The 214,379-nt window shown below is 53.3% G+C and overlaps 8 protein-coding genes and 1 non-coding gene across 14 annotated transcripts; 3 read left to right on the top strand and 6 right to left on the bottom strand.

Annotated features, from left to right (window-relative positions):
- The first annotated feature begins 4,711 nt into the window (after positions 1-4,711).
- On the top strand, positions 4,712-7,437 carry GALR2 (galanin receptor 2). The gene is made up of 2 exons (XM_036269385.1): positions 4,712-5,131; positions 6,582-7,437. Exons 1-2 carry the CDS (start codon positions 4,764-4,766, stop codon positions 7,375-7,377), a joined length of 1,164 nt encoding a protein of 387 aa, XP_036125278.1. The 5' UTR covers positions 4,712-4,763; the 3' UTR covers positions 7,378-7,437.
- Positions 7,438-8,652: 1,215 nt separating this feature from the next.
- Positions 8,653-11,997, top strand: ZACN (zinc activated ion channel). The gene is made up of 9 exons (XM_036269489.1): positions 8,653-8,746; positions 8,826-8,950; positions 9,098-9,142; positions 9,309-9,415; positions 9,633-9,802; positions 10,622-10,746; positions 10,854-11,064; positions 11,194-11,358; positions 11,810-11,997. The coding sequence occupies exons 1-9, from the start codon at positions 8,653-8,655 to the stop codon at positions 11,995-11,997; spliced, it is 1,230 nt and encodes a 409-aa protein (XP_036125382.1).
- Positions 11,998-12,884: 887 nt separating this feature from the next.
- On the bottom strand, positions 12,885-31,034 carry EXOC7 (exocyst complex component 7). Of its 4 annotated transcripts, none has more exons than XM_036267937.1 (20): positions 30,884-31,034; positions 30,612-30,677; positions 29,282-29,466; positions 28,936-29,041; positions 25,758-25,980; positions 22,944-23,111; positions 20,213-20,305; positions 19,270-19,338; positions 18,211-18,356; positions 17,638-17,790; positions 17,427-17,525; positions 17,030-17,092; positions 16,724-16,790; positions 15,228-15,293; positions 14,894-15,014; positions 14,565-14,660; positions 13,748-13,811; positions 13,512-13,553; positions 13,268-13,401; positions 12,885-13,064 (listed from the first exon to the last, which is right to left on the bottom strand). In XM_036267937.1, the coding sequence occupies exons 1-20, from the start codon at positions 30,941-30,943 to the stop codon at positions 12,962-12,964; spliced, it is 2,124 nt and encodes a 707-aa protein (XP_036123830.1). In that variant the 5' UTR covers positions 30,944-31,034; the 3' UTR covers positions 12,885-12,961. The 4 variants fall into 4 exon arrangements, with proteins under 4 accessions (XP_036123830.1, XP_036123828.1, XP_036123832.1 ...); XM_036267935.1 differs by having other exon boundaries at positions 13,748-13,814; positions 30,884-31,002; XM_036267939.1 differs by lacking the exons at positions 19,270-19,338; positions 20,213-20,305.
- A 14,994-nt stretch (positions 31,035-46,028) lies between these two features.
- Positions 46,029-46,132, bottom strand: LOC118635112. The gene has a single exon (XR_004960453.1). It is a non-coding gene; the product is annotated as a U6 spliceosomal RNA (small nuclear RNA).
- Positions 46,133-47,663: 1,531 nt separating this feature from the next.
- On the bottom strand, positions 47,664-50,897 carry FOXJ1 (forkhead box J1). Its single transcript, XM_036267942.1, has 2 exons — positions 50,304-50,897; positions 47,664-48,555 (listed from the first exon to the last, which is right to left on the bottom strand). Exons 1-2 carry the CDS (start codon positions 50,799-50,801, stop codon positions 47,788-47,790), a joined length of 1,266 nt encoding a protein of 421 aa, XP_036123835.1. The 5' UTR covers positions 50,802-50,897; the 3' UTR covers positions 47,664-47,787.
- Positions 50,898-53,755: 2,858 nt separating this feature from the next.
- RNF157 (ring finger protein 157) lies at positions 53,756-128,544 on the bottom strand. 2 transcript variants are annotated; one of them, XM_036267941.1, is made up of 20 exons: positions 128,457-128,544; positions 105,789-105,907; positions 81,071-81,159; positions 75,740-75,886; positions 75,171-75,288; positions 74,452-74,518; positions 74,136-74,179; positions 73,712-73,759; positions 71,050-71,121; positions 70,131-70,290; positions 69,914-70,026; positions 66,974-67,212; positions 65,706-65,814; positions 64,052-64,160; positions 63,498-63,703; positions 63,176-63,238; positions 62,152-62,200; positions 60,342-60,452; positions 57,071-57,111; positions 55,475-55,533 (listed from the first exon to the last, which is right to left on the bottom strand). In XM_036267941.1, exons 1-19 carry the CDS (start codon positions 128,542-128,544, stop codon positions 57,071-57,073), a joined length of 1,992 nt encoding a protein of 663 aa, XP_036123834.1. In that variant the 3' UTR covers positions 55,475-55,533. The 2 variants fall into 2 exon arrangements, with proteins under 2 accessions (XP_036123833.1, XP_036123834.1); XM_036267940.1 differs by lacking the exon at positions 57,071-57,111 and having other exon boundaries at positions 53,756-55,533.
- Positions 128,545-144,453: 15,909 nt separating this feature from the next.
- On the top strand, positions 144,454-152,661 carry UBALD2 (UBA like domain containing 2). Its single transcript, XM_036269492.1, has 4 exons — positions 144,454-144,618; positions 144,919-144,981; positions 148,415-151,388; positions 151,881-152,661. The coding sequence occupies exons 1-3, from the start codon at positions 144,499-144,501 to the stop codon at positions 148,730-148,732; spliced, it is 501 nt and encodes a 166-aa protein (XP_036125385.1). The 5' UTR covers positions 144,454-144,498; the 3' UTR covers positions 148,733-151,388; positions 151,881-152,661.
- On the bottom strand, positions 149,014-176,356 carry QRICH2 (glutamine rich 2; the record flags this gene model as incomplete). Its single annotated transcript, XM_036268328.1, has 25 exons — positions 149,014-149,140; positions 151,903-152,065; positions 153,806-153,934; positions 154,249-154,336; positions 154,889-155,033; positions 155,266-155,469; positions 156,162-156,263; positions 157,476-157,541; positions 158,096-158,217; positions 158,336-158,500; positions 158,670-158,744; positions 158,847-158,969; positions 159,669-159,926; positions 164,146-164,260; positions 164,940-165,037; positions 165,483-165,568; positions 166,150-166,809; positions 167,143-167,202; positions 167,263-167,412; positions 167,563-168,417; positions 168,493-168,552; positions 168,658-168,747; positions 170,128-171,103; positions 175,840-175,950; positions 176,279-176,356. Coding segments are annotated over 25 exons (5,106 nt in total), but the record flags the coding sequence as incomplete, so codon positions are not given.
- Positions 176,357-181,685: 5,329 nt separating this feature from the next.
- On the bottom strand, positions 181,686-213,241 carry PRPSAP1 (phosphoribosyl pyrophosphate synthetase associated protein 1). Of its 2 annotated transcripts, XM_036269402.1 has the most exons (10): positions 212,857-213,241; positions 209,327-209,379; positions 206,504-206,570; positions 196,184-196,356; positions 194,837-194,952; positions 194,061-194,116; positions 193,195-193,340; positions 184,232-184,302; positions 183,100-183,246; positions 181,686-182,685 (listed from the first exon to the last, which is right to left on the bottom strand). In XM_036269402.1, the coding sequence occupies exons 1-10, from the start codon at positions 213,024-213,026 to the stop codon at positions 182,527-182,529; spliced, it is 1,158 nt and encodes a 385-aa protein (XP_036125295.1). In that variant the 5' UTR covers positions 213,027-213,241; the 3' UTR covers positions 181,686-182,526. The 2 variants fall into 2 exon arrangements, with proteins under 2 accessions (XP_036125295.1, XP_036125296.1); XM_036269403.1 differs by lacking the exons at positions 206,504-206,570; positions 209,327-209,379; positions 212,857-213,241 and adding an exon at positions 204,218-204,269.
- Positions 213,242-214,379: the final 1,138 nt, after the last annotated feature.

The raw sequence follows: 214,379 nt of genomic DNA, 5'->3' as shown, positions 1-214,379 counted from the left end.
GACTTTGGATTTCGGGGTGTCTACCTCCCCCGGGGCTCGGGAGATGGAGTGCCCACCTACAGGAAGGAAGCACCCCGCCGGTGAGGGCCTGGAAGGGCGAGAATTGTTGAGACTAAGGATCTCTGCTCTGCAATATAGCACTGCAGGCTCTGGAGTCTTAGTCTGCAGGTCCAATCCTGTCTCCACTGTTATTGGTTAGGAGATGTTGGGCAAATAACTTCCACTCCCTGACACCTTTTCCCTCATCTGTGAAATGGGAATAACCAATTAAAATTACGAAGATTAAACGAACTGATGCATTTTACTTTATTATTATTTTTTATCCTCATCCGAGGACATTTTTCCATTTTTTGTTCAGATTGAGTGGGAGGGAGAGAGAGAGAGAGAAACATTGACGTGAAAGGGACACATTGAGTGGCTGCCACCCGCACGACCCAACCAGGGCCGGGGGACAAACTGCAACAGAGGTACGTGCCCTTAGTGGGAACCGAACCTGGGTCTCTCTGGACCGCAGGCTGATGCTCTAACTGCTAAGCCAAACCGGCCAGGGCAACTGATGGATTTTAAAGGAAGTCTCTGCTCAACACCTCTAATCAGTAGGGAAATGCAAATCAAAACCACAATGAACTATCACCTCACACACATTAGGATGGTTACTATCTTAACAAAGTAACATGCACTGGTGAGGATGTGGAGAGATTGGAACCTTGTGGGAGATGGTGTGATGGTTCTTCAGAAAAATTAAAGAATTACCGTATGATTGAGCAATTCCACTTCTGAGTGTATATCCAAAAGAACTGAAAGCAGCGTTAGATATTTGTGCACTCACATTCATAGCAGTAAGGTTGCTGTTTGATCTCCGGTGAGGGCACATGCAATGAAGCAATCAATGAATGCATAAATAAGTGGGACAACAAATCTCTCTCTCTCTTCCTCTCTCTCTAACAATCAATAAAAATACTGTCTAGTATGTCTCAGATGGTTGAGCTTCGTCCCATGGACTGAGAGGTCCTGGTTCAATTCCTGGTCAGGGCACATGCCTGGGTGATGGGCTTGATCCTCAGTGGGGTGTGTGCAAGAGGCAGCCAATCGATGTAACTCTCTCACATTGATGCTTCTATCTCTCTCTTCTTTCCTCTCTCTCTAAAAAATCAATAAAACCATATTAAAAAAATAAAAATAAATAAAAACGTGCAAGAGATTTATTCTAAGAATCAATAAAAGCCCAGCCAGTGTGGCTCAGTGGTTGAGCATCAACCCATGCACCAAGAGGTCACCTGTTCCATTCCTGGTCAGGGCACATGCCCAAGTTGTGGGCCAAATCCCCACTGGGGGGCATGCAGGAGGTGGCCATTCGATGTTCTCTCTCATTGATGTTTCTCTCTCTCTCTCTCTCTCTCCCCCATACTCTCTCTATAAAATCACTAAAGAAAAAAATTAATTCTCCACTGAAAATGGCATGGCCTTGCTCCAGAACTCAAGGAGCTTCTATTATTAATTTTTTAAAAATCAATAAAAAAATTAAAATTAAAAAAATAGAAGTGGTATGTCCATACAGTGGAATATAATTTGGCCATATAAAGCAATGAAGTACTGATACATACATGCTACAACATAGATGAGCCTTTAAAATATTATGCTAACTGAAAGAAGCCACATAAAAGGCTACATATTGTATGCGTCCATTTATATAAATGTCCAGAATAGGCAAATCTATAGAGACAGGCAGTAGTGGTTGCCTAGGGCTGAGAGCGGGGGTGGAGATTGGAGACTGATGGCTAAAGGGCAGAAGTTTCTTTAGGGAGGAATGGAAAATATTCTAAAATTGTTTGTGGTGATGCTTCTACAAATCTGTGACTGTAATAAAAACCAAATAAAGTCCAGCTGGTGTGGCTCAGTGGTTGAGCATGGACCATGCATCAAGAGGTCGCCGGTTCGATTCCCGGCCAGGATGCATGCTCCAGTTGTGGGACAGATCCCCAGTGGGGAGCACGCAGGAGGCGACCAATCAATGTTCTCTTTCATCGATGTTTCTATCTCTCCTTCTCTCTCTAAAATCTATAAAGAAAAAACTAAGACTTTAAAAGGGTAAACAGCATGGTATATAAAATATATTTCAATAAAGTTTTTTTAAGTAAGTCAGATTGGTTTAGCCCTTTAGTCAAAACTCTGCAGTGCCTCCTCGTTTTACTCACTGTCCTTACAATGGAGAAAAGCCCCACATGCTATGTATGCGTCTTACCTCCTCTCCTGCCAATCTCCTTCCTGTTCATTCAGTGCAGCCATCCCAGCCTCCTTGCTTAGGGACCCAGCACCTGGTGCTGTGGGTCCAGCACTGGCTGTTCTCTATTTGGAATGTTCTTCTTCTAGATATCTGCTAACCTGGCTCCCTCACCTCCTTCAAGTCTATGCTCACATGTCGCCTTCCTAATGAGGTCTGCCTGACCATTCCATTTTCAATTGTACCTTCACCACTACCCCTCTACTCTCAAATCCCCTCACCCTGATCTAGTTTGCCTGCAAGTACTTATCAACTTGGAACAGAGTAATAACTTACTGGAGTTATGTTCATTGTGCATCTCCCCTGCTGAAAGGAAGCTCACGGAGGGCCTTGGTCTTTGTAGGGCTCGCTGGTAGATCCCAAGCACCCAGAACAGTGCCTGGAAAGGGAGTATGTGCTTAATAAATACTGAATAAATGAATGACAAGCATCTCATAAATATGAACTGTTATTATCTTCCAATTCAATGAAAAGGTGGGCAGGGCAGGGGTGTGAATAAGGTTTTCATATCCACAGGAGCAGGTAGCTGGGCTCCTGAGGCTGAGATTCTGGGGGGTGAGGGGAAGAGGAACAAGAATGGTCTTGACTGGGAGCCAAGGAACAGGGCAGGGAAAGGTGAAGCAGAGATCAAGCTACAAAGACAGAAGGTGGTGATTTTCATACCCAGTGAACTGAGGGGTTTCAATTCTGTAGAAACAGTAATGATTCCATGTCACAAACACTTGATGACTAATAAGTCAAAATTAAAAACTATTAATTAGCCCTGGCTGCTTTGGTTCAGCGGTTGGAGTGCTGGTCTGTGGACCAGAGAATCCCAGGTTCAGTTCCCGCTAGCCACAAAACTATTATTTAAGTTTATTTCTTTTTTTTTTTTTTTTTTTTTTTATCCTCACCGGAGGACACCTTTCCATTCTTTGTTCAGATAGAGCAGGAGGGAGAGAGAGAGAGAAACATCGACGTGAAGGGACACATCGAGTGGCCGCCACCCGCACGACCAACCAGGGGGACAAACTGCAACCGAGGTACATGCCCCCAGCGGGAACCGAACCCGGGTCTCTCCGGACCGCAGGCCAACGCTCCAACCGCTGAGCCAAACCGGCCAGGGCTTAAGTTTATTTCTTACTTTCTTTCTTTCTTTCCTTTTTTTTTTTTTTGTTTTTTGTTTTTGGTTAATCCTCACCCGAGGATATTTTTCCATTGATTTTTAGAGAGAGTGGAAGGGTGGGAGAGAGAGAGAGAGAGAGAGAGAGAGAGAGAGAAACATTGATGTGAGAGAGACACATTAATTGGTTGCCTTCCTTGGTTGCTTCCCAAATGACCCAGGTACATGCCCTTGACCTGGAATCAAATCAGGGACCCTTCAGTCTCCAGGAGGATGCTCTAACTGCTGAGCCAAACCTGTCAGGGTAAAGTTTTATTGCAACCTAAACGCCCTTCTGGCCATCTAGGGAAATGCTGCTGGTGCATGGAACTCTGCTACTTTGTAGTAAAGTTTTCCCTTTCTGGATATCTGTCTAGCCTCAGGAGAAAGGGAAGAATTTGATTCATTCAGATTCAACTAACTGGCTTGAAGCCACTCAGACACATCTCATTCCATTCTCCCCAGAGACCTCTGAGGTGTTGTTATCCCATATTACAGCTGAGGACATTGAGGCATAACGCCAAGGACAGAGTCTGACACACAGGAGATGCTCAATAAATACTATTTATTGGGTTGAATTGGAGGGAGAAACTTTCAATGGAGAAGAGAAGGAAATGGGATGAAGTTAACCAAATTCCCTCATCTCCATGGTGCGCTCTGGGGTCTCAGGTCTCGTGTGAGGCGCGGTGCTCCTGGGAATTACGAACGGGAAGAGGCATGGGGTACACCGCAGGGCCGACCCACTCGCCAGTTCTGGAAAACCGAGGCCCCACTGCCTCCACTTCCTGTCACCTCCCCAGCACCACCGCTTAGCACCCGCCCGGAAATCTTCCCTGGACGCCCCAGCCGGTCCGGGAAGGTCCGACGCGCCCACTGGGCTCCAGGGAAGTGCTAGGCGCGCTGGGCACCGGGCGAGCGCTCCCTCCACCGCTCCTGCGTTCGCCGGGGGCGAGGGGGGGTAGGTCAGTTCGCTGCTCAGCCCGGTACAGCCCAGACCCGGGGGCTGGAGCGCGCCGACGACACCCGAGGCCCCTGCGCCCCGGAGTTGGGGTGCTGGTGCCTCGGCCCGGACGCGCCACGGCCATTCGATAGTCCTTCCCGCCCCCCGCGCGGCCAGACGCCTGCGGGGCGGGGCGGGGGGGCATCCCACCTCTCCAGCTGCTCGCTCCTCCCCCTGGGTCCAGCACACCCGGGGCTCCAGCTCCAGCCGCCGAGAAGCTCTCCCGCCTGCAGCTCCGCGGAGTCGTGCTGTGCGCTGCAGCAGGGGGGCAACAGGGGCCCCACGCTCGCCAGGACTCAGACGGCTGCAGGAGCCAGGGTAGCCTTGCGTTCGGCTGCGCCATGAATGACTCGGGCGGCCCTGGGGCCCAGGACGCCAGTGAGGCGGGCGGCGGGGGCAGCTGGCAGCCCGAGGCGGTCATCGTGCCCATGCTATTCGCGCTCATCTTCATCGTGGGCACCGTGGGTAACACATTGGTGCTGGCCGTGCTGCTTCGCGGAGGCCAGGCGGTCAGCACCACCAACCTGTTCATCCTCAACCTGGGCGTCGCCGACCTGTGTTTCATCTTGTGCTGCGTACCCTTCCAGGCCACCATCTACACCCTGGACGGCTGGGTGTTCGGCTCGCTGCTCTGCAAGGCGGTGCACTTCCTCATCTTCCTCACCGTGCATGCCAGCAGCTTCACGCTGGCCGCAGTCTCCCTGGACAGGTGAGCAAGTGCCCTGGAAGCCCAGGGGCCGGCACCCAGGCCGGAGCAGGACTGTGGGGTCAAAGAGAGAAAGACAGAGCCCTAGGTTCCTAAGTGGTTAGAGCATCCACTGAGCACTGAAGGGTCACAGGTGCGATTCCCTGCCGTTGGGGTGAGTGCAGGAGACAACCAATTGATGCGTCTCTATCATCTCTCTCTCTCTCTCTCTCCCCCTCTCTCTCGTCCTCCCTCCCTTCCACCCTCTCTAAAAATCAGTGGGAAAAAAATATGCTTGGGCGAGGATTAACAAAAAAAAAAAAAGGAAAGGAAAGCCATACAGAGAATAGAAAAGGACTCTAAGAGGGCAGAGGGACCAGGAGGGAATGAAAGAGAAGGCGGAGAGTTGGAGAAAAAGGAGTAAGAGCGAGGGACCAGGGTGTCCCTCTATTAGGTGCGTCCTTGGGGCTGCAGGCTGGAGACCTCAGCTCTCTAGCGCCGCCGGCACCCGGCAAAGCACAGCGTTTCTGGGTACAAAGCGTTTTCCCGTGCTTGGTCTCCCTGAGGCTCAACGTCCCCGTGAGATTGGAGTGGGAGGGATTATTGTGCTCAATTTACAGATTTGCTCAGAGTCGCCCATTCAGTAATTGTGTGCGGGAAGCCAGCAGTCTCCTGGCGTCAAACACAGTTTTGAAGCCATGTTTTGCTCGGCGCACTCGACTGCGGTCAGGACTGTGGAATCTGGGTCCTTTGAGGGGGCCCATGTCAAAGTCTGAGCGAGCAGGCCCGAGGACCCCTCGGTCGGTCCCATCTCTGCACCCCCACCTCCAGACCCCGGTCAAGGGCGGGGAGAGGAGCGTGTCCAAGCACGTCCACCCTCCAAGCCAGAGTTTAGGACACTTGGATGATTCTTGGGGAGGAAATACGGCTCTGACTACAGTATCTCTCCGCCCCCGCATGTCTCTGTCACCCCTGGAAAAGCAGCCAGGTGAGGCCACATTCCGCATATACCTCCCAGTTCACTGAACGCGGCCTGTGTCGGTCCCAAGAGCGCTGGTGGGACCCATAGAGCGTCGGCTTCTCTAAGCAGATTCCTCGAGGTACCTTGCCGGACGTGTTTTCAGGCTGTCTGCTACAGCCTCAAGGCGCCTGGGTCCTACCTCTCCGGCCCCGGCACTGGTGGGTAATCACAGCCTCCCGGTGCCCCACAGCCGGTTCAGCCTTCACGGTGCCCTCTTGGTGAAGTCCGACTGTGGTAATAGTCCCGGAAAGAGCAGATGAGTGGCCTAAGCGTGCGCCTTTCCAGTTGTTGCGTCTCTCCCACGTCTAGAGTGTGCGGGATGCACTGGGTCGCCCTCTGGGTGTGTGCGGTGTGACAGTGCACGGAGGACCTTCCTCGAGAGCGGGTGTGAGGCTCGAGGTGTAAAGGTCCGGGCTTGCTCCCACGAATCTCCCTTCCTGGCCTGACCCGCAGGTATCTGGCTATCCGCTACCCGCTGCACTCCCGCGAGCTGCGCACGCCTCGCAACGCGTTGGCGGCCATCGGGCTTATCTGGGGGCTGTCGTTGCTCTTCTCTGGTCCTTACCTGAGTTACTATCGCCAGTCGAAGTTGGCCAACCTGACCGTGTGCCACCCGGCGTGGAGCGCGCCTCGACGCCGCGCCATGGACCTCTGCACCTTCGTCTTCAGCTACCTGCTGCCGGTGCTGGTGCTCGGCCTGACCTACGCGCGCACTCTGCGCTACCTCTGGCGCGCGGTTGACCCGGTGGCCTCCGGCTCCGGCGCCCGGCGCGCCAAGCGCAAGGTGACGCGCATGATCATCATCGTGGCGGCGCTCTTCTGCCTCTGTTGGATGCCTCACCACGCGCTGATCCTCTGCGTGTGGTTCGGCCACTTTCCACTTACGCGCGCCACCTACGCGCTGCGCATCCTCTCGCACCTGGTCTCCTATGCTAACTCATGCGTCAACCCCATCGTCTACGCGCTGGTCTCCAAGCACTTCCGCAAGGGCTTCCGCAGGATCTGCGCGGGCCTGCTGCGCCGCGCCCCGCGCACAACCTCGGGCCGCGTGTGCGTCGCGGCGCAGGGCACCCGTGGCGGCAGCCTGCTGGAGCGCGAGTCCACTGACCTGACGCACGTGAGCGAGGCGGCCGGACCTTCCGCCTCCAGGCCGGTTCCTCCTAGTGTCCCGGCCTCGCGCCAGGTGCCGGGCCAGTCCTGGCTGGACCCAAAGGCCTCCAACGGCATTCTGACAGTTAATATGACTTAAACGCACTTAGGGGTACGTTTGTGTATTAAAGGATTGGAATCAGAGGTCGGGGATTCGTGGATGGAGTTTAGTCTGTTAATAAAATGCGCAAGCCCTTTCATGTGCCGTGACGCGCTGTGTCTCCGCGTATCCCATGAGGTTCTGGGTTGAGAAGCCTCTGGGACTTCAAAGGGAACGTTGGATGATTGCGTGCAGGTGCTTTCCTGAGTGAGGGGGAAAGAGGGCAGCCCACACGGAAGACACCCGAGTTAAAAATCTGCGTAGAAATTCCCAAAGGAGTGAGGCTGGGTGGGTGGGGAGCGCGCGACACGCGAAGGCTCTTTGCACGTGGCCATCTGGCAGCGCCAGGTGCATATAGATCGGCAAACCAGCCGCGGCCGATGCGTGTGACACAGGCAGGCAGAGTGTTTAAGCGCACTCCATAAACTCGGTCGATGATGGACACAGACACTATGTGTGTTCCTAAGGAGCGTTCGTGCGTCGGTGTGTGGCGTGTCCTCCTCCCCTACTCCCAGCTCCCCGAGTCTCTGCAGTCCTATCAGTGCCAACAGACTTTAAGACTTGGGTTTTCCTTCCCTAGCTGTAGTGATCTGGGATCAGGTCTCTAACAGCTGGGTTTCTCCTTTGGGCCATGAAAGTCGCTCCGCAGCCCCGCCGGGCCTATTCCAGGGCGCACACAGCAGTTCTAAGGCACTGCTGGTTAGGGCAGGCTGAGAATCTGGGCTTTGCTCATGAACTAGCCTCCACCTGTCCCCGCTTTGCCCCTCTCCTGGAGTCCTTGAGCCAGGGCTTTTTACATGAAGTCAGTTCAGTTTAAGGAGAGGCAGGAAAACTCTCAAAGCTGCAGGGCACTTTGACAAAGCTTGAGTTTTTTGCCAGGAGGGGACCCACTATGGAAACACAAAGGAGGCCATTGATATTTGCCTAGATTGGAAGGACCAAGTCAGGAAAGGAGCAGGTGGGATTGCGGGTGGTTCTGTGCTTGCCTGGCCCACTTAGCTGGCCTTCAATGTGGCAACCTGTTCCAGGTGGTGGAAATGGAGCGGGACAGGAAAGTCTAGGCAGGTGCAGGGCGGGCAGGGCTTGGCCCTGGGCTTTGTCTTCTGGTGTTTGCAGAACCCGGGGTGCGGGTAGGGGTGCCAAGCCCGAGGCTCCAGGGTCATTGCATAGAGCAGCTGCCTTGGCCAACTGCTCAGTCCCCCAGAGAAGTGACTGAAATAGAGGTTGCAGCTTCGGCGCCGGCTGCTCCATCCATCCTCTGTGCAGTCACTAATGATGGCCCCGTGGCTCCTGCCCTATCTCGCCTTGCTCAGACTTGGCACCACCAGGCCCCTGGTCCAGGGCCACGGCTTCCGTGCACCAGCAGTTGGTAGGTGGAAGGCCTAGGGTCATGAGCTTTGGGATCTGGGCCCCAAGGCACCCAGGTGACCTCGATCTCCATCCCTCAGCTTGGCCATCCTCCTTCGGCCTCAACTCACCCCTGGAGGTTCAGGAAACCATCCAGATTCCAAACAACGGGAGCGCAGCCCTGCTCGTGGACGTGCAGGTGTTTGTGACAAATGTGTTTAATGTGGTAAGTCCCCAGGCTGAGGAGGGGGTGGGGCCCAAGTGCTGAGCTGGGAATAGGACAGGCTCAGTCCCTGGAGGGCTGCTGTCTCCTGCCTTGTTTTGTGATGGAGCAAAGTGGCCAACCCCAGGTGACATGCTACCCCTCCCCCAGGACATCCTTCGGTACACCGTGTCCTCCATGCTGCTGCTTCGGCTGGTGAGAGCCCACTGGGTGGGGGTGGGGTGAGTGTAAAAGGGTGGAGGTGGGGCAGGAGAACTGGTTCTGAGTCTAGCTCAGAAGTACCGATTTTCATCAACCTGCCAAGCTGAGAGGCACGTATATACAGACAGCCAAAGCTTTAGTGGGGTCCTTGTGTCCCCAGTCCTGGCTGGACACTCGCCTGGCCTGGAATGCGAGTGTGCACCCACGGCGCGTGCTCACACTGCCCTGGGACTCACTGTGGACCCCAGGACTCACTATCCAAGAGGCGTAAGTTCTCACCCCCGGAGCCACCATGGGTGTCCCTCTTAGTGAAATCCCTCTCCTGGTGCCCCCACAGAGCCTCACTGCCCACGTTCCCCTCACTGCTCCCTTTTGGAACCCCGAGGCCAGGGGATGGCAGCTGGGTGTGTGCCGGGGCCTCCAGCTGCTCCCCCTTCAGGGAGGGGCTGGGCCTCTGGCTGTGGTGCCTTTCCCCTCCCCGCAGGCTCTGGGTGGACTGGCAGAACCCGAGCCCGCAGGCCCAAGTGGACCAAGATGGCCACGTTGAGCTCTACCTGGCCCTCACCACGGAGACCAACTGCGACTTTGAGCTCCTCCACTTCCCCAGAGACCAGAGCAACTGCACCCTCAGCTTCTACGCTCTCAGCAATACTGGTGCTGACCCAACAGGAGCTGGGGGAGGGGGGCCCTGGCCTCGGGGTCTTACACAGGGTTAGCCCAGGGACGTGGGCCTCCGGGTCCTACACAGGGTTAGCCCAGGGACGTGGGCCTCTGGGTCTTACACAGGGTTAGCCCAGGGACGTGGGCCTGTGTTCACAGCAGTTTCCCCAGGCTGAGGGGAGCTGAGGGCCCGGAAGCAGAACAGGCTTCTCGCTCTGCACCGCCCATTCGAACCCCAGTGCTCCCTGCTCTTGCTGTGCCCCGTCTGTCTTCTCTCCCGGCAGCGACCACAAAGCAACTGCCCTCAGTAGCCAGGGCCAAAGGGCAGTGGCTAGGCCACTGGTGTCAGCTCAGGCCACTGCGGCCTCATCCCTGGACACATCCTGAAGGGGCAGCCACTCAGTAAACACCTCACAGACCAGGCAGGTGCCCAACTTGGCAGAGAAGTGCACCCTCCCCCCCCCCCCTCTGGGAAACGCCGCGGCTGGCGCCCCACGAACCCTAGTGTTCAGATGTGAGATGGCACTGGAGTCTGCAGTCCCCCCCCCCGCCCCCGCCCAGGAAGCGGTGCAAAGTGCATGTATTTTACAGTGAAAACTCATATCCTTCCTCCAGCTGAGGGAGACCTGGGGGTGGGGAGTGCAAATTCGGGTTTGGAAAGCCCTTGCATGGACCAGTTTCATCTCCGGGTCTGCCCCCAGCAGCCATCAGAAGTCTCCATCATCCCCGGGTACCAGCTTGTCCTGCCTCTACTCCCGAGAGCTCTGGGGGCAGGTGCACCTCCGTTCAGTTCTCTCCCCTCTCCTCTGCCAGCGACGGAGCTCGAGTTCCAGGCCCACGTGGTGAACAGAATTGTGAGTGTCAAGAGGGAATATGTGGTCCGGGACCTGCAAACACAAGTCCCACCCCAGCAGCTGGTGCCCTGCTTCCAGGTGACGGTGAGCCAGGAGGCAGCCGAGGCGTGAAGGGTGCAGAGCCAGGGGCATTGCCTTTCCCTTCCCACTCCCACACGTCCCCCCGAAAGCCCTAACTCCCTTCCTTCCAGTTGCTCCTACAGAACACAGCCCTCAAGACCATCATAGCCCTGCTGGTCCCTGGAGAAGCGCTGCTGTTGGCTGACTTGTGCGGGGGGCTGCTGCCCCTCCAGGCCACGGAGCGCACTGCCTACAAGGTGACCCTGCTGCTGGGCTACCTGGTCTTTCACTCCTCCCTGGTGCAGGCCCTGCCCAGCTCCTCCTCCTGCAACCCGCTGCTCAGTTAAGTCCTGCGCTCTCCCGGCCTGGGCAGGACCACCCTGCGGGCCGCCTCCTTTCTCCCTCTGCTCAGCTCCCTGGGGGCTGGAGGCACAGGCCTGGCCCCTGACCTTTGCCTCTGCCTCTCCCCAGTTTACTACTTCACCATCCTGCTGCTGCTGCTCTTCGTCAGCACCATGGAGACCGTGCTGCTGGCAGGGCTGCTGGCCCGGGACCACCTCAGGGCCGAGAGAAGCCCCAGCCCAGCCAGGGGAGGGCAGCAGCACGATCCTGACAATGGAGGGCCTAATCCTGAAGGTGGGCAGGGGCTAGGGCCCTTCCTGGGGGGAGGGGGGCTGAGGAATGAGACTAGGAGACTAGGAGCAGGCTTGGGCAGTTGGCAGGCTGCACCCCTGGGGCTGGGGTGGGGGGCCGCTGGGCTTTTCAGAGTCTCCTTGCACTCACTCTGCTGGCCACGCTGGCCCTGGACTCTGCCACGTGGGCTCTGGCAAGAGGATCTGGAGCAGGGAGCACGGTCAGCTTCCCTGAAGGCCGGGCGACTCCAAACTTCCTGATAACCGTGCCTTGCGGAGCATCTCTAGCAGGGGCTTTCTTCAACTCAGATGGCCTGGAATGGGCCAGACCCAAACACTCACTAGTCATGAATGTCAAGGAGAAATATGGCCAAGGGTGCCTGGGCCCGCTGCCCGGCTCCGGGAGAGGGTGTGGAGGAAGCCCTGAAGCACAGCCCCTTCTGCCTCTGCCACAGAAGCCACCCGAGCCACCGGCACATGGAGGAGCTGGGCTGAGGCTGCCGACCACGCCTTCTTCCTGCTGTACGTGGCAGGGGTGGTGTGCAGCCAGTTCATCTTCATTGGACTCTGGATGTGGGCGACATGCAAATCCGACCCAGCCCCAGGCAAGGCCGCACCCCACGGTGGGCAGCCCAGGCTGTAACAGGGCAGGGCCCGGCTGCAGACCTGGGGGAGGGCCATGACAGGGACAGAGGGGGAGAGAGGTCGCCTCTTCCCTAGGCCTGGAGGACCCAGGCTACCCTGAGCTCTCCCTTCTGTTAGTCTGCTAAAACGAGCATGGAATAAACCTGTCACCCAAGGGCAAGCGCACCCCCGGGGTCTGTTTTTACTGAGCTCAGCTGTTCACTCTTGTTCTAGGCAGGTGAGGCCCACCTCACACCCCCACGCTCTCACTCCACTCCTGAACTTCTCACCAGTGGCCACCATCACCCCCGCCCCCCACCTGCCTAACTGTTCCTTCGACTACTGCTGCTTGGCCGGGGCCAGGAGGCGCCAGGGCCGCACAGGGTGGTCAGTTCCTCCGAACTGCTGCGGTGTGCGGGCCGAGGGAATGGCGAGCACTCCCGGGGGACGGACGAGCCAGCCCTCAGGATGCGGGCTTGGGGCATGTTTTCTGCCGAATCCCGAGAGCAGGTCGATCCTGCTCGCTTTTCCTCCAGGCCCTCTGCTGCGACGTGGCCTGTGCTCACCCACGTCTGAGCCGGAGGTGGCGTCTCCAGCCCCACTGTGACCTGGGCTGGCTGTGGGTCGTTCTGCCTCCTGCTCGTGTTCACGAGGCAGCTATGGGCAAGGCCTTGTCTTCCTCTCTGTCCTTCCCTGTCTTGAAGCCATCACATGGCCCCTGCAGGCTGAGGCCAGGGACACAGAACCTGAGGTGGGCAGGAAGCCCGGCGCTAGGAGCGTGCTGGTTTGGTGGAGGATAGGGGTGCGGGAAGAAGCACAAACCAGGACTCGAGGGCCCAGGGACAGGGCTCCTGGCCCAGGCGGCGAAGAAACGTCCCTGTTCCAAAGGACACCAAACTCACCCGGCCCAGAGGCAAGTTAACACTGGTTTATGTGTCCAATGACATGCTGTCTGGTGCAGCCAGGCAGGGAGAGGAGCCGGCTCAGGCGGAGGTGTCAAAGAGGCGATCGATCATGTCGCCCACCTGCTCCACGCGGTACTTGATGTACTTCTCGGGGTTCTTGGTGAAGGGCACGCTGCCATACCTGACCAGGCACTGCAGTCAGCTGGGAGGCTAGCTCCTCCCCGCTCCACCCCAGTCCAAGGCCCTGCTGGTGGGGTGTCCCTGAGTGATGTTTCTGCCTGGCCCCACACCAATACCCAGGGCACTGCACCTACCACCCAACCCCCCCCGTTTTCTGGAAGGGCGCAGAGCTGCAGACGGGGAAGTGGCGAGTATGGGGCTCACCTGTGCAGAAAGGCCCCGTAGGTCTCCTTGACAATGTGCTTCTGAGCTTGGCGGATCTTGTCCCTCTGCTCCGTGTCGGGGATAGCCCAGGCCTTCTGGATCTTGCACAACTCCTCAAGGCCATCATTGAAGCCCTGGCCACCAAAGAGGTGAAACGAGAAGTGACCCAGAGACAAACAATTGGGTCTGTGTCGCTACAACAGCAGCAGCAGCAAACAGTGGAGGGGACAGGGTCCCAACTCACCTTGAACCGCTCCTTGATCATCTGCCGCTCCTTGTCCCGGAGCTGGGGGCCAAGAAAGCTGTCCTCAGAGCGGGGTCGCCTGGCCCTGCTCCTCCCCAGCCCTCTGTCCTGCTGCTCTGATGGCCACAGGCGCCCTCTGCTCTCTCATCCCAGGGGACTCATCCGTTTTCTCCCAGAGACATGACAAAGTATCACATCTGCCAGACACCCGTTCCCAGCCCATGCCTTCAGCCCACCTTGACTCCCGGCTGGAACACAGGCAGGTTCTTCTCAGTGATGTAGTCAGTCACCTTTAACCAGCTGCTGGGAGGCAGAGAAAGGGCGGGAAGAGGGGCCACAGCCTCAGGAAGCTGCTTCTTCCTGGAGCTGCTTTGCTTTTCAAAACTTCCTGATCTACTGAGGGGGTGTGGGGAGGGCAGGGATTGATCTGGGCAAAACACAACTGAGGTTTTCTCTTGGCAATAGAAACTGTGTGAGTTGCTCACTTTTTAAATTAAGAACAGGGAACAGCATTCAATAAGTTGAACAAATACTACCAACTACGTTTCACAGCAACATCATGGCCAGTGAAGACGGAGAAGCAGGTGAGAAGGAGAGGAGGGTCAGAGGACAGATGGGGGAAGGAAGGAGGAGACATGTCGAGGGAAGGAACACCAAGGGACAGACACACACCCAGGAGCAGGGGGAGCCCTGCAGAGCACGCTCGGCCACGTTCAGGTGCTTTTGCAGCCTTGCTCTTCGCTCGGGCCAAACCTGACCCAATCTTTGACAGTCCGCCCTTCGACTACGCTTAGCTCCACCCTCTCGGGCAGGCAGACTACCCGCTGCAGAGGCTGGCACGGTGGCCCCCTAGGGAGCAGGCAGTGGTATGGCAGGGGGCTCCCACTGCCACCCCATGAATGTGATCACCAGACAAGCGGAGGAGCAGGGTCCACGGGGCAACAGTTCCCGGTACGGACCCCACTCTGACTGGGCCCGGTGTCCTGAGACTCACAGAAGGGAGCGTGAGCGGCGGGCGCAGGGTGGGGTGGGCAGGAGGGCCCAGCCTCTCACCTGCGCTGGTAGGTCTGGATCTGCTGCTCGATGTGCTCCCGGTAGGAGCGCTCAGCAGTCTTCTGGGTCACGGCCACCAGCTGGATCAGCTCCGACCTGGGGTGGGGGAGGAACAGGCTGGAGGGGACAGGCTGGCTCCCAGGGCCCACAGGCTGCGGCTTTGGCAGCAGCACCTGTGGGGCCTGCTCATCCCACCCCCCTTCGCGAGCGCTGAGAAGGCAGCACACACGCCCTGAGTCTGGGGGCAGCGAAGAGTCAAGCCCTGACACCCTGGGACACACGGAAGGCACGGCCAGCGGGGGCTGCTGACCAGCACCCGCGCCACCTACTTCTCCAGGGCCTTGAGGATGTAGTTGTAGCTGTTGTGCAGGAAGATGGCGCTCAGAGCTGGGTCCTCATACACCTTGGACTTGCTCAGCAAGTTCAACTGCAGGTTGCCCAGGACTTTACCTGCACAGGGGAAGGCGTGGCCACGCTCATATGGCAGTTTGACCAAAACAACCCAATCCCAGGACCCACAAACCAAGTCCACCTGCCATTCCTGTCCCTCCCCAACTCCAGGAGCCCTCTGCCCAGCCCCCCTAACCCTGAACCAGAGTCAGGTCGCAATGCCAAAGCGCGAGAGGAATCAGGAGCGTGACCAGCAACGGCGGGAGCACTCACAGATATAGGTGCTCAGCAGGCGCTTGCTGAACTCGGAGCTGTAGCTGCTGGCTGAAGAACTGGTCTCTGCAAGAGGAGAAGCCCTGCTACTGCAGCGGCAGCAGCCGAGACCCTCTCTGCCTTCCCTCCGCCCAAGGGACAACTGAGCCTCCTTCCTCTGGCTGATGGGACGGGAAGGAGCTTGGGGCAGAGCTGCTGCGTTCCAGGGCTCCTCGCCCGCTGCACGGAGCATTGCCTCGGGCTCTTTCTGGAGCCCCGGGCAAGCTTCTCTATGGTGACACGTGGCCCATGATCAGCAGAATGGCTGGCAGGACAGGAGTGGGACACCCCCTATCCTCCAACCCCAGACCTGTGCTGGGTGGTATCGAAGGCCCCCCCATCCGCTCTGTTGGTAGCAGAGTCAGAATGAGCTCCCATGGCCTCTCCCCCTCCCCCACTTCCCACCACCTCTACCATGCCCTGCTGAACGGGGGGACCTGCCCACCCAGAGTGGAAGGTGCTGGGCTGGGCTGAAGGGCGCTGGAGACAGACAGCAGGATGCTGCCCGGACAACCTGAGCCAGACAGTGGTGTGTGGAGCTGCGAGAGCTGCAAGCACCCTCAAGGGACCCCTGCGCCCTCTGCCCCGCTCCCCATCCGTCCTGAGTCTGTCCAGTTGCCTGTCCCCGGGGAACTTCACGCATGGGGCTTCAGAGAGGGAAGATGGGGCTGTGGAGCCCTACTGCTTACCTCGGGGGTCTAAAGGAATATTGTATGTGTCCCCGAGAACTACGGAGTGAAAGGCAGTGCGCACAGAGGGGAAGGGGGCAGAGACAAAGACGGGAGAAAGATGCAAAGTGCAAAAACAGGTTAGAAACAGCTGTGTCATCCCGAGTCCAGCAGACCACTCCCCACGACAGCCAGAACGGACAGCAGGACACACCCAGGCCAGACCTGCTGAAGCCCAGGGAACGCACAGGAAAGTGGAGGCGGAGAACCACAGGCCAGAGGCTGCCCCTGGCTCCTCGCCCTCCAATGGGAGAGCAGGGAGGGCCCGGGGCCCAGACCTGCGGGGCTGGGTCTCGTGCCTGGAACGACTGGAAATGCATGCGGCCGTGTGCCGACCTCAGGAAGACACCAGGCTGGCCCTGGGATGCAGCCTCTGAGTGCCAGCGGCGTGAGACTCATTAGGAGGAGAGGCAGACACAAGAGGAGGTGGAGAGATTCAGACAGAGGGCGGGGCAGGAAGGGCACCTTCAAACACAGGGTGCTCTCCAGAGGGAGCCGAGGGGGTAGAGGTCAGGTCAGGAAAGGCAGTCAAACCCCGCTGTCCTGACACTCAGCCCTCCCGAGGTCGACCTGGGGGCCCAACCAGCTCCGGGCCTGCCACAGGCCACATCACCACCCCACCCCACAGGCTGGAGGGAACGCCCTCACCAGAGGTGGCCATGCCTGCTGCGGGGCCAACCCATCGCCCGGCGGGGAGGCATGGGGCCGGGGCGCTGAGGGGCCGCGTACCTTGGGAGGCCAGCATGGCACCTGCCGTCTCCTGGAAGTCCAGGAGCTGTTGCAGGAAGAGGATGGCCTGTGCGGGGACATGGGGCCGGGACAGTCAGGGGCAGGCCCAGAGGCCACATCACCTCCCCCGTGACCAGACCAGGGCACGTGCAGGGCCAGGGCTCTGCCTGTGAAAAGGGCGGCTGGAAACTTCGTTCCATTTTGGGCCTGGCCTGAGGGAAGCCCAGCCTGCCAGAGTGCGAAGTACTTCTGGGTCCTGGTGCCCTGGGCCCCGCCCCGCCCTAGGGGACCCTGGGCAGCACCTACGTTGCTTGTGAGCTCATGCACGGTGCCATCCTTGGGCATGTTGTATTCCTTGTCGGGGTCATTCTGTGGAAACACAGCCGGACTCCCTGAAAGAGCTCCCAAGGAGGCCTGAACCCACCCCAAGCCCGGCGGCCTGATCATGGCGCCACCTCCTGGCAGACAGGGGTCAGGACGCCCCTAAGGCACAAAGGGAAGCAAGACAGACATACCAGGAAGAGGGGGGCAGGAGCTTCAGGCCTGCAGTCCCCAGAAAGAAAGGGAGGCAATGGGTGCTGACAGGAGACTCCCCTCCAGCAGACCCACCTGCTCAAGGTCTGCCCCCTGGAGAGGTTCCCCACAGGCCACCGGTGGCCCTGCCCACAGTGAGTGGGCCGTGGCATGGAAGGAGAGGGATCACCTTGATGTTGTCAGCGAAGTCCTCCAGCGCCTTGGCACCAACGGTCTCCATGGAGGTGATGAGGCTGGGCAGCTTGTTCTTGGTGCTGGCAGCTGTCCCCTGAGGAAGCACACAGCTCCACAGCGGGCAGAGCCCCAGCCCCGCTCATTCCCGGCCCAGGTGACTGCCTGTTCTGCCGCCCCGTGTCCCCAAGGCCTCCCCAGCCACATACCTGGAGCACCTGGTCAAACTCAGGCTTGGTCTGCTTGAGGTGCCGCAGGATGGGGAAGATGGTGAGCACTGCGGAGAAGTCGTGTCTCACGATGGCCTTCCGGGCAGCAGACACGATGTTCTCCCCTTCGAGCATCAGCCCGTCCAGCGCATCCTGGGGAGGAACAGCGCACAGCTGGGGGCAGAGTGGTGGGGGGGACAGCGCAGAGCTGGGGGCAGAGTGGTGGGGGGACAGCACACAGCTGGGGGCAGAGTGGTCGGGGGGACAGCACACAGCTGGGGGCAGAGTGGTGGGGGGGACAGCACACAGCTGGGGGCAGAGTGGTCGGGGGGACAGCACACAGCTGGGGGCAGAGTGGTGAGCGCTGGATCCTGGGGCAGTGAGGGTGGGGGGGGAGGGAGCCAGCATGCTTCTGGTGGGGAGGTACCCACGGCCACACCACCCAGGACTGCGCCCCAGGACATGGGGTGGAGGAGGTGGCTGTGCGTGAGGGGTGCAGACAACAGGCATGGCCCACACTCAAGCTTCTGCAGGGAGCTCTGCTGTGGCCTGTGGCCCCGGGCAGGGCAGAACCTGTATCAGGGAGTCGAAGGTCTTCTTCTGATGGTGCTCAGGGATGACTGCCACCAGCAGCTGATACTCGCTCTGGGCCAGCTTGACAAAGGCGCTGACACAGTGGATGTAGGCGTCAGTCTCCACGTCCAGCATGTCGTCTCTCCCTGGGGAGGCAGCAGTGCACTGAGCTGCTGGTCTGGGGACAGCCCTCTCCCTGCTGCGGGGCGTGGGTCTCCCCAGCTCCTGGCCCGGCCCAGACCAGCGCAGACGGGGAGGACGCAGACTGTTCCGGCAGAAGGCTGAGGACTCCAGCAGCCCAGCCAGGCTGGGGAAACAGGCTGAGCCCAGCCTTCGTCCTGGCTTCGCTTTTGGCTCTGCCATGGACGGTACCCCTGTCCCAGAGTGCCAGGTACTGGAGGTAGTGGAAACAGATGAGAGGGAAAGGAGGGAAGATTCCTAAATGGACGTCCTGGGCAGGGTGTGTCTGGCCCCAGGATCTGGGGTTCTGAGCTGTACTGGAAAGAGGGCAGTGAGGGACAGGCAGGGGGCAGTGCCCACTCAACGAGGCACCCGTCTCAGAAAATGCTGGGTCTGGGAGGGCAGTTCCCGCCCACCAGGCCTTCTGCCACATAAGGCCGTGGGCAGGGGGTTAACATTCGAGCAGAGGCAGTATGAGCCCCAAGACAGAGGGCTCCTTGGTTGTCGCTGCCCCAGGAGGAGACTGGATCCCACTAATGGGAGCCGGGGCAGGGGCCACCTAGTTCTATGTGCCAAGGGGTGCTCCCGGGAGCCAGTGCTGGCGTTGTTGCCGGAGCTGGGTGTCGGGGCGTCCTGCCCTCCAGGGAGCCAGCCACCTGTCCTCTCTGCCTGCCTTCCAAGTGGCAGCAGCTCCCCTGGGCTGGGCCCTGGGAGCAGCGCTCCCACCTGGAGAGAGGCAAGGACAGCTAGTTCCCAGCAGAGCAACACTGGCCAGAGAGGCACAGGGCTGGCCCGTCCTTGCAGCGGAGCGGCCGGCGGGCCCTCCGGCGACGCTGTGCAGGCGGCGCGGCTGCCCTCGGGCTGGGCTGCGGTACTCACCGGCCAGCGGCCCGTGCTTGTCGGTCAGGGCCTCGGACAGGTGCTTAACTCGGAAATCACGCTCGTGACCTAGCGAGACGTCGGCCGCACAAATACAAGCAGCGTTTATCCAGGGGCCGGGCGGCCGGCCCTCGGGGGACTGGGAAGAAGCCTCGACCTCCAGGACAGGGGGCAGTGGGTGTTGGGGAAGGGGACTGGAGAGGCTGAGCCCTCCTCTGCCTCAGGTCGCCTTGGGAACAGCCGTTTCAAGCCTGACTTGCACTGCGCAGAGCCCTCGGGAGCCGGTGTCCCCGAGCCCCAGAGAGGCTGCAGGACCAAGGGGAGTCCAGAACAGCGCTCCCGGCAGCTGCAGGGGCTGATGCCCGGCCCCAGGGGCATCACCCTATGTGGGGAGACCGCTTAGAGAAATGTCACTGCGGAGTGAATGGGGACAGCCTTCTTTTTGTCCCCCAGCATCATTCTTATGAAGGAGGGTCAGGTCCTCCAGGACGGGGCTGGCCTTCCTCTGACAGGAGGGAGGACGGGACACAGCTGACCGGCTCTGCTGCCCACACACCCTCCTTCTAAAGTTGGGAGTGGAGGGGGCGATCAGGAGGCCTAGGCCAGCTTGGTCCTGCCACTGCTGGTCTGAGCGTGAAAGGGCTGCCCATGGCAAAGAACTTTCTCTGAGTTCAAACAGGAGACAAGGACAGACAGGCAGGGGAGGGGCCGGGGAACCCCAGGGAGGGCAGAGCTGCCGTCAGCCAGACAGGACCAGGCCAAGGCCACGAAACCTGTCCCTGCGCCAGCAGGAGTGAGTGGCACAGGGACATGCCGCCCCTCCCCTGCTCCCCTCTTGGGGTTTCTCCTGAGGTCCTCCTGGGGGGCTGGAGGCTCTGCCCTGCCACAGGAGCGAACACATGGTGGAGGAGGAGGGAACAGGAGAGGAACACGAGGTGATTACCTTCCAGAGGAATGAGGTTAGAGCCCCCCTTTTTCCCATCTAGACCATGCTGGGAATACTGTTTCAGAAGGTTCTGAGCCTTACGGATCGTCCCTGTCACCAGAGCCACACAGAGGAAGTAAGAAAACCTAGGAAACGAGTGAGAGAAAACAGCAGCGGCCCTCCACCGGCCCGGCCCCGCCCGGCCTCCCGACAGTGAGCATGCCCAGACACCACCTCTCCCCGCAGGCCCAGCGCGGGGCAGAGGCATGGACACATTCCCCGTGGGCCTCCTGGCTGCTGCCGCCCCTCACTGCTCTGGCTCTGAGCTCACTTTAGGACGTGCAAAGGTCCACCAGGAGGAGCCAAAATAAAGTGTTCCTGAGTGGCACCGAAATCAGAATAGACGAGGGCTCGGGATGGAGGAGGTCGTGAGGAAGCTCTCACACCCAGAGGGCGGGGCCAGGGGCCAGAGCCTGGGCACCTGGAAGCCGAGAGGCCTGCACCTGGCCGGGAATGCCAGCCCCAGCTCTCGGGCATGCTCAGTGTCGGCAGGGAGCCAAAGAGCAGTCAACGGAAGTCAGTGCCCGGAGCTGGGGAGAGGGCGTAGCTTCCTGGGAGGGCAGTGCCCAGGACGGAAGGCTCGGAGACCCAGAGGCAGCCTGGCCCCACACACTGAAGTTACCCAAACCACCAGAGCAACTGGAAAAAACTCAAGAGCTGAGAGGGGTTAACAGAAGCCTCAGAGAGAGTGGAGGGAGGGCAATAGGAAAGGGTACATGCTCTTGGCACGGAAAAAAAACAATAGTTAGTTTCACAAGTAAAAACAATGCAAACAAAACTGCAGCGCCCCCAGCCTCGGGTCAGCCACCTCTGTGGGAACTAGACACCTCAGGGCAGAAGATGGGGGGAAATAATAGGTACAGCTGCCTTGTCCTGGTCTCTTCCCTGGAGACTGCCAGTCCTGTGCCCTGAATCTCTGAGCATAGTGAGGCACTTGAGCCCTGGACATGCCCCAGAAAAGGCTAGGGTGAAGAGGCAGGGTCTGGAGGGGCTCTTCTTTCTGTCTGCACCACGCCACAGTTGGCTACTAACAAGCAGGTTCGGGGCCCCAGCTCAGCGAGCGGCCCTGCTAATGAGCGCACCAGATTCCTGCCCCACCACCGACCAGGAGCAGGTGTGCCTTCCGGGGTCCAGCCAGCACAGGGCAGGGGTGTGAACTGGGGCTGCTGATCTGGCAGCCACCAACGCCACCGGGCAATTACAGATGACGGTGAGGGCAGTGTTTCATCACCACCAATCGCAGCCTCCTGCTCCTCTCCCCAAAGCTGACGTCCCCTGGGCTGACTCCCCAAGTCCTGACACCAGTCCTGAGCCCACCGGCTCCTGACAACTCTTGAAACCCCACAGAAACATGGGGATTCTCGTAGCTAGTTCTCCACTTGGGTCTACAGGATGGATGAGGTCCACTGTAAGCCGCACCTGGAAGGCCCTGTCTCTGCATGGCCAGCCAACACTCCTGGGCAGAGCACACTGGGTCCTGGGCCTCCAGGGGCCCAGCAGAGAGGAGACAGAGGAGAAGTGAGCACAGAGCGGCCGAGGCCCAAGCAGCCACCTGGACACAGCCTGGGCTCAGCACGGAGCACAGAGGCGGACTGACCCGCGTGCAGCAGCTGTAGCTGCAGCCGAGCAGGCTGGCATAGTGGAGTGGCTTGCTGGGCGGCGGCCAGGGCACCCACACTGGAGGGGTCAAGGCAGTGCACTTCCCTCTCGGGCCGTCCAGCTTCCCTAGTGCTCGCCTCACCTGTGCCCCAGGGCAGCCTCTGCCCCGCCATTCCCCAGGCCCCAAGCAAAGGTGCTCCTGTGCCGGGCGAGCACACACCTGCCCTCTGGGGGCACGGCAGGTGGGGACCGGGCAAAGGAAGGGGGTAGGCTCTACACCAAGCCTGTTGTCACGAGGGGTGAGTCCCACAGGCCACGCTGGGGGCATGTGCCTGCAGCAGCCCCTCACCCCGAATGTCCCAGACTCTCCTTGAACCCAGGGTAACATCTCTCCACAGCCAGGGACAGCCAGGCTTGCCAAGTTTCAGGTACACACAGGGACAATGTCTACCTGCACAGACCTTGGGGACATGATGACCGGGAGAAGGACAGCCAGCAAGCTGTTCACCCAGGACACCAACCACCCAGGGCCCCAGCCCCTCCCGGTCTGCACCCCTCCCTCGAAAGCCCACCACGAGGTACTGACTTCAAAGTGCAGCCTGAAAGCCAGGTGCACTTCACCCGAGAGGGGCTGGGACCGCTCCCTTTCCGGACCGACGGGGAAGGTATAATCTCCACCCGCTTCTCCACTGTGCACAGAGCCACCTGCTTCCTGGAGGTGAAGGCTGCCCGCCCACCCACCGTCTTGGCTGTAGCCTGGCCTCCTGACCGGACAGCAGCGGAGGGTAAGGGGCCCAGCAGGTGGCTCCGCCCTGGCACACAAACACCCTGCCTCTCCACATCTGTGACTCCCCTCCCGACTCCTACGACATTTGTGCAGCCCCCAGACTCTGCTGAGCGGAAGGGCCTCACTCGATGGGGGCCTTGCTGAGGGGATAGACACTTGCTTTCTGTCCTGTCTACCTACAGCTGGGGGTGACTCTGGGGACAACCTCTGGCGGGGCTCACACCGCTAACCCCAGGGGCCGAAAGCAATCCAGGCCCTGCACAATCTTCTGGCTGGTGCTTAATGGGCGGGGTAGGGACTCACCTGGCCGCTTGACAGGCTTCTTGGTGGGCGTGTCTTTCCTCTTGGTGGGAATGGCAGGGGAGTAGGGAACCCCCGAGGCAGAACTGCTCTTCCGGAAATGCTCCTTCAGGCCCTTGATGGAACGGTCCAGCTGGCTGGAGCGAATCTGGTAGTAGACGTTCATGAAATCTGAGGAGACACAGGGCGACAGGGCTGTAGCAGCCGGGGTCCCTGCCTTTCCCCTCTAGACCAGCTCTGCAGGGTGGCAGCGGCACCCACTATTTCTACTTGCTAACCCCTTCCTAGCACCTGCTCTGGCTCGAAGCCACCCACAGGGCCTTGTCCTAAATCAGGCAAACTCTTAAAAGGAAAAGTATTCCCCAATAGAACTGATAATTTTTTTTTCTTTATTGGTTTCAGGGAGAGATAGAAACATCGATGAGAGAGAACATCAACTGGCCGCCTCCTGCATGCCCCCCACTGGGAACTGGGCCCACAACCTGGGCATGTGCCCTGGAATTGAATAGGTGACCTCTTGGTGCATGGCATAATGTTCAACCACTGAGCCGTACAAGCTGCGTGATAATTTTTAAGTTTTGAAGCTAAGTGTTTTTATTTACTTATTTTTTTAAATCCTCACCTGAGGATATTTTTCCATTTGTCTTCAGATAGAGTGGGAAGGGAAGAGAGAAAGAGAAACATTGATGTGAGAAAGACACATCAATTGGTTGCCTCCCACATGACCCTGACCAGGGCGGGGGACCAAACCGCAATGGAGGTACGTGCCCTTGACCGGAATCAAACTCGCAACTTTTTGGTCTGTGGGCTGACACTCTAACCGTTGAGCCAAACAAGCCAGGGCGAAGCTAAGTGTTTTTAGATAAAAAATATAAAGATTTGGTAAGGAGTAAAAGAATGTGAGTAATTTTTAGGAGGCAAAGAGACATCAAATGTCAGTGAATGAAAAACACACCATATCTTTAGCCATTATCAAAATGAAAAATTTAAAAATCAGCCCTGGCCGGTTTAGCTCAGCGGTCACAGTATCAGCCCGCAGACCAAAGAGTCTCAGATTTGATTCCAGTCAAGGGCTCATACTTCGGTTGGGGTTCAATCCCCTGCCCTGGTTGGGGTCATGTGGAAGGCAACCAATCAGTGTGTCTCTCTCACATCGATGTTTTGCTCTCTCTCTCTCTCCCCCTTCACCTCCCCCAACTCTATCTGGACCGCAGGCCGACGCTCTAACCGCTGAGCCAAACTGGCCAGGGCAAACGGAATTTTTTTTTTTTTTTTTTAGTACGTGCCCCCCGCCGCTAGGACCCAGTGGGAACTGAACCCGGGACTCTCTGGTCTAAGACCGAGGATCCAACCGCTGAGCCAAACTGGCCAGGGCCCCCAACTCTATCTGAAAATCAGTGGAAAAATATCCTCGGGTAAGAATTAAAACAAAAAAAGGGCAGCCCTGGCCGGTTTTCTCAGTGGTTAGAGCATCAACCCGTGGACTAAAGAGCTTTGTGTTCAATTCCAGTCAAGGGCATGTACCTGGGTTGCGGTTTGGTTTCCAGTCCTGGTTGGGGTTGTGTCTCTCCCACATTGATGTTTCTCTCTCTCTCCCCCTCCCACTCTAGCTGAAGATAAATGGAAAAATATTCTTGGGTAAGGATTTAAAAAAAAAAAAAAGCAAATGTACATGGACTAACATGGACCAAGTTCAAGGCCTATCACTAGTTAACAACAGAGAACAGCTGTGGTGCTCGGTATGCGCCCTTCCACTTGGGAATGAGGAGAGGAAGCGCACACATACGCACTCACACTCACACCTACACACTCACACGCTCACTCACACACACACTCACATACACGCTCACACACATTCACACCCACACGCTCACACTCACATGCTCACACCCATCCACACACACTCAGGCCCACACACGCACACTCACTCACACACGCGCATGCTCACACTCACACACGCGCTCACACTCACACACTCTCAGCTGCAGGGGTTTGGAAGGGCATAAATAAACCTTAACACTGTAGTCATCCAAGAAGCGAGGAGATGGACCTTTGCTTTTCACCCAAGGCTTTCTGTACTATTTAAACATTTATAATTATAAGAGCTTGGATTTGGTTAGTCACAATTTTATACAAAAGCTGTAGATTTATTGCTATACTAGTTCCTATTAAACTTTTTTTTAAAATCCTCACCTGAGGATATGTTTTTTATTGATTTTAGACATAGAGAGGAAGAGAGGGAGGGAGAGAGGAAGAGAGGGAGAGAGAGAGAAAGAAATATCAATACGAGAGAAACATCAATCGGTTGCTTCCTGCTAGTGCCCCAACCAGGGATTGAACCTGCAACCTAGGTATGTGCCCTGACTGGGGATCAATCCCACAACCTTTTGGTGTACAGGACAATCTCCAACTAACAGAGCCGCCTGGCCAGGGCTAAACTTTTATTACAAAAAAATAAAAAGAAGCCCTGGCTGGTTTGGCTCAGCAGTTAGAGCGTCGGTCTGCGGACCAGAGTCCTGGGTTTGGTTCCCGCTAAGGGCATGTACCTCAGTTGAGGTTTGTCCCCGGTGTCGGTTGGGGTCATGTGGGTGGCAACCACTCAATGTGTCTTTCTCATGTCGATGTTTTTCTCTCTCTCTTCCTCCCTCTCTCCCTCTCACTCTATCTGAAGATGAATGCAAAAATGTCCTCAGATAAGGATAAAAAAAAAAAAAAAAAAAAAAGCCCAGGTGGATTAAAGAAATAAAGGGAAACGCCTCCCTCCGGCCCTGCCCTGTCGGCCCCAGGACCCCACGACCCCGGGCCAGGCCCTCTCACCTTGGTTGCGGCCGTATTCCACCAGCCAGCGGGAGATGCGGATCACATCCAGCAGCACGCCCTCAGGCAGGTGCTCCAGGGGCACCTCCTCCTGGACCTCCAGCTCCTCCTCACCACTGATCAGGTCCAGGATGAGCACAGGGGACACAACCTTACTGTGCCGGGTCATCAGACTGCGGAACTCGGATTCCAGAGACTCCTTACCCCGCTCAAACAGTAGCTTCTGCAGGGACAAAGGAAGGAAGAGGGTCCGAGGGTCCGCCTCTGCTTTGGCATTCGGCTAGCCCTCCTCTGCCTTCACTTCCTCTAACCCGGAGAAGACCAAGGAGCCTCCCTTGTTGATCTCTTCACATCATGTTCTCTCAGACTGTGCGTTCACAAGTGAAACCCAGGGCTTTATAAGGAGACGTTTCGTAAGTATTGGCTGATTATTTTCTCATTGCACTACTAATTTGTTTTCTTGTTAGAAAAGGGTTTGCAAAAGAAAAAGGGAAATTGAACTGTCACATTAAAAGCTTTTGTGCTGCAGATAATAGCATCAAAAAAGTAAAAAGATACTCCACAGAACGAGGGAGAGCATTTGTAAACATACACCTGCTGAGGGACAGGCATCCAGAACATTCGAGAGAACTGAAAACACGTTCAACACAAAACTGTGTACATGAGGGTTCACAGCAGCATTTAAAAAAAAATGTTTTTATTAATTCTTTATTTTTATCCTCACCCGAGGACATTTTTGCATTTTTATCTTCAGATAGAGCTGGAAGTGAGAGAGAGAAACATCAACGTGAGACACATCGACCGGTCGCCACCCACACGGCCCCAACCGGAGCCCAGGACAAACAGTAACTGAGGTGCGTGCCCTTAGCGGGAACTGAACCCGGGACTCTCTGGTACACAGGCCAATGCTCTAACCACTGAGCCAAACCGGCCAGGGCTTTTATTGATTCTTTAGAGAGAGAAGGAAGAGAGAGATTGAAACATTGATGGACTGCCTTCCATATGCACCCCCACTGGGGATTCAGCCCAAAACCCAGGCATGTGCCCTGACCAGGAATCGAACTGGGACCTCACAGTCCACTGAGCCACACTGGCCGGGCAACACTTTTTCCTAAGCAGTATTCTTCCTAAGAGCCAGAAAGCGGGGTGCCATTGTGGGCAATACAAAGGAGTGAGCACTGATACAGGCTACAATGGGGGTGAACCTTGCAAACATTCCGCTAGGTAGCAGAAACCAGACACAAGAGGTCACATATCACATGAGTCCACTGATATGAAGAGTCCAGAGCAGACATATCTCTCACATCAACGTTTCTCTCTCTCCCACCAAAAAAATCAATAGAAACATATCCTCGGGTGAGGATTAAAAAAACAAATAAATGCCCTGGCCAGTTTGGCTCAGCGGTTAGAGTGTCAGCCTGCGGTCCGGAGAGACCCGGGTTCAGTTCCCGCTAAGGGCGCATGCCTCGGTTGCAGTTTGTCCCTGACCCTGGTTGGTCGTGCGGGTGGCAGCCACTCGATGTGTCCCTTTCACGTCGATGTTTCTCTCTCTCTCTCCTTCCCACTCTATCTGAACAATAAAATGGAAAAATGTCCTTGGGTGAGGATAAAAAACAAAAAAAATAAATAAATATAGGGTTAAAATGTGGGTAGACCCAGAGAGCATTTATGCTAAGTGAAATAAGTCAGACAGAGAAAGACAACTACCATATGGTTTCACTTATATGTGGAATCTGAAAAACAAAACAAATGAGCAAACAAAACAGAAATGAACTAATAGATAGAGAGAACAGACTGGTAGTCGCCAGATGCGGGGTGAGGGCGGAGTTAGAGGAATAGGTGAAAAAGGTAAGAGCTTAAGAAGTACAATTTGGGCCCTGGCTGGTTTGGTTCAGCAGTTAGAGTGGTGGCCTTCAGACTGAAGGCTCGTGAGTTTGATTTCCAGTCAAGAACATGTACCTGGGTAGCAGGTTCGATCCCTGGCCCTGGTCGGGGTAGTATGGGAGGCAACCAACTGATGTGTTCTCTCACATGTATGTTTTTCTCTCTCCTCTCTCCCCTCCCTCCCTTCCACCCTATCTAAAAATCAATGGAAAAATTTCCTTGGGTGAAAATTACCAAATAAATAAGTATAAATTGGTAATTATTAAATAGTCACAGGGCCCTGGACGATTTGGCTCAGCAGTTAAGAGCATCAGCCTGCGGACGAATGAGTCATGGGTTCAATTCCAGTCAAGGGCACGTTCCTCGGTTGTAATTCGTCCCCAGACCTGGTTGGAGTTGTGCAGGAGGCAGTCACTCAATGTGTCCCTTTCACGTTGATGTTTCTCTCTCTCTCTCTTCCTCCCTCCCTCCCTCCCTCTCTATCTGAACAAAACTGGAAAAATGCCCTCGGGTGAGGATAAAAAAAAAATTTTTTTTAATAAGATAAATAAAATAGTCACAGGGATGTAAAATAAAGCATAGGGAATATAGTCAATAATATTGTAATAACTATATATGGTATCAGATGGGTCCTAGACTTACGGGGTGATCACTTTGTAAGGTACATAATTACTACCACTACAACTAATAAAACACTGCATGTCGCCCTGGCCAGTTTGGCTCAATGGTTAGAGCGTCGGCCTGCGGTCCGGAGAGACCCGGGTTCGGTTCCCGCTAAGGGAACGTACTTTGGTTGCAGTTTGTCCCCGGCCCTGGTTGGTCGTGCGGGGGCAGCCACTCGATGTGTCCCTTCACATCGATGTTTCTCTCTCTCTCTCCCTTCCTCTCTCTCCCACTCTATCTGTACAAAAAATGGAAAAATATCCTCGGGTGAGGAAAAAAAAAAACAAAACACTGCATGTCAACTGTAATTAAAAACTAAAATTTAAAAAGTGGTTAAGTTGATAAATTTTATATTATGTATTTTTTTCCACAATAAAAAAACCACAAATGCATTTATAAAAATCAAATATTAAATTTACATTGTAATTTCTAATTTAGTTAAATTATACAATTTAATAAAAATGTGTATCTGTAATTCCTAAGGCAGGGTCTTAAGAACTACAGTATGTGTACTGTATTCTATACTTCTGTTTATTCTACAATATTCCCTTTAAGCTGGTTCAATCTCTCATGAGACCAGGGCTGGGCCTGGTGTCCCCAAACCTCTCACATTATCCTGCTGGCGCCTTACCACTTTGTTGAGCTCTGGGCTGTCTGGGCTGTTGTCCTGGAAATACTCCACAGCCTTCTGAATCTTGGCCATGCTTCCCAGGTACTCTTCCAGCCTACCTGTTGGGCTGGGAAGGGAAAGAGCCGAATCAGCCTGGGCAGAGGGAAGATGAAGAGAAGGACCACAGGAATGGTATTTGGAAGGGGAAAGAAGAGAATTAAAGCAGAGGACTCCAGGCTCAAATGTATTCTACCCCTCCCTTCCAAGGCCCAGGGCTGCTGGTCCAGGAGGCGTTAAGAACATGACCCCTGCCAATATTAAATTTTAAAAAGAAAGAAAATAATGTGACCCTCTGGCCCTAGCTCACCCCTCCTTGATGATCTTCTCAGTGTCACTGGCCACATGGTAGTAGCTGATGACATGGTCCAGGCAGGACAGTGTCTTCTCAACATTCTCTTGCAGCCGCTGCAGGTTCTCTGTCTGCTTGTGCACAGGGATGATGGAGTTCTCCAGCTTCATAAGGCGGCTCTCAAAGGACGACAGGATAGACACCTGCGGGGGGAACCCTGTGCTCAGGTCTCACGGTTGTCCCAGCACTGCTTCTAGACACCCACCAGGTCTTTGGCATTTGCTGGTTTTTGTTTGTTTGTTTTCTAGACTATAAGTTCCATGAGGGAAGGGATGGGGGTGTAGCTGTTCACCACTGTACCCTCAGCACCTACCACATGTCTGACACATAGAAGGTGGTCTGAATAAGTTGGATGAAGTTTGATCTGAAGGCAATCCAAGCATCAAATGAACTCCTAGGATAATCACCCCAGAGGGTTTCCCTTCCACCCTTTGAAGCCAAATCTCAATTTCTGTTCTTTCTGAGGCTTCCCAAGACTGAACAGGAAGTAGTTTCATAAGGAGGAGCCTCAAATGCATTGCTGGCACTTTCAAAAGCCTCTCTCTCTAAGGGAGAATCTCATCAAATAAGGACTAGGACTTTATGATTGTGTTACTAAATACATACCCAAGTTTGTATTTACTCAATTTGTGTTTTATAGCCTCCTCTAGAAATAAAGAAGAAGACTCATTTATTGAGCACCTATTATATATCAGGTACCGTACAAGATGCCCTCCTGTGTTAGTATTACCTCCTACGACCTTCACACCACATCAGGAGGTTGGCATTGTCTCTGCTTTATCAGATGAGCTAACTGAGCTCAGAGTTACCTGTCAGGAGCCGCACACAAACAAGTGGAGGGTGAGGCCTAGACCCTAGATCTATCTGACTTTAGAGCTCATTCTACCCAAAGCCCTCTGGAGGAGATGGCTGAGTCCTGTGGGCCCTCAGTCATCTCAGAAGTGCTAACCCTGCCCTCAGACCCTCACTTGAATTGAGGATGAAATGTGACCGGTACCCAGACCACTCAAGTCAGTCTCACTACATGTTTGCAGGAGGGGAAGACTGATGGGAAGCATGGAGAGATGACAGAAAGTCCAGACAGCAGGGGCAGCAGCATCCTCAGAGAAGAGGGGACAAGGGGAAGGGAGCTAGGTAAGAGACATGCCACACTGCTGCTAGGGAAACTCACACATTACCACCACCCGGGCCCGAACCCCAGGCCCTGTGGGCCAGAACCTCCAGGTCGCAGGGCTCTCCTCCAGGATCTGGAGGCCTGTCAGCCCCTCCCAGCTGAGGGGTTACTCACCATGTTCTTAGTGAGCTGGTCGCTCTTCTCCAGGCTGTCTCGGATGAAGGACAGCGTCTCCTCTTCCTGGGGGAGCAGACCGGAGGGCGTCAGCATCGCCGGAAGCCTGAGGCTAAATATCACCGCCTCGCGGCCCCACGGCCTCGCCCCCAAGCCCACCTCCTTGCAGAAAGTGCCCCTCTCACCCCTGCCTCCTTCCAGAGTAGATGCACTGGCCCGGGGCCCGGCCCCTTCCCTCACTTCCTCCCCCGCTTCCCCAGCCCCAGTCCCACCTGCTTCAGCTTGTCCTCGATTTCCCGCCGCCGGGCGGACGCCTCCTGCGGGGGTATCATCCCTAAGACCCTGCAGCTTCCACCTCCAGTGTTTTGTCTCAGCGTGTGTGCCTTCTCGGCTTCCTTCCCTGCCACACCCACTTCCGCCCTGGGCCCCGCCCCAGAGCGCGCTGGAGGTGCCATGTTGGGAGTGGCAGGCGGAAGCGCTGCTGCGCGGGGCAGGCAGCCATCTTGGGTGTGGCCGCGAAGGGCGGCTCAGACCCAACAGGGGGAAGTCACTCGGCACGTTCCGTCTCCGAACAGCACCTGGTCCACAGCAGACGCTCAGGAAGAATGTCGCTAACATCTTGCTCCATATGTCTTACTAGGGGGATCCTCCATGATTGCGAACAAATACTTTGAACTTTATACAGTATCATTGCACTTTTGTAAATGAACTGGGGTGTGTGTGTGTGTGTGTGTTTGTATTTTCTCAAATTTCCTTCACTAAGTGTAATTTGGTAGCCAGCTGCCAGGTAGCGAGAGCCTTCTGTTTGCCCACCTCCGTTACAAACACCAGCCTTGCTGGTTATCTGGTCTAATCCTCTCGATAAACTTCCGAGCGGGGCCCAGCTGCGGTGTCCCTCCCGCCGCCGGGCAGCGGGGGCAGCGGGGTCGCGGCCTAAGTCAACACAGCTGCCAGGACGGGCTCGCCTGGGAGCAGGAAGTGTGCTGCTATGCAAAGCTGCCCGTCCGATTCTCAAGACAACCCAGTGTGAAAGCAGGTTCTCTCTACGACCACCCTACCTACGGAAAGGTGGGCAGCACGACAAGATGGGTTTAGGTTCTGAACCCGGCGCGAGGCGTGTGTGGACAAGCAGACACGGACGCCCTGCAAGCTGTCATCCCCCCACTGGGCCCGGCACCAGCGGCTCCAGCCAAAGGGGCGGGTGGTGCGTCCCCTGCAGTTCCAGAAGCCGTGGTTTTCCCTCCCCACCTTGTGCAGAACACAGAGGTGCCCATCACAGCCAAGGGCCCCGCTGCTGACTGCGGAGATTCTCTTCCCAGAGGAGGGAGGGAGGAAGAGCTCCCTTCCCCGACACAATGTTCTTTCTTTGGTAACTTCCTTATTCCGGACTTTGTGGGTTTTTTCTTTTTTCTGATGCATCAAGGGTAACATTCCTCCAAATCAATGCTTCCTGACCCCGTAGCCATGCTGAAACTGTTTGACATCAACAACCACAGCAATGTCTGTTCCGTGGGATTACAGCCATTTGTTTATTTTAAATATGTTTTGATTTTTTTGTTTCTTTGTTTGTAGAAAGAGGGAGGAAGAGAAAGATAGAAACATCAATGTGAGAGATACATGGATTGGCTACCTCCTACATGCCCCCACTGGGGATCCAGCCCACAACCCAGGCATGTACTCTGACCGGGAATGGAACGGGGACCTCTCAGCCCATGGGACGACGCTCAATCCACTGAGCCACACTGGCCAGGCTACAGCCACTTAAATAAGATAGATGTACTGCAAAAAAAGGGGGGGGGGGCTTAGGAAAACACCACAATACACTAAAATGATGAGTACAAGGGGTGCTCAGTTTCTCTGGTTTCTAAAGATTGAGTTTAAATTACGTTTCTATTGCTAATGCTTCTAAGAAAACAAATTTTCCTCTTTTTCTGTAATGATAAAAAATAGACTTTGTAATCTCACTTAGAAACCACCAGCCATCAACAGTGCCATCTGACAGAATGGTCAGGAGGTGTTTGTTTTTTCCCTTCTCTTGAAATCCTTTTATATATAAAAGGAGAGAAAGGACCTGGGTGTGCAAAGCCCAGAAGTGGGCAGCTGATTGCGTGCTTTCTTTCTTTAAAAAAATTGTTTTTCTTTATTGGTTTTAGAGAAAGAGAGAGGGAGAGAGAGAAATGGAAACATCGATGAGAGAGAACACTGACTAGCCGCCTCCTGCATGCCCCCCACTGGGGATCGGGCCCACAACCTGGGCATGTGCCCTGACTGTGAATCAAACTAGTGACCTCTTGGTGCATGGGTCGACACTTAACCTCTGAGCCACACCGGCTGGGCTGATTGTGTGCTTTCTTACAAGGAAGAGAGAGCAAAGGAAATGTTTAGTGTGTTTCAACCGAGTGTGGGCTCAAACCTGCAATTTGGGTTTATATATATTATTGATTTTAGAGAGAGGATGTGAGACAGAAACATCGATTAGTTGACTCCTGCATGCACACTGACCGGGCATCAAAACCCAAACCTGGGCATGTGGCCTGACCAGGAATTGAACCTGCCACACCTTCTTGGTGTACGGGATAACATTCCAACCAACCGAGCCACACTGTCCAGGGCTGCAGTTTGGTTTTAAAACTATTTTTCACATTCAAGTTACTTCTATTCAAATTGCAAAGAAGGTATATTGTTAAACACAAACAGTGCCTTCTTCTGCCTTGACCCCAACACCTCTGTCCCAGGAGTAACCACAGGTAAGACTTTCTACATGTATCCATACACATCCAGGCATACTATATACACAATAAGCTCTTCCTTCTCTCTCTCTCTCTTTCTCTCTCTCTCTTTTAAGTAAGAAAACACAAACTTTATTACATTAAACATACTTCCCTGTAGCCTGCATCTTCACTTAATAGTATATTCGATCATCTTTCAGTAGTAATATTAGAGATGTGCCATTCTTTGCCTCGACTTCCACTGGGCGGAGATAGCAAAGCAGTCCTCTACTAATGGACACTTGGGTTGTTTCCAGGTTTTTTGCTATTGGAAACTCTGCTCCATACACATAGATGGCTTGTGCATGACCACCTCTGTACAGACATCTATACATTACTAAAGTAAAACATATATACCTTTAACATTTCTACATAAACGTACAAATTTCCATCCAAATTGGTTGCACTCATCTATACTTCCAATACCAAAGTATACATGTGCCTATTTCTCCTCACCTTAACCCACACTATGTATTATCAAGCTTTAACATTTTTTGCCAAGCTGGTAAATGAAAAATGGCATCTCCTGTTTAATTTTAAACCAAGTGAAAAGGAAAATACAACTTGTCAGTATCTGTGGGATGCAGTGAAAGCAGTGTTGAGAGGGAAATTTATAGTATTGCGTGCACACATTATGGAAAAAAATCTAAAATAAGTAGCCTAAGCTTCCACCTAGGAAACCACAAAAAGCAAAAGCAAGTTAAATCCAAAATAAGCAGAAGAAAATAAATAAAAATTAGAGTAGAAATGAGTGAAATTGAAGACAGGAAATTAATAGAGAAAATCAAAGACACCAAAAGTTGGTTCTTTGGAAAGATCAATAAAATTGATAACCTCTAGTCAAGCTAATCAAGCAAAAAGAGAAAAGACACAAATTACTAATACCAGGAATGAATTAGGGGCATCATTACTGATCCCATGGACATTAAAAGGATACAAAAGGAATATGATGCCCTCAAATTTGATAACTTAGGTGAAACAGACCAATTTCTTGAAAAACACAACAATCTACCAAAACTCACACAAGGAGAAGTAAATAATCCGAACAGGCCTATACCCATTACATAAATTGCATCAATTAATTAGACTCCAAAACAGAAAGCTCCAGGCCCAGATGGTTTCACTGATGAATTCTATCGAACATTTAAGGAAGATGTTGTACCAATTCTCTACAATGTCTTCTGCAAAACAGAAGCAGAGGGAATACCTCCTAACTCGTGCTACGAGGACAGCATTACCCTAATGCTAAAATTAGCAGAAGATATTACAAGAACGAGAAACTACAAACCAATATCTCTCATAAATATGGCTGCAAAAATACTCAAAATATTAGCAAATCAAATCCAACAATGTATGAAAAGAATCACACCCCACAACCAAGTGGGGCTTATTTCAGGTATGCAAGACTGGTTCAGCGAAATCAGAGAACTTAATTTTATATTTCACGTTTATTATTTTCTTGGGTTTTTGTTGTTGTTGTTGTTTTTGCTCTCAAAAACACTTCCTATATATTCTCATTTTGTTCTTTTTTGTTTTTTCAGGTGAGCTTTGAAACCATTTTCACAGCTGCAAATGGAATGTCCCCTGAGTAAACTGGTTTGAACTCGGGTCCTCAAAGAGGCTGGGGGATGTCACTAGGGGAACCCTGCCCACTTGCGGAATGGAGACAAAGTGTGACCCTGGAAAGGGAGGGTTGGAAGGCTGGCCCCAGGTCCTCCTGGTGGAGCTTGTGAAGCGGCCCACAGCCGTGAAGGAGCTCACAGGCAGGAGCTGGGGCCCCGCTGAGGGCAGATCAAAGGCAGCCACGGAGCACAGGCTGCGTGACAAAGGCCAGCGGGAAGCTGGGCCTCCTCCAGGGAGGGTGGTATCAGGACGGTGACAGGAAGAGCCAGGCTGCCTGGCCAGCACTCGCTGACACAGAAAGGGTGTGCAACACATCTATGGTGAACAAGTAGACAATAACTAAGTGATGGCTAAATCCAGGAGGGCAAAGGAGGTGCAGGGGCATGGGGGGGGGCAAAGGGGCGAGAGAAGCTCGTGGGTGCGTGTCCCAGAGTGGGGAGTGGAGGGGAAGGAGGTCGGGGTGCCTTTTGAGGCCCCGCGAGCCTCTCTGCCCTGGAAATCGCGGCAGACTTACAAGGAGCAGAAACAGCACACAGACGGGGCTCAGAGGAATGGCTATTCCCCCCTGCCCTTGCCTCCGTGGACCCCCAGCCTCCCACTCAGACCGGTCACCTTCCGCAGGGCAGGCCCAGGAGCAGGTGGCAGTCTGGCTTTGGACACCTGCTGCGGTGGGACTACCCTTCCCTGGCCTGCCCTCCCTCGGGCCTCTCCCGTCTCGAGGTCTCCTAAGACGCCCCTTCCACTTCCCGGAAGCTTCGGAGCGGGTTTCGAGGACGCGGCTGTGCCGCAGTGGGGCGCGCTCCGCCGCTAACCCCGGAATGGAACCCCAGCCCTGGCGGGAGGGGGAAGGGGTGAGTGCCCGGACCCTTCGTTGCCCGCGCCGGGCCACCGGGGCCGCGAGGGGGCGCCCGACACCGCCTGCGCCTCTCCGCCGCGCCCCGAGAGCGGAACCCCGAGGAGGTCCAGGGGGTCAAGGGAAGGGAGGAGGGGACGAGGGCCAGGAGGAGGGGGCGAGGGGCAGGAGGAGGGGGCGAGGGGCAGGAGGAGGGGGCGAGGGGCAGGTGGAGGGGGCGAGGGGCAGGAGGAGGGGGCGAGGGCCAGGCGGAGGGGGCGAGGGGCAGTTGAGGGGCGAGGGGCAGGAGGAGGGGGCTGCAGGGCCAGGATGGATTGGGGCGAGGGCCAGGATGGAGGGGGCGAGGGGCAGGAGGGAGGGGGGAGAGGGGCAGGTAGGAGGGGGGGCCGAGGGCCAGGATGGAGGGGGCCGAGGGGCAGGAGGAGGTGGCGGGGGAGAGGGGCAGGTGGAGGGGGCGGAGGGCCAGGTGGATGGGGCGAGGGCGAGGGCCAGGAGGAGGGGGCGAGGGCCAGGTGGAGGGGGCGAGGGCCAGGTGGAGGGGGCGAGGGCCAGGTGGAGGGGGCGAGGGGCAGGAGGAGGGGGCGAGGGGCAGGTGGAGGGGGCGAGGGCCAGGAGGAGGGGGCGAGGGGCAGGAGGAGGGGGCGAGGGCCAGGTGGAGGGGGCGAGGGCCAGGTGGAGGGGGCGAGGGGCAGGTGGAGGGGGCGAGGGGCAGGAGGAGGGGGCGAGGGCCAGGAGGAGGGGGCGAGGGCCAGGTGGAGGGGACGAGGGCCAGGTGGAGGGGTGTACACAGAAACAGGGCCCGAGGGGCCCCGGAGAGGAGAGGCCCGTGGAGGCGGGAGGAAGCGGGCGCGAAGGCGGCCCTGCGGGGAGCGGGCAGCAGGGCGAGGAAGCCGTGCGCCGGGGCCGACGCTCCCGGCCTTCTTCCCGCGGAGGGGCCCCGGCCAGCGGCCGCGCGGAGGTCAGCCGCCGGCACTCGCGGCATTTCGACCCGCGCTCAGGCACCGGAGGGCGGCGCCGGATCCCTCGGCGGAGGTGCGGGGCCGTCTGCGCACCCACCGCCGCCTGCCCGCACGTCGGCACCCGGGCGCTCCCGCTGCCCCGCACCGCCGGGCAAAGCCCCAGGCGCGCCCTCGCCGCCTCGCGTGGCCCCGCACCCTGGAGACCCCTGGGCGCGCTCCCACCGCCCCGGCCCTGGAGGGCGTGGCTCCCCCGGGGCCGCTTGCCCTGGACGTGACTCAGCGCTTTCTCAGAGCCCGGCCCCAGGGGTCCTGCCCCCTCCACCCCCCACCCCGCCAATGTGGGCTTGGGGCAAGGGGAACCCAGCAGAGGAATGGCCCCCACACATGCCCTCCCTCCGGGTGGGGTATCTCTATGGGGTGGGGGACAGGTTCCATCATTTGTTCACTAACTTGGGGGTGCTGACCAAGGACCTACTACAGCAGGAAGAGGGAGCAGAGCTCCCATCAAGGGGCAGACAGACTGGGTTCATCCAGACCTCTCCTGCTGGTTACTTTGCAGATAAGAAGACAGTTCTCTTGGAAACATCTGGGAATTTGAGGTGCTCGGCCAACAGGTGGAATACAGGCCACAGAAGGGACAAAGGGCCCTGGGCAGTCACCGGGGCAGATCAGGGAGGCCTTGGGAAGCACAGCTGTGTGGACTGGACTTTGAAGGATGAGAAGTACCCCAGGAAAATGGCCAGCCTTAGGGCAGCTGGGAAGCAGGGAACAGGTCAGGGCGTCCTGAGGAGAGAGCAGTGTTTGGCTGGAGTGGTCAGGAGTGGAGGGACCACAGAGCAGCCACGGTTGGACTGTACAGAGTGAAAAGCCTTAGCAGGTGGCCGGGGGCAGGGACCTAAGTAAACAGGCCACCACAGTGATCGGGGTGGGTGGTAACTGGAGTGGATGCAGGGAGGTGGCCATGAACAGCCTGACTCTGATGTTGGAGCACAGAGGGGACTCTACAGCTCCTGGCTGGGAGGGGACAAAGGGAAGTCCTGCCTGGAGCTGGCTGAGTACTGTCAACCTATGGTCAATGGCAACAATTCAACACCAACAGGAAGGAACCCCCGAGTTTGGGGTGTGGAGAAGAAGGAAACTTTACTCAGTGCAAAACAGTTCCATTGTGATCCAGCACGGGCTGTGGATACAAAAACAACTCAGCTGTGGTAGAGCACTGGCTGTGAAGCAGCATGGATGTGAGGCAGCCTGGGGTGGGCTCTGTGCTACTCTGCTCTGCTCAACTTCTTCAGTTTTCAGTTCACAGTAAAAACCTCCTTCCTCAGTCTCCACTGGAAAGGAAAAGTACACTCCCTGAGACACAAGGCTTATATAGATGGAACTGCTGGCTCCTGGTCGCTGATTGGTGCATCCTCATGCAAATGAGGACTCCAAATCCTCACAGTTTGATTGGTCCAAAAGTGCTGTCCTGACTGGTCAGAAATTAGCTGCTCTGATTGGTCAGTAATGATGCTGATGGAAGCCCGTCTGGTGTGGCTCAGTGGTTGAGCATCACCCATGCACCAAGAGGTTCAATTCCCAGTCAGGGCACATGCCCAGGTTGTGGGCCAGGTCCCCAGTGGGGGGCATGCAGGAGGCGGCCAATTGATGTTCTCGCTCATCAATGTTTCTGTCTCTCTCCCTTTCCTTTCCTCTCTCTCTAAAATCAATAAAGAAAAAAAAAAGATGCTGATGGAGAGGGTGGCGGGGTTGGCTGCACAGCTCTGATTGGATGGGGAAAGAATCAGTCCTATTGGTTGAAATAGGATTCCAAAAACACTTTCATAAGGGCTGGCTCAGATGGCAAAACACAGGCTGGTAGTTCAGGGCAGAGGCAGGTGGTTCAATGCAGGCTTCTTCCTGAAGTGCAATGTACATGAACGGCTCCTGTGCAGAAATGACTGCTAGGCTCTGTTTTTTAAAATGTGAGTCCAGCCCTGGCCGGTTTGGCTCAGCGGTTAGAGCGTTGGCCTGCGGTCCAGAGAGACCCGGGTTCGGTTCCCGCTAAGGGCACGTACCTTGGTTGCAGTTTGTTCCCGGCCCTGGTTGGGTCGTGCGGGTGGCAACCACTCTATGTGTCCCTTTCATGTCGCTGTTTCTCTATCTCTCTCTCTTCCTCCCACACTATCTGAACAAAAAAATGTGAGTCCAGTTAGCCACCAGGAGCGCTTCTTAGTTGGTATCTTCTTTATCAGGGTCCACACAGCCAAGTGTTTTCCTGATGCTGAAGACCGATGGGTTCTGCCTGTGGTGGGAAACTAGGACACCTCCTTCCCGGACTTGACAGCTGCCCTAAGGCAGGTGCTTGGATGAGGTGATCCTGCCTGGGGCTGAGAGGGGGCAGTCCCAGTGCACTCTTGGGACCCACTTGATCTTGCTCTGTACATGTGATCTTCTGCTATGTGCATGTCCTCCACACGGGTTCTCCTGTCTAACCGAGATTTGCTGAATGAATGAATGAATGAGCAGAGAGAGGCCAGTGACAGGTTTATATGGTTCTCAGGACAAATGACCTGCAGGACACCACACATGATTTGATCTTCAGCAAGGGCTTTTTAATGAGGCCAAGGAGGAGGGCTTGGCTGGGAGGTGAAGCCTGGGGTCCCCAAGGGCAGCTGCCCTTTCTCCTGGCTCCCCACTCTCTGTTCAGTTTAGAGCTCTGGCTTCTGGATCCAGCTCTGCCGATAAGTCACTGAGACTTGGGGCGCGCCCTGCCACCCCCTTCATTCATTCTGCCACGCTCTGTTGAGAACACACCATGTGCCACTCCTGACTCCGGGCAGGTGTCATGAAGAACTGGGCACTGCCTCTGCCCTCCTGGAGCTCCCTGCCAGTAGGAGAGGCACACACACTGCCAATGTGTTCAAATAAGGAGTCAGTGAGTGAAGAGATGACAGACATCCAGATGGGTCCCCAGCTAACAGCACCCAGCAGAAGCCAACGTCACCTGTGCTGACATCCTTAGAGCTGTGAGCTCTCTGGGCCCCAGTTCCCTCATCTGTCGGCGATACTAGAAGGCCCCTAGGTCCCCTGCAGACTGAAAGTCCATGCCCCTCTGACGGAGGATGAGGGCCTTTCCAGCTGCCCCAGTGTTTGCCCAGAGAGGGCAAACCCACCGGGCTCACTCTCCATCCCACCCCGCACCCCGGGAGTCTGTGCCTGCAGACCCTTCAGACCATACTTGGAGCCTGGGGTCTGCCAGAGGCCCCGTCAGCTAACGTGGTGGCCTGCTGCCTCCGGGCCCAGTCCACGGCCTTCTCCAACCAACCTGAACCCCAGCCAGTCCCTGGGAGCCCCAAGTGGGCAGTTTGGGCTGGCAGCAGGGAAAGGGCGGGAGCCCAGGCAGAAAGAAGACAGAGTCCCCACACCTGTCCTCTGCTGGTGTAAAGCAGGAGACGGGCCTAGAATGGAAGTCAGCCCCCAGACTGAGTTTTTAGACCCTGCAGATAAAGGGGCTCAGGTTGGGCGTGGAGCGGGGAAGGGCAGCTGGAGGTGGAGCCAGGCTCCGGCCTACACTGCGCCCACCTGCCCCCCCTTCCTTGAGGACGTGACCCTGCTGGAGCTGTCACTGATTTGGGCGCGCGCCTGGGGTCCCCACAGGTAACCGATTGCCTTCTCAGCGGAATGTAGAAAGGGTTGGCCTGAGTTTTACCAGGATGGTGGTGTTCTGCCGGTGGTGCCATAGCTGGAAACAGACCATGCCACCCCGAACCTCAGTGGTGAGGGAGTTACCCGGGTGAAGGGGGAGTGGGGTGTTCGTTCAGAGCAGAGGGATGGGCAGTGGAGACAGTGCTTCTGTGACTGGTCACCGTGGGAGGGCAGGTGAGAAGGGCAGCGAGCAGGGCAGACCTGGCCGTGCTTAGGAGGCTCGAGATTGTTCAGGTGGTGGGGGAAGGCATTGCAGTTCTCGGCAAATGAGTGACATGGTCGGACATGCACTGAGAAGGGTCACACTGGCCCCTCACGGCCCCTGGACTGAGCCAGGTGGGTGGGTTCCCACCTCTTCTGCAATAACGCCTTTCCTCTCTGCATCCCACTGAGGACCCAGGCCTACGTTTTTCTTTTCTTTTTACTTTTTTATTATTTTCTTTTACTCACACCTACTCTTTTAAAAACACACTCTCCTTCAAACGCACGGGGGTCCTGCTATCTTGGAAAGGCTCCCCTTGGGCCTGTCTTCACCACCACCCCTCTCTCCTTCCTTTCTCCTGACTCTGAGCTCTGAGCTGGCGGCCTGTCTGCTCACAGATTCTGGGTTCTACCCTCCATGCTAAGGAAATGCACGTGGGAGGCCCTGGAGCCTCCTGGGCAAATGCGGGCTCCCTTCCTGAGCCCACTCTGGCCTGTTGGCTCTCGGGGCAGGCTCCTTGGCGTGGGGCCTGCCTGGAGCAGGTGTTGTGTGGGGAGGAGGCGAGAAGCCCTAACAATGGCCCTTTTCCAAGGCTTGGTCCTTGCTCTCCCCTCTCCTCCTCTGTCTCTTCTGGAAGAGTCTGTGCACCTCTGGACTTTAACTGTTACCTTCATTTTGGTGGCCCTGGGACCATCTGAGCCCAGCTCTGTGTCCTTCCGGTTTGTGGTGTCCACTCGCCCAAGGCCCCAGTGTCTCCACTGCATAACCTGGGGTGACCTTCCGCAGTGTCATCACCTCCCCTCCCCAAATTGGCTCCACTTCATTTACTAATTCATACGGTCATTCACTCATCTGTGAATCCAACGAGTATCTATTACGTGCCTGCTCCTTCGAACGGTGCTCGATTTTTCCAGGCTGGATTAATTTTCAACTCTTTGGCTGTCACTCCTGCCTGTCTCTTCTCCTAGGCTGGACTTCCCCTTCCCAAGCCCCGGTGGGGGTCACCACGGGTCATCCATGTGCAGGGGTCTGTGAGCTGGACCGGGAGTTTGGTGGAGGCCACAGTTCAAGCCCAGTGTAGGGACTGCTCTCTGTGGACAGATACTGGGCTCTGAGCCGGTCAGGTCACGAGGTCACTCAGCTCCAGAGTTAGGGATGAGACCTCAGGGCTCAGTTTCCTCTTCTGCAAACTGAGGGCTTGGGCCTGTTTACTGGTCCCGGCCACATGGAGCCAGGTGTCACAGTGGCCGTCCTTCCGCCTCCCCAAACTCCACCAGACAAGGGCTCCGTGGGCCAGAGGGAGGCAGAGCCCTTGAGCTGAGCAGGGTGGGGGCAGGGTGCTCTTCGTGACCCCCCCCTCTTCGTGGAGGTTGTTGGGCTTACTTGGTGATTCTCTTTCTCTCCTGCTTAGATTCTTTCCAGGGCTGGGGGACCCTCAATGTCCCACTCACTCCAGTGAAACCCGCACATGAAATAGGTAGCCTAGGGAGCCCCAGGGAACATGAGACCTGGCCCTCTGTGACCCTCACTCCCAGGACCTAGGCCCCAGGGCATTGGGGGCCCAGAGGAGCAGATGAGAATGAGGAAGGCTGGGCCTTTTCTGCCTCCCTCCGTCCCTTCTCCTTGTCCCATGTCCCCCTCCCTCCCTCCTCACCCGGCTCACACCTGCCTGTGTGCTCAGCTTCGGCTGGCACGCAAGGCCCTGCGGCCTCTTTTATTACCGCAGCCACACTCACAGGGTCAGCAAAGGGGCTGCTTGCTCGTCCAGAACAGGGCCGCCTGGGCTTTCCTCCGAGATCCTGCTGACCTGAATGCTCTCTCCCCAACCTCTGCAGCCCGGGGCCCCAGGAACCCGGAGAACCGTTCGTGTTTGCTGTCTGCAACTGAATTCCGCCCAGGCTACGGGGCTGTTATCTGCCCAGCCAGCCCGTTCTTTCGTTCTTTCGTTCGTTCGTTCGTTCATTCATTCGCTCAGAAGCTGGGCCTGTGCTCGATGCTGCAAATGTAGAAATGAGCAAGACAGGCAGGTTCTCTGCAGACTCCAGGGCTTCTGGGACGGAAAACTCCGGGGCAGGGCCTGAATGTCGCTCCTCCGGCCACTCTGGCCCCCACCTACCCTGGCCCCCGCAGTTCACTTTAAGCAGGTGGGAGGACACGGGAATGCCAGGTGGGGATGGGGTCAGGCTTGGTGTCCAGAGTGAGGCAGGGAGGAGACAGGGTGGTCCCCCACCTACCCTGGCCCCCACAGTTCACTTTCAGCAGGTTGGAGGACACTGGAATGCCAGGTGGGGATGGGGTCAAGGCTTGGAGCCCAGAGTGAGGCAGGGAGGAGACAGGGTGGTCTGGAGGGGGCACAGGGCCCAGGGCCCTGACAGAGCTGGTGGGTGGCTGGGCCGGGGTGAGAGCACTTGGCAACCTCTCTGCTCAGCTTAATTTCCTGGGCAAAGAGCTGGGGGGCTGTGGGCAATGGCTGTGGCTTCCAAGGGCCCTGGGGGCCATGGCAGGGCAGGCAGTGTGTAGGCAGCTGCTCCTTGCCCCCCACCCCCCAGTTCCTGAATCTCCTGCTTTCCTGGGGGCTCAGCAAGCTGCATCCTTGAAGGGGAGAGCATCTGGGGCTCAGACTAGGCTGCCCTCCTGCCCTCTCAGAGCTGGAGCTGGGGGTCAGGCATTGAGACCTTTGGCCCTGTCGCCCCCACCCTTGGTTAATGTGTGCCCTGACTCTCCGCTCAGCCTGCTCAGGCTGGTTGGCTTCTGGGGGACAGTGCCCTGTCGCTGGTCCCTGCCCGCTCCTGACGCAGGCCCCAGCATGCCCGTTCAGGTGAATCTGACCTGTCCCCATCCCACCTGGAGCCACCAAGTGGGACAGACACATGTGCCCCGGGAGGGTGGTGACTCCTGGGCTTCCATGTGCCTCCTGGCTCACACAGGTCGGAGCAGCCCCACATGGGTGGCCTCAGCAAGCCCCCCAGGGTGCCTCCCCTCCCTTGTCACCTGTGTTTTCTCCTCATCATTACACAAGAGTGTGTCAGCAGGACCTGGGGCCACTCTCCACCCCATTGTTAAGGTAGGCCCCCCCACATCTCCGCCCCAGACAGGCCCAGGCCTGCCCCACGCCCTCCTGCTGGGAGTCCAAATACACCTGTTTACCTTTGGGCCTCAGCCCAGGATGGAAGTGCCCTCCCTGACTCCTGACCACCTCTCCCCACCGCCCTCACACCCTCCTTTCCCGCTCACCCTCTTCCTTCGGAGAGTCTGTGCCTGGTGTGCGTGGGCGAGCGGGTGTGGGCGGAGCTCAGCTGGGCTCTGCGGGCTCCTGGCCTGCTGCAGGGCAGCCCTTCCAGACACCCCTGGAGTCACCGAGCCTGCGGTGGCCAGTCCAGCGGGACAGGATGTGCTCTGGGCAGGAGGGGAGGCCCCCAAGGTCCAAGCTCCTGCCTTCTCCCCATCACATTCCCGGCCGAGGATGCATGGGGGGGGATGGGGAAAAGGTGGTCAGTTAGGGGACAGAAAGGTGGCTTCTTTGGGAAGGGCTGTCCCCAACACCCAAGAGTGAAGGAGTTTAGGGGCTTCTCACCTCAAAGGTGGGGATGAAAGGAGATGAGGAGCCTGCTCAGAGAGTTTGAGTCACGGGCTCCAAGCCACAAGGACCCCTCCGGGCAACTCGAGATGCTGGACTGGGGTGCTGGCCTGGGGCAGAGCATCAGTGGGGCGATCTGCAAACTTTGGATGGGGTCTGCGGTTAGACCGGATTTCCAGGTCAACGTTAATTTCCTGGTTGTGCCGGTGGCCTGAGGGTTACGCAGGAGTGTCCTTGTTCTGCGGAAATATAGGCGTACGCAGTTTGTGCTAACGGGCATTATGTCTGCAACGTACTGTTCACTACAGCAATATGTGTTTTTTTTCTCTTATCCTCACCTGAGGACATTTTTTTTTCCATTTTTTGTTCAGATAGAGTGAGAGGGAGAGAGAGGAAGAGAGAGAGAGAGAAACATCGATGTGAAAGGGACACATCAAGTGGCTGCCACCCACACAACCCAACCAGGGCCAGGGACAAACTGCAACCGAGGTCTGTGACCTTAGCGGGAACCGAACCTGGGTCTCTCCGGACCCCAGGCCAAAGCTCTAACCGCCGAGCCAAACCGGCCAGGGCTGCACTGTGTATTTTTATTGGGATTACATTAAAAGAGCCACCAGGGCAGAGATGAATAGGAGGGACGAGCTCTGAAACTCACGCTTTTCCTCTTCCGATGCTGCCCGCTCAGGGCGTACGGAAACCTGTGCTCGAGCCCCCTTCTGAGCCCCCGGGCTTTGGTAGCATCTGGGGACCTACACGATGCCAGTGCTGGGGTCCCAGCCCCAGAGCCTGGTCCGGAGCACGGGGATGTTCAGGAGCCCCTGGTGATTTCCCTCTGCAGCTGGGATGAGCCAGAACTGCTTCTGCTTTCCTCCCCGGAGGGGGGGGGGCAGGTCTCCGGCCCTGACCTCGCCCCTCTTCCCCTGGCACAGCCCAGCCGAGGCAGAGGGTGAGGTGGGGGAGACTCCAAGGTGGAACCCCTTTTGCGGGGCTGGAGGCTGACCCTGGGGGCAGGTGGAGAAGGCCGGAACCTCCTTGTTCCCCCACTGCTGGCTCCAGTAGAGTTAGGCTGGTGGATGCATGGGCATGAGGGGAGTCTCAGAGAGGCAGCCCCTCAGCAAGCTGTGGGAAGGGGGTGAGCTGGCTTCTGGACTCAGTGAGGCCCCAACCCCGCTGGTCCTGCAATGTGTGCGTCCTTCTGAAATGTTTGGAATAATTAGCAAGTGAAAGCAAGTTAGCGCGGGGAATGCCAGGCTGGCCCCCAGCCAAGCTCCAGGGAAGGGAGAGAAAAGGGGCTTGGGTGAGAAAGGGGTCCGCGGCCTGGGCAGGATTGTGCGGGAAGTGCCCATTTGTGCCAGTGTGTGTGTGTATGTGTGTGTGTGTGTGTGTGTGTGTGTGTGTGTGTGTGTGTGTGTGTGTGTGTGTGTGCTGGGGGGAGGAGCTGTGTGCCTCCAGGGTGTTTTTGTGGGGTTGAGCCGAGAGGTGGGTTCCAGACAAAGCTGGGGTGAGGGGATTGAGAGGTGCTACTGTGCATCACTCAAACACACATCTTCTGGTTGAGCACTGACCCTGCACCAAGAGGTCGCTGGTTAGATTCCCGGTCAGGGCACATGCCCAGGTTATGGGCTTGATCCCCAGTTAGGAGCATGTGGGAGGAGGCCAGTCAATGTTCTCTCTCATCGATGTTTCTGTCTCTCTCTCCCTCTCCCTTCTTCTCTCTCTAAAAATCAATAAAGAAAAAAATTTTTTTTTAAAAAATGAAACGCTTCACAGATTTGAGTGTTACCCTTGCGCAGGGGCCGTGCCAATCTCTGCATCATCCCGATGTTAGTCTATGTGCCCCCGAAGCGTGTACTCAAACACACGTGTTCTGTGCCTTAGCTTCTCCATCAGAACCGTGGCAGGCGGGGTTCCTCACTGAGCTGACCTGCCAGTGTGAGTGGGCGGGGCAGAGGGTCTGGGCACACAGACTGCCCTGGCCTTCCTCCTGCTCAAGCCTGCCCCGGGCCGGGAGGGTGAACCCACGCCAGGGTGGGGGTGGGGCGCTGGGCCGGGGCCCTCTGACCACATCCCCTGCCCCCTCCGGGAGAGGACTGAGGGGAGGAGGTGCTGGATGCCCAGGCCAGGGGCTACGGATCCAGGCAGGCAGGCCCGGGCAGGCCCTCCCGGTGGGGGGTGCTTGAGCAGGGCCCTGGGCAGGCTCGGCCTTTGTGCGTGCCCAGGGCCAGCGAGGGAGCTGTGCCTGTTTTCTCGCGCACTCCTGGTGGCTGTGGGTGCTGTTATCCCCTTGTGCAGATGGAGGCACTGAGACCCCGTGCAGGGGACCCCCGAAGATGGCCTCTGGCCATCTTCCTCCCTGGGGACACAGCGGTTGTGGGGAGTTTCAGGGGGCACTCTGCAGGCTTTCGGTGGCCACCTCCCGAACTCCTCCCCTGCAGCACGAAGAGAAGATTCCCCCCCAAACTTCGCCCTCACCTTTTCCCAAAGAAAGTTGCAAGCAGGTCCATTTTCAAATTTTTTTAAATTTTATTTTCAAAAAAATTTTATTGTAAATAACTTTCCATGAAAAAGGTTAAACTGCCCCATGGGGCAGGAGGATGGATTTGGGATGCAGCCTGGGGTGCTCAGGGTGGAGCAAGACCCTCCCTCCCGCAAGTGCAGGCAGGGGCTCGGCCTCCCTTCGTGGCCCCAGTGGTTCTAGCAAGCTGGGCATCCCTCCCGGTTAAACCTCAGCTATATGCTACACTCGCTACGTTAGTCTGTCTTCCCCTCCCCCCTGCAGCTTGGCTGCCTCTGCCCCCAACGCCCCAGAACCCCAGCTCTTCACTGCTCTCAGCCTATGGTCAGGCTAAAAAATTCGGGATTTCCACCCTCTGCCCCCCTTTTACAGATGGGGCCAGGAGAAGACTCCAGAGGCCTAGAAAACCTCCCTGCCCCGTCGGCATCGGGACCTCATTTCGGTCTCCTCTCTCTACCCCTCCTCCCAGCTACACCTTGTCTACAGCCTGCCCTGGCCCCAGGGAGGCATTGCCGCGAGAGGCCTCCAGGGGGTTAATCTGCAGCCACCTAATTAGCATTATACCTGGGAACTTTCTCTGGATAGAGACCTGGGGAGGCAAGCGAGAGGGAGAGGGAGAACTTTGAAGCTGAGGTGCCCAGGGGTGGGCCTGTCCTCCTGCTTCCCAACCTGGCCAGGGCCCCCCAGGCTGCAGCGCTCACAGTGCAGGGCTACTTAGCTGGTCCCTGGGGCAAGGCAGGTGAGGTCAATGAAACACTGTGTGTATGGGGGCTGGGAGGGGAGGCAGCGATTCTGGTCCTGAGCCCTAGTCTCCGCCTCCTGGGCTGGAATCTGAGGGCAGCCAGACTGGGGGGTGTGTGGCTTCATGGGGCCAGCCTCAGGAGACTCGGCCCAGCCCCTGTCTGGGCAGCAGGGTTCCATGGGCCTGAGTTGGGGGGCAGTCTGGGCCCTGACTTGGGTGCTGTCCGCAGGTGGGGATGGGGCCTGGCCTCTTACAAGAAGGCGCCCACACTGGCCCAGTCTTGCAGGTCGGCAGCGAGGGTGGCATCCCCAGCCTCAAAGAGGGGCTCAGGGGGCAGGCAGCCACTGCCATTCTCGTCCCAAGGGTGCTGCAGAAAGGACGTGGCCAGGAAGGTCTCGTCGAAGTCCAGGCTGTCGGCAGCCTGCTCCACCGAAGGCCCCCACGTAGCAGGGCAGTCGATGTGGTGGCCATGGACAGTGAGGTCCACGTCCCCGTGCGAGGCCGGGCTCAGTGGCGGGCTCAGCTCCAGGGCCTCCAGTGCGCCCAGCTCCCCCCCCAGAGCATCGGCATCGAAGACCGCCTCCCAGTCAAAATTGCCTTTGAGGGGTTCCAGCTCGCCCTGCTCCTCCTGGGTCAGCAGCAGGGTGCTGGGAGGTCGAGGGACCTTGGCCACCCGCTTGGGCAGTGGCTGTTTTCGCTTATGCCCTAGCCTGCCCTCGCCCGCACCCCAACCCACCTCCCCGGTAGCCTCCTCAAACTCCCGCAGCAGCTGCTGGGCCTCGGTGTTCACGGTCAGCGGCCTGGCCCACGGGGTGGTGCTGGGCTTCTGCGCGGCCTGGCGGGCAAAGGCTGGGTGGATGTGGACCGGGGTCAGCCTCCGCTTCTTGAAGGCCCCACTCAGCAGGCGCTCGGCATACTGGGGGTCGATGCGCCAGAAGCCCCCTTTGCCCGGCTCATCCTTCTCCCGAGGCACTTTGATGAAGCACTTGTTCAGGGACAGGTTGTGGCGGATGGAATTCTGGGCACAAGGAGGAAGGAGAGACAGGGGACTGGGTGAGTGGGAAGGGTCAGTGATGCGGCTGTTAGTGCTTCTGCCTGTCCTTCTGCCATCTTCTCTCGGATGGGGGCAGGGGGATGGAGGCTCTGGGACACCAGCCACAGGGCACCGGGAGCCTGGAGTGCTGTCGGGGGCTTTTGTTCCCTGTTGCCAGGATATCTGCCTGCTCAGTCATCCGAGCCCTGAGCCACAGGGTGGCTCTCAGTGCCACCCCGTCCTGCCCTCCCTCCCTTACCCCACCACTTGCAGCCTCTGGCCAAATGCCTCAGCTCCCCCAGGGCCTGGACAGCCAGCTCCCTCTGCCTGGGCCTGGCTGGCCCTCTCTGTTTGTTGAGTGAGTGGGTTGGGGTGGGGGGCACGGCGACCGAGGGTGTGAGGGTGTGTGTGTGTGCGCACACGTGCGTGCCGGCACAGGAGTGTGTGTCGGGATGAAGTGTGGGGGGATCTGATGACTCTTCCTGTTTGTTGAGCCAGCTGCTGGCCTGGGCCCTTACCCTGCACGGCCCTCCTCTCACCTAGGCTGTTTGGCCTCAGTTGATTATTACCCAGCAAAGAGCATGGTGCTCATTCCTGGGGCCCATTTCCTGCAGCCCGAGCTTTGCAGGCTTGGGGTAGAGTGGGGGGGTCTCTGCTTTCTCACCAAGGCTACAGATGGCATTGCACCAGTTAGGGTGCAAGCAAGTGAAGAATAGCTTAGGGCTGTGATAGCAGCCTGCTGCCTGTGGGTGCCCCAGGGAAGAGTCTGGGTATCCTCAGGGCCTCTGTGCCCAACTAGCCCCTCATCCTGAGACTCAGGGCAATGTCTCAAATGACCATCCTGCCTTGTCCATTCCTGGCTGCGTAGTCTCATCCAGACCGTGATGGGGCCTGGGATCAGGGGTCTGAACAGCAGGGCAGATGGGTGGGTAGTGCCCTTGGCAGGGATGTTTACATGGCGGCCTGGCCCCTTGGCTGCTCTGTGCCAGGTTCCGGAGACTTGGAACATCAAGCCAGAGCTGGAGGCACAGCCTCTGTGGAAAGCACCTAGCTCAGGTAATTGTCCCCCCAGGGAGGTTGACTGAGAAGAGGGGGAGGAGTGGAGACAGGAAACTGGAGAGGGGCTAGAGTGGGGGCTGGGGCAGCAACTTTAGGAAGACCCCATCCCCACTCCACTGAGACACAGCTGGCCTTCACACCCCATAGTCCACCCCCACCCTAACCCTAAACACCCCTCCCCCCTCCAGCCGCCACCTGCAACTAGGCAGGATGCAGGGCTTGGCAGGGGCCATGGTCCAACTTCCGTTTCTGAGTCAGGTCCTGAAAAACTGTCCTTGGACAGCGCAGTATCTAGGGATTCTAGGACTTGGAACAAAAATGTGTCCCTCAGTCCATCACCTTCCCCTAGGGGCTGTGTCCACAGCAAAGTCTGGCCCTGGTCTTTGGGTTGAGCCTCTTGGGTGCGTGACAAATACTTGCCCCTTGAATCTCAGCATCCTCAACCCTGAAACCCTCTGAGCATCCTCCGTCCTCCCTTTTAAGTCAAATGAGGGGCATTTCCAAGCACTGGGCTCCCTTGAGGTCCTTCCTCCCTTGGGGCCCTGGATGAACTTCGTCTACCTACTAGAGCTGCCAACCTGAGTGAAGCAGTCCAATCTGCGCAAGATTGGAGAGGGAGGGAAGGAGGGGATTGGGGATTGGGAGGGAGTGGCCGAGATCCACGCCTCCCCTACCTGCCAGGTGGGATCAGCATGGCGGAAGTAGCAAAAGTTGTCTGTGATCCATTTGTAGATGGCTGACAGGGTGATCTTGGTGGCCTTGCTGGCCTGCATGGCCATGCAGATGAGCGTGGCATACGAGTAGGGCGGCTTCACGTTGGGGTTGGTGGTGTAGTCCACGTCGTCGGGGGGCGAAGCCTGTAGCCCCGAGGGCGAGCTCCGGGATGTGCAGGACGACGTGGGCTTGCCTGGCGTGTGCGGCTGCCCCAGGCAGGCGGGGTCGGCCGCCAGGGGTGACCCTGGCGCGGCCGAGCCTGGCACCTGGTGGTAGCCATGGGGGTCGGTGCCCCCCAGGGGCAGGGCGGGGGCCTTGGCGTTGAGGATGGAGAATTCCTGCAGCCACTGCAGGCTGGTCAGGCTGTCATCCAGGGCGTCGGGCTCCTCCAGGCTGCCCTCCGGCCCGGCCTCCTCCGCCGTCCCTGCTCCCGAGAGGCGTAGCCAGCTCTCCGCCATGTCTGCGGGGACTCTCCGAGGGGGCGGTCAACACCCACGGCAGAGCCCAGGGCGGCCCAGGGTGGCCCGCCGCCTCTCCGGCCCGCTGACTCCCGCGGCTCTGGCTACACAGCCTCCGGGACACGCGCTTCCATCCCGAGACCCGGGCCGCCTCCTCCGAATACGGGGCCTGCGGGGACCACAGCGGGAGCTGAGCACTGTTCCCCCACCCCAGGGGCGGGCGTGTGTGTGTGTGTGTGGGGGGGGAGTCCTCGAAAATCGCCCCGCAGCTGGGAGGTCTGGGAAACAGAAGCAGTGCCGAGGTCCGACCGCTGCGGGGTCCGCCTCGCTCCTCTTCCCCCTCCGAGGTTGGAGAGGAGACTTTATTAGTCAAATAAAGGACGAGGGTAGGGGCGCCCGAGGCTATTCCCCTTCTCCCCATGATGAGAAATCAGACACCCCTACCCTGCAACACAGGGAAAGGGGCGAGGGGGCGAGGGGGCCCAGGAGGGCAGTCCCACGGGCGGGGGACACAGGAGGTCGTCTGATCCTCGAAAAGGGATATTAGGAAGATCACAGGGCAGGAAGGGAACAGGACTAATTATGGGGGCGGTCCGTGAGGCACCCTCAAACTCCAAAGGCTCAGTCTCCAGGCCCACCACTTCGGACGGGACGGATGGGAGCGCGGGCTGACACCTCCCTTCCCGCAGCCGGCAGACCTCTCGGACCCTTACCTGGCTCAGAGCCCAGCCGGGCCACAGGAAGGTTCTGGAAGAAGTTACCCCTACCCCCGCGGCTCTCCGCCCTCTGCTCAGGGCCCCACCAGCACCCCTCGTCGTCGCCCCCTCGCCTGACGGCGCCTCTCTGAGCGCCGGCGGCCCGGGACCCGCGTTAAGTAGCCGCTCCGAAGGCTTCTCCCGCTGCCATGGCGACACTCCGCCCCCATAAACAGCTTTCGCCGCTGCCATTGGCCAGCACGTCTCCAAGGTGACCGCGGGCTCCGGCCGTTCTCTCCGGCGGTAAGTCCCCGCGAACTCCCTCCTTCGGCATCTCGCTCCCGCGCCACCCCGCCCCCTCCCGCCGCGCTCCTGGCATTCCCGCCCGAGAAGCGCGCGGCTGGGGCCCCGCCGAGCCTCGGGCACCCAGGGAGCCGCTCGCCCGACCCTCCTGCTGCCCTGCCCCTTCCCGTCCTGGCTGCTCCGAGGCGGCGACGGCTCCGGGACGCAGCCTGCAGCCTGGGCAGTGCGGAGATCGGGCTCAGACGCGGGACGTGTGCGGGGGCTGCCTTTCCTCTCCTCTGGGCTGCGAGGGGCGCTTCCTCGCGTCCGGCTCCGGCCTGCCCCTCTCTCCCGTCCTGTCCTGCGTCGGCTCCGGGGCCGCGGGCGGGGCGGGCGCTCCGCCGACCTGCCGCTCAGGGCCGCGGCCCCGGCCCACGCCGACCTTACACACCAGAGCGCGCAGGGTAACCGTCCCGGTCAGCGCGGCCTCCGCACCACGTTCCCGAGGCCCGCGGGAAGACGTGCTCCCCCGCCTCTCCAGTAGCCGAGGAAGCGGAGCCGCGGCCCACTCCGACGAGCCGCGGACTGCCCAGGTTCTCCGAGCGGGGTCATTTGCCCCATTAATTTCATCGACCTTTGAGTGACAGGGACTAAGGGCGGAGGGACCGGGACTGTAGCCCTTTCTCCTCCCTCCCCCTGGCCTCCCTCCCGTCACCAGCTTTCCTGCTCTTCAATTATTGAGGAGCTGCGGTGTTGGAAGTTCTCCGGTTTAAGGGCAGGGGTGGGGCTGAGGGCCCCTGACGCAGGCCTCTGCCCAGGAGCTGGGGGGCTGGGGGAGGAAGCCTGGACCCAGGGGATGGCACGTCCACTCCCACGCAGGCGCGTGTCCTTTCCTACCCCTTGCCCCCTCCCACCCCTCCACTTCCATATTTTCTTGAGTAAAAGTGTTAAAGCTGCTGGAGAAAGGCAGACAGGAACTTGCACAAATAAGCCAACTACACAGTCAACAGCTCACCTTCCCTTGTAAACCGTTTTATTCAGTTTTAAGATTCATGCAGCAATCCATAAATATTGCATCCTTGGTGTCCCCACTGTAGTGTGCCCACGAGCGTAACTCCAGGGAGTGAGAGGGGTACACAGATGGCACAACAGTTCACACACTCCCTTGCACACACCAGGTGTGCAGATCCTAAAGAAAAGTGAACAACAAGCGTGCCAAGATCAGGTGGACAGGACGTTAACTCTCTCCAGGTGAGATGGCTTAAAGTTTGTGGGTCTGTGCCCAAGAGATGCCCCAGGGTGGCATGGACTCTGATGGGATGGAAAAAGGCTCTGTGAGGTGGGGGATCACTCCACCACCCGGAGGCTGCCAGAGAGCTCAGACCTGAGTGGCAGGAAGGACTCACAGGCCTCCAGTTCGTCTGTGCCCTCCTGTGAGAAGCCAGGCCCCATCCATTCTCTCTGGGTCACCTGCTTACAACACGACTGTGTCCAGATGATGGATGGGGCAGTAGGGTGGCAGCAGCCCTGTTCCCTGATCAGGCTGACTGAGGACCAGCCTCTTCGGATGGGATATTTCTGCTTGCTAAAGATCTACGTGAGAACAAAGAGGAGGGAGGGGAGAGGACAGGCCGAGTCTGAAAAACAAGGGCTGCGGGGCCATTCTGTGGTGCAGATGTCCTGGTTATGGAACCAAGGCCTAGAAGAATCTTTCTTTCCGGGCCTCTCCCTGGGAGAGGACCCAGACCCCATGAAAGGGTGAAGATAATGGCTCCCTCTTAGAGTTCCTGGCCACTGTGGCTACTGTTTACCTGCACCTCCTTCCTCTCAGGTAACACCACACCATGAATACTGCCTGCTGGGAGTGCAGGTGGGTCTGTGTGCCACAACCCCAGGCTAAGGGAAGCTCCCATTCCCTGGTGCTTCTGGGGCTCAAACTTCAAGGAAATCGGGGGGGGGGGTTATTGCTCAGATCTTAAATATGAAGGGGGCTGAAGGAATGCTGGGGGGAAGGAAGGACATGAAATGAGGCCCGAACCAGCAGAGCCCACTGTAGGACTTCAGAGAGGGTGGCCGGGAACTCAAGACAGAAGCTTAGACTCGGCTTGGCTCGTGTCACATCTGTCAGAACCAGCTTCCCCCGTGACCAGGGCAGAACGTGAGCCACAACTACAGTGTGAGGGTCCCCACCCGCCTGGCAGTGCAAAGAGCCACACAGAAGGTGCAAAGCATCCCCTGGCATTGGGCTCTCTCTAAGGCCTTAGAAAGGACGCCGAGAAGCTCTTCTAGGGTGACAATTCCAAATACTAAGACAAGCCATCAGGATGGGCAGAGCCTGAGGCTGCACATCTCAGCCTCACGAATTGTTGTATTCAACTTTGCTTCCCAATCCCGGGTTCCACTGAATAACCACCTCTTCCGAAAGCCGGTGGATAAACCATCTATCCAAGAGCTCTGTGGAATCCATGGTACTAGTGTTGACAGAGGACAAGCACCCAACCGCCTGTGGTCTGGTCTAGCCTGGCTGCTGCAAGCTATTGTTTATGTGCCTTATGCTGGGCCGAGGTAGGGTGGGCACATGATTCAAACCATCTCTCTAAGTCTCTCATGAGCCTATGGAAGGCAAATACCTCCCCTCCCCCTACCAGGCTCAGGAGCCTCGGAAGGCAGGGGACGGAAACATGGGCTGGGGAGGCTCCCAGGGGTGAAGGCCCTGGCTCCAGCCACCAAGCTCCTAGCCCGGGGCTCCCCACCACTTCCTTGGTGGCTCCCGGGCACCAGTTGGAGGATCACTGGACCACCCCTCTCAGCCAATTTCTTCAACTATTAACAAAAAGGGGTGGAGATGGGGAAATAGGGAGAAGAATACCACCTGACAGGGCCATAGTGATGAAACAGCTCCTAACACTGTGCCTGGTACAGGGAGGTGGTCAAGAATGTGTTTTTTTGAAATGTCACCTTAGGATAGAGTCCTACGTCTTCACGAACGCACCTGATCCTGAGACCCTCCTGAGGGTGGTCACTCATTGGGGGATTCTCAAACTCAAAGCCCCCTTCCTAAACAGACAGACACAGGAGGCTAGCTCGCCTGCCAGAAGCAACCTGTTGGTTCCACCATCCCTCCTGTCCTTGAGGGGAACGCCACTCAGTGCAATGTGGCTTCCCCTTCTCACAGGACCCCTCGCCCAACCCTACCGCAAATTGGAGGTTTCAAATTGGTTAGGATGTCCCAGAGACCAGAAATTGCCAGGTGGGTGTCTATAATGCAGCTACTAAGACTCCACGTCTTCTTGGTCTAGCCCTAAGGAGAAAACAGATGCTCGAGAAACAGCCAGCCTGTGGACCTTGGCTCCACCCGAAGATCGAGAGACAGTGGCAACATTCCAGAGTCTCTGCAAGGGTCTCATGAGCTGCGGTTCATCGAGTGGCTCCAGCCAGGAAGGAGAAAGGAGGCTTCCTGTCCCTTCTGAGGGGGAGGGATCGTGGCGGTGGAAGGAGACGAGGCTGGGAGCAGGAGGACCTCAACGTCCGACTTGCACGTGGGTGTAACAGTCCGTGTGTCCTGATGAGGATGCCCAGGAGGCCAGGATGGAATTCGGGGACAGGAGGGAGCTCTGGCATGGGGGCGGGCGCTCAGACGGCCAGAGGACCCCACACGCAGGGCCTGTTCTCGGAGTCCTCCAGGCTGCCGGACGACAGGCGCCGGCGCTGCGCGTTCCGACGACTGACAACGTTGTCATCCGCCTGCCAGGTGCCTGAGGAAGAGAAAGGGAGGTTACAGCAGCCGGACCTCTGGCCCGGTCCGGTGGTGTCTCCAGCGGGGCAGCCCAGGAGCTCGGCATGGAAGCTGGCAGGATGCGGGTTACCTGAAACTCCTGTGCGGCGAGGGCCACGGCACGTGAGCGGGCCACGGGAGAAGTGGGCGCCACCGGACTGGGGACAGTCACGGCCACTGCGGCCCACTGACAGGGACACCAGGATGTTTCAGGCTCTGTGCACGTACCTGGGATCCTCCTTTGAACCTTGTTTGTTTTGAAGCTGGCCTACGTGTCATGGCGGACAAGGAGGGAGGACCTGGGGCTAGCTGAGCTTTTCCTCAGAGCAGGAAGAAGCGGCCCGGGAGAAGAGCGACTGCTGTGGGGCCAGGAAGGGACTGGCTGCCCAGCAGGTGCCACGGCCTCAGCACCCCATCCCCCACACCTGCTGCTCTTCATCTCTTTCTGACCCAAGCAGCTGAGGTTTGCTGTGCACTAGTGCCATCAACTCCAGGAGACATGACCTGAGAACCCTGGGGTCCCGCAGGGGTCCCCCACTAACCCCCTCCCCCCGTCTGCTGCAGCTCCTGCACACGGAGCACGGATCACCCCTGTGCTGGGACCCTGCCTGCCTTCTCTGTCCGTCATGCTCTGCTCCCAGTCCACGCTACCCCGACTGTTCACTCCAGGACTCGGACCGTGGTCAGGGCAGCTGGGCTCCACCCCCTCCACGACTAACTGTCTGTGTGAGCCGGGCGGTCACTGCGCACTGACGCGCAGGACGGCTGTGACGACTGAATGAAGAAGCAATACGGGACAGGGCTGACCGGGTCACCGTGAGCAGAAAGGGCTCGACCACCAGCGCCCGGGGCTTTGCTGAGGCCTCGTCTCTCCCTCCGTCTCCCCTTGATCACCCTCCCACCAGTCCCCAGCCGGCCCATCCAGCAGGATCAAGACCTCTCTCCTGGGGTTAGGGAAGGCCTTCCCTCCTCTGGCCCCTCTGAGCCGCGGAAACCCCCACAGGCTGCCTTCACAGGCCCCTGCCTGATGAGGCCCAGGGGCTCAGAGGCCCCCCAGCAGCCTGCACTGCCACCCCACTTCTCACCCTGCGCCTTGACCGCCTCCAGGAGACGCCAGCTCCCCCTGGGCAGGGCCGCCCAACCCTGGGGGGATCAGGGCAGGCCGGTCCGAGGCACGAAACCCTCTGATGGAGAAACACTAGGATTAAGCGGTATAAACGGCTTATTTCTGAGAAATGCCCCGTGTCATGATCCCTCCTAAGGTTCTAACGGTGGTCAGAGGAGGTGGACCCGGGGAAGAGGAGTAGAAGAGGGAGCTTCTCAGGCATCTCTCAACCCAACCCGACGTGTGGGCCTCGGTCCCTGGGGCCCGAGTCTGGGACGAGGGGTGCTCCTTCCCTCTGAGGGTGGCACCCTCAGTGTGACAGGACGAAGAGAGGGCAGGGTTGCCTGTACGCTAGGAACCCCGAAACAGGATGAGCTGTGTGTTCGTGTATGTAATTTGGTAGATCTCATACCTAGTCCTCAATGTTTATGGGGCAGGACTCCGGAGCTGCGGCTGTTTGGTAGGAAAGACCAAAAGCAAATGGTGAACAGGAGAGAAGACACACACGCACAAATAAAAGCAGCACGCTGCCAGCTCACCAGACCGCCTGCCGTTCTAGGACCCTTAGCCGGGCGACCGCCGCTTCCTCCGGGGCGGCCTCAAGGGGGGCTCTGCCTGTTCTCCCCGAGTCCTTCCCTGCACGGTCCCTGCCAGCCCTCGCGACGCTGCTCCCGCGTCCTGGCCGCAGATGGGAAACCCGGAGCCGGCAGGACTTCCCCAGCCCGGCTGCCGTTCTCTCCGGCCCTTCAGCCCAAAGCAACGGAGCTCGGAGGTTTCGAGCCCTCGGAGGGAGACAGAAATGCTTGCCCTTCACGTCCCACTTTGGGGACTCAAACGGGAGAGTGAAGAGACCTCTGGAGGCGGGTTTTGGGAGCACACCTAGAGCCACGCTGCGCACCCCTTTCCTGCGGGTTCTCTCCGGGAAAGAAAGTAAACTGTTTCCTCGGTGCCGCGAAGCGTCACTTTCCCGGGACCACCTGTCTCGTCGCCCACGCCCTCGAATCTCAGGTCTCCTAAGGACTTAGATTTCATTAGCTATGCCCACTTCTGCCCAGTGCTGTCATTTAAAACATTTGTATTCCTACCACTAAACCCAAATTATCTTTGTTTTTCCCCATCATTACCCTCCCCAGGGGCTGTTCACAGAATTACCACCGGTCCCCTGACCACTATCTTGCCACCCGGGTGACAGTCCATCAAATTTCCTGGAACAACTACTAAGTATGGTCTCAAAATTCCAATCTGCTCGCCACAGGCACCTGCGAACGTAGAGTCCCTCCCTCCGAGACCCCTGCAGAACAATCTCAGAACACCCTCCCCCAGAGGCGTCTAGGCTCAGACACAGGCGCCCTCTCAGCATCACTATGACAAGAGTGGTGGTGACGATGGGGACCTGCTCTGTCCTCGCCACGGGGGCTTCCCAGCTGGGTCTCCCGACAGAGCACCCGTGAGCGGGCAGGATGATGCAGGCAGACAGCGGGCCCCCCAGGCTCCGCTTCCCACTGGCCTGCTGGGAAGGGAGCGGCCTCCGCCTGGAGAGGGAAACAGACTCTCGCGGAGACCGAGGGCCTGAGAAGGTGTCCTGAGGACACATTCGGCGGGTGTCTCTGTCAGAGGACGGCAGTTCGACCTTACAGCTGAGGGAGAAGAGCCCTATCCATTCCCGGGACCTGCCAGGCAGGTGTGCGTCCCCGAGCCAGCGGGCGCTTCCAGGGCCCCCAGCACTCTGCCACCAGCATGACGCTAACAGCGGCACCGGGACACTTTCCTGTGAGTGCCCAAGGCTTTCCCTCTTCCACAGGAGCCCCGGAGACCTCTGGAGGGGCGACCGGGGGACACCTCAAGCACACGCACTGAGTCCAGTCGTCACGGGCGTTTGGTTCTGGTCTAGCCTCGACTGTGAACCCGGTTTAATCTCAGATCACCACAAGGAACCCCCAGGGGTTCTTCCTTCCTTCCGGGTCTCACTCCCCTCCCGCAACCAAGAGGAATAAATGTCAACAAGCAGGCTGGCTGGAGGGAGTTAGGAAGAGGAGGAAGCAGAAGGAATAAGCTCAAATTCCCACCAGTGTGGCTGCTCGAACAACTGCCAGCAGCTCCCTCTGCCAGAACGTGGGTGGGTGGGGAGCCCCTGGCGGGAGGCAGGAACCTAGATTCTCTCCGGAAGCCCAGCGGGCAGACGGTAGGTGCAGCTGCCACAGACACAGGGCGGGTGAGGGCAGAGATGTCATCTTGGGCCAGAACCAATCCTTCCCGTAACCCTCACACAGAAGCATCTCCATTTTTCTGGAACAGGAATGACTAGATCCTCACAAATATTTTTTTCTCGGAAAACCTTAGTATACGGAGCACGGGCCCCTTCTGGAGGCCTAAGCAGGAGCCCCTGGATGTGCGCAGGCCCAGCAAGCGCGGGGGCGGGCGCGGCGCAGCCGGGGGGACAGTGTTGGCACAGAGCGAACATGAACTTCCATACGAAGTCTCGATAACGTAAATGAACTGAGAAAGAAACAAACCAGACACACAGATTTACACTTGGCAAAAGGACGTGAAAAACAGACAGACGGACAGAAGCGAGGTAGGGAGTGGGAGGCAGGAAGTGAAGCCCAGACCTAACTGGGTCAGTGCTAAATAGGAGGTGACCCAAGCGCCCTGGGAGAGGCTAGAGGAGGCACGTCCTGAGCAGTCCCGCCGCCCTGCGGCACCTGCGCGGCCGGGCGTGCGAGGCCCCGTGTCTTTCACAGGCTGATGGAGCGTGGCAACCACAGGAGGCTGTGCGGCTCCAACGCCTCTGGCCACTTCGCGGAACGAGTAAAGCACTGGACCCGTGATGCCATGGGGCTGCTCTGAGGCTGGCATAAGTCTCCACTTCAAGGGGTGGTGGAGAGATTACAAACACTGTGGAGGACCACGTCTGCCGTAAAACCAGGAGGGCAAGTTTGACGGAGTCCACAGGGGCCAGACTTGGCTTCGGGAAAGTGGCGTGTGGAGCCCTTGCGCGAGCACATCAGGTCAAAGCAGGTCAGTGCTCGCCCTGTGACTACGCCGTCCCTGTGCAGATCAGCCTAGGTTCCGTTCAGACGTGAGAAGGGATGAGGGGCACACTGACAGCCCTGGTGGAGTTTAAAGTTAGGGCTCCAGGAAGCAGTCACCCTCAACTCTGACCTCTCTTTTGGGATCCAGAGCTAACAAGTAAAATGCAACCGGTACCCCAAAGCTCGCTGGACCTCGGAGATATTCGCTAGTTTATACGATGTTGGCTTTCAAATTCCTCCCTGATTCTGACGAAACACATTCCTTCTGAGGAGCTGCATTTGCTCTTTTCTAGGGCTCAGGCTCTCTCTCCAAGGTAGAGAGGTGTGTCTGCCTCCAGCTTCCTGCTGAGAACAAGGCCAGGCCACAGCCATGGGATCTGCAAGATCCAGATGGAGGGGGCTGGTGGGCAGGCGGAAGGAGAGGGAGAGCTGCTCCCTCCTTCCTGACCTGACAGTCTCCCTCAGGGCACACAGCTCAGGGACTGTCCTGAGGCCTCCTCACTTCCTTCAGCAGGGGCTTCCAGCGGCTTAGCACAGCCTGTGGCTTCTGCAGGAGCTGCGGGGCAGGAGATGGGTGTCCCAGGGTGAGGGCAGGGGCGTGAGCAGGGGAGCGACTCCCACCAAGTTCATGTTCAGCAGACTGCCACTCACCGGGTAAGCAGACCTCAGAGCACAGCTTATTGTCCAGTGCTTTCACGCTTGCGATGTCAAAGTCATTGTTATTGTCACACTCCATACCTAGAAATGCGCATGTCCTCTGGCCTGCAAGGGAGTTAATGCAGTTAGACAGGGGCTTGGCTGGATTGTTCCCTGCTTTGCTGTCCTTAAAATAAAAATCTTAAGGATGGAGACAAAAAAAATCAAATCATGTGTTTAGAAAAAAAAAAAAAAAAAGACAGTAATTAAGTGGGTAAAGAGTGGACAATAAAGGTATCAAACGGTGTGGGCAAGTTCGTGTTCTTGCGCGAGCTGGCTCCCTTTCCCTAAGTGGCCCCTCCCAGCCCGATCCACGGCAAGGCAGACCCTGGGAGGCTGCCACGGGCCACACGCCGCCCGGAGCCCGTGACCGAAGCGGAGCTCTGCCCAGGGCTGGGGAGCTGGGGACCCACTGGTGAAGCTACCCTGCTCCTGCCTGTGCCAGTCGGTGCTGTGGGGTGTGCTTATGGCCACGAGGCCCTGCAAATGCTACATCTAGAACAGCAGTTCAAGGTCTCAGGCTCCGTACGTTTGCATATCAAGTCGGAAGCACCACATTCACCAAATTATGATTTCTCTTCTCATGAGACTTAGGAAATTTGTTATTTCGAGACGTTTTAAGGGACTGACCAGAAACCTACAGACATGTGAGAGGGGAAGGGGAACGTTTGAGAAGTTATTTTTTTCAAGCTCCCTCTTCTCTTTTTCTTGGTGAAGGGGAGAGGAAGACACACATCCACTGTGTGGGCTGCAGAACGTCAGGGAACCTGCGGCCTGCACTCGTCGGAAGCAAGTATTCTGTGGGGGGAACAGTCACAAAGGGAGCCTTGAGCACCGATGACATCACCAGTGGATGAAGCGCCCGACCCCGTCTGGGGCTGGCGTGCAAGAGTGTGGCGGAGGCGCAGCCTTGGCGGCCATCCCCTCCTTCAGGGCGACTTGTCCAGGCGACAGTGGTCAAGTCCGCATGCGCACCCCTGAACTCCCCAAGCAACGGCCAGCGCTGAAGCAGAAGCAACTGAGATGACATCTGCGTCCCGCTGGGGTCCGGGTCTGCTTTGGAGGTGTCCTTCTGCGGGGGCACCTCAGAGCAGAGGGGAGAGACGCTGGTTCCTGGGACAGCTGCCTTCGGTCCCCAATGGGCCTCCCAGCCCCACCCCTTCTTCCTGCTCCTTGCTCTGCAGATCAGCCCTTCTCCTGTAGCCACACTAGAAACAACGTTCTTCCAACGGAAGACATGGTGGGGGCCTGAATCGTTACAGAAAAGTCAGGGCGACAGCTATAGAACCCTTGTCTCCTCCGTGCCTTCCCTGTGCCCCTGGCTCCTCAGGGCCCTGTCACGGTAACAGCAGCCACCTCCTTAGGCTACAGCGAAACCAAACCGGCAGCCTAACCGTCTCGCTCCCGAGTGGAGGAGATGGCTGTGCTGCTGCTGTAGACTTCGGGGTGCTGGAGCCGCTCTGGGGGATCCGCTGGAGAGCGGGGGTAGGAAGGAGGGCGACGGGGTAGCCCGGGAAGCTTCGGAATCTGTTCGGTGTAAATGCAGAACCACAGTATCTTCTGCGCCCTGAGCCCAGGCGGGCTGGGAAGGCCACTGCGGTCCTCGGGGACCTGCTTGTTCACTACGCAGGCCATCGAGCAGGTGACCTTTCCCCAATGGCACACGCGGAGGACTGCCACCGACTCATACCAGTGCCCCTTCCGTACCCTTGAAGGAATACCCCAGAAAGCACAATAAGAGGGAGCAAAAGACCAGGTCTGTTACCATCTTCCTGCGTGGGCGATCCATCGTCTTCCTCCAGGACATCGTTGCCCTACAACAGAAGGAAGGCGCTGTGAGTGTGGAGCAGCGAAGTGAACAGTGCAGACGACCCTCGAGTGGCGCGCAGGTCAGGGCGCCGGCCACCACGCGGCCGGAAATCCGCACGTCACTTCCAGCGGCCCCCTGCACGCACGGGCTTCCACCTGCAGACGGAAAACACAGCCGACCCGGGGACAGAGCGGGTTTGCACGTGCTGTTTAAGGGCCGACTGGATATTCCTGGGCTGAAGACTACACTCATCACCTAATGGCATTAAGCTCCAGGCCAACGTCCAAGGTGTCCGAGCTGGGATGCCCAGGAGGCCGGGCAGAGGCAGAGTGGCCTGGCGAGGCCCAGCCTGCCCGGAGGGACGGGCGCTGAGGCAGGCTTCAGATGCTCACTAGAAATGGCAGGACCGGCCACGGCCGCAGTGTAGCGCTTACTGTTTTCTAAGGTGTAAACAGAAGCCCAAAGGAAAAGCAAACAGTGAGGTCATAAAACTTTCAGAAACCCGTCCGATCGCAGACCCTGTCCAGACACTCCTTCGAGAACATGTGGCTCATGAAAAAGTTCTAGAGGAAAAGAAAGAACAAGGTCTAGAGCCCTCACCGTGAGCTGGGCAGTTCGCGAACCTCCCACACCTAGATCAAGGCCCTTCTCGTGCTGAAGTGTCACCCCGTCTCCCCCTGGATGGGTGCGGGGTGGGGGGCAGGCAGAAACCAGGTCACCCAGGTCTTATGGCCACAGTCGTCCTGTGTACATGGTCACATGTGAACGAAGGACAGACACGCGCTAAGGCCCACTCACGCCTGTTACTCTACGACCAGCCCTCTGCTAGCGGGGCTCCACCGACCAGGGCGCGGCTGCTGCTCTCTCCACACCACGCCTGCCCCCCAATGCCACGGAAGGACTGCTGGGAACAGCCCGTCCTACCCCCCCGTGCTCCCCAGCCAGCGGGAGGGAGCACAGCGCCCCCTGTGGGCGTTACCTCTGCATCCTGCTCTTCGGCGAGGCCGGCGAAGCTGCTGTCCGGAGAGGCTGCTGGCATCGCCTGCAAAAGAGCATGAGTGGAGGCAGAGACCCAGGGCTCTGCGGAGCGCCGCGTCCTCTGCGGGGCCCCGCGTCCTCTGCGGGGCCCCGCGTCCTCTGCGGGGCCCCACGTTCTTGGGACAGAAATCAGAACAGAGTCGACAGTCAGGCCTGAGGGGAGCCTTGCATTGTCCCCATCTTTGTGGCTGTCCTCGCCAGCCTTGCAGTGAGCTTGTGGGCGACCACACACAGAGACACGGACCAGCGTGCCCTCCCCTTACCTCTCCTTCCTCTGAGGCGGCCCTGCTGGCGGCCAGGGGGGACGGGACAGCCTCTCCCTCGTCCTCGTCCTCCGTGCCGGTGCCGGTGCCGGGGGCGACGCAGGAGCCGGACATGGAGGAGACGGTGTCGGTGCTGATCTGGGAGTGCTGGCTCTGGGAGGACACCATGGACATGACGGACTGGGCCAGACTGCTGCTGGCAGGGTCTTTGGAGACAGGTGAAGGAAGGACAGGGAGTCAGGCAGGAACTCCGGGCTGAGTGAGGGGTGGAGGGCCTCACCTCGCCTTCACCTAAAGGGTTTTAGATTTAAGTTTTCCGCGGCTCTGCTCCCACACATTTAGGGCTTGGAACTGAACCTCGGGGACCAGGGACTTAAGGACCGGGAGCAAGACAGCTGCTTGTCCCCCAGCTCGGCGGCAAGACCACCACCCAGGAGAGCAAGTCCCCTTCCCGCACTCAGGTGGTAAGGTGCTGCCCCAGGTCTGTGTCGGAGGACAGGGCGGAGGACTAGCCCAGGGCAGCACGTGCCGTCAGTCCTCGCTGCTCCACGTACCTTCAGGCGAGGAGACTGTGGAGGAGAGGGGCGTCCCCGTGCAAGACGACTGGTCGACGGCTCCTGACGACAAGGTAAGATCCTCGCTGTCTGGAGTGACGCCACATTCCTGGGGGGAGGGAGGGGGGGGCAAGTCAACCGCAGGAGGGTGGCTGAAAGGGCAGGGACCTGGGGAAGGAGGAGGGGAGGGGACCCTGGGAGGGGCTGAGGTCCCACAGGCATGGTCACCACACCAGGACCCTGCGGAGGAAGGGCAGTCTCTCTCCTGTCATCTCTCCCGCCTGCCTGGACGGCGTCTCCCAGGGGAGGTGCCAGCTTCAGTCAGCACGTCCTGCCTGTCCTGCCCGAGGCACAGCATCTGCTGGGGCCTTACAAAGACTGCGGCTCGGGTGACACAGGTCAGCCAGCAGCTGTGACATGGGAACACCCAGCTTTCCCTGGGACTAGGAACAGCTTCCTTCTGAAGGAGAGGAACACGGAGCAGCAGAGGCCGCCCCGCAGGCCAGGCATCGCCCCTCGGGTGTCAGGCTCGTTCCTGCTCAGTGGTTTAACTCACACCCTGTCCCAGCCCTGACACCCCACCTGGGAGCTCCCGGGCAGGCCACCCACCCCGTCCCAGGCGGAGGACACACCCCAGGGGTTCTGTCCCCACGGCCCATTCCTTCCTCCACGCAGGTGTTCTTTGTCATCTCAGATCCGCGTCCCTGCCGCCCGGGCTCCCGGAGTAGCTCCTGGCTCAGTCTGTCTCCCCACTAATCCGCCTACACCTCCAGCAGGTGGGACTTCAGGAGACCACAGACCTGCCCGCGCCCAGACTCCCCGCCCCCCAGTGTTTCTCTGGCCTTTGTCTTCATTTCTAAGAATTTCAAGACTCAGCCCCACGCTGGTCCTCCCTGGTCCTCCTGGTCTCCTCCACTCGCCGTCCCCCCCTCTGCACAGCGCTTCCTGTCCCTGCAATGGGCACACTGTTTCCCAGCGTTTCATTCATTCATTCATTCATTCAGCAAACACCGAACTGACCAACAACTGGGAGCCAGACACTGCTGCCAGCCAGGTACATGTCCTGTCCCAACTCGACACGAGCTCCTGAAGACGGGGCCCCTCTCACCCCGTCCGCTCCAGGTGCCTTGCCGAGGCTGGGCGTGATGAACCCGTTCCCCAGAGTCTGTGAGGGGTGCACGGGGCAGGCCGCGAGCACGGCCTCTCGGGGCGTGTCACCTGCTGCGCCCGGCCCTCCCCGGACACCCCCGCAGCTCGCTCTCACGCCCCTTCGGCCTCGTTCAGGGACCGCTGTGTAGAGGCGGCAACCCCACCTCTGGCCTCGACACTCCCCTTCTCCCTCATCTGTCGCGGTGACCGCAGCGCCATCGGACACATTTTTACTCGCTGCCTTTTGTACCCACCCCCACCCCTCTATCAAGCCGAGACTATGTGCCGCCAGCAGGGACATACGCATCTCCTCCCTGCTGCCGTCCTCAGCAGGAGAGTGACAGGTGATAGCACAGGCTCGCTCAAAGTGAACGAACCGACCGAAACCTTGCTGCTGTGTCAGGGAGTGTTCAAAGGGTGTTTGATGGATGAATGACAGCAGGGGGACCCGAAGAGGCAAGGACTGGGGTCCAACCCCCAAGACAGGGAGGGCGATGCCGGTCACCTCTCCCAGCTGCGGAGCGGACGGCCGCGGAGACAGGCGCGTCTCCGACTCGCTGCAGGAACGCTCATCTTCCTCCTCGTGCAGCACGGACGAGTTCTGCGAGACAGACCTGTGGGGTCCGAGGGGACAGCAGTGAACCCACAGCCACGGAAGGAGCAGAGCGTACTGACCGGACCCTGCAGGAGGATTGCAAGGGGAACCCCAAATCTTAAGAAGGAGCAGGGAGGTGGGTGAGAGCACTTGATGGGACTGAGACCTCTTCTGGGTGTCAGAACATCTCAGTTTTCTCTTCAGCTCCTTCCATAACTCTTGTCTGCACTTGGGAAAAGCCACTGACATTTTTATTATTATTATTATTATTATTATTATTATTATTATTTTCATCCTCACCTGAGGACATTTTTCCATTTTCTGTTCAGATAGAGTGGGAGGGAGAGAGGAAGAGAGAAACATCGACGTGAAAGGGACACATCAAGTGGCTGACACCCACACGACCTAACCAGGGCCGGGGACAAACTGCAACCAAGATACGTGTCCTTAGGGGGAACCGAACCTGGGTCTCTCTGGACCGCAGGCTGGCCCTCTAACTGCCGAGCCAAACTGGCCAGGGTGCCACTGACATTTTTGATGCGTTACTATTTTTTTTTTTAATTCTCACCCAAGTATATTTTTCTACCTTCTCTTTGGACAGAGTGGGAGAGAGGGAGAAAGAGAAACATCGATGTGAGAGGGACACATCGACTGGCTGCCTCCCACACGACCTCGATCAGGGCCAGGGAAGAACCGCAACCAAGGTACGTGCCCTTGACCTGAATCGAACCCACGACTCTGGTCTGCGGGCCGACACTCTAACCACTGAGCAAAACTGGCCAGGGCAGTGTCTTAATATTTTCATCTATAAAATACCTTCCTTTACTCTGCCGCAGAAAGTTTATCATGACTTGTACCTAGTTGGATTTAAATGCTTAAAAGATACAGATCACAGGTTACTGTGGTCTTCAGACTAAACGATGCTCCCTAGCCCTGCCCCCCCCCCCCCCGAACAGAACGTGGAATAGATTCGTCTGTCTGGATCCTCCTACGTCCCGTGGGCCACCTTACTTCCCCCAGGCGTTAGCCCCAAGTCTCCAGTGAAATGAGAAGCTCTGGAAACAGCCCAGAGGGTCCACCCTGCCCCAGGCACCTGGACCGCAGTCAGCGGAGGAGATGAGGGGGGGTTGGAAGCACCCACCGAGCCCCCAGGCCGATGCTGAGTGCCGGCTACTCACTTGGAGAGACTCCTTTTGAGCTTGAGTCCTTGGCTGCTGCAGTCGGACAGCCGGTCGAGGGGGGAGAGCATCCGGACAGGGGGCAGGTGGCCCTCGCTGCCGTAGGCAGGCAGCATTCCTGAGAGGTGGCCATCTCCCAGCGCGTGGAGCGGAGGGGCCGCGGGGGACGGGGTGAGGGGCCCGTTGAGGGCCTCCAGAAGAGACACCACTTCATAACCTGGCGGAATGTTCTCTGAGGACTAGGGGAGTCAGACAGGTTGAAGAATTCATTAAATACCCTTTGTTGTTCGGCACGATCGTCTTTCCTACTCTGCACTGGAAAAATGTTTTCTTACGCCTGCTGTGGGCCGGGAGTGCGGGAGGCGGTGTTGTCTGTCAAAAAGCTTCTGAACTACAGGCCGAAGAAAGATAACGTGTCAAAGGAGCACGTATTCCTAGATTCTGCTTATAGATGAACTTCTGAATAATGTCTAGTTTTTTTTATTTTATTACAATAGAAATATACATCTGGTAGAGGAAATTTGGAAAATACATAAAAGCAGAAAGCAGGGGCCCTGACCAGGTGGCTCAGTTGGTTGGAGCATTGTCCCATACACCAAAAGGTTGTGGCTTCGATTCCTGCTCAGGGCACATACCCAGGTTAGGTGTTCGATCCCTGGTGGGGTGTACACAGGGCAACCGAGCTACGTTTCTCTCACATCAACGTGCTCTCTTTCTCTCTCTCCCTCCCTTCCTCTCTCCAGAATCAATAAACATATCCTCGGGTAAGGGTTAAAAACAAGTGGTGCCCTGGCCGGTCTGGCTCAGCGGTTAGAGCGTCGGCCCATGGACCAGAGAGACCCGGGTTCGGTTCCCGCTAAGGGCACGTACCTCGGTTGCAGTTTGACCCTGGCCCTGGTTGGGGTCATGTGGGTGGCAGCCAGTCGATGTGTCTCTCTCACGTTGATGTTTCTCTCTCTCCCTCCTTTTCTCCCTCCCGCTCTATCTGAAGATAAATGCAAAAATGTCCTCAGGTGAGGATAAAAAAAAACAAGTAGAAAGAAAGGGAAAAACCATCAATAATCAAATCCTCAAAGTAATAACTTTATTAGCATTCTGTGTATTTTCTTCCAACCTTTTCCTCTGTACTGTTTACACAGTTACAATCTGTCAATAACAATTTTATATCCTGCTTATTTCACCAAACACAAGTGTTTTCCTTCACACTCATCCCCTTTTCACAGACACCGGAAGTTCCTATCGGTCCCCGTGCCAGCCACTTAGTGGTGTCTGACACCACTGACTGTGCATAAAATCCCTTTTTCCCCTCAGATTATTTTCTTGGTATTAAATTCTTAGACCTTAGATGATCAGGTACAACTGTGTTTAAGGTTCTTGATAGATACAACTGTTCTGTTGTTTTTTTACAACAATCTTTCTAGGTACTCCTAAAAGCAGAAAACGTCTGGCTGGTGCGGCTCAGTGGACTGAGAGGTCCTGGTCCGATTCCCGGCCAGGGCACATGCCCAGATGGTGGGCTCCATCCCCAGTAGGGGGCGTGCGGGAGGCAGCTGATGGATGTTTCTCACACCGAGGTTCCCGTCTCTCCCTTCCTCTCTCTCTAAAAAATCAATAAAAACATATTAAAAAAAAAAAAAAAAAAAAGGCAGGGGGGAAAAAAAAACCCTATTCTGCCAGCAGGCAGTATCTTTAAAAAGCTTTTTAAATGTGAAAGGTGAAAAATGGTATTTCCTTTGATTTGCATCTTGCTGATTTTTAATGTGGTTGACGTTGAGAAAAAGGACTATTAGTCAGCTACGTTTCCTCTCCTAAGGGTTTTCATATCTGTGAGCACTTATCTGCTGTTTTATTCATACGAGCTACAGCGAAGAGCGAGGCTTTCCTCGGGGCGAAGACATTTTGTCTTTAAACGGGCGGCTGCCTGCCTTTCCATTTCGGTCGGTCATCGTCATCGTCATCGTTCACACGTCTGAAGCTGCAGCTTCTATGTGGTAACTTCTGCAGTCTTTGTTTCTCCTGTTCCATCGCTTTTAAGCTTAGAGAGGCCGCTCCCATCCCAAGCCACTGGGAATCCGTTCCAGGTTTCTAACGTCCCGGGTCTGCTTGGCGTGGAATCTAGTTCGCCATACTCCAGGAGGGATTTGCTCTCTGGTACGGAGTAAGCACTGAACGATCTTCCTCCCCAGACAGCTAACTAATGGTCCCAACACTGTCCATGGATGGTAAGTCTCCCCACTCGTGTCCCATCTAGGAGAGCCAGCGTCTGCTGGGCTGTAACTACTGGGCTCCCCAGCTTCACTCAACACCATGCCTTCCCCTCGGAAAGGGAGGAGAGTGAGCTTATCTGCTTGGCTCCCAGCCCCTGAAGCCACGAAATGGGATAAAGAGCAACAGTTACCTCCTCCGAGGATTCAGATAGAGACAGTAAAGTGTATTCCAGCTTAAGACAACCACCCCTCGTTTCTGTCTGGGGGAGTCCCCGAGGACACCGGGTTTCTAACCTTGTACTGCAGGTTGGTTTTAAGGTCACGTGGTCTCTGCCAGCTGACTAACTACTTCCGCTGCCAAGGTTTAATTACTTCCTGCAAAGCCATGTAAAAACGGCCAAAGCCTGGCTGGTGTGGCTCAGTGGTTGAGCATCAACCCAGGCACCAAGAGGTCGCCGGTTTGATTCCCGGTCAGGGCACATGTCCAGGTTGTGGGCCTGATCCCCAGTGGGAGGCATGCAGGAGGCAGCCTGGCCAGTCGATGTTCTCTCTCATGGATGTTTCTATCTCTCTCTCCTTCTCCCTTCTTCTCTCTCTAAAATCAATAAAGAAAAACAATTTTTTTTAATCAATTAAAAAATATATTAAAAGGGGGGGGGCAAATGTGAGAAGAGGCAACGAGGAGACCACAGTGTCTGCTTCACAGGGGGTCGTGGTTCTGAACCCAACTTACCGAGTGCTCGTCCGAGTCGGATGTCTGGGAGGAGATGATGGGGTTGAAGCTGGTTGGGGACAAGGGCCCCAGTTTCTTCCTCATGGCTCGGATCTGAAGCAGAGCCCGGAAGGCTGCGAAGAAGGAAAAGGGCGATCAGGACATCTGGGCGCAGGAGTCAGAAAACGCGATGCCCCCTCCCAGTGCCCATCAGTGTGCGGGCCCAGCAGGGGCTTACGCAGTCGGCAGATGGGGCAGTTGTTGGCCTGGTAGCGCAGGGTATCTGCACAGGTGTTACAGAGGCAGAGGTGGCGACAGGGCAGAATCAAGGTGTCCCGGACGTCGGAGAGACACACCACGCACTCAGCGCTGTTGTCACTCACTTCATCCTCAGCCACCTGGCCGGGAGACAGAAACTGAGCCAATGACAAAAGACACGTACTTTCTGTTTTTTTTTTTCCTTTTTCTTTTTTCTTAACCCTCACCCAAGGACATTTTTGCATTTATCTTCAGACAGAGCAGAAGGGAGAGAGAGAGAGAGAAACATTGACGTGAGAGAGACACATGGAGTGGTTGCCACCCACACGACCCCATCCAGGGCGGGGGACAAACTGCAACTGAGGTATGTGCCCTTAGCGGGAACCGAACCCCGGTCTCTCTAGTCCGTGGGCCGATGCTCTAACCGCTGGGCCAAACCGGCCAGGGCGACACATACTTTCTGCACAAGGCAGTTGGCCTGAAGGACTGAGACAAGGAATAGGAACAGAATCTCGCCTTCACATTGGACTTTATAGTCGACCTCGTGCGTTCACAGGCTCATCTCACTTCGGAACCGTTATCTCAAGCTCACCCTAGGAGGCTCAGATCGGCACTTGGACCAGCGAACTGCGGGGCGGAGCAGCCACACAGGGAAGAGGGGTTTAGGGACCAGACAGCCCAGCCAGCAAGCGGAGGGCACGGAGCTCTCAGGAATAACCCAAACCGGCTGTGTTTCTCATCTCCAAAGTGGTTTAAGTGCAACCATCTGAAATGCGGAACAGGATACCCTCTGGGCCCCAACCGACTGCAGAGCTGGGCGCCCGCCGCGCCCAGAACCTGGCTTATCAGAGAGTCTCACTGCCTCTGGGAAGAGCAGTCAGACTTCCAGTAGAACTCGCCTTGGAGTCTTGCGTGTTGTACTTGTTTTCGATGCCGTAGATTTCCTGCAGGAGGTAGCTGACCCCATCTACCTGCGGAGCAGACAGAGAGAAGCTCAGGGCCGGAGCGCCGCTCGCCCCGCCCGGTGACTAAGGACTGCAGGACAGACAGCAAGCCGGGCCTCGGCAAGCAGAGGGCATTTTGCTCACTTCTGTTTTCTCGCTGGGAGGAGAAGGAAAGTGTTTCATTCACCCACATCACGCCCACCGGGCACACAGAGTGCACGTGTGGCCATGACAGCGTCCTGCCGTCACACAGCCGTCAGTTAAGAAAGGCACAGACTAGAAAAGGTGGGAGGATACGCATCAGAATATAACGTCAGCCATGAAATAACATTGGGTCCACGGATCACATAAATGAAGGCATGGAAGAGAAAGGACGAGGAGAAGAGATGGGCAAGGAAAAGGGGGGAAGGAAAACGCTGCAGGGAGGCGTTCGAGGAGAGCCAAGTGTGCCCTCCCCACCCAGAATCGCCTTCCCCAACACGCAGCCACACCCCTCGTGGCCATGTTTCTTTTCTTTTCTCTTCCCTTTTCTTCTCTTCTTTTTATTAACACCTCTCACATGTTTATTTCTTTTATTATTTATTTTTATTTATTAATTTTGTTAACCCTCACCCAATATTTTTCCATTGACTTTTAGACACATCAATGTGAGACAGATACATCAGGGGATCAAACCTGCAACGCAGGTACATGCCCGAGACCTTTCAGTCCGTGGGCTGATGCTCTAATTGCTGAGCCAAACTGGGCAGGGCTTGGCCTTGTTTCTTTCTTTCTTTTTTTTTTTAAGTCCTCACCCAAGGATATTTTTCCATTTATCTTTAGATAGAGTGCAAAGGAAAGACACACACACACACACACACATCAACTGGTTGCCTCTGGCACAACCCCGACCAGGGCTGGGGATGGAATCGCAACCGAGGTAGGTGCCCTTGGCTGGAACTGAACCCATGACTCTTTGGTCCGAGGGGCAACACCCCAACTGCTGAGCCAAACCAGCCAGGGCTGGGCATGTTTCTTAAAACTCCAACTCCGATGCCCAGGTTCACTCCCCTAGTGGGGGCTCCGGCAGTGCCCAAGCTGGCCCTCCCTGGTCTCTCTATTTGCGGCTGCTCCCCTCCTCCGCCTGGCCTCCATCTTGATCCCCTCCCCCAAGACCTAGCCTGTCACTGATTTCACATCCCACTCTGCAGCCTGACAGAGACTGTTACTAATGCCAATCTAGCAACAGAAAAGCAGAGAAACCATTTTCCTTGAGCTACCCCAGCCAGCCACTCTATCCAGGTGCCCTGGAGAGCTGCCCCCCCCCCCCCCGCAGGCGATCGGCAAGGCCTGGCCTTTCCCGGCAGGACTCTGGGCTCAGCATCTGTTTCCTCCTCTGCCTCTCTTATAACCTGTTTTACTTCAGTGATTATGTTAGAAAGGATACTATCAACTAATTTATACTAAGGTATTACTGACTACTGACCTTGTGAAGAAGGGAGAGCTCTTAGCCCTCAAAACTGAATATGTAGAATTTCAGATACCACCACCCATGGTGGGGGCTGCCAATGTCATGGGCACGCCCCCTCCTCACCCTCCTCTCCTCCTACTTCTGCAAGAGGGGAAGGTGGCAGCAGGGTCAGGACTTCCAGCAGACATGCGCCTAACATGTGGCCCATTCCGGAGGGGACAGCTGGCGGGCAAACTCTGGATGTTAGAGAAGCTAAACTAAGCCAAGCGCTCTAACTGGCCCTGAATTGGACTCCAGCACTTTATCCTTTAGCTTGAAATGTCTCAGGCCTGACATTTTAGATAAAAAGAGTTCTCCCCAAACCTAATGTCAGGAGACAAATCTTATCCTTTCCCATCTCAAGTCCTGTGCTCAGAGAATGGCTGCCTCATTCTGAAACGGTCAGACACCAAAACCCAGTGTCCTTTTCAGGCCACCCACGTAGCCTCACACACAGAAGCACACCCTTTTCTCTTTTTTTTTTTAAATTTTTTTTTTATCCTCATCCAAGGATATTTTTCCATTTTTTGTACAGATAGAGTGGGAGGGAGAGAGAGGAAGAGAGAGAGAAACATCGACATGAAACGAACACATTGAGTGGCTGCCACCCACATGACCAACCAGGGCCAGGGACAAACTGCAGCCGAAGTACGCGCCCTTAGCGGGAACCGAACCCGGGTCTCTCTTGACCGCAGGTCAACGCTCTAACCGCTGAGCCAAACCGGCCAGGGCCACACCCTTTTCTCTTTAACAAAAGGGGGCTGGGTGGGGGAAGAAGAATGCTTAGCAAAAGAGAGAGAGAGAAGGAAGGAAGGAAGGAAGGAAGGAAGGAAGGAAGGAAGGAAGGAAGGAGGGAGGGAGGGAGGGAGGGAGGGAGGGAGGGAGGGAGGGAGGGAGGGAGGGAGGAGGGAAGGGAGGAAGGGAGGAAGGAAGGAGGGGGAGGGAGGGGGAGGGGGAGGGAGGGAGGAGGGGGAGGGAGGGGAGGGGGAGGGAGGGAGGGAGGGAGGAAGGGAAGGAGGGAGGGAGGGAGGAGGGAGGGGAGGGAGGGAGAGAGGGAGGAGGGAGGGGAGGGAGGGAGGGAGGGAGGAGGGAAAGAGGAGGCCAGCAGTCCTGGTGCTCAGCACTCACCACTTGCTTCTGTTTGAGGGGCTTGGCGCAGAAAGTCCCATCCGTGTGCTGGAGGGAAACATGACAGCGATGACAAGGGGGGAGGCCAGAAAGCCCCGGTGGTTCGCGGGGACCTCTCCCGACCACGCAGGTTCTGGGCACCCGCCGTGTGCTTACAGACCCTAGTGATGGCAGGCCTCACAAGTGTCTGATCTAACTCTTCCATTTGGAGAAGAGACAACGAGGCCTATGGGGTGGGGTGGAGGTCATGCACAAGTTGGTGGCAGAGCTGGAACTCAATCCCAGTGCGGCCCCCCCACCCACAGCCTCCCGAGCCAGCCCCCCCACCCCGTTGAGCTCAGGCAGCCAGAGACAAGGGTTACACTCGCCTCCCATGAAAGAGTTAAACATGCTAAAGTGAGGCCCTAGAAAGCTACTCACTTACCTTTTCAAAAGTGCCTAGCAGCACGTGGCAATGGCCAAAATACTCTGAAAGAAATACACACACGGATGAGGAGGAAAACAAAACAATGCGCCCGATGCCCACCTCCCCCGATTCCCCGCCGCCAGCAAGCGTCCGTGCTGTCGTGGCCGGGGCACATTATGGGACCCAGCGATGCTCTTGCGGTCCGAGGACCTCGGGACAGAGAGCAGGCGCGGAATCAGACACTGCCTGACCCCCACCAAGGAGGCCACGGCTGCCCCAGGCCTGGTGCCACAAAAGGGCTGTGTGTTGGCAAAAGAAGAGGGGGCATCCATACCGTCCCCTTCGTCCACCACAGCTTGGACCACTAACGGGTAGACCTCTCGGTCCAGGTCGAAGCCAAGCTGAGGGAAAAGGAAAGAAAGTAAGAGCCAAGAAGGACTGACCGCGGCACAGGGACCCACCCAGAGGGAGGTGTTGTCAGGAACCTCATCTCTGTTCCCCCCAACCTCGGAACACTCATGTCCCTCTGATGGAAGGCCACCGGTTTCTCTTTGACATGTCCTAGAGGTACAGCTGTAACCCCCAGGTTCTTTTCTGTGAGCATGGATTCATTTATTTTATTGATTTTTATTTTATTTAGAGAGAAAGGAAGGGAGAGAGAAAGAAACATTGATGTGAGAGAGAAACACCCATCGGCTGCCTCCTACATACCCCGCAGCCCGGGCATGAGCCCTGATTGGAATCGAACCAGGATCTCTCGGTCCATGGGACATAGCTCAACCCACTGAGTCATGCTGGCCGGGAAAGCATGGATTTCTTAAAATGCCCTGGGCTAACGGGCTAGTTTGGGATAGAAAATCCACGAGGTTAGGTGCATCCTTTTAAGGGAATGAAGGAGTTACAGGGCTGATGGTCCGTGTGACCCTCCAGCACCTGGGCAGTCAGTCTGTTGCTGTTGGCAGGGTCCTAACCAGCTCCTGGGCCCACCCGGGTCCATGCGCGGACCTGCCCTGCGTTTTCTCCCAGCAGCGTCACCTCGCCGGGGCGGCTCACCTCCTCTTCGGCCCACTCGGAGGGGTCCACCGTGTGGGAGGGCAGGCAGAACTGCTGACACACCCCTCGCTTGTAGTGCACCGTCTCCGACTGCAGGCTGTTGTCTTTGGGGATGTAGCTATGGATCAAAGTAGGAAGCAGAGCAAGAGTTAGTGTGTAGCCCAGACGGATCTGACCATCTCCTCTGGCTCGCGCCTGTTGTCCATTATCCACAGGCTCTAGGAATAAAACAGAACAGACCAGACCTCCTGCCGTCTGTTTCCTTTGCTTTTGCTTGGTAATGCTATTAAACTTGTCTACGCAGCCACTCAGCCCCAGGAGGGTAGCTTCATAGGGTTTTAACAGCATCTCAGTGATCTGAAGGGCTATGCTGCCATCTGCACTGTGTCCACACGGCACAGTTAAAGGGAAAAGGCTCCAGTGGGCTCTGTAGAAGGAAGTCCAGATTCAAGAACCGGGTCTCACCTGGTTGTAGGAAGAGACTGTTTTCCTCCACGGGCAAGTGCACAGGGCAGGGACCCTAGCCTGGCTGGGAAGGAAGCGGCTCGCGGGGGCTCTTCCCGGCTTACCTGGCAACGCCGTTCTGGAACTCCTCGGTGGCCTGGTAGTAGATGGTGATGGCCACGCGGGCATCGGTGTCGAAGGTGAACTCCACGTTGTAGTGGACTTTGGCTTTGCTGGCCTCTTCCCCAGGGGTCTTGACCTCCTCAGCACATCTGGAAAAACACAAAGACTGAGAATTTGGCAGGTAGCAAACCAATATTTTAAAATTATTCTTTTTTTAAACTTCACATATTGGGGCTTCTCTCTGTGATCACAGGCCTCGGCGCCATGCTCCTTGGGAAGACAGCAGAGGACCTCATTGCCGCCGCTGGGCGCTGGTGACGGCCGATGTTTCCCGGTGCCACAACCAGCGTCCTTGTGCACTGGGACCCGATTTACTTTTGGTTTTGTTGTCATCAGTTACTAGTCGCGTAGTTTACATAGTTTCCACAAGGCGCCACTGTCCCCCCTCCCGCCTCTTCGGAGGAAAGCACCCTTTCCCGTGTTTCTAAGTACCATGCGGGGCCACTCCTGTGTCTCAGCTTCGGGCATCTCCCTCCTGTCACGGAGAGGAGGGCTTCCTTCCCTCCCGCTCTGCATGGTTTTGTGATTCTGAGTATTTCAGTATTATTCACTGTTCAGCCCCAGAGGAACCCCCATCATTGCTGTTTTCCTTTGTGTTTTCTCAGCTGCTCTGTTTTCCATGTACCTCGTCACTAATTCACACCCAAACCCTCCGCGGGCTGCCGAACTCTCTGGTTGTTCGGCTGCACCGGTGTTCTGTGCGGTTTAGCGTCTCGAGGTGGCCCCTTCTGGAGCCTTCTGACCTGCGCTCTGGTCTCCGGGCCCCTGCACCTGCAGGCAGCCGCCATCCTGGGGTCTCCCCTCGTCACCCTGCTGGTCCCTGTGCCTCTCTCCTGGCTCCCTCCTCCTTGGGTTACGCTTCCATTTGGGTGGAGCACACCTTCCAGCGGCTTCCTGAAAAAGGGCGTTTTGGGGGGATAAACTTTCTGAGACATTTTATTGTGCTGACTTCATGGAAAGTCTGGACGGATAAAGAATCCTAGGCTAAAGACACTTTTAAAAGCCCTTCAAAGCATCACCGCATCATCGTCCAGCTTCCCCGTGTTCTCGGCTCCATCCCGGTGGCTGATCCTCTTCCCTTTGAGACAGGTGCCGCTGCTGTCCGTGGCGCCGGGCGCTCGGTGGTCCTCTCAGGTCGGAAACGCTGACAGTGCAAGTCACTGCTGATTGCCTTCCTCCCATGTTCTCCGTTTTCTTCCCACGACCTTAGCTGGGTGTTACACTGCTCAGCTGCTGCTGTTCTTGCTTCCCTATGGTTCAGATCTCTGCTTTCTCCTCCCGCTTTCTGGAACTGTTCAGCTTTCTCCTACATGCCGCTGACTCTCCTCATTCTGCTAACATGTTTATCCTCTCTAAGGGCCTTCGGTTCCCTAGATGTCCTGTGTCACTGCGTCCACGGAACAAGACAGCACCCTCTTCATGTCTCAGAGGCTCTGAATGACGTTTTCCTCGTCCTGCAGAATTTTTATTTCCACTTAGTGTTTTTTCTCCACGCCGGTTTGTTTTGCCACGTTCTTTCATATCACAGGCGCGCCTTACACATCTGAGAGACTTCGGTTGTCTGGTCCTACTTAAGAAATTTAAAATTGGAACTCTGGGTGCACAGCAGGGCTTGGGGACACTAGGCTTGCCGGGGCTCGTCTGAGTCTGTCCGGGACCCTCCAATGCCAGTCTCTGGTCCTTCCACCTGGGTGATTCCTCCATTCCCTGACAGAGGCCTGGCTGCTGGCGTTCTGGGGGTGGGGAGGGCAGGCTGGAGGGCTGAGCACCCCGTGTGCCTAAGTTCACTCACCCCGACGTTAGTGCTGCATCCAGGCCCTAGCGGTGCCAGGTCCCAAATCCAGAGATGCGCTGTTTGGGCCTTTCCAGTGAGGAGCCCTCACCGGCCTCTGCAGGGTGTGGGGAAGGCAGCCTGCTGGGTAGGGCAAGGGAGGGGTCTGACAGCCTCTTCTGCAGACTTTCCACCAAGCCTCCTGGTGCTCGCCTTCCGCCCCATCGTCCAGAGGTCTTGGTGCTGCCAGGTCCGGAGCCTCTGGGATGTCACAGCGCAGACGCGGCAGTCTCAGCTGCCACCCCCGCTCACTGGGGGTTCCGACTTCTCACATCCGCTCGGTGACTTCACACGCACCGTCTGCTTCTAGCTTCTAAAATTTTGTTTCTGCAGCTCCTTTCCCATTCTCCCAATTCTGTGGATTTATGCTTTTAAAAAGGAGTCTTGCCCTGGCCGGTTTGGCTCAGCGGTTAGAGCGTCAGCTTGCGGACCAGAGAGTCCCGGGTTCGGTTCCCGCTAAGGGCACGTACCTCGGTTGCAGTTTGTCCCCGGCCCCAGATGGGGTCATGTGGGTGACAACCACTCGATGTGTCTCTCTTGCATCGATGTTTCTCTCTCTCTCTTCCCCCCTCTCTCCCTCCTGCTCTATCTGTAGATAAATGCAAAAATGTCCTTGGGTGAGGACAAAAAATAAAATAAAATAAAATAAAAAGTATTCTTGTGTGGAGCTTTGAGAAGCAAAAGTAGCTGTTCCATCCTCCATCTTTCCCGGAAGTCTGAGCATCAGAATGTACTCTGTTCCCATACTCTCAGAAAGCCAAACAAAATGCCCTTGACCTTAACATCCAGTGCCAGGTGCTTCCCCCTCCGTTATCTCGCTCGCTTCGACAACAGAGGGTATTGTCCCTTTTCCCCGGGAGAAACCTGAAGCTCAGCCTTGCTCGAGCAGGCAGCTGGAGCTGGAGCAAACGGGCTTCTGCTCCCAGCCGGGCCCAGCGCCTTGCAGCTGCTCCATCTGCTCCCGGGCTGTGGCCAGGACCTCACGGTGGCCCAGGCCCCCGCACCCGCCTCCGTCACATATGTGAGTGGGCCACATGTGAAGACAGACACAGAGAGGACAGAGCCGCTGACCACTGGAGGCTCCCGGGGCCTCAGGAGGCTCAGTCTATTCCGCCTCCTGGGCTGCCTCCCCCCAGAGTTGTCCCCAGGTCTGGGAGAGAGTTGTCCCCAGGTCTGGGAGAGTAGTTGGGGAAGCAACAGAAACCTCAGGGGCAAATAAAGTATAAAAATGAAGAAAAAGCCCTAGCTGGTTTGGCTCAGCGGTTAGAGTGACGGCTCACAGATTGAAGAGTCGCAGGTTCGATTCCTGGCCAAGGGCGTGTACTTTGGTTGCAGGCTCCATCCCCAGGAGGAAATCAATTGATGTGTCTCTTTCTCTCTCCAGCTCTCCCTCCCTCCCTCCCACTTCATCTCAGAAATCAATGGAAAAATATCCTTGGGTGAAAATTTTTTAAAAAATGAAGAGAACCCTGGCCAGTTTGGCCCAGCGGTTAGAGCATTGGCCCGCGGACCAGAGAGTCCCGGGTTCGGTTCCCGCTAAGGGCACGTACCTCAGTTGCAGTTTGTCCTCGGCCCCGATTGGGGGGTGTGTGTGTGTGGCAGCCACTCGATGTGTCTCTCTCACGTTGATGTTTCTCTCCCTCTCTTCCTTTTTTCTCCCTCCCGCTCTATCTGAAGATAAATGCAAAAATATCCTCAGGTGGGGATAAAAAAAAACAAAACAGAATTATCAGAGAGAAATTGGCCTCCTAATGCTGATAAGGCTGACCTAAACAAGCACAAAATGGTGAGTCCATGCTCATTGGGAAAGTCTGGGAATCTGGGCCCTCACCAAACCTTCTGCCCAGCCTCAGTGGAGGGCAGCCCAGAGTTACCCCGGCCCTGACTGGGCACAGCACAAAGAAGGCAACCCTGAGACAACGAATATTTTTTTTTGGATTGTGGGGAAAGTATTTTATTTTATTATTATTATTTTATATATATAATTTATTTAATTTTATTTTTGTTACAGATGTTTCTCCTTTTTTACCCCATTGATACCCTCCTACCCATCCCCCCCACCCCATCCCCAGCTTTGTTGTCCATGTCCGTTGGTTATGTGTACATGCATATACGTTCTGTGGTTTATCTCTTCCCACCCCCCACCACTCCCTCTTCTGAGGGTTGTCAGTCTGTACCCTACTTTCGTGTTTCTGGGTCTACCCTATTCCTCAGACTGCTATAATCATTATATTCCATATATAAGTGAGATCATGTGGTATTTGTCTTTTTCTGCTTGGCTTGTTTCACTTAGGACAATACTTTCCAGGTCCCTCCGCGTCGTCTCAAAGGATAAGAGATCTTTCTTTCTTACAGCTGCATAGTACTCCATTGTGTATATGTACCACTGCTTTTTTATCCATTCGTCTACTGATGGACACTTCGGCTGTTTCCAGATCTTAGCTATTGTAAATAGTGCTGCTACGAACATGGGGGTTTCTGATTGGTGTGGGACAACGAATATTGATGATGGTGATTAAGAAGCCAGACCAGGGCATGCGGAACTCCTGGGCATATGAGATTAAGAATACATGTAAAGCCCTGGCCAGTTTGGCTCAGCGGTTAGAGCATTGGCCTGCGGTCCAGAGAGACCCGGGTTTGGTTCCCGCCAAGGGCATGTACCTCGGTTGCAGTTTGTCCCCGGCCCTGGTTGGTCGTGTGGGTGGCAGCCACTCGATGCGTCCCTTTCACGCCGATGTTTCTCTTTCTCTCTTTCTCTCTCTCCCTCCCACTCTATCTGTACAAAGAATGGAAAAATGTCCTCGGGTGAGGATAAAAAAAAAAAAAAAAAGAATACATGTAAAGCCCTGGTCGGTTTGGCTCAGCGGTTAGAGTGTCGGCCTGCCATACAGAGAGACCCGGGTTCAGTTCCCGCTAAGGGCACGTACCTTGGTTGCAGTTTGTCCCCGGCCCTGGATGGGTCATGCGGGTGGCAACCACTCGATGTGTCCCTTTCACGCCGATGTTTCTCTCTCTCTCTCTTCCTCTCTCTCCCTCCCACTCTATCGAAACAAAAAATGGAAGGATGTCCTCGGGTGAGGATAAAATAAAAACACATGTAAAAGTAAACATAAGCAATAAATAAGGATTTCATATTCCAAGTTCAAATATCATCTTTACATAGGCTTGTTGAGGTATCTGCAAAATTCACTTTTTCCCTCAATAATTCTTTAAAAGAAAATTCATAAAGCAGGGGCCACAGTGACCGCTTCCGGGAAAGGGGACATTCTCCCCAAACGCAGACTATGCCATGAGGTCTGAACATCTAGGCGTGGGGAACCCTGATCTAAGTAGACGCCGGCGGGGCCCTGGTTCTGGCACAGAGCTTCGTGAATGTCGAAGGGGCATGGCTGCCCCTGCCCGAGAGAGGGCCCCTGGCCCCTGGCCGAGCCCCGGGACTTACTTGACGAGTCTCAGTGTGTCCTTTCGAATGTTGATCAGGCTTCTCAGAGTCTTCACTGGTTCTTGGGGAGGGGGGGCAGCGTAAGGAAACTGTCGGAAACAAAGCAGGAGAAGGCAGTGTGTTTATGGAGACCGATGACCGACCCTCGCTGGCACTGGGCCTCACAGGAGGTGAGATGGGCAGACACCAGTCTCCTAACTACTGAGCCGCCACAGCGAGTGGCTGCTCAAGGTCACAGCCAGCAGAACTGGGATTCGACTTGGCGTCAAAAGAGCTCGATTTCTCTGCTCTTTCCATTCTATGAAGCTTATCTGAGTCAGCGTTCAAAATGTGGGTAAGTAATAAAAACGCCGACTGCAGTTCCAAATACCAAAGGACACACCGTGGCTCAGTTAATCACAAAAGGCTTTTCCATCTGACCTTGGACGACAGGGAGCCAGTGAGGCCACAGGTGTCTCAGGAACTCAGGAACTTCGAACAAAGGAGACCCCCCAGCTCCGGGCCGTGGGCAAAGAGCACATTGCCCTGGGCAGATCAGCAGATCAGAGGCAGCAGAGGCCTTCGAATGTGAGCGCGCGCTCTCTGGGGTCATCCAGTTTGAGGCTGCCCAGCATTTACCTTCCATTTTCCCTCTTGGTTTCTGAGCTGACGATAATGAGGAGATAAGGAGGAACAGTAACACCTTTGACTGGGAACTGCTTTTAGAAGATTAAGAATGATTTTGAAATGTTCCCAGTATTGTTCTCATGTTTTGTGGGCAATAAGCAATCTTTGCATATAATTCACAGAAAGCCGACTAGTCTGTGTAGCTGTGCCAAGTGTTTTGTGCTGGTTTTACAGAGGAAGCCGGCTCCCGAAACCGGCACGCACGTTACCCCCTGCCTGTGCCTTCACGGATTCTCGCGGAAGGTGCTTCTTTCCCTCGGAAAACATAGCCTACGGTACGTCTGATTTCATGACTCCGATATGATTGCTGATAATTCAAGTATGTGAAGGTGACCCTTAAGAAAATATGTTCAATCTAAATTGTCAGGTGTGCATCCAAATTACCCACACGGTGGGTGCTGAATGGCAACATTTTATTTTTTTTTCATTGGTACATGAAACATGTATTCTTCTATTTATTTATTTTTTAAAAAATCCTCACCTGAGGGTGTTTTTCTATTTATCTTCAGGTTGAGAGAGAGAGAGAGAAAGGGATTGAGAGAGAAACATCAACGTGAGAGGGACACATTGACTGGCTGACTCCTGCATGACCCTGACCAGGGCCGGGGATGACCCACAACCGATAACGTGCCCTTGGCTGGCATCGAACCTGGGATTCATTGGCCCTCAGGCTGATGCTCTACCGCTGAGCCAAACCGGCCAGGGCAAAACATGTATTGTTTTAAAATACAAGATACTTGAGCCCCGCTGGTGTGGCTCAGTAGTTGAGCGCCGACCCGTGCACCAAGAGGTCACCAGTTCGATTCCCAGTCAGGGCACATGCCCAGGTGGTGGGCCCGATCCCCAGTGGGCGGCACGCAGGAGGCAGCCAGTCCATGTTCTCTCTCATCGATGTTTCTATCTCTTTTTCTCCTTTCCTCTCTCTCTGAAACCAATTATGAAAAATAAGAATACAACGACGAGATAGTTGATTTTTCTAATTACAAAGTAACACATACTCAAGCAGAAAACTTGAAAAACACAAAAAAAGTACAAAACCAGCCATCATTTCACTACCCAACACCACCAAAGTTAACACTGCACAGTGTCTTCCCTGCAAGGCAGCCGCCTGCCCGCCCGCCGGCCAACTATCGCTGCATCTACTGCTATTGCAAACCGCTCCAACTATTTCACAGGCTCTTTTTCACTTAGAAAGACATGGCGAACATTTTTAAAGTCTGTAACTTGACAACATGACCACGCACGCGAGCATACTTGATTTCGTGAAGTCTATATTCTTCCATGTTTTAGGCTGCTTTTCCCTTTTTTCCTGCTGATATGAATGTGGTGCTGAGTGCCTTGTTCCTACGCTCCTGCCTGATCGTTTGATTACTTCCTCAGGACGAATTCCTAGACGCGGAGTTACTGGATCAAAGAGTAAGCATGTTTTTAAGACTTTTAAAAATATTTTTGCCAAATTGTTCTCTAGAAAGCTGCTTCCAATTTTCTCTCCCACCAGCCGTGCACCGGGAGGCCTTAGGCAGGAGACGACATCCTGGCTCGGACCCCTCTTGTGGCCCGTTTCTTCCCCTCACCCCTGTCCTGGCTGCCACACTGAAGGAATTTAAAACAATTTTAAAATAAGCTTAAGCAAAAAGTAATTAGGCAGGAAAATCCGACACAAATGCTAGTCTAATCTAAAGCCAAAATAAATGACTTTGGGATTAAAATATTTTTCTGGAGTAGCAAGTTAATCATATACATTTGCACGGGTACGTGGGAGTGAGCCATAACTCCTTGAGTTAAAAAAAAAAAAAAAGACTGGTTCTTCCTTCACTCTTCGCCCTTTTTCTTCCACACCAACAAAAGGAAAACACAAAACAAAAAACAACCAAAACACCGGGTGCTCTTTGTATTCCATTTAGAATATCACCCGCGCCTCAATTTTCTGTCATAAAAGTCCCTGAGTCCCTGAGCAAACCACATTTCCTTCTTTGTCCACTAGTCTTCACCTAAAGGCTGCTTTCACTGTGAAAAATGAAATGGGTTTCTAGAAGCTGCATCTAGGTCATGAGCCGCTGAGTTTATTTACTCCAGAAGGATGTCTGAGAAGCGGGAACACACCCCACAAGTCTGTATTGAGCTCGGCGCAGGAAGTCGGGGCGTGTGGCAGAGGGCCTGAGGGTCCCCCTCCACGAGGGGGCCGGGGGCAGGCTGTGCCCACAGCAGAAAAGGCTACTTCTTCCCAGTGACGGGCCTGGAAGTGCCAGGGCGCTTGCCTCCCTGAGGAAGACTCTAGCTGGTCTCCGCTCTCCACTTGCTCCCGAAGTTAGTAAGTTGTCTACCGAGCACCTACTATGTGCTAGGCATGATGCTAGGTTCTTTAGATCTACATTTTTTTTTTTTCCCATTTGCTTTATTTAATTATGGTAAAATACACATAGCATAAAATTTGTCACCCTGACCATCTTAAGCACACTGTTTGGTGGCATTAAGTACATTCACATGTCATGCTGCCCTCACCACCATCCATCTCCAGTTAGGACACATCCTTATTTAGCCTCCTCAGCATGAACAAACGTGTCTGCCATGCCCACCGCACTCTAAGTTCCTGGAGGACACCGGACATGCAGGAGGAACTCAGAAATATGCTGGTTGACCAAATAAATGAAAACTGTCAGTATCAACATCCTCGTTCTGCTTACAAAGAAGCTGAGACTCGCCCTGGCCGGTTTGGCTCAGTGGTTGGAGCATCAGCCTGTGGACCAGCGAGTCCCGGGTTCGGTTCCCGCTAAGGGCACGTACCTCGGTTGCAGTTTGTCCTTGCCCCGATTGGGGTCATGTGGGTGGCAGCCACTCAATGTGTGTCTCTCACATGGATGTTTCTCACTCCCCCCCCATCTAAAGATGCAAAAATGTCCTCAAGTGAGAATTAAAAAATAAAAAGAAGCTGAGACTCAAAGGATTCATGTAATTAGCGAAGGTCCCAGGACTAACGAGTAGCAGAGCCAGGATTTCGATCCAGAAGCCACGCTCTTTCTGTTGTAGCTGCCTTGGCTGCTGTGGAGCCGGTCTACAGGTTGTTCTGACCCTGGAATGTTCCAGAAACCCGAGTAGAGTGTGGAGAGCCTGACAGTTCAACAGTCACGTGCTCAGGTTCTGCAAGCTAGTCTGAATTCTCTGAGGACACCCTTATGCTTAGGCAGCAGAACATACAAGGCATCCTAATGTTACACTCCGCAGTGTTAACAGGAGCATCTAAGGTCTTGTCAGAGCAAAGCTTTCTTGGAGCGCGGCATGACAAAGTCCTTGTCTGTAAGCCCTAACGGCACCTGCAGAAGACACAGGGACACTCGGGATGACGATGGTCAAGGCCATTGCGCAGCCTGGTGGGAGCGTGGCTGCTCGCCTTCCGCCCAGGATGCTGGGACACATGTTACTGACAGACAGCAGTTTCTCCTCTAAGTTGTTTTCAAAGGACCAAGGCATCTACCCAATCACTGCACACGCTCGCTGTGCCCTACCAGGCCTGGGGTTCAGTGGTGGGCCAGCAGTTCGTCTGCAAGGGGCAGAACTCTGACGGCACACATCTGGTGGCCCGCATGCAGGCACAGCGCCCTCCCTGGACTGGCCTGCAGTGTCTGTACTGAAATAAGCCGGAATCTCAGATCATTTAAATCCCAAACACCTCAAGCCCAGGATGGGAGTCCAGTGTGGGTTCAGCCAGATGAACTCATTCAATGGGCGCCCTGGGTGTTGCCAATCAAGGCTCTGTGTGCTACTGAGCTAGTTTCTCTTTGACCTTTTACCCTGGTGTTCATCAGCTTCCTTGCATGGGCAAAGTGCCCCCTGGTGACCAAATGCGGAACTGCCACTCTGTGTGTGTGTGTGTGTGTGTGTGTGTGTGTGTGTGTGTGTGTACGCACGCATGCATGCACGCACATGTGGACATACACACGTATGTACGTATATATCAACCATATATCCTAGATATTTCTTAACCATTCTAATTTCAAAAACCCCTATAAATGTACTCACATCTTTGTTGTGAAAATATGGTCACAAAGCATACGAGATAGAACATCTTGTTTCTGTTGTAAATTATTAGGCAATTCCCAAGAGTCTATAAAAAGGACTATAATCAACTCATAAAAATAAATAACTTTAATAAAAAGCTTTTTAAAAGTACATCATTTGCTAACATTCGCTATTTGTTTCCAGCTAATTGGATGCATTTGGTAACCCCAACTTGGCCCCTGGGAGCAATCGCAAGCTGGCACCCTGCCCTCGACCTGCCCCACCGTGTTCTGAGCACTCCCCTACTTCCCGGCACCACAGGGGGCGCCCGGTTCCCGTGTGTTTCCTGTCCTCCTGAGGCAGGCAGGTCTCCGAGGAGCCTGGGTCCTTCCAGAGACCTCTCCCTGACCATCCTGTGCTCACTGGTTTTCACTGGTGCACACATGGTCATTTCCAGGTTTCACTATTACAGACACTCACGCAATGAACATGTCTTAAAAAGAATCTTAATTTTAAAAAAGGATGGGGGAACCCTGGATGGTTCTGCTTAATGGTTAGAGCCAATAGGTAGTTTGATTCCCAGTCAAGGGCACGTATCTGGGTTGCAGGTTCGATTCCCAGCCCTGGTCAGGGCTGTGCAGGAGGCAACCAATCAATGTGTCTCTCTCACATCGACGTTTCTCTCCCTCTCTGCCCCTCCCTTCCACTCTATCTAAAAAGTAATGGAAAAATATTCTTGGATGAGGGAAAAAAAGGGGGGGGGGTAAAAAACCCCCACAAATTAAAATACACTAATGCTATTTTTGCTTAGAAAATAGAAAACCCCAAATGCCAAAAATATGCTTCCAAAGAGAAAGAAAATTATTTTAAACAATTTATAATTAAAATAGAGCCCTGGCCAGTTTGGCTCAGCGGTTGAGCATTGGCCTGCAGATCAGAGAGTCCCGGGTTCGGATCTTGCTAGGTGCACGTACCACCAAAATAAATAAATAAATAAATAAATAAATAAATAAATAAATAAATAAATAATATATATATATATAATTAAAATAGAAAAGTATTAATTTTATTCATTTATTTATTTCATATTATCTTTATTTATTTTTTTATCCTCACCCAAGGACATTTTTGCATTTATCTTCAGATAGGGCTGGAAGGAGAGAGGGAGGAAGAGAAACAGAGAAACATCAATGTGAGAGAGACACATTGATGTGAGAGAGACACATCGACTGGTTGCCACCCACATGACCCCAACCAAGGCCAGGGACAAACTGCAACCAAGGTATATGCCCCTAGCAGGAACCGAACCCGGGACTCTTGGGTCCATGGGCCAACACTCTAACCGCTGAGCCAAACTGGCCAGAGCTTATTTATTTATTTTTGTTAATCCTCACCCAAGGATATTTTCCCATTGATTTTTAGAGAGCGTGGAAGGAAGAAAGAGAGAGAGAGAAACATCGATGTGACAGAGACACATCAATTGGTTGCCTCCCAAAATGACCTGGACCAGGGCCAGGGATCAAACCTGCAACCCAGGTATGTGCCCTTTACCGGGAATTGAATCCTTGACTCTTTGGTCCACAGGCTGATGCTCTAACTGCTGAGCCAAACTGGCCAGGGCATAAAAAGTACTCATTTTCTACATCAGCAGATGTGTAATATGTGTGCCAAAGAATCAAATGATAGTTACTATGGAGACCAGCGTCTGGGGTCACATGAATAACTCATTTCAGCACCATATACACCCTTTCTTTTTAGGTTTTAGGGCTTTTATATTTAAATTTCAGTTCCTTTTTATTTGCTGCCTGGTTATTTTCTCAGCTTTCTCCACTTCCTCTCTTCTCAGAACGACAGTGTGTCCAAGACTTACCAGTGGCTATTTTGAGACTGGTGATGCTTTAGGACATTTTCTTAGACCGGTGTCAGGGGAGAACAGTTCAGTCTCTGCTTCAACGCCGCAAAATGAATGCAGATTTGCCTGTTCCACCCACTGCAGCCCCGAGGCAGACGGCATTGTGCCTGCTGTAGACCAGAACATCAATGAGCTATATTTACAGCAGAAAAACCCCGTTTCACTCATTTTCCATCCAATCCTTGTGGGGAGTTCGTCGCAGCAGCGAGGTGATCACTGAGCTGACCAGACGCAAGCCGCTCTTTATACTCCAACCAAAGGCATGAGGGAGACTTCAAGAGGGTGTCACAAGATGACCTTAACACAAAGACGCTCTGTGTCCAGGTTTGGTTACCTAAGGTTTTGATCCCAGAAGGCAGTCTATTTATAGTCTGTTAACAACTCCACTAGGTTCCTTGGCAGGGAGAACACAGGACCAATGTCATGGCTGTGTAACATCACAGCTAATGCTGCTCTTTCCAAAATATTAAAATCCCAGCATAAGTATGCCCGACAGCCAGTTCTTCTCTGTGCACCTGAACAGGTGCTAAGAAGAGAATGCACAACCCGCTGCACAGTCAAGCACCATCGGCCGACCGCAGAGATCTCCATCAACCACCGCTGCAGACCCACTGTCTCCCCTCTTATGGTTCAGGTCTGGGCTCCTGTTGGGAGAACTGAGACCAGGCAACCCACTCAGTGCCACTCTGACAGTACCCACGGGGCTCTGTGTACTGTTTTGATGACAAATGAAAACTACTCGACTTCTGGTTCCTCATTAATAAAAAGCCCTTGCCACCATATGGGCCCCTCCCAGCAGAAGTCACACGGTGCTTCTAAAATAAAAGTACCTTCCTCAAGATGAGCTATCTTTAGATAGGAAGGATTTTGCCCAACACCAGCTAAGTTTCAGGAGAGTTAAAAGGGACAAAGAAGTGCTTTCAGTGCGTCGGAAACAGTCATCTTTTCCCTCCAGCAAGTTGGTAAGTAATGACTGATGGTCAGAGAAGCGCCCTGTTCTGGACGCCTGGCTACTGGATTTCATCTGGTCAGGAGGCTCATCGCTCAGCTCACAAGCAAGAATCCCCTCGTAAGAAAGATGTTCAGATGCCTGATGCTGAGTGTAAAGACTAAGCTCAGAGCCCTGGCCGGTGTCTCAGTGGTTAGAGCATCAGCCCTTGGACCAAAGAGTCACGGGTTCAATTTCGGTCAAAGGCCCGTACCTCGGTTGTGGTTCAATCCCTGGCCCCAGTCAGGGTTGTGCAGAAGGCAACCAGTCAATGTTTCTCTCTCACATCTCTCTCTCTCTCTCTCTCTCTCTCTCTCTCTCTCTCTCTCCCCCACTTTAGCTGAAGATAAATGGAAAAATATCTTTGGGTGAGTATTAAAAAAAAAAAAAAAAAAGAATATGCCCAGGGAAGCAAGCATTCTATCAGTCAAAATAGGCATTTAAAAATATACAACATATATTTTCCCAAAGAAGCATAATACAACTATTATGGTGTAGATGGTGAATCTCAGAGACAGAATACAAATATCCACAATATTTCGTGTTCAGAGTCCAACTCCAAAGTTGATGTATGTCCCTGGCAGCTCTCTCATCCGGTGGCCCATCCCCGTCCCTTCCTTGGCCTCCTACCTGAGACCTCTGCCTCCCTCCACATCTGTCACCAACCGCCTCTCAGTCCATCCCTGTCCGTCTCCTTTCCTGAGCCAGGTCCTCCAAGCTTCCTGTTCTCAGCAGCTGCCTCTGAAGGGCTCTTCCTCTTTTTGCTGATTTCCTGCCTGCCACTAAGACCCTGGGCTTGTCAGAGGTGACTCCGGTTCATCGGGAATAAATAGGTGCCCGAGCATTAACCGTCAGCTTTCTGAGGCTAAAAATAGTCAAGTGCCAAGTCTAAACACCGTACAAAGCAGAGACGGCGAGGCAGATCAAATCCCCCAAGAAGCACCGCCCGGTCGCATCTCCCAACGTTGCTGGTCTGGCTCCTGAGTCTGTGCTCTCAGCCTGGCCATGAACACAAAGAGTCTAGTTAATAATCTGCAGAGAAAGCACAGCTCCGTAATCAAGTGGGAAGTCAAAGTTCAGCAAGACAATCTAGTGACTGGAGTAGTCTAACAAATAAATTATGGAAGAGGAAAGGTCTGCAGTGGGTAAGCCTGACAGACAGCACCTTGACAAGCGATCAAGGTCACCATCTCCAGTAGTAAGTCATGAGCTAGTATGTACCTGATAAGACACCATAAGAAGGCCTCTGTGGCTTCCAAGTCCATCACCCAGCTCCGAGGAAGCATCAGAAAACCCGAACTAAGGAAAGTTCTACTAAATACCTAATCTCAACATGTCTAGGTTGTGAAAAACAGGGACGCCCTGGCCAGCGTGGCTCGGTTGGAGCGTCATCCCGTGCACCAAAATGTTTCAGGTTCGGTTCTCTGTCAGAGCATGTGCCCAGGTTGTGGGTTCGATCCCCGGCTGGTGCACAAGCAGGAGGAAACAGATTGACGTTTCTCTCCTTTTCCCTCGCTCTATCTCTAAAATCAATAAAAAGATATATATTAAGAAAAAAAGAAAAAAAAAAAGGAAAACCCGAGAAACTGTCACTGATTGGAGGAGACATGACAACCAGAGGTGATGTGGTGTCCTGAACTCGAAAGTTCCCCTATGGGGAATCTGGTGCCCTCCTAATAAAGTCTGCCTTTTTTAAAAATCCTTACCCGAGGACATTTTTGCATTCATCTTCAGATAGAACGGGAGGGAGATAGGGCGGAAGAGAGAGAAACATCGATGTGAGAGACATATCGACTGTTTGCCACCCACACAACCCCAAACAGGGCCGGGGACAAACTGCAACCGAGGTACATGCCCCTAGTGGGAACTGAACCCGGGCCTCTCTGGTCCGCAGGCCGACGCTCTAACCGCTGAGCCAAACCGGCCAGGGCAAGTCTGCCATTTCTAAAACAGTAACGTACCTGTGCTGATTTCTAGTGTGGATCAATGTCCTGTGGTTGTGTTTTATGTAAGGTCTGAGAGAAGGGTACACAGGGATTCTCTACCACCTTTGCAGTCCTTCTGGAAGTATAAAATAATTTGTGAAAAAAGAAGTTCGGCAAGAGCAAGGCTGAGATGACCCAGCAAGCAGAGGAGCTCAAAGTGGACGGGGTGGGTCTCGGCTCTCGTGTGATGCCAGACAAATCGCTGTGCCCTAAAAAGTCTCTGCTTCCCTGCCTGTGAAATATGCTCAATAACAGCTACTCGCCGTCTGTGAGATGAAAGGCTGTATCAATCAAGGCCCAGCCAGGAAAACAGAGATCACGCCTGTTTTGTTTTTGTGGAGAGAATTTAGTATAAGGAACTGGTGAAACGGGTGCTAAGAACTGAAACACTCGGAGGGGACACGGAGGGGACAGGACAACAGCAGGAAGCAGTTACCACCCCTGGGGCTTGGGGTGATCAGATCCTAGAGGCCCCTGAAGCTGAGACTTGAACCTCCAGCCCGGCAGCCCTCTAGCACCCCCTGTTGGCAGAGCCTGGCAGGGAGCTGTGGGCCATGCAGAAAGGTGGCCGGCACAGTCCCAGCTGCAACACAGAGGGTGCTTTGGGGCTGGGAGACAAGAGCGTACATGCTCAGTGTGGAAGAACGTGTAGACTGTAAATGTTCCTCAGTGGTACTTCTTTTTATTGTGATGTCTATTCGCTTCCTAGGCTAACCACATGCTCCCCATCTCTTTCTTTAAAAACATGGCCCCGTGTGGGTCAGTGGAAGGGAGCTCACAGCATGCGACGTTCTAATAGACGGGACGAGGGCCAGGGACCGCACCCCGTGCTGCACCTGCAGCACCTCCACCGCGAGCTCGCTTCTCAGGGCTGCCGTCCACAGATGAAGCCCACGGCTGACGGACTTCTGGAATGACCAGGGCTCCTTCCCCAGTCCGTGGGCCAGACCATTTCAGAGAATGACACAGTGTGCTGCCCAGGGACGCCACTTCCTGTGACCGACTGTTAAGCCATCTGACCCGGAGCTCCACTTCTAGAGACTGTAGGACAGTTTCAGCGCAGTTCAAGGCCACCGTGCACCTCTTTAAAAGCTGAAAAAGTCACCCAGCTGTTTCTTTGAAATGCAGCGCCAGGGAGTGCAGTTTCCCGTAAGACGGGGCGCACAACAGGAAACCGAGGTGAGAGCGTGCACCCCAGGGCTCAGGATGTTTCAAAGAAATTTCTAGGAAACTCCTACAACACGTGCTTCAGTCTCGCTGCCGAACACCGCAGAGTCCGCTGTGCTCGGCTTTGTGAAGAGACGGAACGTTCAACGACACACAGAAGTTCAAGCGTTTGGGGCATTTTCCAAGTCAGCAAAACTTAGGTCACAAAGTTCCTGTTCTCGCTCCTCCCTGTGTGTGTAGGTCCGATCTTCCCTGAGACTGAGTTTGAGGGGAAATCCACGTGAGAGTCGTGTTTGCGTGACCCCGGGCGACTCGACCCGCGTAGTAGATGCCCGCGCACTTGCGAAAGGAACGGATGGATAAGGCGTTTGGATGCGGACAGCACGGGCCTGTGGTGACTCTTTGACTTTTGAACCTTTGTCCTTCAGACTAAATGACGGGTTCACAAAATAACTGGAAAAAACAAAAACAAAAACCAGACTGCCGTGGGCTTTCCAATGAAGGGTTTGTGGAGCGACCTTTATGAGGTTCAGGAGCTAAGCCCCACTGGGCCCACCAGTGAGCCGTGTGCAAGACTAGAGAACGAAGAGGAGCAGCCACCAGGAGCTGGAGGACCAAGGTTCTTGCCTCGGTTCTCACAACAATTTGTTTAATCCTTACCTGACGATATTTTTTCCACTGACTTTTAGAGAGTGGAAGGGAAGGAACAAGGGAGGAAGAGAGTGAGAGAAAGAGACAGACACATCGATTGGTTGCCTCCCACACTCGCCCGACCAGGGCCAGGGATCCAATTTGCAACCCAAGTTCATGCCCTTGACTAGGAATCGAACCTGCGACCCTTCGATGCTCAGGCTGACCCTCTGACCATTGAACTGCACTGGCCAGGGCAATGCTCACACTTATTGATATGAGACCCGGGCGTCAGTTTGCTCGTCTGTGAAATGGAATTTGCAGCCCTTGTCTATCTCGTTGGGTGATTATAATCATATAAAAAATGTCATACAGAGCCATGAAACAGCCTACCAGTGGTGACACGATTATCTTCCGATAATGTTATCTTCTTCAGAGAATTCTACCCCCAGTGCAGCTCTGAAGACTTGGATAAAAGAATGCCCAGGCGAAATACCAGCAGTTAGAGGAGCATCTCTTATCTGTGGCTGAGGAGCACTCAGAGCGAATACAGTTGGGATGCGTCCACTTCGCGGTGACCCAGCAGAACTGTGAGTCCCACACCTGCTCCACCGGAATTTAACCTCCTGGGCGCCGCAGCCCCTGCGGGGACCCCTCACCAGAGCCACTGGAAGGCTCTCTGGTCTCACTCGGTCCGCGGGGGACACGGCCGGAGTACAGCGGGAGTGAAGCAGGTTCGCCCCCGTCAGCTGTGGAGCCAACATCGTGCCCGAGAGCAGAGCGTGACCCTGGCGGTCTAACAGACACGCGTGGCTTTCGGCCGATGCACAGCCCAGGCCTGGGGAGCCGGCATCTGCTCTGCGGGGAGCCCTGCGCGCCAGCTGGGGAGCCGGTGCCCTCCTCTGGCTGAGGGCTGCCAGCGGAGGCCACGTGCACACAGCGCCCGGCCCTCTGGGTGGCACTCACCCACAGACGGGGCTCCGGGGCCTGGGGCACGTCTGCGGCCGCCTCTCCTTTCCAAGACACGTGTTTTGTTTTTATTAAGTCAGGCATATCGAGGTATATTTACATCCAGTAAAATTCACACTCTTGGGTGCCAGTTCTATGAACGCCGACAAACACACACAGCTGTGGAGCCAACATCATGCCCGAGAGCAGAGCGTGTCCATCAGCCCCTTTTACAGCCACCGCTGTCCCCGGGGACCTCTCTCCCTGAGGCTTTGCTTTTCCAGAATGACAAGACACATTCCCCACAGTGTTCCACGAACAGCCACGGGCCCACTCAGCTCCCACAGGTCCTGTGCGCCCAGCCTCTGTGCACGCCAGGGGGGACCAGGGTCTGATGGGGGCGGAGGAGATGATATGCCAGTCCTGCCGAGAGCAGATGTGCAAAAGGAGCCATGAAGCAGCTCTTTGATCCAGACAGCCCGGCCGGGTGGCTCAGCTGGGGGAGCGTCGTCCATACAACAGAAGGTCGTGGGTTGGATTCCTGGTTGGGGCGCATACAGACTGCAGCCAATGGTTTTTCTCTCACATCGATGCTTCTCTCCCCCCGTCCCACCTCAAATCAATAAAAATGTATCCTTGGGTGAGGATTAAAAAGTAATAATAATAAAAAAATAAATCCACAAAGAGCTCTTATTTATTTTTTTAGCAGGAGGGAGAGAGGAAGAGAGAGAGAGAAACAATGATGTGAGAGAGACACATTGAGTGGCCGCCACCTACACAATCACAACCAGGGCTGGGGACAAACTGCAACCGAGGTATGTGCCCTTAGCGGGAACTGAACCCGGGACTCTCTGGTCTGCAGGCTGATGCACCAACCACTGAGACAAACTGTCCAGGGCTTATTTTAATTATCATTTTCTTTTTCAACCTCACTCAGGATATGTCCATTGATTTGAGAGAGAGAGAGACACCAACCGGCTGCCTCCGTACTCCCCCCTCCAGGATAAAGTTCACAGCCTGGGCATGTGCCCTGTCTGGGAATCACACTAAGACCTTTCCATGGGTGGGATGAGGCTCCAACCAACCGAGCCACACAGCCAGGCCACAGACCTCTTGTTTAAACTGCCCCTGTATACGCACCCTGCTTCCATCTTCCACGACTGGGTCGTACGAGGCACAACCCGATTTCCTTCCAGGGTAGGTGCAATTTTGGTGTTAAAAGAGAACATAAACTCCTGTGGCTGGGACTGAGCATAGATTTGTAAGAAAATTCTGTTCAACTAAAAAGCTTGAGTTTAACAGAACGGTCTCCTCCAGTCAGACGGGCTGGACCCCACACTGAGTGATTTGGTGGCGACGAAATCCTGCCGTTTTCCTGAATTCTGCGAGAACTGCCCAAGAGCCTGCACACAGCCCCAGCTAACCGGGGAGAGCGCGGAGGGGAGGGTGCAGACGGGACTGTCACGAGGGAGGGGATGGAGAGTGACCTTCTGGTACAAGATCGCATGGTAGCCATTCTGAATTGTTTAAAAATATTTGTTATTGATTTTTAAAGAAAGAGGAAGGCAAAGAGAGGAAGAGACAGAAACATCCATGTGAGAGAGAACACTGATCGGCTGCCTCCTGCGTGGCCCCCACTGGGGATGGAGCCCCACAACCCGGGCATGTGCTCTGACCAGGAATGGAACTGGCGAAATTCGGTGACTAGGAAGATGCCCATCCAACTGAGCCCCACGGGCCAGGGCTATTTTGAAATAAAATTTTTTTTTACAGAAGAATAACTCTTGCACCTGCAATTTCAAAGTCTAAATTACATTTCATAGTTAATCCCTTTATACTCTACGTACTAAGTTAATTATACGCGTCATCAGGAAAATGGAAAAGGTGAAAAACAGCCGGTGCCGGGGACTCCAAACCCCGCTGTGGGGGAGGACAGGTGCGTGGGCCTGGGAAACCGCCGCGGCCACACTCCGCCCACGAGGCCACGCGGAGGGAGCCCCACCCACGCAGGCGGCACTCGGTAACATCCACAGGGCAGGCCAGTCGCGGCCGCGCGGGCCACAGTGGTTCTAGTGCGCTCACCCGAGACGCGCCACAGGCGGGCAGACGGTGCGTTCACACACGCACCACCTGACGGGGAGAACAAACTCGTGCCCGGTTCCACTTACATCCAGTTCAAACCAGGAGACCAGCCAGGCTCACGGTCCCCTGGGGCCCCCGGGGGGCGTCTGGGGGGCTGGCCGTGTGCTGTCCTGATCTGGATGCTGGACCCTTGTCAGAATCGCCTTGGCACGCGTGATCTGTTGCCCTTCAGCGTGTGTTATACTGCAATAAATGTGCTTTTTCAGAAGGACAAGCCCGTCCTGTGTCGGAGGATCTAGAGTGAGCTCCAAGACACACTGTTGGATTAACCAACAAGGACAGACGTGTGTATGAGGTGTGCAGTGATGTGTGGGCGCCCCACCCCCACCGCCAGGTCTGTGCTCCCCTCCCCCAGGCGCTGAGCATGCTGGCCACACACTCTCCTTCCCAGGAATGAGGAACCAGAGCCACCTGGTCCGTGAGAGTGTCTGTTCCTTCTTCACCGCACAGCCACAGGACAGACATGACTCACCGACGGGGCGTACCACAGGCCGACCCTCTACCTCAGGACGGGGCGACTCTGGTACAAGGTGTACCCCACAGCTTTCCCGAGGGACCAGGCTGAAGGGCCTGTGCCAACACCACTCACGTTGTTGCTCAGTTTTGCCCCCCTGCTGGTCTGACTTCTGCTGTCCTTCTCCGGATGGGACGGGGGGGCACTCCTTCGGTAGAAAGCTTCCCAAGATCTGCTCAGGTCTGCTCCCAGGAGCCTGACCTAAACTAGCTGGTACAGAAGTGACCTAAGGAAGTGGGCTCTGCAGGGGAGTTTGTATAGGCCACCCACAAGCCAGATGGCAGTGAGCACCGGGGGGTGGGTCCCTGGCGTGCTGTCATAGTGTGACATGTGGCAGGTGTGCCGTCTCTGGTGCAGGAGGCAGGAGAAATGGTTTCAATCAGGATTGTGGAATTGGGCGGCTGTTATTAAGAGTTTGTTGAAAATGGCTCTGCCCGTGTGGCTCAGGGGTCGAGTGTCAACCCCTGCACCAGGAGGTCACTGGTTTGATTCCCGGTCAGGGCACATGCCAGGTTGTGGGCCTGATCCCCAGTGGGGGACATGCAGGAGGCGGCCAATCTATTTTCTCTCTCATCGATGTTTCTGTCTCTCCCTCTCCCTTCCTCTCTAAAGTCAATAAAGAAAAAAATTTTTTAAAGAGTTCATTGAAATGGAAAAAGACAGTAGCACCCTTTCAAAGCCATATGTGATGGTCAGCAGCCTCCTCTGGGGACATGTGAGGACACTGGTCTCCTGCAGGCACGGGACCTAATTTTTTTTTTTAATCCTCACCCGAGGACATTTTTCCATTTTTTTTTGTTCATATAGAGCGGGAGGGAGAGAGAGGAAGAGAGAGAGAGAGAAACATCGATGTGAAAGGGACACATCGAGTGGCTGCCACCCGCAGGGCCGGGGACAAACTGCAACCGAGGTTCGTGCCCTTAGCGGGAACCGAACCCGGGTCTCCCTGGACCGCAGGCTGACGCTCTAACCGCTGAGCCAAACCGGCCAGGGCACGGGACCTAATTTTAAGCAGAACTAAAACTCTCAGCCCAGGCAAGTCTCCAAAGCCAAAGTCGGGGCCCTGATGGGGCAGGAGTGAAGTCTAAGGGTCAAGATGGGGGTGTCTGTGTAGATTACCTGAGAACCACAAACCTCAGATTCCCGGGGTGCAAAGGGGCCGACTCCCTCTCCCTGCAATATAGAGGAACCCCCACCCCTTGCTTAAAGACTAGGCAGCCACCTCAGACAAGGCAGTCTTGCCCTGCACAGAACCTGCCCCATCTTCCCTCCTGGCCACCCAAATTGGGTCACATCTCTGCATCACTCAGCTGGGGCTGCTGGGCCTGCCAAGGGAGGAGGGGGCATGACCCAGGTGCGTGGACCAGGCTAACACGGGCACTGGCAGGAACAGGCAGTGGGTGTGGACTGGGTCCTCAGGGCACCGGTCAAGGGCTGTGAACATAAAGCTGGAGGAGAAAGGGCCCGTTGCTATGGGAACGCCCTCTCAGGGCAGAGGGGCCTCCCGGAAGCCTGGACCACACATCGTGTTTCCAGAACTGGCTGTCTTCGGAAGACGAGACCGAAACGCTTAGAGGAGCCCTGGCCAGTCTGGCTCAGAGGTTGGAGTGTTGGCCTGGGGACCAAAGAGTCTCGGGTTCGATCCCATCAAGGGCACGTGCCTCGGTTGCAGTTCGGTCCCTGGCCCTGGTCAGGGTCGTGCGGGAGGCAACCAATCGATGCGTCTCTCTCACATTGATGTTGCTCTCTCTCTCTCTCTCTCCCTTCCTCTCTCTCTAAAAGCAATAAAAAAAAGAAAAAATTAAAAACAAAAAAATTCTTATACGGAGCAGGTAACCCGCTAGGGTGACAGCAACTAAGAACTGCTCTCCGATTGCTCTTTCCTCTCCTGCCGAGCTTACTCCCCAGAGACTGTTTTTCCTTCCTCATAATTTCAGGTTACATTGCAACCCCTTTCCATCACTTCATTCCACAAAATTACACCCTGACGTCTGCAGGCCAGACACATACAAGGAGCAAACTCCTTTCTTTTTTCATACTTTTTGCATTAAAAAGAAAATCTAGGCAGTAGTTTCAAACTATCTTCCTAAGATACTTAGCTACAAAGGAAAAGAGGGTACTACCCCAATTCAGCCCTGGTGAATTACAGCTCAATCAAGCTGTTATTTAACAAAGTCACAGGCCATCAGGGTGGACTCCCAGGGCAGTGGGGTGCTGGCCTTCCATCAGGATCTGGGTGTGGTTACAAGGGGGTTTGTGTACAGTTTCTTTAAAATGCAGATATGTGGTTTATGTACTTACATGTAAATATTTCACAATTCAAAATTGAAAAGTGGAAAAAAACAACAACAATAGAAGGTAAACTGAAAATCAATGGAAAAATATCCTCTGGTTTAACAACAACAAAGTGCTTCTTTAAAAATCCTCAAGTAGCCCTGGCCGGTTTGGCTCAGCGGTTGGAGCGTCGGCCTGCGGTCCAGAGAGACCCGGGTTTGGTTCCTGCTAAGGGCACGGACCTCGGTTGCAGTTTGTCCCTGGCCCTGGTTGGGTCGTGTGGGTGGCAGCTGCTCAATGTGTCCCTTTCACGTCAATGTCCCTCTCTCTCTCTCTCCCTCTCACTCTGTCTTAACAAAAAATGGAAAAACGTCCTCGATTGAGGATAAAAAAAAAATCCTCAAGTGGAGCTGTCTATAAAGCCTAAACCACTTAGAAAGTGTGGCTATTCCTTTCCTGTTCAGCTCTCCCATTGTCTGGTTCCCTTTCCTCTCCGTTGTTGGGAAGCAGGCAGGTCGGTGGGAATCCAACTCCAAGAGGCTGAGGTCACCTTGCTGGTTCCTTATCGGACTGTGTCCTCCCCCACAAGCCCCACCACTTCCCTCCCCCACTCACGAGGCCACACCCTTCCTGTAGCTCACTAACAAAACTCACACCCATTATTGTATGAACTTCCTTCATTTTCCTACTTCTTTTTTTGCTGTTAATCTTCTCTCCAGGATGTTTTTCTATTAATTCTTAGATAGGGTGGAAGGGAGGGAAGGGGGGAGAGAGAGAGAGACATTGATGTGAGAGAGACACATTGATTGGCTGCCTCCCACATGACCAGGGCCAGGATCGAACCGGTAACCCAGGTAGGTGCCCTTGACTGGGAATCGAACCCGAGACCCTCGGTTCAGGGACCAAAGCTCTAACCACTGAGCAATTGCTCAGGACCATTTTTTCTACTTCTCTGTAATCTCCTCGACCTTTTTCCTTCTGCTCAGCGGTAGTCCCTCCATGTTTTAAGAAAATTAAAATGCTTTATTTTATTTATTTATTTATTTATTTATTTTTATCCTCACCCGAGGACTTTTTTCCAGTTTTTACTCAGATAGAGCGGGAAGGAGAGAGAGGAAGAGAGAGATACATCGATGTGAAAGGGACACATCGAGTGGCTGCCACCCACACGACCCAACCAGGGCCGGGGACAAACTGCAGCCAAGGTACATGCCCTTAGCGGGAACCGAACCCGGGTCTCTGTGGACCGCAGGCTGACGTTCTAACCGCTGAGCCAAACCGGCCAGGGCAAATTAAAATGCTTTAAATGAAAACCTGTTCGATGGGGAAAATTCAAACAGCATGTAGAAAAATATGATGACGTACACCAAGAGTTACCACTGTAACAGGTTAGATGTATTGTTCTCGGATGCACTTTCACACACTTACAGATCTAAACACACAGGTACACACGTGATGACGTACCCCAAGAGTTACCACTGTAACAGGTTAGGTGCATTGTCCTCGTATGCACTTTTACGCACTTACAGATCTAAACACACAGGTACACACGTGATGACGTACCCCAAGAGTTACCACTGTAACAGGTTAGGTGCATTGTCCTCGTATGCACTTTTACGCACTTACAGATCTAAACACACAGGTACACACGTGATGACGTACCCCAAGAGTTACCACTGTAACAGGTCAGATGCATTGTCCTCGTATGCACTTTTACGCACTTACAGATCTAAACACACAGGTACACACGTGATGACGTACCCCAAGAGTTACCACTGTAACAGGTTAGGTGCATTGTCCTCGTATGCACTTTTACGCACTTACAGATCTAAACACACAGGTACACACGTGATGACGTACCCCAAGAGTTACCACTGTAACAGGTTAGATGCATTGTCCTCGTATGCACTTTTACGCACTTACAGATCTAAACACACAGGTACACACGTGATGACGTACCCCAAGAGTTACCACTGTAACAGGTCAGATGCATTGTCCTCGTATGCACTTTTACGCACTTACAGATCTAAACACACAGGTACACACGTGATGACGTACCCCAAGAGTTACCACTGTAACAGGTCAGATGCATTGTCCTCGTATGCACTTTTACGCACCTACAGATCTAAACACACAGGCACACATGCACTGCCCTCCGTGCTGCTTCGCCGACGTGGACTCGGACTCTGGGCAGCGGAGCTTTGCCGACCGCGATGTGCTTGGGGACACATTTCCATCTCAGGGGAGCTGGTGCGGGCTGACTGCCAGTTCACGGCATAGACACCCTGCCATTTCTTTAACAAATCCCGCCTGGTGTGTGCAAACACCCACACAATCCCAGGTTCCCTCAGCCTCTAAACAACTTCGACGGGAGCAGCAATTCACCTACAAAAGCAGGAGCAACCCAGCGCAGAAGAAACAGTCCGCCCCAGCTCCCGGCAGCCGCAGGGGAGGGGCCTCGCGCAGCGTGGGGCGCTGTGGCGCAGGGACCCCGTGGCCTTCGCCCGCTGGCCGCGCAGGAGGCCCAGACTCCCCACTGAGCAGTCGCTGGCCCCGCAGCCTCCTGCACGGGGCAGAGATGCCAGCCGGGCAGCCGGGCAGCCAGGCAGCCAGGGACAGGGCTCCAGGCTCCTGCCAGCCCGGCGCCCAGGCACTGCTCAAGCCTGACACCCCTCTCCAGCCAGAACCGCCCTCCCTTCCCGGCCCGGTCATCTGAGAGCCTGAGCCAGACTTGCCAAGGTGGCAGTTTGACAGTGAGAAGCAGAAAAAACCGACGAGAAACCACCCCTGACATCTTGATTCCAACCTGTCTTCAGCCATCTTGCTGTGTATACATATGACCTAGGTTTTTAAATCTGTCCCTTCAGACTTGATGGGAAATTCCATTTCCACGGAGTCCCGGAGGGGCAGCGCGGTCCCGCTGCAGGAAGCAGTCCAGGGAGCCAAGGCCATCGAGTCACACTTTGGTCTGATGCCAGGGAAGACCACAAGTCCCACATGCCAGGGAGTCTGTGGCATTTCACTTTCATCTAACAAATTTATTTCAGCCCCCATCTTCATTCTCTCCGGAAAGAGCAGTTGCTCTGGCCTCGGGCTGCCTGGTGGCTTTCTTTTTATTTATTTATTTATTTTATTTTTATCCTTACCCGAGGGCATTTTTTTGCATTTATCTTCAGACAGAGCAGGAGGGGGAGAAGGAGGAAGATGCAGAGAGAAACGTGGATGTGAGAGAGACACATCGAGTGGCTGCCACCGAGGTACACGCCCTTAGCAGGAACCGAACCTGGGTCTCTCTAGTCCACGGGCCGACACTCTAACCACTGAGCCAAACCAGCCAGGGCTGCCGGGTGGCTTTAAGGCTGTTCTCTTCCCTCTGCAACCTGTCGCCCCTGGGCTGACACTGGAGGTGTGTTGCTAGAGAGGAGCGGTCGGTTCTTGAGAACGCAGTCGCTGGGCCCTCCCCTGACCAGGCCTGGCAAACCCAGGGCTCAGGCCAGCAGGTGGAATTACGCACCGAGAGCGCTCTCTCGTGAAATGCTCCAAGAGAATGTGTCACTGCCACTCAGTCTACTTTTAGACACCTCTCCACATCGCACCAGGGGCACTCAGTGATCTGCTCACAGACAGGACGTGACCAGAGCTCCCGAGTGCCCGGATCTGCTGGCAGAGACACTCTGCGGATGGACTGCTGGGCTCAAACCCAGAAGCAGGCCCTCACCGGCTTTGGACCTTCGTCTAATGCATTGTGTTCAGCCCTGGCCGGTTTGGCTCAGCGGTAGGAGCGTCGGCCTGCGGTCCAATGTGGGTTCAATTCTGGCCAAGGGCATGTACCTCGGTTGCAGTTCAGCCCTGGCGCTGGTCAGGCGAGGCAGCCGGCGGATGTCTCTCTCACATCGATGTTTCCCTCTCTCTCTCTCCCTCCCCCTCCCACTCTATCTGATGATAAACAGAAAAATATCCTCAGGTGAGGATTAAATTAAAAAATAAACAGATAAAGTCTCTGTGCTCTGTCCCTCATCGCCTTCCTTGGCAGGACAACATGTCCGAAGAGCTCAGAGCAGCCAGGCCTGGCAAACAGTAAGTGTGTCATAAACATTAGCTGTTACTATTATTATTAAATAACCCAGGGGAAGGAAAAGGGAAAGTGTGCTGCATTCATTCTCTATACTCTACGTCTATCCACTTAGAGGAGTTATCTGATTTGCTTTCTTTCTTTTTTTAAATTTTATTTAATTAAATTTTGTTTTTATCCTCACCCGAGGACATTTTTTGCATTTATCTTCAGATAGAGCGGGAGGGAGAGAGGGGGGAAGAGAGAGGGAAACACTGATGTTTCTTGGTGCATGAGTCAACACTCTACCACTGAGCCACACCAGCCGGGCTTATTTAATTTTATTTTTCTTTCTTCTTCTTTTTTTTTTTATACTCACCCAAGGATACTTTTCCATTTTTTGTTCAGATAGAGCTGGAGGGAGAGAGAGAGAAACATCGACATAAAAAGGACACATCGAGTGGTTGCCACCTGCACAACCAGGGCTGGGGACAAACTGCAACCGAGGTACGTGCCCTTAGTGGGAACCAAACCCGGGTCTCTCTGGACCACAGGCCAACGCTCTAACCGCTGAGCCAAACCGGCCAGGGCTAATTTTTCAATTATAGTTGACATTCAGTGTTATTTTATATTAGTTTCAGGTGTACAGCACAGTGGTTAGACAATCATATACTTTACAAAGTTCCCCCCCGATATTTCCAGTACCCACCTGCACCGTACACAGTTGTTTCATTACTGACTATTCCCTAAGCTGTACATTATGTCCCCCTGACTCCTTGGTAACTGCCAATTCCTGATTTGCTCTCTTAACGTGAAGTTCTGATGTCTTCTGAAAACACGCTTGCTCTGTACACTGCGAAGCGTGTCTCATGACTACCACGTGAAAACACGCTTGCTCTGTACACTGCGAAGCGTGTCTCATGACTACCACGTGAAAACACGCTTGCTCTGTACACCGCGAAGCGTGTCTCATGACTACCACGTGAAAACACGCTTGCTCTGTACACTGCGAAGCGTGTCTCATGACTACCACGTGAAAACACGCTTGCTCTGTACACTGCGAAGCGTGTCTCATGACTACCACGTGAAAACAGCAGCAGAAAGGCCAGTGTCGAGGCTCCACGGGGAAGGAGACTCAGACGAAGGTCAAGGCTGTCCGCCAGCACGCCCGAAGGAGCTCAGCCACCCGCAGGCTCACAGAGAGGCATCAACGCGGCACTGACACCCTGGGCAAGTTCGTCCGCAGCGCGAGCCTCACACCGAACCGAACTAAGCACGGGCTTGTTTTAAAATCATCTTTATGGCCTGGAAAGGTAAAAAACCAACCAACCAACCAACCAACAAAAAGTATTCTGATTCCAGAGACAAGAAGAAAGGAAGGAAGAAACTGACAGGAAGGCCGAGGCCAGGTGCGAGGAAGGGCCACTTCCAGGCGTGAGCTGACGTCGTGCGTGAGAGAAACCCCACCTGGTCGATCAGAGAAGACAGACCTTTCCCCTCTCACTGCCAAGGTGACCGTCGCAAAGCCAGAGTGGACATCTGTTAAGTCTTAGCTGACATCCCTTAATTTGAAGCCGGAAGGACTTGGTATTTCGAAAAGCACTGCTGGACAGAGGGGCCACTCCAGATACAGAGGAAGAGAACAATAAAACCACCAACAACAAAAAATGTTTTTTAGTTACAGCTCAAGATGGAAGACCATCACCAGATTAATCTTCCTGGAAAAAAAAAAATAACTGCTCCAGGTCTGTACCTGCCCCTGAATCATCAATACTCCCCATGCCTACAGGAGAGAGTCAGAAACCTCGGGGGTCACAGCCCCACCTACCTTTCTAACCCTGTTTCGAAGTCAGGAGGTGTCCACTCCCGCCAGACTGGCTTCCTTATTTGTTCCAGGGAGGAACAGACCATGCTCATTTCAGCTTTGTATCCCCAGCGCCTATCACAGTACCTGGCACACAGTAGTCGCTCAGTAAATGTTTGCTGATTCAGCAGAAACGCAAATGCTTTTAGGCCTGTACACTGCACCTGGCGCCTGGAAAACCCCTTCCCCAGCCCCTGCTGACAGCCCAGCCGTTCTCGAAGGCTCGCTGACCGTCCACCACCTCTTCTAGACACAGAACCGGGGCAAGCGGCCCTCACCTTCTCCTCTCCCCCTCCCATTCCTATAGAACCCTTCCCTTTGGACCTTGATTGCCCTTCCGACATTTCCTGCTCGCATGTTTTTTTCTGCCTGGCTCCGCTGGGGGTTTCTAGAGGGAAGCAGAAGCAATGAGAAACAGTGGAGAGAAAAGTCACTGTTCTGTGGCCCGGCAGACCCAGCTATCTGACTTTTTTTGGAAATTTTTATCTGAACATTTAGAACAGTGCCTGGCATGTACCATGCCCACCGTAAATGCCAGCTGTCACCACTCTTCATCTCTCGGAACCTCAGTTTTCTGGCTTACAAAATGGGATTCATAATAACGCCTCTGGCTCTGGCTGGTCTGGCTCAGCGGTTAGAGCGTCTGCCTGCAGACCAGAGAGACCCGGGTTCGGTTCCCGCTAAGGGCACGTACCTTGGTTGCAGTTTGTCTCCGCCCCGGTTGGGGTCATGTGGGTGGCGACCACTCGATGTATCTCTCTCACATCGATGTTTTTGTCTCTCCCCCTCCCCCCCCGAGGATAATTTTTGCTCTATCTGAAGATAAATGCAAAAATATCCTCGGGTGAGGATAAAAAAAAAATAACAATAAATAACTCCTCAGACAGGTGGGTCTCTATGAAGATTAGAAATAATGTCTGAAGGCCCCAGGACCTTTCTTAGCCACCCAGTAGCCCCATGGCATCTATTATTCCATTTATTCCATATTTATTTCTCTGGCATCTATTATTCCATATTTATTTCTCTGCTGAGTGCAGAGAAAATGCCCCACACAAGCTTATGGAATGAGCTGAAGAAACTGAGAGAGACCGAGCCTAACGTCAACTCAGACATCAAGGGCAAATCTTCCGTCATTCATTCAAGAAGCCTTTATTGCGGGCTAGCGTTACTGCCAGGCTTCCTTCGGAGCTGGGATGCAACGGTACCCATAGTCCTTGCCCTGTGAAACTCACATCCTGAAGGGGAAGGCAGATACTAAACAGGGCGAGACAGATAAGTACGTTTTTGTGACATTAAGTGCTCTGGAGACAACAAGCAGGGCAAGCTCGGGGCTGGCAGGGCTGTCTGCAAAGCTGGCATTTAGGCGGAGGCCTGAAGCCTTGGGAGACAGCCTCACCCTCAGGCAGACTGGTGGCCTTTCCACGTCTCAGCTTCGAGTGCCAGAGACCCAGCTCCGCCCGAGAAGTGGCCGCCTGCTCCCAGGCCCCCTCGCGGCTCAGGCCCAGCTACCCCCGCCGCGGGACCAGCGCTGGTGGAAGCGGCCACTCAGCCCCAGTGGAAGCAAACGGATTACAGCCGTACCGCTGCCGGTCTGTTGCCCAGGAAGTTCAGGTCGCTGTTCTCTCCAAACAGGTAACCTTCCGGGTGAGCCGAGTCGAACTTCTCTCCTCCCATGATGAAGTGGTTGGCAAAATAGCTTCCTGGAGGGGGGAGACAGAAAGAGCAAATGCAACCAGTCAAACTAAACCAAGTGAAAGTGCGCATTCGGAGAAGTCCTGTCATCCGCCCTGGCCGCGCCCTGGCCGGTCTGGCTCAGCGGTTAGAGCGTCGGCCCGTGGACGAATGAGTCGCGGGTTCGATTCCGGCCAAGGGCATGTACCTCAGTTGCAGTTCGTCCCCGGCCCTGGTCAGGTCGTGCGGAAGGCAGCTGGTGGATGTGTCTCTATTGCATCCGAGTTTCTCTCTGTCTCTCTCTCTCCCTCCCTCCCACTCTATCTGATGATAAATGGAAAAATATCCTTGCGTGAGGAATAGAAAAAGAGAAAAGAAAAAGTCCTATAATTAGAGCGATTGCTAACCCCAGGAGAGCTTTCTTCTCTTGATTTGGGGCAATGGCACAAAATAAAGCAGCAAAACCAGTGGTGAGAAGCCGAGCTACCAAACATAAAACAGATCGCTGTTTCCCTCTTAACGTTCCTCACTGAACCTCTCCCAGGACCTGGTTCTGACACCATCAGCTCCACCGAAGGCCCCAGGACGCACCTCAGTGAACGTACTGTACGTGTGTGTTTTGCCCCTGGTTTTCCCCTCAAACTCGAGGCGGTTACTCTCTGGCCTCCATGTAGTCTGGAATCTTATCCACAGAGATCAGCGTGTGTCCAGACTCGAACGTCCCTTTGCCTATTTCCAGAAGCCGGTTCCTACCCACGCACAGAGTCTCAGCACCCCTGACACCACGAGGGTAACCCTCCATAACACTCCACAGAGAAGGCTCTTCGTTTCTCATCTGCGCTTCAAGTGATAGTTTATTAGGAAAACACGAATTTAAATAATACAGCTGGCCCTGAATGGGACCAGCAGTTACTACATAGATTATGGAGATTTTTGTTTGTTTGTTGCTTGCTTTTTAATATATTTTTATTGGTTTGAGAGAGAGGGGAAGGGAGAGGGAGAGAGAGAAACATCGATGTGAGAGACATTCATTGGCTGCTCTTGCACACATCGGACTGGGGGTCGAACCCACAACCTGGGTATGTGCCCTCACCGGGAATCAAACCTGCAACCTTTTTGTGCACAGGATGACGCTCAAACAACTGAGCCACATAGGTCAGGGATTATGGAGTTGTTTTTTTTTTTTTAATCCTCACCCAAGGCTATTTTTTCAAATATCTTCAGATGGGGGGGGGGGGGGTGAGAGAGAGAATCACTGATGTGAGAGAGACACATTAATTGGCTGCCTCCCGCATGACCCCAACCAGGGCCAGAGACAAAGTGCAACTGAGGTATGTGCCCTTGACCAGAATCGAACCCGCAACTCTTTGGTCCTCGGGCCAACATTCTAACCACTGAGCCAAACCAGCCAGGGCAGGATTATGAAGTTTAGTTGGACAACAGTTCAGTGCTATGAAAGAAACATACATAGCCCGGCCGGTGTGGCTCAGTGGTTGAGCGTCAACCCATGTACCAAGAGGTCACCAGTTCAATTCCCAGTCAGGGCACATGTGCTGGTTGTGGGCCAGATCTTCCGTGGGGGCATGCGGGAGGTGGCCAATCAATGTTTTCTCTCATCAATGTTTCTATCTCTCTCCCTCTCCCTTCTTCTCCCTCTAAACTCAATAAAGAAAAAAAAATTTTTTTTTAAAGAAAGAAAAAGAGCCCTGGCTGATTTGGGTCAGTGGTCAGAGTGTTGGTCCTTGGACCAATGAGTTGTGGGTTCGATTCTGGTCAAGGGCACATACCTCGGTTGCAGGTTCAATCCCTGGCCCTGGTCGGGGTTGTGCAGGAGACAACCAGTCGCTGTGTCTCTCTCACATTGATGTTTTTCTCTCTCTGTCTCTCCTTCCCTCCCACTCTCTCTGAAGATGATGGGAAAATATCCTCGGGTGAGAATTTTTTTAAGAAGTGAGATTGAACACTTTCAGCCTGTAAAGAAGCCACAGAAAGAAGACGAAGAAGAAAATTCTAACAGAAAAACTGAACCAAATAGTCAATGTTTGGAGCTATGCATGGAGCTTTGGTCTAGAAACACTTTTTAGACAAAACAACGTGGATAAAATCACTCACCACAAAGTGAGGCAAGTCTTTAATCAAACAGCAGCAAGAAGAGCTTCTTCGAGAGCCACGGGAGCCCAGGGCAAAGCGACCACTGAGGTGCTCCGACAGTTCCCATCAAACCTACACCACCATGGGCAGCCACCGGCCATGACGCAGCCCAGCAAGTCACATTCAGCAAAGCTCCGTGATCAATTATTTATGTCCAGCCCTATTTTCCAAGTGCATAATTGATAGGGGGGAGGGCCCTAAGTAGAAGCAGCCGGCTCAAATCACTTAAGCCATTTACAGTTGACCCTCAGTAAAATATCTTCTCTATACCATAGAAATTACATATTCATTATACATGAGGTGAGATTAGAAAAGTTAGAGTTTACACTGATGGATGAGTTGCCCGAATCATGAATAAAAGAGAGAGAGAAGCAGGTCTGGTACCTGGTGTTGAACAGGTTGAGTTCAGTGTGGGGCACACTCAGTTGCTGGTACCTGTGAGCAGCCCACGAGGGATACGGGCACAGGGGACAATGACAAGCACGGATAATCAGATTCCAGGATCCTACCAGGAGAAGAGCACTAATGGCCGGGGCTGGGGCAAAGGGTTAAAGAAGGTGCCAGGGTTCTATTGGAAATGCGCCCCCCCCCCACACTCTTTGACATAATATTGAAAGAAATGATCAAGAATGTAGTGTAGCCCTGGTCAGTTTGGCTCAGCAGTTGAGCGTTGGCCTGCGGGCCAGAGAGTCCCGGGTTCAGTTCCTGCTAGGGGCACGTACCACACACACAAAAAAAGAATGTAGTGTAGAGCCAATTGTACTTTTGCCTTCCATCAAAAATCAAGAGCCCAAATATACAAAGACCAAAAATTAGGGTCAGTGATTCACAGATGAAAAGAGGAGTTTTCATTTCAGTAGAAGAGCCAACACAAAGTTCATTTATAAAGCTGATCTCCCCCGGGGCACTTAAAAGAAGACCTCTCCAGTTAAAAGGAAAAAGAAACTTAACCAAAGGTTGGCTTTTTCCTTTCTTTGGGACGGACCCCTTTAAGAACTTGACCCAAGGAGACCAGTGAGAAAAGCCAACCCTCCGTTTGCAGCCTGGAGGGAGCCTTCTGCCGCCTGCCCGGCCGTCCAGGGGCCCCCAGTGGGGCTCTGCAGCCACGTCAGTGCCCACGAACACCCAACGGAAACACAGCCTTTCGGACCACTTGTGCACATTCTTACTTCTGAGCATGAACCGTGCTCTACAATCGTAAATAGCAGGGGAAAAGAACTACACCAGAATACTTCTTTGCCTATTTGCTAACAATAAAAACCATATATGACTCATAAATACAGAACAACTTTTCTATTATTATTTAACTATTCTTCTTCTTTTTTTTAATCCTCACCCGAGGATATTTTTCCATTTATCTTCAGATAGAGTGGGAGGGGGAGAGAGAGAGAAACATCAATGTGTGAGGGACACATCGATTGGTTGCCTCCCACACGACCCTGACCAGGGCCGGAGGAACCGCAAACGAGGTACGTGCCCTTGACCAGAATCGACCTGGTCCACGGGCCAACGTTCCAAGCACTGAGCCAAGCCAGCCAGATGGCTATAATTCTTAACCAAAACCCGTGTTCAGAGTTCTTTGTGGGCTTTACGAAGACATCTCATGGTGATCATTCTGCAAGATGTATGTGTACCAAGTCATCACGTTGGACACCTTAAACTTACATCATGTTCTATGTCAGTTACGTCTTAATAAAGCTGAGGAGGAAAGGAAGATACAGAATATACAGATCTCCAAAATTATATTTCAAACATAAGGCATGAGTGGGAGGGAGAAGGGGGAATTAATGTTTTAATGGGTATAGATTTTCAGTTTTGCAAGAAAAAAATGTTCTAGCAATCTTTTTATTTCTTTTTCCCCCCCCCCCATTTATCTTCAGGTAGAGTGGGAGGGAGAGAGAGAAACACTGATGTGAGAGAGACACTCCCGCACAACCCCGACCAGGGCTGAGGACCGAACCGCAACTGAGGTACATGCCCTTGACTGAAATTGAACCTGAGACCCTTCGGTCTAAGGGCCAACACTCCAAATGCTGAGCCAAACTGGCCAGGGCAATTCTAGCAATCTTAACACGATGAACTTACACTTAAAAATGGCTAAGATGGCCCTGGCCGGTTTGGCTCAGCAGTTAGAATGTTGGCCTGTGGTCCAGAGAGACCTGGGTTCGGTGCCCACTAAGGGCGTGTATCTCGGTTGCGGTTTGTCCCCAACCCCGGTTGGGGTTGTGTGGGTGGTAGCCACTCGATGTGTCCCTTTCATGTTGATGTTTCTCTCTCTCTCTTCCTCCCTCTCTCCCGACTCGCTCTATCTGATGATGAATGCAAAAAGTGTCCTCGGGTAAGAATAAAAAAAAAAAGGCTAAGATGGTACACGTAATGTTATGTACTTTTTACCACATAAAAATCTATTAAAAAAAACAAAACCCTATAAGGAAAGACCAAGAATGACCAGCACTAACACAAATACGGTATTCAGGGATCAGTGAAAAAGGTGAAAGCGATTAAGAAGTATAAACTGCCAGTTATAAAAATAATCACAGGGATGTAAAGTACAGCTTCCAGCTTAGTAATACAGTCAATAATATTGTCATGTATGGAGCCAGATGGCTACTAGACTTACTGGGCTGACCACTTCATAAGGTATATAAATGTCTAATCACTATGTTGTACATCTCAAATTAATATAATATTGTATGTCAATGATAATTTAAAAATAAAGTCATCCAGGCAAAAAAATCAAATTAATTATAAGGGAAGAAAATTGCACCAGTACTTTTCCTCCAGACCAGTGCTATCCAATAAAAACCTAAAGCAGCCTGGCCAAGAGGTCACCAGTTGGATTCCCAGTCAGGGCACATGCCCAGGTTGTGGGCCAGATCCCCAGTGGGGGGCACGCAGGAGGCGGCCAGTCGATGTTCTCGCTCATCGATGTTTCTCTCTCTCTCCCTCTCCCTTCCTCTCTCTCTAAAATCAATAAAGAGAAAGTAAATAAGAGAGAATTATAATTAAAAAAAAAAACATAATGTAAGCCACATATGTAATTTTAAATGATCTAATAGCCACAGTTTTAAAAGGTAAAAGTATCGGGGTGCAGGGGGATGGGTGAAGATGAAGGAGGTGTAGGTGGGATAAATGGAGATAGACAGAGACTTGACTTGGGGTGGTGAACACACAATACAATATACAGATGACATATTAGAGAATTGTACACCTGAAACCCATATAATTTTATTAACCAATGTCACCCCAACAAATGCAATTAAAATTAAAAGTGACAACTCGACTCCATGTTCACAATTGGTTTGGGCCTTCCAGACGTCCCTGTACATACATAAACATATACATTCAGGCTTTCTGTATTGCTTTATTTATTTATTTTTTTTCCATTCTTTAGACAGAGTGGGAGGGAGAGAGAGGACGAGAGAGAGAGTGAGAGAGAGAGAAACATCGACGTGAAAGGGACACATCGAGTGGCTGCCACCTGCAAGACCAACCAGGGTCGGGGACAAACTGCAGCCAAGGCACATGCCCTTAGCGGGAACCGAACCCGGGTCTCTCTGGACCGCAGGCCAACGCTCTAATCGCTGAGCCAAACCGGCCAGGGCTTGCTTTATTTTTTAACTTAATTGGGATATGACATATACTGATCTGCAGTTGCTCTTTTCTGCCTCCTGCACCGTAGGCATCGCCCCTGGTCTGTCCTGGTGGACCGACGGCACCGTGCTCACGGAGCCCACAGTGACACCTCGTGCTGAGGGCTCGTCCAGAACAGCACTGTGCGGACAAGGGCAGTTACTCCTCGCAGCCACCCGCTACGGCAGGGGTTACTGACTGTTTTTATTTTACAGAAAAGGAAGTAAATACACAGAGGGTTTAAGTAATTTGTCCAAGGCCACACAGCTGGTAGGCAGCAGCATCCGGCCCCAGAGCCGGCTGCTTTTACCCCCGAGCCCGTGTGTGCCCTGAACCATTACACGACATCCCCACTGCGTGCCAAGACTTAACAAACCCTTTTTTTCTATGTGATTGTTTTTACATCTGGAATTTGTCCTTGTGGACTGTGTGAGATAAGGGTTTAATCGTTTTTTCCAAATAGAAAACTTGACTAACACCATTTATTGACTATTATTTAAAATGCTATTTTTAGCATGCTATACGTACCTAGATCTAGGCTCTATTCAATTCTGAACCAGTACAATATAGTTTAACAACCGTTACCTTAACGGTTTTCAGAGCAACACACACACCCATGGATCCAAACCCTTCCCACACTTCCAAGTCCCCAACCCTGACCCCTCCACCCGCCTTCCTTCTTCTCAGAACCTTCTCCATTACAGAGGTTCAACCCCACACAACTCCCTGTATTTCTATCCATATTCTCTTCCATCTCAAGAAGGAATTCCTCCTTCCCCATCCCAAGATGAACTTCTCCACCTGAGTTCTCATTCCCAACTGCCTCTTCCTCCTTGAGACTCAACCACCGCCCTTTCTCACCGGTTCCAGTCCTCCCTCCCCACCGGCTCTGTACTTGCCTCATTATACAAGTACCCTCCCTTCCCAACTTAAAAAATGGAAAACAGCCTTGCGGGTGTGGCTCAGGGAACAAGGCGCTGGCCTGCAGACCAAGGGGCCGCAGGTTCGATTCCTGGTCAAGGGCACGTACCTGGGTGGCAGGTTCCATCCTCGGCCCCAGTTGGGGTCGTACAGGAGGCAACCAATCGATGTGTCTCTCTCAAGTGGATGTGGAAAACAACAACAACAAACAAAACAAAAAACAAACAAACAAAAAACAATTCCAGGGAGCCTTTGAGATCTCCTCCCTGGCATATTTTGTCAGTTTGGCTTAAATAAACTCTTATAAAAAGTCTCAAAACAAACAAAACAAAACCCAATTCCATCTCCCATGCCCTAATACCCACCCTTGCCCATCCATCCCTCCGTCCTCCTCTGCCTGCTACCATCCCACCGCGACAGCTCTCCAGCTCTCCAGTTACCTCCACCCCACTGAGACTTCTCTGGGTCCCAGCCTGGCCAGCAACCTTTCTCTCTCCATTCGCCTAGGGACTCTCCCAAGACTTCAGCTCTCATTTCTGCAGCTCTTTGCTCCTTGGCTTCTGAACCCTTTTTTTTTTTTATCCTCACCCGAGGACATTTTTCCATTTTTTGTTCAGATAGAGTGGGAGTGGGAGAGGGAGAGAGAGAGAGAAACATCAACGTGAAAGGGACACATCGAGTGGCTGCCTCCTGCATGACCAACCAGGGCCGGGGACAAACTGCAACCAAGGTACATGCCCTTAGTGGGAACCGAACCCAGGTCTCTCTGGACCATAAGCTGATGCTCTAACCGCTGAGCCAAACCGGCCAGGGCTGAACCCCTTTTCAGTTCGGACTCTTCCAAGCTCCCACTTGCTCCACGTCCTCACCCGGACCGGACCCGCCTCTAAGAGTTCAGTCCTCCCCTCAGCCCTCACACCCTCTCCCCTCGTCCCCTCCCTCCCGGAGCCCAAGCCAAGGCCGTGACTAGGACAGGGCTGGATGTGATGCCGACGTTGCCACCTCCCCGCAGCCGTGTGACCTAGGACAAATTATTTAACTTTCTTGAGCTTTGGTTTCTTTATTTGTAAAAATGGAGATAATAAAAACCTCTCTCTAAAATGAATTATTGTTGGGATCAACAACTATGTAGCTGGCTAGACCCTCTGGGCAATTAATACATGTTGGCTTCTCCTTTCTGATACTCATCTTCCAAACTTTTCTCTCTCATCTTTCTTTCGAGTTTCAGTCCACATCTTGAACCGCCGGCCCTGTCTGTTCATCTGGCCATCCCATCTCTGCTTGAACCGCCGGCCCTGTCTGTTCATCTGGCCATCCCATCTCTGCCTGAACCGCCGGCCCTGTCTGTTCATCTGGCCATCCCATCTCTGCCTGAACCGCCGGCCCTGTCTGTTCATCTGGCCATCCCATCTCTGCTTGAACCACCTGGCCTGTCTGTTCATCTGGCCATCCCATCTCTGCCTGAACCGCCTGGCCTGTCTGTTCATCTGGCCATCCCATCTCTGCTTGAACCGCCTGGCCTATCTGTTCATCTGGCCATCCCATCTCTGCCTGAACCGCCTGACCCGTCTGTTCATCTGGCCATCCCATCTCTACTTGAACCACCTGGCCCGTCTGTTCATCTGGCCATCCCATCTCTGCCTGAACCACCTAGCCTGTCTGTTCATCTGGCCATGCCCATCTCTGCCTGAACCACCTGGCCTGTCTGTTCACTGGCCAGCCATCTCTGCCTGAACCCGCCTGGCCCTGTCTGTTCATCTGGCCAATCCCATCTCTGCTTGAACCACACCTGGCCTGTCTGTTCATCTGGCCATGCCATCTGTCTGCTGAACCAACTGGCCTGTCTGTTCATCCTGGCCATCCCATCTCTGCTGAACCACCTGGCCTGTCTGTTCATCTGGCCATCCCATCTCTGCCTGAACCACCGGGCCCGTCTGTTCATCTGGCCATCCCATCTCTGTCCTGAACCCCGCGGCCCTGTCTGGTTCATCTGGCCATAACATCTCTGGCCTGAACCAGCCTGGTCGCCTGTCTTGTTCATCTGGCCATCCCATCTCTGCCTGAACACCTGTCACTCTGCCTTTCTGACCACCTGGCCTGTCTGTTCATCTGGCCATCCCATCTCTGCCTGAACCACCTGGCCCGTCTGTTCATCTGGCCATCCCATCTCTGCTTGAACCACCTGGCCTGTCTGTTCATCTGGCCATCCCATCTCTGCTTGAACCACCTGGCCCGTCTGTTCATCTGGCCATCCCATCTCTGCCTGAACCACCTGGCCTGTCTGTTCATCTGGCCATCCCATCTCTGCTTGAACCACCTGGCCTGTCTGTTCATCTGGCCATCCCATCTCTGCTTGAACCACCTGGCCCGTCTGTTCATTGGCCATCCATCTCTGCTTGAAACCACCTGGCCCTGTCTGTTCATCTGCCACTCCCATCTCTGCTGAACCACCTGGCCTGTCTGTTCATCTGGCCATCCCATCTCTGCTTGAACCACCTGGCCTGTCTGTTCATTGGCCATCCCATCTCTGCTTGAACCACCTGTCCTGCTGTCATCTTGCCATCCCATCTCTGCCTGAACCGCCTGGCCCTGTCTGGTTCATCTGGGACCATCCCATGCTCTGCTTGAACCAGCCTGGCCTGTCTGTTCATCTGGCCATCCCATCTCTGCTTGAACCGCCTGGCCCTGTCTGTCATCTGGCCCATCCCCATCGTCTGCATTAGAACCGCCTGGCCTGTCCTGGTTCATCTGGCCATCACCATCTCTGCCTTCGAACCACCTGGCCTGTCTGTTCATCTGGCAATCCCATCTCTGCTTGAACCAACCTGGCCCTGTCTGTTCATCTGGCCAGTCCCATGCTCTGCTTGAACCAGCCGGCCCTGTCTGTTCATCTGGCCATCCATCGTCGCCTGAAAACCGCCGGCCCTGTCTGTTCATATGGCTATCCCATCTCTGCCTGAACCACCTGGCCTGTCTGTTCATCTGGCCATCCCATCTCTGCTTGAACCACCTGGCCTGTCTGTTCATCTGGCCATCCCATCTCTGCCTGAACCGCCGGCCCTGTCTGTTCATCTGGCCATCCCATCTCTGCTTGAACCACCTGGCCTGTCTGTTCATCTGGCCATCCCATCTCTGCTTGAACCGCCTGGCCTGTCTGTTCATCTGGCCATCCCATCTCTGCTTGAACCGCCTGGCCTATCTGTTCATCTGGCCATCCCATCTCTGCTTGAACCACCTGGCCTGTCTGTTCATCTGGCCATCCCATCTCTGCTTGAACCGCCGGCCCTGTCTGTTCATCTGGCCATCCCATCTCTGCTTGAACCACCGGCCCTGTCTGTTCATCTGGCCATCCCATCTCTGCTTGAACCGCCGGCCCTGTCTGTTCATCTGGCCATCCCATCTCTGCCTGAACCACCTGGCCTGTCTGTTCATCTGGCCATCCCATCTCTGCTTGAACCGCCGGCCCTGTCTGTTCATCTGGCCATCCCATCTCTGCTTGAACCGCCGGCCCTGTCTGTTCATCTGGCCATCCCATCTCTGCTTGAACCACCAGCCCTGTCTCTTCATCTGGCCATCCCATCTCTGCCTGAACCGCTGGCCCTGTCTGTTCATCTGGTCATCCCATCTCTGCCTGAACCACCTGGCCCGTCTGTTCATCTGGCCATCCCATCTCTGCCTGAAGTCAGTGAACAGCCCTTTCTTCAGGAAGGAGATGAAACAAGGAGCATTTTATCTTAGGAGCTGGCACCAGAACTCCTCTTAGGAAGGCGGGACCTTTTCTTGGAATTTCCTTATTAAGCTACTTAGACTGGAGAGCCTTACCAGGAGTATGGACACTTCTGTTACTAAAAAAAAAAATTTTCTTTATTATTTTAGAAAGAGAGGAAGTGAGAGGGAGATAGAGAGAGAAACATCCGTAAGAGAGAACATTGACTGGCCGCCTCCTGCACGCCCGCCACTGGGGATCGGGCCCACACCTGGGCATGTGCCCTGACCGGGAATCAAACGGGTGACCTCCTGGTGCGGGGGTCTATGCTCAACCACTGAGCCACACCGGTCAGGACATTGCTTTTTTTTTTTAATCCTCACCGGGGGATATTTTTCCATTTATCCTCAGATAGAGTGGGGGAGACAGGGAGAAACATCAGTTCACTGCCTCCCACATGACCCCAACCAGGGCCGGGGACTGAAATGCAACCACAACCCGGGCAAACGCCCTGACTGGGGAATCAAACTGGCAACCCCTCGGTGCATGAGATGACACCCAACCAACTGAGCCACACCAGCCAGGGCCCGCTGTACTGTTTTGTTAAACAGCTTTACTGAGGTATAACATATACAGCATAAAAGCCATCCATTGTACAATTCAATGACTTCGGAAACTATCACCACGATCCAGTTATAAACATTTCCCATCGTGCCCTGGTCAGTTTGGCTCAGCAGTTAGAGCATAGGCCCAAGGGCCAAAGAGCTGCGGGTTCGATCCCAGTCAAGGGCACGTACCTTGGTTGCAGTTCGTCCTGGCCCTGGTCGGGGTCCTGCAGGAGGCAGCCAGTCGATGTGTCTCTCTCGTATCGATGTTTCTCTCTCTCTCCCCCTCCCACTCTATCTTAACCTGTACGTCAAACATTGCATACAGTAAAAAGGGAATTCCCAGGGAATTCCCCGGTTAACAGGTTAAGATAAATGGAAAAGTATCCTTGGGTAAGAATTAAAAAAAACAAAACAAAAAAACCTTTCCCATCAACCCAAAATGTTCCCTCACATCTGTTTACAACTAATTCCCACTCCCATCCCCAGCCTTAGGCAAACACTGTTCTACTTTCTGTCAGTTTGCCCTTGTTAGCCATTTTACACAGATGACCCTGCGCCACACACAGTCCTGCATTTGGTTTCTTTCACTCAGCATCCTGGTTTTGAGGGTAATCCATGTTGCATAACAAGTATCAGTAGTTCATCCTTTTCTTTTTTAATCCTCACCCAAGGACATTTTTGCATTTATCTTCAGATAGAGTGGGGGGGAGAGATGGGGGACGAGAGAGAAACATCGATGTGTCTTGAGAGAGACGCATTGAGTGGTTGCCACCCACATGACCCCAACCAGGGCCGGGGACAAACTGCAACCAAGGCACATGCCCTTAGCAGGAGCTGAACCTGGGTCTCTCTGGTCCGTGGGCCGATGCTCTAATCGCTGAGCCAAACTGGCCAGGGCCTATGGTCCATTTTTAATCAGCCTTATTGAGATATAATTCACATGCCCTACAATCACCTATTTAAAGGGTACAATCCAAGCCCTGGATGGTATGGCTCAGCAGTTAGAGCACTGGCCCTCAGACCAAAGAGTCGTAGGTTCGATTCCCAGGCAAGGATACATAACTCGGTTGCGGGTTTGATCCCTGCTCTGGTCTGGATCATGTGGGAGGCAATCAATCAATATGTCTCATATTGATGTTCCTTGGGTGAGAATTAAAAAAAAAAAAAAGGTACAATCCAATGCTATTTTTGAGAATATTCACAGAATTGTGCAACTATTCACCACTGTCCAATTTTAGACCATTTTCATTACCCTAAAAAGAAACCCACTAGCGGTCACTCCTCATTTCCCCTCCCCCCGCCACTGGCAGTCAGTAATCTACTTTGTTTCTGTGGATTTGCCTCTTTGGACATTTCCTACAAAAGAATTATCCAGTATATACACCTGGCTTCTTTGAGTTAGCATTAGTGCTTTGCAGGTTCATCCATGTTATAGCAAATATCATTCCTTTTTATTGCCAAATAACACTCCATTGTGTGGACTTACCACATTTTATTTATCAGTTGTTTCATTCAGCAGCTGATGGACTTTTGGGTTGTTTCCACCTTTTGGCTATGGTGAACAACGCTGCAATGACTAAACATTCGTGTACGCGCTTGGTGTGGATTTTTCAAACTATTCTTAGATAGCTGTACACATGTATATGGAATTGCTGAGTTATTTTTTATTACAGCCACCCTAGTGGGTCTGAAGTAGTGTCTAATTGTAGGTTTTTTATTGTAGTTTTAATTTGCATTTCCAAGTGGCTGAGCATCCGTTCACACGTGCATTGTGTATCTTTTGTTGTTGTTGTTGCTGTTAATCCTCAGCCAAGGATATATTTCCCATTGATTTTTAGAGAGATTGGAAGGGAGTGAGGGAGAGAGAAGGGAGGGAGGGAAGGAGGAAGAGAGAGAGAGAGAAACATCAATGTGAGAGGCACATCGACAGGTTGTCTCCTGCATGTGCCCCGACCTGGGCCGGGGATGGAACAAGCAACTCAAGTGTGTGCCCCTGACCAGGACTCGAACCTGAGACCCTTCAATGCACAAGTTGACGCTAACCACAGAGCAACACCGGCCAGGGCTGTCCACATAAATTTTAAGATCAGTTGGTCAATTTCATCAAAAAAGTCTGTTGGGATTTTTACAGGAATGTACTCAGTTGTTAGATCAATTTGGAGAACACTTGCACCTTGACAGTATTAGGTTTTCTAATCCATGAACCATTAAGTGTCTATTTATTTAGATCTTTTTATTTTTTTAAATGTTTTTATTGATTTAAGGAGATACAAGCATTAATGTGAGAGAGAAACATCGATCAGCTGCCTCCTGCATGCCCTTCACTGGAGATTGAGCCTGCAACCCAGGCATGTGCCCTGACTGGGAATCAAACCGGAACCTCTTGTCCATGGGATGGCACTCAATCCACTGAGCCACTGGCCGGGCTTTTTTAGATCCTTTTAAACTTTTTTAGTTAAAGCATCACTTCTGGCAACATTTTAGAATTTTCACTGGGTAAGTCTTAAATTTATTTCTAAAAAATTTATTCTTTTTGATGTTACAGGAATGGAATTTTTAAAAAATTTGTTTTCAGATTATTACTCTATATAAAAACACAATTGATTTTTGTATATTGATCTTGTATCTGAAAACTCCCTCACTCATTTATTAGTTCTAGTATGTCTCTTTTCTGGAAATGTTGGTGTTTTTCTCTATATGGGATCACGTCATCAGTGAATAAAGACAGTTTTACTTCTTCCTTTACAATCTGGATGACTTAAAAAAATTTTTTTTTAAATTTTTATTTGCTTTGCTTTATTGTACTAGTTAGAATCTCGTGAACAATGAATGGCAGAAGCAGACGTTCTTACCCCGTTCCTGATCTTAGCAGGCGGCACTTTTTGTTTCAACATTAAGTATGATGCTAGCTCTGGGCTTTTCACAGATGCCCTTTATCAGGTGAGGAAGTTCTCTGCTATTCCCGGTTCGCTGAGAGTTTTTATCATTGACAGTATTGGATTTTGTTAAATGGTTTTGCTTGCATGAGATGATCATGTGGGTTTTTTCTTATTTATTTATTTTTTAATTATTTATTTTTGTTACAGATGTTTCCCCTTTTCACCCACTGATTCCCCCTCCCCCTCCCTCCCCACCCTGTCCCCACCTTTGCTGTCCATGTCCATTGTTCATACATACATGCATATAAGTTCTGTGGTTTATCTCTCCCCCCTACCTCCTCTTCAGGGGATTGTCAGTCTGTACCCCACTTTCACGTCTCTGGGACTACCCCGTTCCTCAGACTGTTATGTTCATTATATTTCACAAATAAGTGAGATCATGTGGTATTTGTCTTTCTCTGCTTGACTTGTTTCACTTAGGATAATACTTTACAGGTCCCTCCATGTCATCTCAAAGGATAAGAGATCTTTCTTTCTTACAGCTGCATAGTACTCCATTGTGTACATGTACCATAGCTTTTTTATACATTCGTCTACTGATGGACACCTGGGCTGTTTCCAGATCTTAGCTATTGTAAATACTGCTGCTATGAACATGGGGGTACATATATTCTTTCTGATTGGTGTTTCAGGCTTCTTAGGGTATATTTCTAGGAGTGGGATCACTAGATCAAATGGCAGTTCAACTTGTAATTTTTTGAGGTAACACCATATTGTTTTCCATAGTAGCTGCACCAGCCTGCATTCCCACCAGCAGTGTATTAGAGTCCCCTTTTCTCCACACCCTCGCCAATACTTGTTGTTTGATGATTTGATGGCGGCCATTCTGACAGGTGTGAGGTGATACCTCATTGTTGTTTTAATTTGCATCTCTCTGATGATTAGTGATGTTGAGCATTTCTTCATATGTCTCTTAGCCATTTGTATGTCATGTTTGGAGAGATGTCTATTTAGTTCCTCTGTCCATTTTTTAATTGGGTTCTTTGTCTTCCTTTTGTTGAACTGTATGAGCACTCTCTATATATTGGAAATTAACCCCTTATCTGATATATGATTGGCAATTATGCTCTCCCATACAGTGGGTTGCCTTTCCGTTTTGATGATTGTATCTTTTGCTGTGCAGAAGCTTTTGAGTTTGATGCAGTCTCATGTGTTTTCTCCTTTGTTTCTGTTGCCTTAGGTGTTGTATCAGTGAAAATTCTGCTGCATATGATGTCTGAAATGTTGTTGTGGATTCATGAGTCACATTTAAGTTTTTTATCCATTTTGAGTTTATTCTTGTGTATGGTGTAAGTTGATGGTCTAGTTTCATTTTTTTGCATGTAGCTGTCCAATTTTCCCAACGCTATTTATTAAAGAGGCTGTCTTTAGGGTTTTTTCCTTTATTCTACTAATATGGTGTGTTAACATTGATGGATTTTCAGGTATTAAACCAACCTTGCATTCCTGGATATATCTCATTTGGTCATGGTACATTCTGGATTCTTATTTATCTCTGTAGGCAGGCATTCTGCCTGTGACACTAGATGATAAGCTCTGAAATTTTGGAAAGAGCGTAATTTTTATGTCATCCCATACACCAAAAGGTGGTAGGTTCGATTCCCATTCAGGGCATATACCTAGGTTATGGGTTCAATCCTCGGTCAGGGTGCATGCTGGAGACAACTGATTAATGTTTCTTTCTCACATCAAAGTTTCTTTCTCTCTCTCCCTCCAAGATTAATAAAATAAATCATTTTTTTAAAAGGAACATAATTTTTAAATAATGATATTTAAAGACTGTAATTTTGGGTTAAAAAAATTTTTTTTTCCCATAGCACAAGCACTCTTGGCAATTAAAAGTTCAAGCTTAGCATTTATGGAGTAAAAATAATCAGTTAAAGTGGAAGCTACTATGTTAAATTGTATGTGTCAACTTGGCTGGGCTGTGGCGCTGGCCTAGGGAAAACACCAGGCTAGACCTTGCTGTGAGGGTAATTGCAGATGTGACTGATATCTATAATCAACTGACTTTAAGTAAAAGAGATAAGCACTTGATAATATGGGTGGGCTTCACCCAATCAGCTGAAGGCCTTAAGAGCAAAGACTGACAGGGGCCTGGAGAAGAAATTCTGCCTTAAGACTGTACCAGAGAAATCCTGCCTGACGTCCCTGCCAGCCTGCCCTGCAGACATCAGACTCCAGACTCCAACATCAACTGATGTCTTGAGTTGCCAGCCTGCGGCCTGCTCTACAGATTTTAGACTTGCCAGCCCCTACAACCACGTGCGCCAATAAATTTTATATATATATAAATACACTGTTTCTTCTCTGGAGAATCCTGACTCGTACGGCCACCGAGTAGCTGTGCTGCTAATACTCCCTCTGTGCCCACCTCGTGAACGCCAAAGTTGACTTCAGGGCTCTCCTGCTGCTCGCCAGGGTGCCGAGCTCACTGGGCACAGGATCGGAACCCATATATGGGTGCAGAGCGCAGTGCAGGACATACAGCAGGTGCTCAATAATGAAAAGAGATGCTAAAGAACAAAAGAACACAACCGCCATCGTACAAGGAAAGCGAAGGGCCTAACCCTTAAGGCAAAATCAAGAAGTGAAAGCAATAGGTCTGCTCTCAATGAGGCAAAATACAAGTAAGGAAAAAACAGTGGAATTTTCAAGTCACAGAATTACTGCTTTTTAAATGTTTAAAAAAATACTAGTAGCATTTGAACTCTTGATCTCGATGACTTCATCATTGAACAGAGTGACATTTTGGTTTTTTTCTGGTATTAAGTTTACTGCAGATTTCAGGAACCTACTTATTTTAGTTAAAGTATCCATCAGCCCTGGCCAGTTTGGCTCAGCGGTTAGAGCATCGGCCTCCGGTCCGGAGAGACCCGGGTTCGGTTCCCGCTAAGGGCACGTACGGTTGCGGTTTGTCCCCGGCCCTGGTTGGTCGTGCGGGTGGCAGCCATTCGATGTGTCCCTTCACGTCGATGTTTCCCTCTCTCTCTCTCTTCCGTTCTCTCCCTCCCACTCTATCTGTGCAAAGAATGGAAAAATATCCTCGGGTGAGGATAAAAAAAAAAATAGTAATTAAAAAAAAAAAGTATCCATCAAACTGTGGCAGAACCAAAAAATTCTTTATTAGGTAGTAAGTTCCATATTTTTAAGTCTCAACTGATGCTCCTAAAAGCTAAGAGAAACTCTTGTAACTATTTGATGGGCAAAGACTTATTACCCATGTTTTAAAAACTGCTCTTGTGCCCCCCAGTGTGGCTCGTGGATTGAGTGGCATCTCAATGACTGAGAGGTCCTGGTTCGATTCGGGTCAGGGCACACGCCCAGGTTTGGGGCTCAATCCCTAGTAGGGGGCGTGCAAGAGGCAGCCAATCAATGTTTCTCTCTCACATGGATGTTTCTACCTCTTTCCCTTCGTCTCTCTCTAAAAAAAAATCAATAAAACATGTTTCTAAAAAAAAGCTGCTCTTGCACCCTGGCTAGTTTGGTTCAGCGGTTAGAGTGTTGGCTGTGACGTTGTGGGTTCAATTCCTGGTCAACAGCACACGCAGGAGGCAACTCATTCATGTGTATTTATCTATGTTTCTTACTCTCCCTCCCTCCCTCTTTCCCTTTCACTGTATTTAAAAATCAATGGAAAACATATTCTTGGATGAAGATTTAAAAAACAAAAACAAACCTGCTCTTGCCATAGGACCAACACACTTGACAAGCAAATGTGCACTCCAATATAATGACGATGTTAACCGCTCAGGACGCTGATGGCCATCTGAATTTTTTTTTCTTTATTGATTTTAGACAGAGAGGAAGGGAGAGGGAGAGAGAGATAGAACCATCAGTGAGAGAACATCGATTGGCCGCCTCCTGCATTTGGGGATTTGGCCCACGACCTGGGTATGTGCCCTGACCGGGAATCGAACCGGTGACCTCTTGGTGCATGGGTCGATGCTCAACCACTGAATGGCCGGGGGACCATTCTGAATTTTTATAATGGGTTTACCTCTTAACACTGGAGCAAAATTAATTACTCTATTTTTCAATTTGCTCAAATATGTAGCAGTAAATGAACCAGATTCATCAGGTACTGAATTAAATTAATTAAATGGTCTTTATAGCATGCTATTTCTTCCTGGATAGAGAAAACAGGCCTAATGACTGTCGTCAATGTGGATATCCCTTTCAAAAGATGGGCATGCATGCATTAAAAACCACCATCTCAGCAAAGCCCTACTTTTGCTAAATGAATGATTGTGGGCTTTTAAAGAAGCCAAGATCTTAGAGAAGGATTTAAAAGCATGAATACCTTCTAACTAAAAAATGACGAAGACTTGCCCGGCCAGTGTGGCTCAGTGGTTGAGTGTCTACCATACACCAAGAGGTCGCAGGTTTGGTCAGGGCACGTGCTCAGGTTGTGGGCCTAGTCCCCAGTGGGGGGCGTGCAGGAGGCAGCCAGTCGATGTTTCTATCTCTCTTTCCCTCTCCTTTCCTTTCTCTCTGAAATTAATAAAGAAAAAAAAATTTTTTTAAATGGCTAAGACCTATCCTGGCCAGTGTGGCTCAGTTGGTTAGAGCATCATACACTGAAAGACTGAGGGTTTGATTCCCAGTCAGGGCACATACCCAGGTTGTGGGTTTAATCCTTGGTCCGGCTGCATGCAGGAGGCAATCGATTCACATTAATGTTTCTCTCTCTCTCTCTTTCTCCCCCCCCCCTTCCTCTCTCCAATAAAAATATATCCTCAAGTGAGGATTAAAAAAAAAAAAGACATGTCTGGCAAGTGTGGCTCCGTGGTTGAGCGTCGACTCCTGCACCAAGAGGTTGCTGGTTTGATTCTGGGTCAGGGCACGTGCCCAGACTGTGGCCCAAATCCCCAGTGGAGGGCATGCAGGAGGCGGCCAATCGATGCTCGCTCTCATCGATGTCTCTCTCTCTCTCTCACTTCCTCTCTAAAATCAACAAAGGAAAAAAAAAAAAAGAAGACAAAGACCTGGCCCTGGCCAGGTAGCCCAGTTGTTAGTGTCCTTCTGATACCCCAAGGTTGCAGGTTTGATCCCTGGTCAGGCAGGACACATAGAAGAATCAACCAATGAATGCACAAAGAAGTGGAACAACAAATGGATGTTTCTCTCTCTTTCTTTCAAATAAAATTAAAAAGAAAAAATGACAAAGACCAAACCAAATACAGAGCAGTGCTGTATAAATAGCTTTCCGTGCGCATGCAGAAATGCTATAGAGAAACAGAGACATGAACTCCCACCATACCTCCTGTTCCTTCAATGATTAGTATTCACAGATTTATTAACAAATCAAAACATCACCTAAGAACATATGTGTAGCGTTAATCACGGCTGCACTGTTTGCAATAGTAAAAGACTGAAAAAACTCCCAAATACTCATCAACAGGAGACTGTGTTAAAAATAAGAATGATAGCAAACAAAGGGATATTATACAGTTGTTTAAAAAGAACCAAAAAAAACTCTCCAGTATGGAGATAATATAAAAATACCGCCACTATCTCTCCAAGTGAACAACATAAGGTGCAGGACAGTCTAAAAAGCATGCTTCGCGTACGTGTACACAAGGAATTCTGGGAGAAACCGAAGCAGGGACACAGGGACGGCAGGCGTGTGGGGAGCTAGGAGAACTGGGTGTGTTGACAGCTGCAGTGAGAACAAGACTTTGACCGGATGCCTTTCCATTCTCTGAAACTTTGAACCACCTGACTACATTAGTTATTCAAAAAATAAGTAATTCTAAATCATTCAGGCTGTTTTATTTTCACCTATCTCTAGAAGAAAAAAAAAGCTACAAACCCAAGTTCCGACATGAAATCGGCTGTTCTCAATCATTTTTCAACATTTCCAGCTCAATGTACATACAAAACGAGGGGTGTCCTTTAAAAATACGAAGAGCAAAAAGCGGCTTCCGCCGGGCACTGCGACCACCGTTACAGAGACAGATGGCAGCGCTGCCTTCTGGGACAACTGTGCCCCAGGCCGCGGCGTTCCCAAGGCTTTCCAGTGTCAGGCCCCCGGAGAACGCTGACTCTGCTGTCTGCTCTGTTCTGTACTGTCCTGAAGATAAGGAGACCTCACCCGCCCAGTCCGACTCCTCAGCAAGGACAGGACTCCGAGTTTTGTTTCAGTTCCGACGCACAATAGCCTCCATTCCACAAATCATCAAGGACAAGTTCAAAATCTAATTCCTTGTGAAAGGCAGAGGCTGATGGTTTTAGTAAGAGTATCACCCTGGCCGGCTAGCTCAGTTGGTTAGATCATCATCCCCATACGCCCAGGTTGTGGGTTTGATCCCCAATCAGGGCACATAGAAGAACCAACCAATGAATGCATGAATAAGTGGAAGAACAAATCGATGTTTCTCTCTCTCTCTCTCTCTCTCTCCTTCTCCTTCCTCTCTCTCTCTAAAATCAATAAATAAAAACTTTAAAAAGAATAAAATAAAGGAGAAGAACACTACCTCCTGGGTCATCCTGGCCAAACCCATTCATGCCTCTGGGCCTCTCTTTTCTTAACGGCGAAATGAGTCTTAGGCCACATTCGTTCAAAGGTTCCTTTCAGCTCTCAAATACTATAATCCCATAAAGAGCCAGGTGAAGAGACACACCGCTAGACTCGTGCATATATGCAAGTTCACACAAATTTCCAAGTACACAAAGGTTTGCTGGCTGGGACATGAATGTTCTGATTCCTCTTTCCTGTGTTTTACCTTCAACATAAATAATTTAGTCCACTTGATGCAAAAAGTCTCTCATACAACATTTCTGATAAAAAATGAGTAACAATTAGGTAAAACTTTTTAAAAAAATCAGTGGCGTGGAGAGGATTATTTAAGACTCTAGGTATTGCCCTGGCCGGTTTGGCTCAGCGGTTAGAGCGTTGGCCTGTGGTCCAGAGAGACCAGGGTTCGGTTCCCGCTAAGGGCCTGTACCTTGGTTGCAGTGTGTCCTCGGCCCTCGTGTGGGTGGCGGCCACTCGATGTGTCCCTTTCACATCGATGTTTCTCTCTCTCCCTCCCTCCCTCTTTCCCTCCCACTCTATCTGAACAAAAAATGGAAAAATGTCCTCGGGTGAGGATAAAAAACAAAAAGACTACGTATTGAGTGTGTTGGCTAAGAAAAGTTTTAGCTTGGTCCATTATCCTTTCATCATCATCATCCAAGATTCATACTTATATCAATATCCTTTGGGGAGCAGCCTTCCAGCAGCGAATTACCTAGACTAATTCCCTTATGTGAAGGAGGCGTGGATGCCCTGCGGCAGCAAACTCTACTGAAAACTCCAAGCTCAGCAAAGCATGCTCCATATCCCGATCAATAGAAGCTAAGTGATTTCAGAAAGAAAAAAAAAATCACCAGTACGTGTGCTTATTTTCATCTATTAAAAAGCAAAAGGCATGCTTCCCTTAGCACTGGTTTCATAGTCATAATTAGCTAGGGCGTGATTAAAACTCGAACGAGCCACAGCTTTATCCCAGGCTGTTCTAAAACAGCTCTGAAGCATATTCATCTGTGCAAGGACTCACTCTTTGGCACAAACACAGCGAGAAACACAGTTCCGGCAGACGCTCTGCAGGGGCGCAGGTTCTCTGTCTGGTCCCTGCTCTCACCTGGCACAAACTGGGCACACTGCTGAGAAACCGCTCATCTCATTAGCAAGCCTTTATTCTCCTGTCCAATTCTGACACCTCTCCAAAATCACTGAAAGCCTCATCAGGGCCTAAGCCAAAGAGAAGATGGTAGTCATGGGTGCCCAGAAGTCTTGGGAAAAAGCAATGAAAAAGAGCAGAGAGTTTGGTCATGCACCAGCAGCTCAGAATTGGCTCAATCTACGTGTGAGCCTCTCTCCTTTGCTGTGAAAATCCTCCCCCATCTCCAGTGCCTATGCCACAACCCAGAGGCTGGAGACATTTGTCCTGTTAACGATTCTGAAAACAAACACGATACCTCTCATCATTTTAAATACCTGTGCCCTGTCCCACAGCTCTCCCCATTCCCAAACCCAGGCTGCTTGCTACTCTGGCAAAGGGACAGCCTGGATGACTCTGATACTTCGATTCCCAAACATTTCTGCTAAACACTTCTTTTTCCTTCTGACAGCCTCTTGAAAAGCATCAGCACTGCAAACCCATTTTCGGCCTCCATCCTCCAGCAGCCAATGGGAGCTGTCCCCTGAGAAACCGGATTCAAACCTGCGCCCGTCCCCCCCTGGGGCCTGGATGCTGCGGCCAGGGCTAGGACCTAGCACAGGTGCCCGTTTTGACACCAAGCCCGCCGCCTCCCCAGCCCTCAGCTCCCCAGGGGAAAGGGGGGCCGGGCTGGAAGTAAGGGGACCTGCCTGCGCCCTGGACTCCCCACCCCTCGGGAGCCGCAGTCCCCTGTCACAGGACAGTCTGAGCGCAGGCCGCTCACGTCCTCCGGCGACTGCTGGCGACCCCGGCGACCCCGCCAAGGCCCCTCCCGCACCCTGCACGCCTCCTGCACGCCCGCCCGCCGAGCTCGCCCTGCAGCGCCCCGGGCCGCTCCGTCCCCCGGACCCCGGACCCCGCCCCGCAGCGTCGCGACCTCCCCCCAGCGCGGGTGCCCGCCCGCCCGCCCTCACCGGACTTGGGCGGGTAGCGGTACACGGAATTGGACGGGATGTCCACCTCCTCCACGCCCGCGTGCTGCCGGCTGGTCAGGGCGCCCATGGCCGCGGCCGCTCGCCCCGCGCCCGGAGCGGGGGTCGCCTGCCCGGGGCGGCCGGCTGGCGCTCGGCCTCGGCGCTGCGGCTCGGGCGGCGGGGAGCCCGGGCGCGCCGCGCACCATCCTCCGCCGGGCACGCCGCGGCGCCTCTGCGAGGGGGGCTGCGGGTGGGCCGGGGGCGCCGCCGCCTCGGGCCCGTGATGTCAGCGGCGGCTCCGCGCGGGGACCGGGCGTCCGCGGCCAATGGCGCGGCGGGGCGGGAGCGGCCGCGCGGCGCCAGCCAATGGGCGGCGGGATGCGGCGGAGCGGCGGCCGCTCGCGGCGGGTGGGGCCGGGCCAGGGCGCGTGGCCCGGCCGAGCCTGCTCCGCGGGGCTCGGGTTACCGCGCGGCGCGCGAGGCCGGCCGCGTTCGCGCCCCGAACCCGAGGGCCCGGCCCGGAGGCAGAGCCCACGGAGGTTCCCTGCCATCTCTCGCCCCGGCAGTGGGCGCCTCGACACCCGCGTGCCCTCCAGTGCCGTCTCCCAGGGGTCGGGGCTGGGGCACTGCTGGTGACCCGCTAGGAAGATGTCTCGAGTAGCATCTTGCAAATCGCTGAGCTCTGCAGATGCCACGTGTTTATGCGGCCCCTTGGCCAGCTCAGCAGCCCTGAACTTGACAGTGTCAACCCGGGAGGAGACCAAGACGCCAACCAGGAGTGCACCTTCTGGAAACTGGAAAGGCCTGGTTCCAGGAGAGTCAACGCAGGGCAACGCAGGCAGAACGGGGGACGCCTGTTGATAAAAACAACAACAACAACTACAACAAACCCACATCACACAGTGGGGAGCTTGGGCAGACAGGAGACGTCATTCCAGAGCTTAATTATAGACACCTACCTGTGCTTTAAACCTTTTATTTTAGCTGGGGGTCTGCTGGGTTTTTGTTGGTCTGTGTTTTTTTTTTCCCTGAGAGGGTGGACGGATCAAAATTTTCAGCTGCTAGGACATGACTCAACAACCCTTTGGCAAGGTATAATGTAGCTGGAAGTGTCTGCCCCCCTTGATTGGGTTGGGGACGCCATTTCATAGACTCTCACCTTTTTGTGGTGACATTTTGCATCTTCCATCACCCTCTTTCAGCTGTAGGCAACACACCTGAAGTTAAAGGTACCTATGCCCACTTGCCTTGGCTTTCTCCAAGATCCCAGGGCGGCAGGAACGTATCTCTGGTGATTTATATTGACTGACATGGAGGAGGCTGAGCTGCGGGGCAAGTCCCTGGCTCAGACAAGCTGGTGGCAGGCTCTTCCAAGCACCAGGGCTCCCCGGCAGAGTCTGGAGCCCTCCCTCCAGCCCCTGGTCCTAACCACTAGAAGGCTTTCACACGTACCTTTGGGTAGGAACTGGTGTCCTCCTTGATCCACCTTTCACCACACACAGGTCCTACCTGTAATGGCTGGGTAAAGGTGAACTACATGAAAGAGTCTAAAACTACCTCAAAATAGGTTTCTGCACGTCACAGAGTAAACTGTTGCCTCACAATCCCGGGCTCTGTTCAGAAGCTTTTGTTCTTCCTGCTGTCTGCTCTTGTAAAGAGAATAAGATGGTACTCTCTGTACCTGGAGGGTTTATCCTTGTCAGAGGGTTTCTCCTTCCTCGCCAAAACCAGGCAGGGATATGGCTCAATCAGGCAACTCAGTGTGCCCCCCTCCTTTTAAAAATATTATTTATTGCCCTGGCCGGTTTGGCTCAGTGGTTAGAGCTTTGGCCTGCGGACCAGAGAGTCCCGGGTTTGGTTCCGGCTAAGGGCATGCACCTCGGTTGCAGTTTGTCCCCGCCCCGGTTGGGGTTGTGTGGGTCTCTCTCTCACTCTCTCTCCCCCTTCCCACTCTATCTGAAGATAAATGCAAAAATGTCCTCGGGTGAGGATAAAAATAAATAAAAATAAATAATATTTTATTATTTATTGATTTTTTTTTTTTAGAGAGAAACATTCATTTGTTGCTGTTCCACTCATTTATGAATTCATTGGTTGATTCTTGTATGTGCTCTGATCAGGGATCAAACTCACGACCCTGGGCTATCCGGAAGACACTCTAACCACGAGCCACACTGGCCAGGGCTGGCAGCTCAGTCTTGTTGCTCCGAAGGATCTGTTCTGGCCCCACCTCAGCCTGCTCTGAGCCTGGGAAACGGGTTCATTCCCCATCTTGGCTAGCAGCCTCCCGAGCCTATAACTAGTTTCTCTTCCCACGAGTGAGTCACGAATCAATGCTTGGAACAGTAAGGAAAAACAAGCCACAGCACAGTAACGTTAGCGGACAGCCACCGAGCGCTGTGCCGGCCCCGCTTGTGAAGCTGTACTCACACTGCAGCGGGCTTTCGTCTCAGCAGCCCTGTGCGGTGCGTGCTACCGACGCCCTCACGTCAGAGTCGAAGAAACTGGGGCAGAGAAAAGGCCCTGGTTTTGGGGTTGGACAAACCAGCACCCTAACTGTGTACTGCCAGGCTCAGGTCTGAGAACCAAGTATCAGTCTGTAAGATAGCCCAGCAATAACTGAATCAAGGCTCAGTTTTTTGTTTTTTTTTTTTAAAAAAAAAAAGAAGAAGAAGAAGAAGCAGCAGCAGCAGCCCTGGCCGGTTTGGCTCAGCCGTTGGAGCATCGGCCTGTGGACCAGAGAGTCCCGGGTTCGGTTCCCGCTAGGGGCACATACACAAAGAAAAAGAGAAAGAGAGAAAGGGAAAGAGAGAGAAAGAGAGAAAGAGAGAAAGAGAGGGAGAAAGAGAGAAAGAGAGAAAGAGAGAGAGAAAGAGAGAAAGAGAGAGAGAAAGAGAGAGAGAAAGAGAGAGAGAAAGAGAGAAAGAGAGAAAGAGAGAGAGAAAGAGAGAAAGAGAGAAAGAGAGAAAGAGAGAAAGAGAGAAAGAAAGAAAGAAAGAAAGAAAGAAAGAAAGAAAGAAAGAAAGAAAGAAAGAAAGCCTCCTAGGGTCATGAAGCAGAAGAGAAAGGCATAGGGAATAGTTCAGAGAAAATTCTAGATCAGAGACTTTCTGTAAACTAATTGAGTTAGAGTCCCACTTTCTACAATGTAATTACAGTGTTCAGTTTGGGAAAAGAGAACGTGGGCCAGTGTCCAGGACAAAGAGCAGATAAGCAGCCAAGCCCTTGGAGCAGCCCCTCTGGGCTGCCAGCTCCGCGTTCCTCTCTGGTCCTTCCTTGGCGCCGCGCGGCTCCCTGGACAGAGATCTGGGCCAGGCAGAGGTCCTGAGGGAGAAGACGGCACAGAAAAAAGGAAAAAAACCCAGCAGTGATTGCCCTGGAGAGAACTATAAAAATGCTTTTAACTTGAATAAATGGTCTGGGGAGGGTAGCACAGCCTGCAGGGAAATTACATGCAAATGACACCCATTTTGTGTGTAAACAGCCTCACAGCATCCTGTGCGTCCCGGGCTGTGAATGCCGCCCTTGGGAGAACCCCAGCAGCACAGCCAGCATCGAAGGGTCTCAGGGGTTCTCTCCAAGCACCCGCGGAAGGCAGGGCGGCAAGAGCCACACGGTTCATTGTTCCGAGCCCTTCTCAACCTTGGGTCTAAGGGAGAAAGGAGAGGCAGGTGGGGAAGCACGTGGACGAGAATTTCCAGGTCAGCTCATCCCTTTGGGCTTTTAGTTTTGTTCCTTTTGCCTGTCCTGGTTTCGGCTCACCTTTGTAACATATCCACTCATTTCAACTATTCGCACAGATTCCTGTAACAGGAAGGAGGGAGCCTGCGGGTGAAAAGCTGCAGCCACTGCCCGGGGTGTCTGTGGGACAGGCAGCCGGGCAGGGGGGGCCTGGGGCCTGGGGGAGCCAGCCAGGCCCCTTCCTGCTGTTTGCTTGGCCATCCTGCCCCTGAGTGGGGATGGGAAGGTCAGAGCCTTGCCTGTTCTGCGTAAGCTCAGCGTCTCTCCAAAGACAGGGCCCAATAGCACCCCACAGTCCTGATCCCTGGCTAGGCCTGTGGCTTCAGCGGGTTAAAGCTAAAACCACCAGCAGAGAATTTTGCATCCTGCTCCAGACCAGTGGGCCCTGCTGACGACAGAGGAGCCCGGTCCCAAATGCTTTGGGACTCTGCAAACGGTTCCTCTGGCAACCTAAGGTCCTGCTGAGGAAAACGACCTTGTCCTTTAGGAAATGGGCAATCAAGCTTTCCATATTTCGCTTCTGGCCAAATGTGAATTCCTCACTGTTAATTTCCTCCTCAGCTGTGTGCCGCTAACAAAGGAGAACTGTTCAAACAGCTACGAATTTCAGTTGGGTTTGTAGCTGCTTAATCTACTTTTCCAGTTAAGACCCGACAATGTTCACCCTGCCGGGCCCAGGGCAAGGAGCGGCCACGCATGGGGCAGAGCGGGGGACCTTCGCTGAAGATGCTTCATGTTAATCCTATTCCAGGACCAGTTTAAAGCATGAGTCCCTTCTCTTTGCCTTAGTGTAGTCCCAGGTCATTCTTAGCAAGCACCAAGCCCTGTCAGCTCCTTTCTGTACAGACAGTCACTTCTGCCTTCATTTACTCTGCCCTGCTTTGGGTTTCGAGGTCACACTGCGTGATAACTAACTAACACTGCAACCCCGTACGTGCAGATCGGCTGCCTCTCTGCCCTTCTCAGGGGGACACAGCAGGCAGGCCAGAAGCCCAGCACCTTTCTCCTGCTCCCCAGAGAAACCAGAATGTGGAAGAAGCAGCGAGCTGACAGCCCTCACACCGCTCCCACAGATGCTCAGCTGCGGTTAGACAATCCAAGGAGGAAAAAGAGAAGGAATTCTCTTCCTTCTCCCAGGGCTTCTTGACAAGGGGTGTCCTGGCTGGAGCTTCAGGTCTGGAAGAAGCCTAATGGTCACCTCGTCCAGCCCCCTCCCCAGAGAGATGAGGCAGCTACAGCTCGGAGAGGGAAGGGACTTGCCCAAGGCCACTTGAGTGGCTGCGTGGTTCCGTGGCTCTGTGTTTCTGAGCCTAGGATCCCAGGCTCCGTGCACTGGGCCTGGCTTTGGGAAACCCGTACTGCTTGTTTGGTTTCTGTCTGTATGTGGAGTAGGCTGTCTTCCAGAGTCAGTGTCAGAGGAGAAATCAACTCCAGGACACAGCACTAACATAAATGCAGTGCCCACGCGCAGTAATCGGCCCTCACGTGGAAGTTATCATAACCGCTCCAGCTGGCAACAACAGAGCTTCTCTGAGCTGGAGCCTCCCCACACTCTCCCTCTACTCCTCTGATACTGGAGCCGAGGCTAGATAGTCACCCAGCTCCTTCCTGCACAGGAACCGAAGGGTTAGGAGTGCCGGCCACCAAAGGTTAGATCAGGTTCTCAGCAAGTGGGTTAAAAGTGTCATATGCACACTAATAGTGTGTCCCTGCTAGAGTCTGAGTCCAGCTAAAGTTCACCACCCGCCAGCAATTCAGTGACTTCATTTATAGTGACACATTTATTCCTGAGCTAATTGCTTGTCTAGTTAAGCGATAACTACTATCCTCATTAGCGCACTTCAAAGACCACGCATTGGGCCTGACAGAGTAATAAACAGATATCCCTCCCTGTTGTGGTTCTCACAGTAAACTGTTGGAAGCCTCAAATCTTGTTAATGCACCATGAGGTGTATGTTTATGATATTGCTTAGCTGTATACTGTTATCTTTTATATTCCAAGATGAAATCTGTGCACGAAGAGGTCTGGCAGTTCCACTGGCTTCCTGTCTGGCTTTCCTGCCTCCTTTTTCCTTTCCTCTCTCCTCTCATCCATTCTAAAAATCACTCTCAGGTTAACTGTCCTGATATGCAGCAGTCATCACATTACTGTCTTACCCATATACCTTCAGTGGCTCCCTATTACCTTACACAAAACAGATGCTGTATCCCTGCACCCTTTCCTCCCTCTGCTTCCCTATAAGCTCCCACTTGCACCCTACGTGCAGCTATCAATCCTGCTCACATGTTTGCTCATGAAAAACCCTCCCCCGGGCACCCTTCCAACGCCCGTGTGCCCAGGTGAATCCTACTCGGCTGATATCCACGCTGTTCCACGAAGCCACGTCTGAGACCAGGGCCCTTCTTCTCAGCAGTCTTACTGGATAAAGAATTTTTTGTAGAACTCATCTGATGCTTCTCTGCAGGCCCTCCCCAGCCTCCGAAGGCAAAAGGCGTGCAAGGCTCTGGAGGCAAACTGGACGGGGCCGAACACCAGCTCTCTTATCGTCTGTGTGTCTCGGGGAAAGTTCCTCAGTCTCTCTGAGCTTTCGCTGTCTCGCCTGTGGATGAAATGAGACTAACAGTGTTTGAACGTTCAGGGAGACCAGGCATCCTAAACCCTAGCACAACTCCCGGCTTCCAGCACGTGCTCCATAAACGCTGGCGTTTCACGCTTGACCTCACCCAAAAGGCCGAGAAGCGGTTTCACTAACATTTTTTTTTTTTTTTTTTAATCCTCACCCGAGGATATTTTTCCATTTTTTGTACAGATAGAGTGGGAGGGAGAGAGAGGAAGGGAGAGAGAGTGAGAAACATCGACGTGAAGGGACACATCGAGTGGCTGCCACCCGCACGACCAACCAGGGCCGGGGACAAACTGCAACCGAAGTACGTGCCCTTAGCGGGAACCGAACCTGGGTCTCTCCGGACCACAGGCCGACGCTCTAACCGCCGAGCCAAACTGTCCAGGGCTCACTAACATTTTTAAATTTAAAAAGAATGTTTTACTATGAAGTGGTTGGGGTCCAAGGATAATTTTTAACATTTTTTCTTTATTGATGTTAGAGAGAGGAAGGGAGAGGGAGAGAGAGATAGAAACATCGATGAGAGAGAACATGGATTAACTGCCTCCTGCATGCCCCCCACTGGGGATCAGGCCCACAACCTGGGCATGTGCCCTGCGGGAATCGAACCGGCGACCTTTTAGTGCATGGGTCGCCGCTCAACCACTGAGCACACCGGCTGGGCCCAAGGATTGTTTTTTTTATTTTTATTTATTTTAGTTTATTTATTTATTTATTTTTAATCCTCACCCGAGGACATTTTTCCATTTTTTTTTGTACAGACAGAGTGGGAGGGAGAGAGAGGAAGAGAGAGAGGGAAACATCGATGTGAAAGGGACACATCGAGTGGCTGCCACCCGCACGACCAACCAGGGCCGGGGACAAACTGCAACCGAGGTACATGCCCTTAGCGGGAACTGAACCCGGGTCTCTCTGGACCGCAGGCGGACGCTCTAACCGCTGAGCCAAACCGGCCAGGGCACCAAGGATTGTTTTTTAAAGTCGGAGTTCCTGGATTTCAGAGCCAGGGTGTGCACTGGAGACCCTACTTCATCAGGAAGACGTGACTCTGAGGTGGATGCCCCGCAGGCGGGACGCAGAGCCCAGGGGGTTGGACCTCCTCCCGCGCCCACTGGAACTCAAAATGCCAGGAACACATCTCCACTATCGTGTGTGTGTTGGCTGCTGAATGGCCGGAGAAAAACCAGCCTGCCCCCCTTTCTTCTCCCCACAGCCCAGCCCACGTCACCACAATAAAATTGAATGTCACCCCTAAATGGCCCTCTGGTCCTTTCAGGGTAGAGATCCACCTGGTGGGGGAGGGGGTATTTGTGAGTCACCATTAACTTTTCACTTGTGTGTCATTTGCTAATTAGAGAGAGAACTCACTGCTCTCCAGGGCTGATTATTCAGGAGTTTTGCCAGCTAGTTGTTAAACTGTGAGTAGCTTGAAATTGGCCATGATGGGACTATTTATACCACAGAAACCATTGAGTGCTGTAAATCAGGGCTTCCCCCACTGCCCAGAGCCAGAATATGGCTATGCCCTGTGTAAGAACGAGGCGGAACAGGCGGTGCAGGGTCTCCAGGAGTGCAGGCTTATTGGGAACCAGCCTGCCGGACTACCTCTAAGGAGAGAGTAGCAACTGGCTTGTACAGACCAGGGATTTTTAAGCTCAGGGCTGGGGGGGGGGGGGGGGGGTCGTTCAGCCGAGGAGACGTGGTCGTCTTTGATTGGTTGGGCCTGGGGTCTCCCGAGTTCTTGATTGGTCGGGGGCTGAGGTCTCCTGAAACTTGTTTTTCTTGTCTTCCGACCATTTGCAGTTTTGGGTGGGTTAGGGTGGTTCCATCATTCCGTTCCTCCTGACTGGAGTGATGGGTTTGGGTTTTCTGGAATGAGAGGCTTAGGGAAAGGTTAAACGATAAGAGTGATGGGTTTGGGCCCTGGCCAGTTTGACTCAGCGGTTGAGCGTCGGCCTTCCGGCCAGAGAGTCCCGGGTTCAGTTCCCGCTAGGGGCACGTACCAAAAAAAAAAGAGTGCGGGTTTTGGTTTCTTGGAATGAGAAGTTTAGGGCAGTAATATGGAAGTTAAGGGCTAACACCCTGGTCTTAGGTTTGTTCAAATCTCTAGGACTGTTGCTTCCCTTACGGTCAGTGCTCACTAAATAAATGACCATTGAAATAGTATGAAGAATAATCACTTTTGAGCAGTGACTCCATCCAGGCACTTTTGAATGCATCATCTCGTTTAATCTTCAAAACAGCCCCAGGACTTACGTACTCAGATGGGAAGCCCGAAGCTCGCTCAAGTAGGCGCAGGGAGTGGATGCCTGAGGTTCCTCTGAGCCCCAGGTCCCAGGGCTTCCCTGGACTGCCTGTCCCAGCAGCCTTCATGGAGAAACCTGGCCCGGTGTCAGGCCTGCTGGGTGGGGGCGGGGGGTTCTGTCTGCGGAGGCACCAGAAGTAAGGTGAGGGCTGTGCCTGGGGCTTCTCTCCACTCCCACCTTCATATTGCCTCTCTCCAAATTTATGCTGCCTTCCTCGTCCTACCCACTTCCTTCTACAGCAACTCCTCACCCGAATTAGGACCATTTTCTACAGCCCCTGACCCTCCATCTCCCCTTGTCTCTGGAAGCCCTCCTGACAGCTCCGGCAGATGAACAGTCTGCTTTCAGGCCTGGACAGACACCCTGCTCCAGCACAGTCCCTTCATTTTTTTTTGTTTTTGTTTTTTTGTTCAGATAGAGTGGGAGAGAGAGAGAGAGAGAAACAACAATGTGAAAGGGACACATCGAGTGGCTGCCACCCACAGGGCCAACCAGGGCCGGGGACAAACTGCAGCCAAGGTACGCGCCCTTAGTGGGAACCGAACCCGGGTCTCTCCGGACCGCAGGCCGACGCTCCAGCCACTGAGCCAAACTGGCCAGGGCAGCACAGTCCCTTCTGGTGCCTGGGCTCCATCCACAAGCTGGGTGGTGGGGCAGCTCAGGACTGGAGGCGCCCCGAGGGCAGTCCACGGGAAGCGCCCCGACTGCTCCAAGGACCGAGGGCACGTGGGCATGGACGTTGCTAGTGACAAGGCACATTCTGGTGGTTTCCTGACTCTGTTGTGTACCACCCAGCACTCTCATTCTCAGTAAATACTTCCTTCCTCTTTATGGGAACACTGCCCTGTGTTTATGAACAGCGTCCGAGCTTGGTCCAAAGAATGGTGATCTCTGAAACCTCAAGAAGCATCTCATCAGAAACGCCAGACCTGTTCAACATTTCCCTCTGTTCTTCGGAGCCCTTGTGGATTTGAATTCCTTCTCTGACTCTGAGATTTGGAGATAAGCAACTTAGAGATAAGCACGTGGAAACAGGTTCACCCGCATTGCCCTGTGGAAGAGGAGCGTGGCTGATGTCTAGACGCTGCTAGTGTTCACCGATACCCGGGTGTGTGCAGGACCAGCCTTACCGCCCCCCTGGAAGTTAGGAGCGGCCACATGATTCTCCTGGACAATGAACTGTGAACAGAGTGTATTACTTCCCAAACTAATGCATTTAACTGCCTGCTGGCATGTTCCAGATGGTGCGAAGGGCCAGAGAGGAGACCTTTTAGGCTTTGTGGTCCATATTGAACTACTCAGCTCTGCTGTAGCATGAAAGCAGTCACAGAGAATACATAAACAAATAAGCATAGCTATGTCCCAATAAAACTTTATTTACAAAACAGGCAGCAGCCCGAGGGCTGTGTTTTGCCAACTCAGAGCTACAAGACCATCATTATGTCACTGCCCTGAGGGCTGTTTTTCTTGAGTCATCAGATTGCAGGGAACTGTGTATGGATGAGAAGTAACACTCCGGGGTTGCATGTTACTTCAACATAGCTCAGCCTAACCCGGTTCATTTGAGGAGTCTCTGCACCATCTTGAGAAAGCATGGGCCATTTTTTTTTGTGGCTAAAGGAAATACCAACCACTCTCCTCCCCACTACCCAAAGCAGGTCAACTCTAACCCTTGTCCATCCAAGCTCAGCATCTCCCCTATCCCACTGTCTCCCAATAGATGTCCTTGCTATGAATTTGCTTTCAAGGTAACTCTGTGTTTTGGTTTCCACTAGTCTTTCTTCTAAAACTTCCCTTCCTTCTCCTTTCTATACCCCACTCCTTTCCAGCTTCAGTTCTCCCTCCTCCAAGGAGACTTCCATGACTACTTCCTTCGACCTGCAAGTGCTAGCTTGGATCAGAGTTGCTGTCTGAGGTCATGGAAAAGGAGAGCGCCAGTCCTTGCTGCGAGTGGTTCATATTGGCGAGGCTGCTGCACCGGGCTCACCCAGCAGTCAGTGGAGAAAGGGACTGAACGCAGCAGAAAGTGAGTCACTTATTCAGTGGTTTCAAGCAATCATACCCACAGTGCATTGTTTGGAGATAACCACATATAAGATTACATGACAAAGAAAATCGAGGAAATAATTAATGCAAATTTAAGGCTCATCAGTCCTTCTGGGGAAGAAAGAATATGTATTTGGAGAGGGTCATGTGAGGGTTTCAAAGGTACTAGCCTTGGACTTCTCAAGTCCTATGTTGAGTATGTGGGTGATTTTTCATCATTCTTCAAATTATGCATAGGTTATACACAAACTCTTGGTGCATGCTATATTTCTTTAAAAAAAAATAGCATGGGGGGTGGGGGGCGGTGGCCCTGGCCAGTTTGGCTCACCAGTTAGAGCGTCGGCACGGACCAGAGAGACCCGGGTTCGGTTCCCACTAAGGGCACGTACCTTGGTTGTAGTTTGTCCCCGGCCCTAGTTGGGGTTGTGTGTGTGGCAACCTGTCGATGTGTCTCTCTCATATCAATGTTTCTCTCTCTCTCCCTCCTGCTCTATCTGAAAATAAATGCAAAAAAAAAAAAAAAAAAGCATGGGGGCTGCCAGGTGAGAAGCAAACCTTGAATTAGCAGCTGCCATAGCAACGAGCTTCCTGTGTTTTGGACAGAAGGGTGGGACTCGAGAGGCCCAGCTCCAGGCTGATCAATTCCTGTCCCATTGAGAGAACGTGGCTGGGAGCCTGAGTTCAAGCCAACAGGCGAGCGCTCCCAGGGAGGAGGAGCCCTCCTTACAAAGCTGCCTCTCTGCCCTGCCCATCTCTTCCCCTCGGCAAAGACCCAACTTCTGGTGTCTCTCCGAAAGGATTGCCAGAAACTCACCTACAGCGGGACACACCTGGCAACTGCAGGTGAGGCCGCCTTATCACTGGGCTGGCAGGTACAGGACAGAGAGCACAGGCCACCAGTGCTGCTTTTGGGAAATGCCATTAACTATGCTGGGAGTGGTATGGCCTTTGTCCCTTGTAAGACATGTGACATTTGATGAAAATGTAATCTGGTACAAACCAGCATGAATTTATCCCCCAGGGACTGGTTTTGACCCACCTGCTACTTCTAACAACACAGACAAGCTTTTATGCCCTTTCAGTGTCCCTGCGGGAGAAGATACGGTGGATTCAGGGGGAGGCAAGGCTAGAGAGTGGAGTGTGAGCCCAGGTAGTGCGGCTCAGTGGTTGAGCGTCGACCCTGCACCAAGAGGTCGCCGATTCAACTCCTGATCAGGACACACGCTCAGGTTGTGGGCCAAACCCCCAGTGGGGGGCATGCAGGAGGCGGCCAGTCGATGTTCTCCCTCATCAATGTTTCTATCTCTCTCTCCTTCTCCCTTCCTCTCTCTCTCAAATCAATAAAGAAAAATAAATAAATAAAATAAAATAAAAGCGCCAGTACTGGGAGCAACCAAGCGTACCTGGATTCAGATCTCCACTCCACCCTGAGCTGCCTGAGTGACTTTGGGCAACTCGCTTAACCTCTCTGATCTTCTTTTTCTCATTTGTTAATTGAGGATATGCACAGCCCCCGCATCACTGGGTTTTTGTGTTAATTAAGGTAATCCAAAAAAAGAATTTAGCAGAGCTGGGTTCATAGCCCATTCTCAATAGACATAAACCTCAGTGATCACAGAGGAGGACAGGAACTTGCCCAGGGTAGGAGCACTCCTGCACTTCAAGGAGAAAGACTAAAAACAAATGAACGCTTCAAAAGCGGCAAGGTCCACCTAACCCACTGTAAGGAAGGAATCGTATACATTTGCGGTGGAAGCTAGTACCACAGGCAGGGTGCGTTAGACAAACAAAGCTGGCGGGAGCAGGGAGCTGTCCTGCCTGGCTATATGCCCAAGCCGCCACCTCCTGGGTGATCTTCAGGGAGTGCTGCCCGTGGGCCTGGTGCTGTTTCTCTTCCTTGTGTCTCCTTATCTGGTCACTTGCATCCTTTCCCACCTTCCTCTCATTCTCTCAATATCTCTCTGCTTCTCCTAACCACAACGCCCCTTTGTGTTGGCATCTTGAAGCAACAATAGGAAAACTGAAAATAAGAATTCAAGGAAGGAGGGAGGAAAGGAAATGAGTTCTTGGATCAATTAATCAAACCTGATCTAATCCACCTAATCTTACTGCCACCATAAATCAGGCAGGGGCTGTGTGACCTTGAGCAGGTTCCCTGCCCTCTCTGAGCCTCGGGCCAATGGGGAGTTCCAAGTCAGAGAGGCTGTGCAAAGGTATACAAACTTTCACAGGGAACCTTCACTACTCGAGAGCCCTGGAGCTCCCCTCAGCTTTGTTGGATCCACCTGGGTCAGGGCAGTAAGAGAAAAAGGAGGACAAAAAGAATAGGAACCGAAAGCACTGCAGAGTTTGGGATGATCAATTCTCCACCCCTCCTCCATGATCACTCAAGACAGTAGTGCCCCCTTTTCCCCATGGAGGCTCACTCATTTTCAAGTTTCCCCAGTAGAAATCATCTGAAAAAATTTTTTTAAATTTAATTTAAAGAAAGAAAAAGCATCTCAGTGCCTTGATAGCTCTTGTTTGGAAGGGGCCCCTTTGTGAACCCCACAAGGTAACGATTACAGCACTAGGAAGGTAGTATGGGGTAATGGTTAACCACAAGCTTCTGGAACTAGACTGGGCCAATGTCTGACTCCTTTCCTTTTTACCGTGACCTTGGGTAAGCTCCTCCTGTCTTCTGTGCCTTCACTGCCTCGCTTGTGAGGTGGGACTCTGAGGACTGAAATGAGTTGCTACTAAACTGTTGGGTGCATGTCTCACAGCAAGTACTTGGAAATGGCAGCTATTTGTTAGGGTCCTGCTACTGTTGCCACCGGTCTCAGCACCAACTTAGTGACTTCCCTGGAAAACATCCTCGTTATCCGAACCCAGAGGAAATACAGGCTAAGACTGTTTCTCGTCTCAGTTGCCACGTCATGACTTGTCTGAAGCCTAGACCACTGATGTAGTGAGGATTTGATTTCTTCCAAGGGCACTACTGTGTTTTATTTGTTGTCAATGGGCATGCTTTTATTGCTCTGTTTTACCAGCCACTGTCCTCGAAGATTAAAATAATAACACCTTTAGTTAATAACACCTTGCACTTGGGGAGTTGCTTTCATCCCAACAGCTCAAAGAACTCTACAAACATGACCTCATTCGTTCTCCCTCGCTCCCAGGACGGGGGCACGCCTACCTTAACCAGCCCGAGAAGGGGAAGCCCAACCAGATTCCCAGAAGCCAAATTATTGATTAAGCGTTTCCTCCTCCCAGCCACAGATCACTCAGTCCAAAGTGACCTTTTGCCCACAGAAGAGAACCATACCCGAGTCTCTCTGGCTTGGGGGTCTTGTTTTCCATGCCTCTCCCAGGTGCCCATAGTTGCACCCTGCAAATAGTAAAAGTTAAACAAACCTTCAGGATAGACTTCCTTGGTATCCAGGAGGCAAAAGGTTTAGCAATTTTGGCATTTTCAGGGCCCTCATCTTCCTTGAGAACTCCTGATTTAAGACCTAAGGGCTCCTGCAGATGAACTGCCTCTGCCCAGGTACATCCTACTACTCATGGCCCTGGCATGTTGGGCACCTGTACATACTTGTGAGAACTGGAGCCCCACCATGACAGTACTTCCTTGTTCTGGGGCTGCTTATGGCCTGAACTCCCTGGCAATACAAGCTGCGGGCTGCTCACTTTTGTTTTCGTCTTGCAATTACTGGAAGGGAAGAGCTGCAAGCTGTACTTGACTCTCCAGGCCCACTCCAGGCCTCAGCCCATGTACACTTTGGGGTGGCCAAGTGTAATTACAGCAAGAGAACCAGGTCTCAGCAGGCAAAATGCTGACTCCTGTCCCTCCAGAAAAACACACAAACAAAAGACTAACTAAATGGAATAAACTCATGATAGTGCCTGAGGCTGTTTTTCATCAGTAATAAACATTGGGTGTAACTTTTTCCCTATTTATATTTTCTTTTTTATATGGTCAAGTTTTCTTCGACAGTTCAATCCGCTTTAGACAAACTCAAAATAGAACCACGGCTTTCTTCTTAGCCTCAAAATATACTCTGGGTTTGGTATTTCAGATTCAAAATTTGCTATGTTTTTTTTGGGAAACTGACATTCTAACAGTGAATTTCTAGTAATGTTACCTTCCTAATCTCTCTGCCCCGTCCTCAGTCTGCTTAAACTTCTAGCTCTTTATTCACCCTCACAATTCCCAAACACAGCCCTCAATGTCGACTCCTCATCCAGAAAGTGGAACACTATAAACAAACTTTGTTTTTAAATGGTAGGATTGAGAGCCAGTGCCTGCATAACACTCATTACTGTTTTGAAAAAGATGACAGAAATTAAATATTCCGTTAGATCCATCAATTTAAGAAAAAAAAGTTCTGAGTTTAGGATATTAGTGCCTGAGAAAGTCTCATTTATTCCCTTGCAGTTATATTTAGTGTACATTTAACATTGGTTTACATTTTCAGAGAGCAAAGTTTTGATCTAAAACGTAAAAACAAAACAAAACACAAAAAACCCTGTTTGGCCTTTGGGGTGAGTAGTGACTGGAAGGAGGCACCAAAAGGGTAAGTTATATTTCACTAAAAGGCTAAAAAAAAGTAGAGCGGTTTGAAAGATTAAAAAAAAAACACAACAATCTTGAGACTCTGAGCAGCTGCAAAGGCTCTATCTGCTTTCTATTTTGATCATTCTGTTTCTCGAGATGACCACATCTTTCAGAGGAAATGAGTCAAAGCCACTCTGTCTTGCTTTTCCAGCTGAGCATGTTCAGTTTCAATGAAGTAATGAATGAACTTGGCCGCACCACCCCCAATCCTACAACACCAAACAGAGGGGCCTCCGCCAATCAGCAGGCACTCAAGGTTTTCAAGTTGAGTTCAAACAGGCCCACGGGGCACCAATCGGAGCGCGCGGCTCCGCCCCAAACTCCGAGCCGTGGCCAACCACGAGCCAGGACGAGTCAAAACACAGCGGCCGGCCAATGCCGGGGCGCCCCACGGCGCCGACCTCCGCCAATGGGCGCGGCCGGGCAAAAAGGGAAACAGTGCGGGTCCGCAGGCCGCAGGATTCGAACCGAACGTCGGCTCGGAACCGGGTGCTGGTTGAGCGGCGCAGGCCAATCAGCGGCGGCGGCTCGCGGCCCCCGAACGTTGGGACACAGCCCCGCCCCGCGCCGTTGTTTGTGTGTCGGCGGCCGCGGGAGCCGGACCACAACACTCGCCCGGTGGGCTGCGGGGCAGCAAGGGTCCGGAGGCCGCGGGCGGGGCGAGCGCGAGCCGAGGGCGGCCGGCCTCCCGTGGCCGCCGAGCCTGATCGCGCGCCGGCCAGACCATGTCGGTGAACATGGATGAGCTGCGGCACCAGGTCATGATCAACCAGTTCGTGCTGGCCGCGGGCTGTGCGGCCGACCAGGCGAAGCAGCTGCTGCAGGCGGCCCACTGGCAGTTCGAGGTGCGTGCGGGCCGGGGCGAGCGCGCACGGCCGGCCCCGGGTCCCGGGCGGGGGCGCGGGCCGGGACGCCCAGCCGCGCGCCGGGACGGCGGGGGGAGCGCTATTTATATCGCCCGTAAGGCGATCCGCGGCCGCGAGGTGGGGCGCGGGGCCCGGGGGCGGCGCGGGGGGCCCGGCCGGCCGAGGCGTCGGGTCTGGTGGCCTGCGCGCGGCGCCGCGGACTCTGCGGAGACCGGCCGGCCGGTGGGCTTCCTGCCCCAGCTCGGTTAACCGCCTCCCCGCCGCTCTGTTTGTCCGCAGACCGCCCTGAGCACGTTTTTCCAAGAAACCAACATTCCCAACAGCCACCACCACCCGCAGATGGTAAGCGCGGCCGCGGGCGGGGCGGGGCGGGGGCCGCGGACCCCGGCCGCGGGCGCGGACCCGGCGCTGTCAGCCGCCGGCGCTGACAGCCATGTTGCCGGGGAGCGCCGCGCCGCGATGTAAACAAAGAGCCAAAATGTCTTCCAGGAAAGAGCGGCTCCCGGCCGGCTGGCTCACCCAACTTTGTGGTCTGGCCTCCTGGGCTGCTGTGTGGACCCAAAACCATGTGCCCGGGGCCCTCCTCGGGGCGAGGGGGTAGGAGGGAGGAGAGGGCGGCAGGGCCGGAGAGGGGGCTCGGCTGAGAACCACACGTCGGGGGGAACTGGGAGCCCAGGGAAGGGGGGCCTGAGGGTCTGCGAGCTGGAGTGTGTATTTACCGGGAGCCCCCTCTTGCCGTTGGGCGGGCAGCCCCCCATCCAAACAACCCAGCTCTGCAGGGAACAGGAAAGGGATAAATCCACCCTGGCTCCGACCCAGAGAGGTATGTTCTCTCTTCCTGTTTATGGATAAAGGACATACCCTGAGCATGGGGGACATACAGATTTTGACAAGAAAATGCCAAGAATTTGCTTTTAATCTCAGTCTGTAGACATACACAAGTGCAGGAAACAGCATTGGCTTTCTTCGCCCTCCCCCCCCCCCCCAGGGCCCCCAGGCCTGAGCCTTTGCCCTCCTGGCCGTGGGGTATCCTGCCTTCCACAGGCACAGGACATCCCTTCCTCTTTAGAGACTGGAATGCTGTGTCCTCCCCACCCCCCTAGTTACCTATTAGCCCTGCTGGGGGAGGGACTGTCCCCGGCCTGGGGTTTGTAAAACATTATTCCGGGAGATCTGTTGTGGCTCCTGAAGTGCATTTTTGGCATTTTTGACACTTGGTGTCCTTGCCTGTGGCTCCCTTTTCCGAGCTGTCTTCTTGCCAGGAGGAGGAGCTGCCAGTGGTTCTTCTGCTGTGTCTTGTCCTTGGCGCCCTATTGGCATCTAGTTGCAAAGGACAAATAAAGAAGGGTCTGTCTTGACCTTTTAACCAGCTTTTTCTTGAAATGGCTCGTGCTGTATATAAATCAAAAACCAAACACCCACGGGATGTGACGGGAGAACTGCGCTGGTGGCGGGGCTGTGGCTGCTGAGGCCAACCCTCCCTGCACCTGCCCCTGGGAAAGCTCTGGGTCCCACCTGCACTGTGAGCCTGGGACCACCCTGCCTCCGTCTCTCAAAAGGGCCTTGGTTTGCTCCACGAGGCTCAGGGCTTCCTGAACAGCCATTCTGCCGTGGCAGGGCGGCTCCTGGGCCCAAACTGGGACTGGAGGTCCCTTTAAGTCCTGTAGCTCCTTATCTGCAAATCCCAAGGTATCTAATCTTTTTGGAAGCTTCCTTCCCTCCAGGCAGGTGTTGGGTTGTGTAACAGACCTTATAATCAGTATATCCATCAGCACACCAAGTATTGAGTACCTGATGGGCCCGGTGAACACCCTGCTGCAAGGAGTCAGTCACTTTTTTAGAGATACTAAATCAAGGGAAAAGTTAAATAAAAACAACAGAGACCAGTAATGGCATGATAGCAACAACAGAAAAGACTCAGGGCGCGAGTACTTCATACATGGTTGTCCGGTAGATTACTGCACATTCACGGGGTTGGAGGCATCTGCTCAGACAAGGGGTCCTGGGTTGGATGGGGAGGGCCCGGGAGGGGAGAAAGGCCCACAGATTGGAAGCTGGCAGGGTGCAGTAGACGTGTGCTTAAGAAGAGAAAGCTCTGTCCATACTCGTTTGAAGCACAGAGCCGGAGGGGCCTTTAGAGCGTCTGGTTCAAACCCCATTTTACAGGCCCAGAGGCTACAGAACCCGCCCCTGCTCACATGGCAGGCAGGCACAGGGTGGCTGTAACAGTCTACACGACGGCTCGTGAACTGGGGAAGTTGGTCACGATGCTGTGATGCAATTGGCTTCTACACACTGCCCCCCCCCCCCATTCATTGTTTCCTGCTGCCCTGGGGTGAGGGGAATAGTGACGGGAGGAGGGAAATGGCCTGGGTGAGGCCAGGCCTACAGTGAGTCTCGTGGCTGCCCGAGGAAGAGAATGGTCAGGACTTCCTAGCTGCTGCTATGGGGCTGGCCCAGTTAACAGGGTGGGGTGCCCCCCCATTTCTGGCTGGGGCTTAACTGCAGAGCTGTGAAAGCTCCCTCTCTGCCAGGTGAAGAGTCCTAGAATCTTGCTCTCCTGCCCTGTGCCAGGGGGAGGGGCCAGTGTTGCTAAAATTAGGAGAAATTCAAAGATAGACTCCCATGGCATCCTGGGAAAGGGAGAAGCTTTGGTGAGGTCAGGACCAACCCGCTTTGTGTAGGCCTTCCCTGCCGTCTCCCCGTGCCCTGGTGAGGGGCCCCTGGTGAGGGTGGATGGTGCCTCCACCCCCAACCCAGCACTGCAGTGTTGGAGGGGCCTGGCGTCCGCGGTGTTCACAGGGGGAGTGCCAGTTCTAGCCCTCCACCCCATACCCTGCCCTTCCTGGCTGGGGTTCCCTGATCGGAAATGGCAGGGGATAGTGAGGAGTTTGGGGAGCCCCCCTCTCAAGGTAGTGGCAGAAGACGGTAGATGCTGGGATATTTGTGGTTACCCCCAGGAAGAGGGCTGAGGGGCTGAACAGACAGATGTGCTGCGAGGGGGAGATGCTGGGGACACAGGAAACCAAAGTCCCAGGCTTTGTCCTCGGGGAGCCCAGGCACAAGTTGCACTGGACCGTTGGTGTGATGAATGTGGGTTAGAGGCGTGGAGGTTGGGCCTTTGAATCACCTCCTCAGTTTGTACCCTGCAATGGGTGTGCTTTTGGTCAAGAGACTTGAGTTCTGGGCCTGTTTCCTCGTCTCCAGTCGAGAGAGGATCATGGAAATGACCTAGCATCCTTGTGAGAAGTAAGATATACGCTGGCTGGTTTGTTAATGTGGAATGAACCCAACACTGTGGCTTCTCCAAGGTTGGCCCAGGAGACAGACCCTGGCTCTGGCTGCCCTCCCTTGACCAGCAACCTCGGAACATCTGAGGGCGGATTATTGAGGGGGCCAGCTGGGCTCCTACCCAGGGTGAGGCTAAGCAGTGGTGTCCTGGGCTGCTCCCTTGTCCTCGCTTTAATCTGACACCCCAGCTTCTGGTCGGAATTAACCATTTACTCTGACACTCCTCAGGGTGTCATTCCTAAGCATCAGGAAACACTCGGCTTTAGCACAAGTTGTCGGGTTTGTCCTTATGTTTGTTCTCGGCTCAGGATGAGGGGTGCTTTAGTCCTGTTGAAGCTGTCTGTGGACTGGCAGATGGGAATAAAGGAAGGGCCAGCCAGACTGAGCCCCCCCAGAGGCTCCTTGGGACCACAAAGTATGTGTAGGAATCGGGGGGGGGGTCCAGGTGGCCAGCCCTCCCGACACCTGTGTTCTCTCTGAGCAGATGTGCACCCCCAGCAACACACCAGCCACGCCGCCCAACTTCCCCGACGCCCTGGCCATGTTCTCCAAGCTTCGCACCTCTGAGGGCCTACAGAGCAGCAACAGCCCCATGACGGCCGTGGCCTGCTCTCCTCCTGCAAACTTCAGCCCCTTCTGGGCCTCATCCCCACCCAGCCACCAGGCCACCTGGATCCCACCCTCCTCCCCAACGGCCCACAGCTTCCACCACCTGCACCACCCACAGCCCACGTGGCCCCCCGGAGCACAGCAGGGGGGCCCCCAGCAGAAAGCCATGGCTGCAGTGGACGGCCAGAGATGAGACTGGACGCACCGCGCGCTGGGCTGGAGCTGGGGGCAGTCCGGGTCGTGGGGACACAGGCGGGCTGGGGGGCTGGGGCAGGTGGGGGTTTCCTGAAGATCGCACTGGAAGATTTTATAAAGGAATTTGGGGGGTGGGGGGATAGTAAACTTCCTGAGCCACTTGGGTCCTTCAGGAGTTTCTCTTCAGGCAAGTTTTTCTGTTTTTAATATATAACTGTAATATATAAATATATAAATATAATGTATGTGAATGGGGCAGGCTGGCCTGGGGAATTGGGGTCAGAAGAGCCCCCCCGCGCTCAGCATCCCTTCCTCCGCCTGCCCCAGGCAGGTGCTGCGGAGCCGAGTGGTGTGATGCTGCAGGCGCAAGGGGTCTGCGAGCTGCCACCTGTCCAAGGTCATGCTTCTGCAACGGGGACGAAAAGGGCCACCACCACGCCAAGTGTCGGCTACAGGAGGGGCTCCTGGAGGTGCCTGGTGGCAAAGGTGTGGGCCTCTGCCATCATGAGACTTTGCCCCCCCTCCAGTTGGCAAGGGTCAGAGGCCCAGGTTCCGCCTCGCTCTTGGCTTTGTGTCCTGACAGCGGACGCCAGAGTGGAGCTTGCCTTTGGATCTAGTTCCCAAATCAATCATTTCACCAGGGTGAACTTTTAATTTAAAAACTTAAAAAGAGACTTTTCTAACTTCCCTGGTTTGCGATGCCTTTATTTGCCTTGGAGAGAAAGCTCTGTGCTTGGGAAGGGGCAGTGGTTGGGGATCAGAACGGGGCACCTGGCCATGTAGCTGGCCTGTTCGGACAAGGTCTGGATGTCAGGACCAGGAGGGTGATGGACAGGTTGGTCCAGTTGAGTGAGGAGGGAGGAAGAGGATGGGTCCTGACTTGGTTGCTTGCGACCCCCTCTCCCTCTTGACCTTTGCTGCGGGTCACAGCCAGGCTCAGCCCTGCAGCCACTGTCCTCATCTATAGTGGGGGTGGGGCGGGGCTGCCCCCACCTGCTGGCAGCCCCAGACCCCTTCCTACTGGGCCCATCTCTGCTCTGCTGTTCCTGCCCTTGCCCCCTCCCTCTGCGATAGCCTGTCCTTGTGGGCATGCCGTGTGGCAGTGGTCCAGAGGCCAGCCAAGGCTGCCCAGAGACGGGGTGGGCTTCAGAGAGACCGAATGTTCCCACCTTCCCACAGCCTCCAGGCGTCAGAACAGGCAGGAGGCAGCTCCTGGCCCAGCAGGGCCCTTGCTCGCCTCCTCCAGTGCAGGTGGGGCGCATGGTGAGGAGCCTGTTCCCCGGGTGTCCGGGGCTGGCCCCGCAATGGGACTGGGGGACCTGGAGCTTCAGGCCCAAAGTGAGGTGACCCTTGAGAAGGACCCTTGCTAGCAAGCGCAGCCACCTGTTCCAGGCCTCGGTCTCCTCAAGCCTGCTGCGGGACTGCCCCAGCCCCCTGCGTGCGACCCTGTCCTTTGAGGCTGGGTTTGTCCTTTCAGTTTTATTTCCTGGTTGGAAACCCCTGAGGCTCCTCCCACCCTCGCCCCTAACCCTGCCCACCTGTGCTTTCCCAGGATGGAAGGGACAGTCCCTGGGTGTGTGGGTACGTGTGTGGGTGGTCGTGCTGGGACGTGGGCACAGGCTGGTGAGGGCCAGTGGCGGGCCCAGGTGTGGGGCGGGTTGTCGCATGGGGAATGCCGATCCTTGTCCCGCGGGTGTGAGGCAGGCCTGGGGGCAGAGGGCCGCCGGTCCCTGCAGCTGCTCCTCCCTGCCTCGCTGGTGAGGGGCTTCTGGACTTTCTCAGGGAGGGGAGAGAAACGAGGGCCCAGGCAGGAGAGAGGAGAGGCTGTGGCCATGGCTCCTGCCTCCAGAGGCAAGGACACTGGGATGGGCCCACGTGGGCCTGAGGTTGCCTCCTGCCATCTGGCCTGAGTGTTCTGTCACCGCATCAAGATGAATGGCATCTTGGTAGATGGGGAAAGAAGGGGGAAGCCCCTCTGCCAGGAACACCTGCCTTACCCATGACACCCTAGCCACCCCACCCTCTGCCCACACGGGGTGGGGACAGGAGAGAAACTTCTCGGGGCTGCTTCCTGCCACACTTCTGTGTGGTTCTGTCACCCCATCCCCTCACACCCCAAAGCAGGCCTCCTTTCCCATGGGGGGGTGGGAGACAGAGACTGGGGGTGGGGGATCCCCACCATTGAGCAGGGAGCCAATGAGAGCAGACCTGAGGCACAAAACTGCTTCAGTGACTTTAGAGTCCTCGAGGTGGCGGCAACCCTGGGGCTCCCGAAGGGACGGGGGCTGGTCCTTGCAGCTGCTGCACCTGCCTGAGCCCAGGCACACTCCTGTCCCTGTCCCCTCCAGCCCGCCAAGACGGTCAGCACGGGGGGCAGCAGCGAGCCCTCCTGCCTGCCGGGGACAAGCGGAGAAAAGCAGTTGGGGCTGCGTGGGCCGGAGGACAAGGCCCGGCCTCCAGGCAGCACTCTTCTCTGTTTCAGGGCTGGGAGGAGAAGGGGCCAGGGAAACAGCCCAGCCCGCAGCCCCGCGTCTGCATCCTCCTGCCTCTGCAGGGTGGGCTGAAGAGGACCTCAAAGAGAACCTTCTCGGGGGCTGGGGGCGAGCCAGCGGCAGGAGAGCAGCGGGCAGCTGCCGCCTCGCCTTCGCTCCAAGGTACAGCGTGCTCACTAACGCCCCACGTCCCAGGGCAGGAAGGCAGGTGTGAGGCAGGCCAGCTCCTCGGGCTCGGCTCCCCGGGCTCGGCTCCGCGGGCTCGGCTCCCCGGGCTCGGCTCCTCGGGCTCGGCTCCTCGGGCTCGGCTCCCCGGGCCCGGCTCCTCGGGCCCGGCTCCCCGGGCTCGGCTCCTCGGGCCCGGCTCCTCGGGCTCGGCTCCTCGGGCCCGGCTCCTCGGGCCCGGCTCCTCGGGCTCGGCTCCTCGGGCTCAGCTCGGCCCTCCCGAAGCCCCGTGCGCTCAGAGTGGCTCCACCTGTTTGCGGAGCTGTGGCCTCATCTCCTGCTTCAGGCCAGACCCCTCTGCGGGCAAAGGTCCGCCCGTGGGCCTGGGAGCCTCTGGAGGCACCTGGCCCCGGGCCCCCCTTCTGCCTCCATCTTGAAGCAGGACAGAGAAGCCTGGAGGCGCCAGCTTCTTTAAACCTTTATTTATAGCTCTGCTCCGTGAGTGGACGACCTCGGCCCCCGGGTGGGCTCCTCCTGCCCCTCCGCGGGAGGCAGGTCCAGGGGCATCTCCAGGCCCGCGGCTGGCTCCCTGGCGCTGGGCAGGTGGGCCAAGGTTGTCTGGGAGAGGCGCCCCTCCGAGGAGACCGGTCTGTCTGTCCGCTGACGAGGAGGAGCTGCAAGACAGAAGGGCTGACACGGCTCTGCCTCGACTCCCATGCCACCAGCGTGCCCAGAGCCCAGGGCAGGCGGAGCGGCCCGCCAGCCAGGCGCAGCAGACCGTGCTGGAGAGGGGCCCCCGGGGCTGGGGGTGCAGTCCTCTCGAGCTCCTAAGCAAGGCCCTTTAGCATCCCCGAGTGAGAGAGAAAAGCCCTCCGTCGGGGCCAAGGGCCCGCCCCTTCGGTAATGTTTCCTCACGAATACAGGGCAATAATCACACTACGTGCAGGAATCTTCCAGACCCCCTTCCTCTCCTGCTCCCGTGACGTCTCAAGTGCCCTTGGAGTAGTCAGTGGGATGCCAAGGAGAAGGGAGCACAGTGCCCCCAGGAAAACAGTTCTGTGGCCAGGGCCGGAGACCCGTGGCTGCCCACCACTGACTCTGCTCCGGGGCCTCTCACCTGGGGCCGGGGGGCTGGGCTTTGAATCCCAGCGCCGCCCCCCAGCTGTGTGCGCTGGGCAAGTGCCGCCCCTTCTGTGCCCGGGTTTCCCAGCGTTCAGTGAGGCTGACAGCGGCCCCTCCCGCTAATGTTGGCGCGAGGACTAAAACGGTTCCCACGCCCTGGCCGGTTTGGCTCAGCGGTTAGAGCGTCGGCCCGCGGTCCAGAGAGACCCGGGTTCGGTTCCCGCTAAGGGCATGTACCTCGGTTGCAGTTTGTCCCCGGCCCTGGTTGGGTTGTGCGGGTGGCAGTCACTCGATGTGTCCCTTTCACATCGATGTTTCTCTCTCTCCCTCTCTCTCTTCCTCTCTTTCCCTCCTACTCTAGCTGAACAAAAAATGGAAAAATGTCCTTGGGTGAGAATTAAAAAAAAAAATCATTGAAATGGTTCCCACGTGTAAAGCTCTTCCACGGGGCTGGCCGGTGAGGGGCCCTCGCTGCAGGCCAGGTGCCATGGCCACCACTGCCACGGCGGCTCCCTGCGTCCTGCAGGCACTCCCTGAGCGAGGGTGTCATGAGCACCAAGGCCCGGGGTGGCCCTTGAACCTCCCACAAGCATCTGCAGTGTTGTGGGTCCGTAACTCTTCATAGGAAGGTCACCACCTCTCCTTCGATTCTCATGGGGGCCCTAACTCTAAGCACGAATCCAGCACCCCTTTTCCTGACAGATGAGGGAACAGGCCTGGAGAGGGGAGAGACTTGCTTAAGTTCCGTGGAAGTGAGCTGGTCTCCTGGCTCCAGGCCAGTGTGCCCTTCTGGCCCCCGCGTGGCCTGACCCTGGGAGGCCCTTCGCCCTCTAACTTCCAAGCAGGACCCAGCCCCTCAGGGGACAGCAGAGATTCTAGGGACCTTCCAGACCTGGGGGAAGAAGGAGGTCCTCTGCAGACAGGGTCTGACGGAGGGCTTCTCGGGGCCCTGTCGTGGTCCCCAGCCCAGCAGCCACCACACAGCCCGTGAGCTCGTGTGAGCAAGGACTTGGGCTTGGAGCCAGAGTCTGGGGCTGCGACCCTGCCCCTGTTCTCTCTCCTGCGGAACGGGGGCATTTGCCACTAGCATCCACCCCACAGACCTGGGCCACAGGCAGCTCTCCGCAGCCACGGCCTCTCTTCCTCCTGTCCCAGCTCCCAGGCCCTCCCTCTCCCGGGGAAACCAAGGCCCACACCGGCCGTTCACAGGAAAGGGGGCTGTCGGGCAAGGGGGCAAGGCCTGGGGCAGTGCTGAGGCCTCTGGAAGGACACTGCACCCCGAGGGAAGCTACCTGAGGTGTTGCCCGCCAGCATCTGAGCGCTCCGGGGCCGCGTGGGCAGCTGGCCGCTGTCGCTGAGGGTCGGCTGCCGGTGCACGTGGGGCCGGGATGACTTGGCTTTGTGCCTGGTGTTGCCTAAGCCTGAGGGCAACAGTGGAGAGAAAGGTCCTCAGACACTAGCCGAGCTCTGTGGGGGCTCCTGGGGATGGGGAGAGGGTCGCACAGCCAGCTTCAAGACAAGAGGGGTCTGTGCGTGCTGCTGGGACTGGACCGCTGTCTGCCACCCGCAAACTGGCCGGGGCTCGGGGACACCTGGATGTTCGGAGTCAGGGAGGTGGAGGAGAAGGCAGCCAGGGCCCAGTGGCCCCAGGCAAGGCCTGGCCCTCCGGGAGCTGGGCGGATCCTGTGGGACCCAGCAGGGAGCCTCGGGGGAGCTGGGCCTCCTGGACACTCACTGTCCTTGCTCGGGATGCCCGGCAGCCTTTTATCCATTCGTCCCTTGTAAATGTGCCCGTCGAGGCCCAAGATGTCCACCTCGTCATGCTGTGGAGGCAGGTGGGTGCCCATCACCATGAGGCCCCTCAGTCCCCAGCAGGCCAGGCCACAGCACTGTCCTCTGGGACTGGGCTGCACCCGGGCCGAGCGACAGGGTGAAGGGAGGTGGCCATGTTGTTCTCCCAGCCGCGGTGGAGGCTGTGGCCCCAGGCGGGTGGGTGGCCGGGATGGCATTCTTCTTCCCAGCAAAGGGTAAGAACCTGAGGCTTTAACGGGGTCTGATTAAGAAACTGCCTCAAGTCTGGCCAGTGTGACTCAGTGATTGAGCGTTGACTCTGCACCAAGAGGTCGCCGGTTTGATTCCCGGGCAGGGCACATGCCCAGGTGTGGGCCCGATCCCCAGTGGGGGTCACGCAGGAGGCAGCCAATCAATGTTCTCTCTCATCGATGTTTCTCTCTCTCTCCCTCTCAATTCCTCCCTCTCTAAAATCAATAAAGGGGAAAAACATTTTTTTTAAAAAAGCTGCCTCTGGTGGTTTTGCCAGATGACCTGAGAACCCGGGGGCATCTGGGCCCGCCCTCATCCTCCGGGTGCCCAACCTTCATGGCGATCTGGATCTCCTCGGGGCACGGGCCCTGCGGCAGGTGCTGCAGGCGGCTGCGGCGGTAGGGGTAGGTGAGGGTGTGGCTGCCCCCACAGCGCCGCGGCATCGCCGAGTAGGTGTAGTCGGATATATCTGACACCCTGTGAAAAAGACAGTGGGGTCAGCGGGAAGAGGTGTGACCTGGGACACTTCTGGTGGGGCCTGGCCAGAGGGAGGGGGGCAGCTGTCTTCAGGGGTCTCTGGGAGCCAGGGCGGGAGCAAGGGGCAGAACAGGCGGGTGAGTGAGCAGAGCGACTCCGGGACAGCCGACCTGAAGAGCACACGGGCGAGGGTTCCCGTCGGGCCGCAGTCTGTGCCCCCCGGCTGTCCTACCGTTTGGGGCAGGGGTTGCTGAGGCACTGGGCCTGCAGCAGCTCGTGGATCATCTGGCTGCTGGCCTTGACCGAGCCCCCGAAGTGGATCTGCACCTTCTCGATGTCCATCAGCATCTTGGAGTGCATGCTGCGCAGGCGCCCCACGCTGCGCTCCATGGACGCCAGGTCGGCCCGCGGGAAGGTGCCGCCGCCCAGCTTCAGGCTGAGGGCGTGGGCAGAAAGGCGGTGAGCGGCCTCTCAGGCCGGAGCCCATGACCAGGCAGAACCCCGACTCATGCCACCCCTTTATCTACCCCCAGTTCAGCAGGACCCTGGCTGGACTTTCCACAGTCCCCAGGGGACCATGTCCAGGCTCGCGCGGAGAGGCCCCCTGAGGTGGGGCCATGCAGAGAGCCAGGAGGGGAGCCAGCTCCTCCAGCTAACCTGGGGTGGTGGCGCCAGCCCCTCCCTGTCCCCACACTTGGAACCCCTGGACTCCTAAGCGCAGTCTGGAAACCACCCGCCACTGAATTCTCATGCTCAGGAGTGGCCAGGAGTCCGAGAGGGTGAAACCGCCCCCTGCACTTGACCCCTACATTCACTGAGCGACCCTCTTGCTGAGCGATGCTGGACCCCTACCCCTGCCAGGCCAGAGCTGCTGAGACAGCAGGAGGGTTTGGGGGTGTGGGGAAGTAAGGGGGCCGACACCCTTGGCAAGGCCCCACCAGGACTCCCCGCAGACCAAAGGCAGCTGATGACTAGCCCTGCTCTTCCTCCTCCGACACTCAGGCCTGGGACAAGCTGGTGCCAGCTTAGAAGTGTCCCAGCGGGGAGGACACCAGCCCCACCCTGCGGCCTGTCTGCCCGCCTGTCTGCCCGCCTCCCGCAAGCCCCGCGCAGGACTCTGCCGCGTACTTGCGGTTTTGCTGCCGGATCTGCTCCAGCTCAAAGATGAGGTAGGGGCGGGTGGAGCGGTGCCCTGGTAGGCCCTGCCCCACGGGGGTCATGGGGATGATTCTGGGCAGGGCGGAGAGCAGGGGAAGGTTGGAGTGGGGGCCTGGGTCTGGGGCCACCAAGAGGTGGACGCAGTCCAGGTAAACAGGGCAGACCCGAGGGAGGACAGGAGGCGAGGACATGATACAGCCCCACTGTGCCCCCCCATTGAGACCACCCACTGTGCCCACCATTATGACCACCCACTGTGCCCATTATGACCACCCACTGTGCCCCCCCATTATGACCACCCACTGTGCCCCCCATTATGACCACCCACTGTGCCCCCCATTATGACCACCCACTGTGCCCGCCCCATTATGACCACCCACTGTGCCCGCCCCATTATGACCACCCACTGTGCCTGCCCCATTATGACCACCCACTGTGCCCCCCCATTATGACCACCCACTGTGACCCCCATTATGACCACCCACTGTGACCCCCATTATGACCACCCACTGTGCCCGCCCCATTATGACCACCCACTGTGCCCCCCCATTATGACCACCCACTGTGCCCCCCATTATGACCACCCACTGTGCCTGCCCCATTATGACCACCCACTGTGCCCCCCATTATGACCACCCACTGTGCCCGCCCCATTATGACCACCCACTGTGCCTGCCCCATTATGACCACCCACTGTGCCCCCCCATTATGACCACCCACTGTGCCCATTATGACCACCCACTGTGCCCCCCATTATGACCACCCACTGTGCCCGCCCCATTATGACCACCCACTGTGCCTGCCCCATTATGACCACCCACTGTGCCCCTCATTATGACCACCCACTGTGCCCCCCCATTATGACCACCCACTGTGCCCCCCATTATGACCACCCACTGTGCCCCCCATTATGACCACCCACTGTGCCCGCCCCATTATGACCACCCACTGTGCCCCCCCATTATGACCACCCACTGTGCCCCCCATTATGACCACCCACTGTGCCTGCCCCATTATGACCACCCACTGTGCCCCCCCATTATGACCACCCACTGTGCCCCCCATTATGACCACCCACTGTGCCCCCCATTATGACCACCCACTGTGCCCCCCATTATGACCACCCACTGTGCCCCCCCATTATGACCACCCACTGTGCCCCCCCATTATGACCACCCACTGTGCCCCCCATTATGACCACCCACTGTGCCCCCCATTATGACCACCCACTGTGCCCCCCCATTACGACCACCCAGCGGGGTTCAGCCAGGTGTGAGCACTCACTGTCCAGTCACAGGTGTCTCCAAGGGACGGTCACATGACAGGCAGTGGAAATGTGCCAGGAGCTGCCTGTGAGGAGCGGGACACAGGGTCTGGAGTGGCAGAGTTGAGGACCCATCTCCAGGCAGGCCGGAAGCACAGCTCCCCGGGGGGCCGATCCTGTCCCTGCTCCCCAGAGCTCACCAGCTTCCAGAAATGCCCACTACTGGGTGCAGATCCAGCACCCACCTGTCCTAACCCACTTGCCCTGAGGGGTGCTGTGTAAACCTCAGGGGCCCTCTGGCGGCCAGTTTGGAAATCCTTGGATTCAGGCTGCCATGGGCCAGGTCCCCCAGGAGTGGTCTCAACTCTGGGGACTGGGGACTGGGGACTCTCTACCATGCCCAGAGAGCCTCGGCCTCACTCCCCTCCCTTTCCCCATAACACGAGGCGGCCTAAGCCCTAGAGTACTGTCACCCCTACTGTGGGGCCGTCCCGGTGGGGTCGGCAATTCCCTGAAGCACCCTCCACCTACCCCCACCCCCGTGCGCTGGTGGGAGTGTTCACCTGGGCCCCCAGCCCTCCACCCACCCAGACCCTGCAGAGCGTGCCAGCCTGTGCCAGCCTCCCCCTCCCGGCCTCACCTCCGCATGCAGGCGGCCTCGTCGGCCTGGTAGTGGGGCGAGCGCTCTTTGAGCTGCTGTCGCAAGGATCTCCACCGGTCCTCTAGCAACTGCTTCACAGGGTCCAGCTCCAGGCGGTCCAGCTGTGGTGGGTGTGGGGGAGCCAGGTGAGCTCTACGGGAGCAGGTGGGGGTCTGCGGGGCCCGGAGAAGGTGGCATTGCTTTAATCCAGGGGCCCTGGAGCCTCGGGCTGCCCCGCACCTTGCTGTCCATCTCCACCAGCAGCTTGTCCAGCATCTTCTGCCAGTCCTGCTCCTGCCCGCTCATCTTGGCCACCAGCTCCTGCATCATGTGATTCAGCTGCTCCGTGGTGGCGTCAAACTGGACACGGCTCACTTTGCATGCCAGGGCACTCTTGTCGGCTTTCTGCCCGGAGAGGGGGGAGGCCGCCCCGATGGGAGACAGCCATGGAGGGCCCCTGAGCTGTCAGCCCTGACACTGAGCCCACGGCCCCCTGGCTCCCCTCCACTCCTGGCCTTTTGAAGCATGACTAGCGCGCCCCCAGGCAGGAAGCCCCTCCGGGCCCGGTCCTTACCACGTCGATCTCCATCTCCAGGTGCTCCCTGTTGGCTTTCTCCTTCTCGAGCTTCTCCAGACCCTGGTACAACACCTGGGAGGCCAAGACAGCAGAGAATAAGGAGCAAGGACTAAAGGGATGGGGTGGCCACGGTCACGCCACAACCCCGCCCCAGTCATCCGGCTGGCCCCTCACGTCGATGTCCTTCTGTTTCTGCCGATGGTCCTCGATGAGGCTGCTGGTGATGATGTTGAGCTTCTCGCAGTCACCCTGCACCTGCAGGATGGCGCTCTGGACATGGCCCAGCAGCTCCTCATCCTGCAGCAGGAGGGACAGACAGGCTCCCGGAGCTGCGGGCATTGCTGCCCCTAAGGACGTCAACCCTGAACACATCACGCAGCGGACTCCAGACCGCTTCTGGCTCCCCTGGTTGCCCACACCCTTTCCCGCCAACAGGGCGCCCCTTGCTCCTTCTGTGTGTCCACCCAGGGGACAGAAGCCTCAGCCTCTTGCCTCCCCATGGACCAGCCTCGAGGAAACTGGTCAGCAGTGGGGGTGATCGATAGAGGTAATTGAGGTTCAGGAGTGGTGAGCGGCCCTGTGACCCTCAAGAGTCAGTGTGGGGGCCACAGTCTCCCCAGCTGCCCTGAGCTGAATCAGAATTCCAGACTCCAAGAGGCAGGATTCCGGGCCCGTGGCTGTCCCCACCCCACCAGCAAGCCTGCCCTTTGGAGAGGACTTGGGGTCTGGAAGACCGGAGGGAAGGAGGCAGTGGTACCTGAAACTGTGCCAGCCTCCCGGGGCACGTCAGTGGACAGCTCCACCCTCGGCCAGCTGTGCTTCCCAGCCCACGGTCCCCTCCCCCAGACCTACTCGCTGTGACCCTATGGAAGGACCCAGGCTTTGGTGGGCTCCCCACTGGAGAACTAGCCCCTGGGGACTCCTCAGCCACCCCCCTCGGTGGGCCTCCCCGGGGGGCCGCGTGTGGCTGCGCAGCAGGGAGGCGGCAGGAGTCACCTGGCTCTGGAGCTTGGCTTTCTTGGAGGGCCGGGAGGCGGCCAGGCTGTTGACCATGTTCTGTAGCTGCTCGTAGCGCTGCACCAGAATGCTGACCTGGTGACTGAAGTCCAGGCTGCAGGCCGGGCAGGTGCTCTGAGGGTCAATCTGGCCAGGCGCCAAGACGGTGGGCAGGGTCTTCGCAGGGGCCATGCTCATGGACAGCAGCGTGGACGATGAGGCCAGCATGTTCTCGATGATTGTCCTGAGCTTGTCTAACTGGGGGTGGGCGAGAAGGCAGATGCGGGTGGTGAGCGAGGCTCGGCCACGCTCCGTCCACACGGTCACTGCTGGCCGGTGCTGTGGGACCCTCTGGCCCTGACCTGGCAGGCACCACGCCCTCAGGGCCTCGCGGAGTAGGTGGCACGTAGGAGGCGCTAACATCTGTCCATTAAGTAGAGACCAGGGCCCTGGCCAGCTTGGCTCAGCGGTCAGAGCGTCGGCCTGCGGACCAAAGAGTCTCGGGTTCGATTCCCGCTCAAGGGCATGTGGAGGCAGCCAATCAATCTGTCCCTCTCACATCTCTCTCCTTCTCTCACTTTCCCCCAGTCGTTCTATCTAAAAAATAAAGAAATAAAAATCAATGAAGGACTATCCTCAGGGGCGGATTAAAAATAATAATAGGCCCTGGCTGGTTTGGCTCAGCGGTTAGAGCGTCCGCCTGCGGTCCGGAGAGACCCGGGTTCGGTTCCCGCTAAGGGCACGTACCTCGGTTGCAGTTTGTCCCCGGCCCTGGTTGGTCGTGTGGGTGGCAGCCACTCGATGTGTCCCTTTCACATTGATGTTTCCCTCTCTCTCTCTTCCTCTCTCTCCCTCCCACTCTGTCTGTACAAAAAATGGAAAAAAGTCCTCGCATGAGGATAAAAAAAAATAATAATACTAGTAAAGAGTGACCAGGGTTCTCGGGAACAGCAGCACGTGCTGACTAATGCTGACTAATGCCCTGGTAGAATAAGGGTTTCCGGACCTTTCTACAGCCTGCCCGTTGGTGCGGTGACAATGCGGCTCCTCTCGCTAAATCTGAGTGGTGACATTGGTATCGGTTGCAGTGATGACACCCAGGCACTGCTCCGGGCCCCAGGGGGAAGCGTGTCCTCACACATGCTCCGTCCTCACCCAGCACAGAACTAACTAACAGTAAAAGACTATGATGGACCTGGCTGGTTTGGTCAGTGGTTAGAGCGTTGGCCCGTGGACCGAAGGGTCTCCGGTGCGATTCTGCATGTAGCTGGGTGCAGGTTCACGCCCTGGTCCCGGGGTCGGGGTAGTGCAGGAGGCAATCGATGGATGTGTCTCTCTTGCATCGATGTTTCTCTCTCTCTCCCTTCCACTCTCTCTAGAAATCAATGAGAAACTATCCTTGGGTGAGGATCAACAAACAAAAAGAATGTGGTAAGTGCTACCACCACTCCAGGGCGCTCTCGTGGTCTGGTCGGGAACAGACTCCCTCCACTGGCCCTCTTGCTCTCTCCTGTGTCCTATGGTCCCAGTTTGTCCCCACAAATGATTGGCCCCAGACAGGCACCGGCTGCAAGGGCAGCCAATCCCTAGACTGGCCAAAGACCTGTGCCGTGTTGCCTGGTTCCGAGAGAAAGAGGCTGGGCCATCCTAAGCCCTTCCTCGTGGAAGTGTGTGACGTTGCAGGGCCTGGGCAGCCACTTTGGACCATGAGTAAGAGCTGGGAAAGCTGCCAGAGTAGAATGGAAGAGAGATGTGAGAGTATTTGAGAGGAGTGAAGGAAAGAGAGACAGAGGCATAGATACACCCCCAAACAGACAGGGAGTCTGGAGGGGACGCCCTGGCCTGGAAGTCCCCCTTGCTCCAGCTCCCTGCGTGCGTTCACACTGCCCAGCAACGCCCCGCCCCCCGCCTGAGCTCAGGGCAGAGCTCAGCTCGACCCGGAGGAGCCTACACTCTTCTGAAGGGCCCGGAAGAGCCTGTCGATGGGCCTCGCGATAACGAGAACAGGCTAGTTCTAGAGGCCAGGAGGGCGCTCCCCAGACCACGGGCATTTCAGTGGGGCCCGGAGGAGTGAGAAGCAGCCTCGGAGTTGAGGAGGGTGAGGCGCCCACTGCAGGGAGAGGGCAGGCAGAGGGCAGCAGTGTGCTCAGGGGAGCTAGCAGCCCTGGCGCTGGCGATCGGGGTGTGGCGAGTGGTACCTTGAAGACGCTGCTCAGCAGGAGGGTGCTCTCCCAACTGTGGCCCTGGGACAGACGTGGGCTTTCGAATGGCAGGTGACTCGCGCACACAACCATCAGCTCTGGGGTCATGAAGTAGCCACACCACTGTCCCAGCAAACTTGGGAGTGGCCCAGAGTGGGGCCTCTAGCACCACGGGGCTCCTGACACGAGGCCTCGGCTCAGTGGGTCTTCCTATCTGACCCTGCTGGGAACTCCCAGAGGGCTGCTCCCGGGCCAGACACTCCTCACCGCGAACATTCTGCAGTGACCAAGGACAGCACTGCCCAAGAGTTAAAAACAGATGCTACCAAGAGAGTAAAAAGACAACCCAGAGAATGGAAGAAAATATTTGCAAATCACACATCAAACAAGAATCCAGTATCTAGAATATATAAATAATTCTTATACCTCAACCATAAAAAGACAACCCAATTTTTAAGTGGACAAAGGATTTGAATAAGCACCTCTCCAAAGAACACACACATGGCCAGTAAGCACATGAAAAAGTGCTCAGCACCATCAGGCCTCGGCCACGCCAGCCGCAGCTCCATCGCGATGCCGCTCCGCGCCGCCAGGAGGCTGGAACGGAGCCAGGAGGCTGGAACAGAGAGAACGCAAAAGGGAGACAGGTGCTGGTGAGGCTGTGGCGGGATGGAAACCCCTGTGGGCTGCTCGTGGGAAGGTAAAAGGGTTCATGTGGCCACTGTGGAAAACAGTTTGGCAGCTGCTCAGAATTAACCAGAGTTTCCACATGACCCAGCAAGTTCACTCATAGGCATATAACCAAGAGAGAAAAACGTATGTCCAACACCCATCAGAAAGAATATGTGCACCCTCATGTTCATAGCAGACTATTTACAATAGCTAAGATCTGGAAGCAGCCCAGTGCCCATCAGTAGACAAGTGGATAAAACAGCTGTGGTACATGTACACAATGGAGTACTATGCAGCTGTAAGAAAGAAAGATCTCTTATCCTTTGAGATGACATGCAGGGACCTGGAGAGTATTATCCTAAGCGAAACAAGTCAAGCAGAAAAAGACAAATATCACATGATCTCACTTATTGTGGAATATAATGAACAAAACAAACTGATGAACAAAATAGACCCAGAGACATAGAAGTAGGGTACAGACTGACAAACCTCAGAAGAGGGGATGGGGGGAGGTAAACTACAGAACTTATATGCATGTATGCATAACCAATGAACATAGACAACAAAGCTGGGGATGGGGCGGAGGGTGAGGGGGATCGGGAGGAGGGTGTCCATGGGAGAAAAAGGAGAAACATCTGTAACAAAAATAAATAAAAATAATTGAAAACAAAACAAAAACGCATACGTCCACCCAAAAACTTGTACGCGAATGCTCACAGAATCAATTTTCATTACAGCCAAAAGGCAGAAACAACCCAAATGCCCTTCAACTGACGAACGGATAAACAAATGGGGCACAGTCACCATGTAGAATGTTCTTCAGCCAGAACAGTAGATGAAGCCCGTGCTATAATATAAAGGAACCTGCCCGGCCGGTGTGGCTCAGTGGTTGAGCATCGACCCTGCACCAAGGGGTCGCCAGTTCGATTCTCGGTCAGGGCACATGCCCAGGTTGTGGGCCCGATCCCCAGTGGGGGTCATGCAGGAGGCGGCCAATTGATGTTCTCCCTCATCGATATTTCTACCTCTCTCTCCCTTTCCCTCTCCCTTTCTCTCTAAAATCAATAAAGAAAACAAAATATGAAGGAACCTGGCGGACATCATGCTAAGCGAAAGAAGCCAGACGCAAAGAGGCCGCATGTTGTATGAGTCCATCCGTGTGAAATGTCCTGGAGGGTGAACCCCTGAGGACAGACAGCACTTAGTGGCTGCCAGGGCCTGGGGGGGCAGGGAGTGACTGCTAGCAGGGACACGTTTTGGAAGTGGATTATGGTGATGGCTGCGCGAGTTTGTAAATGTACTAAGAAGTGTCCCGTTCACTTTAAAAAGGTGAGTTTTGTGATATGTAAGTTTTCCAGTTTTAAAAGATGGGGGAAAGCTGGAAAGACTTATTAACGGCAGGTGGGCCTCTCCCCTCGTGCTCCTGTGCCCTCAGAGCTGGCTCTGGCTTAGGAGAGGCTGGACCCCAGGTGCAGTCACACACACACACACACACACACACACACACACACACACGGAGGAGCCGAGGGGTGCTGATGAGGCTGCCCCCGCCTGGACAGCTCACTGAGAAGGACCCTGGTCTCTGTGCTGCGTGTGGACCTCACCTGGTCCTGTAGGTAGAGCGAGGCTTCGGAGACCGAATGCTCCATCATGACCTTGCCCCGCTCCTGGCTCTCCCTCAGCTCTGCCAGCTCCTTCTCGATGTCAGCCACGGAGGCCCTGTGTGCACAAGACATGCCTGGCCCCACTGCCGGCGCTGCCCGTGGGTGGAGGGTGCCGGACCGGGCCTGTCTCACCCCTTCCCATGGGCTCTGGCTGGGGAGCCCAGGGCCGGCCTGTCCCAGAGGTGGGCGCCCAGTGTCTTCTAGCAGGCGAGGCCTGGCCCCATTAAGAGAGGGCACTTAGGCCCTGGCCAGTTTGGCTCAGCCTGCGGTCCAGAGAGACCCGGGTTCGGATCCCGCTAAGGGCACGTACTTCGGTTGCAGTTTGTCCCCGGCCCTGGTTGGTCGTGCGGGTGGCAGCCACTCGATGTGTCCCTTCACGTCGATGTTTCTCTCTCTCTCTCCCTCCCACTCTATCTGTACAAAAAGTGGAAAAATATCCTCGGGTGAGGATAAAAAAAAAAAAAAAAAAGAGAGGGCACTTAGGGACCCGAGCAAGGACTTCCTTCCAGCTCCAACCGGGGACAGAGTCTAAGGATAATTTTGGGGGTTGGGGGAGCTCTCCCAAACCCTGGTGCTGAGCTGTTTTAGGAACTTGGGAGATTTCCACCGGCAAGGTGAGTGAGATGGGGGCGGCCTGGAGAGAAGACCGACCCAGGACAAGGACAGTGGCTCAGTCGGGGTGGGTGGGCCAAAGCCCGCTGTCGCTCCTTGGCTGATGCAGGGCAGGGCAGTACCTGAGGATGCCCAGCTGCAAGCCCAGGTGGCCAGGTTTCAGCTCCTTTCCCACTTCCTCGGCCCCTGGGCCCTCCAGGAGCCTTTGAATCTTCTCCATCTGCAAACCACAGGCGAGGGTCAGGCAGGCTGGGGCTTGCTTTCGGAAGGTGTCCCTCGGCCTGAGCGACCCTCCCCCATCCCTAACCCTAACCCAAGCTTCCCACAAGAACCAAGGTCTGCTCCTGACATCCTCCACCCATCCACCCCATGGGTGTGGACAACAAAGACCCAGCAGCCCTTGCCCGCTGGCCCCAGTCCCACACTTGGCCCCAAGGCTGCTTTGGCGACTGGGTTTTCCTGGGAACGGCCGCGTGCGATAGGAGCGCGGCCTCCTTGTCGGCTTCGCTGATCACAAACAGCTTTCAGTCGGGAAGACGTGGTGATACCTGAGGGGCATTTCCTGCCACGGGCTTGCGAAGACCCAGGGAGACGATCGTGGGGCGAAAGGCCCATCCAAACAGACGGCCAGTGGGCTTGCCGGAGTGTAGGCAACCCCCCCTTACCTTCGCTTTTTCCTGCCGAACTTCTCTGGTCAAGTTCTTTATGGACTTCAGCTGTTCCGGCAGGTCTGCGGGGATGGTCTTGTGGACTACGGGAAATGAAGGCCTGAAGTCAGGAGGGTTAGATTCCCAGTGAGATTCTAATCCCCACTTCCAGCCCCCACGATGAAGCTACCCCAGAGAACACAGGACTGGAGGCAGAGGATGGGAAGAAAGGAGACAGGGGTGTCCTTGGCCCATAAAAAAATCCACCTACAGCTTTGGGACCACTGGCCCACAATTTCCACCCAGCTCTAAAATCTTAATTATTCTTTGGACCCAGAGCTGTGAATGGACAGAGGTCACGTTTAGTTCATCAGCACTCTCCCCTCCGACCCCCCCGGATGCCAGATGCCGGCGGCGCCCCTTGCCCCGCACCCCCCACAGCTACCAGGGCCTGCGGAAACGAAGCCGTGCTCCTCTCCTGGGCGCCTTCACGCCTACTGGTCTAACTCCACCCTCTGGACCCTGAGCTGGGAGAACCCGGAACGGCCAGAACGGACCTTCTATTTTCAGGGACTCAGGAAGACCAGCTGCCAGGAGCTGAGGCCCAGAGAAGCAGGGGGAGGGAGGGGGACAACATCAACGTAGCATGAAGATCACAGCCTCTCCTCCCCTCGAGGGTACCCACCCAACACTGCCAGCATGTGCTGGATCTTCTCCAAGTCCGTTTGGCCAGCTCTCTCCTCATCCAGGTCCTTCATTTTCTCCTTCAGCTCCACGTAGAGGCCGATGAGCTCCCCTATCAGCCGGAAGGTCTCCACCGCCATGGGGAAGCTAGGAGCCACTTTCTCCAGCGAGTCGCGTTTCCCGCTCGGGATGTCACTCCGTTCTGATGAGACCCTCCGGAGATATCCGAGGGAGTCTGCACTCCTGGGGAAGGTGCCATCTTGGCTTGGCACAGTCTGACTGTAAGGACCCAAATCTATTTGGACATACTCGACACCTGGGTACCCTGGGCCATGAGGGCCAGGGTACATCAGGTAGTGGGAGTCTGGGATAGAGTATGCATGGTCACGCTGGTCTGGGCCAGGTGATTCCAAAAGCTGTTCATCTGGGTGTGCAGATTCCACACCTGTGCTTAATGGAACTGAACCACGCTGGGCTGTGTCAGGATGCATCGAATCTTGTTGATCAGTTTCTGTCGGTACCAAACCCTCTTGTGACTTCAAACCTTGCTTGGCTAGGTGTGGTGACTGCTGTCTCTGTTGATCTCTGCCAGGAGGTATCACACCATGTTGATATGGGCGTGGTGATACAAAAGTTCGAGAATCCGCATGGCCATGAAGCTCTGATGGTACCACACTTCGGTGATAGGCACCAGGTTGCCGCCAATCACGCTGATCGGTACCAGGCTGCATGAAACCTTGTTCATACACACCAGGCTGGACCGGAGCATGAGGATAGGTCCCAGGCTGGACCAAACCACGTGGTCTAGGTTGAACAAAACTATGTGGAAATGCACCTGGCTGTACTAACACACGCTGATCCATTCTGGGATGGACAAAATCAGGCAGACCTGCACCAGGTTGGCCCAAACCAGGCTGACCCACACCAAGTTGGACTAAATCAGGCTGAACTGTACCAGGTTGGACTAAACCAGGTTGGAACAAATGAAGCGGACCTGCACCAGGTTGGACTAAACCAGGCTGACCTGCACCAGGTTGGACTAAACCAGGCTGACCTGCACCAGGTTGGGCTAAATCAGGCTGACCTGCACCAGGTTGGACTAAATCAGGCTGACCTGCACCAGGTTGGACTAGACCAGGTTGACCTGCACCAGGTTGGACCAAAACATGTGGATAGGCACCAGGTTGAACCAAACTATGTGGATATGCACCAGTCTGTACCAAACCACGCTGATCCACTCCAGGTTGGACCAAACCACGCTGACCTGCATCAGGTTGGACAAAACCACGCTGGTCCATTCCAGGATGGACGAAACCAAGCTGAACTGCACCAGGTTGGAGCACACCACGCTGACCCACTCCAGGTTGGAACAAACCACGCTGACCCACTCCAGGTTGGAACAAACCACGCTGACCCACTCCAGGTTGGAACAAACCACGCTGATCCATTCCAGGTTGGAACAAACCAGGCTGAACTGCACCAGGTTGGACAAAACCACGCTGGTCTATTCCAGATTGGACCAAACCAGGCTGAACTATACCAGGTTGGACAAAACCACGCTGGTCCATTCCAGGTTGGACCAAAGCAGGCTGAACTGCACCAGGTTGGACTAAACCAGGCTGAACTGCACCAGGTTGGACCAAACCACGCTGACCTGCACCAGGTTGGACCAAACCACGCTGGTCCATTCCAGGTTGGACCAAACCAGGCTGAACTGCACCAGGTTGGACCAAACCAGGCTGACCTGGACCAGGTTGGACTAAACCAGGCTGAACTGCACCAGGTTGGACCAAACCACGCTGAACTGTACCAGGTTGGACCAAACCAGGCTGACCCGCACCAGGTTGGACCAAACCAGGCTGACCCGCACCAGGTTGGACCAAACCACGCTGACCCGCACCAGGTTGGACTAAACCACGCTGGTCCATTCCAGGTTGGACCAAACCAGGCTGAACTGCACCAGGTTGGACCAAACCAGGTTGGACCAAACCAGGCTGAACTGCACCAGGTTGGACCAAACCAGGCTGACCTGGACCAGGTTGGACTAAACCACGCTGGTCCATTCCAGGTTGGACCAAACCAGGCTGAACTGCACCAGGTTGGACCAAACCAGGTTGGACCAAACCAGGCTGAACTGCACCAGGTTGGACCAAACCAGGTTGGACCAAACCAGGCTGAACTGCACCAGGTTGGACCAAACCAGGCTGACCTGGACCAGGTTGGACTAAACCACGCTGGTCCATTCCAGGTTGGACCAAACCAGGCTGAACTGCACCAGGTTGGACCAAACCAGGTTGGACCAAACCAGGCTGACCCGCACCAGGTTGGACCAAACCAGGCTGACCTGGACCAGGTTGGACTAAACCACGCTGGTCCATTCCAGGTTGGACCAAACCAGGCTGAACTGCACCAGGTTGGACCAAACCAGGTTGGACCAAACCAGGCTGAACTGCACCAGGTTGGACCAAACCAGGCTGAACTGCACCAGGTTGGACCAAACCAGGCTGACCTGGACCAGGTTGGACTAAACCACGCTGGTCCATTCCAGGTTGGACCAAACCAGGCTGAACTGCACCAGGTTGGACCAAACCAGGCTGAACTGCACCAGGTTGGACCAAACCAGGTTGGACCAAACCAGGCTGACCTGGACCAGGTTGGACCAAACCAGGCTGACCTGCACCAGGTTGGACCAAACCAGGCGGACCTGCACCAGGTTGGACCAAACCAGGCGGACCTGCACCAGGTTGGACCAAACCAGGCGGACCTGGACCAGGTTGGACCAAACCAGGCTGACCTGGACCAGGTTGCACCAAACCAGGCTGACCTGAACCAGGTTGGACAAAACCAGGCTGACCTTCACCAGGTTGCACCAAACCAGGCTGACCTGAACCAGGTTGGACCAAACCAGGTGGAACTTCACCAGGCTGGACCAAACCAGGCTGACCTGGACCAGGTTGGACAAAACCAGGCTGACCTGGACCAGGTTGGGCCAAACCAGGCTGACCTGTACCAGGCTGGGCCAAGCCAGGTTGAACTGCACCCGGTTGGACCAAACCAGGCTGAACTGCACCTGGTTGGACCAAACCAGGCGGACCTGGACCAGGCTGACCTGGACCAGGTTGGGCCAAAGCAGGCTGACCTGGACCCGGTTGGGCCAAAGCAGGCTGACCTGGACCCGGTTGGGCCAAAGCAGGCTGAACTGCACCCGGTTGGACCAAACCAGGCTGAACTGCACCCGGTTGGGCCAAACCAGGCTGAACTGCACCCGGTTGGGCCAAACGAGGCTGAACTGCACCCGGTTGGACCAAACGAGGCTGAACTGCACCCGGTTGGGCCAAACCAGGCTGAACTGCACCCGGTTGGACCAAAGCAGGCTGACCTGAACCAGGTTGGGCCAAACCAGGCTGAACTGCACCTGGTTGGACCAAAGCAGGCTGACCTGAACCAGGTTGGGCCAAACCAGGCTGAACTGCACCCGGTTGGACCAAAGCAGGCTGACCTGCACCCGGGTGGACCAAAGCAGGCTGACCTGCACCTGGTTGGGCCAAACCAGGCTGAACTGCACCCGGTTGGACCAAAGCAGGCTGACCTGCACCTGGTTGGACCAAAGCAGGCTGACCTGAACCAGGTTGGGCCAAACCAGGCTGAACTGCACCTGGTTGGGCCAAAGCAGGCTGACCTGCACCCGGTTGGACCAAAGCAGGCTGACCTGAACCAGGTTGGGCCAAACCAGGCTGAACTGCACCTGGGTGGACCAAAGCAGGCTGACCTGCACCCGGGTGGGTCAAAGCAGGCTGACCTGCACCGGGCTGGACCAAGCCACGCTGATCCATTGCAGGTTGAACCAAGCCACGCTGACCTGCACTAGGCTGAACCAAACCAGATGGATATGCACCAGGTGGTACCCTACCAGATGGATAAGCACCAGGCTGGACCAAACCATGCTGATCTGTGCCAGGTGGAATCACGCCAGGCTGACCTGCACCAGGCTGGATCACATCTTGCTGCTGTGTGCCAGGTTGTAGGAAGCCAGGTGTTTCTAAACTAGGCTGTGCAAAACCTTGCTCATCTGTAGCAACTTGCATCAAACCAGGTGCACCCCAAACATGCTGATCTGTGAAAGGTGGAACCAGGCCTTGTTGGTCCATGCCAAATATTTTGAATCTTTGCTGACCTCTGCCTAAGGGTCCCACACCACTCTCATCCATTGCAGGCTGCTCCACAGCACGTTGGTCTGTGCCATAAAGCCTCACACCACGCTGATCTGTGCTAAGTGGAACCACAGCAGGCTGCTCTGCAGTAGGTAGCTCCAATCCTTGCTGATCTCTGCCAGGCAGCAGCAATCCTGGCTCATTCATTGCAGGTGGCATCATACCCAGCTGATCTGTTCTAAAGGGGACTATGCCATGTGGATAAGTGGTAGGAGGCAAGCGCTCACGCTGGTCCAGGCCAGGTGGCCCTAATTCATACTGATCTGGCCTTGCGTAGACTTGACCCTGGCTAATGTTCATTCTCCCATAACGATCTGGGTACACAAGCTGTTGTCCATCTCTGGTCAAGGGTAAATCCTGTTGAACTGGGCCAGCGTACGCAGCTTGTCCATCGCCTCTTAGACGTGCTAAGCCAGGCTGCTCTCTCGGCTCGTACTGATCAGACTCCATTCTGAACTGGGACACGGGGGGTTGAGGGAATTTTGCGAGGCCGGCTTCATCACGGACCCTTGGCTGTCCTCTACCAGAGGTCAGCCTGCTTCGATCCCTGCTAAGAACCCCTTCAGAGGGGTATCCTGATCCACTGGCTCCTGATAAGGTCAGAGGGGGGCCAAAATCACTGGCAGAATCCAGACCCTGGTCAATACTCGAAGGCTGAATGGAGGCTCTAGTGGGACTCGCATCAATTGATGTTGAGGAGGTCTTCCCTTTGTGCTTAAGAACTCCTGGTGCCGGCTCGAGGGACTGGTTGAAGAGGAAGAAAGAAAGAAGACTACAAGTAAAAAACACCGTAAGACTTAGAGGGAAGGAAATCTGGGGTATGTGAGTAGGATGACGTAGGCCCTTGGGGGAAAATACCCTCTGGTTCCCAAAACTAAGCTGGACACAAAGACGGAATTGGACACCCTTGAAGAATAGGCCTCAAGATTTTTGAGAATCTGCACATTTGCAGATGGAATTATAATACACAACTTTCCTCATAAAAGACTGAGGCGCCCTGGCCGGTGTGGCTCAGTTGGTTGGAGCATTGTTTCATACACTAAAAGGCTGAGGGTTCAATTCCTGGTCAGGGCACACACCTAGGTTTCGAGTTTGGCCCTGGGGGCACGTGCAAGAGGAGTCGATGTTTCTCTTTCACACTGATGTCTCTCTTTCTTTCTCTCTCTCCCTCTCTCCAAAATCAATAAACGTATCCTCAGGTGAGGATTTAAAAGGGGAGCACTGCAAAATACAAGTGACCCAAGCTAACTCTCACTGAGGCTACAAATAGAAAACATGCATAATTTATTACGTTTAAAATATGAAGTCTGCCCCGGCTGGGTGGCTCAGTTGGTTGGATCATCCCAACACACCTAGGTTTCAGGTTCAGTCCCCAGCCAGGGTACACGCAGGAAACAACCAATGGGTGCGTGGATGGGTAGAAGAGCAGGCCGATGTCTCTCTCAAATCAATTTTTAAAAAATTAAAATATGAAGTCTGCTCCTTGATTGGCCCATTGCTGATGGTAGAAGGATACCCTGTGGGGCAACTAAACCATATATTTAAAATGTAGACAACACAGCCCTGACTGGTGTGGCTCAGTTGGCTGTGTGTTACCCTGTGTACTGAAAGGGTGCTGGTTCGATTTCCGGCAGGGCACCTGCCTGGGTTTCAGGCTTGATCCCTGGTAGGGGGCATGCAGGAGGCAGCCGATTGATGTTTCTCTCTCTCATTGATGCGTTTCTTGCTCTCTCTCCTTTCCCTTCCTCTCTCTCTAAAAATCTATTTTTTTTAAATCTTAAAAAAAAAAACCAAGTGGGGGAGGAGGGAAGAGAGAGGAGGCTGGGGGAAAGGGGAGGAGGACAAAGAAGGGAGAGAGAGGGTGAGTGGGATGGGAAGGAAGGGGTTAGGAGAAGAAAAAGAATAGTAGTTGCCACCCATCTGCCAAAACCCATAATTGACCTTAAAAACGCCTAGTTTTGAAATCCCGATTTCATACCTATATTAAAGGATCCCACCGACAAAGCAAGAAAAATTGGTGTCCAGTGTGTTGTATTTCTCACCCGGAGACAGTGAGGCTCTGTCCGGCAGAGGCCAGACTATCATCACCTGAGCTCATACTCTTTTTTTTTTTTTTCTTTATTGATTTTACAGAGAGAGGAAGGGAGAGAGATAGAAACATCAATGAGAGAGAAACATCAAGAACACTGACTGGCTGCCTCCTGCATGCCCCCACTAGGGATTGGATCCACAACCTGGGCATGTGCCCTCACCGGGAACCAAACCGATGACCTTTTTTTTTTTTTTTTAATCCTCACCTGAGGACATTTTTGCATTCATCTTCAGATAGAGTAGGAGACAGAGAGGGAGGAGGAGGAGAGAGAAACATTGACGTGAGAGAGAGACATCGACTGGCTGCCACCCACACAACCCCAACTGGGGCCAGGCACAAACTGCAGCTGAGGCACATGCCCTTAGTGGGAACCGAACCCAAGCCGCTCCGGTCCGCAGGCCAATGCTCTAACCACTGAGCCAAACTGGCCAAGGCTGAACCAGTGACCTTTTGGTGCATGGGTCGATGCTCAACCCGTGAGCCACACCGGCCAGGCTGAGCTCATACTCTTGCTTCTCAAAATCTTGTAGAATTTCTATTTATTCTCATTTGCTTCTGGAGTTGTTCATGATTATGAGCAACTGTCAAAACACTGACACTTTGTGCCTGGCCTGTGTGGCTCAGTGGTTGAGCTTCGACCCTGCACCAAGAGGTCGCCAGTTCGATTCCCGGTCAGGACACATGCCCAGGTTGTGGGCCCGATCCCCAGTGGGGGGCATGCAGGAGGCAGCCAATCGATGTTCTCTCTCATCGATGTTTCTCTCTCTCTCTCCCTCTCCCTTCTCTCTCTCTCAAATCAATAAAGGAAACAAAAAATTAAAAAAGAACTGAGCCCTGGCTGGTTTGGCTCAGTGGTTAGAGTGTTGACCCGCAGACCAATGAGTTGCGGGTTCGGTTCCGGTCAAAAGCACGTACCTCTGTTGCAGTTTGTTCCTGGCCCTGGTCAGGGTCGTGCAGGGGGCAACCAGTCAATGTGTCTCTCTCACGTCAATGTCTCTCTCTCTCTCCCTCTCAATCCCTCCCTCCCACTCTGTCTGAAGATAAATGGAAAAATATCTTCGGGTGAGGATAAAAAACAAAAACAAAAAACCGACACTTTCTGAGCTCTGGGTGAAGCGACACTGTCACAGGCGCTTATGTGGGTGCTTGTTGATAGGCCTAGAAGGTGCCCTCTGCTGGCGCCCCGAGAAAATGTGCGCTCACTCAAAACATCCCACAGTGCTCGCTACACATAAAGCAGCTTCGGCTTATAAGAAAACAGCAATATGTCCGTGTCCAGTCACTGTGTTGTTCATGAAACTGACATTGTATGTCAACCGTGACTGAGACCATGTTTTACAGGTTTGTTTTCAATAGCGAAAGCAGAGGCCCCCCTTCTCCTAGGCTACTCCTATTTGCAGGCTTCTCTTCCCATGCTTGCTTTTTTGTTGTTTTTGTTCATCCTACTGACAATATTTTTTTTAAATATGTTTTTATTGATTTCAGAGAGAAGCGAGAGGGAGAGAGAAACATCCGGGATGAGGGAAACATCAACTGACTGCCTCTCGCGTGCCCCCTCCTGGGGATCGAGCCTGCAACCCAGGTACGTGCCCTTGACTGGGAATCAAACCTGAGACCCTTTGGTGCACGGGGCAGTGCTCTAACCACTGAGCACACTGGCCAGGGCTTCCAGCATTTTCTTTCTTTTGTTTCTAGTGCGTGCCCCTAGCTGCTAGGGTCTAGCAGGAACTGAACCCGGGACTCTCTGGTCCACAGGCCGACGCCCCAACCGCTGAGCCACACCAGCCGGAGCTCCAGCATTTTCTGATGCTACTTTCCTCTAAAGATGGGCAAGGTCCTGGCCGGTGTGGCTCAGTGGTTCGAGTGTGGGCCCACAGACCAAAGTGTAGTGGGCTTGAATCCTGGTCAAGGGCACGTACCTGGCTTGCAGGTTCGATCCCTGGCCATGGTTGGGATCATGAGGGAGGCAGCCAATCAATGTATCTCTCTTGCGTCAATGATTCTCTCTCTCTCTCTCTCCCCTCTCCCTTCCACTCTATCTGAAAATCAATAGAAAAAATCCTCAGGTAAGGATTCACCAAAATAAATAAGTAAATAATAAAATAAAATAAAAGATGGGCCCAGAATTCAGAAAACAGTCTCCAGGACTCGCAGGATGTCTTCTGTACTGAGCCAGTATTTGTCATACCCCAAATGGCCACTTGGTGACACCAAAGGGCTCACTCTCTTCCCCTGCTTGTGTCTGCACCCATGTGACCCCTTTTTAAAAAAAACTTTTTTTCTTTCCTTTATTGATTTTAGAGAGAGGAAGGGAGAGGGAGAGAGAGATAGAAACATCCATGAGAGAGAACATCGATTGGCCGCCTCCTGCATGCCCCCCACTGGGGATCAGGCCCACAACCTGGGCACGTGCCCTGCACCGGCGACCTCTTGATTCATGGGTTGATGCTCAACCAGTGAGCCACACCAGCTGGGCTGTGTGACCCTTTTTGAAGGAACCAGATGCACAAAGCCAGGGGAAGAGAAACATCAAGACCGAAAGGACAGCTGAGCCATGCCAGGTGTGGCTCTGTGATTAGAGTGTCTTCCTGTGCACTGAAGGGTCACAGGTTCAATTCCTGCTCAGACCACATGCCCAGGTTGTGGGTTCGGGATATTTATCTCTCAGATTGATGTCTCTCTCTCTCATCAATGAAACATATCATCGGGGGGGGGGGGGGCAGCTAATCCTCGTCCTTGAGGGCCATTTGAAAAAAACATTTTATTCCGATGAAAAAAAGTTGGCGATTTGAAAACGATTTGGTTATTCTGTGCACCGTCTCAGAACAGGAGACCCTCCCCCGGGCGTAAAAGTCACCATCAGCAAAGGGCCCCTTAAAGAGGCTTTATTTCCAGGGCTGGTTGGTCACCTTAGTCCACTAATAGTGAAGGGACTCGTGCATTTCAGGACAGACAGTAAAAGAACTCTGAAATGTTGCAAAAGTAAGTCAGGTACTATTTTCCATCCAGCCGGCTGGCCAAACTCAAAGAACTGGGTTCCTACAGAGAGTGCTGGTGGGGGCGGAGAACTGACCTCTCCCTAGGTTGTCGCTGGAGGGAGTCTAAATTGGAACCACACCCACAGGAGGCAATTTGCCAAAAGCTAGCCAAATCACAAACACACGTTCCCTTCCTGGGACCTTACCCCCTGAGAGTGCTCACTTGTGTGAATACTACATGGAGCAGTGTTATACAATTGGGGAAAAAACATTTAAAATATCCATAATAGGAGGTTGTGGAATGAATTATGAACATCCGCCATAATGGACCACTGTGCAATAGTAAAACGGGAGATGTTCGGGGGAGCCCCACCGCGACCACTGCCCCCCCCCGCCCCCCGTTTGTTCACCCCTTGTGAGGCCTTCCAGCCGTCAGCAATTGCTTGCTCCAGCTCCTCCCAGGTGACCATGGTGACTTCTTCTCCAGCAGACAACAGAGTCATCTTGCGACTGAAGGGTGCCTGACAGTAACAGATAATAGGCTTAGCACACACACACCTGCTTGAATCCCAGGAAGTTTCAGGGCCGGAATCAAGCTGACAGGGTCCTTCCACAACCCTAGCCCCAAGGAGAAGTCTCTGGGAGTCCTGTCCCATGCGGGCCCTCAAGGAGCACTGGGTGAGGATGGGAAGGATTTCCCTTCAGCCCAGGGGCAGCACCCTGACAGGCAGAGGGCGCTCACGAGATCCTCCCCTGGGAGTCTGGAGGAGCCGAGAGAGGGTTTAGGCTGCAGGCACCCATCCCCCCGCCCCCTCGAGAGCCCTTTCTCACAGAACAGACGGACATTACCAGGAATTCCTCCTGGTCTCTGACTATCTTCTCTAATTCCTCAATCCGCTGCAGGAGTTTCTGGAAGAAGAGTTCAGAGGTGGAGGGTCAAAGCAGGTCCTCCTGTGGCCCCCACGCACAGGGGAGAGGAGGCAAGGTGTGTGGTTTTAGAGCAGCAGAGGGTGGACAGAAGGTGGTAAGCCAAAGGACTGCTGCGTTGTCCCATGGACGGAGAGGTCCTGGTTCGATTCCCAGCCAGGGCACATGCCCCTTTCAGGCTTAATCCCCAGTAGAGGGCGTGCGGGAGGTGGCCAATGGATGTTTCTCTCTCATATCATGTTTCTCTCTCTCTCCTTTACTCTCTCTCTAAAAAAAATCAATAAAAAATATTTTTTAAAAAGGTGGGTAAGCCAACAAGAAGAAGGGAGACAGGGGTGTGGCGGGTTGGTAGTAGGGATACATGGGCCGGGAGCAAATGCTGATGACAGCATGGGAACATGTGGTCCTGGGGTTCACTTTGGACCACTGATGAGACAGTGCCGACTGCAGAACAGCGCTGACCTGCCTCTCAAGGACAAGCGTTACCAGTACTACCGGAGCATCTGAGCTACGTTGTTTAAAAGCACATTGCTGAGCCCTGGGTTCAGTTCCGGTCAAGGGCACATACCTCGGTTGCCTTCCTCCCTGGCCCTGGTCAGGGTCGTGTGGGAGTGTCTCTCTCACATCGATGTTTCTCTCTCCCTCCCTTCCTCCCTCTCTATCTGATAATAAGTAGAAAAATATCCCCGGGTGAGGAATAAAATAAAAGCAAATTGCTGAAACTTATAATGTCTGCAAACCTCCAAAATCTAAGAACCTCAAATCAAATAAAACACCTAAAAACAAAACAAACAAACAAACAAAAAACAGCACATTTTCAAAAGCAAAGCTTCACATAAAAATGAGCCCCGCTGGGGTCTCAAGGCCTAGATTAACCCGGTGGGCAAAATGAGGCCAGTGGGCGGAAGTCCCACCGGGGTCTCGGCCTCCCCTCCTGCCTCTTTTGAGCCTTTCCTTCCCCTCAAGCTCTTCTCAGCCTCTCCTCGTGGGGTCTTCAGCCCTAAGCCCTGTGGAGGCCTCGCAGGTCAGAGGTAGGAGCAGGGGCCTGGCGTGGCCCAATGCGCGTATGGGGAAGGATCTGTACTTCTCGCTCCAAGAAAAAGATCCCAGGGAAAGTGGTGCTATACCTGCAGTGGGGCACCCAAGACTGGGGGCTGACGGGGTGACCCCAGCACTCTCCATCCCAGCCCCACTCTCTTGGACTGAGCTTTATCCCTCAACACCCACCACTGTATTTCTTTATTCTTGTTTAGAGGACATTCAAAGAATTATTCTGAGAAGTCGTCAGCTTCCCTCTGGGTGGCTGCAGGACCCTTGGGTGTCTGATGCGTGGTGGGTGAGCTTCCATGCAAACCGGGTGAGGAAGAGGGCTGCGTGAGAAGGGGTGGGGTCCCCGCCGCCCTCACCGTCGAGTTCAGTTGTAGGAACTCCTGTGACTTTTCCTGGGCTTCCTTCAGGTGTTGCACGTCTTCCACTATGTTCTGGAGCACCTCCATGGCCTGCAAGGTGGAGTCGGGTCACGTGGGCGGGGCGTGCGCAGGGGCCTGGCACCCCCACCATCCCTGCACCTGCCTGCGCCGGCCTCCTCCCGCACCCCTTCCCGGCCCGGGTGGTGGATGGCTGCGGGCACCTTTGGGGCTCAGCTCCAGCGAGCGGGAGAGGCCAGGTGTGCTCTCACCTGGGGGCGATCCTTCCAAAATTTCGTTAACTGCATTCGCGTCTTGTCCGGCGTCAGGGTGGCCACCCCGGGCACTGGCTTGGCCATCTCCGGCTGAGGCTTGGCAGTCTCGAGCGTCGGCTGGGCCATCTCGGGCATCGGCTGGGCCATCCCGAGCTTCGACTTGGCCATCTCGAGCTTCGACTTGGCCATCTCGGGCGTCATCTTGGCCATCTCGGACATCTTCTTGGCCATCTCGGGCGTCATCTTGGCCATCTCGGGCGTCATCTTGGCCATCTCGGACATCTTCTTGGCCATCTCGGGCGTCATCTTGGCCATCTCGGACATCTTCTTGGCCATCTCGGACATCTTCTTGGCCATCTCGGGCGTCGGCTTGGTCATCTCGGGCATCGACTTGGCCATCTCGGGCATCATCTTGATCATCTCGGGCGTCACCCTGGTCATCTCGGGCATGGACTTGGTCATCTCGGGCATCGCCTTGGCCATCTCGGGCATCGCCTTGGCCGTCTTGAGCATGGTCTTCTCCGTAATGGGCGCCGCCATCTCCGCACCGGGCGTGGTCATCTTTGTAATGGGCGTGGCCTCGGCGGTGGGCGTGCCCATCCAGGTCGCGGGTACGCCCACACTGGTGATGGGTGTGGCCGTCTCCCCAGTCACGTCCTGGGCCTTCACCTGCTCCTCTAGCCATTCCGGGGATTCCAAGTCCAGCCCGCCAACCAGGGCAGTGAAGTACTGGACGTGCTGCAGGATGCCCTGCATCTGGCTGTCCATGGTCTTCAACTGACGGCCGAGGTCCTGGACCTGCCCGCCCAGGTCCTTCACCTGGCTCTCCAAGGCCTGGGAGGGCATCCTGGCCACAGAGCTCCTTCGCCTCTCCTTGGGCGCAGCAACCTGCGGGGAGCTGAGCGAGGCCCGCGGGGTCTCAAAGGAGCGGCTCTGCTCGGGCGACAGGGCGTGGAAGTACACCCGGGTGTCCTGCAGGTGGAGGTTCTTGAGCATGGCCACGATGAGCGTGTGGAGGGCGGTGAAGTTGACGGCGCCCACTTCCGGGGTGCCGATGGCCAGGTCGGCCAGCTCCCGGAGAGAGACCTTGGTGGAAGGTGTCGAGGGTGGCATCGTGTGGTCTCAGGAGTGGTCGGCTCCCGTGGCCAGGCGGTTGGTCGTGCCCCCTTCACCGTCCGCTGCGTCTCTGTGGCCTTTCGGGAACCCTCTGGGGTCCCGGGGCACCGCGCCCCGGGGCCCGGCCGCGCTACCTGGGCACCAGTCACCCTCTGGAGCCTGCCTGGGGGTCGGAGAGGAGCTCCTCACTCTGCTCCTGGAGCGCCAGGGTTGGGGCACCGCCGTCTGTCCGCCGGCCAGTGGCGGACGTTTGGAACGGGGGCCGGGGCGACCCCGTCGTGGTGGTCCCCGCGTGCGCGCGCGCGAGGGGCACAGCGCAGGGGCAGGAAGTCCGCGCCTTGCGGGACCTACCCAAACGCACAAGGAGCGCGCTTCCCACGGGGATCTGGGGAGGCCTCTGCTGGCTACACTCCAACGACCACCAATTTTTATTCTCAGTACACGGTCCAGGGAAAGGTGGTGTGGGGCTGTGCCAAGACGTTTTTATTAGGGAACAAGCACATAGGTTGGGGAGCAGGGAGGCTCCGAAGGTTCACCTAGATTCCAGCTGTCCCTTAGCCTAGAAAGGCCCATGATTCATTCACCCTTAAAGGCCACTGAGAACACGAAGACTGACCGGACATCAGGGCAACTATGCTTGTGTCCCTCACCGCTCCATTCCGCGGAGCTGCGGCACCGACCCGAGGGTGCAGTCCTGAGACTTGGCCCCTTGAGAACAGTTCCTGTGTGGTTCTGTGCAATCAGAAGGGGGGTAACTTAGGAAAAGCCACTCACCACCCAGGCGGTGCCAACTGGTCACCAGATGACAGGCTTTCTGCGCCGTGCAGGCCTGATTTCTCTCCAAACACACTCATGTGGTCAGGGCTAGCCCTCCAGCTCCTCCCAAGGCAGGGTCAGCCCGGCTCGGGCGAACTGGGTGCTGGAGGCAAGTGAGGCTTCGCTTCCCCGTACCAGGCTCTTCCAGACGTGTGAACATTCAGGCAAGCGGAGGAAAACCTATGACTGCATCTGTACTGCTTTAACTGCTTTCAAATCCAGATTTTTAGTTTAGTCTGAGCTGATACAATTTAATTGAAACCCTTTTTTGCAGCATTCCGTGGGAACGGAGTTAAACACAGGCTAGAACCTCCATGAGGGTTACACTGAGGACTGTGTCCACCACTGAATTCCCACTGGCACACAGGCCTTCGGGCGGCTGCTCTCTCCAAGAACGGACTTTGTCCCCTCTGGTGCACTCGCTCGCTTACCTTACGCAAACTCAAAGCCAGATCAAAAAGCTAAGCCTTGGGGTCAGGCGCCACCTGGTGCTGGAAGCTGCGGGGCTTTCTCAATTCCAAGGTCAGTGACTTTCCGCAGGGACGTCGCCCCTCTTCACTCACTCGCCCGCTGGAGTCAGCTCGGGTCTCTGGTTCTCTCTGAGCCCGGGGACTCGGTGCCGTGCCAGGCACATATGAAGACTAAATGCCCATGGAAAGGGCATACTCTGATATACTCTCATTCCAATCCCAGGAAATACATTCTAAATAGGTACATTTAAAAATCTCTACTCTTGGGAGACATAGGGGGAAACTATTAAATGAGGTACAAATGGAATTTCAGTTGAAAGGACTTTGGCTTTCAAATCCAAACCTTTGTACTACTGATGCCAGAGGCCCAGGAAGGACTGGCCGACTGCCTGACCCCAGATCAAGAACCAGGTCTCCTGAGGAGCCGATGGGTCTCCTCTACCCGTGCTCAGCATTTCATAATTAAGTTCTTTGCTCAAACTGCCCCTACTTGGCCTATTAAGAGAAGGCAACTTATTTGTGTGCTTGAAAAGCTAACGTGCTCAGTCTTGTTCAGGGAGGAAACTTTTTGAGTCATTAGGAAAGGGATAAATGTGTCAATGAAACGTCCCCGCAGAGAAATACAACAGTACAAAATGTGCAAAAACCTTTATTATTCTTAGCAACTACCAGAACCAATAAGAAATTCCAGGTCATTGCCTAACAGACACTCCTCCTTCCCATTACATTCAGTCCTGACTTGGATTAGACTAAAAGGCATAGACAGTTTATACCATATTTGCAGCAAGGTCTACCTGATAAATGGGGTGGGTCTAAATTAGAATTCTGATGTTGTCATTTCTTTTTTACATTCTTTAAAAAATATGCTTTTATTAAATTTTTAGAGAGGAAGGGAGAGAAAGAGAAACATAGATTGGCTGCCTCTTGCATGCCCCCTACTGGGTACTGAGCCCAAAACTTGGGCATGTGCCCTGACTGGGAATCAACTCAAGACCTCTCTGTCCATAGGACAACGCTCAATCCACTGAGCCACACTAGCCGGGCATGATGATGTCATTTCAAATGTTGGGTAGAAAGGCCAAGTGCGGTCCTAAGTAATGCGATAGACATTTTTCCCATTGATTTTTAGAGAATGGAAGGGAGGAAGGGAGGGGAGAGGAAGGGGGTGGGGGAGAGAGAGAAACATCGATGTGAGAGAGAACATGGAATGGCTGCCTCCCACATATGCCCCAACCAGGCTGGGGACTGAACCTGTCCTTGACCGGGAATCAAACCCGAGACCCTTCGGTGCTAGGGCTGATGCCCTAAACACCGAGCCGCACCAGCCAGGGCAATCAGTTCTATTTTTTACAAATTTAGATCTTAACTATATAACTCAACAAATCTTTAACCTCAATGCGTAGGAAGGGGATAGGACCTGCAGAGAGACTTCCAGCGGGACTGGGACCAGCCATGGACCCCACCACCCTTACTATATATCCCTTGTCTTCTGCAGCGTCTGGACCAAAGTTAGTCACCAGGAGGCACGACAGTGGGTGACAGTGCAAGGGCATGAACAGACCAGCCAGACAAGAGGTTCTTTTATTTGCAATCGAGTAACAACACAGCCAGCCAGAAAGGATGTAACTCCCTAACCTGGTGTCCTTGCTGGGAGCAGCACTACAAATGTCTCACTGTTCAGTGGCAGCCGGCACAGCAGTTTCTCAGAGAACAGTGTCATTCTCTATGAAAGACTTGGGTGAGGCTGACTGAGGAGAGGACAACTGGAACGAACAGCCGGGGCACTCGGCTTCCCGCCCAAGCTCAACATCGACACCCATTTCCCTGTGGCTCAAACAACTCAGTGAACATTACAGTTAAAACTTCATCTGCCTTTAACTCCTTTTCAACCCCAAAAGTGCCTGCAACCTTTCCTTACCCAACAGGACGATGAGGCCCTTTACCCATTAGCTCTGTCTCCCACTCGCTACCTTATGCCTCCGACCTACCAACCCTGAGGAGAGGCTGTGTGACCCGCAAGGGAACTGTACATATCACTGACGGCACCGTGTTCCTTAGGAGTTCCTGGGTCCGGGCGACCTGGAGAGCTAGTCATCCACAGTGATGTTTCGGAACAGGTACGCCATGGACTCCCCGTTGTGGATTCTCCGAATAGCTTCAGAGAGGATCAGACTGATATCCACGGTCTTGATCTTGGGACACTGCAGCTTCTGCACCTCGTGAGGGACAGTATTGGTCACCACCACCTAGCCACAGCAGCAGGGAAGACAAACACACGTGATGTGGTCACTCAGAAAAGTGCATCCCACACTTAGTACCCAGAGCCCAGTCCCAACTGCAAACCCTTACTCCGCCGAGGGTAGTTTTCACAAACTGAACGTAACCAGCTTCCACAGGGGGAATTAGTGGTTCAGAACATAAGCTTCTGAACGCCGAGGTCTTCGTGTGCAGACTGAGGCAGCCCCGGCACTGCCCGAGAGAGAGATGCTACTTAGTATCAAACTGTACCGAACGCAAATTATGCTGAGGTACATGAAACCAGTCCTCACGAACATGGACATACACGCCTAAGTATCTGTGTGCCCCAACAAACGCCAGCCATCACAGGTCCCCCGGAGAGGGGGCGAGCGAAGGCCCCAAGCCCTCGAAAGCAGACGGACCTCGTCGATGGAGGACTCCTCGATCAGGCGGGGGGCCTCTGCAGACAGGATGCCGTGAGTGGCCATGACGTAGATCTTGTAAGCGCCTCTCTCCTTCAGGATCTCCGCGGCAGCCACGAAACTTTCCACGTCGTCAATGATGTCATCCTGAGAAGAGACCAGTTAGTGCTGAGCGACCTGCCCCACCCCATCTGTGAACACCACGCCCTGCCCTTCTCTGCACTGCTTCAGAGGGCGTCAAATAAAAATCAGAGCTCTCCACCTGGGTCAAAGGTCAGACATCCAGCCGCGCAAAGAGCTGTGTGCACTGTGCTGTGTGGCTGTCGGCGCAAAGGCAGAAAGCCTGCGCTCACCTGACGGTCACTGCTAGAGCTGGCGCCTGCCAAGGCTCCTCCCTACTTCAAGCTTCAGATTAACCCTACGCAGCCAGCGTGCCATGGACTTTTTCTTTTTAAATTTTTATCTTCTTTATTGATTTTAGAGAGAGAGGGAGAGAGAGAGAAACATCGATGAGAGAGAACATCGACTGGCCGCCTCCTGCATGCCCCCACTGGGGATCGGGCCCACAACCTGGGCATGTGCCCTGACCGGGACTTGAACCGCGGCTTCTTGGTGCAGGGTCGACGCTCAGCCACTGAGCCACACCGGCCAGGCTCCATTTACTTTTTCTAAGAGAAAGTTACATGAGAGGTACATAGAAATAAAGTGAGCCATGACGAAGGATGGTCCTCGGGCCCAGGAAAGGCATTTAGAGCTGGGAGCCATCATGTTCAAGTCGAAGAATGAGACCCTTGTTTTCGTTAGTAAAAAAACCGCTCATCTTTGGTTCACTTCATGGCCCTACAAGCTCACAGCTGAGTAAGTCCGCTGGTCCGATGGGACCTACAGCCCTTAGACAAAGGTTACCTATGGGGCTGAATTTTCTCATGGGGATTACCATGTTCTTTTTGTACCTATAGGTTATAGTAATTCCTACTCATCTACATCGAAACCTCTCCTCGTTCTGAGGAGTCTGAGTGAGAAAAGACAGGCGGATCCATTGAAATCTCACTGTTACTGGAAATACAACCCAAAGGGACACCCTACTGAGAGCCAGAGGCCACCTCTGCACGTGAGGAAGACACAACCGTACCACTATGATCGCGATGCTCCCGCCAACGTCTCCGACTACGGTTATTGGTGGCTTCTCTTTGGCCATCATCACTAGCAAAACAAAACAAATGACAAGACCCAGTTAGTCATGCATCACTAAGTAAATGGGGTCACAACCAACCTCACCTTCTGGAAGTGGTGGCAAAACCACGGAAGGAAGGAAGGAAGGAAGGGAGGGAGGGAAGGAGGGAGAAAGGGAGGGAGGGAGGGAGGAAGTAACGGAGGGAGGGAGGGAGGAAGTAACGGAGGGAGGGAGGGAGAGAGGGAGGGAGGGAGAGAGGGAGGAGGGAGGGAGGGAGGGAGGAAAACAAAGCAGCCGATTGCTCTCCCAAGAGCTGGGGTCTCTCAGAAATGCTGTCTGGAGCATGCTGTCCAACAGAAACAAATGGTGAGAAATGATTTTACGTTTCCTAGTAGCCACATTATGAAGCAGAAACACATAGGTGAAATTAATTGATTTTAATTTACCCAATATAGCCAGTATATTGTTTCAATGTGTAAGTACACGCACACTTATTAGAAATGTTTTGCATGGCTTCCATGCCCAGCCTTCGGTGTTTGGCGTGCATGTCACACACACAGCACTTCTCAGCGGAGACTAGACACGTTTCAGGATCATCACAACAGTCACGCGTGGCGAGCAGCCGGCAGTCTGTAGCTAGCTGGAGGCTAAGAGGGAGCAGCAGAGAGGAAGCGGTCACCGACGCAGACCTGCACTGCCCACCACTCACCGTGGGAATGCCCACTCGAGACTGGTAAGGAAGGAAAACGAACGCCACTCTCGGAGAACCGGCCAGGGAAAGGCTGCTGGGCGAAGAGCGGGCGTTCGCCTCCTCCCAGTGCCCCCCTGGACAGTGTGCCCCGTTCACAGACAGCTACACTACTGCCATAAGCAGACCCCCCGGAAAAGGCACCTGCGAACAGTAACTACTGTTCATCATCGCTTCCGGACTAATCAGTCCTCCAAGTGGAGGCTTCTTACCTCACTACAAGATTTCTGTCTGGGAAGGCCCATCAGGGTACAAAACAAACTACAAGGCAGAGAAGAGAAACAAGAACCCACCCTCAGGAGGAAGTTAGCAAACCGACAAGAAAACAAGTATTTCAGGACAGGCTAAGTACTCTATGTTTTCAGAAAGCTTTTTATTATTCTGAAATATTTATTAAGCTACTAGCTCGAGAGGGGGAAGAGAATAAAATTCAGGGTGATTATATCGTTTAGTAACTATCAGCCGTTTGGTAATGAACAGTCCAGTTTAGCCGATTCGTACCGACGGGCACCGTAACCCAAAGACCAGGCTTCGTTTGTCTACCAGCCAGTAAGCCGGGCTGACACTCAGCACTACTTTCCTGGCAAATTTCAACAGGCATTTCCTGCTTTCCTGTCCCAGGATCAAGGGCAAGTTCTTGGATTTGGACCGTCATAAAGGCTCTGTTTATAATATCACCCAGGGGAAGAAAATAAGTCACCAACATTAGGAAAAGCCTCCTCAAATTCTGTCTTTAAAGTAAACCACGTAGGTAGGTGGTTCTGTTGACCTACCGCTTCTTAAAGAGATGTGGTCCCTTTTCTTGACCATTTTTCTCTGTAAAAAAAGAAAAAGATTGCCAGCCAGTACCCTCATCAAAGATCAACAGAAATTCAGCTCGTCTGACACAACACAAGTCGCAGGGCTCCTGCTCGCGTCTCCCTGGCCCTGCCTCTCCCAAAGCACGTGTCGGTTTGAAATGAGAAGCAGGCTCAGCGAGCATCGAGGTGGACAACAGCTTCCGCAAAGCCAGCCTTGCTGCCCAGGTGCCCATTCCCTGCTCCTAACTGGCTAAAACTGAACACATAATTTGGTAGCTACCAAAAACAGAGACAGACTTTATCACAGGGTCAACAGACAAAATACTACCCGACAGGCTAAAAAAATGCCAAATTTTTTTCTAATAGCTTGCCCAGAAAACAAAATACCAAACATTTAAAAAATTTCAGTGAAAGTAATGTACTGAAGGTCAGGGATAAAGGGTGCTTCCACTATCCTAGGTTTAAGATTCTGCTCTCCTCCACGTTGTCAAACAAAACCCAAACTGTTTAAGAATAAAATGAACTGTGCACCATTGCTGTGGCCAGAAATCACTGTTAAAACTACATCGACTTACTGCAGGAAAAATATCGATTTAACAAGTGATTTCCAATGTTCTTATGAAAAAAGTAGAAAATTGTCTTTAGCTTGTAATATTAGCCTTTTCTAAGTAAAATAATGCTGCATTTGTAACCTTCTTTTGATTTTACCACAGACAGACACACATACATACTTTTCACTCTTTCCCTAGAGTCATTTACCCAAACCTTTCTCTCCTAAAATAAAGAACAAAAATGGACTATGGAGAATTATTCATTCCTTATCCATTTTAATCTTGGTCTATTTCTAGTTTCAATGGAATGTCAAACTTTATTGTCAGACTGACATCAGAAAGAGATGAGCAGCCCGGCCGGTGTGGCTCAGTGGTTGAGCGTTAACCCTACACCAAGAGGCTGCTGGTTCGATTCCCAGTCAGGGCACATGCCCAGGTTGTAGGCCCGATCCCCAATGGGGGGTGTGTAGAAGGCGACCAATCGATGTTCTCTCTATCAATATTTGTATTTCTCTCTCCCTCTCCCTTCCTCTCTCTCTCTCAAATCAATAAAGAAAAAAAAATTAAAAATAAAAGAGATGGGCAATAAAATAAAGTCTCCAGTAGAACTTGAACTGAAATGATTCTCGAGCTCATAATTCTATAGGCAAACAAGTCAAAGTTCACATTTAACAGATGCTCAAAGAGAGCCAATGTCTATTTCACTTCAGAGATGAAAAACACTCTTCACTTATAAAATTAACAAGCCAGGAAAATCCAGGACTTCCGGTCCAGATGGCAGGTAGGTAAACACAGTATCACGTCCTCCCACAACCACATCAAAGTTACAACTACAGAACAACCATCATTCAAAACTGGCTGAAATCGAGCTAAATGGAAGTCCTACAACTACGGAATTAAAGAAGCCACATGGAGACTGGTAGGAGGGGTGGAGGCGGAGGGGTGGAGGCGGAGGGGTGGAGGCGGAGGGGTGGAGGCGGAGGGGTGGAGGCGGAGGGGTGGAGGCGGAGGGGTGGAGGCGGAGGGGCAGCCCCACACCCACGTGTGGCGGATAAAAATCAAGAGGACAGCCCTGGCTGGTTTGCCTCAGCGGTTAGAGCATCGGCCTGCGGTCCCGAGAGTCCTGGGTTCGGTTCCCGCTAAGGGCACGTACCTCAGTTGCAGTTTGTCCCCGGCCCTGGTTGGTCGTGCAGGTGGCAACCACTCGATGTGTCCTTTTCACATCGATGTTTCTCTCTCTCTCTTCCTCTCTCTCCCTTCCACTCTACCTGAACAAAAAATGGAAAAATGTCCTCAGGTGAGGATTAAATAAATAAATAAAATGCAAGATCCTTTACAAATATCTTTAAAAAAAAATCAGGAGGACACCTCGGCTGGGAAGGTCCTCCCTGAGGACTGAGGGGTCCCCGTCCCACACCAGGTGCCCCGCTCAGGGTTCCAGTGCCAGGAAGAGAATCCCCATCACTTCTGGCTGGAAAAACCAGCAGGAACTGAGGCTCAAGGAGGCTGAGGCGACTGGAGGCCCAGGCAGCTCCTTAAAGGGCCCGCACACGGACTTATCGGACTCTCTCCCTCTAAGCTTGGAGGGGAGGCAGCTCGAGGGGCGCCAGAGACATACAGGGAAGAACTGAGCTGTTTGGCCCTGGAGTGAGGGCTGGAGAGGGGACTTTCTCCAGAACAAACATGCTGTCAGAGGCCTTTGTTCCTTTGGTGAGCCCTTCCCTGGGGCGGCAGACAGCTGTCATATCTGGGACTCCAGCAACCTGGCTCACACTGGTGGCCCTGCCCTGGCGATTCCCTGAGGCCCCGCCCCACCCAACTTTAAGGTCCATCTAAGCTGTTGCCAGTTGCTTTACCATAGGATTGGCCTGTCTTGGATCCTGCTTCAGGTTTTCCTAAATTCTTTCAAACGAGCTGCATCTGGTCTCAGCTAGCCCCATACCCCTCATTAAGTAATACACAGAAACAAACACAGGGAGGCAGCCAAAATGAGGAGACAAAGAAACAGGTCCCAAATGAAAGAACAGAAAAAATCTCTAGGAAAAGAACTAAGCGAAATGGAGATAAACAACCTAACAGATGCTGAGTTCAAAATACTGCTTATAAGGATGCTCAATGAGCTTAGTGAGAACCTCAGTGAACTTAGTGAGGGCCTCAAGAGCATAAAAAGGACCAGTCAGAAATGAAAGAGGCACAGTCAGAAATGAAGGAGGCACTGCCCTGGCCAGTTTGGCTCAGCGGTTGGAGCGTCGGCCTGTGGTACAGAGAGACCCAGGTTCGGTTCCCGCTAGGGGCATGTACCTCGGTTGCAGTTTGTCCCCAGCCCTGGTTGGTTGTGCGGGTGGCAGCCCCTCGATGCGTCCCTTCACATCGATGTTTCTCTCTCTCTCTCTTCCTCTCTCTCCCTCCCGCTCTATCTGAACAAAAAAAAGAAAAAAGAAATGAAGGAGGCACTAATGAAGGAGGAAATAAAAAGTAATTTACACAGATTCAATAGTAGAGTAGGTAAAGCCAAGAAGCAAACCATCGATTTGGAATCTAAGGAAGCAAAAAACACCCAATCAGAACAGTAAAAAGAAAAAAAGAATACAAAAAAATGAGGATAGTGTAAGGAGCCTCTGGGACAACTTCAAGCGTGCCAACATTCGCATCTTGGGGGTGCCAGAAGGAGAAGAGAGAGAACAAGAAATCGAAAACCTGTTTGAAACAATAATGGCAGAAAACTTCCCTAACTTGGTGAAGGAAACAGACATACAAGTCCAGGAAGCACAGAGAGTCTCAAACAAGATGAACCCCAAGAGGCCCACACCAAGACCCATCATCATCAAAATGCAAAAGGTTCAAGACAAAGAAAGAATCTTAAAAGCAGCAAGAGAAAAGCAGTTCGTTACCTACAAGGGAGTTCCCAAAAGACTGTCAGCTGATTTCTCAAAAGAAACTTTGCAGGCCAGAAGGGAGTGGCAAGAAATATTCAGAGTGATGAAAAGCAAGAACCTACAACCAAGATTATTCTATCCTGCAAAGCTATCATTTAGAATTGATGGCCATATAAAGAGTTTCCCAGACAAGAAAAAGCTAAAGGAGTTCATCACCATCAAACTGTTATTATATGAAATGTTGAAGGGTCTTTTTGAAGAAAAAGATAAAATATATGAACAAACAAAATGGCAATGAGTACATATCTATCAACAATGGAATCTACAAACAAAATGAACAGGTAGAACAGAAACATTCTCATAGATACAGAGAACATTTTGTTGGTTGCCAGATAGGAGGGGAGTTGGGGGAATGGGTGAAAAAGATGAAGGGATTAAGATGTATACAAATTGGTTGCTAGACTGACAAACCTTAAAGAGAAGGGGGTTGGGGGGTGGGAAGAAATACACCAAAGAACTTATATGCGTAACCAATGGACACAGACACCAGTGTGGGAAAAGGCAGGAGGGGGCGGGAGTGGGGAGGAAGGGGTCAGTGGGGGAAAAATGAGGAACATCTGTAATACATTCAACAATAAAGATAAAAAAGAAAAGATAAAAAAAAGGAAAATCCAGCCAGGAAAGGTGACTTCCTCTCATTTCTGTGACCCCAACAATGTTCAGCACTGTGGCGCACAGAGCAGCGTTTGGGGGAACCACTGCCACCGTCCTTCCGCGTCCACCAGCTGCCCTTGCCATCAGAGAGGGATCGAGTCTACCTTACCAAACGAAACACGTATACAACTCTGCTTTTAACAGACTGCTCTAAAAGAGGTCTGTTCACCGCAGCACGTCTGACACTTGGGACGGGACAGCTGTCTGTTTCGCTGGAAGATGTTCAGCAGCAGCTCCGGCCCCTGGATGCTCGCTGGATGCCAGTGGCATCCCACCTCCGCTTGGTCCAGACAACCAGAAATGTCTCCAGACCCTGCCAAAATCCTCTGGGGGTCAAAGTCACCCTCGTGGTGGGGGTGCAGGGCGCTGTGGCTGCTCCAGAACCCGGGCTCCAGGAAGATAAAACAGTCCATCTTCCTAGAAGATGCGAAGACTCCGAGGGCGAGTATTAGCTTTCCTTTGGCCTTTTCCTAATACTCTAATATCTTCACCTTCATCACTACTAAATGAACTATTGAAACATAAGTAATAAATATATAAAGTATATTTAATTTGGAAGGTTCAATTACACATACAAGAAGTAACATTTTCAGAATGTTCCTGACTAAATCTATAAAGGGAATCACAGAGCTCTGGCCAGTTTGGCTCAGTGGAGCATCAGCCCTCAGACCAAAGAGTCTGGGTTCGATTCCGGTCAAGGGCATGTACCTCAGTTGCAGTTCGGTCCCTGGCCCTGGTCGGGGTCATGCAGGAGGCAGTCAATCAACGTGTCTTTTTCTCCCATCAATGTTTCGCGCTCTCTCTCTCCCTCCCTCCCTCCTTCCTACTCTGTCAGAAAAATCAATGGGAAAATATCCTTGGGTGAGGATTAAAAATAAAAAAGGGAATCACAGAAAATGATCCTACGGCAACTATAAAAGTTATAATGGAAGCACAATAACATGTAAGAAGGAACCTGATACTTTACAAGTTTCCAGATACACAGGATGACTGTAGGGAAAACACTGTTACAATCATAAGTAACAGCGACATTCTCAGAATAGAGAATCTGACATATAAAATACGGCCACAAGCTAGCAATATCTATCAAAACAACCTCTGACCCAATAATTTTATTTCTTGGAATTTATCCTATAAATACATTGTCACTTATGAAAGAACATAAGACAAGGCTAGTCATAGATAGCAGAGTGTGGTGACTGAGTGTACACCCTGAAGCCAAATCCTAATTTCTAAATACCCTTTTACATTAAAGAAATCGGGGCTGATTTCAGTGCCAAGAAAGTACAAGGGAATATCTAGTTGTACCAGAGTAAGAAAGTTAACAAAAATGATAGGAGCACATAAAGAGAACACAGGAAGCAGCTTAAAGGAGTTCTCTTTGGCCACGTCTAAGACGATTTGAGCATTAACATAAATAGTAGAGCCCGGCGGGTGGCACAGTGGACAGAGCACTGTCCCCTGGACTGAGAGCTCCTGGTTTGACTCCGTTGGGGCACATGCCCGGGTTGCCGGCTCGATCCCCAGTAAGAGGTGTGCAGGAGGCAACTGACAGCTGTTTCTCACATGAATGTTTCTATCTGTCTCTATAAACATCAATAAAAACATATTTAAAATAAATAAGCAGTAGAAATGGATTAGATTATAACATACTTAATAAAATAAGATTCTAAAAATCCATACTGATACAAATGAATAAATCAGGAGAGAAGAAAGGGAATTAGAAAAATCACCATTTGACAATAATCATAGTAATTGATTCAACCTAGTCATGAGGAAACAACATGCCCCAATTAAGAAATATTCTACAAAATTACTGGCCTGTACTCTTCAAAAGAAGCAAGGTCGCAGAGACAAAGAACAGAGGAGCGCTCCGAGCTAACTGAGTGAGGAGTGACAACTGAGCACACCGTGTTCGCTTATATTGGGTTCTAGTCCAGGAGAACTATTTTCTTTTGCTTTAAAGGACATTGTTGGACAACTGGTAAAATCTGAATGAGGCCTGAAGATTAGACAACAGCATTATAACAATGTTAGTTTCCAGAGCCTGATCATCATAAACAATTAGATGTTTACACCTTAGATGGGAGCCTGTCTGAAAAACCTGAGGCGTAACCAGTCCACTATTTTCCACCTATTAATACCTGTATGTTTCTGAGGCATGGCCAATAGATACACAGTTTTTAAAAGAAATAATTTCCTTCCTCTAAAAAAAGCATAATGTATCTTTCAGTATAGAATGCTGGTTACTCCCCCTCAAAAACTCCATGGAAATCAATCGCCTCCACACCGTCGGATTAATCACAGTGCATCAGGTCTGCAGCAAGGAGCTTGTCACTCACAGTGCTCGGGCGGCCTGGTCACCAACCGTGGTATCTGATCGATGACGGCCACCACCCATCAGACCAAAATATGAACGCTTAAGACGTCCCAACATCGCACATACAACATTTCTAGTAAAGCTGAAATTCTTTCACACTCTGAATGCTCAGTCTTCCAGTAAAGTGCGATTGTCTTACATAGTCTGCAAATGTGTTCAGCACAATCTCCTTTTACAAAAGGCGAAATCAATACAAATGATCCAGTTTTAAAAATACCAAGACAGCCCTGGCCAGTTTGGCTCAGTGGTTAGAGCGTCGGCCTGTGGTCCAGAGACACCCGGGTTCGGTTCCCGTTAAGGGCATGGACCTCGGTTGCAGTTTGTCCCCGGCCCTGGTTGGTCGTGCGGGTGGCAGCCACTCGATGTGTCCCTTTCACATCGATATATCTCTCTCCTTTCCTCTCTCTCCCTTCCACTCTATCTGAGCAAAAAAGTGGAAAAATGTCCTCGAGTGAGGATTAAAAAAAAAAAAAAAAAAAAAACCAAGACAGCCCTGGCTGGTTTGGCTCAGCAGTTAGAGCATCGGCCTGCGGACCCATGAGTTGCAGGGTCAAGACCTGTCAAGGGCACATACCTCGGTTGCAGTTCATCCCCAGCCCTGGTCGGGTCGTGTGGGAGGCAACCAGTCAATGTGTTTCTCTCACATAGATGTCTCTCTTTCTCTCTCTTCCCCTTCCTCCCTCCTTCCCACTCTATCTGATGATAAACAGAAAAATATCCTCGGGTGAGAATTAAAAACAAAAACAAAAACCAAGACAGCCCACATCCACGTAAGTATTAAGTCCTACCCATTCTTATTGTTGAAGACTTTCTTCAGTTTACAAATAAAGTAAAAAACAGAGTTCCTCTTACACGGCAACTCCAGGCCGGGATGGACAGTGGCATTTTTGACCGTCGGGGGAGAGTGGCGGCCGTCATCCATGTCCAGCTCCGTACACTGGGCCTCCCCATGGATTACGGCCAAGCCCAGGCGCAGTCTCTCAGCATATGACTGGGCCCTGGAGAAAGACGAGGAGAAACGGTAAAATTCATGGGAAGAAAACTCAAACATCACCATTCCATCATTTTATTAATCGTAAAATGAAAATACCATTCAACCTCTTAGGGGCACAGAAAGGAATTATTTATACAAAACAGAATGTGGGACCCAGGCCAGAACGTAAATGTCTGTGAGGCATTTGGGCTGACATGTGGGCTAGTATCTGATTCTAGATCATTTTGGTTCTGCCCTTTGTCCAATGTTCTAACACTGAACTTCAGAAGAAAGAACTTTGTAGAAAAAGGTCTCTTAAAAACCACTGCCTGGCCGAGCTAGTGTGGTTCAGAGGTTGAGCGTCGACCCTGCACCAAGAGGTGGCCGGTTCAGTTCCCGGTCAGGACACATGTCCAGGTTGTGGGCCCGATCCCCAGCAGGGGACATGCAGGAGGCGGCCAGTCGATGTTCTCTCCCACCGATGTTTCTCTCTCTCTCTCTCCCTCTCTAAAATCAATACCAAAAAAAACCAAAAACACCCACTGCCTGGAAAGTGCTCATAGCCCTCTGTCTTCCTCTTCCTGAGAACCTGAAGGAGGAAAAACTCCCTCTGCAAAGATGTGGAGAGAGCTCGGGCCAACGAGCTTTCAGAGGCCACATTGTGACAGACCCCGGCACTAAAACAGCTCACTCTGACTTCAGAAAGCACCTGCAAGGGGTTTTTCTAAGTGTCTGGATTATTTACCTTTTTGCAGCATCAGGAGACTTAGCTACAATGACTGCATTTCTGTAATTCGGAATCTAGATTTGGAGGAAAAATAAGAAAATACTGAAAAGTTATAGCTGGATGCTAGAATCTCACTTTTTCCTCTTATAACAATGATCCATACCAGCAATCATATACGCTAGGGTTTCATTCACACATTTTAGAGTTTTAACACTTATCAATTAACATCATTGCAAAAGTATTGTATTTTTTGTTTGTTTGTTTGTTTTATCCTCACCCGAGGATATTTTTCCATTTTTTGTACAGATAGAGTGGGAGGGAGAGAGAGGAAGGGAGAGAGAGAGAAACATCGAAGTGAAGGGACACATCAAGTGGCTGCCACCCGCACGACCAACCAGGGCCGGGGACAAACTGCAACCGAAGTACGTGCCCTTAGCGGGAACCGAACCCGGGTCTCTCCGGACCGCAGGCTGACGCTCTAACCGCTGAGCCAAACTGGCCAGGGCGCAAAAGTATTGTTATATCAAGAAGTAATATGTAATTAACTCTTAAAACCTTCATTTAAGAAAACAAAAGCAAACTGCTAAAGCTACTTAGAAGGAAACCCACTGTTAATGTCTCTGAAATATACGGCCCTCCATGCTAACTGCTGGCCCTATCTGGCTGCCTCAGGCATCAAGACCTAAGGGAAAGATCATTGGATGTGCCTTTCATTTCAACGTTCAATCTGACACGAGAGAGAAACTACACAGGGTCTCGTTGTAGGGCAGGGGTGTCTGCTGGGGGCTCCTCACTTCTTCCTGGATATACTGAAGCAGGAAAGGTGAGGCTCTAAGGTTGTCCACCGGAAAGCTGAAAAAGCCTTGAATTTCCTTTTGATGAAGATCCATAGTGATTATGTGAGTTAAACCTGAAATTTTAAAACAAAAAATTAAAAGTTCACCCCTGCACATTAATGACACAAACTAGATGCCCAACTCCGTTTTCCTAACAAAGACTGAAGGCCAAGGGTACTGTTAACAAACCGTTAGTTATAGATTTTGTCGGTAACCTTAACAAAACTAACAAACTAAAGAACGAGCCCAAGCTAAGGCAAAGGAACCTCTAAGCTTCCACACGGAAGTTGACAAGGGTGCTCTCCTCTGCTATTATTATTAGCTTGGTCCTCAAAATCGAGAAAAGGAAATTCAGGTAGAAACAGAAATATGAAGATGGAATTAATAAATACTGCAGCAAAATTTGATGTAAAAAAAAAACAAAACAAAACAGTAAGGCCTTGCTTAAAGAATTTAGAAAGAAATGTTAAAAGACCATGGCTAAGGCGGAAGGAATAAGAAAGCAAAAACAAAGTAATGTATATATAAGAAAAAAGAATGTCATAGAATACAAACATAAGATACTAAAGTCTGGAATAATTGCTACCTGTCATAAAAGAATGGGTCATGAAATAGTCTTATAGAAAAGCAATGGAGACAGACTGATGCAATCAGTAGGGCTAAACAAAAAGAGACATGTTTCTGGGGACTCAAACATGTGAGAGTTCTAAACAAACATCGGGTAAATGAAATTCCAGTAACTGTGAAGTGTTATTACATTTGATTCAGAGGCCAGCAAGGGCGTCACTGCTACAAAAACACAGAGTGACAGCAATGAAAATGAGCTGCCACACAGAAAGACAGTCAGGAGGGAGACCAAAGAGAGTATAAGCTAAGTAGAAAAAGTAAAATCCAGTTTTAATATTATGTACCTAAATAGGATTTAGTTAACAAAGGTAAGTACACAGTCTAGACCGGAAGCTCAAACGATCACACACCAGCGCCAAGACTGGCAGTTAAAATGTAATGATGATGAGATGAAATGTACAGGAAGTAGACAGAACGCTGACAAAGGCCAAGGTTAGAGAAGAATGAAAACAGGGGAGCAGATGATGTCACTCTAAAGTAAGACAGAGCAGAAAAGGGTAAGAATTGTACCTAAGCTCACCTATCCCTAACCAGCACTATGCAAAAGGAAACAAGAAAAAGTAATTAGTAAATGACACACCGAGAACTAGGTCCCCAACCAGACCGATGAAGTAAGGCCTAATCTCAGGTGGGGCAGAGTCCTGACTGCGTGGGCCCCAGGTCCCGGTCCACACTCACCCGCTTTCGCCAGCATAGACGCCAGGAGCTTGCACACAATGGACCCCCTCTTCCTCATCTTGCTTTGCTTGCTGTAGGGGAAATAAGGGATGACTCCGATGATATTCCTGGCACAGGCCGTCTTCAGTGCGTAGGCCATGATCAGTAGCTCCATCACAGCTGTATTCACATCTCTGAAACAGGGACAGTTTGCATTTGGGGATTAATTTCATTTATTAACCCCTAGAAAATATCTCAACTACAGCAATTTATTTATTTTTTCTTTATTGATTTTAGAGAGGAAGGGAGAGGCAGATAAAAACATCGATGAGAGAGAACATCAACTAGCCACCTCCTGCATGCCCCCCACTGGGGATTTGGCCCACAACCTGGGCATGTGCCCTGACTGGGAAGTGAACTGGCGACCTCCTGGTGCATGGGTCAATGATCAACCACTGAACCACACCACCCAGGCTCAACTACAGCAATTAAACATGAGCTGCCAAAATGGGTGTGGCAGGCATTTTACCACCACACTAGCTGATGCTGGCACTGCATGAGTACACAAGAAAGTGTGTTAACTCTTCTTTTTAGCTGTGTAAACTCGGTTTCATCTGTGGTTACTTAAGTCCACAGCCTGGTTGTCCACTCTCCCCTCTGCCTGGATCTTCTGTCAGTGACACAGTCGCTGCAGTGGCACATGAGGCCGACTTCCACTGCTGGTGACAGTGAACCAGCACCTTCTGGTGCCCTCCGGGAGGTGCAGACTTAGGGAGCAGGCCAGCCCCTGGGGTCCTGTGAACACCAAGGGAAACCCACCCGCCCTTCTAGTTACCTGTTTATCAAAACCGAATGAGTTTTACAATTTCTTTTATGCATTTGAAATTAAGAAGGGAAGATTACCAGAAAGGATTTAGTATCTTTCTTCTTCTGGAAGTGAAGGGTAGGGTAGAAAATGGGGAGGGTCTTGGAACTTAATTTCAAAAAATTGCCCCATCCTCTTTCCTTGAGATATACAGATTCCTATCAAAGATTACCCAGATAAACACAGAAGGAAATAGAAATCTGGAAGATATTCAAAGAAAAGGCCATTCCCAATGTTAAGGAATGAGAATTGCTACCCTTGGCCAAGGCTGATCAAGCCTAAGGTGGGCTCTGCCCTTAAGAAAGACACCCCCTCTTCTGGCCTTCCTTCCCAGACAAACAGGACCTTTCCAGTTATCACTTCCTTTCCCTGAAGTAAATGGAAGCATTTTACTCCCTCATGCTATTGATGTAAGAAACGTCCAAAACTATAGAATTTTTTAAGAGTTTATTTGAGCCAATCTGACGACAGTTGCCGGGAAGTAAGATCTCAAATGCTCTGAAGGATAATGGTTCTGCAGCTTCTTTTGTGCATTTGGAACTGAGCAGGGAAGTGAGAAGATGACAGGGGGTGGGCGACAGCAAGGCGGGCGTCGGATTACAGGACGGTAACTAGACTATGAGGGTGGTTTCGGCCTAGAGAGGTACTACTCCTGACATCTCCAAGGTGGTGTGTTAACCTACATGCACAAGAACAATGCACAGGACTAGCTTAAAAATTTCACCAGAGAGCCCTGGCCAGTTTGGCTCAGTGGTGAGAGTTGGCCCACAGACCAACAGTTGCAGGTTCGATTCCAGTCAAGGGCATGTACTTGGATTGTGGTTCAGTCCCCAGCCCTGGTCGGATCATTAGGGAGGCAAATAGTCAACGTGCCTCTCTCACATCAATGTTTCTCTCTCTCTCTCCCCCCCCCCCTCCTTCCCACTCTGTCTGACAATAAATGGAAAAATAACCTTGGGTGAAGATTAAAAAAAAAAAGACAGAGAAGAACATTAAAAAAAAAAATTCAGCCCTGCCAGTGCTGTGCAGTGGTTAAGCATCAACCCATGCACCAAGATGTTACTGGTTCGATTCCTGGTCAGGTTGTGGGTCCAATCCCCAGTGGGGGGCATGCAGGAGGCAGCCAATCGATGTTCTCTAGCATCAATGTTTCTATTTCTCTCTCCCTCTCCCTTCCTCTCTAAAGATCAATGAAGCAAAAAAAAAAAAAAAATCCGTTTAAAAAAATTCACTAGCTCAGCGGTTAGAGCATTGGCCTGCGGTCCAGAGAGACCCGGGTTCAGTTCCCGCTAAGGGCATGTACCTTGGTTGCAGTTTGTCCCCGGCCCTGGATGGGTCGTGTGGGTGGCAGCCACTTGATGTGTCCCTTTCACGTCGATGTTTCTCTCTCTCTCTCCCTCTCCCTCTATCTGAACAAAAAATAAAAAAATGTCCTTGGGTGAGGATAAAAAAAAAAAATCACTAAAGAAGCTATAGAGGGCATTACTACCCACCATGACCTGCTCAGTTAGGAATTTATGATTTATTATAGCACCCCTTTTTTTGTCCACAATACTCTCAAAGTAATAATATCCCAAATCAGGCACCAAAAGGTCAGAGGACACATGATCTTTTGTTATATCTGGATAAAATATTTATCAAACACTCAAGGTACTAAGGAATTCATAACACTTGGTTAATTTTAGTTCATTCATCCATTCAACAAATACTCATTAAGCAACCTGAGTCAAACACTGTACTCGGTGGGGGAGAGAAAATGGTAAACAAGGCTGACCACATCTCGTGGGAATGCCAGACCACACTGGGTCACTCTGCTGGTAATCATTTGTCCCAAGAAGGAGCACAACGAACTCACCTGAGAATGGTCTACCCGCCCCGGCCAGGTGTCTTAGTGGGTTGGAGTGTAGTCCCGTACACCAAAAAGGTTTGGGGTTCGATTCCGGGTCAGGGAGTGTATGGAAGGCCATCGACAGGTGTTTCTCTCTCACATTGATGTTTCCCTCTCTCCCTCCCTTCCACTCTCTCTAAAATCAATGAACATATCCTCAGGTGAGGATTAAAAAATAAAAAATGTGCCCATCAGTGTGGCTCAGTGGATCAAACATTGTCCCATGGCTGAGAGGTCCTGGTTCAATTCCTGGTCAGGGCACATGCCCGGGTTGCAGGCTCCATCCCCAGCAGGGGGTGTACAGGAGGTAGCCAATTGATGTTTCTCTCTCACATCGATGTTTCCCTCTCTCTCTCCCTTCTACTCTCTCTAAAATAAATAAATATATCCTTAGGCGAGGATGAAAAAAAAAAAGAATGCTCCCCTCCCCAAATTCTTGTACACTCATCCCTCTCCCTCCCACACAGGTCACCCAAACTGACACCCTGCGGGCTCTGCATGTTAAGCTGGGAGCCTGCGTAGCGTTTACGGAGCAGTAAGTAGCTCAGGAGTCCATATCTAGACCAAACACAAGGTGTCATTACACTAGAGCAAAAGTCCTCTTCCGTACATAGACTGCGTGGCGACGCAGAGAGCAAGTCCGAACTCTGAACCTGCACGACTGTGGGACTGTGGCACTGGAAGGGCTTCACTGGGCTTGGTTCTTACCAGACTCTGGCCCCACGGACATGCTCAGGGCTGAAGTTCATGTCGGTCTGGAGACCGACTACCTGTCCAGGTAGTGGGTTCTAGCCGCTCTGTGACAGCAGTTGTAATAGACAACCATGACACAATGAGGTGTGGAGAGGACACCACACTGGAGGCCCAGCTAGTAAGATATCATGTAATAAAAACAATTTCAGAGTAAGTTTCCTTCCATTAATCACTAATTTCTCCCTTTTCGTAAAGACCTGTGCAGAGATTTCAACATCCTCCAGCCCAAGGCCAGACAATCAAATCGGATACCAGGCACTCTGTGGACTGGCAGGGCGAAGGAAAACTGGCTGGCAGCCCCTAGTTCATCTGTTCCCTAAGACTGTTCCAGTACATCCTGGCTCATTCTTTTTTTTTTTTTTTTTGCAGGGTCTCCAGAAGTGCAGGTTTATTGGGAACCAGCCTGCCGGACTACCTCTAAGGAGAGAGTAGCAACCGGCTTGTACAGACTAGGGATTTTTAAGCTCAGGGCTGGGGGGGGGGGGGAGGGTTGTTCAGCCGAGGAGACGTGGTTGTCTTTGATTGGTTGGGCCTGGGGTCTCCCGAGTTCTTGATTGGTCGGGGGCTGAGGTCTCCTGAAACTTGTTTTTCTTGTCTTCCGACCATTTGCAGTTTTGGGTGGGTTAGGGTGGTTCCATCATTCCGTTCCTCCTGACTGGAGTGATGGGTTTTGGTTTTCTTCTGGTTCCGCAGGTAGGAGGAGGTCCGGACGGGTTGGAGCCGGCCAATCAATCCAAACCACAGTTCACCCAGAATCTGGAAGTTAGCCCCGGCGAGCTTCTGCTGTCCACTCCTTTGCCAGGTCATCCTGGCTAATTCTTGTAGTCTTTGTATCTAAGTAGGTCACCTTAATTATTCAGCAACTAAACATCTTTCTTTCCCCTAAGAGAATCACATCCTATTTTAAACTTGGCTTTTTCAGATGGGCAAAAAGGAACGTGAGGTGAGGAAACAGACATGATTCACACACGTCAATTAAACTGCCTACACTGCCACTGGACCAACAGCACTCATTAACGAGATGTGGTAATGGGGTAGGATTTACCCCGCCCCCGCCCCACCTCCAACAATTAATCATCTGCAGCAAATAAGTGGTAAATGTTCTTTTAGAGAGTCTTCTTACATCAACATGTCAGAACTGGTAACATAAACATGACAATCATCCTTCAGAAACACTCTGCACACGTCACATCTCCCCTCGAAGGCTCTGGGAGGGCCGCACTGAGCACTGTAACTCACCAGGACACAGCTCTGGCCCCCCCCTCCCCATTTCTGGCACAGAGCTCCTAAAACCCTGGAGTGTGATGGAAGCAATAAGGATGCTCTGCATGTTAATGAGGTGACTTTGGACTGCAGGGAGGATGAAGGCTGGCTGCCAGCAAGATAACCGTGATTAGGGGGTTGGAACATTCAGCCCCACCTACCTGGCCTCGGGGGAGAGGCAAGGGGCTGGACGCTGACTCGCAATCACCAATGGCCAGCGATTTAATCAACTGTGCCTGTGTAATGAAGCCTCCACACAAACCCCAAAGGAGGGAGTTTGAAGAGCTTCGGGCTGGCGAACACATGGAGACGCAGGGTGAGCGGTGCCCCACGGGGCGCGGAACTGCCACGCCCTCCCAGCGCCTTGTCCTGTACATCTCTGCCACTGGGCTGTTCTGAGTTATATCTGTGAGACACCCTGGCAAATAACTGAACCCAAAGAGAGGGTCACTGGAACCTCCAATCAGTCACTGGGTTGGAGGGTCAGAAGCAAAGTGACTACATGTATTAAATATTTATACTGAGCATTCTTGGTTACCACGCTATCAAAACCAAGAATTATATAAAGGGCAACTCTCCCTGCATAGGAGACTAACAGCACAGTGTTCTGAGATCACAAGAGGGCGGGGCTGCTAACCGTGAGCGCTGCTGGGCCGCAGGAGCTGACCTCCTACAGCTGGGCAGCTGGAGCAAGTCTGAGCCAGAACCAGGAGTTCAAAGTATACAAAGGAAACACAGAAACCCTGAAGGTCTTCTCAATTTCAGATCAGATGCAGTGGGAAAGAAAGTCACATCAGGTATTAGGGACCCACTGAGGTCTAAGAACCAAACAGGGAACATAAGTATTTTATGAAGAGGGAAATGTACCGAAATTGTATAGTATTCATTAATTCACCCCACAAGGGTGTGAGGGACTAGGTGTGCTGGTGACATAGGGCAAAATTCACTCATGTATTAAACAAGTGTTTTGAGTGCTGGAGACATAGCAAACAAAATTGGCTATTACTACTATTATATCTCTTTTCTACCTCCTAAACTCATAATAAAAGTAAAGAGGAAAGAATACTCAATAGCCTCAGGAAAGCGTGCTAGAAAAATACTTGGCCTCGCCCTGGCCAATGGGGCTTGTTGGTTGGACATCGTCCCGTGCACCAAAAGGTTGCTGGTTCGATTTCCAGTCAGGGCACATGCCAAGGTTTCGGGCTCGATCCCCAGTAGGGGCATGTAAGAGGCAGCCAATCAGTGTTTCTCTCTCACATTGATATTTCTCTCTCTCCCTTTCCCTTCCTCTCTCTAAAACCAATAAAAACATATTTGAATAAAATCGTCAGGGTAGAGAGAAGACACTTTACTGACCAACACCACCTTTGGGCTTACACCTCCGTATTCCCTGGAGGATCAGTGACAAAGCTGGCCTGTCTATGGCTGTGGTGACCACGGTTCTGTTCTCCACCCCTCAATAGCCTGGTCAAGGCTCTCAGTAGTCTAAGGCAAGGACCTTGGGTCACATGCGGCTCTTGCCCATGCCCTAGGAGCTCAAGAATTTGGAGGGAAAAAGAGATGATGCTGCAACCTTACTATTCACTACCAACAAAGCCAATCAAGCACAGAAGGCCAGGGAGCAGTCTGTGGAGGGTCAAAGCTCCCTTACTACATACATTTACTCCTGAGCAAATCCCTCAGGTCTTCCCCACATTTTTCTTTCTTTCTAACAGTTTATTTGAGCTAAACTGATGACATATGCCAGGAACAAGACATCAAATATTTCCTTCATTTCTAACATGCAATGTTAAACAAAACCACTGGGCAAAAAGACTGCCATCACCAGGAGGCAAACAATACAAAACCAAAATGATGGGAGGAGATATACATTAGTATATCCTCAATGGGCAATAAGAGTTCTCTCTCAATACTGCAAATATTATCAATGTCTATCAACACAGCCACATCTATCAATACTACAAATGCATGGATCCTTCCACCCAGCAATTCCATTTCTCGGAATCTTCCTACAGATGTACCTGAAACACAGGTGCATCTAGGATGTTCCGCTTTAGTACTATTGTGTTGCACAGAATTAAAATCAATCAGATATGTGCCTGGTGGAATAAATTTTGGTACATCTATGTAACACATTATAAAGCAGCAAAAAGACAAGAAGAGAACACAACTCCACTTCTCTGGTATTCCTTCCAAAAATACACAACAAGCCCTGGCAGGTTAAAGATTCGGCCCTCAGACCAGAGTCTCGGGTTCAATTCCAGTCAAGGGCACATTCCTTGGTTGCAGATCAGTCCCCAGCCCTGGTTAGGGTTGTGTGGGAGGCAACCAATCTATGTGTCTCTCTCACATTAATGTTTCTCTCTCTGTCTCTCCCTCCCTCCCTCGCACTCTATCTGAAAATCAATGGAAAAATACTCTCAGGTGAGGATTAAAAATATATATATACACGTACACAATGTGAATCCCATCATCACTGTGGAAAGTAATAGAAACCAAGCCACTTCAAAATGGAGTCGGAGCTGCCCTCCCAGAGGAATGCCTTGAATCTTACTCCTCAAGCCTCTGGCATGTCTGATTGGGCAAAATAACCTTTGGACAGGGCCAAAGCAACACTGTGTCCCAAATAACTGTCTGCAGAACTAACAGGTAAGCAGACATTCTGACTACTGGACTAAAAATTAGGAACGTTCTTTAGCATCAGCACCACCATGTACAGCTAAAGAATAACGTAGCAGCCCTGGCCGGTTTGGCTCAGCGGTTAGAGCGTCAGCCTGCGGTCCTGAGAGACCCGGGTTCGGTTCCCGCTAAGGGCACATGCCTCGGTTGCAGTTTGTCCCCGGCCCTGGTTGGTTGTGTGGGTGGCAGCCACTCGGTGTGTTCCTTTCACGTCGATGTTTCTCTCTCTCTCTCTCCCTCCAGCTCTACCTGAACAAAAAATGAAAAAATGTCCTCGGGTGAGGATAAAAAAAAAATAAAAACAGAATAACGTAGCTTATTTACACCTGCAGAAACTCCTTCCTTGACATACTAACACCAAAAGAAAATCCCTTCCTTCTATTCATGTAATTATTCCCCTTTCCTCTCCTCATAAATGCCCCTTGCCTCCACCTCCTAATCCAAACACAGGTTGGGTTCCTGCCTGAATCAGTGCTTCCCAAATAGCTGTTATGCTTTTGGGTCTCCAATAAATGCTTGTTGCCTCTCACTTTGGCCTTTTTATTTTTAGGTTAATATAATAAAACATCTGACAAATTTAAATTAACGAGTATTCGACAAAATTAACTGGCTTAGGTGTCAAAGTCTTCAACAGCGTTGACGTTTTGAAAGACGGAGGAATCGTTACAGACGGAAGGAGACCGAAGAGGCAGGACAACGACCCGCTCCTGGCTCCCTGTGCCAGGAGGCCCGCCAGTGGGACGGCAGACTGAACGGGAATGGGTGGGTCTGAGGATCAGACGGCAGTCACAGATCAGCGTCAGGACGCCATTCTGGGCCTGTGCTGTGGTGAAGAGAAAGCCCTCGTTTGTAGGAATCACACAATAAAGTATCTGGGGTGGTGAGGCATCAAGTTGGCAACTACTCTCAAATGGTTTCACCATACCTACATATTTTCTAAAAGTTTGTGATTGTTTTAAAATAAGAAATTTTAAAAGATGGAGTAGTTTTTTATGTGCTAATAGAGTATACGACTTTATTTTTAAAAGTTCAGCACAGAGTATATTAGACTCCTTTTTAAAAAATAGTTTATTGGTATCTAGAGAGAGAGTAAAGGAGAAAGAGAAACATCGAAGTGAGAGCGGAACCAATCGGTGCCTCTTGCATGTCCCCCGCTGGCGGTCGGGCCAGGAACCCAGGCATGTGCCCTCGACTGAGAATCGAACCAGCAACCTCCTGCTACACAGGACAATGCCCAACCCACTAAGCCACATAGGCCAGGGCCATATTAGACTCCTTTTAAGTAAAAATTAAGAAAAATATATACACCCTGGCTGGGTAGCTCAACTGGTTAGAGTGTCGTCCCAGTATGCCAAGGCTGCGGGTTCGATTCCAGTCAAGGGCATGTATCTCAGTTGCAGTTTGTCCCTGGCCCTGGTCAGAGTCATGCAGGAGGCAACCAGTCGATGTGTCCCTCTTGCATTATGTTTCTCTCTCTCTCTCCCCCACCCCCCTTCCACTCTCCCCCTCTCTTCTACTTTCTAACTCTATCTGAAGATAAATAGGAAAATATCCTCGGCAGAGGATTAAAAAAAATGTATTAAAAAAAAGGCCCTGGCCGGTTTGGCTCAGCAGTTAGAGCGTCGGCCTGCGGTCCAGAGAGACCCGGGTTCGGTTCCCGCTAAGGGCACGTACCTTGGTTGCAGTTTGGCCCCGGCCCTGGTTGGGTTGTGCAGGTGGCAGCCAGTCTATGTGTCCCTTTCAAGTTGATGTTTCCCTCTCTCCCTCTCTCTCTCCCTCTCCCCCCCCCCCCATTCTACCTGAACAAAAAATGGAAAAATGTCCTCGGGTGAGGATAAAAAAAATAAAAGAAAAATAAATAAATAAATAAATAAATAAGAAGAAGAATCAACCAATGAATGCATAAATAAGTGGAACAACAAAATTGATGTTTCTCTCTCTCTCCCCCCCTTCTCTCTAAATAAATTTTTTTAAAAACGATAAAAAATACATAAGCAACTGCTTATACAGGCATAGTTTCTGAAAGACTACCCAAGCAATGGACAATAACTGCTGCCTGGGGTGGGGAAATGGGGTGGCTAGGGGCACATTTTTATATACTCTTTTGAAACCTGACTATACAGATAAATTACAATTACTTGCATATTGATTTTGAGGATCACTTGAATTATGGAGCCTAAATTTGTATACACATAAAAAATACAGAGTAATAAACAACTATTTAAAGTAGTTATCTCGGAAGACTGGGGAGTGAATGAGGGCTGAGAATTTTTATTTTGATATACATTTCTATAACGTCTTGTCTTTTTAGTGATGAACATTGCTTTTATAATCTGAAAAAAAATACTATAAATAAAGCACTTAGTATCTACCAGTTGTCACTGCAGGGAATTTTGTTAAACTTAGGTTCAAATAACTCTCAGTGAGCACTGGTCCTCGGTCTCCTTCAGACATAGTCCCCTCAACACCCTCAAAGGAGACTGTACATTAGAACGCTGGACGTTACTGGCCACCGAGTGCATGTGGCTTCCTCACATCACGCAATTCTCCAAACCTCCAGACAACAGCTGGGCGCCCGAGAATCCAACTCAATTCTGACCCTGTCTACGTGGAGAACAGCAGTAGATCCCATAGGCTAAGAGCTCAGTCCAAGACAGCACCCATTCCCCACTTCAGATAACAATGCCAAGTCTAGGCTGTTACTGTGATTGTGGCTGACCTGCTATCAATCAGAGGTTCCCATGACCCCCTCCTCGGGTTATGAATGTGCTAGAATGGCTCATGGAACTCAGGAAAACTGTTTAAATGCAAACACATTTATAATTTAAAGAAAACGGAATTGTTGTTCATATGAAATGATAATGAATTATATCAAAGTAGTGCTTACTCTTACCTGGGTATTGTCTGTATAATAAAAATATCTTGGCCACGAACAGATTCTTTTATTTCAACTCTTGTTTCTGAAAAATAAAAACATCCTGTAACTTTAAGAAAGGCACTTCATGATGCAATAATCAGACAGCATCTGGAGGGAGTTAAGATGAATCTAAACCAGCATTTCACTTCATGCACCAAAATAAACTCTTAGATCTCAGAATGGTATGTAAATGTATTTTTAAAAAGTCAAGCAAAGGGGGAAATAAGCCGAAAATAGATGAGAAGGCAAAGGTAAGTAACAGGTCTACATAAAATCTCAGGGTCCAAAACAGAAAATTCATCACCAAAAGAAAGATAAGATACTCAGGCCCTGGCCGGTTTGGCTCAGCGGTTAGAGCATCGGCCCGCAGACCAATGAGACCCGGGTTTGATTCCGGTTAAGGGCACATGCCTCGGTTGTGGTTCATCCCCAGCCCTGGTCGGGGTTGCGCCAGAGGGAACCAGTCAATGTGTCTCTCTCACGTCGATGTTTCTCTCACTCTCGCTGTCTCTCTCCCTCTCAATCTGTCTAAAGATAAATGGCACAATGTCCTCAGGTGAGGATAAAAAATAAATAAAAATAAAAAAATATTAGAAAGATAAGATACTCAGACAGGAAAGTCTGCAGCAAATAAAAAGGCCAAAGGTGAACATCTTTATTATTCTTTCAACAACTGCTGAAGCCTCCTCTGTGCCAGGCCCCAAACTGGAGTCCCAAAGTGTGGGACCACGGGACGAAGACTGACACAGAAAGACAACACAATGCCAAAGGCTGGCAAACACCCAGGCCGACGTGCCAGGGAAAAACCAGCAGTGATAAAAGCAAAAGAATAAAAGGGCCGGAAACAATGGCCTCATTGCAAGCTGGAGGGTGCAGAGGGAGGGAGTATGGGAACATGCAAAGATGTGGGGACAGAGTGTGCCAAGCAGAGGGGCAGTCATCTGTCCACAGGGAAAGCAGAGTGGATGAGGAGAGACAGAGGAGGTCAGGGAGCCAGCAGGGGCCTGGCCATGCACGAGTCTGGATTTTATTGTACACGCGACAGGAAAGCCACCACAGGACTCAAAGGTGGCGGGGGGAGGGGGAGTGGTGATCTCGACTACTGTGTGAAGAACACTGTGGCAGGACACGAGTGGCAGCAAGAAGGCCACTCCAGTTGTTTGGAAGGAATCCAGACGAGCCCAAGCAGCAGGTGGGCCAGAGCAGCACAGCGCAGACAGAGAGAAGCGGTGGGACTTGAGACATTCTGGAGTCGGCACACAGGATGTGCTGAAGGACCAGGGAAGAAACGTCAGGTGAGGTGGGCAGAACCCAGACCCCAAGGGCTCCAGGGACTGCTGAGGACACTGGACTCTAGCCTGTAGGATTTATGCAGCAGTAAATCAAAACAATTTGCATTCTGGAAATATCCTAGTGGAGGTATGTACAATGGACTCGAGAGGCTAAAGAGAGGTAGGAAGACCTGTTAGGGAGCTACTTCAACAGCCCCAGAGATAAGAAGGCCTAGAACAGTGATGGAAGAACGGAGAACAAGGTCTTCCTTAAGCCACCTCCTCTTCCGTGAGTGCTTCATTTCCTGAGATCCCCAGACGTCATCACTATGGACTAAAATAGTTCCTGCCAACTAGACCATCTCAGCGCTCTGCCGTCATCCTCAGGTTCCTCAGCACTAGCACCTCCTGACTTGCCCTAAGTCACCAAGTAAAACCTTACTAAGTGTAGAGTTTGGATGAAGGCTATGTGGGGCTAATTATAACACTCATGTAACTTACACAGATCCCAGAAACTTTCCATTAAACTATCATTCCCTTTTTTAATACTCTGCCTTTTTCGATCCCCAATCATTATGTCTGAGCTCCTCATACCATAGATAATTATGCCTCAGAAAGAGAAAGGGAAGCATAGAATCACGAATCCAGGCTTTTTGCTTTGGAAAAAAGTGTCAAATCATCTGATACTAAGTTGTCTTTGCAAAGACGAAGGGCACTCTACAGAAGTATATGGCCCCTCCATAAGATTCACGACGCAGCATTCCTAGGACACTGGCCATCAGCAACACGCCCTCAAACATGATCATTTAATGTTACTGAGTCCCCCGCAGAAACCCAGGGGGCAGCAAAAACGGGTCACTAGCCCAGGCGAGAGACTACAACAGACCTGAGAGAAAAATTTAGAGGTGAAAAGAACAGCAAGAGAGTTCTTTTCATTAGTCACCACTACCTATACCAGATTGCCCTCGATGCTGCCGATGTCCCAATGAGACAGAGAAACAAGGAGTATCTCCCAACACCGCTAGATAAAGAAAAACTTTCTCTGTAGCTCTCCCTTTCTTGTTCCAAATGATAAGATAGTTGCATTATCTTGGAAAAAGAAGAAAGGAGACTTTAAGGAGTCGAGATTTAACGGGAAGTACAGAATGATGTCTTACACCTCTAATTTAAAGAGAAAAATGTTTCTGTGTTAAACATGAGTAATATCAGCAATTTATTTATGTATTTATTTCTGTTAATCTTCACATGAGGATATTTTTCCATTGATTTTTACATAGAGTGGAAGGAGAGAGAAAGAGAGAAACATCAATGTGAGAGAGAGACACTGACTAGTTGCATGATCCTCGACCGGGCTGGGATAGTACATGCCCTTGACTGGGAATTGAACCCGCAACCCTTTGGTCCATGAGCTGATGCTCTAATAACTAAGCCAAACTGGCCAGGGTAGCATTTGCATTTTAAATACATGCCAGCTAATTAAATATAGTTTAGAGAACCGAGGATGTTTCAGAAATAATTTTAACTTTACCTCCATTGGTCTCTTGATATACCACAGACTTCCCCAATTCAGCACCAAGACGCCTATGGGGGAAAATAAAAGGCAGTTAAGAGTGCTCTTCCTAGAAACCTCCAATTCACATGCATACGTTTACCAAACAGACCAAAATAACCAGACGCATTCTTTGCCAAAAAACAATTTGGAAAGTTTAATTTATTAAGAACTAAAAATCTGTTGTCAGTCTGTGAGCAGATTCAAGTGGTCACCAGTTTGTAATGCAAGGCTTTACTGGAACAAGGCCACACGGAGTTTAATGTCTGTTTCATGCACAATGATTCCCAAGCGAGTACTTGGTTCCTAGCAATAATTGCAAAACCATATGCCAAAGGTCAATGCCTCATTTGTCAAAAGAACATAGACTTCCGTGCTATGAACCAAAATCAGAGTGGGTCTTGTTTGGATCCTGATTAGAACAAAACAAGTGTAAAAAAGCCCTTTTTGAGACAATCAGGGAAATATGAACAAGGGCTGTTACTAGATGATATTAAGGAATGAATGGTGGTGTTTCAATTATTGGTTAGCATTACTATTTTATGAGTGAAGTGACATGATGTAAGGTTGGAATCTGTTTAAAAATACTCCAGCTACGTATTCAATGGAATATTATTCAGCCTTAAAAAGAAATGAAATTCTGTTACATGCTACATGGTTGAACCTTGAAGAAAGTATTGTAAGACAAGACACAAAAAGACAAATACTGCATGATTCTGTTTACATGTGGTACCTAGAACAGGCAAATTCATAGACACAGAAAGCAGAATAGAGGTTACCAGGGGCTGGGAAATTAGTGTTTCATGGGGACAGCCTTTCAGTTTGGGATCAAGATAAGTTCTGGAGCCCTGGCTGGTTTGGCTCAGTGGTTAAAGTATCAGCCTGCAGTCCAGAGAGACCCGGGTTCAGTTCCCGCTAAGGGTATGTACCTAGGCTGCAGTTTGTCCCTGGCCCTGGTTGGTCATGCGGGTGGCAACCACTCGATGTGTCTCTTTCATGTCGATGTGTCTCTTTCACATCGATGTGTCTCTTTCACGTCGATGTCTGTCTGTCTGTCTGTCTGTCTGTCTCTCTCTCCCCAACTCTATCTGAACAAAAAATGAAAAAAAAAGTCCTCAAGTGAGGATAAAAAAAAAAGATAAGTTCTGGAGATGGATGGTGGCAATGGTTGCACAGCATTGTGAATGTACCTAATGCCACTGAATTGTACACGTTAAAAAGGTAAATTTTGTTATGTATTATTTTACCATGAAATACTCCAGCCAAGAAAGGCGAGGGACAGGTGGAGTAGATGAAACAAGACTAACAACAGAGTGGAAGCTGGATGAAGGATGCAGGAAGTTCATTGCAACACACATGTAATTTATACAAATCCCAGGAATGTAATACACCTAACTTTTTTTTTCAAGTGCATAATTTAAGAAGCTTGACAATCCCTGCTTGACATTTAGATCTGAAAGGAATCATGGAAATAAAATATCATAACCTCAGGGATCAATCCAATTCAGTGATCCTCAAACTCTGCTTAGTGGTAAAACCCTTTTTTCAAATAAAATCTTACTGAGAAACTCAACATGTGAAACAGATAAGAGAAGTAATTACAAATATTTATTATTCACAGCAACGTAAAACCTTTCTGGACCAAGGCAGGGAAGAACTTGATATCAAAACAAAAAAGCAAAAGCCAGTGACGTTTTAAATGTGCCCTCCAGCCCTGGCAGAGTGGCTCAGTTGGCTGGAGTGTCCTCCCCTACACCAAAACATTTCGGGTTCAATCCCCAGGAGGGAGGCAACAGATCAATGTTTCGCTCTCACACTGATGTCTCTCTCTTTTTGCCCCTTCCTCTCTCTCTAGAATTAAAAACATATCCTCGGATGAAGATTAATAAAAGAAAAATGTACCCTCCCTCCAGCTTTCTGCTTTCTCTCAGCAAGGTCAATGTGGTAAACCTGGCCCAAAATAAACAAGCACAAACTTTATATTTAAAGTCAGTATTTTTGTTGGCCTCAAAAAGAAAGTTAAATAGTCAGGGTTAAAAATAGAAACAAGGTAGTAGATTGCAAAAGGATTGTTTTTTACACACTTTTCATTTAAAATTCCAACTAAAAAGAAAATAAGCATTACTGACAAAATAGGACTAAAGTTTCCCCTTTCTTCTACATTTCCACCTAAAAAAATATAACCATACCTTTGTCAACTCAGAAAAATTCAGAGGAACTGGAATATATTTAAAATGTGAAGACGACTTTAAATATTAAAGACAAGCTATTCATTTTATGTCATATATATGTCATATGTGTGTGTATGACATAAATTAAAACATATATATTTTAATCCTCATCCAAGGCTATTTTTCTATTTATCTTCAGATAGAGTGGGAGGAAGAGGGAGGGACAGAAAGGGAGAAAGAAAGAGAAACATCCACATGAGTGGGACACATGGACTGGTTGCCTCCTGCACCACCCCCAACCGCAACCCAGGTACATGCCCTTGGACAGAATAGAACTCACGAATGGAAGCATTGGTCAGCAGGCTGACGCCCTACCGCTGAGCCAAAATGGCCAGGTATATGTCTTATATTTGTAACCAGTTTATTGGGGGGGGGGGCTCATAAGGCTCTTCCTTTACATTAGGGCTCCAGGATTCCCCATAAGAGTTAACTAGAAAAGAGGCCATTCAGTAAGCAGGTAACATTCAGAGGGCCACTATGAGCCTCTGCTCTGCGAACTGCTTTGTTCATGCTCACAATATTCTTGCCCAGTAGAGAGAATTATCCTTATTTCACAAGTGAAGTTCAGAAAAATCAAGCGTCTTGCCCAGTGCCACGGAGCTAGTGAGTGGCAAGTCTGGAAAGGCCTCTCCGAGCTGTCTCCAGGCCACCGGTGTCCTTGGGCTAAAAAGACATGTACAGGCAAAGACTTCACTTCAAATGACTAATCCAACCTAGAGCCGACTTGCAAACCACGGTGAGCCCCACCGCGGCCGCCACTCGGGGCCCTCCCCTACACCCTGGCCTCCGCCGCGGCACCGTGCGCCCAGGGAACCGTCCACCTGCCGCCTTCCTACCGCCCTGCCCCGGCGGGTCCCGAGTTGTAACTACGTCCGGCCGTATCCTGGCGGGAGCTCAGGAATGGCCAGGACCAGGTTCCCAGGTCAACTCCAAGCGTGGGAAAGGGAGCTGACCCGCACGCGGCGCTCCCCTCCAAGGCGCTCCCTCCGAGGGTTAGATCGCTCACGGCCCGGGCAGCGGGTGACAAAGGAGGGGGAGCGGTCCAAGCAAGCGGGGTGGGGACGTGTTAAGTCATTAAGTCTGCAAAATTGGGGGGGGGGACCCCTTCGGTCACCTCCACGGGTTTGTCCAGCCCCCAACCGGAGGGATTCTGCTACCCCCTCCCCTAGGTGCAGGGCCCTGGGGCCAAGCCAGCCGTCCGCCTGGCGGAGGCCGCCGAGAGGAAGAGGCGCACGGACGGCCTCTGGGCGGGGGTCCCTCGGGTCGCCCCACCCTTACTCGGTGATGCGCTTGGCCAGCTCGGTGCAGGCGGCCGTGGAGTTGGCCGAGAAGACTCGGTAGCCGGTGCGGGCGGCGTTCATGGCCAGGCGAGCGGCGGGGCTGGTGCGCGGGGCGCGGAAAGCCGAGGACACGGAGAGCGGGGGCAGCAGCAACAGCTTCTTGGGCATCGTCCGGCCCGGGGCGCGGTTACAGCCGGCCCGCGAGGGGCGGCAGCCGGGAGTGGGTCCGACTGAGGCGGCCGCGAGGCCCCGCGGGGAAGGCGCCGAGAAGCCTGCACAGGAGAGGAGGGGTCCGACACCCTCGCCCTCCTCGTCCCGGAAACCGCAACCAGCCCTGGAGGAACCGGGTTCGCTGCGCCCGACGCCGCAGCCTCGGGAGACCCAGTGGCGAGGCCACCGCCCACTCTGGGCATCCGAGACACCCGGGAGCCGCCAGCTAGAGCGCCCGCGGAGCCACCATCTCAGATGAGGGCGAGGCGGTGGACGACTCTAAAAGCCTGTTCTCTCTAGGGAAGCATCACGAATTCGTTGCGCCGCTTGACTTTGTCGTTCCACAGGAGCTCTTTTTCTGTCACGTCCTTGCGCTGTGCAGCCTGACCTGGTAGTGGTCCCAGCCCTTCCCAACTTTTCTGCCAGGACCCAAGATGTCGGCCTCCGCGGAAGCTGACGCTCTAGCTCCGCACCTCTATGGTCACACAGCGCGAGCCCTGCGAGGCGCATGCGCTCAGGGGGCCTGATTTTAAAAGTGGAGGGCGTGGTTACTTCCCGGTGGGTGCCTGCAATGCTGAAGTTCCGCTGAGGCGGTGTGCTCCCGAGCCTGGTCTTTATTCCCCAGAATCCAACCTTGTGTCGGCCTGTGAGGCAAGGTTAACCCAACCAAGGCGCTCCTGACAGTCTTTGCTTTGCTTTGCTTTCTTCTTTTATTTTTTTTTGCTTTGCTTTGAATCATGTCTTCTTTCTCCCACTTCACATGCCCCGCCCCTCAAAGACCCGTTCCCGAGGCATCTGCTCCACGAAGTTTTTCTAGATCACTTCAAGCACAGTAAGCCCCTCCCCGCCTCCACCCCCAGACCACTGGGCTGCACCGTGCATATGGTTGCTTGTGTTTTTACCTATCTTTGCGGACGTCTGTCTTCCCAACTAGGATGTAAGTCCTCTTAGGGCAAGATCGCTTATGACTTAGTGTTTCCTATGTCAGTGCCTAGGGCGATGTTATGGGTTCCGGAGACACACCATCAGTAGCTTATTGAATAAGACCCAAGAAGAAAGTTAAGAGCAGGGAACCATTTGAGTCATTAGTTATCAGCTGTCTCAGGATTGGGGAGGGATTCTTCATTTTCTCAATTGTCCCCACACTGCACGTCCTCCTTTCTCTATGCCCTCCCAGTGCATCAATCCCAGGGGTCGTCCTTTACTCTTCTTCCCCTTCCTGGCTACATTTATCTCTACATTAACGTTTATTGAGCACCTGCTGTTTGTCAGGTGTTTGGGATACTTTAGTGAGAAAAAAAAAATCCTACT

The sequence above is a fragment of the Molossus molossus genome, unplaced genomic scaffold (genome assembly GCF_014108415.1).
Source record: "Molossus molossus isolate mMolMol1 unplaced genomic scaffold, mMolMol1.p scaffold_m16_p_19, whole genome shotgun sequence".
NCBI lineage: Eukaryota > Metazoa > Chordata > Mammalia > Chiroptera > Molossidae > Molossus > Molossus molossus.
The sequence above is the reverse complement of the archived record's forward strand: the minus strand, read 5'-3'. Positions and strand labels throughout refer to the sequence as shown.

Bases quoted from the DNA above. Each gene is read 5' to 3' on its own strand.
- GALR2 (XM_036269385.1), top strand. From the start codon at position 4,764: ATGAATGACTCGGGCGGCCCTGGGGCCCAGGACGCCAGTGAGGCGGGC. The intron at 5,132-6,581 runs GTGAGCAAGTGC...CCTGACCCGCAG, and splicing joins GCCGCAGTCTCCCTGGACAG to GTATCTGGCTATCCGCTACC.
- ZACN (XM_036269489.1), top strand. From the start codon at position 8,653: ATGGCCCCGTGGCTCCTGCCCTATCTCGCCTTGCTCAGACTTGGCACC. The intron at 10,747-10,853 runs GTGAGCCAGGAG...CCTTCCTTCCAG, and splicing joins TGCCCTGCTTCCAGGTGACG to TTGCTCCTACAGAACACAGC. The intron at 11,359-11,809 runs GTGGGCAGGGGC...CCTCTGCCACAG, and splicing joins TGGAGGGCCTAATCCTGAAG to AAGCCACCCGAGCCACCGGC.
- EXOC7 (XM_036267935.1), bottom strand. From the start codon at position 30,943: ATGATACCCCCGCAGGAGGCGTCCGCCCGGCGGCGGGAAATCGAGGAC. The intron at 29,042-29,281 runs GTGAGCTAGGGC...TTCCCTTCCCAG, and splicing joins GAGAAGATCATCAAGGAGGG to CCCAACAGGTAGGCTGGAAG. The intron at 20,306-22,943 runs GTGAGTCCCTAC...CTCTGGTGACAG, and splicing joins GAAGCCTGTCAAGCGGCCAG to GGACGATCCGTAAGGCTCAG.
- FOXJ1 (XM_036267942.1), bottom strand. From the start codon at position 50,801: ATGGCGGAGAGCTGGCTACGCCTCTCGGGAGCAGGGACGGCGGAGGAG. The intron at 48,556-50,303 runs GTAGGGGAGGCG...CCTTGTGCCCAG, and splicing joins ATGCTGATCCCACCTGGCAG to AATTCCATCCGCCACAACCT.
- RNF157 (XM_036267940.1), bottom strand. From the start codon at position 128,544: ATGGGCGCCCTGACCAGCCGGCAGCACGCGGGCGTGGAGGAGGTGGAC. The intron at 81,160-105,788 runs GTACGGCTGTAA...TGTTTCCGACAG, and splicing joins TGGGCAACAGACCGGCAGCG to TTTCCTTACGCTGCCCCCCC. The intron at 74,519-75,170 runs GTGAGCCGCCCC...CTTTTCCCTCAG, and splicing joins CCGAGTGGGCCGAAGAGGAG to CTTGGCTTCGACCTGGACCG.
- UBALD2 (XM_036269492.1), top strand. From the start codon at position 144,499: ATGTCGGTGAACATGGATGAGCTGCGGCACCAGGTCATGATCAACCAG. The intron at 144,619-144,918 runs GTGCGTGCGGGC...GTTTGTCCGCAG, and splicing joins CGGCCCACTGGCAGTTCGAG to ACCGCCCTGAGCACGTTTTT. The intron at 144,982-148,414 runs GTAAGCGCGGCC...CTCTCTGAGCAG, and splicing joins GCCACCACCACCCGCAGATG to ATGTGCACCCCCAGCAACAC.
- PRPSAP1 (XM_036269402.1), bottom strand. From the start codon at position 213,026: ATGCCCAAGAAGCTGTTGCTGCTGCCCCCGCTCTCCGTGTCCTCGGCT. The intron at 196,357-206,503 runs GTAAGAGTAAGC...TCCCTGTTTCAG, and splicing joins ATTATACAGACAATACCCAG to AGATGTGAATACAGCTGTGA. The intron at 194,117-194,836 runs GTGAGGAGCCCC...CTCCAAATCTAG, and splicing joins TTCAGTATATCCAGGAAGAA to ATTCCGAATTACAGAAATGC.